The sequence below is a fragment of the Salminus brasiliensis genome, chromosome 2, assembly GCF_030463535.1.
Source record: "Salminus brasiliensis chromosome 2, fSalBra1.hap2, whole genome shotgun sequence".
Taxonomy (NCBI): domain Eukaryota; kingdom Metazoa; phylum Chordata; class Actinopteri; order Characiformes; family Bryconidae; genus Salminus; species Salminus brasiliensis.
The window spans coordinates 18,699,129-18,972,858 of NC_132879.1; the positions used below are offsets into that span (position 1 = coordinate 18,699,129).

The following is a 273,730-nucleotide window of genomic DNA, read 5'->3' on the forward strand; positions in this document are numbered from 1 at the left end:
GAGGTCATTAAACAGAGGTCATTCGAATTTGAATTTTGTCACCAGTGAGGCCGAGCTGCTTCTAGAGGATAAAGAGTAGCCTTTGGTGACTGGAAGTGAGACCAGTGTTTCATTTGACCTAACCTGCATTTCCAGTTCGGTCCCAGCATTTGCATGTTGTGTTAGTTTGTGGTCACATCATTTGATTATGCTAACACTTATGGTTCCCTTTAATATTTTACGTAAAATGTTTACTAGCAAATAGCTGATAGTGTATTGTTCATAGTCATCTCTAGAATCGGTACTGCCAGGCAACAGCAGCGCAGTCATTGAAACACTCTGGGTTTATTTTCTCCATTAGAGCAAGCATTTCAGTTGGGTGATCCTGAAGAGATTAAACTTATAAAGTGGTTTACTGGAAAATCAGGAAACGTAGAGTGTCAGGAGGTGGTAAGGAGGAGTTGATTCGATTAAATACCAGCACAATCAGAAACATCACAAAGTGTGTAAAAAAAAAAAAAGAAGAAGAAGAAGAAGAAAAAGCTGAATACGAAAAGAGCATGAGGTGGCTTCTACAGCATGATGACGATGCTAAACACACCTCAAAATGCACATGCACATTTACATGGCCCTCTCAGCCCCCCTAACCCAAACATCATCACAAATCTGGGGATAGACCTTAAATAATTAGTGCATGCAAGACAACTCAAAAATCCCACAGAACTGGAAGCCTTTTACAAGAAAGAATGGCTGAAAATGACCAAAACATGAATTGAGGTGTGAGGTGTTATGACATGCTGACCATGCAGGGTGCCATAACTTTATCTTCTGGCTCTTTTTCTTTTGTGTTATTTTGAAACTTTGCAAATATGTAAAACAACAACAACAACAACATCAGTAATAATAATAATTATAATAATAATAATACAACAAATATTAAAGAAATGTGTTGTCTTTGTCTTATCTCATATGCCTCTTGTAAATCAGGCCATCTTTTAGTGGTTTAGCTATTCACAGCAACAGATAATCTGACCATATATTATGCACAAATGTCACAGTATGAGCCTTCTGACACCAAACATATCTTGCTCCATTTACTATATTTATTATTATTTTTAAGAGAATAATTGATCTATTTATTTTTTATTTAAATGATAAGAATGATTTTAATATTAGGATCTCAGTTTATCTCATGTGGTTTGTAGGCATCTACCCATGTAACCAAGCTATTACCAACACATTAACGGAACTACATTCTTAGTTATAGAAATAGATGCGGACCATGTGTCAGTATGAAACTGTGGGCTGCTGCAAAAGTGGGTTCACACTGTAGCCTGAAGAGTATTTCTGTATGTAACTGATTAATACATTCATTTTGAACATTTAATTCATGTAACTGAGCAAGTTTTCAGAACTGCTAAAGAGTACACAACATGGTAATGAAGTACTGATAGTACCCCTGTCAACAACAACAACAAATAAAATACAGGCATATCTGGTCACCAGCAAACAGTCAGCATTTGTTGAGATTTGAACATTGAGCAACAGAAGTTGATAAGATTCTTTGGAAATGTTGAGTGTCTGACGTTTGCTTTTTCAAGGCTACAAGGGTAATGCAAAGAATACAACTCTGTGTTACCTGGAACCTGGAATTTTTAGTGATATGGATGTCTGTTATATAGTGGCATGCAAAGGTTTTGGCACCCCTGGTCAGAATTTCTGTTATTTATGCCTTGTTGGAGTGAGTGGCATGGGAAACATTGAACTGGTGAGGAGGAATGGACTTAATTAAATGAGTCCAGCAAATGAACATGAATTAATTTAATGCCAAGAAAACAAAAAAACGACAAGCATAACTGGTCACCAGCAAACGGTCAGCATTAGTTTGTGATTTGAACACTGAAATGAAGCTGAATGATAAGCTCTTGTACACGCAGAAGTAAACAGTGTATCTACTGCTCAGAGTGAACTGCTGGAGGTGCTTTTTTACACTACTGAGCAGCATAAGGACAACACAAGCAAAAACCATTTCAAGGCCTTTTGATGACCCACAAAAGAGGATGTGAGGCTTTTTCGCTGACTTGGTGGGCTAAAAACTGGTGCAACAATGAAAATGTAAGTTTTATATTGGCAATTGAGATGAGTTTGGGGAAAGACTAGCTCACTTATTTTATCAGAAAACTTTGACATGGTTTTAAACTAAATATGGCTTGAAAAAAGGGGGTTTAATTACAGTATAACCAACACAAATGTTACTTTCCCCTTCCTATTTGAAACAGAGGCAGAGGCTATCGATAACAAGGTTGTGGGTTTGATTCCTGGACTGCCACTGGGCAGCTCTACCATTCCACACACCCAGAGCGGTGGGCAGCCCTTGCTACAGGGCCCAACTTTACCCTCTCTGCTCCCTGGGCGCTGGAGTTGGCTGCCCTCTGTGTGTGTGTGTGTACTCACTGCCCCAAGTTCACTAGTGTGTGTGTGTGTGTGTTCACTACCACAGATGGGTTAAATGCAGAGGACACATTTTGCAAATATGACAAATACGTGCTCCTATTCCTCTGATTTCCATGCCACTTAAACCCTCTTAACAACTTTAAAGGCCAAGCTTTATCCAATCTCCAATGTTAATGTTGAATCTGAAGTCTGAAGACAGAAAGTCTTAAAGAACTGACCATGATTAATATAATGTAAATGATCTTGGTCTCCCTTATTAGAACTGCCCTACTTGCCCTAAATGATAAAATCACTGATATTGGCTCATACTTTTTTTTTTTAACTATAGTCAATTATGCATGATTTTACAGAGATATCCGCCACACGTGTATTAGACTAGATCAAACTGCAACAAATTTTAGATCAGCTTAATTTTTCGAGGTTCCTCTCAAGGATGCTGTGGTCAGATCCCCACTGACGATTCATCAGTTGTAATATCTTCTAAAAGTATCTTCAGACCAATTTCAAACCTACCATTCTTCAGCGAAGTAAGAGTTACGCAAATAAATGAATTTCTAAATGAGAATTATGTTTGTCTGAGAACAATCGTAGAATCAAACTGGTGAAAACAGAGTTTCTCTCCTTGTAGTTGTAGATTAAAGTGCAGCTTTGGATATAGTAGTACCTCGAAAATCTGGTAGGCCTTTCTGGACTATGTTCTAAAGTGTTATTGAAATACATCTTAATCTTAATGGTAGAAAGTGCTTTATCTTGTTGAGCACTGTTTATTAATTAACTGTAACCATTGCTATTTATTTAGAAATGATTAATTAATTAACTGTCAATTAATACAACACATATATGGTGTTCCACAGGGCTCTGTATTAGGCCTGCTTCTTTTTCATGCTTCCATGCTTCATTACAAAGGTCGCCTGTCTCACTAGACCAGAATTCTGTTTCTTGTATTATAATATTTTAATGGTTTTGCCCCTTTTACATCTCTGAATGCCTGGCAGAAAATGTTCCAGATCATGATGTGCTTCTATTATTAGTATAATAGTATGTAATGCTATTAAAATTAGAAGATGGTCATCATCATAAACCAGCATTTGTTGTGCTTTAAACAAATATATACTGGTCAACCAGCACCACACCCGCAATAAGACCAACCTAAACCAGTTAGACCAGCATGGAATTCGAGCTGGTCTGTGCTGTTTGTGTTTTTATTCAGCAGAGTCGACAAGTCTGTAGACAACTGCCTACCCAGCATTTCTTCTATAAATATGGGTATTAATAGGGAGTCTGTGTCCTTTTAGTGCATTTACAGTAGATGTTGGATCATCACTGTAAGGAGCTGATGGCATTCAGCCACAAAAGCGTTAGTAGGGTCGGATGACTGGTCCTGTATTACAAGCCTTAAACAGACTGATAATAATTAACCTAGATAAAAAATGGCATCTACATTCTTTTAGACATGTGGTTTATATGACCAGGTTTTTCGCACACGCCAGGAGATTCTGGGGCATGCTTAGCTTTTTAATAGCCTCTCACTTTTAAAATCTTCTCATGTTGGTTTCATTGCAGGCCCATTAGAAAAAAAACTGGAACCAGCAGATGGAGCCAAATCACCATGTCACCAAGTCTCCAGGCGCCCAGTAGTTGCTTCCTACCGCCCACCGCGAGGTGGCGCCGTCGGGACATCTCAAATCAGACAAAAGCTAAGTACTAAAGAAAGTACTAGACTACTAGGCTGCAGTTAATGCTCATTTGTTTTGGGTGTTTTGATGAATTTATTATAATATTAATAATAATAATAATAATAATAATAATAATAGTGTAAGTTATAGGGTTATGAACGACGCTTTAATCAGTATAATCAATATAACGGTTGTAATGCATTATAATGCATGGCTGTGCAGACCTCAGCGGCGTGCAGAGGGCGACCTACAGAAGCCGAGTAAAGCAGGCGGAGCTGCGCATCCTCTCAAATCACTGTGGCCCTTTAATCTGCGGATCACAGCGCTGACGTCAGCCAAGCCCTGAGCCTCGCGCTCTTATTGGCTGGAGGTGACGTCAACCACATTTTTCCCCCTCCTGAACCATGACCTCATCCTCAGTTCATTTTTAGTGCCTAAGTGCACCTTCTGGGTTTTTTTTTTTGTGTGTCCCTTCTCCGGCTGCCTTACGCCTCCAGCTCCAGCCTGAGGCCCAAACACGATGCGGGCGAATGAGTGAGGCTTCGTAGTGATAATGCGCGTGACTGACTGACTAGCCTGAATGCTCAGTGACAGCAGCGGTGGAAGTTCGTCCGCGCCGTGTGTGTGTGTGTGTGTGCGTGTGTGTGTGCGCGAGAGTGTGTGTGTGTGTATGTGTGGTGTGAATGTGTGTGTGTGTGTCAGTCCACGAGCGCCCAGGACCCCGTGCTTAGTAAACAGTGACGTTTATTGGCAAATGGCGTCCAGACGGAGCGCTGCGTCCTGCATGGAGACGAGCTGAACGGACAGGCGCGAGACCACGGAGCCCGGAGACCGTACGGTGGGTATGATCGTGCGCGTGGTGGGGAAAGAGAGAACTGTGCATTGTGTATCAGCCCCCCAGGCGACCGCCATCTGATCACCCTGACCGAAGCGCCGCGTTGCGGTCAGCAGGACTGGACGGACAGCAGGGGCGAATGATCAGCCCTCGCATTGCTTGCTGGTTGTGTGCCTTGGCTGTAAGTGCTCTAAGGTGCTGTCTCGCTCTCCTTCCTCGCCCTGGGTCTTAGTCTCCCCAGCGCTGTCAGGCTGCAGCTGCTGTCAAATGGAAGTTCTCTTGTGTTTAGTGGAGGCGGGCGTGATTACATCATGTAGGCTGTAGATTGTTAATGGATGGAAATAGGCTAGATGTGCCAGTGGCACTCATTCACTGGGTCCTGCAGCATCCCTGTCCTCCATCTTTGAGCAAAAGGATGGAGAGCATCATTCTGCTGTGTCAGAGTTTCTAGAGTCTCTGTGCTTGTCCGCCCTCGGACTACAGTCCTTGTTACAGTGTGTGTATAATTAATTAAGGACCTGTCTAATGGGAAACTGTGCATACGAGTTTCATGTAGCATGTAAATGATGTTAAAGTCATATAATGCGGGCCACCACTGACTCTGACACTGACTCTGACACTGACTCTGAGTCCGTACACTTCAAAAACAGCCTGTTTTCCATGTGCTTTTCGGAATATGGCTGTTGAAGTTATAAGGAGTGTTTCAGTCTGGGCTGTGTTTTGAAAGAGGCACAGCACAGGGTGCTGAAATATTAGACCAGAGCTCATTTAGATGTATTTCTACTGTCCAAAAAAAAATTGCATTTTTTTGTTGACATAATTTAAACACAATACACGTTCCTGGGGAATGAACCAATGGAAATGCTCCAGAATAACTTGTTATATTAACTTTTGTAAGTGGCTCTGGATAAGAGCGTCTGCTAAATGCCTTAAATGTTAAATGGTTAAGAACATTACTATTACCTTATGTTTATTGTTGTATTTGATTTTTTATTTATTTTTTGGACAGTGAAAATTTAAGCCTTAAAGGTCCAGTAACAACAACTGTAAAGGGAAGCAATTTTAATGGTTAAAATGGTAAAAAAAAAAATACACCGAAAATTTAAATTCTTAAACTAAAAGAATTTGATATAGCAAGTAAACATTCAAGACATACTGTTCACTCCCTAGTCCATACAGTCCAATCTTGGGCCTTTAATCAGCCAATGTAAAAAGATAATATTACTCAATACTAGACTGTAGTGCTGTATACCTGTGAGGCACTTATTTTAGTAACCGTTTCAGTCAATGTGGTGGTGGTGGTGGTGTACTGAAGGGTTGGATGGCTTTGTTGTGATACTTGTATTTACAGTATTCCCTGTCCACTCATTGTACACGGTAACATTGGATTATGCTCCGATGTCACATCTAATTAGTTTGGCCTATGGGACTACACTATCTGGATACTATCTGATGCGGAACTATTGATGTTCGCTGTGTGCACCAGCTTTTCAGTTTCACATGACAGCTAACAGGACAAGTTCCTATAAGTCGTCTCATTTGGTTTATAAGCTGTTTGTCTTTTATTAGGCCTATATTTAGACTCATAAAACATATTGGAGGACAAAGTACATACTAGCTTTGCTTTGTCTCTCTTGGCTGTAGGTAGAAGAGTTGTTCCTGAATAGGAGACTTGGCATAAACGGTTTTAGATGAATGGCTGTTGCTGCGTTTGTGTGTATATCAACAAAATGTTTAATTAACTTTCAGCGCAGTCCGGCAAAAACCTTGTATATCCAGAATGGTAACTTCACCGGAGGAAAAAAACCTTCCTAACTTTCAATGGACGTCAATTGAAAGTCATTGTGGAGCATATCTATTGGTCCATGCATCATGAAATTTGGACACAATGTGAACAACTGCCAGATTTGCAGTATGTTAAAATGTGGGAAATGATAAAAATGGAGATACAAGGTTTTTGTGTGACTGCGACTAAAGGTTGCTTATTATTGTGATTTTGGCATTTGGCAAAAAAATAGCATCTTGCTAAAACACAGACTTGCTATGTGTTGATATTGCAGAACCCAGAGTTGTGCACATCTTATTTACAAACATATGTCTATCTATCTATCTATCTATATCTATCTCTCTCTCTCTCTCTCTCTATATATATATATATATATATATATATATATGTATGTATATATATATATATAAAACAACTGTCCGTTTCTGTTGTTTCTGAGCAAGCTTTATGGCCTAGGTATCTTTATCAACAAAGCACAGTGCTGCAGTGCATAAGATGAAGGCTTGGAGTGGACATTGGCAGTGCAGGGTAGAAATGTGCAATATGCTGACCCTGCAGAGACTGTTAATCTCACTAGCTGCCAGGGCTTAGCTCCTCAGGGGGGCTACCTATCACTATTCACTAAGCGAATGGGAATCAGTCCACATGCAGAAATAGAGAACAGAGATGATGTAGGCGGGTGTTGCTGAATTCTATATTTTTGTACGGATCTGACCAACTTCTCAGTGTACGAATGCAGATCTGGGATCGGTTGTACATAGCAGTGAATAGCATAACATGGTAGATCAGTATTCTTAGTTGAGTAGTGGATAGTAGTACATAAATCTAGATGGCATTTGGGGGTGGGAAAACATTTTAAAGAAACATTTAGGAACCTTTCTTTTGCGTGTGTTCATCTTTTTATATATAATAAAGAGGGGCAGCCTGTTTATAAGAGGGGCAGCCTGTTTTATTCATATACAGTCTGTTGTATTTGTAAGTTTTCTTAGTTCATGTAGTAGTTCAAGGAACCACGAGAAGACCACCACAGCCCGTAGAGTTACTTATGTCACTTTCTGAGACAAAGTGCTTGTTGTTAGTGCAGAGTGTATGAAAGGTCCCATGTTCTGATGTTTACTAAACTGCCTGTGGTATTTGATCTCAATCTGATGCTCTACATAAATAGACTGACTCAGTGACTGTTTGGGCTGTTCATCTAGGCAGCCCAAAAAAAAACACACACCCAAATCAAAGGCCAATAGCACACATCTACCACTACTGGTCAGCTGCCACTGTCCAGACAACCTGAGCCTAATAAGCACAAATTAACCATAGGCCTTTAACAGACAGCTAGCATTCGTGGTCATTTGCCACTGTCTTGGCAACCTGAACCTAAATCAGCATAAATGAATCAAGGGCCTTTAGTAGACAGCTACCACTAGTGCTCATTTGTTGTTGTCCAGGCAACTCTGTTGGGATTTGAATAGATAATGTTTGTTTGTTTGTTTGTTAGTTGATCACTAAAGCCCAGATCAGTGGGTTGTCACAGTTAATACCTGTAAGAATCTGTATAGATTTGACACACCAACCAGATGTCTTTCTGTTGTCAACAGTCATAAGATTTGTATAAATGAGATGTGTGACAAACCTTTTCTTTAAGTTTAAGAAATCTTAAAGGAACGTACCATACCTTTTATAGTATGCAGAGGTAATCAGTTACAGGCTTCTCCTACATCCAACCTCATGTCAATAACATTTGAGGAACCGTTATTTTGTTTGTGTTCAGATACAGTTGTACTGGTCAGCTTATTGCAAGATGCTAGAACATAATTTAGAATAAAAAAATAATATGTAAAATGATGTTTAAAGATGTTAAAATTATGTGGTAAGAAGCTGAGGCATGTACTTAACATCCATATGTTTATATTCTAACATTAAGGAAAAAATGCAAAACACTTACAAAAAAATAATTAAAACTTTTCAGCTCATGTTTTCTGAAATTTCTTCTTATTAATACTCTTCATGGTTAGCTATTCTGTTTAAATCCTGACATGGTTAATCATAGACCCTAAAATAGAACCATGTGGGACTTCTGATCTGATCTGAACTGTTGCCAAATCTGGATTAGAATTTATAACAGAACAATAAACCTAGGGTTCAAAAGGTAAAAGCGACAGTACGTACATTTTGGGGATTTAGAGACCTCTCTGGTGAAAATGTGTAACTGAACCAAGCATGTGGAAGAGTACTTTTAAACGTGCGTTGTGGTGCAGTCTCCTTTCAGAGCGGATGAATCTGACTGTTTACATCAGTAGAGTAGTTCAGAGTGGAGCATTCAGAGAGAGCTCAGTCAGAATTTGGTGAAGCAAATGTTTTCAAAGGATGAGAGAATTATATATGGTAGTCATTCTTATGAGCATGATACATACTGTCAGTGTCTACAGAAAAAAACATGTATATCTACAGTAGTATTCTGTGTTTTTGGGCATGTTGATTTGTTCATGTATTATTAAGGACTGTCACAATGTAGAGAGCAATTACATCCAACAAACATAGAAAACAAAATATGATATGGGAATAAAAAGCGGCATTCACTGAGCAACAGATAACACACTGGCTATAAGAGTACAGCTGGTTTGCATGTGTCCAGAAGTTATATAAAGCCTCCACTCACTCGAGTATCTATTTAGGTGGTCGGATAGGTTGTGTTTACAAAACGGCAGCGAGGAAAGCGCTGGAAATTCTCTGAGATTAGTCAACAAACAAGTTGCTATACAAGTAATACACCTGTACTGTACTATACTGTAATGTACACTACATTACAAAGTCCACAGCAACTGCTCTGTTTAAATTAGCACCATTAGTAACCAGCGTCATGTGCCGGACGTGTGCATGTGACGTAGCTACGTGAAGCCGTAAAAAGCCAGATCTTGCAGAAGCAAATTGATACCATGTATAACAGTATTTGGTCCCATTTTTCACAGAGGAATACTACTGCATTTAATTAATCAAATATATACATATGTTTAAAAGATTAACTCATAAAAAAGACTGCCACTTTAATAATAAGTTAAAGTTAAATAATAAATATTTTATAATTAATGAGAAGCCATTAATCAAAATACAAACTCAACCATAACATAGATTTAACACAACAGTAACAGCTCTCTGGTTCAACCTCTTAACACTCCAAGGCTTAATACAAACTAATAAGACACATGCAGTCAGTTCCTTATAACACATCTTTCAAAAAGAGTAAACAGGAACATTAATATTGTCATATGTTGAATATTCCTATTTATTAAGTACATAATGTCATCTACATCTGCATGTATTTCATTCCTAAGTGAGAAATCCATATCTCTAATAATATTCCAGTGTCATCACGCAGTGTTTGAAAATAACAGCAACAAATAATCAATGAGACACGAGCCCCAGGCTTTTTGTTGCTAGCTGTGATGCCAGAGTAACAACCCGCAGAATCTCTGTGTCCAGTCACTTTTTTTTTTTTTTTTTAGCTTTCTGTGTTGTCATAGCAACCAGAGAACCTCAGCATGTCTGCACTTGAGTGTCTGCACCAGCACTTTATAAAGTCCTGCACCTGGTGTGCAGTACTAGGGGTTAGTTAGCATGCAGCCTGCTTCCCCACTGAATAAGCTCATTATCAATAAAAAATGAACACCCCAAAAGTTCCTTATTGCTCCTCATTGATCAGGGACTGTGTATGAGCCACTGGGTGGGGTGATGGTAGTGCATGTAAGAGACCGTGGGAGAACACATATCTCAGTCTTTCCTTGTTTCTCCTTCTCAAACTGCAGTGCACAGCAGGGGTGGGCCGCTCAATACTGTGGTGTCGACACATTTGAGTCTAACGTTTCTTTTTGGGAATTGATCTGTGTGTAAAAATAGAAAAAGAATGTCTTTTTGCATCACTTCTGCTATTTTCTGCTAAATGGATTTTTTATACTCTCACTCTCCATACCTTATATATATATATATATATATATATATATATATATATATATATATATATACATACACACACACACAAACAGTGCTGATGGCTGCAAAGAAGAGAAACACACTTCTCTGAGTTCTGTTGTTTTACATTACAGCACTATTACAGCACTGTGGAAACATTTGAGAAACATAGGCCATCAAAGAAAACATGTCGTCCTATATATCTCAGTAAATGTTTGTTTGTTCAAAAAAACATTAGAACATTAGAATAAATGCAGATAATGTGATTTGATGTGTGTGTAGCTAATCAGCCCTTTATTAAATGTGCCATAGGATTCCTGAGGTCTACATAGTGTGTGACTTTGGTCTGGCCAAAAAAATGCCCAGATGTGGTTTCACACGCCCATGTACTACCTTTTGATTTGGCATTTGAATGAAAAACACACTGATTTTCTGTTTATGGCAAGCTCATGAGTAGTTCAATGAGCTCTAATGCGGAGTCTACATGTCAAAATATATATTTTTTGCAATTATACCTGCATTGCTAATCGTTAGTGGAAACACACAGATCGCCACTGCCACACAGTCTCACCTGATAGTGCTGATATCCTGAATTACCCCATCTGGAATGCTGTAATGAAGCCATGTCTCTGTAAAGTCACACGTGCAGCTGTGGTTAGCTGTAGTCTGAGGTCGTCCAGCTTGTTTTTGAGGGACCAGACATGGGAGAGGAGGCGCTATGGCAAAGTAAGGTGTCTAGGGTAAGCTTTTAGCCTAGCATGGATACCTACTCACTTTCTGAGTTGCTTACCTACTTGCTTTCCACGTCCCCTTCCACAGCCAGTGGCATCAGGCAGAGCTGCGATCAAGTGGCATTTCGGGTCCTGGCATCAGACTGTGTACAGTACATGCCATTTTCTTAGCCGTTGCTCTGTTGTTGTTGTGGTGGTGGTGGTGGTGGTCTTCACTATTACCTGCAGAAGTGCTGAAGTTGTGCAGCTGCCCGGGCTGGAGAGCGGGTTGTTGGAGTGAACGGTGGGGGTGTTAATGTATTAAAGGTCTGTCAGGAAACTGTATAGAGTTTTAGAATTGGCCTGTTTTGCTGGTGTGGGGTTTGCTTTCAAAGGAGGGGATGCCCATGTTTGAGGTTCACAGTTCATGTTGGATCTGTGTACCAAACTCTCATTAGTCAAGTCTTCCAAGATAAACAGAGCTTTTAATTCTACACAGGCTGAACTGCATCGTTTTAAACAATGTGTGAGACTTTTGCACAGCACTGTAGAGTGAATTAGCCTAACGTGGGAGCTGCATTGCACTGGGGTGCTTCCTGAATTGCGCCACTCCAACCTAAGATTGGACGTTTGAGATGTCACGTGATATTGATCGCACGTCATTACATCTTGCGTTAACCCATAGTTTAATTTATTTATTATTTATTTATTTGAGGACGACCTGCACCAAATATAACTTGGGTGTCCCACATTAGTATACACATTATTCTAAAAAATGATCTCTACATTATTACAAGTTTCGTTGTGTGCAGAACACTTGTTAAACGGTCTCAGGATCGGTATTAGTATCGAGTTAGTAACGACTGCATCGAACTGAAAAGAAAAGGAGAGCTATGGTCCATCCCTCGTGCAAAGCCCAGCCTCGAGCCCCCCTCCCTTACCACCCCACCACTAGCACCACCACCACCACCACCACCACACACAGGCTGTGTTGTGAAGCAGAAGCAGCGCCATTATTCGCGTGCAGCGGCAGTCCTGCGCGTCCCGGCGGCTCCAGCAGCCCAGGCGCACCGCAGGGGGGCTCGTGAGCGCATCGATCAGATGAGCAGCGGGGCTAGGGGCTAGGGGCGCTCGAGCTGGCCGTTAGCCAAGGTGAGAATGCGCGGTGCCTGTGCAGAGAGGAGCAGGACTGGCATGCAGAGACTACATTCGCTCGTGAGGTTGTGTGTTGCTAATATGTGGTGAACAGGAATGATCTTGGCGCGCGGATGATTTGGTTTCCATTAGAGAGTCTACTGTGAATTGTTGTTGATGGTGCTGGAGCTTGTATGTGTGTGTGTGTGTTTGTGTGTGTGTGCGCGCGCGCGTGTGGTGCAGGGAGAGCTCGCGCGCGCTCAGCATCACAGCGCAGGCGTCCATGTTGCTGATGCTGTTTGTGTGAGGCTGGTTACTAGGCAGTTCTGCTCTGTGCTGCCGCAGATTGGGCTCGCAGCCACCCAGCATGGGCTTTGTTTATAAGGAGCCGAGACAGAAAGTTACTGAAAAAGAAGGCTAGCTTTCATTTTCTGACTTAAAATGTCTCAGCTAGATAAATCACTCCAGCTCAAAAATCAAGCCTGGCCAATAGGAGACGAGGTAAGGGATGATGCTGCTACTGGGCAAGTAGTCACTTTTAGCCTGTTTGCTATCCGGCTTTTTCTTCTGACAGATCCTGCCTAATCAAGACCCCACTGCTGTCTGAGGGTGTGGTGTGTGAGCACAGTGGTACGTAGGATGCTGAAATCATAAAAAAAGTCTTGAGATTAAAAAAGAGAATTGATGGATCTTGTCTTGTAATATTATAAAAATATATGATCAGGTATGAGTTTGAATATGACCGTGTATACCCTTTTGAAATTGGGCTTGTACAGGTTGGGCTTTAAGGAATATGCACAACCATAACAACCTCAAAGAACCATGTGAATGCACAAATGGGCCTTTGCTTGGTTCAACAGCTTTTCTCTATGATGGAGAAACTCTTTCTGGGGGTGGGAATGTTCCTATATGGCACCGAAAAGGGACCCACAGTGTCACTTGTTGAAGTGTACCATTTAGAAGCATGTTTTATTAAAATATATGCATTTTATGATCATAGAAATGGTCTAAAATGACTTTAAAATTAAACATTAAGCTGTTTTTGTCTTCATTTAGGAGAAACTAGGCATTGTTTTGTTTGTTTGTTGGTCTGTCGCAATGTGACTTGTCTTCCACTCTGCCTCATTCACTCATATACACAACACACACTCTCCCTGCATGGTACTGCAGATTTTCTTGTCATAACATCACCCATTACCCCCCCACCCCCCACCCCCCCCCACCCCCCAGCCAACCAACACCACTCTCTGCAGAGAGGGAGAGACAGAGCGAGAGAGACTGACTGGCTGTGTATGGTGTATGTGGTGGACTGCTGTGATGCTGTATATGAAGGCAAAGCTGAAGCAGAAGCTTGTCCTCAGCTTCTGCTTATCCAGCAGCTCTATTGCACTGTAGTGCTTGTTATTGTCTGCCATGCTCGCCCTGCCCCGCTGCTCACTGAGGCACAATAATCGTTTTTAGCTCTCTTGAGGAAACTCTTAACACTCTAAGGAAGTATCTGTCTCCTTATAAGTCTCAATTCCAACCAGTTCCAACGTTAGTGGTGATCCCTGCCTGGATCACGAGAAAGCTTATCTCTCTACACTTTCTCTTTAGCTGTGCTTAAGTCTCCATTAGGAAGGGAGAGAAGGACGGAGCCAGCCAAAGGCATGTATTTTTTATGACTGGCGTGTTAGATGAGCTATAAGGCAGGCGAATGCTTTCTGATTGAGTGAAGCCCTTACTGGCCTACAAGACACTCCTCTCACATAGTTGCTTACTCCATTCAGAAACGTGTGAGTCACACTTGCATGACTTTTAGAGTGTGAGGTGACTATGAAACTTTAGTTTATCATCTTTCGGGGGAACCACACACTCACGGAGCCACTCTTGTTACTTGGCAGGACGTAAGTGCACTTGTCCCACGTATTGCCTTTGTCTGCCATCTTTATCTGGATAGCTGAGTAGAGTGAAGTGGTATCATAAGGAGCAGACAGAGTGGTGGTGGCCACTCCAGTAAAACCAAACGCTGTTAGCCAAGTTTAAGTGTCTGTTGGTGGCGTGCGCCTAGCAGTAAGTGGTGGGCTACATCCACCATTGATGGAAGAGCCTTCTGACTGTGTGCGATGCATGTCCCCTCAAAGAGAAACCCAGTAAAAAAATGAATCAGGTGATGGTACTGTATATTACCACCACTGAGGCCGGATCTTAATAAAAGCCAATAATATCATGTTTCTGATGCCTTCTTGAATGCATAGTATGCCGTTATGTGGCATGCAATACCTCCTAAACTCCAATCTTTTTCTTTTCGAATTCTATTGTTGATTTAGTAATGAAATACAGATAATTTCGACACTTATCTAGTAAGAGTTTAGACTTTTAAAAATGTGTTTTAGATCTAAATATATGTCTGTATATGTGCACACACACTTTTACCTTCATTACTGCTTTCATTCGTTTCAGAACACTTCACTTTTTGTTTTTCTGCAGAAATCTGCTGGGAGATGTTTCCACACCTCAGTCTCAGGGGTTGGAGCATTGTCTGCTCCTCAAGTAAGCCAAGTATAAATAAACCAAACTCATTTAATGACGTTAAGGTGGCCAGTCCGCCGTTCTGGGACCCCGAGCAGCTTCTTTGTTTGATTGGATTGAATGTTCTTTTTTTTTGTCTGTTTTCTTTCCTCCATCTAAGCTTGCTGTTCATCTCCTCATCCCTGCAGACCCACAGTGTTGAGTCGTCTTCTCACAGTGGAAGGATGGGCTGAAACATCTGTAGAAGGTGTCTGTTCTGAAGCGAGAGTGGAGCTTGATTTTCTTCTCTCGCTCGAAGATACAAGTTTTAAGTGCTGTTTATCTGATGGGCAGTTGTGGAAGTCTACCAGGTCTTGCGAGGTTATTTGAGGTTCCATTTGTTGCAGTCCAGTTTGTATTTCTTGTGATTTGGATTAACTTATCTAACCTCTTTTAGAATAATCTTATACCTAATGGCTGTTTTGGAACTGGACTGGAAAGGAATTAAATGAAGAATGATCTCTGATTCTGGCACAGGACTGACACTGTAGCAAAAATGCTGAAATGTTTAAGTGTGGTTTGCAGGCTGTGTTTCCTACTGTAACACTCGCCAGTAAGAGAGGAAAAAAATATGCACTGTCATCATGCAAATTTGTTATGAGAACTTTTGTTCACTCTGTATGGAAATCAGTTTGGCCATGCTCTGACTGCCACTGGGATAAGAATAGGCTTTCTAATACTAGCTGATGGGAGAGATGAGAGGAGTGCAAGCGTTTGGTGAAGTTATTGAAGCTGTAACGTGACAGTGTATGCGGTGCGGCCTGCTCATCAGGGAGCTTTGAAATTCCCTGAGCTTAATTTAGCCCACCTCTACTGGTTCCTGTTTCACGAGCAGGCAAACAAAAGCATTTCTAAATCCAACAACAAACGCACACGTACACTCATCTGTAGCTTAACATAATTCTGGTCGCTATTGTTTTCTTTCTTTTACCGACAAACCTTTGACAATGACTGCTCTTGTCAAACTCACATTGCTGGTGCATGCCATTTAATGACCTCATGTTTCTAAAGAACGTTGTGTGTGATGACGCTCTCTCTCTTTTTTTTGACCAGGAATCAAGAATGCGTGCAGCATTGCTTAGCTCATGTTTTTATTTCGTAGTTCCTAATTGTCCCCTTCTGTTTCCACAGAGAGCATGGCAGCCGTGAGGTCAGTCCCCAAGCTGCTGCTGCGGTGATCTGACCAGCCTGCCCTTCCCCCAGCCGCACCTCTGCCCCGGTCCTCCTCTGGGCGAGTGAGCCCCATCCGGAGCTGCGCTGCCTGGGCTCAGCAGCACCTCCATGGCGGGGGAGAAGGGCCGTCGCAGTGTCATGGACATCAAGCGTTTGGCCGGGCTGCTGCAGCGCGGGGCCGGCCGCCTGCTGGTCATTGACAGCCGCACCTTTTCCGAGTACAATGCCTCCCACGTGCACGGCGCCGTCAACGTCTGCTGCTCCAAGCTGGTGAAGAGGAGACTGCAGCAGGATAAGGTGTCAGTCACTGAGCTCCTGCAGCCCAATGGCAAGGTCAAGGTATGGCAGGAGTGTGAGATTGGAAATTCTGTCGTAGCAAAACCTTTTCTTTTTAAAGGAGAATCTGAGATTAACGAACAGAATAGTAATTAAGGTGATAAATACGATAAAGTAACTGTGAACTGTTTGACAACTGGTCCATCAGTTCTGAATGTTTACACAATGAAAAGAGAGATTTTCAAATGGTCTAAAAACATTAACAAGCATAGAAATGAGTTTTTTTGATACAACGGTGATCTAAGAAGTGCAGGGAGCTGTAGTTGAAACTTTTATCAACTTTCCTGTAGGGCTGTATTTTAACAAGATTCAAATTATTGCAATATGGTGATATATTTTTTACAGTATTGTAAAACATACTGTTACGATACTCAAACGTATTGATTTGGTATTACACTCTTAGTACACAGTGGCTGCCTTCAGTTTTCTTTGAACTTTCTTTGACCTTTTCACATTGCAATATTACAATGAATTATTGTTTACTTGCGAACACCCATTGAAGAGCCCCTCTTTTGGCACCCACCTGCAAAATAAAACAAATTCCTATGCGCGTACAGTATTTGACACTATCCTCATGGCAGCTTTGTAATTAAATGTAATTAGTAGTCTGCAAGTAGTTTGAGACATGAAAGCATGGGTGCAGTCTGATTCTAGTCCCCTGCTGAGGAGGTGCACTTGATCCTCCCAGTGTACTATATTTGGAGGAGCGCTGTAGGTTTATTGCTTATCAGTGGTTTAGAAATCGGACACTTGCACTTTCCATGACATCTGCATTGAATATGACATCATTTTTTCCACCCATGCGAGCTGGCATGCAAAGACTTTGTTTGTTAGGGGCTCAGTGAAACTGAAGGAACTTGGTGGGAAAACTCAAGCAGAAACATGTGTCATCAGAACGGCTCAAACTGTGGTAGCGTGTATGCACCCGATGAGCTCACGACCATGCTGAAAAAAGATCCGCAAGCAGGCCTACTTAGACAAAGCCTTGGCGCCCTGTGCATATATTGATTTATCGCACCATTAATCACATTACTGATGGGGAAATTGATTTGCATCATGGATTAATGCGTATATTAATATACATGCATATCATCAGTGGATATTTATGTATTTATAGGTTGCATGACTCATTCGTGCCGTTTCAGTGCAACACAGGCCTTTAAAATGGTACAGATCAGACTGCTGATCACTTTTCAGGTTCCTCATATTAAATTTTAAGCATGATTGCCTGACTTGCTGTGCATGCAGTCCACCTCATGCTTATCTGGTTAACCCATGTTCTTTTCGCAGTTCCTCTTTCTCCATTTCATCACTGACATAGACCCCAGGTGCAGGTGCCCCATTCTGCTAAAGAGCACGAAAGGCCTGTAAAACATATGTGCGAAGAATGGGGTCGTTTCACTATGTGCTTGCAGGATTAATTCCTCATCCATTAATCAAAATTGGTAACATTACAAGCACCACTTCCTCTTCTTCACCAACTACATTATTTTGGGTTACCTCACTTCTAAGAGCTAATGGCTAGCAGACGCTTGAGGAGGATTTGGCCTGGTGTATCGTGGTGTGCCGGCATAGGGCTTTGTTTGCCATTTGGTTCCCAAAGGGTAGCAGACCTTCTTCTTGGGCCTGATCTGCTGGCAGAGCCCTGTGCCACGTGAACGTAGCATAGTGGCAAGTCTTTTTCTTTCCGTGCTCCCTTCCCTCTCCCTGGCTGAGGCCTGGGGCTGGCTTGCCTGCATTATCTTCCTCAGTAAAGAGGATAATGCCTGTGATTAATGCAGGGCCTGGATAAAGCTGGAGCTATCTGGGTGTAGGGAGGGAGGTGGGACGGGGTGGACACTAGAGTCTCTTTGTTATTGGTTAAGCATGACATCATCCTCTTTTGTGTAGCCACTGGCAGAGCACAGGCTAGGCACGTGCAGTGCTTCTGTACAACCAACTGAACACCCTGATCCACCCCCCCACCCCCGCCATCCACCCGCTCAAGACTCCTGGCATGGCCCCGGGCGGCAGCCTCAGTACAACCAAAGGCCACCATGTAGTCCATTGTGAGGGTGAATAAAGGAAGGAAGTGAAAGAGGGCATAAATGGATGGGTAGCACACATCCACGCATAGATAATGGTGTGTCCCCCCTGGCACAATGCTAGGTCCACTTCAGATTACATCAGCGGAAGGCCCTGCTGAATTTGCCTAGCATGCTTTATAAATGGGTCAGTGTTAAGTACAGTAGATAGACCCAGCTAGCATTGAAGTACAAGAATAGGACTTCCTATGCTGCGACAAACCGGGCCATTTCTAAGCTCGTGGTAATCCCTGCTGCCGAATGTTCCATTGAGCTGCTATTGACAGATGGTTCAGTGGCCGCCTAGGGCGAAGGCAGACCGACAGGCTGGACTGTAGGACATACAGTCTGCACTACAGCCTAAAGAAAAAGGCCTTCGGGTAAGACAGGGACACAAAAGGCTTGAGAACTTGAAAGTGTGGCACTGGTTCATGACTAAGAGTAATACAAATGTGTTGCTTTAAGAGGCAGGTAGTAACTAATACAATACAGAACACATCATAGTGTTGTAAGGTCAGTGCCTTCACTCATGCCCTAATAAAATGGTGGAACAATTTTTAGCAATTTTGAAAAAACTATTTTATTTAAAGGGTGATCTAGATCATGTCTCCCTTTAAAATGCATTAGAGCAATGGTTCTGAAATCAATTCTTGAGGACCTCCATATGGTCCTTTATGCTCCTAGATTTTGCTCTATGCTGATATCCTAATATGAATGCCAGTACATAACCATTAATATAATGTAAACATTAGGACTATATTTATTATTAGCATTACATAGAAAAATATATGTATATATATGGATATATGTATATAGGAGTACAAAAGCAGTAAAATGTTCAAAAATGAATATTTAATAACGGTAGCCCAGCATCAACTGAACTGAGAATTTCCCCACTGTGGGACTAATAAAATGTTATCTTATCTTATTATGGATCTGAAGTTCACTGTAAAAAATGGTTTCTCTGTTTAACCTACAAACTTGGATTAACCGACAATTTAATTAGTTCTATATTTTATATTGAATATCTTATTCAAAGTTACTGTTTGATTTGAATAAACCTAGTTTAGTTATTTGTTTCCACATAAAGTGGTTTTTAGGTTTGGTCATTTTATATTGAGTGTGAGGTACCTGAGAACTGGTTTAAGACCCACTGCATTAGACAACTGCTTAGTAGTGACTTTAGTTATATGCTTTAGGTATATAAAATAAAGTGTTGGGTGATGCTGATATCTAATATTTTTCACATATGTATCTGCTAATGCTTTATAAAATGTATAAAATTATTCAATGATTTATAAAATGTGGAAACTGGGATTAAATCTATTATATTATCTGTACAGAAAATCAAAACATTTATTCTTGTTTTATAAAGCAGTCACGGTAGCCCATTGTTGCATAAACACTCTGCTTCTGGGGTTCATTAAATTGCTAAAATATTGTTTTGAACTCCAGTAATATCATGAATCCTTAAATAAACACAGATTATGTGGGACAGGTGTGGCTCATTAGGGTTAGATCTTAAAAATATTCTGTAGAAGATGCCCAAGTGGCAAGTTGGTGACTCAGTATCTATAAATAAATCCCTTTTTCAAAGGGATTCCATGCTCTCAAGACTAAAACCAGGCTCTGTCCTGGAGCACCTGAAACAAGTTGCTCCAAGACGAAGTTGCTTTCTCACGGTGCTCTGTAAAACAGCAAGAAACGTGCTTCCCATCATCTCTTGTGTGAAAGATTCTGGGGTTAAAAAATAGCCTACCAGAAATCAGGAGTTAGTCTCAAGTGACCGAATATGAATCACATTTTAACGCACAAGGCCAGAACAGAATCCACTAGCTATGATAAATGGCTGCTGTTTCTGCCTCTCAGGTGAAATTTGACACATGCTTTGTTGGCTTAGATCCACTGAGCCGTCCTCAGAGCACACACCAGAGGGACAGGAGACAGAGCTGTCAACATGTTAAAATGTAACGAACGTGCTCAGGGAAACCCAAACTGCGCAGGTCAAGAGTGCTGACTGCACGACCGTATATCTTAATGCTGTCACTAAATCACATCTCGCTGGCAGGTTGTGTGTGTGTATATGTGTATATATATATATACACATATATAAACCAAATGGATTTTCTTTTTTTTGTAATGCTGCTGATGTCACTGCAGCTGCAACTACACTGTCTAAATATATGATGGATCCTTCTGGTCTGTCACATAGGTTACTCCTAATTTGGAGACCATCCTACCTGCAGCCGCGTTCTTAGCTGATATTCAGCAGCTAGTGCACATGAACGTGCATATGAAACTGGAAGGACTTGCTGATCCTGAATCATACTTGTTCTAAGAAGGTTCATTACTGTGTTCATTACTTATTAACCCCAGTGGTGCTCATGGATATGTACCTGCTGTTCTTACTTATCAGTGAAGTACATGCATGTAGGTAATGAGTTGGAGATGGGCTGTATGATCAGTGTTCAAGCACTGGTGCACTCGCCAGATTCTAGGGCTTTTACATATTTAAATGTGGGGACCTTTGGTCTTCATTTTAACACTATTGAGAGATGTTATTAACATAACTAAACAAATAAAACTGAAAAAATGGGGGCTTTGGGTGGTCTAATGTGCTACCACTATGGCCCGGGGGTCACAAGTTAATTTCTCAATCATGCCGTTTTGTCATCAGCGGCCAGAGAGCGAGAAAGCCATGCTCTCTTGAGGTGGGTAGATGACTCTCTCTCCCCTCATTACTCCCGAGGCGATGTTGGCCGGCACAGGCGTATATTAGTTGGTTGGTTGGAGCTGGGGACCCGGCGTTTTCCTAAAAGCCGCATCAATGCCATAGGACAGGTGCTAGGTTCTTACCCTCCTAGTGTCGGTAACATTACTATTGTTAGGGCGAGTTATGAACATCACTATGAACACAACAAATTAAAAATGATATTATGAAGTATTAGCTTATTATATAAGTGGCTCAGGTTTGAAAATCTGCTGCTCTTGTTGACTGTGTTGAGCTAATACAGTAATGGTCAGACTTAAACAGTTCTTAAAATAGTGGAAATGGGGAAGTCCCAGAGGGGAGATGGCAAGTTGATGAGGGCTGGTTAAAAATGGTACTGAAATAAAGACTCACTTGACCAAAAACCTTCCAGCTGTTTAGTCACTAGTTGATTTACAGCAGTGGTTCCTGGATGACCCCCTGTCCTGCACATTTTAGTGTTTTTCCTCCTCCCAACACACCTGATCCGAACCTTTCTTGAGTTGAAGTGGGTCGCATTACAGCAGAACACCACAAAACATATGCAGGACAGGAGATCAGGACCAGGTTTGAAAGTCTGTAACTTAGAGGCTACACATTTGCTAGATTTTTCTGTTGTTTTTGTTCATGCTGTTATTTTTGCGACTTGTGTTAGGTGATCTCGGCACAACAGTCCATAGTGTTATGTACTTGAGTGTGCATCACAGTTGTACTGGCTTCGTGTCAGTGGTCTTACAGGTGCCCTAGCAGGGTTCTCCACTCTAGGGCTAGAAGGGTGGGCAGTGTGTGTTTGCTGCACAGCTGATGGTCAGTGCAGATAGCAGCAAGGCGGCAGGGGCCGTGGCCTGGGTGATGTGAGCTGGTGCTTGGGGAGGCACGTCTGAATAATGCAGATGGCTTGTGCAGCATGGGGCTGTTCTGGGTTTCTCCTGTCATCTCCTGGCATTTCATATTTTTCTAATAGGGCTTTGTGGTGTGGACAAAAGGTCATAGTGTGAAAATATTGCTGCTATATATTTTATAAATACACTTTGTGCAGTCTAGTGTACTGTGCTGGAGTTTTACGCACCTTTTACGAAAACGCTCCTTATCTGGGCAGTAAGTGTTTCTTGCTCAGTAAAACACTAATATTAGTTTAAATACAAATTAAAAATGAGTACAAAAAGTAGTGGCGTCACATCAATGTGTTCAATAAAACATTCGTAATGCTCTCCTCATGGGAGTCAAGTATTATTTATAGTCCAACAACTGGTTTGGTATATCTGTGCTTAAATATGTGAAGTCAGGTGAGCTTTGTTCATCAAACTAGCTTTCTTCAAAATGATAACTTCTCATTGCTTTTTACTGCATCTGTGTTTACTTATATCTGTGTTAGTGTGATCTGGTGTTTGTTCAAGTAAAAACACTCTCATTGCTGGTTAAATGGTTTCAGATATTGTGCTTGGGTGTCTAAAACCTCTGCACAGTACTCTGTACTGTATGTATATATATGCTTATATATTACTCTATGTATATATTGCAAAATGTAACCATAACCATAGCTATAGCCCTTTGTGATCTTGTTATTAAAAGATCAATATTGCTATAACTAAGAAACAGTACATTAAGAATTGATATATTGGGCACCCCTGATCTCCACATCTCCTACTTCTCTAAACACTATTGTGTTTTCTGTTCTTTAGTGTTTCAAGCAGGACAATATTTAGATAGACTTTTGCAATTGCTGTGAGTTTTGATGCAGTTTTACTGTTTTGTTAGACACTTTTGTTTTACATTTATGGTGCTAGAGTACTAGCGTCAGGGGCAGTTTGCTCTGTGTGAGAAAGCACCACTAAAGGGTGTGCCATAAGGAAACAAGTTATTTTTGTTAGCGAGAATGTCACATTAAATAAACTCATCACACGTAATATAGAAGGCCTGTTTCTCCGCATGGGCGGTGCGAGTTTTTGTTTTCTTTGTTTGGTGTGCTTTTACCTCTGAAACGGCAAGAAAATCTATACATAGGCCCACACTTCAGTAGTTCGCGAGTAACATAACTTGCATACTAGTTTCATTGTGTTTTCCAAATTGCTCATAGTAGTTAAGAATGAACTGGAGTAACCTGCAGTTAACGTGGATGAATTATGAACTCTTATGTGGTGAGGTTTGTGGTTATGAATAAGCCTTTGCAAGAAATGTGTCATCATATATAGGTTTAAAATATGAGTCAAGTCTAATCATCTGTCCAGTGCTGATCTTTTCCAGGTTCCTTTACAATTCAGATATGATAACATACCGATAGCGTTGTTCTGCGTCTGCAGGGGGACCCTTTTCGTTGAAGTGTTTGCATAATGAAACCTGCACCCGTCCTCGTGAACTGAATCGTTACCTCTGACTGTTTTTGCTCAGACTACCCTTCTCTTTCCTCATGGGTGTGTTCTCTGGTAGGTAAGCCAGATTCGGACGGTAGGCTGAGCCACAGAGAGGCTGTAATCCCCAGGTGATGATGTCACCCACTGGATTTAGCTCTCATCCAATTAAGGTGGAACACCTTGTTCAGCCGGTGGGTGGGGTGCAGGGCGTTGTGTAGGGGAGAGGGTCAGCAGCTGACAGCTGCTGATACCAGTAGGCAGTTAGGTGTAAAGAAAGGAGGCTTTGGTGTAGAATACTGGCTCAGAAGAAGGTCTGTTCAACCTGCTGTCATTCAGTTCCTATTTATATTCAGTTTTTAAATTATGCATTAATTTATCTATTTTTAGTACTGTCAAAAAAACTTCACATGGAGTGAAGTCACTGAAGTTAAGTTAAATTGAATCTAGATTATGTGTCTCTTCTAGGCTTGCTGGAGTGAATGTAAAAAAAATAATTAATAATAAAGGTGGACCATAGAGAGTTTTCTTGTGGTATGCATTATGTACTATGATATGATATTTAGTTTTCCTGAGGTTTTCTAGTTGGAACTGACAAAATGCACCAGCCAGTATGGTATCCCTACATGTAAGACTGTGCGTTAGTGTAATTAGATTACTACTATTATTATTATTATTATTATTATTATTATGAGATGCCATAAAACCACTTTTTTTCTTTCCAGTAATGATATTGAGTGTGAACTGTTAAGTATTATCTGATATTTTGTCTTAAATACTGTTTTTATTTTAATTGAGGTACTTAAGATAAGCATCTAAAAGCAGACTATCATTCTCAAACTACTCAAACACTCGACTTCCCCCAGGAACAAACACACCTAACATCACATCACAGTGGGAATGTGTGCAAATATTAAATCAGATCCATTTTTTTCCCAGTTCAATATCCAGTCTACAGTCACCTGCTTATATCAGCCCGATGCCTGATGCCAATAACCTTTGATACTAATGTGCTATCTCTAGTCAAAATAAGATATATAAGATATACTGAAATCCAAACTACTTATTACTATGTGGTTTTCTGCAGTTACGTCAGAATAGTTGTCATTCATAAACTCTTTATGATTGGTCTAAATCTTTTTACATGCATGTAGGCAATATCCCTAATACATACCATGACCTAATCAATCACAATACCATATTGTCGAATTGCCCACCCCCAGTTCAGAGCTGGCTGTGCCACAGTGCGCTAGACAGAGACTGTTTGGTAATCTGGCACCTGTGTCTGACCTTGGGCTGATGACATCACCTGAGGGGCAATCTGCCAATCTGCAGCCGATAAGGCTGCTGTGTAAGCACAGACACACACATTCACACACTGGATTATTATTTACTGTCAGGCGCACTTCGTATTGATTTGTGAGGGAGCATGACATGCTGTCTTCTGCTCAGTGTAGCTCAGAGTTCAGTATTACGGTTAGGCTGAAGGTTCAGGTAAATGTAATACACCCTCTTAATTTTCAACAGAAGTGAATGTACAAAGATTTTATTCCAATAATTGGAGCATTTCTATTGGTCCATTCATTATAAAATACTGACTTAATGTAAAGAACAACTGCCAGATTCACATTAAGCCATAAAGTGAGTGAATACTCAGAGATCTGACTGTAAACACATTAAAAGATATTTCAGTTTCTAATGTAGTAATTAAATCCTCTCCTTCTTCTCTCTATCCCCTCTCTCTCCCCTATTTTCTGTGCATCTCCTCTCTCTCTTGTCTCCCTCTCTCCTCTTTATCTTTGTCTCTTTATCTGTTCTTTTTTCTCCTTTCTTTCTCTCTCTAATTCTCTCGCCATCCTTTTTTTCTTCTTTCTCCCTCTTCTATTATTATTTTCTATATTATAATTTTTTCCTCCTCTCTCTCTCTCTCTCTCTCTCTCTCTCTCTCTCTCTCTCTCTCTCTCTCTCTCTCTCTCTCTCTACTGTGTCTCTTCGTTATTATACAGAGTCACTCTAGAGCAGCTCTGGCTGATGGTCACGTGATTAAAAACTGCCTGACAACATCTAGACAGCCAGCCTCGCGTGTAGCCTCACACTGCCTTACACTGCACCACACACACACACACACACACACACTCTGCACACTGAGACTGCCCAGTGTCACATACAAGCACGTTACACGCACAACTGCTTGAAAAGTGCATCCGTGCGTGTAACCTTTAAATTAAGCTTATTCCACACACCAACACACTGCAGTCAGATTTAACTCCCACACTCTCAGACCACTCCCTCACATCCTGCAGTGTTTCTTGAATTACGGGAGAGAGATCGAGTGATGATTAAGTGATCTAGGGATAGATGGCTAGAGGGATAGACGAACTGATTGAGGGATAGACAGACTGATAAAGGGATAGATGCATAGACAGACTGTTGGGGCAATTTATCACTGATAGATGGATAGAATGATAAGTAGAGGAATAGAGGGCTGGTGGAGAGGTAGGTGGAGAGAAGGATAAATAGAGGGATAGGCTGACTGATAGAGGGAAAGACAGACTAGAGGGTTAGACAGATAGATAGCGGGATCGCAGGATAGATGCATAGATAGAAGAATAGACAGATTGATAAGGATAGATGGATGGGAGTATGGATAAAGGGAAAGAGGGATAGATAGAGGGATAAATAAATACATTGACTGAGGGATAAATTAATAAATTGACAGAGGCACAGGTAGAGGGGTAAAGGGATATGTGGATAGACGATATGTATGGACAGAGGGATAAAAGGGGGATAGATGGATAGCTAGATTTATGGCTGGATAAATGCATACTTACTATAGACACATGGATAGATGGATAAGTAACTAAATAATACATATAGATAGATCTATACATATAGATAGAATTTAGACTGTTTGGTTTTCATGATGTGTTCTGGGGTGTAACCTGTGTGTGTGTGTGTGTGTGTGTGTCTGCGTGTGCAGGTTGATCTGGGCAGGAGACAGGAGGTGGTGGTCTATGACCAGAGCACTAAGGACGCTGGTCAACTTTCCAGAGATGGCTTTGTCCACATCCTCCTGAGCAAGCTGGATGGAACGTTCCACAAAGTGTCTCTGCTTACAGGTAATGACCCTGCACTGCACTTTAACCTTCTAACACTGTCAGTGAGGATCTGAGTCTCAACAATGCAGAGCAGTTTGTGGTCTTCACCAACAGAGGGCGCTGCTTGCACCATGTCTCACATATGTTTCTTGTACACTTGATCTTTTTCTGTCTCTTTCGTTCTCTGTCTCTTTTCGTCTCTCTCTCTTGTGCAGAACTTATCACTTTACATCTCTGTACCCGAATCTCTCTCTCTCTCTCTCTCTCTCTCTCTCTCTCATCCCCTCACACTTCTTGCACAAGCGGCCCTCACACAGAGGTGCCTGATTTGAGGCCTTGATAATTGTTCCTAACATGCATTTGTCAGAAAGAACTCTGCTTGTTCTCAGCTTTGAACTCTCTGTGGTCTAGTAGCACTGCACTGGTTAGATGTTTCTCCTCTGATGTCATTACTGTCTAATAATACACTCTGAGACAGAAGCTCTGATACAGCTGCTGGTGCTTCTATACATCAGCAGCTTAATTGTCTGTTTTTCTGCCGTTGTCTAGTTCATCTGTGCATTCTGGCTCAGATTTTAAGTTGAATTTTGAAAGTAGAATTTAAAGTGTGTTCCAGTGTTGATTCCCATTTCTTTCTGTTCCTCTACATCACAGGACAACAGCATTTAGAAAGCTCCTTAAAAGCGTCCCTCCTAATTACTGAATTCAGCTACTTTAAGGTGCACCTGTTCCTAATGCTGGTGTTCAGTGGGTCACTCTGGGGTAGCTGCACATGAGCATGCACCATGCCTAATGCCTTGCATCAAATACAGGGGTAGAACATCCACCTGCACTGGGCTGTGGAGCAGTGGGACTGTGTTCTCTGGAGTGATGGAGCTACATCCAGTACCTTTGGGATGAGTTGGAGTGGGGTTTGTGATCCAAAGATCAGTACTTGATCTGACTAATGCTCCCGTGACTGAATACAGTCAAAACCCTTACATCATTGTTCCTACATCTAATATAAAGCCTTTCCAGAAGACCAGAGGCATTAGTTTCCTGACTTCTGAGAAAACATTGACGTAGGTTTCTGCACACCTTTTGGTAATACAGTGTTATTGCATATGTATCATACTGTACTTAAAGGTGCTAAAGAAGGCATTTACGGTTGTAGAGATTGTAGCTGGTTAGCTTTTAGCCTTATCCCTAGTTAAACCCCCCTGGGTTTGGCTTTTTCGAGTCTTACTGGTAAAAAAAGTAATAGTACTCTTCCTTCTGATATGTATTTAGCTCCAGCTCCAGGGAGCAGACGATGGAGAGAAGAGATGATAACAAGATAGCATTAGCTTTTAGCTTAGTGTGGATTCCTGTTTGCTCCCCTCAGCTTTTGCTTCGTCACAATGCCGAGTTTGAGCTCCTCTTCTGTGGTCACTGGCACAGGAACAGCTGCGGTCACGAGGCCTGGTTTACATAGCAACCCGTATTCCCATAGCTAGCAGAGTCTGCTGGTGATGTGCTGCTCTGCAGTAGGAGCTACATCGTATTCATTCTCCTGAAGATGTGTTTTACCGCCTTTCCAGCTTTGACTAAGGATTTTGCTTGTAGGCTGGGTGTATGTAGATTTTTAGGGTGTAAATGTAAGTCAGGACTTACAAAAACAATTTGAGGTTTTGGAATTGGCCTGTTTTCCAGCTTTGTTTTGGTTTCACCCGATTTTCCTTTGAACAGTGTTTGAGCCTCATGGTATATCAGTTCCATGTGCCACACTCTCATTGTTCAACTATGCCAAGAAAAATACAACTTGACATTCTAGGGCCCCTTTAATGCTACTTCGGCATGAATATCTGTATGCCATGAAGTTCTGGGGTTGTTTGACCACCGCAAGATGAACCCAGAGTTGTTCTTAGATTACAAGTCAGAAATGATGATATTACTAGCACATAACGGAACAAATATACACACTCAAAACCTTACACATTTCAGTCTACAGAAGAAATCTGCCCAGCATCAGGGTCTAATAAAGCCTTTATTCTACAGGCTTTTGCGCACACTCAGCTTTTTAATTATTACTGCTGTGGAATGTTGATATATTTTGTCACAGTGGGCAACTTTTCAGATGTGTGAAGTCCATATAAAGCTCACAGCCAGCAGTTTCCTCTGTGAAAGCTTAAAGCTTTTTTTTTTGCTTTCTCAAAGCTTCCCCGCTCCAAATATGTCACAACTGGAAAGGAAGCCAAAGCTGTTTCAATCAGGATTTGGAGAAATTTTGGAAACTGGGAACCGGCTTCCACAAATGTTTAATGAGGTCCCCTCACCCACACTCACCTCGTCACTCTCAATGTGGAGATTATGTCTTCCAAGCCAGCCTGTTATAATGATGCACTTGCGTCCCTTCCTGGTAAGCCCCCTCGAAACCATCCGATTCTTAATTTGTCACACTTAACACCCAAAGCCCTGCTCTTTCTGTGCTTTCTTTCTGTCTGAGGCCAAGACAGCAGCCTGTGTTTTCCCCCGCTGTGCTTTGCCTGTCTAAATTAAGACATATTACAGAGCGGAATCACACTTATTCTGTTCTGATAGCCGCCGTTTCCACGACGACGGAGCCAGATAATCTCCAGAGGTGAGAGCCAATAGGCCGGGATGGGGCGGCGTGGAAGCCTGTGGAAAAAATGAGGTCAATGGAAGTCAATGGTAGCCTCAGTTGGCTTCCAGCTTTTTTTTTTTTTTTTGGGGGGGGGGGGCATGGCCTAGTTTTAACCACTCTAAACCAGTCTGGCTGTGTGTGAAGGCCTGTTCATGAAGAGGGAAGCCCCTGCCCTGCCCTGTGCAGGATGTCCCTGAGCTAGTAGCCATTCATTTGCTCCAAACTCCAGTGATCTTCCCAACACTGCTTCAGATTTGGAGTGAACATGCTGATTTGATTAGGGCCACATTAAGGGCTATTTGGATGACAAACACCTCTTTCTCGTCTTTGATGTAAAGCATGAAAGGGAGGCTGACGTAATGGTGGTGAATGGGTCCAGTTTAGTGTTTGTGGGCTTGTGTGTGTGCTGTGTATTAGGCTTTGTGCAGACCACACGGCACTTTTTCACTGTGGCAGCTATGTTGTGCGTCAGTGCACACTCTGCTAATCAGTTCTTTCTGCTACTGCCTTTGGACTGGCCTGTTAACTGTCCTAAATCCCCTAAGGCGTGTTTGACTTGAACTACCTCTTCTTACAGTTTAATTATTTCTTGCTGAGAGACGTTTTGGCAGAAGTGTGGATTCTAAACAGCTGTGGCCTGCAACTGCTTTGTATCTTACATTTTTTTTTATTATTATTAAGCCAAGTCAAGGGACAATAGTTTTTTTTTTTTAAATCGGACCCATCCGATCCTGACCAGGAAAAAGCAAATAGGAAGATGGATGCAATATGCCAGCATTTTTTTTTCAACCTAATTACCATTTGTAGTGTCCATTATACAGTCGACTTACTGTAGACAGTAATTTCCTGTACTGACAATTCGGCAGCCAATTGGTACCTCTTTAAGCTGCAAATAGAAATTAGGTTGAAAACTGCTGTTTTTACTGTCTACAGCTGTACATCTCTCCACACTTTAATGCCAAGTATCAAGTTTTTATGTTTATTCTTCTTTGAAGGCTCCATCGCTCCAGAGAACACAGTTTTACAGCTCCACAGCCCAGTGCTGAGGGAATTTATACCCCTCTATTACATACATTTGGCATTGGCTATAGTGTCCCTTGTCCTAGAGTGAGTTCTTTAGCACGAGCACTTTTGCAGTTTGGTAGTATTCTGTATCTTTTGTCCTATTTACGGCATTTTAGGGATGCACTGTATGTTGTGGAAAGACTAATCAGTGGAGGAATTCAATAAATTGGTACTATTAAATCTGATTGTTGCACCATGTTCAAAACTGAACTTTCCGATCCCACGGATGGGATCAAACTTGAGAAAGGATTAAAGTAGCTGAACTTATTAAAACTTCTGCAATAGATATGATATATTGCAGTCGCTCTGGTGCCATTTCGCAAAACAGAGGTGTGTCAGAGAAGTCTTCATTCTGCTCCCAGTGCTGCAGCTGAAGTCTGTGCTCAGCTCTAGCCATGCTCCAAGCGTCATACTCTGGGGCTTGGGGGGGAATGTTGAGGGGCGGAGATGAAAAAGAACCGGTAAATGAGATTGACGGCATGAAGAAAGGAATAATTATGTCCACTTTTGTCTCGCTGTCTATGGGAGAGGATTTACTCCCAACACTGTTTTGTACATGCACATGCAAGTGAAAGGATTAGAACACACACATACACACATTCCTTTTGGTGAACCAAAAGAGTACAGAACTGGGACACACAAAAACACAAACATACGCACGCACACACACACACACACACACTGAATGACCCAGCGGGTTTTGTTATGCAACAGTGATGTGGCGTGTCCCAGTAGATGGAATAATAATGGTGCTATGAGCGGCGTGGGCTACATGACGCTAACTTACTAAACAGAAAGGCTCATCAGAAGCAGCAGGCTGGTAAACATTTCCCGTATCAGGGAGCTGCTGGCATGCTTTTATTCCACTAGCGCTTGTTTAGAGAAGATAGGAGGCTGTTTATACACCAATGCTGAAACCACCCCCCCTCAACCCTAGTGTACAACACATACAGGCTTAGTCCGAGTCTAAAGTAAGAGGAGGAGACGAGGGAGGGAGTTTCTAAGATTCTTACAGGCTTAGATAGCATCACTGCAGGAAAGGAGAACCAAATTACAGATCATGACACAACATGAGGAAATCCTAATGAAGATGAACACTACACCCAAAGCAAACTGTTCTGAAAACAAAAACATTTACCTAACATAGATCACGATCTTTTCTATTACTTTAACCTATAGGTTTAATAATCATCATTAATAGTCATTAATCTTCTGTAACTGCTATAAAACTAACATCTGGACCCACCGACAGGCCTTAATATTGACTGTAATTGATGTAGGACAAGCGATACAGACAAATAGAAAGAATCCCATTGAACCTAATGAGGAATTGGAGCTGTGTTATCTTAAGGAAACCCTGACTCATATGAAAGTTAACATACTGAACATGACCAGTACTATTAAATATGTTGTATAAACCACAAGAAAAGATAAATTCGCTGTTAGTAGTTTGCGTTTTTGTTGCAGCATTTCTCTTATCATTTGAGCTAGTAGACATGAGCTAAGTATTTAATTTAACTCCAATACATCATTCAGTTTCTCCAGCTTTAGCTAGAGCATGACATCACCCAGGATAAACTCTTTACTGTCTGTCTTCTTTTCCGTAGGTCCAGTTCAAACATATGAGGTCACAGTGCGGGAATGAGAGCCTAGTAGTATTAGGGATTTCACCAGTTTTCATACAACAAATACAACATTTCATTTTTTTAATATTATAATTTAACAATGTTGGATAATATTGGACTAGTGCACACCCAGCTGGTTGAAAATTCAGTTCTGCTGTGTTCATAACTCAACTAATGATGAAATAGAGGGGCCCAACCCCTAAAATGCATTCTGCAAATATGCTGTGAGAGTGGGAGACCCACTGACACTCTTTAAGGCATGTAAGTCTTTTTACATTGAAGTATCCCTTTCAAATACCTGTATTTAGAAGATGACCTGTATTTAAAATGTTGTTCATCTCAAGTGATATGTATTTGATCCAGTGTATGATTCTTTTTAATTATGTAATTGAGCTAACTATTCCGTTATAACTAAATGAATGACTAAAAAAGTTTAGAAATAGATGCTAATATAAGCGATATCACAGCTGCATGCGTTCTATTGGCAGTACTTCTCTACAGGGACTAGATTAGCTGTGTGTACATTTGCAAATCTGTGTCAGCAATGGATGCAACTTAAAATAGCTGAATGTGTTTATTAGAAGGGGTGTCCAAGACCATTTGGACACATGGTGTACAATATTTAGTCGCTGTCATGCAAAAACCTATCAATCTTTGTTTTGTTTTTTTACTTGTTTTGAATCTGGCCGTTGTTCTTTGTCCAAATTTCATGATGAATGGACCAATAGAAATGCTCCAAAATGACTTGGAATAAAATCAGTTTACAGTGACTTCCACTAAAAGTTATGAAACCTTCTTCTCCCTTAAAGCTGAAAATTGACATTTTGGAAATGCAAGTTGGTTGAGTGACAGCTATGATATATATAACATGTCCTTCTGGCAGCACTGACATCAGCCATTCCTGCAGGCTGTGTAGTGCTACTCGTCTCTCTGGCCGTTGATAAGCTCTGTTGAAGCGCTGTGTGAACTTGTTCTTCTTGCCCCCAGTGGAATTGGCATGCTATTTCCTGCCTATGTCTGGTTAAAAAAAAAACAAAAAAACACTTTTGCTGCTGCTGTTGGAGTGTATCTCCCATGTTGCGTTCCTGTTTCTTTGATTTCTGCAGTGTAGTACACACACTCACATACATAAAGCACACACATGCACTCGCACTGTGCAGGCAGGAGGCCACAATTCTGAGTGCCCGTATTTGGCTCAAAGAGGTTTTCATTAAATCTGGCGGACCTTCCACAGAGCTACAATATGTTTTGTGTATGTGCCTTTGTGTGTGTGTGTGTGTGTGTGTGTGTGTGTGTGTGTGTGTGTGTGTGTGTGTGTGTGCGCGTGTGCGTAGCCATGTAGTTCTGTGTGATTCGGTGCATGTATGTGCATGTGACCTACAGATGTGCAGTGACTGCTCTTAATCTCCACCTGCCTGTTGCCATCTGCCTGTGTTTTTGTCTCTGGACAGCAGGAGCTAGAGACTGGAGTCACCTAGGTTGTGTGTTTTGTGTTTGTGTGTGTTTGCACATGCTAGCCTACCTCACCATGCCAGATGGACCAGTTATCTGCAGTCTACTTCTGCAGCACTGTCTGACGCCGACCTGTAGTCTTGACCTCCACAGTTCCTCTGAACTGCAATTTCTGCAATTGTAGTCCATTTTGTAGAAACAGCAAGCTGAAAACACTGCAGTTGCTTAGAGGAGCTTATGGTTGCTGAATATTAGCACAATGTTTGAGGGTCAGAGGTGCTCATCATAAGGAAAGCTCTTCAATTAAAAACAGCTTGTTGTTAATGTTTAGTGGCTTAGTTATCAGTATCGGTCTATACTTGGGGCCTCAGTATCTGTATTTGTATTGGAAAAGAGAAAGTGATATAATGCCACCTGTATTTGTGTATTGTGAGCTGTGATCTGACCAAACTCTAGTGTTTCAGTGTGGTTTTTAATAGATTGTAATGCATATTGCAGTCATGCAGCTCTGTAGTGCAGAGTATAGGCATGGTTGCATTACATTACATCCTGATCCCGACCTCTTTTACTAAACTCGGTTAATAGTTAACAAAAGAAAAAAAGGGGTGACGTCGACAGATGATGGAAGATTATGTGCAATTAAAGTTGAAAGCGGCCTTTGGCTTTGATGAGGCTAAGTGAAAGGTTGTAACTGGACCTGTTCTTCTCCTTCCTCTTTCTTTCTCTGTCACTCTGTGTCACTCTCTCTTTCTCTCTATGCTCCTTTCATCTCCTCTCACTTCAGCTGAAATTAGAGCTGAATGCAGTTTTGTGTCATTGCATTATAGCTTTTATAATAACAAGACCCTTCTCATGAATTGTGAGTGTGTGTGTGTGTGGGGGGGTTATGTATGAGGGTATGAGGTAATGAAGGTGTGGTGACGCTCTGCGCTGTAAAACAATGCGGATGTTTCCTTCCACTCTGCGGTATGTATGGACCGGCAGTGGATGACGTTCTCCCCCAGACCCTCAAGCTCAGCCTGGCATGTTTACAGACCCACCCTGCACGCATCCCACCAGACTAATCCCACTGTTTTCTGGACAAACCTTACTGCAGACATTTCTTGTAGGTATTAAATACATGTTAAATTAGTTAGGTTCAGTTTAGACAGGCAAAATCTGTATTATTAACCAGTGAGATCTGATGCTTTTGTCCATTCAAGCTACACTATTTTCCATCCATATGTGCAATTTATGCACTACTGATGTTCTTCATATCAAACAAGCTGGTTATTATCCCGTCATCCGGGTTTCCGGGTTTCCCAGCAATATCAGGGAACTTGGGAACTATATAAGTAATTAAATGAAAGAAAGCAAAGTAATATTTAAAGGTACACTTGAATGTAAAAGTGTATTTATCTTGACATATTATTTTATAACTGCAAACCCTAAACACTATTGTCTCTTCGTTAAAAAGAAAGTCCAGCATAACCTATATATACATATAACCCACTAGTGAGCAAATTTCAAGGCTACATGCAACAGCTACAAAAAATAAATACAGTTTTTATGTTACAGTGCTGGGCTAGGCTGTGGTGTAAGCCAGCCAATAAAAGCATAGGTTCTCATTTATTTTTCTGTAAGCACTTTGTAAAAGAAAGACCAGCGTGTTTTGTTCTAAGGCAAAATAACAGGGTAGTAAGGGTAGTAGGCTTGTTAAATCGGTACTACCCCAACCAAAGTCACATCCTCACTGTTTATGCGTCAAAGAACTAAAATACAGAGCGTATCTCCGTACGTATTAGAATGTAACACCTTTAAAAGTGACTCTACCCTCACAGTGTCAAATCGTCAGACTAGTTAACTAGCTAAAGCACACCACATCAGGACCACCCATACCTGCCTATGTGTTGCTCCACCACTGCCGAAGAAAGTAGCGAGGCAGCAGTCTGGACTACATGAAAACTACAGGAATCTGTTTAAACCCACTCTTTGTAAAAGAAAGCTGCTAGACTGATCTCTGGTCAGTGTAACATGTAAACTGCAGCAGCTCCTGATTTCCTGTGTCTGTCTAACGCATGTCCATTACTGCCCAGCACTGTGTGGCCCAATCAATGATTTCATTGAGAGGGAGCCACTGTTGCCATTAGGGTGGTGAGGTAAGCTCCCAAGGGGAGCTCATGCTGCGTTATTGTGAGCACACACACACACACACACACACACACACACACATACACACACACAAACTTGCTCTATCTGTGCAGAGAACACTGCTCTATTTTTAGCGTCGGCCTCTGTGGTCATCACATCTGGCGCCAGCCGCCTGCTTTTGCACCAGTGTGCTCTCAATTGATCGCCCTTACACACACACACACACACACATGCACACACACTTGCTCACTCAGTGGGTCTTACATAGGTCAAAGAACATTTCAACATTTCTGATAGTCCCAACACTGAACCCCTCACTTGCTCTGACACACTCTGTTTGGGGTGTAGTGACCAGTGCTTGTCCTACATTTGCCCGTGTGTTTACTTGGCCTTTGAGTCTTTATTTGCTCATAAGCCACAAATTATATGTGTTATGTCAATTCCCAGAAACTACATGAAGAACTGGTGTCTGTTGCTGCCAAATTCCTTCAGCATGACGTGAACCCACCACTCTTCTCTTCTCAGTTCTTCTCAGTTCTTCTTCAGTTTTTTCCTCCTGCAAAGTTCAGCTCTTCCTATGTGCTCGGAGATGCCAGCTGTTATGTAGCTGGGTGAACACACACTGGCCTTTTTTCCCTTTCTAGGGCACGGAGGGAAGCAGGGTGGAATCTGTGTGTTAACAGTGCTACTCCACTTTTGCAGTAGGAAAGTTGGCCCTATTGCAGCGAGCTGTGCTGGCGCCTTAGAGAAATCCATTCACTGCTCCAGTCTGCTTTTTTACGTAAGAGAGCTTGTGGGTAGTTTTATTGCACTGGTCATACTCAGGCTTTTGCTGTGTGTTTGTGTGTGTATCTCCCATAAATGACCATTTAGCAGAAAGGCTGTCCAGAGTCAGAGTAGACACATTTTAGACCTAACTTAACCCCTTAAACACCACACTCATAGAGTTACAAAAGGCTCTTTGAGCGATACCATAAAAGAACCATTTGTGGTTCCCTAAAGAACCATGTTTGTAATGGAGATGAGTGTGAATACCCTTAAAGACTTGATGTAAAAATCCTTTACCAAATAAAAGTTTTTTTTGGACCCAAAGTGGTTCCTCTATGGAATAGCTTCTTTTGATTTGGTAATTAATACTATGAAACAAACATGTCATTTGTTTATGGTAGACCCCTGGACCCGTAGTTCAAGACCCCTGGTTTCAGAAGGAGTGCTTTTACTGGTCTATTTCTGAAATGAAGATGAGATCTTGCCCTGTTTTTTGTTTACCGGTGTCTCACAAAAGTTGCACTGGTAACAGTAAGACGTCAGGACGGGAGTCAAATGAATCCTCAAACACCGTATGAATTCCAGGAAAAGTACAGCAAAACACAGGAACACACACTCAAACACGCATACCGGCGTTTGCTGACACACAGCGCACTGTTGACGTAGCCCTGCGCTCATTTCCTGATAAAGGCCGGAGATCTTTCCATTCCGTCCCAGGCTAAATTTGGATTTTCCAGCCTGGCTTAAGGCCCCATGTGAAGAATGCAGACTTTGTCATCATTTCAGAGTCTCCAAATCTTCTTGATAGCATTCTTGCCCCTGCCCCCCCCAAAGCCCCCCCCCCCCCAGCCTGCACATCCTCCCAGTTGTGTAACTCTCTGGAGACTCCTCCACTGCTTCACATTAGCCAAATGACATCATGACTCTCTAGGGTTACGGCAGTGCATGTCTTTCTCTATGTCTCTCTTCAGTTTAGTTCTTGCTCACTCTTTCACATTCCTTCTTTCTCCCTGTTTATCTCTCTCTCGCTTCTCTGTTGATTTCTTTCTTTATATCTTGATTTCTTTTCTTTCTCTCTTACCACCTTGACTCCAGCTTAGATCTAGCAGGTCTGCCCCCCGCCTTCTCCAGAGCATTCGGGCCTGAAAAGTTCTTGACTGCATATCTTCTCATTGTGTGATGAGATCAGTTTCCATAGAGCTCCTTAAATATTTAACTAAGCTCCTTTAGCATGTTTTAGCCATAGCACTGGCCTAATTCTGTCTGCCTGTGGTCTTGGTGGTGGTGTGTGCAATGCAGTGAACCGAATGTTAAATTGTTTTCAGAGACAGATGGGTCTGTCATGGTGTGATGTCTGCTAAGACTTGTGCCATTATTATCTTTGGTGTCTCTCAGTGATGTCATTGTCACTCCATGCTACAGATAAGAAAGCCTAAAAACACAAGACCACTCTCTGCCATATGATGTGTTCAGCAAAACCTCAGCTAAACTCTACAGAAACCTTTGTAAGCATCACTCGATCATCACACACTGAAATTTACATTACTGTCTCATGAATAAACTTAACATCATGTCAATGTTATGCAAGGTTCACACGTCATGATCGTAGCCCCATTTTTTGAGTCGCCGCCTGTTTTTGAAGATCGTAGAGAAAAACCTCAGGTCGGAGGCAAATCGGCATTCGCTCTGCGCTGGCTCGGTCACTATGTGTGAACTACTCAAAGACGCGATCTAAGAGGGTTGGCCGAGTGATCGCCAGTGCCTCGCAAGCAACTGACAAATGTCTAGCAGGCTCAATATCTTGACCTGTCGGTGACTCGAAATCTGGCAGTGTGAAAAGTAAGTGTTGTGACTGGACATTATTGCAGCAACTAGCTACAGCCAAGGAGAGTGCAAGATACAGGTTGAGGAGAAAGTTAGAAGGGTGGTGAGATCGGCATTGCAGCAGTTCTTGCGTGTGTTTTTGCGGGTTCCACCTGGTGAAAGATCTGAAATTTGAAAGATCTGCCGATATGAAAGCGCCGGGTCCCCAGCTCCACCGCACCAGCTAACAGAAACCTGTGCCGGCCAACATCTCTTAAGTGTGACTGCCCACCTGGAGAGAGCATGGCCAATTGTGCTCTCTCAGACTCCGGCTGCTGATGGCACAGCGGCATGGTTTGAGCTTCTGTAGTGCATTAGACCGCTGAGCCACTCAGAGTCCATATAAGACTTTTTAAACATGGAAATGATGCACGAATCTTAATCAAGTAAAATATGATGATTTTTAAGTAGACTCTAGAAGAAAGAAAGAAATGTAGAGATGGTATTGTAGGATGGAAACCAGCTAAAAATATCCTAGTGGTCTGATATAGAGGTTTGTGTCTGTGGTCTTTCTGATTATTTCTAGAGTAAAAAAAAAAAAAGAGGAACACTGCTCTGCCTCCCAGACTGTATGACACATCGGAGTGTCAGTGTGTAACAGTGACTATTAGTCACAGATACAGCAAGTCTGAGGCCACACTGACCTGGGACCTGTAAGACGGTTTAAGCTGTAAAAGCTCCCAGGCTTTATTTAGAGTGCTAGCTTGATGCTGGCTGTCGCAAACCTGGGCTGAACTGGGAACTAGGGAACTGTAATTTTCATTCACCCTTCCTTTTTTGGCTGCTAACTAAAAATACACTGGTTAGTCTTTAGCAATTCTGTTCAAATGTCAACTGCCACATTACAACATCCACTCAGTTACATGCCATGGGCATATATTGATATATTTAGAACTGTACATGTAGGTAATACTCTTATTATTGGCTTGATGGGTCATGTATGAGTAAACAGGATATGGCAGGCACCTTACAGATTATGTATTTCCTATAAATAAGACAAAGCACAATCAATTATGTATGTCTCACTCTTGTATGTCTAATATTATCTCTCATTTAAGTCCCACTTTGGTCTTCTGGAACTGCATTAATGACCCACTGCTTTGACAGCTGGCCAGCCACCAGTGTATCTCTGAGATCGCTTTTATGTTGTCGCTGTACAAACAAAATCTCATACCTCCAAAATTGAAATTAAATTACTACAAAATGGAACAACATTGTAGAATAATGTCTATAATGAGGCTTATAGTAGGTGGATAACTGCTGGATCAGATCCTCAGCATTTCATACATAGCAAGAACTTAGAGTGAAGGCTGGCTATTTCCAGAAACTTGACCCCAGATCTGATTTCTGCTCTTAATGGTGGGTGGCAAATTGGCGAAAGCTGATCTGAGAACAGGGCTCCGTTGAACTGAAGGGTGGCTAATTAATGCGGAGCCGATTGCAGTTGAGGAAGCAGGGGGTAATTCTGCTGTCAACTGCAGTTCATCTGAGCAGTGTCCGCCTGGTCATTAGTATCTAACATGACGGACAGGCCATCTGTCCCAGAGAGATTTCAGCATGCCCGTCACATCACAGCAGGAGAATAATTAGCATAGAATTTACTGCATAGACATAAAATGTTGTAACAAAATCGTATTTCCAAATTGTGAAAAAAAAAATGGTTTCTTGAGTGAATGCCATCTGGTGTTTCAAATGGTATAGAAATTCGAGCTCAAATCTGAAAACGTTATAAGATTTTGATATGAAGAGCCTCATGCTGAGCTAGTCAGCAAAAATTGTAATTAATTTTTCACTTTTTGACCTCCAGTGATTCCGCCTGTTGTTATTTACATCAATATTTTATGTCAGAATCTCATGATAAATGGACCAATAGATATGCTCCACAATTACTTGAAATTATATCACTTCACATGGACTTCCAATTAAAATTAAGAAGAAGTTCTTCTCCCTTAAAGCTAACATTCAGGAGGTACAAGGTTTTGTGTGACTGCAACAAAATGCTAAATGCACACTAGAAAAGGGAGCTGTCCAAGAGCAAGATGGAACTCAATTGATGCAACATGGCATCTGTTTAATTTCAGTGGTTGTCTTTTATGGGCATGATGGCTATTTGTAGTGGTTATTATAGACATAGCAGTGTTTCCTCTGGTGTTTCAGAGGTGGCAGGCCTATACAGGGCTCAGGGTCATGAAGCACCTGCTTGCATCTCCAATATAAACAGTAGAGTTTAATTTTTTGGACACAGCGTGGGGCGTCCAGTGTGTGATGGGCTTTGCATTACATTGAGAATGCTGTTTTCCACTTACCGTTAGCTATTCAATCTACTTTTCTGGCTTCTCTCCCTGTCTTTATTTTTCCTTCTCTCTTGTCAGGTGCACAGAGATGGGAAGACTGGGTTGGATGTCCTCACATGTCTTCGCTTTCATTATCCATACTTTCAAATAAAAAGCCCTCTGCAGAGTTTTGTAATTGCGATTTCATGTCTTTTCATAAAATTCTAGCAGTGGACGCAAAATTTTGCCTCAGTAGACCGCCGCTGCAAAAAATATAGGTAGAGGTAGCACTGCATTTTATTGTATAGAGGATCTCAGGTTTGTTTAAAATGCTGCCCTAGTGTCACACAATAGCCACCCGCCAGGCTCCTTGTTCACTTAGGCTGAGTGTCCTCATACTAATGCTAATGTGTGTTAGTATCACATGTACAGCAAGTCTGTCTGGCATTTTAAATGTGGTGGATTATCACTTGGCACGTGAATAAGATGGCAGAAAAGATGGCATGTAAAAAAATCGAGTGCTTATGCAGGCATGTGTGTTAGACTGAATGCTGTCAGCAGGTGGTCGCTGGGTTCATTTCAGGAGTCTGACGTTAGACTGACACTCTGTTTTAAAAGGGAACTGTAGACCAAAGCCGAACAGCCAGATTTTTATCGGATAGTTGTGTCATGCGCTGAAATTCTCCCTACATCAGTTGGGAGGACGAAAAATGATAGCCCCGTGTCTACTACACACACACACGAGGCTCCTGTTTCTCTCTTTCCATGACTTCATCCAGCAGCCTGCTCATGACTTTGTGTACATAAGAAGACCAGATGTTGAGGTGTAGTTCCGACGTGTATTACCAGTGTAGGAGTCGTACTGGGATGGCGGATCCCATGGCGCTTGAAAATGAGAGTGCGTTGCCATAATGCTGTACAATGGATTATTATTACAGTATAATGTGTTGAGGGCATCCTGACCAATCCCAGATGTTTTATGGGTGTTTTGAGGAATCACAGCTTTCACATTAACAATAAATGTGAATAATATTCACCAAAATCAAGTCAATTAGAGGGTTTACTAATGTAATTTAACATATTGGAAGCTAGATTGCAATCACAGTATGCTGTAGATTGGGCATTGTGCTCTAGCCAACGAAACATTGATAATACACTGCACGGACAAATGTATTGGGACATCTGCTCATTTAATGTTTCTTTGGAGATGAGAAGAGCTGTCCTTTCTGTTCAGGTATAGCTTTCTTCTAGATTTCGGATCATTGCAGTGAGGATTTAACTGCATTCAGCGTCAAGAGCGTTAGTGAGGTCAGGATGTGGTATGATCACCTCCCCATCCCCAAATCCCCAAATCATCCCAGAAGTATCATCATTTCAGAAAACACAGTTCCACAGCTCAATGCTGGGGGGCTTTATACCCCTCTAGCCCATGCCTCATTCTCATTGCTAGAGTGATGATCAGCTCCATTGGGGAATGTCTGGATAACCTTTTTTATTTTTCAAATATAGCTAAAATGTATTCACTGCCTTTTTCCTCAATTTAATTTAGCCCTCCTGAGCACCAGGCTCTTGTGTGTTAAGATATTGGCCTGCTTCCACCCCCCCTCCTGCTGTGACTTTTATTTGGGCAGCACCAATTTTCTAAGCCCTGTGCCAACAATCAATATTTCCTGGTTTGGCCAATATGAATGCTGATATATTGTGCATCCCTTGTGGCCCGCTTTTCATTTATTGGGCTTGATAGGATTTACACACACACACACACACACACACATTTTTTGTGCTTAATACATACACACACATTAATGCACATGCACACCGCACACACAGAGACACAGATGAACACAAACGTACACCCCCCGGGGCTCTTGTTGAGTGATAGGAGCCCCTCGGCTGGCATTAGGTTTGCTCCCCCGCTGGAGACTAGCTCACACCTCGGGCTCGACAGCTGGGGCCTCCACAGCCATTACATCATCTTCCCTTCCACCCGCTGATCACATGTCACTGATACACCCGTAACCAGCAGCATCCACACTGCAGACCCCACCCCCACACACACATCTCTGAAGAAATCCTTTATCATGATCGTTTCTTATGCACCATAAGGCGTCATGATGCAGTGCATCGATCTAAAAATGGCAGTTCCGTTGCATGGATTAAATTGTTATGTAAAAAATCGAAATTGTGGTCAGATGTTTAGACCTCTGGCACAATTGCATCCTATTGCAGTTACTCTATTTGAGCTAGACACACAGGCAGGAGGCCTATTTTTTTACTACTACACAGGCTTAGAGGGGCCACACAGGTCTCTGCTGATTTCCTTGTTTATAACCATCAGAGACAAACCCCTATACAGATCATCTAACCTGCATGTGTGATTTCAAAACAATAACAGGTCACAGAATTGTTTACCATGTAAAATAATTCACAATTCCAATGGCAAAAGTATCGCACTGTAGAGTATTGTAAGCAAGCTGCAGGTTTTTATGGCATTTACCATCTGGCTTAATTCCTTGTTTGTGGACACACCTTCAAATGAATGCATTCAGCTAGTTTAACCCATTGCTGACACAGATGTGCACATGCATGCACACACAGCCTGCCTAGTCCCTGGAGCGGAGTATTGGCAACAGAAAAGGACTCTGGAGCAGATAAACATGCCTAATGCCAGCCATGCCACCATACCTAATGCCAGGCTGGGGCTAGAGGGGTATAAAGCATTGAGCTGTGGAGCTGTGGGACTGTGTTCTCTGGAAGGATGGTGCTCAATCCAATATTTTGGGGGATTTCTTGGAAAGTTAGGGATCCTGACCTGGCCTCTTGTTGCTGAATGCAATCAAATCCTCACAGCAATGCTCCAACAATCTAGTAGAAAGCCTTTCCTGGACAGTAGAGAATAGTCCATATAGTTGAGATGAAAGTAAGAAAAGAAGAGTGGGCTCACGTTTTTGCTTTAGGCCCCCTAAACACCCCACTGACAATAATGGACTAGCACCAACAAATGCCAGGAAACCTGAACACATCGTAGCAACTTGCACTCAAACACATTGTAAAAATACAGGAGATGTTGGGAGACACACACCTACTTTTTGCTTGTGTATAAGGAAATCACTCTCCGTAGCAGGAGGTGGCAGTAGTCTGTGTCTGTAATCAAAACTAGAAAACTGGAGGACCTGCACTGGTTTGCTGCAAGTTCATTGCTGAAGGAAACCGCAACAACATACAAAGTAGCAAATGCTTTATTAATATCTCAGAAACTTTAAGTGTCAGTGTTTAAGCTAAACCTGGTGCTGGAAAATTGGCCACTTCTAGCCACCTTCTCCCTATATCACTCCCAGTGTGATGTTGGTCAGCACATTCAGCCTGTGTTAGCTGTTCCCCAAGTGCGCTGGCAGCCCAGCGATCCTGCATCATTGGCAGTTAAAAAAGAGGCAGTGTTGGAGGAGATGTGTTCGTCTTCACCCTCCTAGTGTTGGGAGCATTGCTAGTGATGGGTAGAGTTTACATGGATGGAGATATGGGTAATTGGCCTTAAAAACCCCACTCTCTCTTACTTACAACCGCTAACACCAGTCAAACCAGCACAACAAATGATGCCTACGAGAGTCAGTGGTGCAAAACAGCAGCATTGGGCATCTGACGGTCATCTTGGTGTATGTATCAGGTCCTATAGGGTTTAGGGGGTTAATATAGAAAGAGAAGATTCTGTAGCCACAACCACACAGTGCTCACCATGCATGTTCATTTAATGCTTCATACACACCTAAACCAATGTATTGCTTCTTAGTCTGAACGAACAGCATGGGCCTGGGCAGCCCTGTGGCATTGTGTCTGTCTCTTCATACAGCCATATGCTTCCATCGTTCTATTACTAGACATGCACGCAGGGCTGGTGACAGACATCACACTGATTAGCTGCATGTTGTAGATGGCACTGCCTACTTCAGCCTCTCTTAATTGCTCGTGCTAAGAGGGAGTTCTGTAGCTGGAGCGTGCTGCCGCGTGCTTAAAAGCGTGTAGACGGTGGCTGTTTCTGTAAATTTGCCAGATGGAAAGAATGACCAGCCTCCCTATTTAAAGCCTCTGTCCAGCGCAAACGATAGCATCTCTGGGCAGTTTTTAGTGGCTCATAATCCATTCCAGTCAAGGGCCTTTAGGTCTTTTGTCCGAGCGGGCTATAGGACAGTGAGGCTTAACCTTAATCAGCATTTAAACTGGGGTTGCACATGATGCTAAATTTAACTGCTCGGATAGATGAAGGAGCTGGCTAATGTAATATTTTCTTGGAAATGAGCAGTGGCTAGGGAAACAACAGTCATGCCAGCCAAAGGAAATAAAAAGCATGGTGGCGTTCACCCCTTCAAACCCTGTATGTACGCCCATACTGTAGTTCTTTACTTTCATTACTGCAGTACTGCTCATTAAACATTTTCTAGACCCTAAAATGAAACCTGAGGGGCAAAAAATATGCTTAATGGTTAACAAATGATTCGTAAGAGTTTGTGTGTTTGGATTAATAACTGAATCGTTCAAAGAGTTAAGTGGATAAAAAAAACAGGCACAAGCTGTGGGTTGTATCTAACAAAGGAGAGTTGGGTAGAGCATGTTTCTCAGTGTTCTTCAGATCATGCATTTTACACCATCCAAACTTCAACTCAGCAGCCATGAAAAACTAAAACTCTGGGCTCCCTTCACGCTCAAAAACCACACGCCACGCTCGCAGTCTGGCTGTCTGGGACGAAAAGCGAGTTTTTGCTGAAAACCATCCAGTGGGCCCCTAAGGTGGCCGCATATTTGTTGGGTGAGTAAGGAATGTGGTTGCATGCCTCACACATGAGCCAGGATTCTGCTCCGAGTCCATGAGAGAGAGAGAGAGAGAGAGAGAGAGAGTGCAAGCGAGCAGTCTGTACTCACGGCAAATGAGCTCATTCACTCTTAGGTCACAGGGGGAAGAGAGAGAGAGAGGGTGGGGGAAGAGTCAGTCAGAGAGAGAGAGAGAGAGAGAGAGAGAGAGCACGCATACAACAATAGGGAGCTCCACTTTCAGTTGTTGCCACACAGAGTGAGATCGAGGAAGGATCAGGATTCTCTCCTGCACTCCATCTCTCTTTCGTGCGTCTGGACACACAGCTGGTTTTCCACTTTTTCCCTTCCTGCACAGATCGAGCAGAACTCCATTTTTGGAATTCTTTCTTCCTTTTTTTTTCTCTTTTCGCTCGTAATGCCTCGTGCCTTGTTCGCCACAGCGCTAGACTGTGAGCAGGAGCAGTAGTGTGTTGTGGTGCGTGTGTGTGAGTGTGTGGCTGTGTGGGGGTTTGTGAACTTGCGGATGCCTCTGGACGTGGTGCTAGCCTCTCCTGAGCAGCGCTTCTGGTCAGGCTCTGGTCGGCGCACAGGCATGAGGCTGAAGATCAGAGTGCGCAGGATGAAGGAGGCAAGAGAACTAAGAGGTGTGTATTTGGGCAAAGCTGGAGCTGACCAGCTTACCAGACCTTTAACGGTCACTCCTGTGACCCTTCCTTTCTCTCTTATTTGTCATTGTTTTGTACAATTGGAGCTGTTACAGCAGAACTTCACAAGGTTGTCGCTCATGCAAAAACCTTGTATATGCATTTTTGCTGTTTTTTTTACTTTTTGAAGTGAATCGACACCAAGTTGTTCTTTAAATTGTGTCCGGATTTCGTGATAAACGGACCAATAGGAATGCTCCAAAATGACTTGGGAGAGAATCGTTGTCTTCCATTGAAGAACGCTTTCTTCTCTTGCAAATTTACCATTTTAGAGCTGCAAGGTGTCGATATGTATTTTTTTTATTGTATTATTTTGATATAATTTGAAAGCTGCAACTGCCCTTTATGTTGTGTGGAGTTGCATAAAATTTTGACAAATGGAAAAAGTTCAAAAATGGGTGGAAATAAAAGATTCTTACCCTAAAATACCCCTTCTCTTATCTTTTTTCGCTGATCTGTTTCAGAAATATTAGGCTTTGTTCCATCAGCAATGATATTTTTTTTTCCTTTGTGTCATATTTCATTCATTTCTCTCTTTCACTGTGTTTCCTCCTTTCTTTCCTATTTTCCTTCTTTCTTTTTTCTGCATAGACCCGCAGAAACAGTTTAGTAGTGATTGGTTTATCTTGTGTACACTGTGTTCAATGACATTTCTTGCATATTTTCATACATCATAGATTTTCCTAATTTTCGTAATGGACGTGAAAGTTGTTTGAGCTGCACGGTGCAGTGGGTCACTAATCCTGGGGAGTTAAAAAAAAAAAAAGAAAGCCACAGTGGACGAATGATGTATACTGATAAGCGAACCCTAAAGGCTACGTGTTCCTCACTCGCTGTGTCATGTACCATTACATCGTGCACAAGACTGTGTGTGTGTGTGTGTGTGTGCTTTACAGAATGTGTGTCTTTGTGCAAACAGGAGCGTGTATGTATATGAGTCGCTGGATTTGCATTGTGCTTTGTCACTGAGCAGCGGTTTAACGGTTGCTGTTATCATGCTATTGACTTTTATTGCAGGATTGTTGCATGTGAGCTTGTTGGATTGCTTTTGGGAAGAAGCGCGGTGTCGGTAATAGAACTAACAGTTAATGGCTCGGATATACAGCGCCTCCGGACTTTATACTCTGCTAATCTGTCAAGCATGACATGCAGCACCAGCCCTGCTGCGCTTAATGTTCCTCATTGTGCGGCGTGCATGTGTGCTATGATGTCATACAGGCTTCATTGAAATGGTAATAAAAGTGTGTGTGTGTGTGTGTGTGTGTGTGTGTGTGTGCGTGTGGGGAGATGGAGGGGGACAGATGGAGGCTGCTTCTCAATGGCGTCATGTCTTCTGCATCTGGAGGCTGAAGAGCTGGGGGTGGGGGTGAGTGTGTGTCTCTGGGTGTGTGTGTGTGTGTGTGAGAGGGGGTCTGTATGAGCTCCATTCAGCTCCATCAATGCCTTTGGACTGGGGCCGGTGAATGGAAGTGTGTGTGTGCGGCAGGGCCTATAGAGAGAGTTTGGCTGAAAAGATACACACGCGGGGCATGTGGAGTGATGTCAGACGGCAGGGTTAATGCACCCTGTGTCCAAATGCTTCCCTCACACTCTATACATTGTTTTAACCAATGAAAACTTCCAGCTAGGGCATGACTATGGCCGTTGACGTTGGGTGGATAATTGATGTTAATAAATATTGCGATAATTCAAGTGGTAATATTATAATAATGCAAACTATAGTTCTCTTTTACGTGCCTGTTTTATCATTATCGTTTTTACTATTGGCTTTATAACCTACATTTACCAGATTGTATTCCATGTTATTGTGGAGAATTTCTATTGGTCCGTTCACTGTGAATTTGGACATAGTGTAAGGAACAAATGCCAGCAACAGCAAAAATGGAGATACAATAAAAAAAAAAAATATATATATATATATAAAATTAACTACACATGATCAATTTCCAATTGGAAATATAGCAGATTTTCTCGTAGAGAGTACAGTGGAGGAGCTTGTCTAGAAGCAAGATTGTGGCTTCCAACCCAACGAATATAAAGAACTTCTGTGTTAAGTGTAACACCCAGTCTGTGCAGTATATACTTATTATTATATATGAAAAAGTGATATTCGAAGCTAGCCCAGATTGTAATTATTATATTTTCATTATGTAAACATTCTAACTGTAGGTTAAGGCTCTATAAATCTCTCATGTTGTACTTCGCAACTGAATTTGGCTCACACAACATCATTTATCACAATAATGTTGTTTATCGCAGCAATTCTGCAGGCATGGTTTGTCTAAATGTAAATTATTGTCCAGGTTTAATGGATGTAGTGTATGTTGGAGGTCTGGTTCAGCTGTGTGGCAGGTAATGGACAGGTAATGTAATTGCATAGTGAGTTAAACAGTGAATTGTATTAGTACATTATGAACACAGATTACTCGCAAGCTTAATCTTTTGTAAAAGATATGTGAACCTTTAAATCGGTAAAGAAAACTCTGTAAAGAAGGTTCTTCACACTCAATCTCTTCTACAAAAATGGTTCTTTATGGAACCGAACATGGTTCCTCTGTGGCATTACCCAAAGATCCCTTTTGCAGCGAGTGTATGTTTCCATTGCCAGAGCTAACCGTGAATTCTAGTGTTCAAAATACATGTAAATGCAGTTTAAAAATCCAGATAAAAATAGCCCACGTTGGTGACAAATAGCTGCAATAATAGAATTCAGTGCAATCCCACATCATCTGCTGGGTTTACTGAGGTGTGAACTGCGGCAGCTGAGAGCAGGCACTGATGCAGCCACTTAAAGCTGGATAAAGGGGCTGCAGCTTGTGTGCTGGAGTGTTCCCAAAATGAGTTTTTTTGTACGTGCCTGTGTTTCACACAGTGCAGGCCAAAGCTGAGCACCAACGACTGGTGGGATCTGGAGAGAGAGAAGATGGCACCGAGATACACAGGGTGGAGAGGAAGTGTGAGTGAGTGGCTTCCAACATTGGCATAAATCACTCTAAATGTACACTCGCACACGCACACACACCCTGAGCCCCACTACTGCCCTCTCATACAATTACAGAGTGCAGAAAGTGTATGATGTCATCTGAGGCAGGTCATGTGTAGTAAGTATAGTGAATACCTTTTGTGTGGAGCCTGTGTGTGTAATGTGTTTACTGTATGTGTAATTTGTGTGTGTGTGTGTGTGTGTGTGTGTGTGTGTCAGTGAATAAGTGATAATTGACTCAGTGGTTATGTCACCCTGGGTATGTTTTGGTTTTTCCAGAATGACTGGGTTGTGATGTGGCTGAACTATGTAATGGGCATCATCTCACTTTTGCATTCAGGAGCACTGACATGCTGTTAATTTACAGTAGAAAACACAGGAGGCGTCAGTCTGCACTAGACATGTTCCCTCATCTCATACAAACACAGACTTTATTGTTGGGCTGTACTTGCGACAGATTTAGCCAGGAGAGCAGACGTTGTGCAACATTTGGTCCGGAAAAGCATACTTTTCAGCTACGGCCTCCTCTATAAGGCCCATTCGACACAGACACACCACTCTCCGGTATTTCCTCTTGCTTGGCTATCGAACAACACCGGTATCTTAAGCAGACTTTCTTCCTGTTTGTGTCGCTTTTGTCCAGGAATGTGTTGCTCTTTATGGATGCTATATAAAGCTGTAGTGTGGATGACTAAAAGCCTGAGAGCAGCCGAAGAGGAGTGAGCTCTGACCGTAAGGAAAGAAGTCATTCCAAACTCTCTGTCTAAGAGATCCTTCCCGTTTCCGCTTCCCTGTTCTGCGCTTGGAGCTTCACTATGTGGCTTATGCATCCTGTTCTGGGTTTGAAGGCCTAGGACAAGGCCTTTTCTCTGTGTGAGATGGGAGAAGACCATTACATCCGTGCTTTGACAGATTCTAAGTAGGAATGTCCTCATCGACTCATTGTAGCCTAATTACATTACCTTGTATCGCCATCCAAAACCTTGTTTTTCACATTTTGGTACAATTTATATTGGATTTAATTCAGTTGTTCTTTACAGTGTGGCGAATTTCATGATGAATGGGGCAATAGAAATGCTCCTTAACAAAGGCTCAGAATCGTATCAGGCTTAATATAGCCTATATCGGCCCGTTAAAATGAGTTTGGAACGGCTCCAGTGCCGATACGTCATATTGCATCGGGGCATCTGTTATTAGCTCAGGGCAGAGTCATTAAAGGGCGAGGGAAGAGGGGGGGGGCAGTAGGGCAGCCGAGGCCTTCACCGTGCAAAGTCCACTCTCTCTCATGGGTATTACTGACAAATGTTCACATAGCGACTGGCCCTGGTGAACGATGATGTCAGCGGCCCTGCTGGAAGGGGGGAGGAGTGTGTGTGTGTGTGTGTGTGTTGAGGGGTGGGGGCGAAAGGTTCAATGCTAGGATGGGGGTCGTGGAAAATTTGGGAAGCAGTCATTCATCCCTCTGCGGGGCTTTTGAGTGGAAATTGAGCCGCGGAGGCCCGTTGGTTCTGCCCGAAGTGACATGCAAAACCCCCTTCTGCTGCTGCGCTGAGTGCTGATGTCATCGCCCTGGCCGCTGCCATTAATAGCTGGAAACAGACTTGCTGCCACTCAACCTCTTAAAGGGCCGGAGACTCAGAAACAAGACGTGTGGGTTGAGGGGGGGTTGTCACAGGCGGGCACGCTGGTTACTGAGCAGCAGAGATGGACAGGTGTTCAGCGGCGTCCGTTAGCTGGAAGCACCCGCGACTCTCACCCACTGTTTGTTGAAGTGCGGTTAGCCACTCAAGTGTGAAGGCTGGATGATGTCATGCCTAACGCCGGCTCTTTCGCTCTTTGTTGAAAACCTGCTTATCAGCTCTGCCTTTATTTGCCTTGACTCATTTTACTCTCTATACTTCTCTGTATTTTGTCCCTTCCCCCTCCCTGCAACTCCTCCCTTCTCTTCTTCCCTCTCTCTCTCTCTCTCTCTCTCTCTCTCGATCTCTCTCTCCTCTGTGCTGTCACTCTTGCCTGCTCTTTGCTCTGGTTCCTGGCTGTGTGGACACAGTGATGTCATAGTTCTCTGGCTGACTGCTGTGTTCTCTGTGTGTGTGTGTGTGTGTGTGCTCCCAGGGTTAACGTGTCCCAGATTCTCATGAAGCTCATCTGAGATTAAGGTCTAAACCCATCTGCACAGGCTCATGCTTTCCTTGAAGCACTGCAGCAGCTCACCCAAATACTTTCCCTTTTATCCCCCATCCAGCGCCAGCCAGGACACATTACACAACTACTTTATAAAAATGTAGTTCAACCACATGTGTATCTGTGTGTATCTCTGCGTCCACGCATATGTGTGTGTGTGCGAGAGTTTTCAGGCACCTCTGAATGGAAGGCCTCAACGCATGGCCTGCACCTGTGGCCTCCCTCATTCTCTGGGCCTGACGTGATTGTTCAGTAGAGGATATTAGGTCATTCAGGAAAGGGAGCCGCGAGAAATGAGGGCCAGAACCGGAGCCGCCTGCTTCTTAAAGGGACAGCACCACTGTTTTTAATGTAGATGTAGAGTAATGTAGTGTAATGTAATGTAGAGTTTTTTCATATTCAATTCAATATCCAAACAAATAATATGAAGAACATAAGGAGGTTTTAACTTGCAGGATCTAGATCAGATGTTTTGACCAGCAGATTGACTAATGTTCTTAGTCAATTAAAATTAGTTTAAATAGCATCTGAAGCTTTTTCCTTCTTCTGAGAACTTACTGTTTCAGAGAGCTGCAGCTTTGTTATGACAAATGCAGTTACAGTCCAGACAAGGTTTTTCTTGGTCTCTCTCCAGAGAGCAAACAGGGCATTACAAGGGATTTTATCGAACACCTCAAACTATTCATTATTTACAGAAAACACTGTTTCTCGAAATGCAAGACATTAACTACTTCCTTTATTGCCACTGATTCCATTTTTCACATTTGCAGTATCACTTCTGGACAGCCTCCTTTTAAACGTTGCCTTTGTGGCCGCTCTGCCTTACATTAACCATCATGAGCGAATACTGTGTTTAAGGCATGTGCTCAGAATGATGTAACCCTGCTTGTGATAACTGATTTTTCCCTTGCGTGGTGTTGTGGTTATAAACATGCCCTGCCTGCTGGTGATCTGCAATCTAGCAACCAGCTCTTTCTGTGTTCTCATAATATAATTACTCGTCCTGAAACTGGTTTTTGACTCCTCTGTTTACGCAGAACCGTACCACAAGTGACAGACTCTTTCTGCAGCTGCAGAAAGCTCTGAGAGGTGTTGCTGACATGACACCTGTCAAGCCCAACAGGATTGTTTTTTTCAGTGACAGAATGCAAACATTCCAGTCTTTCTAATCTCTCTAATAGTTTTACAGCAGGCAGTGCGCGTCTGTGTCAGATCACTTCATTCCTGACATGTCTTCTGTTTCTTTCTTTCTGTTTCATGGCAGGCGGATTTGCAGCATTTTCTTCCTGCTTCCCGGGCCTGTGTGAGGGGAAGCCAGTGGCCACTCTGCCCATGAGCCTGTCCCAGCCCTGCCTACCAGTGGCTAATGTGGGCCCCACGCGCATTCTGCCCCATCTGTACCTGGGCTCTCAGAAAGATGTGCTCAACAAGGTGAGAGGAGTAAGGGTGTAGGGTGTTAGCAATAGGACTTGATTGAGGCATTATCCTGTGTCGCCAAAATAGTTTGTATCACTTTCCATCTACTGCAGACTCTGTCTAGAGAATAGAGTAGAAACTGGTCTCTTAGTGAGATCATGTTTCAGCTTCTTTGTTTTTCATATATTGAATGAATGAGCAGAGCTTGAAAAAGTCTGTTAGTTACTAGATAACAAAATGGTCAAATATACACTGGGTTTTTTATCTCTTAAACATTAGCCAAGACATGTTTGGTGTCTGTTGTTTGCTTCTTTAGTTTTGCATTGGAGCTATGAGACTGGTAAACGGATGTATACCTAATACTGTAGCGAAACCACGATGCCTGAATCATCACACACCTGCCTCGAACTGCACTGAGTCACTAAATAGACTTGGTTATTGGAGTTCTGGGTTATGACATACCCTTGTCTTTAAACATGGACAAAAGTACAGGCTTTAAAGTTGCTGCTACTACCCTTTAAGCCTTTAGGTTCTATTTTTATGAAGAACTATGAAGAGTTTTTTTTATATATATAAAGCAACACTATGTAGCATTTGTAGCTTAAAGTAACAGCTTCAAAATCATTCTGATGCTCCACTGACCTGGAATAGAGAATAGCGTCACTGCCATTGCTACTCCGGGCTTCTACCACATCAGTCCACATGCTTAAAGCACAAATAACATTACACTTCCCAGCTGTATTAGTAAGCAAGAACGGCTAATTTTCTATAGTGTTGCCTTAATAACATGGCATTGTTACAGGCAAGTTCACCCAGGCACTTTATTTAATTGCAGAATAGTGCAGAACTAAAAAAGCAAACTTCAAAACAGGAATGTCTTGACTAATTATAGGTATACAGACAACTGTGAATTTTATTTAACAAATCTGCAATGGTAACATCTTTTCCTCTGTCTCAGGACCTGATGGCCCAGAATGGCATCACATATGTGCTTAACGCCAGTAACACGTGTCCTAAGCCAGAATTCATCTCTGAGAGCCACTTCATGCGCATTCCTGTCAATGACAACTACTGTGAGAAGCTCCTGCCCTGGCTGGACAAAACTAACGAGTTCATCGGTAAGGTTCTGTGGGTATATGGGGGGTTCATATGAGATGAAATGTGAGCTCTATCTAGACATCTAAGCCCATTCTTTTCTGCTAGGATTAGGATTTGTCAAGGTAACAACCGCTCTTAGATCAGAGCAGAAAACACAGCTTTTACCTGGAATGCGAGGAGCTTGCATGAAAAATGAGCAGCTTGCCCTAAGGAGGCACCAGGAAGAACATAATTGTTTTGTCCAGGATTTTCTGGAGATTAGATTAGTGCAGTTTCTTTGGCCTGTCAGTAGGGTGTTTGGTCGTCTTTTGTGTCCACTTACGTTTGTTTCTCCCCCGCCTTTTCAGACAAAGCCAAGGTTTCCAACAGCCGAGTCATTGTCCATTGTTTAGCGGGCATCTCCAGGTCTGCCACCATTGCCATTGCTTACATCATGAAGACAATGGGCTTGTCATCAGATGACGCGTACAGGTAAACTACTGCTGACACTCTGCAGCTTAAATTGCACGTTGTAAAAAGCTGTTTTCTGGACCATGTAATATTAGAGCTATTTCCCTAGTCATAAAAATGACTCACATAGAAATGTGTAAACAATAGTGGTTGTATTGTTTCAAAACACTGAGTGTTTTGTTTTTTTCTCATGACTCCAAGAGGTCACATTGGGACTCTGGATTTGAATAAATTGTTCTTCTGGCACAAGATGACCTAGCTAATGTCAAAGTAGTAAATAAACTTCTTCTTTCCCCTGCTAGGTTTGTTAAGGACCGTCGGCCCTCAATATCGCCGAACTTTAACTTCTTGGGTCAGCTGCTGGAGTTTGAGAAGGGCCTTCGGCTGCTGAAGGCGCTCTCTTCAGGTCAGGAGAAGAGTGAGCAGCCCAATGAAGCCGCAGAATCCAGAAAAGATGCCTCCTCCAAGCCCAAGGAAGCTCGAATGGATGGGGAGACGGAGACGTCTTCGGAGTCCGAGGTCAAGCTGCCATCTCCTACGTCGCTCCAGCAGGGCTTCAACGGACTCAACCTGTCGGCCGAGCGCATCCTGGACACTAACCGGCTCAAGCGCTCCTTCTCACTGGACATCAAGTCCGTCTACAGTCCTGGCCAGTGCCCCCGAATCACGCCTGTCCACGTAGAGGACGTCCCAAAACTCTGCAAGCTGGATAGCCCAAGTGCCAGAGCTTCCAATGGTGTCTGCCATTTATCCCCAGCTTCGGACAGCCCAAGCCCGGCAGATTCAGAGAGCAGCTTAAGGCCACGCTCGCGGAGGAAAAGCAAGCAGAATGGCAGCAGTGCTGGCAGTTCACCTGTCCACACTTTTGGCTTTGGCTTAGGCCAACCCCCTGTACACAAGAGCCCCAGCCTGGACGAGAACCTGAAGTCCCCCCTGCTGCTTGGCTTGCCCGGTTTGGGAACAGGACCCATGTGGACCAAACATCGGGATACGGCGCAGGCCACCACACCAGTCACGCCAACCGGCTGCGAGAAATTCTTATCCTGGCTGGACAAAACAAACGAGTTAATCGGTAAGGTTCTGCAAACTGACCCAGTATTCCCCAGCAGATGTTCTTATTCTCTTGCCTGCACATGATTGGGGGTCGGGTTGTCTTCTTTGTTTGCTTACGTTTGTTTTTCCTGCAACTTTACAGACAAAGCCTCCAACAGCCGTGACCCAGCGCAGGCCACCACACCCGTCACACCCACCGGTGATGCACCCTGGTTCTACGAATCCCTTAGCGGTGGCGGAGGAGGGGTCAATGCTGGGGCGGTGCACTTTCCTGGGCCTTTGGGCTGCGGCGCTCTCCCTGGGCCGCGCGAGGCGGTGCGTCTGCGGCCAAAAGCAGGAGAAACGCGTGAGGCGCGGGCGAGCTGGCACGAGGACGCCCCTGTTGCTGCCAGCAGCTCGGCCGACAAGCAGTTCAAGAGGCGCAGCTGCCAGATGGAGTTTGAGGAGGGGATCCAGGAGACACGCTCACGGGAGGAGCTTGGCAAAATCGGGAAGCAGTCCAGCTTCTCTGGCAGCATGGAGATCATCGAGGTATCCTGACAGCTACACTGCCCGCGGGGACTGGAGGCGCATGAAGGCGGACAGGTGCCACCTACAAGCGAGGGGAACTGAGGGAACTGGCTAATTTTGTTTGGTTTTAGCGCTGTAGGCTGAAATTAGGCGAAATAGGCGCTGAAATTAGTGACTGAGAGATTGGGCTTTCAGAACTTTTGTTTGTCTCTTAAAATTCAGAGCTGATGGAGCTGGATGCGGGCAGACTGTACTCTGTCTCCAGTGTTTTCAAGCCATTACCATCCCACCGTGACTTTGGGAGGGCTAAGGACTGAACTGCTGTACTGTATGTGCACAACCAAGCCCAGTCACGGAACCAAACCCTTCTAACTGACATGTTTCCGCTCCCAAAAAAACCAACAACAAAGCTTTACCAGCCCTCACAGTGTATTGCGAATAAAAGCATGGCCCTGTCTCCTCCGATTCACACGTACTCCTGGTATTACTCTATCACAAGACTCGATATTGTATTTACACCTCCACAGCACAAGGGGGGGGCCCTCTACTGACAGACTCAAAGCCCTGGTACAGACTCTCGCTGATCAAAATGAAGGCTGCTTTGTGTATCGCTTTTGTCCTCCCTGCTCCTGTATCCCAGTAAGCGTGGAATTCCGGAGGAGGATGCAGGAATGTTATGAAGGAAAAGCATTGTGGATGTTTTCCCGCAGTGCCCTCTGTCACTCTTTTGTTCTCTGTGTTTGTTCCTTACCTTTACCCAGATTTCACCCCCCTCACCTCCCCCCTACCCTCACTGTACAATGGGAGGGCATGAAATGAACTGCCGCCCACCATTCTCACTGAGCATGCTCCAAGGCTGCTGGTTTCCCCTACAGATCAATAGATATACACTATACATAGCTATTTCAATGGACATTTTTAATGTTTGTTTGTTTTGATTCTCTCAGTTATAGTTTTAATTTATTATATCTGTTCATTCTGGTAATGAGAAATAATATAATGATTGTGGAATCCTTTCTTTTGCTTTTTTTTCTGTTTTTTTTTTTTTTTTAATGTTGACCTCAGTGGCTGTATGGTATTTATAAAATCACTCACAAAACTGATACACACCTTCAAGCAATATGTGCTATTTTCTTCATCGTTTTTTCGTCCTCTTTTTCATCTATAAGGGAGAGTGATTATTAAAGTGGCTTCACCTGGTATTTAATGCACTTTCTGTTGCTTTAAGAAAGGAATTGATGGAGCGTCTCATCAAAAGGGTACCACAATGCTTTTTATACAGATCCTGCATTAGCATTAGCATTAGCACACCCATGCATTGATGCCCTGCACTGTGTAACGAGCTGGGGCGTTTAGCATGGTTTTACCATTTACATGAATGGCTCAGAAATCTCGGAAAGCCTGTTCTCGTGTGTTACCTAGAACATGCTGAAACGACCGAAAAATGTGCAAGTTGGAGCTTTCTTTTTTTATCTACAAGCACATTAAGATGAATGCAGATCGAAAAATCGTTGACAGGGACTTGTGGTTTTCGTTTCGGTCCCCTTTTGTTCTTTGTATTTATGAGTTTATTTATTGTGAGCTTGGGCCTGTTTCTAGGAGCCTGTGTGGATGGAGTGGATGGAGTGTGAGTGACTAATGTAGATGGACCTCTTTAAATCCAAATCATCAGATAGATGAGTATTTTTGACGTTTCATTTCTTCGCTCCTGGAAGCGCAGGCGATACGAACGTGATCTTCTTCTAAAAGACGTGTTCAAGCTGAGGTATTAGCCCGACACGCTAGCGGTGCCTACCAGTCATCTTGTCTCAGTTATCTGTACTCCTGGCAAGCGAGGCCTGGGTTCATGTTGGGTTAAATGGAGTCCGCGCTGATAGTGTGGCAGAGACAACAGCACACGATGCTTCAGTTTAGCTCAGGGGAATTGCACACAAGTCCCATCTCTGAGCTCAGACTACCTGCACAACTCTCTCTCTCTCTTTCTCTCTCTATCTATCTATCTTTCCCTCAGTTATCTCACCCTGCCTCACTCATACAGTCCCTCACTTTTTCTTTCTGTCTCGCTCTATCTCATCCTCATATTTGTTTTCTTCTGCCTCACTCTCTCTCTCTCTCTCTCTCTCTCTCTCTCTCGCACAGTATCTCCTCATCTCCTTGTTCTCTCTTGCGTGCGTGCATGCTTTTATGCACACAATCACTTGCTCGCACTATCTAACCCTAATATTCTATTTTCTGCCTCACTGTCTTTCACTCACCTTGTCTCTCACTATCACAGTCCCTTCAGTCTCACTCTCGCTCTCCTTTCTCATGTACTCTCTCTCTCTCTCTCTCTCTTACCTTTTTCTCCTTCTTTTGTCTCCCTCTTTATCTTGTTTCTCTCTCTTTATCTCTTTCTTTATCCTTCACACACAATCTCTTGCTTGATCTTACCCCCATACCCCCCCCTCTTGCTCACCTGTGCTCTCGCGCTCACACAGTCCCCCATTCTCTTTTTCTACCTGTCCTGCTCTTCTTTCTCTCTCTCTCTCTCTTTCTCTCTCTCTCACGGTCCCTGTTTGTTTCGCTCACTCTCTTACCCTCATATTCTTTCTTCTGCCTCGCTCGCTCTCTCTTGTTCGGTCTCTCTCTCCCCAACACATACACACATTTCTTCTCTCATTTTGTTTTTTGTTCCAAAGGTTTTAAAGTCATCACATTGAAAGGGTCTGTGTGTGTCCATGTGAATGGTGTTGCCCTTTTGATGCAAGATGGTTGCTTATTTATTTATGGATGTATTCTCAGTTAGCTTCTCTCTATGGCAAATCTTTGAACTTGTACTTGTGCTGCTGTTAGTCCCATTCTCCTCGTGTGACACATTACCTGTTCTTTTCCTTTTCTTCTTCTTCTATATTTTTAAAGATGTTGTTATCTTCATTATTTAAGACATGTAATGAAAAGATGCAGGCTGTCCTTTTTTTGCTGAAACTGTTTAATTGTTGGCAACAACGTTATTATTATTATTATTATTATTATTATTATTATTATGTTGTGTAAATAGAAACGTATCTACAAGAATAACTGGTATAGGGAACTTTTTAAGAGAAAATCCTGATACCTTAGGCTGCTTGACGCAAAATACCTCAGGTTCTATTCAAAGGCTTTTTCCTCCCCTTGTACCTGTTTTGTGAAGATGAAACAAAAATACAAACATTACAAAATATGAGTGGATATGAGTGTGTTTTCTTTCCCATGTTTTCCACATACATTACAGTGTTCAGTGGCGGCTTCAGTCCTTAGACTGAACTCAAATCAGCAACACTTCATTTGGACCCATATTTGTATGCATTGAGGGGTATTAGGCCTATATTAATGCATTTCATTACATTCATGACACTGTGCAGATTGTATTGAGCAATCTTTTTCAGAGCAGTTTAATAAGCAAATTAAAGGTATTTTTCATATATACCAAATTTGCTATCTATATATTAAGCCATCTAACAGAGATTTCCACCTACAGGATTTTTATTTTTATTTGTTTGACGATTTGAAAGTGTCAATTAACACCATGCATTCGTAGCTCCCCCTAGCACAAGCAATACTGCCGACACTAGTAGGATAAGGACATAACCCGTCTCCTCCAATACATGTGGCGCTAGTAACCGCCAACAGGCACCTGTGCCGGCCAACATTGCTTTTAGAGCAATGAGGGAAGGGAGCGCCAGCTACCTAGCCGGAGAGAGCATGAAAAATTGTGCTCTCTCAGACTCTGGTCGCTGATGGCAAGGTAGCATTGCCCATGGTTCGAACTCTGGACCCCCAGGCCACAATGGTGGTGCATTAGACTGCTGAGCCACTCAGAGCCCTATAAGAACACTTTAACAAGGCACTGAACCATTTAAGCATCAAATCTGATATAAAACCATTACCTTTACTGAAGAACCCTTGAGGAACCCTGTTTGTGTTCGAGTTTAAGTGACTGTGCGTCTTTGTCAAGTATAGTGTTGTAAATGGCTCTTCTCTATGATTGAAAACCTCACAGAACCTTTAAAAATAGTACACAACTGCTAGTGGGTTGGGGCAGTTAAGAGACCTGTCCAGCACCCAATCGTACGTGTTTAGTGGCCTACAGCAGTTACTGATCCAATAGCTTATTGAAGTTATTGCTTAATAGCAATAACTTCAAACAATCAAATAAAGTTATCGGTGTGCTTCAGTGAGTGAACTGCCATCTTCAACATCGAGCACAGTCTGATTCTGTGTGTACAGCTGGGTTAAGTTACCTGGATGGGACTCGGAGCAGGTGTGCAAGTGTGTAAAGCAGCACTGGCTTAAAAGACTTATCTGCAGCAGTCATTGCCAAGGTGAGAGCTTAGAGAACAGCTACAGCGTCAGCTTATCCCACAATTATGCAACAAATCTTATGCCTGAAAATGCTGCACAAACACAACCTCTGCTCATATGAGTGGGCTCTGTGTCACAGGCACGGTGTACAGCATTAAACAGTACCATTACCACAGAACACATTTAATAGAAATGTCTGCAACAGTTACATTGACCAAAATGTGACCCCCACTGCAAAATCTGAAAACTTGACCTGTTGGAGTGTCCAATGATGGCAAATCTTTTTCTTGAGGCCTGCTTTTGGGCTGAACTGGGTAGGACGGCCTGATCTGCCCATGTTGGCAGTTGTTTTAAAAGTACATTGGAACGACTGCAGACTCATCTTAACCCTTCTTTCTGAAGGCCTCAGAGAGCTCTTTGAAACTCAGCCATGAATTTGTTTACTGTAGAAAATCCCTGCTGGCCTCCCTCTGATTGGCCAGTAGTCTGTCTACAGCAGTAGGTACTCTGCTTCATAGAGTAAAGCTACTGTACATTTTGGTAGATGTTGGTGTATAAGAAAAAAAGCTATCTGCCCTTCAGCCAGTTGTGCTGAGGGGCGGGGGGTGTAGCACCTGTGTGTGGATATGAGCTGTTGGTGCTGTGTATTACTGGAAGATTCTTCTTCTGCTGCTATTGTTCTCCTTCATAAAGCCCCTCTATTATCACAGGGCTCCCCACTGAAAGGAGAGATGGTTCAGAGGAGGTAGCAGAGAAAGAGATCACACCGGAGAACACAACACCACACGGGTGCTAAGGTCACGCCCTGGCCCTCGTTTTGCACACACACACACACACACACACACGTTTGTTTTTACACTTTATGTGTACACTTTAAGGTCATACACATTCAAGTACTTCCATAATGATAATGTGACGTGTTTATTATATATATATATATATATTATATAAGTCTGAACTTAGTAACTTTCAGTTCCTGGGTCACCTTGCTGCGCAGCTAATTTAAGGTTTGTCTACAAATTTATACAAATCAGGGGTCTGTGGGGGGACTTCCAAAAGCCCCCTTGGAGTCCCTTCAGGTAGTTCATGGTGGATCGTTATCCCCTTTTCAGGTGGTATTTTGTGAATTCCATCCTTTCCTCCACCCACACAATATTGCCAATGCAACCCTAACCCTAACCCTAACCCTAAACCTAAACCTTACCCTAACCCTAACCCTAACCCTAACCCTAACCCTTACCCTAACCCTAACCCTAAACCTAACCCTAACCCTAACCCTTACCCTTACCCTTACCCTAACCCTAAACCTTACCCTAACCCTAACCCTTACCCTAACCCTTACCCTAACCCTAAACCTTACCCTAACCCTAACCCTTACCCTAACCCTAACCCTAACCCTTACCCTTACCCTAACCCTAAACCTTACCCTAACCCTAACCCTTACCCTAACCCTAACCCTAAACCTAAACCTTACCCTAACCCTAACCCTAACCCTTACCCTTACCCTAACCCTAACCCTTACCCTAACCCTAACCCTAAACCTTACCCTAACCCTAACCCTTACCCTAACCCTAACCCTTACCCTAACCCTAACCCTAAACCTTACCCTAACCCTAACCCTAACCCTTACCCTAACCCTAACCCTAAACCTTACCCTAACCCTAACCCTAACCCTAAACCTTACCCTAACCCTAACCCTTACCCTAACCCTAACCCTAAACCTAAACCTAAACCTTACCCTAACCCTAACCCTAACCCTTACCCTAACCCTAACCCTAACCCTTACCCTAACCCTTACCCTAAGCCTAACCCTAACCCTAACCCTAACCAACAAAGTAGGAGTGTCTAATAAAGTGGACAGTGAGTGGACCCAGTGTTTAAAAACTCCAGCAGCACAAACCCTTGCAACACACACACACACACACACACACACACACAGAGACTAACACACCACCACCATGCCAGTGCCACTGCATGAGAATGCTGAGAATGACCCACCACCCAAATATAGCCGCTCTGTGGTGGTCCTGTGGTGTCCTGATCATTAAAGAGCAGAGTTAAAGGAGGCTATCAAAGTATGCACAGCTTGTATATACAGCTTCCCTTGATTATAACCTCAGGAACAAAAACGTAAAGGTTGTGCTGTTTACAAAGTTTGTATGAAAATGATCACTCACACACACACACACACACACACACACACACATATACACGCACTATGGTGAAAGCTGGGGGTCAAGGTGATACGGAGCAATGAGAAAGCCTCCTTGTGGGCCCAGAGGCACTTTCAGTCCAGTGGGAAAACGGAGAAATTCCCCTCTTCCCACAGTCAAATTCCTCTCCGTTGTCTCTGTCTGTGCTGGGGACATTTTCCTTTCACTTTGGATTTAACTGCCAGCTTCCTTGAGTACACTTATCATTTCTGTCATAACAGAACCTTATCGCATGTCTCTGCAGCAGAACTGGAGATTGAATGTTTCTTGTCTGTTGCATCATGGGCGGTTCACGCAATGTAAAGGGGAACTGACGCTTTCAAATGAGGCTCCATTTGGTATAATATTTACAATATTTTGCTACATTTGCCTTGTCCTCAACACACACTTCAATTACAACATCAATACAAAGTGATCAATTTATTTAATAATCATAGTGAGAGTTTTTATCATTTCAAAAAGACAGAATGCATTGTTTACCTTTATATCAATCCAATTTTTGCAAAGGTCAGTGATTTCTGTAAAGAAACACCTGTCTATGTCATAACAACAAACACTGACAGGGGAGCAGATGTCAGCCATAAGATTAGCGATGTCTGTAAAAGTGACAATTTTAGCCATACATTGCTCCTGATCATGTGGTTGATTCATTCAGCATTACCATTTCTACAGTTATGGCAATATTTAACAAAGTTTGTATAAAAAATAAAATGTTCACTATATTTCTACAAATTTAAAGTGCTTACGTAATGTTAGGAAATTGTAGACAAGTAAAACATTGTCGTTACCAACACAAAACTGATTGTGACAGTAAAGACACCAGGTGATGTTAATGACAGGTTTTCTTTTTAACAGTTTAGAAATCAAAGTGAAATGTGAAACTAAATTTCACTGGGTTTTTTTCTGTCAGCATGGGCGGCACAGACATCAGTACAGAGCCCTAGGAAATACAGAAAAAGAGAGAAAGTGAGAGATGGAGAAATATAGACAGCAGTATAACTCTCAGCAGTTCATGCAGAGCATTCACACTGGGGCCCACGGTGGTTGTCTAAGACTCCCTGACCTTTTTATTGGACCCCTCATATCACTACTTTACACAGCTTCACAATACCCATGACTCATGTCTAGCTATATATAATAATATATATAAAAATATCATAATAATGAAAGGCAACCTTTAGCAACCTCGAGCAACCAAATGACCAAGAGCCAGCAACAGTGAGCAAAAAAATGGAATGTTTAATTATATATTTTGTGTATATTGTACATTGTATAAATTATGGGTATTTGTTTATGGGTAATATGTGGCCCGTAATTTTCCCCATTACACACTGCAGCCTATAAGATCTTGCTTACTCCATTAGACAGAGCTCGTGGGAGCCCGGGTTAGTTTGTTGAGTTTTTTTTTGTTGTTGTTTTTTTTTTTTAGATAATGATGACTAGTCCTTGTGTAAATCCATGATGACTGAAGGGCAGCTGACCATGACCGCATGATGACATGCTGCCATTGAAGCACAACAGATCCCTCTGTTTGGCCTTTACTTCAGCACCAAAGCTAAAATCCCCACCAGCATCATGGGGGCAATGAGTTGCTTATGAGATCATCTTTGATGTAAAACACGTTCTCTAGATCCTTCTACTTTTCCCAAATACGCATTTGAACTTAATGGGGGAAAAGCTTTTGGAGCGCTCTGGCCTCTGATTGTTACTTGGTAAATGCGTAAACAAACAGTAATGGCCTTTGGTTTATGGCTGTGGTAATTTAGTTAGGAAAAGCCACTCTTGCTATTTTCAGGTCTTTGAATGAGAGAAGATCTTGATGTTTGTGTGTATGTGAGTGTGTGTGTGTGTGTGTGTGTGCGCGTGAGAGCCTTCCAAAGGATGTGATTGTTCCCAGCCGGAGCCATGTTGTGTGCCAGACCCATCTCGGATCCCAGAGTTTATATATGGAAACTTAGGAGAAACTCCGGATTGTTACATCAGAGCTACATTCCTCTCTTTTCCACTCGCTGGTGCCTCTGTCCTCAATTCACCTCTGCGCAAAAGATCAGCGCCTGAAACTATTTATTACGGCAGAACGGAAAAGAGGCCTACTTTCATGCAGGCAACCCACTGGCCTGAATGCTTGAACGGGAAGAATGCTGTACCAATTTTCATATTGAGTGTCTTTTAAAGGCAGCATTCTGTGATGCATTCTTTACATACTGCACCACTGGGCCACAGTGTAAGTCCTGGGCACACCATACTCTCTACTGTGTGGAAGGTACACCTAGTGACACCTAATAGAAACCATTGAGGAAGGTACAAATACTATATCACGATATTTAAAGACTTCTTTCACAATACGCAAAATTTGTAACGATACCTGTAATCACAGACTAAATACATGAGTAGCGTCAGATTCTTATAAACTACTATTCAGATCCTCTCCCAGACTGAATACAGTGATTCTTATTCAACATCATCATTCTTCATCTAATTAAACCAGACTAATTTTCCGGTTTATAATGAAACCTGCAGCTGATCAGTGTTTATTAATCACTACCAGTATGCTCAATGTGCTTAGAATAGCATATTGTTATCATGATAACAAAATGTATCACGATACAATAAAATATCATCATATTGCCCAGCCCTACTAGTACTGGACTGGAATTCATCTGGACAAGTAATTCAAACAGCTCTCAAGTAGTCTGACTTAAAAAAAAGGCCTCATTGGAGATCCCTTTCTGTTACTCAACATAGTTAATTGGAATTGGATTCAGTACTGCCGTGTGTACGTATGTGTGTGTATGAACCCTCAATAAAACAAAAAAGACATAAGCAACACCACATACTGTCGTACTACGAAAACCCATTCTGAGTATGTATCTCGAAGATGTGAGGAACCTTTGAGCAACTTCAGCTACATTGGGCTGCTTTTTGGAGGCGGGCTGTTCAAAATGAAACTATCTGGCAAATGCAGAAGGAAGTCAGATAACTGACATTACTGCTAGAGAGAGGCCTAAAAAAGACATTTTAAAAAGTCCACACCCAGAAATTCACACCAGAGCTGTGTTTTTTCAAAAGTTCCTGCGACCTTCATGATAAGTCATCAGAATGGGGTTTCCTATTCTGGTTGGAGAGTCCCTTTAAGTAGCGAGCTACAAGATAAGATAGTAATGCAGTAGACACAGAAATGCTAAATAGTAGTAACATAGGAATGCATAATAATGCCAAACAACTTTAAGTGAACCTATCACTGGTTGGGTTGGAGAGTGAGACAGTGTAGAGTTGAGTTGAATCTGCTGTGTTTGAGCAAAGAAATCACCAAACCATGATGCCTTTGGCTCTCCAGGACTCAAACCAGTAGTAAGCAGCAGTCAATGGAGTGTAATCCACTATATTGACAAAAGTATTTGGACACCTGCTCATTCATTGTTTTTGTTTAATTATGTGTTTGTTTGTTTTTAAAAAGAGTTTACTAGATTTTGGAGCACTGCTGTGAGGATTTGATTGCATTCAGCGACATGAGCATTTTAGTGAAGTCAGGATGTTGGATGATCATCACCGCACCTCAAACCCTCGAACTCCACCGCTCATCCCAAATATGTTGGATGGAGCACCATCATTCCAGAGAACACAGTTATGTTGCTCCATGTCTCAATGCTCGGGGGTTTTATACCCCTCTAGTCCACACCTGGCAATAAGCATGATGCCCATAGATTTATGTTAATTTCCTCCAGAGAGTCCTATTCTATTAGACATACTTCTCTACAGGGACTGGATAATCTGTGTGTGCGCATTTGCACATCTGTATCAGCAATGGGTGCATTCATTAGAAGGGGTGTCCACAAACATTTGAACATATAGTGTATGAGTGCCGCTCTCTGAAGGCTGAAGGGAAGTTCCTGAAGTGGCTTGTTAAGCAAGAAATATCTAACATTATCTACCGGAGGAAAAGGGGCTGAAATACGAGTGGTGGGGGTCAAAGGTGATTTTTGAAGTCGTTTAATGACGTCCTTTGATGTAGTATGGGGACTTCAGTGCGCAGTGAGCAGAGCTAGATCTAGGCCTTCATTTCTGGCCTTTAATATAAAAAGAATAGAAACAGAAAGGATTACAAGAAAACAACCCATATTTTAGGTGAAGCTTATAACAGACATTGCCATATACTGTATTTTACCATGTATGTAACCGATTAACACTTTCTCTTTCAGCTAACAGTGCAAATGATCTAGAATTTCCAACTGTTTTTCTCCTAAAAACACCCATTGGGTCGCACCCGTTAGAAATCAATAATTCATTGCTTTATTCCTAATCATTTTCTGCTCACAGGCTTATGTTATCTTGTGTTGGAAACATCAAACTGTAATTACTAGATGGGTGCACAAGAATGCCACCACAATGTTGTAAATACTAAGGCGAGATTTTTCTGTATAAGCCCTGGCTTGATGGCTGCTGGCAGCTGTGTTATAAACTGCCTGCATTTTAGGTATTCAGTAGCCCCACATGTCAGAGATATTTTAAATGTTCGATCTTAAAAAAAAACCCTGGTGTACATCTTACAAATAGTGCAAAATAAAGGAACCAGTAGTAAGCAGCAGCCACTGAAGTGCAGGTACACTATATGGACAAAATTATTGAGACATCTGTTCATTCATAGTTTCATTGTTTTTAAAATCAAGGGTATTATAACACGTTTATCCAGCTTTTTTGGAGTAACTGTCTCTACTAGATTTTGGAGCATTGCTTTGAGAACTGAGGATTGCATTCAGCGGCAAGTTGAATGATCTTATTAAAATTCCAGGATCTGCTTTTTGCATTAGCAACCAGTTTGAAAAGATGTGGGTAGCAGGAGGAAGGATGTGCAAACCTTGCTTACAAGTGTTGCCATAGGCACATGTTTTACCATGTTTGGTAAAAAACCTTTTGGTCAATTATATTTATTTGTTTAAACATTTAAAAGGTTCTTAACGCTCACATATTTGTGTTACACACATGGTTCTTTATGGAACCAAAAGTGGTTCTTCTATGAAATCAATCTTCAAAGAACCATTTGGGCACCAGTATTTTTAAATTTATTTTAATGTATTTTTAGTGTAGCGTATTACTCCAACACAGTTCAATTAATACAAGCATGATCACATCATTAAATCATTTTTTGTAGTTCTGAGAAATCACTAGGCCTTCCCTGAAGGTGTAATAGGGCCTGAAGGTTTTCCACTAGACTCCAGTGAGGGCAGATCACATCCACTCTAAATAACATGAACAGAGTAAGAGTGCTACCTGGACAAATTAATCACATGTTCTCTTTTTATTACTGCTCTATTTCATATAGCTTCATGTCAAGCTGCAATTGGCAAATTGGTATGATGCTGCCATCTACTGGTACATTTATGCAATTCTTCACTGAATAGCCTAATGAAAGACTTCCATCAGAAAATGCCTAATAAAGCTCAGTTCTAGACTTTCTACATGTATATTAAATATATAAGTGCACGGTAATAGAACACACTGTCCAGGACTACCGAATTAACATTATTACTGTGTACATGTGTTCAGTAGAAAGGGAATAGGATTTCCCCAGGCTACCTAAAGCCTTGGACAATGATTCTCCACTAATGACAATACAGAGAGTCAATAGACAAACAACACTGTGGGTAATATATTTACCAGTGCAGATACTTGGGGTAATATGGCTACATTAAACATTAAGGAGTTCAAACAGACATTAGGCATTAACGTGCAATGGCCAACAGACAGTGTAAATGACTCATTGATTGATAAATAAACAAAGGTAGTTCAAATTGTCATTAATGTGGCAGTGCAGGGGTGGGTCGATGGGGTATTTAGTTGAAAAGGTAGGTTGAAAAGCCTAATGGCTAGAGCGTGCAAACTGGTACAGTGAGGCAAATGGTAGTGAGGTAATGAGGTTGGATCTGTGATAAAGCAAAGCTTTGCTTATAGATCTGATGGAACAGAAAGCGCTGGGAAGCACTGGACTGATTTCATCACCCTCTGAAGGCTACCCTACAAAACCTAATAGGGTATTTTTAGACATGATGAGTCTTCAGCAACTATGTTGTTAATTGTAAGTTTAATGCACTATTTGCACAACTTGCATTCTTATACAGTCATGGGGAAAATATGAAACATCCAATAAGAATCTTTTATCTTATTTACCATATATAAATATATCATGTTCATTTTAACTATATAAAGATGAGCTGCACCACATCAGCTGCAGATGACTGAAACATTGTTGGACAGGTTTAGGAGGAGCCCGTCTTAAATAAACCTCAGACATTAAGTTTGATTTGCTCTTGATTGGTAAAGTGAGTGGATTTAACATGGTGAGATCCAAAGAGCTGTCTGATGCATTCAGAACGAAGGTGGAAGATGCAGATGCAGATGCAGAGTCTGGGAAGGGATTTGAAATGATGTTGGAACAGTTAGAAATCAGCAATTCCACTCTCCGCTAAATCATTTACTAGAGAAACAACTGTCAGCGTGGCCAGAATCTGTAGGTCAATTAGGATTACCAAAATTTATTTCTATTTGCTAAATGCCAGAATAATGAGAGAGGGTTTTTTTATTATTATTTTTTTTATTAATACACTAAGATTACTATGCCTGTAAACTATTTGGGGCAGCCCATATGATGATGTAATGTCTTTACCAGCTTCAGCCAGCATCTTCACAAGGTCTTTAGCTTTTGTTCCTGGGTTGATTTGGGCACATTTCAGACCAAAGCACGCTCATCTCTTGGACACAGAACCTCCACAGTCTCCTTCCCGAGCGGTATGATGGCTGGACATTCCCATCTTGTTTGTACTTGTGTATAATTGTTTGTACAGGTGAACGAGGCACCCAAGGATGATCCAGACTTGTGCAAGTCCACAATTCTCTTCCTGATATCTTGTCTGATTTCTTTCGAGTTTCCCATGATGTTACATAAAGAAGCAGTGTGTTTCAGGTGTGCCTTAAAATACATCCACAGGTGTGTCTCTAATGAACTCAGATGTTGCCAATAAACCTATCAGAAGCTTCCAAGAGTGTGTCATTATCCACTGTGAAACCAGTACTGTATCGACATGGGCTGAAAGGCCACTCTGCCAGGAAGAAGCCATTACTTCAAAAGCCAGATTAATGTTTGCAAATGCACACAGGGACAAAGATCCTAATTTTTGGAGACATGTCCCATGGTCTGACAAAACTGAAATCGAACTGTTTGGCCATAATGACATTTGGAGGAAAAGCGGGGAAGCTTGCAAGCCTGTGAACACCATCCCAACTGTGAAACACGGGGGGTGGCAGCATCAAGTTGAGGGGTTGTTTTGCTGCAGGAGGGACTGGTGCACTTCACAAAATACAACATCATGAGGAAAGAACATTATGTGGAAATACTGAAGAAACATCTCAAGACATCAGCCAGGAAGTTAAAGCTTGGGCGTAAATGGGTCTTCGAAATGGACAATGGCCCGAAGCACACTGCCAAACTGGCTACCAAGAGGCTTAAGGAGAACAAAGTCAGTGTTTTGGAGTGTCCATCACAAAGCCCTGATCTCAATCCTATTGAAAATGAATGGGCAAAGCTGAAAAGGCATGTGCGAGCAAGGCAACCTACAAACATGGTTCAGTTACACCAGTTCTGTCAGGTGGAATGGGCCAAAATTCCTGCCAACTGTTGTGAGAAGCTTGTGGAAGGATGTCCAAAACGTTTGACCTAAGTCATACAGTTTAAGGGCAATGGTACTGAATACTAATTAAATGTATTTCAACTTTTGACTTTGAAGAAAGTAGAAAAAATTGCCTTTAAAAAATCCCTCTCTTATTATTCCGGTATTTAGCAAGTAAATAATTTTGGTAAATGACCTAAAGCAGGAAAAGTTTATTCTAATTCCATTTTAGACAGTGTATCTTTTTATATAGTGTATGTAAACTTCTGGTTTCAGCTGTACAAGTGGCCCATCCACAGTTGATGTTAAAGTACTGCAGCTACTAACAGAAAGAGACACGTTTGCTGTTTGTGGGACGTGCAAACAAGAAACCCTTCAGTTTTATGTGATTAGTTATATTCCCACCATCTCTCAATATTGTTCAAGGTTTAAACATATTTAAAAAGACAAAGGTGTATGTGTGTGTGCTATTACTTGCATATATATGGAGAAAAAGATAGGGGATAGTAGATACTTTACAGTATTATATATTACCATAATGTATATTTAATTCAATTCAAACAAGAAGGTAAAGCTGAAATGCTGCATTTAGACAGAGAGCAGATTACAGGTCTTGGAGAAGTGTATTGATCAGAGCATGGGTTTCACAGGGCAAATGGCTCTCAGGGCCTTGCCTGAGCCAGACCAGTACCTGAACTGAGCAGCTAATGGGCTCTGGAGATGCAACCTCACCTCATCAATACTTAGTCTTTAAAAATGAGGAAACATTGACTGTGGTTGAAAGGATCAGGGTCTCGTGTAGGCTGTTTGTTTCCATATATATATGCTGGTAGGTCCATAGTTCTACAGCGACCAATGATCTTTATTATTTCAAAATTGAAAGATGTGATAAAGTATATTTCTATGTGAATAGAGTAGATATACTGTAGTTTCAGTAGCATAATACACAGACATGTGTGTTTACAGCACCACCTCTTGGTGGGATTGCTCACTTTGGCTGAGCATGGAAATGTCATTCAGTCAATAAGAACTAAAACCCAGTATATTAAATCAAGCTAAATGCAGACTGGAGAATAGACAAGCGCTTACACATAATGATGTCTTTGATTTATTCCTTTTTTTTTTTTAAATGATGCAACTAATTTTATACTGTTTTACAGTCTCATCATATTGATTTATTTAATTTACCCCAAATCACATATATCTTTGTGGATTAGACTGAGCTGGATTAAGGGATGCAGGGCTTTGTTTACATGTCATCTTTAATTGTGCCAAAAAAAAGCCAAGCTATGACCCTACAAATCACACACAGTGTATGACTTATTGGTTGATTTGTGTATTTAGGAGTTTGTATTACTTCTGTCTTCCAATAATCATCATTTAACAACAACGACAAAAATCCATACAGCAGACACAGACTGATAGACAGATAGACAGTTTCATAGACATGCAGACAGATAGACAGATAGAGGGACAGATAGACAGGCAGATATGTATTTACAAAGTGGTTATTTTCTATCATACTGGGGACATTTGGTCCCCAAAAAGAACGAAATACACAGTCTTACACACTGACACTCACACACGCAGGAAACGCAGGTGGGGGTCGCTTCCGTGTTTACTTCCGGATTCGCTATGTAGCAGAAGGGCGAAACTGGTCGGTACAGCGGCGGAGACTGAGACTGAGACTGAGAGGCGCTGCAGTTAGTCCGACACACGGAGCACGCACAGCCAGCCTGGTCTGGACACTGTAGGGGGCAGAGCAGGGGCAGAGCAGAGCAGTGTCAGCTCGGCTAGTCAGAGCTTCAGTTTTCGGAGAGGACCGCTGTGCTGCTAACGTTACCGTGCTGAAAGCTCAAAGTCAATGCAGCCTCCTCCTCCTCCTCCTCCTCCTCCTCCTCATCCTCATCCGCCCTCAGATCCACACCTCTGCACTCACTCCCCGCTGGTCACCCGGCTTTAGACGGACACACGGACTGGACCGGGTTGTTTTTTGGAGGCACCGGGACCACTGGACCACGGAGACACGCTCTGCCCTGCTCTGCGCTGCCGCGGTTGGAGCTGGCCGGATAAGCCGAGGCGAAAGCGGGCTGCGCGGATATACCCTCCCCTGGTACCGGCAGGATGGACTGGCTGATGGGGTGAGTTGAATTGCTCGTTGCTGATCAGTCCAAACCACGAGGTTGAAGTTGGGTCGTTAATCCAATTTCCCCGTCCCACCTTAGCTTAGCGCCGGAATGTAGCTATAGTTAACGGCTGCTGTACCGTTTAAGGTGTCACGAAAAAACACACACAAAAAAAACAACGAAGAAGAAGCAGCCAACCTCAGCTTCGTCTCCAACCCCTTCAGACCCCTTCAGACCCAGCCTCGGTGCATTTACGGACGGGTGGAGATGGAGATAAGCTACTTACTGGGAGTAGCTGACTGTAGCTACATGAGGCGCATGTATTTGACTGTAACGCAGGAGTTCACTTTTTACGCGCAGTCATGATGCCACGGTTGCCACGGTTACTCTCAGTAGTTTTTGACTCCAGTGCTGGATTTATTAATTGATTTATTGATCTATTTATTTATCAATCAGAATCATTCTCTAAATGTAGCTAGCTGGATATCTACCCGGATCCCACAGTAGGTTACTGAACAGGAGGATAGCCGGCTAGCTGTGCTAGCGCTGCCTGCTACTGTATGAACACACCGACTGTGAGCGTGGTGATAACGGTGAGCAGAAAGGTAGCTAGCTTGGCTACCACCTCCCACCCCAAAACAAGGGCTTCAGGGTACATGAAGACGCTCTGCTCGTAAAATTCACGTCTGCGAAAAGACCACAAGACGCCATGGTTTGCCGTATGCTGTGTAGGGTGACATCCGGCTAATGTCCATGCCTGCTGTCAGTTCAGTTTTTGGGTGTGTTGCTCCCTCCACCCTGCCTTCTTAATCACAGCCCAGCTCCTGCCATGCGTTCAGCTGTGCTGTGCATGGGACCGCTTTCAGATCTCATGTAGGGTCGGAGGTGTTTAGTGTCCCACAGTGACTTCTGCAGTGAGAACATGTGAAAACATGTGAAAGCAGAAACACTAGCACCAGTTTTCAGTTTTATTCAGAGTTTATGGGTGGAAACTCTACTTCTGGTTGGGTTCTGGTTGATAAATTGTGATGTTTTGGTCAATTAAAGCTATTATCTGACCTTTCTAAGGCTGATCTGAACTTTGAGGCCTCAAATTGAATTATTTTGATAAGTGATCCAGCCATAAATCTAATTTACACATTTTCCACTCTCAAAAAGTACAGTTGAGATGTTAAACCTGCTTCTTAAGTTCAGCACTGGGGCTATGAGCTGTGTCCTAAAACACCTACGGCTATGAGCCTTTAGCTAGCTTACCCTCATAATGCAGACCTAAAGAAGCAAGTGTTGGAACCCGAGCGTGCCCTTGCTAACCCTACCTAAGGGTAGGCTGAAAATGATGTAAATGACCTTTCTTGATTAATTGTTTTTTTTATTGATTTATTAGTTTGCATTATCAACAAAGATTCTGCTGCGCCTCTTTCTTTACTGTGAGTGTTTGCTATTTAAATAAGAAGCTGACCTACTTCTTATTTGATTTCATGTTGTGCTGTGACCTGAAATCTGTTAATGCAATGTTTAGCAATGGTGTGTCTGTCGCCACCGATTGAACGATTAGGAACAAATTGAATAGAAATGAGCACTGATGTGGCCACCGAAGTAGAAAGTGTGTCAGAGTAAGGGTGTGTGGCTGATGGATTGGTTGGTGCCCTCTCATGACCTGTCAAATACAGAGAGACTTTCCTTTCTTTTTTGAGGAGCAAAGGCGTATGGTGGTAATACTTATAAACGGTAATAGGGCTTTCTGCGTTGTGCTTTAAAAGAGGATAGATTAGGATGCAATAGCCTGCAGCTTGTCCCCAGTACAAACAACATTACAAAAGGGAGAGCCATCTGTCCTGTCAGTCGTACAGTATGTACTAGTGTGTTTCAGTTCCTGTCCTAATGTTCTGATTCAATTAGTCTTTCTCCTGAGGTGATTATATTGCTTCACAGCAGCACTATAGTGGGATAAAATGTCCCATCTCTTCATCAGCGTATCAATGTAGGCTATTACTGATGCTTTTTGCAAAGGCATCTTTCAGAAAGCTGCGCTGATGTGAGTCTAGGATCGAGTCCTATCATTTTCAACACTTGTTTTACATATAGATGGAAACATACAGCTGGTTATGAAGTTCATCAATCTCACTCCACAGATACACCCCTCTGGCTTGCTTTCTGTCTTTAGTGGAAACTAGAGGTGCACAATGATATTGAACTCTCATCATTATTCACATTGACATTTGCTAAAAAAAAAAATGATCAGGAGTGGTGTTTAAAAACAGCTTTACTGAAATGACATTAATTTATTAAGTATGTATGTTTGTTCTGGGGAAAATGTAATCTCAATTTCTACAATTTATAAATGTGCATGTATATTGACAGAGATTTGCATAAAAACTAACCAAAATACTCCCACAGTTCCTATTCAGACCATCCCTAGGGGAAACCACTGTCAGTGATGAAAACTAGGCAGCTGGGTGTTATCCAGGTACTGTAGATGGATGTAAAGTGTAAAGAGTCTTGCCCAAGGGCTCTTACTGGTGTGGGGTGGTGAGCTTATCCGGCTGGGGAATGAAACCCTAATCTTCTGTGAGAAGTCTGTGCTGCATGTATCTACAGCATCCAGAGTCTAGACATGTTCAAAAGCTACCAAAATTACCGAATCGAATCTTGACTCCTGAATCAAAAATCTGTGTGCTGTCATGCTGCAGGACTTTTTTTTTTATATGACAAGAGCATCTCAGTCTCATCTCGCTAGCGGTGCACCTGCTCCTCATTACTGGTTACACTGTGGTCTGCTCTCATGAGCTTGACAGGTAGTTTGCATGTGTAGCTCAGGTTCTCCATGTCACAAGAGGTTTGAAGAACTTGAATGACTTAACGAGGCGCATAACGGCAAAGATTCAAAGCCAGTAATGATGGGAGACTTGTGTGTGGATTCACACACCTCACACTACATTCGAACGTGCCCGCCTCCTGCCGCAGAAGACACTGCTGCCGTTTGTGATTTTGCTGTGTGATAGCAAGTTCTTGAATCATCCACAGCAGGATGTGGCTGTGGTGGCTGTTTCTGTGTCTGTCAGGTTCCTCATGGTTTTGGTATTGCTCACAGAGTCTTAAGGGACATCGTGTCGCAGCGCAGTGAGCTCTGTGGCCTGGCTTTAGAGAGGCACAGACAGGATATTGCATCACTGTAGAAAACATGTCTTTTTCTGCTCATCTGAGAAGACTCGGGCGACAGATGTTTAATCCCATCCTTTTGAGTGATGGATGGTAATGTCAGAGCCAGCTGGAGACTATTATAAATGTAGGTTATGCCACTGTAATACACCAGCAGGATGTAATGCTCAGGCATGTTTATATTTTCTACTAAAGAAGTGGCAGCTAGAAGAGAATCCAGCTGATAGTAAAGCCTATAGTAAAGCCTGCAGTATAGCCTTAGATCGCAGTACATAGTGGTTTATGCAACGTGTTTTGACCCCAGTTTGGTTTTGTGTAGTAATGGATCACCTGACATGACTGTGCTTTTTGGATGGCTGTTGTGTATTTCTCTTTGTTTTATATCAGTGCTGCTGAGGACACTCTGCTCTATTTATGAGGCAGTCATGCCCATGTCACGCTTAGCCAAAATAAAGAGGGGTGGAGGCCTAACACCCATGCTTTTGACTCATGGCTTATATTTTTTTATTTTTTTATTTTCCACGTTATAAATAGTCTGTCTATGGTAGCAAACAGTAGTCTGATTCGAGCCTCTGTAATTCCTTATTGTCTGTCGTTAGGCTTAATACATGTGGGAGGCCCGTCCCCATTTGCTCTGATTGTTATTGTGAGTGAGTGTTTGCAGCTATTTAAGTTTCCATTAGGTGGTAATTACTGACTTTCAGCTAATATAACTATCAGAGGCGGATGACCTCAACTTAAAGGTCAAACTGAACAGGAACACTTATCAGTTACTTCTATCTGTTTCCTGGGAGGCTGTTTGAGAAGCACCATTTGGAGACAGCATCTAGCTACTTGTCTTTTACTTTAGCCTCATAGTGCCGAAAATCTGTGCTGGCCTGCTGTCTGCTCTGAGCATTTGTTTGTTTTCTCCAGGCAGTACGTTGTGTTGTCTGCTCTGCGGAGAGATTACGTACTTTGACATTTGCATGCTGAGCAATATTGTGTGCAACGTAAGTTGTGTGGAAGTAGTGTCAAGAAAACTCAGCTAGAGGGGATTAATTGAACCATTTAGGCCATTGCATGTTTGGTACACTGTGTATTAAGACAATTTGGGACTCCATACAGGCAAGCATGACTACAATGGGGACAGACCATCCCTTCTCTTACTGTCTTCAGGAAGGAAAAAGATTGCTCCTTGTAAGTGAATATTATCTTTACACCCCTGATAGGAAGTAATGTGACCTTAATAATTGAGGTACATGTGATGTAAATTTGAGGGAACCTGCTTGCCCTATTAACTTCTGGTCACAGAGGCAAAGTTGGGCATTGTCAAACATTCCCACGGGTTTATGCAATCATCCATCTGCCTCAACTGGCCTTTAGTCTCTGCTTTACATCCACATTCTTGTACTGTTGTATTAACAGCATCTCCTGTGTGCCTTTGCTTGATGGTATTCAGTGGTGACCAAGTAAAGCACACAAACAATGTATAGGCAGCCTAATTGTTGTTATTTTTCTTTTTCAGCATTTCTAAAGGCTAGGTACTTCATAGCAGGAGGATGCTGCATTGTTGTGCATGTGACTGATTAGCTTGTATGGTCCATACACTATTCTCCTTCTCAATTTCTCCTTCCGCATTAATACTGAGCATATGTCCTTCACTCATTTCCAACATCATAGCTCATGGCTGGCCATTTCATTCACTTTATCTGATCTGTTAGTCTGCTGCTTTCTTGTAATCATCTGCAATTTTCAGTGTTGTCCAGATGAGATTGGGTTCCCCTTTTGACAAAGGGAAACCTTCTTCTCAATGTTTCTTTCTCTTGAGCTGAGGGAGGACTTGGACCTTGGGAAAAAGGGCTTGGACATTGGGGAAAAAGGGCTTGGACCTTGGGTCTGTTGTGAAAAGTTCTATATATATAAGTTCTATACTTACTGAATGTACTTTGGGCTTGTAATGTATATGGGTCCTTAAAGTGCTCTGGATCTACATTGTGAGCATACTATTGGGATTTTATTTGGGAAATTAAAGAGCAGCGCACACCAAGTAAAAACAACTGGTTTATAAAGCATGCAGCAGATTGTAGCATCTAGTATTAAAGCAGTTAGGCCCTATCTGACCAAAGAGGCTTCTGAGAGCACAGCACAGGGTGTTTCAACATGTAGACAAAAATAAAGAGATGACGACGAGGCCAGGGGAAGGAAACGCTCTGTACTGGGTGGAAGAAAGCTATTGTTTTCAAAGCAGTAGCTTAAGGGCCCTGTGTCAGCTCATACAATGGCCATGACATTTGTTAAGGCAAGTCTGCGTTCTTCAGATGAGTCAAGATGCTTTTTGACCTTATCTCAACACTACCATATGTCTTGCATGAATATTATGTGGGATTAATGGACATTTGGTTGTGAATGTTGTGGTGCTGAGCACTGGCCTGCAGGCCTGAAAGCCAGTCTGATTCATTGGTTCTGATGGTCTAGAATTACGTCAGGATACACTTGGGCTACTGCATGACGCAACTGCAAGTGGGCCAAATATAGAGCTGTTTTATGCTGTCTCAGAGCAACACAGTAGTTAAAGCCACCCCAGACCTCCATGTTTGGTAATGTTGATAGTAATAATAGTTATACAATTATTGTATAATGTGATTATAAGAATAATACCGTGGCAAATGGGAATACAGTGCAGTCACATGCTTGAACTTTATTCTAGAAAGCTTGCTTAAACCAGAGAACCTATGTTTTCTTGGCTTTTAGATTGGTGGTTGGGGCTTTTTTAGATGCATTGCAGTGTTTACTTTTCTACTACTGGTCTGCTTTCTACTATAGGTCTCGTCCTGTCCAGTCCTGTCCTTGGGGTGCACTCTGCACTCTGTGCATGTTTTCCTTGGCATCACTTTGTACCTACTGCGTTTGCTCTTTCGTACCGAACTGCTCCGTGGGGACCTGGCAATGCCAGCAGATTGAATAACAACCAAAATTGGGAAAGCTTGAGCTTCTTATTGGACAGTGAGACCCATTTTGGTCTTAGTTGCTGTATTTTACTTTAGTCACAATAATTAGGTGCATGTTAATCTGTGAATAAAATAAAAAAAAAACAAACATAAAGAACTAACGTAATCATCAACATCACTTACTGTCAGCACATTCTTCATCAGGGTGCTTTACTTGCAGGCTCACATCAACTCATAACTGCTCTTTCCTTGTAAATGAGAACTGAGCCACAGCTCCTAAACATTACAGCTGCATAAGCCCAAAGATCAGAGCACAGTTTGCTCTGTAGCTTAACCATAACTGCCCTTTTAAAGCGAGAACAGCTTGAAAGCAACAGCAGTATAACTGTCAGAACCAAATGGATAAATGAGACTCTAAAGGCCCTTTTTACAGCAGCAGCCACCCATGTGGTCCTATTGTGCTTGAGTGTGTTAGTCATCAGGCGCTGCCTGGATTCATATAGCTGTTATCGCAATAGATTAAACCCACTCTGACAACAGGTTTAAACCCCCCCTCCCCTCCTGCCCCAACCCGTGAAATAGTCTAGACTGTGGGTGATTCAGTTCCTACAGGGATGTCAGCAAACCTCCTGTGGCTCTGCTACTGGTGGAAGTTGTGGTTTTATGTTGAGACTTTAGTGGTTGTTCTTTTAGGAAATCGTTTAGGTCTGAATAAAGAAAAGTGGCCATTCCAGAGAGCCTTCCTGGGGACAATCTTACTCTGGAGATTTAAGGGACATCACCCTTCCTGTTGAATTTCTTCCTGATGTTTTCTTTTCTCTTGGACGACCGGACAAGTCCGTGCTCCTTCAGACTCTGGGATAAAACATGGGATAGTTCAATGTGGTGGTGTTTGTGCTGCACACCCTTAATATACAGGGTTCTTGGGGGATGTCAGGTTCTAAATGGAACCATTGTACAACTCAAATAAGCATTTGAATGTTTGAATGGTTATTTGCATGGTTAAATGGTACTTTGCTATGGTGGAGAAATGCGTCTATATGACATTAAAAGCCTTCTGCTGATATTCCAGTAATATACTGCTTTCATAATATGGCTGCTATCCAGAGGGTAAAGACAGTACATTTTTAATGCTGTTATTATTCTTTACATCTTTGTAATTTTCTGCATTCATGTAGAGCGCTTTCAACTGCCACTGCGCACACTTGCCTTAAAACCATTTTACTAAGAACATAGAGCCCTCCTTTACAGCCAAGTGTATTTAAATACATAATAGATGAGGCCTTTTTAAAATTTATTTTTCAGACTGTTTACACTACTTACCATATGCCTTGTTTGAATCTGCTTGAGTTCTGCTGCCTGCCAGGGACAAACATAAACCAGCTTAGCACAAAAAAAAGCTAATAAAAAATTAATTTTGTAATGTGTGCATTTGAACCTCAAATTTTACTTAAAATGCAAGCTGAATGACCTTAGTCACTGCAAACCACATTGCTGGTCTGCTTTGAAGTAGAGCTGGGCGATATGGAAAAAATGTATATCACGATATTTAAAGACATTTTTTACGATATACGCAATATTTTGTCACATAGAAAAAAAACACCAACAGCGTAAATAAAAAAAAGAAAACCTGCTATCCTGAAACTCTCCCACAGTACCTCGATACCAACTTTTATCACAATACAATAAAATATTATCATATGGCTCATCTCTACTTTGAAGGTTAAAGGTCAAGACTAGTGAGATCAGGTTTGCTAAGGAAAAGAATTGTACCATTTTATTGAAATATCTATGTTCCCATAGACTCATAAACTTGACTCCATAGTTGCCAGACAAATACTCCAACCAGTATTGTAAAAGCACAGATGCTGCTGGACCTGAGCTGTGGACTCTACTGCATGACTCCTGGCAGGAATATGGAGCAGTAATTGGATTATTGCGGTTTTGCCTCAGGCTCCCTTTGAAGGTCGGGGAGCAGCTCAGCTCAGCCGATCACCGCAGGTTAGTGGAGTGGATCGCTTTTCTTACTGGGCCTGTGTCCTCTTTCTGGCTTTGACCCAGTGCACTCCACTTTGCTCTCTTCCTCTTTTACTGTATAGCTGATTGCCAGGTAACTGTATCTTACTCTACTTTCCCCTCTCAGTTGCACTGAGGAGCCGTCTGTAACCATCTTATAGCCAACTGGTTGGAATAGGCAATTCCTCAGGTTTACAGGTCCTGCGCGAGAGGCCTTGTGGTGCTAATTGTGCAAGCTTTTCTTGTTGTCTTTTGAAATGCGACTGCATTTCTGTTGTTGATTAATTGAACCCCTTATACCATAATTAATAATAATAATAATAATAATAATAATGAAGCAGTCTGGTGTATGTACCTATAAATGTATTAAATGTGTTTAACTTGATCTGGCTGGTCTTTATCTGACCTCTGGGAATTTAATGCTAGAAATCAGCTTAGAGGGTTTTCCTCTGCATTAGCTCACCTTTTTAGCTTACCCAGATAAACTGATCTTTGATGAGACTGGCTTCTTTCAAAGTGGCTCTTTAAAAATCTTATTTAGGCTGCTACCAAAGGGCCTGTTATCTTCTATGTGATTAGCCCATGATGGACCGTAGCGGTGGAATGCATGTTTCTGGTCAGTAAACCTCTATTCGGGCAGTAGATCATGTCTTCTGTCTCATTTTGGTCTAAACTGATTAGACCAAACTCTTATTGGGTACAGTATGTCTTCTGCAGCCCATATTCACACTGTGATTCAATTTTAACAAGTGTGCCTTTTCTTCTCTCAGCTAGGAAACTTCCATGATCCTCAGTTTGCATGTCGTATCCACTCCCCAGATCTATATAATTATGAGTGTAAAAATGTATGAGATTTCGGTCAGTTATCTGCAAACTGACAAGCTCTAGGACTAGAACAAGGACCAGGAATTTACCAATATCATTTTTTCTATGTTATGAGATCGACTCTTGATACCGATACTAACTCTAGCTAGCCTAACTATTCAATGAGTCCCTATATTTTTTTGAGATATTGTGCTTTGGTAAAGCAGTTTTCAGTGTCACAAAAACTTACAATATACTTTTTTGGTTGAAATAAGATTTAAGCAGTAATTTAGCAACTAATTCAGGTTAGTAATTTAGGCAAACAGGTTAGAAAGCATACAGGTTCATTTCAGATGAGTGAAAACAATTATTCAGTGTGCCATAAAACGTTCTTATGCAGCAAATTAACACTAAAATACATAAAATTGGCCATTTATGTTTAAGCAAATTGTCAACAATAAAATATCCTGTTCCATAAAAGAAGCCATTTATGCATGAGATAATCCCACAATGCTGACAAGCTCCACATGACAAAAAAACTGCTTGGTGTTAGTCTTCTCTGTTGCAGAGACTGGTACTGTATCTAAGGTCCAGTATCTGCATCAACACTGATACGGTATAGATGTTATGCATGTGGCTGCATATCATTGGGGCTATGCCCACTAAACAGCAAAATGACCATGGCAGTGTTAGTGTTCAGTGTGAGTGCCGCTAACACAAAAAGCGAGAAAGAGCTGTTGTGCGATTGACTGTACAAAGAGATTCAGCAGAAATTCTGAGCTCTCCTTTTACAGACTGCTGAAAGCTAAAGAGAAGAGAAACTAATGGATTGCTGCAATTCGCAAAAACAGGAATTTCAGTACCGAAACATGTGGGAGCTCACTGAATGGTAAGGTCATGCTCTGACAACTGGTGGGGAGAAAAAACAAGCACACTGTAGTTGCGAATTGAGCGACATGCTAAGTTCAAGTAAGAGAGAAAGCAAGCAAACCTGGATGAACCAGTTTACAAATGTGACTGAAAACAGTGGAAAACACCCCCAAGACCATTCACTTGACTTGCTCTCAGATATTAGGATTAATCCTCTAAATGTGTGTGATTTGAGCCTCAGTTAGCTGAAGTTCCTGACTACACATCGCTGTCTAGGGTCCATTGGTTCTTTAGTAATTTGGATGCCTTTAACTTGTGCAGATAATTGCTTGTTTCATTCCCGGTTTGGCCGTTTTCCCATATAACCACAGCCATGTTGCAGAATGTTTTGCCACTCAGCTGAACAAAGGGGGCGTGTTCCAGCAGAAACTTGATGTCAGTGCATACCTCCATTGGAATCTGTCCAATAATAGCAAGGATGCCCCTCATCCCTTGTCTCCAGCCCTATTTCTTAATCCCAGCCCTGTATACTTCATTGGACGGTACAAGTCCTTCATGACCAAGTCAACTATGTTAATATGGGCAAACAGAACCATTACATGAGCTCATCAGTTTTAGTATTGAGAGCCACTGGGTGTTGACAGAGCATGCAAATGTGTCATAAAAACAAAGTTTGTTTTTGGAGCTGTTCTGCTATGGGCCCCCAGTGCTTGGTCCTGTGGCTGCTCGCTTGTTCTCTAGGTCACCCAGCATGTGTTGGGTTGCATATCCCTTTTCCTCCATGCTGACTTCGGCTAGATTCAGTTGCAACGGCAGCAGGCTCTGTCCGCATTCACCCTTGCTCATGCGGTTTGTGGCGCTGGGTAAAGCCTGTGCCCATCACAGGCCCTGTTTGAACCTGATCTATGGGACATGTGAGAGAGCATGGGTAGATTTAAAGAGACGCTAATTAAACCTAGTATCTTGAGCTCCATATGTCTTCTGCATTTCCTGTTGCTGTCAGCAAGCTCTGGGGACCAGCCGTGATGATTGCATGCTACGGTCTGCTTTTAAGCGTAGCAGCGTTTTACGTGTTAAGTTTTAGAAACGTTTAAGGCATGAGATATTGATCAGGAGAGTCCAGAACATCTGCTTCACTCTGTTATGGGAGATTTTGTGTGGGCTGGCGATCTTTGAAAGGGTTTGTCTGATTTTTGGTTTTGTTTTGGCAGGGAGAACCGATGAGCACGGAGAGACTTCCTCCTTTAGGTCCTAGATGGGCTTCTAGTCGTGCTTGGAAGCCTATCGAGGAAGAACATGTCTAAACAGTGAAGAGTTATTGCTGTTTGAAAGGCTTGAATAATGGAGTTTGGAATTATGTGCTCCAGGCTAGTTTCAGTCTGTTTAATCATGTTCTCAAAGTGGGTATTGAGGGACTTTGGATAGTGTGGAGTGCTAAAAATGGCACGGCACGTGGGTCATGAGGTCGTAACCTGCATGAGGACAAGGACATTCTGTATAAAAAGGACTGGCAGTGTGAGCTTTTGGACTTGAATTAGAATCGTGCTGCCATGTGACTGATTTATAACAAGGGGTTTTATTAATAAACTGCACTAAATAGCCATCTCTATATTAGTATTATATTAGTTCAGTAAGTGAAAGCAGAGGTGGTGGGAGGTTAGTGATAATGTTTCATAACAATTTATGGAGAAATACACTGTTATTATGTGAATAGGTAGGAATAGATGAAATGTTAAATGTAAAATGACTTTTTAATATAACCAGTTATAAAAGTGAGGTCAGTTTAATGGCAATATTAATAACAGTCTTGTATGAAATGTAGAATAGGCTGTGAAACATGTGATCAAAACTAAAATGCTCTGAATGCAGAAGTAACACTCATGATGTTGTTAACTGCTTCTCTCAGTCCACTGAAATACTTCTTGCTAAAATCAAGCCCTCTGGTAAGACATCTGAAACAATGCTATCGCCACTCATTCCTCAGTTAGAACGCTAAGTTTTAGTGTACCCATCTGTGTAGAGGAAGCAGAGGGCTTGGGATTCAGTTCTGCTAGTGTACTGTTTGTTTCAGAGAGAGGCCGCTACAGGCCGAGGCGGTGCCAGAGCTTTTGCAGCGAGAAAGGTCAGTTCCGTTTACATTCCTGCACTGTTGGCATGTGGTCAGGGCTGCAGAGCGGCGCTCAGCCCACACTGTGGCTGCCATGGTGCCCCTTCTCAAACCCGGCGCTAGTTTCTCAATCCGAAAGCCAAGCCATTATGAAATAGTGCAAAACTGCTCCCAGCTTGGCTTTGCAGAGCAATTGGTGTCAATGTACCTTCTAAGTACAAATGCCTGCTAATGGAAGAGACAATTACGCCCCATGCTCTTACAGTGTGGTCTCGTAAATGCTCACTTATGTTTTAGAAGTATTAGAAGGCATGGTCCCAAATCTGCTTCTCATAGAAAAGACTAAAACTTGGAGATGTTTCAGTAGTGGCAGATTTTCATAGAGCCTAGAGTAGATATTGTGCTACATGTTCATGGTATGGCTTGGCGTTAAGCTAAATATTGACCTAATTATTTAAAAACTACTCATGGATTTTACTGTCTCGTTCATACTAGCTTGTCCAGTATATTTATTTTACTCTATTTATTGTTGGGCCTTGCACCTTCACTAAATAGGGGTTCTACAAATGGTCTTTTGATTCATTCCATAGAAGAACCATGTTGGTTCTGTAAAGAACCATGTTTTGTAATAGAAATGTATGTAATTCTAATGAGTAAAGAACCAATCAAAGGTTCTTTAAACCTTTAAAAGGTTCTTCACACACCCATATAACTATTACTAACATGGCTCTTTATTTATTTATATATATTTTTAAGGTTTGTTCACCATTTGTTGAGAATGTCATGTTTTGGTGTTGTGACGCTGGCAGCATGCTGCTGTCCCTGTGGGCAGCGTTTTCAGCAGCTGCATTCAGCTTGATCTTCAGATGCTCTAGTCACGTTATTGCAGTAGAGATTGTCATTGAATGACCTGAAGATAGAGCTTCACTTCCTCTGCCTTTACTCTGTTCCTTCCCTTTCTCACTCTGGTGTGGGTGAGAGAGAGAGAGAGAGAGAGAGAGAGAGAGAGAGAGAGAGAGAGAGAAAGAGACAGAGAGGGTGTGAGTGTGCGAGTGAGACATTCTGTACTTCCTCTAATTCAGAGATGCTAGTATTTATGGCTGTTTCATCACCGGCCCGGTACATTCCTCTCCCACTTCACATCATTTATTCTCACACTTCCTCTCCAGTGTGCTGGATGCAGTGTCTGCCATGGCCAGCCTGGTGTCCTGATATTCTTGATATTGCGATTGTGGGTTAAAGAGGCCAGTGATTAGAAGTGGTACATGTATTATTTTTTTAAAAGGGAGTGAAACTATAAAAGAAGCACATTTGGATCACTTGAGCACCTTCCAGTTGAGCAGAACCAGCCATTGAACGATTCCTTTTAAGCCACTCTACTGTGAATGCCAATGCTAGCCTGTATAAACTCAGCAGACTCAGTGTACTGAAATCATTACAATGTAAAGGTAAAATAGGTCACAGATTGGGCGAATTCTTCCTGGAATTAAAGCTTCTATGTGTTCCTGTGCTAATCAGTTGATCGAGGTGTGGTGTGTTCCAGACCAGTTTTTCAGCATGTTCTTTGTAGCATGCTCCAAAAACCCAACTGATGCAGAAACTCAAAGGATCACACAGGGACGTGAAGTCTTGTCTTTGTTGCTTCCATATGTTGCGTTCTGAATACTGCCAGAGTCTGTTATGAAGAAACCACTTGACCCTTGCTTTTTCAGTATGCTGTGTTTTTCCTCCAGCAAGGACTATCATCAAAATAAAAGGCTGTTCAACATACAATGTAATATGCTACTGAATTGAAGGACCTTGGATCCTGAGCGTTGCTTGCTTGGGTGTTGGTGATGAGTCTTGGATTGCTTTGAGGTTGAAAGAAAGAGAGAGAGGAGGAGTGAAAAGCATCCAGACCTACTAGGGCCTGCTGTTACTGTCCTGTATATAAGGTAGCAGATAGCACTACTACTAATTAGCAATACAGAGCTTTAGGCCAGCTTTTATTTGTAATCAATGCCGTCCTCCAACCCGTCCTGGCAATAATTGCTTGTTATTTACAGTCTTAAGCCTACATGAAAACATCCAGCTTTCATATTCATGTTTCATCTCCAAATGAATGCAAAATAAAACCACATCAAACAAACAATAAGTCAGCCCTGACGAATTTAGCCCATAATTGTAGGGTAATGAACTTCCTTGTTGTGTAGTGTTTTCTTTAGGGAACATCCTTCCCCAGTGAGGCTTGCATGAAGCAGGCCAATTTAGGCAATATGGCAAAAACACATTATCATCTAAACTTTAAATCTTAGAAGCCTTTTTTTCTATTCTTTTGATGTGGTTTGATGTAGCACTACATGCTACATTTAGGTTAAAAATATGAAAAGACTTTTTTGCGTAATATTTTTTTAATGTTTCACATAATGTGCAGTGCTACATCCAGTTAAACAGAGTAGTTATGCTCTCTTGTACTACCAGCATTATAGGGATTCTCATCGTTGGTAACTCATGGCCTCCTGTCAATAGTGCATACCTTATACAATTAGACAGAACATATTTTAATATTTTACTGATCAAACATTCACAATTACATGTTATGCTTAGCATGTAAGGATGTGCTTTGATCTTGGAATCATATGTTTGTATAAAAAGTATTTAATTATTAGTACACCAGAAAAGCCAAACGTCCAGATGAACTAAAATATCTGTCAGTTATCTTCATCTAGCTGCATTTTAACCTACTGTATAGAACCATTGTTATATATTTTTTAAGAACCATGTATAAGAGGTTCGACCAGTTTTAACTGGCGAATGATCTTTGAGTTGTTATGGCATTACTGAAGAACCCTTAAATAATATTTTTGAATTTTAATTTGTATATTTTCATTTTATTATGGTGCAAATATATATATATATATATATATATATATATATATATATATATATATATATATATATATATATATATATGGGTTGATGCAAATATCCAATGTTTTTCTCACACACACATATATATAAAATGTGTGTGTGCGTGAAAAACTGGATATTTGCACCAACCCAACATTTGCGTATTTGTGCATCGCTACTTTCATTAATTTCATCCCCCACCCCACATGTGTATAGGAGACAGGTGACTCCTGCAGTTCTCCTCGTCAGACTGTTATGTAAAAAGGAGGCAGCTGTCTGCACTGGATTTGATGCACTGCACGGTTTTTGGTGTCAACAGCTACAGATGTGTCCTCCTATATCTCAGAAGAGTAGACACAGGCAGTCCTTCTAAAGGTGGGGGTGCTAAGTAATGTAGCCTATATCTACAATAAACAAATAAATAAAGTGACTCGGTCAGACTGTCCGTTCTTCTTTTAGCTTGCAGTCTGCAATTTATTTACTTTATTTACTTTTACTGCAAATCACAGTGTTTTGTGCTGGCCCCTTGCTTATTGTTTACGTCTTCTGGAGAAAGGTCTTCTAAGGTCTCGTAAGGTTTCAATTCCTTCATTTTTGTTAAGATATAATGTTAAGATATAAGATGTTTCCTGCAGGGGGCAGATGTGTTCCACTCTGTATGTGTAAACTGGTGTTCCTACAGTGAAGATTTTATGTTACCTTATCCACTTAAGATTCCATTCACTCAACAACCAGCATTGATGAGCCTATTGATTTCATTCTAATTTACCCATGCAAGACATGGGTTATAGCATAGCCCACATTTATGAGCTGCAGGAATGAACATTTTGAGTAAAGAAGGGCTAGAAGTGCCAAGTTTCAATGTTCACAGGCTAGACAATGGTTATCTGCTTACAGTGACACCTGTCAGGGGGTGGGATTTACTTATTAGGCAGCAAGTGAACAGTCAGTTCTTGACATTGATGTGTTTAAGTAGGTAAAATGGGTCTGAGCCACTTTGACAATAGCCTAATTGTCACAGCAGCCACAAAATGGCATGAATTGTGGAGTTTTTCCTGGTACTCAGTGGTCAGTACCTACCAAAAATGGTCTAAAGGTGGGAAATGGGTAATGGGTGCACAAGACTCATTGATGCATTTGGGAAGCAAAGGTCAGTTTGTTCCAAACCCATGGAAGAGCTGATGTAGCACAAATGTCTGAAAACAGTAAATGCTGGCTATGTCTAGTCCATGTCTCGACCGCTCAGAGCTTATTCGGCAGCACAAGGTGGACCTGGGTGGTTTTAATGTTATGACTGATTGCTATATATGTGACTAGGCCCTTGAGGTCATATTATTAACATTATGTATCTTCCCCAAGCTAAGTATGGTGTTCCATTTCTAAAGTGTAAGCTTGTATAAGACACTAGATATTTCCTAGGTCTTCAGCTGAGGTGAGAGATAACTCTCTCAGGTGTCCAGTAGATGGCAGTACAATCTTCCTACTACCCTGGCTATTGAAATCAGCCATTCACCACAGTTGGTTCCGTATTCAATATTTATGTATTTTAGGGCTGCCACAATTACATAGGTATACTACAAAGACCATGACCTTGTTTGTTATTGTTCAGTTTTGTCTATTGTAATTGATGTCTCATCACTAAATAATTCCACTACTAACATAATCAATAGTGGCAGCCCATATAAAGTAATAAAATGTAAGATACTGTCAAGTCAACTTGATTTCTATAGTACATTGAAAAAAGACTGCAGGAGCCAACCAAAGTAACATTTAAAAATACATAGCACAGATGTAAAAACAGGACAACTGGGAACAAAGCAAATATAGTAATAAATAATAAAATAATAATATAAATAATAAATAAATATAATATAAATAATAAATAAATAAAATAAAGTCAATATTTAAAATATTACCTGGATATCGAACGTAAGGCTTTAAGACCATGTGTTTTGGTAAAAAGAAATGTGGAGAACATTCTTATATGGATCGCTAGGCTGAAATCTATCATTTTAAGATTTTAATCTAGGGTGCAGAGTGGCTGACAACAACTGATATAAGGATCTTAAAACGTGTGCGGTTCAACAGGGGTTCAGGAGGTTGGAGATACTGGTTGAAGTAACACTTTAAATATGTATAATATGATCTATCATGTTAAATATCAAGAGTTGATATGTTAAATGTACTGTGCTGTGCAATGGTTTTAGGTATCTAAGCACAATATTTAAGACCATCTATCTCCACAATGAGAGTTATTTACCTGTACAAACACAGATCACATTAGAACAGATGCAAGTAAACATAGCTACAGTTAAATGTACCAAGACCTCCTAATTTAGAAGAAAGTAGTTGAGATTTTAAGAGCTAGATTTGTACTGGACGCCCCCTGCCAGCACTGCCTGGATTTTTTTCAGTTTCATTGCATTATCAAACCATGATGACTATAAATAATATCATTTAATGAACACAGTGCTGTAAAATCACTGCATTATGTATTATTTGTATTTGTATGTATACTAATATAAGTATTTTACTGAGCAATAGACATTTTCACCTTCTGAATCTTCTTAATCTTTATATTGTGACCAGTAGAAATCCTCCGAAATGACTTGAAAGTTTGTAAGGTTTTTTTCCTTCTCATGTAAAGTTGCCGTTTTAGAGATACAAGGTTTCTGTGTGACCATGATGTACAAATGATTATTATTAGTCATAGGCTTGACCCCAGTTTTGAGCTCAGTCTCTATAACTGTAGGAAACTGGAGTGTGCTGTCCAGCAGCAGATACGAGTAGACGGGGGAAAAAAAGAGATTGCTGCCGGAGGAGTTACACTGTGCAGTGTCTCAGGGGAGCAGTTTTACTATTCAAACACCTCTACCCTCTGAACAGAATACCAGCACATATAACCTTATTTAGAAAGAGACACCTGCCTCATAAATCGCAGGGTTAAAGAAGTTCATAAGTGTGAAGTTGGCGCCGTGTGTTTTATGGTGTCTGGAGGTTTGTTGATTCTGTTCATCACTGTAAAGGGGGGGGGGGGGGCTAAATGAACCTCGGCATTGATTATGACTGGAAGGTTGTGCTGTGTTAATCAGGTTAGCGAGTCGGTGAGTACAAGTGGGATTCGTTGTTTTCTGGCCTACTCTCTAGATCCTAATTAGCGCAGACTGAGCTGTTACGCGCAGCAGTTCTGTGTTTAGCGGACAGCTCTGCCCATCGTCCTGCCTGGCTGCTGTCACTGATTGATTTGATTACGCTCACTTGCCTGTGGGCAGGATGCCTGTCAGGGGGTCTGATATGTGTCAAGCGACACTTGCGTCATTTGGACCACATGGTCCAAATCTGCTCGGTGCTTCTTCACGCCTACCACCGCGGTAGTAAATGGAAAACACTTCCCTATTGGGAAAGGTCCTTGTTGGGACCCAACGTTGTAGGCACGTATATAATACTGTTGTAGTATATTGATGATACTCTATAACCTTAAATATAATGAAAAATATAAAGGTTTTGATGTATCTGGAATGGTGAACAGGGTTGTAGGTAATTTTTGTGTATTATTTAGCAATGAAATCTGCATTAGAATGAAGGTAAATATGAAAGTAATACAATTAATATCCAGAAAGCCTCAGATTTATAATTTGTTTTAGTTGGCCTCACAAATATTGAGGTATTGAACACAACATTTTAAAATATTGCCTGGTGTCTGTACAGTGATTTATTGAATAAAATTACTGATATGATAAGATTTTTTCCAAACTTTGTTTAATTTTGTAGCTCCCCCTAAGGCCCCTGACTCTAAAACTGTAAGGACTTAACACCTCTCTTCCGATACCTGTGAGACCAGCCACTCTTTTCTGGCCAACTGTTGCCAATGCGGAATTGCCAGGCAGCCGATATATTTGGAGAAAAGCATGGGGACTCCGTTGCACCAGCTAACACATGCCTGCGCCAGGAGAGACATGCTCTCTCGGCTGCCAATGGCAAAGCAGCATGGCTTGGGATTTAAACTCGCGACCCCCAGACCATAGTGGCAGCAAAATTAGACAGCAGAGCCGCTTGGAGCCCCATGTTAAGACTCGATGTAGTGTATTGTGTTTGCCCAACCATTGAAACAAACTCTGGAGTGCATTGGGGAAGGTGGCGGTGTTGCCCTCTACACTACACCCACCAGTTTCTCCACATCATTTGCGTCAGTAACTGTTGGACTCTCCAGTATCACTATCTCTTCAGCCTGAACGGGCGGGCTAAGCTGCAGCATGGTGAGTGGGAAGTCTCACATATATGGACCATAGAGTGGTCGAGACATATGTTTAACTCCTTTATTTTACAAAGCAAGGAAGAAGGTTTCCCCTGACACGGCCCCTTGACGCTTCTTGTATTGTGTTTCCGCTAGAAACTTAGAACCGTGGTACAGCTTTTCACCTCCTGGGTTCTGTAGATTTTAATATATGAAAGCTGGAACATATTTTTGGACTTTCATCTCCCACTGGTTTGAGTCTTGGCTCTGTGTGCTGCTCCAATACCCAGCTTTTACCGTACAGCCTTTTTTGATGGATGCTCTGTGTCATGGATACTTTCCTATGTTGTAACTTTTTGGCATGCATTCCTTCAGAAGTCTGTCTTTGATAAAAGCTTGAGAGTTTAAGCTCCGAAAAAGGGCTGGGACATGTTCTGGGGATGCAGAGCAGGCCTAGCTTTGAGCTAAACTGCTTTGAATAGCTTCAATACATATGGGAGTATCAGGCTTATTGTGTGAATGCACTAAATGCACTGCCTTCTAAATGTCAAAGCTGAAGCGGCGCCAAGTCTGAATCAAAGGACTCGAGTAACTGTAGCAAAAAGAACAGCGGATCCTTTTCAGCACACTGTCCTTGTCCATGCAGGAAGAGCAGTACAATCGGCCGAGTGGCGAAACACGTCTGTGTGTTTAAATTGGGCAGTATTTGTTGTGATCGATCTTGGTCATGAGTGTATTTATTCAGCTTTGGATTTGCACCTTGTACAATTTAATATTACCTGGACTACAGTGCACCTGAAAGCAGCAACCCTCATTAAGATTTACAGCTTACACAAAACAAAGTAGTGAAGAAGAGTCTTCAAGAGGTGGGTATGAGTGTGTGTGTGTGTGTTATGTGCTGCTAAGCAAATAGCTGACTGTCCCAGCACTGTGTGTGCTTCTGCTGCGGCACAAAGCTGATGTACTGCTGGTCCTCGGAGCAGATTGCATAACCCCCCCACCCCCCAGTCTGCAGTGGCTGATCGATCATAGAGGGCACTGCCAGCTAGCTGCTTTTCTAATGAATGGCCCTGGAGCTGGACTTAGAGCAGCCAGGCAGCCAAAGTCTCTGCAGGGGAGAGAGAGAGGGAGACGGGGAGGAGAAAGACAGAGGCATTCATCATCTGCAGTGAGCCCACCGCATGAATGAGCCAAAAGAGCACACTGACTTCTTACGTAAGTGCTGAAAGGGGCTTAGTTTGCTCTTTTATTTGACCAAAGGGGTGACAGTATTCAAGTACTGCTGAAGAAACAATGAAACGGATCTTCGATCACTGTTTAAATACATCTGAGCGCAAAGTGAAAGCTCTGGATCGCCAAATAATTGCCCATTCCCCCCCTCCTCAGTGGCTGGCTGGTGGGCCTGTCTCTTTTCATTTAATTTTGCCCGGTCATTTATAATGTACATGCAGGATTTGGAGGATTGGGAGAGTCTGAATCAGACTCAGATGCCTTCTGTTATTTGGCAATTTCCTACTGGCACAGAGGCAGGATATGACATCATTGCACTGAATGAAAACAGCCCCATATTCTGTTCAGTGTTTTTACTGGCATGGCCTGCAGTGTGGATATGTGTGTAATTCTTCAGCAGTTCCTTATGGAAAAACACTACTACGGGGATTTGTTTTGGACAGATTACAGTAAATTCAGACAATTGCTATAATTCACCACTGGCTACTACACATGCGTTATAGATTACTGTACCAGGCAGTACCACAGGTATCTTTAGAGCTTAACAGAATTGACTTTGCTATAAAATTACATACAGCTAAACACAAAACATATTTTAATGATTATTTTATTTTCTTCAAAATATTAAAATGAACTTGCAACAGAAATATGTGCAGCCAGCAATTTCTACCATTCAGTATCACCTTTTTGCGTTCTTGCGGAGCAGTCTGAGATTTGAATACATATGTAGGACCTCAAGCATAAACTGCTTGTTTGAGCCCTGCTGCAGCATCGCTACTGGGTTCAGGTCAGGACTTTGGCTAGGCCTCTCTGAAACATTAGCCTAATGCTGTTATTTTTCAGCCATTCAGATATAGATTTGCCTTCTCTGCTTTGGATCATTGTCTTGCCGCATTACACAATTATGTTTCAGCTCCAGCTTATGGGCAGATGAACAGACCAGGACAGAATTCAAGGATCCTTTAATGATAGCAAGTTGTCCAGGTTCAGAGGCAAACCATCCTCACACCATCCCTAAGCATTACCATGTTTGAATGTTGGTGTGAAATGCAGCATTAGCTTTAAGCCAGATATGTAATGGTAAACATCAGATTTACATTCAACAGCACTGACTGCATACATAATGGATAACTTGTATTGCATTTTGTTTAAAAATCTAAAAGCATTTACTGCTACATCTATACAGTATTATGCCACAGTAGCTCCAGCCTCACAATGACCATGTTTATTCCTGGTCACTTCACATGACTAGTATCCGGATTGCACCCTGATAAGATTTTAGCCACATGCATTTACACTTGGTAGTCAAATGCGTCTCCGGTCTGTTATACTGAAGTCTGGCGCAGCGCAGTTCTGGTTGTACTGGGAGGGATTTTGGTTGTCAAATGTGTCCTGGGCCCCATTCACACCTAGCATCAACATGCATCCTGGGTGATCTGCACATAAGTGGCCAGCACAAAGTACAGGTGTGAACGGGGTACAGTGCGCCTAGAGGGACGCATTATAAGCCGAACACTCAAGCAGGTCACATGCTCACATTCGGAGGTGTGGTTGCATATGACCACATTATTCTTGTTGTGTGATTGCCAAAGTGCCTCGATGCCTTCCTGACAGCAAAGCATCGTCTGCATCAACCATGTTGCTGCCCTAAGCGAGACAGACCACCCTGTCCACGCTACAATAGTAAACTAACTAATGGATTAAGGCAATACTCGGGCGGGTATGATAGGATTTGTATTTGTTTCAAATGAGTCCTGGGTGCGTATACGCTTGCTTTTCGATGTGGCGTGGCCTTATTCAGATACAGTCCTGATACTCCTGAAGACGCATGAAGCAACCAGGTGTAAACAGGGTCAACGTGGGTCATTTTTCTCACAAAAACAACACTCTGAATGCGTTTCTGTACAGCCCATTTCACCAGACATTTTCTCCATGCCACAAGCAACTCTCCAGTCAATGTAGCCTTTTACACTGAAATCTATTTATGACGACTATGCATGGTATTCTAGCAGGTTATAGGCAGAAAAGTACAAAATGCAATGTTGGCAATATTCTGTATGCAGTATTCTTGTTCTTGTCTCAGTACAGCTAACAGAATCAACACATGTAAGTAACAATGTGGCTAATTTAAACAGCTGTGGCCAAATGTAGTCTACAAAAAGTTCATTATAGCAAAACACAGACAACAAAGCATGCAACTCCTCCTGCAGCGGTCCCTACGAAGGTCTATCTCTGCACACTTCCAGTTGCGACCAGTTGCAGTCTTTGAAGCGTTGTAGGCACAAAGCTGAAGGTCAGTATCTCATGGTGTAGCGTGACCTTGAGTGTATTATGGCCTTGCATTATTGGGCAGATACTTCTGCACAGTACATCAGTTTCAGGAGCGCTAACTGCAGTTTCCTGGTCGGTTTGTTGCAAAGTGCTCCTGATTTGCTGTCCTCTGCGTCCTTGCATTTTGATGCGGTATCTTCCAGAAAAAATGTGCGGCCATGATGTTGGTCAGCTTTCATCAAGGTCCACTTTGGGGCCCTGCTGCTATTTTTATCAGGCCTGTAATGTTTGGGGGTTGTTTTAAGTAAAACCAGCATGAAACTCCAGATGGGTGGAGTCTTGTATTTTTTTTTGACTGCTTTATGGAATTCCCATGTATAATTTTAGGGTCTATTTTTACCTCTGGCCCAGTTATTCTACTTCTGATAAAAACCAAAACCCACCATGTAGGAGGAGGAGGAGGAACCATGAGGTTTGGGGGGTTCACAGATCCTGAGGGCTGAGCAGTGGCTACAGTCTGCACCCAAGTCTTTACCACTTAAGGAAAGAGTGGTCTTATCTCAAGACCCATCATATTGTTGGAGCCTCTGTCGCACTGAGTTCTTGTCACCGCGGCTGGGCTGAGATAAAGCAGAAGAGAGCAGATAGCTACCGTGAGCTCTCGTCCCCCTGTCGTCTCAGAGTTAAGCCTGCCCTGCGGAAGCATGGCTGCTGGGGGAGGAGGAGGCGGTCTTGGATCGGCACATGGAAAGTCTGCCCAAAGCCTTCCCTCCCTTTGTCTTTAGCCGCGAACAACAAAAGAGAGTCGGCGGCGAGGAGAAACGCGAGATTTGAGGAACTCTGGAGCTCGTCGACTCGCTGCTGTCCTTCAGGATGAGGTTTAAGAGAAACGGCTCGTACACTTTAAATAGGTAAGACCTTCTCAATACGACCCTCCAGCGAGTCTCCCACGCGCACACAGACCGGCTCTAATCGAGTGTACGGTTTTCTTATTTATTAATTAATTAATTTATTTATTTATTTTAACGTTAATTAAAGCTTCAGAAACGAGACTTGACTGATGTTTGGGGAAAGGGGAGCTGCATCTCGACGCCATTTGTTGAACTCCTGAGTTGTTTGGTGTTTGAACCTTCCCACATAACCCGCTTCTCTCAGACCACCACACGCCCTTTCCCCCCCACTCTCATCTCGCCCCGCGTCGTGTTTACGGGTTATTTAAGCCTTCACACGAAGAAATAAGCGCGCTAGTAGTGTTGAATTGTTTGGGTACGTTAACTCTGGATCGATTAGCCTGGTGTCCCCCCTCCCTTCACCCCGCATGTCTGCCGTGTCCTGCTTGAAACGCTAGTTTGGCTTGTTGGGTAACTCAAACGAAAGAGAGAGGGAACCTGCAGGTCTCAGGTTGTTTTTTTTTGTTTTTTTTACTTCCCTTTTTCCTTTTCTTCCTTAAAGTGAACCGAAACGAGCGGCTAGTATCATCTACACCTCTGAACCTCCTCCCTTCCTTCAGCTAATTTCCCTGTACAAGCGCCCTCACAGCCACCCAGACCATTCCCCCCTCCAAGCTCCTTCCCCATCTCAGTCAGACAGCAGTGTTTCCTCTTCAGCTTTTCATGGTTTAGCCAAAGATTATATATATATATATAATATTTTTATTTTATTTTTATTTTTTTTATTATTTTTTTTTTATTATTATGTTCACCAAAAACTGGAGATGGCATAACGCTATTGAAGCAAACCGGACCGATGTCAGCAGAAATTGCTCACCCACCAAATATCAGTAGGTGGTTGGTGTGGTGCTGAGCTATGTGGGAGACCAGGGTTCAACTCCCGGTCTGGGTGACTATGCTGCGCTACACCAATAAGAGTCCTTGGGCAAGACTCCTAACACTACACTGACCCTCCTCTGTAATACCAGTAACCTTGTAAGTCGCTCTGGATAAGAGCGTCAGCTAAATGCCATAAATGTAAATGCAATAAATAAATAAATGGATGCAGGTCTACAAGATGCCATGTTGGCTGGGTCTCCGTGGTCGGACCCACTTCTAGATTCTTGGACTTATCTTGGTCAAATAATTGAATCAAAACAACTCATTAAAACTAATTGACTAAATCCTACATTCATTTTAAAGCTTAGTAGTTTTTAAAGAAGAAATCACATCCATATTACACCATATTCAAGGTTTCCATATTTGTGTCAGAACAGAAAAAGTAAAAGTGGTAACATGCCACCTCCATCAAAACAGTGACGTCTTTCTTTTCTTTGAGCGATTTCCAACGTGTTTAACCATTAGAGCAGTGCTTATCACTCCGGCTCCGGGTGTACCCTTTTAGAAATACCAGCTTTTACAGTTTCCTCTGTTCTCAGCACACCTGCGCCAACGAATTAACTGATAACAAGAGCAGGCTGTAGGGCAGCGATCCTGCAGGGACATGGGTGAGAACCACTGCTTTAGGAATAAACGAGCTGTTGGGACAAATGTTTGTAAATGACCTCTGCTCTGATGGGCAGCCTAGTGTTGTGTCCGATTCTAAAAGCAGGCCGGGCTGAAACACTCCTTATAACTTCAGGGTGACTGTGTAGGCAGAACGAGTAGGCAGACGTGCTGAAATGCGTTGGTTTTTGTGACCTTAAAAACAGAACAGTGATTTAAAAGTGGATCGTTTTTGCAGCCAAGTGTCTGAGTCTTCCTTATATGGGCTTAATGTGCTGGTGAGTGAGGGGTGTGTTTTTGAGTCTGTTGAAACCGCAGCACAGGGTTACGATACTTCTCTCAGGAGATCTTATAGTTAAGGCAGAGAGAAATGGCACTGTTCTAATATCAGCCTAGAACACTCAGAGTAACGTCACCCTACCTAGCCTTTATTTCCATGGGCTGATGTTGTCTGGATATGATGCAGCAAGGACTCGAACATGACTTAGTCATTCTGTCCTAGCCAATTGAGTATGCCCAGAACTGAGGTGTTGAGCCTAAAACTCAAATCTTTTGTGGCCTTTAATCATTCTCGTCATTCTGTGTTCATAAACTGCTGGTTTTAGCTGTAACTGACCTTGAAGGTAACCTCTCTAAGCGTATGTCTGCTGTTAATTCTGTCCTTCATTGACTTGAGACCGTAGAGAAAGGGAGTGGGGTGATCTCTGGCTTGCTATGCCCATATGCTTATATTAATGCTATAATCTACTGGAATGGGAAGGAGAACAAGGTGACTCTTTATGTTTAACTTTGATGTTTGATAAATTTTACGTGTTTGATTACTGTATATTTAGCCGAATACATCCCGTATATGATCCATATATGATCCGTATTTGATATCTTTATAGTATTTAATGTTCTACATTAGGAACTGCTGTGCAGATTATGCAATCTGTAGCCCTGACCTTATCTGACTACTGAAATGGTTGCTTTTTTTCCAGCAATAAAAGATTGAGATCTTTCCAGCGTGCCAGACAGATTTTCCAAAATAAGATCTGTTTAGTGCACCTAGGTGGGCAGCATGGCGTGTTTTATAGATTTGGGAACAGTGTCTCCACATTGATGGTTAGTTTTGGTCAGACTATAATGATTTATTGGACAAATCTGTTGTGACACCAGTTATAAGGGCTGACTGAGCCCTTAAAGATGCCTGGCTTGAGCTCTTTCTGCAGTGGCTAGTCAGCAGTTTGCTGCCAGTGAGTTTGCCAAGCCTAATGTTCCTGCCTTGAGGGTCAGAGCCGAAGAGAAAGAGAGAGGGAGGGAGGGCGGGAGGTGGAGAGATGCAGACAAGCATTAAGAGAGGGAGGATGAGGGAGAGTCCGAGTCCGAGAAGGGAGGAAAAAGAGGTGGGAGGGAGCGAGAGACTGAGCGGGAGGGAGGGAGGGAGGGAGGGAGGCTGGCGATAGCAGCAGCAGAAGCAGCAAGGAACACACAAGTGCTGAGTGAGTGTGCGAGACTGGCTGCGTTTGCCTGCTGCGGACGCTGCTGTTTGTTTGCTGACTGGAGGCCGGTTCCGCCTGCGCCGCGTCCAGGGGGGAAACCGCCTGCCGCCAAAAAAGCTGACAGCACACTCTTCGCGCACTCTGAGCCAGGATCGGCTGCAGGTCTCTGCTCCAGAACTTTTTGATGGCTGTCATGCTGAGGCTTCACGCTCTCCATCACCTGTAGTCTCCTGCGTCTGGCGAGCGAGCAAGCGTGAAGGAGGACTGTTTCTGGAACTCGACAGACATCCAGCCAGAACATCAGCTGCATGGGGGTTTTAGTGTGTTGCGATTGCTTCTTTTATAGGTACCAGATCTTAATAACTAAGTTTGTTTGTTCCTCGCTGTTTGTTTTGGCGGGTTAAGTTTCTACTTTCTCCTTGGTCTTGCCCCACTCCGTTCCACTCATTTTAGCTGGTTCTGCTGGTGTGTGTGTGTGTGTGTGGGGTTGGGTGGTGTTTTTTATGGAGACATTTGAGGACGCTGGTTACCCAGGGCCTTTAGGCTGAAGTTTACATGGCAGGAAGCCAGAGTTCTGTATCAGCATAGACCATGATATGGGGCTTTTTTTTGAGGGTTTGAGGGCAGTGGTTGTTTGGACATGGTGTTCCCATCCAGCTCCCCCACCTCCCTCGTACTGCCAAGGGCAGACTTTGCCCTCTTAAAGGATTGCTGCTGCAACCTCTGGCTCTGCTCACTATCTGCACCAATGGCCTGTTTTTAAAAGTTGGCAAAATGTTAACGAGCTGGCCCGAGCATGTATTCAGCGGAGGAGAAGAGAGGAGGAATGGGGTTTCTCTCTTTCCTTCACATGTGGTTGGGGTTTTATGCTCGCTGCAGTATACTTCTATATATAACCACTTGCTGCCGCTCCAGTGTTTTTGATGGTGCTCGCCAAACTGAAGCAGTCACAGCTGTATCTGATTAAAAGCAACACACTGTAGTGATTCATGCTGTACTCGTGCCTGCTCTCTCTCTCTCGCGCGCACACTTTTGCTCAGCCTCTCGCTTTACCTTGTGGGGAAACATCTAGTCTTAGAGTTTCGTGTATGGGGATGCCATCTGTTCCCTACAGCAGAGATGTTAGCTTTAGCTTCCTTGCTGCACCTTGTTTCAGTTCAGTAGCTAAAGATGTCACCATTAGTCTGACACACTGGAAAATCCATAGGTGCTACAAAGGGTTTTATGAGCGATGCCGTAGAAGAACCACTTTAGGTTCCGTTAGGATCCTTTTGTATATAAAAAAAAATATTGGCCCAAATGTGTGAAGAAAGCTTTCAAGGGTTTATAAAGAATCTTTACTGGAGCTTTTTACTCACTGCTGTTGTATAAATGCTTCTTCTATGGCATTGCTCAAACAAGCCTTTATAGCACCTTTATTTTTGTGGGCCGTGCATTGATCTAGTTAGTTTTAATAGAATGCTGGAATTGCTTTGCATAATGTCCTTCCCATAAGTGTGAGCTTGGTGTGATGTTCTTCTATTTTGGTGTGTGCACAGTCAGGGGCCTAGTCACACACGACTGAATCATAAAACAGGTGGATGGAAAAATTCAGATAGTAGCATAGAACTGGCAGCCCATACCCTGCTCAACTGCTTTCGGTCTAAACATCCTTATTAAAGGGTGGTACGCCGCAGCCCACTGTACTCGAGCTGTCCTGTGCCATTTCCTGTTTGTTATAATGTAAACAAAGATTTGGCTGATGATAGGACTGTGTTGCTGTGCTTGGTACTCCCTTCTCGAAAGACAAATAAATATATATATATATATATATATATATATATATATATATATATATATATATATATATATATATATATATATAAAGTTTTAAGTTTTTAAAGTTGTCAGTAGGCTGTGACTCTACAGTAGACATGTTTTAGCCTGGTTTTGGAGCAGCAGGCAGTTTTATCAGCTCTGCCATCTGACTGGGCCTCGCTTTTGCCTAAAGTGCTTTAATTGGTGTGGTCCAGCCATTGGTTCCTGCCTGTCTGCATTCCACACTAGCTTTGGCCCAATCTTCTGTGACGGTCATCTCCCAAGGTAGAATACAAAGCGCTCTTGGCAAGACTTTGAGTTTACTCATCTAAAGGGCTGCGCATAGTGATGCTAATAGGCCTATTTGCTCAATTGGCCCATGCAGAGTTTGACTCTGTTAAATAAGCAGTTTTATAGCTTCATATTTTGCTTGATTTCCATCTCTTTTGGAATTTCACTTGCTGTTCATCTTATTTTCAGCTGCTATATGTATAGGTTTTGTTTTTCTTTTAAACTCGGGTCACTCAGGTTTACTGCAATCAGATAATAGCCAAATGTATAATGTTAAGCTTGATACCAAGTATGTAAGTAGTGTGGAAGAAGTTCTTGTGGCATAAAATGTGGAGACTCCTAAACCCTGGGTTGCGTCGTAGTAACTGGTTATGCAAAGTTTTAATGTGCAGGAGTTTTTTGGAGGCCTTTGCCACCTTTGCTGCAAGTGTGGTGGTGGTTTAAAATCTTTCCTTAATTTCTTAGCAGGTTGTTATGGGCCAGAGATCCAGTCAAATAGTACACTTGTTTTAGAAGTGCTCGTTGTTATTATAGTACACTTACTGAAATGTGGTGTGTAAAGGATGTTGAAGGTGCGGTTATAATAAGGCTTTTGTCTGAAGCAGTCATTTCAGAGAGTTTCTCGTTATGCTGTTTTAAACTTGTTATAAAACACTCATTTAAAAAATGTATGGGAAAGGGAGGTGGGGTGCTGTGATGGTCCCACCTGAAATGTTTATGGAGGTGAGTTAAGGCAGTGTGGCTCGCTCACGCTTCAGTGACCCTTCCCTTATGTGATGTTAAAGTGTTACGTCTGGTGTGAAGTCTGTTACAGTGAGTGCTCTCAGTTCTAGGCAAGTTAGTTGCATGTACGACTTATGCATATCTCTGCATGGTGCATTTAATGGCAAGACACACATTAATGTATGCATCTGTCTGTAGGGGAGGAGGCTTTGCAGAAAGAATAGGCAGCACTGTTCTATTCTTTTATATGAATATTCTCATATATTTAGCTTTTTGTATTTGGGAACTGGGTGTTAATTATTATTTGGCGGTGTAGCTTAGTCACAAAGTGATCTGCATTTCCCTGGACCTTTCTTTCAGTCTGTCTCTCGGTGAGGGTATTGCGTAATCCACCCCCTCTGTCCGCTGTGCTGATCAGGTGGCAGACGTGTGTGTCTTTCTTTCTCTCTCTCTCTCTCTCTCTCTCTCTCTCTCTCTCTCTCTCTCTCTCTCTCTCTCTCTCTCTCGTTGGCTCTCTTGCTCTACCCCTGCATGCAGCGAGCTGCAGTGCTGCTGGAAGCACCTGATGTAACCCAAACAGCATTGCTGCACAATCATTCAGCGTCAGCTCTCAAGGTCAGTCCATTAAGTTCCAGCCCAGCAGCGGAGATAACAGCCCTCCCCGCCTCCGCCGGCACGCAGCTGCCTAATTGCCTTGGAACTGCACTGAACTCTTGGCAGAGGCATCTTCCTCATTTGTTGATTCTTGATTGGGCATACAGACCATGAATGTGCGAGTTTACGGCCAAATGCCTTAAGATGCAGCTTTATCTCTGTCTCTCAGCCCTTTCGATGCCAAAATCTGACCCTCCTATCCATGCACCTCAGCTGATGATTCATTAGTCAGACCATGCAGTGATTGTCTTTTCCTGTTGGATTTTGGTGAGCTTGTGTCCCCTGCGACCTCAGCTTTCTGTTCTTGACTGACAGAAGTGGAACCTGAAGAGGTTTTCTGCTCTTGTAGCGCAGTCTCCTCAAGGTTTAAGCGGGTATGCATTCTGAGATGATTTTCTGCTCAGCCCAGTTGTGATGACTAAGTGGTTATCCAAGTTACCGTAGCCTTTAACGTCAGGTACCGAATAGAATTCCACGTAGGGTTCCACTTCTGTCAGCTACAAACAGGAAGCTGAGGCTGCAGTAGACCCAGGCTTAAAAAAACATCTGAGCAGTGAGAGACTTTGAGAAGGATGCCTGGTTTGATTAATCTGCTGAGGCACACAGATGGTCGGGTCAGAATTCAGCACCATCAGCTTGAATCCATAAACCCAACCTACCTTGCGCCAAGAATCCAGGCTGATGGAGTTGGTGTAATGGTGCGGAGAATCCTTTAATACCAGCCAGTTTTCGCTTGAATGCTACAGACTCGCAGTATCGCTGACCATTTGCACGACTATGTGACTCCTACTTTCAGCATAGTAATGCAAAAGACGTCTCAAACTAGTTTGTTCAGCATGACTGGGAGTTCAGTGTTCTTCAGTGGTGGTCTCGGCCATCGGATCCTTAGCCAATAGAACACCTTTGGGAAGTGATAGAATGGGAGATTGGCCGCATGGAAGTGCTCCTAAAACACCTGCAGGAATTGCACAATGCTGTTGTCAACATGGACCACAATCTAAAGAGAGTGTTGCAAACATCTTGTGGAATCCATGCAATGAGAACGGAGGCCCAACATGTTTTTTGTCTAGTGTTCCTAATGAAGTGCAAGTGAAGGTGTAAATGCATCACATCATTCAGAAACTCTTGGTGGATGGAGAGGTGCAGGGAAGGACGCAGTATTGCTCACGGCAGCATGTTCTTGCATAACGCTGGGAGGTCACAGCTCCCACCTGTTTTGAGGAGGTGCCTCTGATCCAACCGCAAGGGCTGCACTCTAACATTGAGAAAAGTATTGGGACAGCAAATTTAGGTGGCCCGCTATATATTTACCTCTATTTTTAGCAAGTAGTGTGTCTACTTCTTAATTTGGTTGTGATATGAGATCAGCCATGATTTTTTGAAAATGTAATTGTAATGTTTCTGACTGGATGTGCAGCAAGTATGATTTCCCCAGTGCCTTTTATTTATTTATTTATTTATATTTTTTAAACCCTCTACTTACCATTAATAAAATACAAAAACTTATGACTTCAAGAGAAAAAACATATTAAAATAAAAGCTTCTGGCAGCACAACTGCAGGCATTTTTGTGTATACTGAAAACTGTTAAACAGCGATTATTACCAACTTTTTTCAGTATAGGCCTTCAGAAAGAATTTAAATGTGTTTTTGTTGTGACTGTATCTATTATTGCTTCACACATTTTCTCCGCTGCATTACGTTTTAATTATCGTTCCAGGCAGGCGGTTAAAGACAGAATAGTTGTTGTGCATCCAGCTGCTACCCATTGGTTTGCTTTTTTTTTTTACATCTTAACATGTGAATGGATAAAGCAGTCGTTTGAGTGTGTCTTGTGGAGATGGGTCCGTTGGATTTTGGTAATTATGCAATCTAAAGCAGTTGTGGTGTTTAACCACCAGTGTTTGCAGTCAAAACAAGTCCTCTGCATTACATTCATTCTCAAACATTTGTTTTCCCAGCTTTACTATCAGCAGTATGTTGTGCAACATGAATGCAGTAGTCATTTTACTTAATTCAATTTTTATCTAAAATATTGTCCGAATATTAAGTTGTAGACTCACCATCATTCGAATTGGGATCTTTGTGCATCGCTACAGTTCTAATGTTAACACAGTTCTAAACTGACACACATTAGCTGCTGGAGACAAACTAATTAAACTAATTAACTTAACAATTATTAGCCATTATTAGATCATTATTAACCATAGTGATTTCACCTTTTGTAATCAAATAGTTTCTGCTAAAATGTGTGTTTAAAAAATAAAATAAAATGGTTATTAAATAAAGTTCATCTCTTATACCAATCCATCATTACCTGGGTGCTTTCACAAAGCATATGTAAAATCGGTGGCCTAGTCAACTTTTGATGGATTTTTTTTTTTTTTAAGTTACAACCTCATGGTACCTGATGGTATGGGTGATGTGCAACTTGTGAAAACTGTCTGTGTTTTAAGCTACTGAATTTACTGTGAGACATTTCGGTTGTCAGACATTCCAGGTCCTGTATTTATCAATGCTGATGCAGTTAAACAACTTCCATTTTCTACATTTTCTGAATTTCAATTTCATGCTAAAAAAAAAGTATTTGATATCTGCATCAGCCCACAATTCCTGTATTGGTGCATCTCTAGCAGAAATGTTTAGGTAGGTGGCAGGTCTCTGATATATCTACTGATATGGTGCACACTAAAAAAATCGCTGCCTTTTAGACTTGTTTTTCCACTGAGCATCAGAGTGAATTGTGTCTTTCCCATAGTCTTTTCTCCCTATCTGTTCTACTGTGTTTTTTAAACTGTGTTCAGGAACGGAAAAGAGGCAATGAGGGCACCCTTGGAGGTGAGACAGTCATCAAAACTAAATCCCTCTCATGATCAAACCATTTCACAATCCTTTCCGTTTAATCTTCTTGTAGCTGGTGGTGCAGGTTGTTGGTGTTGGCTCACCCTCACTGGGGATGTGTATAGCATGACGTGCTGTTGTTGTGGCCCCCCGCAGCCTCAGGGGAGCCTGCAGCGCTGCTGCGGAGATGGTGGCTGATGAAGCTGGCTGTTATTCCCACATGCCTCTTCTCTCCCAGTGGCTCCTTGAGCTGCTTACAGACAGATAACACACACTTTCCATGAGCATCACCTGAGCTAGGCCACTCTTGTGGTTTCAGCAGCTGGTTCAGAGTCTTGCTTCTGACACTGCTTACCAGTGATGGGTCAAACTGATATGTTTCATGTGGACTTTTGGCATTGGCGGCCAGATACGTCACAGTAACAACAAACAGAGATTATTATTTTAATAAGCTTTTCTATGGAGTTTTGACTGTTTGGATGAGCAATCAGAAGTGCGACTAGTCCTGACTCAGCATTATATGCAGTCATTATTGCTGATTTGCTCAAATCAATAGAAGAAAGATGCTAAATGCTTAAATACAGTAGGTATGCAGTGTCCGTTCCTGTGTTGGCTGATATTGTCTGCCCTGATATTGGGGATACCAAGCCACATAGATTTTTGGGTTTAGTGTTATTAATAAATAGTAAATGTTTATTGAGAGGTCTCAGAGCCACAGAGTATATTCACTCCGTGGCCAGCATTGGATTGCTTCAAAGTGCAACGTAGAAACCTTGCCAGACCAGGAAACGCCTCAGCCCCAATGTAGAGTCACTCTGGTGGCAGTCCTGGGAAAACATCCAAGCCAGTAATCAAGGCTTTTTCTACAGTGTTAAAAACCACTCCTCCCTGAGGTGGAGGGAACTGGCCTGTCTCACTGAACTCTTGGTTTCTACTTCATCTTTAATGTATTAGGTGTGAGGCCTCCTCTGCAGGGACTGGAGTATGTAATATGCATTGGCTTTTGTAAAAATCTGTATTTCTGTATGTGTGTTCTTTCACACTTTTACTGCTTTCTCATAGTGATGGCCTCCCTGTAAGGACATGGCTTGCTGTGATGTGTGGTGAAGCTCTGTCTTTTGGCCTCGCTCACAAAGTCCTCCTCTGTCCTTCCCCTCTCATCACTCACACACACACTTCTTCTCTTGCAGCGCAGCCCATGGAGAGAGCTGACCTCCTTTTGGCCCTCTTGTTATGAATGCTGGTGTTTACAGTACACTGGCCTTATCATGTACCCTCTCACCTAATAGAAAGCAAAGCTTTCCTCTGTTGAGCCAGTAAATCTGTATACTGTAAACCTAGAATATATACCAGCTTTATATATGAGCAACTCCTAAGGAATATATTCTGTATGACAATTTAGCTGCATAATCAACGTTTAAGGAAATATTGGCATATTGGCCTTGCAATATATTAAAGCCATTTTGGAGAAGGGTATATAGAGAATATAATGCAGGTTAAAACTGTCCTGCATTACTTCTCCTGCAAGCTTTTCCTCTAAGATGACATGGATGCCTTGATTTATGAAGGCACACACTCCTCTTGGGTGTGTGAGAACTGAAGACATTCAGCAAATTACTTGATGTCTTGTTTACATACTGCAATACTTGGCTATGTCAGGGTTGAATATTAACATAATTTATTCATATTGGACTGAATTAATGAATTTTATAATATTCTCCTGAAAGAGACCTTCTTAATTATCTTCTTTAAAAAAAATTCTCCCCAAAATGCATATATGGATAATTGGGAGACCTGCTCATTCATGGTTTCTTTCGAAATCAAAAAAATATTTTTCGTAAAAAAAAATATATAATAAAAAAGGTCATCCTGCTATTGTTGGAGAAACTGTCTCTACTGTCCAATGAAGGCTTTCTACTAGATTTTGGAGCACTGTTGTGAGGATTTTAGAATGTTAGATGATCACCACCCCACCTCATCTCCACATCACCTTATCATTTCAAACGTGTTAGATAAAGCACATTCCAGAGAACACAGTTTCACTGCTCCACATCTCAATGCTTGGGTGGGGTGGGGGGGGGCGAATGCATTTATTAGAAGACGTGTCCACAAACATTTGGACATAGTGTATGTTTTGGTGTTTTTTCAGTGGGTAACCACTTGGGGGCAGTAGGCATCCTATGTGTTTGCTTTTACTGCTGAAGTCCTCTTGTGTCTCACCTTTGGGTGGTGCTGTAGATCAGGTTTTTTCTTATAGGTCAAATTCAGAACCGTATTCAAATAAGAAATTCTGATGCAGAATAATTTTTCTATTTCTGCTACCTGTATGAAGTTTCTTCACAAGCTTCTGAGAGTTTTGTGGGGGAAACATGCATTGTATAAATGAGCTGTAGTGTGTGTGTGTGTGTGTGTGTGTGTGTGTGTGTGTGTGTGTGTGTAAGAGATCTTCTGTGTTTATGCTTAGTGGGCAATGCTGCTTCATGCTCGAGCACCGTCCAGTCAGGATAATGGGTTTTCTTTCATGTAAGTCCAGACGGTTGGCGTCTTTTTCATGTCTGATCCACACAAGCACCCTGATAAAGCTTTCATTCACTTCCTTTTCAGTGGTGCGTGCTCAGTGCCTGTTTGACTACAGCTGAACACATTATTCCCTGCCATTTACTACCCTTGCATGTAGCTGTGTAAAGTGTGAAAACGGACCATTGAAATCAGTGTTGTGGCTGGCTCTTAGTTATGTAATGTTTTGATGCGAGTTGTTAATTGCCTGTTGCTGTAGGGTGAGAGGTGATGTGATTAGACCTGCATGCCCCTTGTGTTCTGTATGAAGCGTCACGGAAATGCTGTGTTTCTGCCAGGTTTTGCAGTAACTTTGCAGGGACTCCTGTCACTGTTCTTACATAATCACTTTTTTCAGTTATGTAATCAAGTTTTCAGCTGATGGCAATTATTTAAGCTGACCATAATTTTCTATGGTTTTTCAAGTTTCACAATAATGTTACACCACAACAAGCAGCGGAGGCTAATTTTAGCATACACTCTTAACGGTACAAATGGTTCTTTGAGCAAATAAAAAGAAGAACTATACACTCACAGATCTCTTTTACAGGGTACACTATTGTTTTTATGTCCGTACAACCTAGGGGCTGTGTATTGGGCCTGGAGTCTGGCATCACTAGACGGGGGTTATGATTCAATATATCACAATATTACAATACTGTAAGCAAGGTGATTTATTATAAGGAATTTGGGCAAATATTTAGGGTCATGGTATTAAGCGATATGCATAAAATCAACAGTGGGATCTGAGGATAGAGTACATCTAAGTCAAAATCTTTGCATGTAAATGATCAATATCAATACTGTGTATTCAAGAATTCATATAGTATTGCAAAACATTGCTACATTGATTTATTCTTCCACCCTATTTGCTGCCACATCTTTGTATATTGTATTAAACTTCTTGCCCGCTCTTAGTTGAAGGTTATAGTTACAGGGAGCGAATTTATGGTCAAACCTCACGCAAGCAGCCACTGGGCTTCAACCCATTGTCCTAGGCAGAAAGCACCTTTTATGATGTTTCAAGACCTTCCCAAAGCCCCTTTTTTTTGTGGCCGTTGTGAGAATTGTCCTCAACTTCTACTTAGGCCGACAACGTGTGAGCTCCTGCCCCTGCAGCAGGTGTTGTAGTGAAGGCTTTTAGAAGCTGGTGGGGACTTCTTTGCCCTCCAGGTGCGGCCACACTCCACACAAGCAGCCTCTAACCTCAGGAATGCAGGAGAAGTGTGGCTCAGCCTTGTGAACAGTCTAGTAGAAGGCCTTCTCTTTTCTTTCTTACTGCTAATACTGTGCACATCTCAGAAAACGTGTGCCTACATACAGGTTCTCCTTAAAGGACCCGCATGATCGGGCATGCGTGATGCCAAGTGACTAACTTTCATTCGCTGTTTATAGGCTACCAACAGCTTATTGTTTTTAGGGTTGGTATGTCTGCATGTCCTAGTGCTTTTCTATGGAAATCATCATTCTGCTTACTTACAAGAAAACTCTCCCTTCAGGTGAAAGCACTGAAAACTGTTGACACAAGATTCGAAATGTGAAACTGTTCAGCCTTCCCTTGATCAGACTTGTTCTGAAACCAATGGCAGTGCTAACTCGCAAGATAAAAATCTGTAACAAGCTCATACAAGACATTCAGTAACGTTTGTAGCTGAAGCGTGCTCTTCCCCGAATCCATCCACCTCTCTCTGGCTTTTTTTGGTTTGTGTATGTATGTGCATGTTTTGTTAGCAGGCAGCAGAGCGTGCCGGTGCCTGCAGGCCTACCCCTCCTGGAATGCAGGGAGAGATATAGGGCTGGTTTTGCCATGGCTGCCTTCCAGCAGACCTCCAGGACGACAAGGCGAAGGAGGAGATATTAGATATTAGTTCTCGAGATTTCGTGCACCATAGCAATATTCTAGACCTCCGTTATGAAGCTCAGAAAGATGATTGATGTGGGCAGTCATTCTGTTTAGTGGACCTGAGCAGCATGTTGACCTTGGTGACTGATAAAAGCTCTACTTCGCAATGTTTTGCTGAGCTGATGTCTCCTGACTGCAAATGCTCAATAGTGGTACTGAGTTTCTAACGTGTACGGCAAGTAAGTCACGAAGCTCTTGGCTGAGCTCACGTCTGACCTTAATGACCCACTCCTGGAAATGCGCTAATGTATGTACTTTTAAGTACAGCACTAAAAAGATTTCACATTTAGAAAATCATGTAAAGGAAGTCATTATCTCGTGTTCCTATGGAACCATATATATTAATTTTGACCATAAAGAATAATTAATAATTATTTTGTTTGTTAATTAAAGAGCTAAATTTGAGGACTATTAAATGGGAATTTGGGTTTTTATTGCTGTGGTATATAGATAGAAACAAGCTCTTCCATTGGTTGAGACTTTATTAGCCCTTTTGAAGGCCCTAATCTCCCGACAATGAACTGCTAGCGTAATTATGAACTGACAATCAGTTGTAGGATAATTTTGATTGATTGAATCTGTATTTAATAGTTTAGTTTAATCAGCATGTTGAGGGAGGTTTGTAGTGTTGTAGCTCCACTCTCTTCTCTTTTTAGAGTATGGGATTTATTTTTTATTTTTATTTTTTTCTTTCTTTTTTTTGAGTATGTTGTGTTTTTATATATAAAAAAAGAAAAAAGTATGTCTGTAAACTTTCCTTTGGCTTGCTTTCTTCTCCAACCACTGTTTCTTGTCTTTTCCCTGTACGTGTCGCAGCACTCCTTAAATGCACAGGCCTGATTGACGTCACGTTGCAATTACAACACGTGATTGGTCTGAGGTTTCAGAGCTGCAAAACCTGTAACATTTAACATAAACCCTGACAAAATCATATCGTTCTCATTAGTTTATGGGTTATAGGGCTGGTCTGGAGAAGACAGGGTCTGGGTCCAGACCCGGAATGCGGTCCATCTCTTATTGACCCCCTTTGGTCTGATGGTCTTTTATTTCTTAGGCTTCTTTGCAGGTAAAATCATTATCATCATCATCATCATCAAATACTCTGACCTCCCCAGTCAACCAGCTCAACAAGTTAAGTAGTCCAGCGTTTGTTAATTTAGGAGCTGTGCTTGGAATGTTGAGGGAAAGCATGAACTACATTTGTCATAGTTGGTCAGATTTGACCTGAGAGATGTTATTTTCTGAAAGCTGATTTTAAAACCACAAAATCAGAAATGGTTGGTTACAGCATTTAATATTGCTTTATTTTTTTTTAGTAAAGCTCCTAATAAGTGATACCCTGACCGTTCAGACTATTTAGTTTGAGATATTAATTTTATGTTGCATGAAGTTTTTGACTTGGCTTGTAAATAGCTTAATAGGGTGGCATGAGTGGCGTGACTTGTACATGTCTGTCTGCTCACGCAGAGAGTAGTTATTGCTCACTTTTCACTGACGTCACAGGGTGGTAGTCATATTATTATTATTATTATTATTATTTTTAATTTATTTATTTATTTATTTTTTCTCTCTTCTCTCTCCCTCTAGTTTAATCAGTCAACAATGTGTGGCTGTTCACACCTCTTGCCAGACATTATGCTACATAGACTGTCTGAATACTTTTTTGACTGAACTTTCTTTTACTGTGGAAGAGCAGCTTCAGTTAAGGAATGACCATTTCTTTCTCTCATGAGGTCTCTCAGCAGTGTTTTGTGTTGAAAAAATGAAAGCTTTGAAAGTTCCATGTGGGAAAATCTGGGAAAGCGCTTCTGAAATGTGAGAAATGCTGTTGGTACGTTTCTGTAGTTTGTTCGTGTGGTGAATCAAATGGTGAATAAACATCAGAGACAGATCACATGCTGCTAGTCATTCCATGAGTTTCCAATGATGTCAGAACGAAGGAAGAATTCAGTCCCTTTGTCAAGTGTTTAAGATTTCTTGGAATTGTTGTCTATTTTTACTTGGTGGCGTTACGTGCCACATCTGCTTACGTTATCTTGTGAAACTCTTCTTAGAAAAATAACATTTTTCATATTGATAAGAATCACAATTCAGCCTGGCCCATTTCTCCAACAACACACAGCTGAAGTTCCACCCACCTCCTCACTTTATCCTTAAATGCTTAATGTGTAATCTGTGGTCTGTAGAGCCTCTACCTAACTCCTATTTATGTGGTCTGAATTTGCTCTTGGTGAGGAAAGCCAGACCCACACTTGAAACAACACTCCTTCCCAGGAGCAACTCGTCTCTCCGTTCTTCTCCTTCCTTTCCTTCCATTTCATCTGTCTGATTCGTTCGGTTGTTGGCTTCTGCCTGATCGCACGCTGACCCACTTCTCCACCTCACCAGACCACCTCAAATGTTTTGTATAATCCTGAAGCTTGCCTTTCATTTTCTCGGACACTTGTTTAATATCAAAGCCTTTCTTTCTATTTCACTTTGACTCCGCTCTTCAGAGTCAAGTAAGGACATGTTTCCTCATTGGCTTTGAAGGGGAATCTGAGTGTAGTTAGACTTCAGGCAAGGTTCACTGTCATGGGCCGGAATGTTGTTTCAGTTGTCTCGACATGCTCACAAGCCCTGGCTCCAGCTAGGACTCCACCGAGAGCCCGTCCCCGAGTGCAGAGTAAAGCTGCCGTCTGCTGGTTTCAAAGGCCCTTTATCGAAGACTTCTGAACTTTGTCTTTAACCAAAAGCTTTTTAGCACCTTTTCAAGCAGAGAATTGCCTGCTGTGTGGCTATTGTGCATGGCCACATTGTGCCCATCGCATGTTCTCTTATTTATAATGAAATATAAAAAAAATTTGAAAGTTAAAAAGTTCAATATTGCTAGTAACATTTGTACTCCCAGAAATTCCCGCTGTAAATTTGATGAGTGAATTCTAGTAGGGCTGGGCAATATGACGATATTCTATCATATTGTGATAAATTTTTGTTATTGTGATAACAGTATGCTATTCTAAGCATATTGAAGATACTGTTGGTGCTTAATAAACACTGATCAGCTGCAGGTTTCATTGCTAACTGTGTACTTAGACTGGTCTAATTGAATGAACTTCAGCAGATTTTGAATAGAAATCACTGTATTCAGTACGAGGGAGTATCTGAATAGTGGTTTATAAGAATTTGTCGCTGCTGATGTATTTAGTCTGTGATTAAAGGTATCGTGATGTCTAGTATTTTGACCATATCGACCAGCCCTAAATTCTAGTTTGATGTCCGTAGTATTACTACAAATGTCTGTTGTTTTGCTAAAGATTAGTCATATATTTAATGATGAATGAAGGGATTTATAAAGATGTCTCTTCAGGTTTGTGTCCAAAACAAAAGAAAAGCTAAGAAATTTCAAACATTATGATTATTGTAAGGTTGCTGGAGAGAGCCTGGAACCCCAGACTGTGTGGTGACCAAAACACACCCCACCCTCCATGGCTTCTGATTGGTTCCATGGTTGGTGGGTGTTTCTGTTGCAACTCCAAAGTTTTAGTGCTGCTGTGTGTGTGTGTGTGTGTGTGTGTGGATCAGTGAGCGCGAAGCAGCAGCCGCGGCAGCAGGAGAGCTGTGGACTTGTGGTCCATTTGTTTTTTCTGATTGCACTTTGGATATGCACTCTCAGAAAACCTCCAAGGGTGGGCTGAGTTGCAAAATGGTTCTCCAGGCTGTGGGCAAAGTTTTAAGGTAAAACATCTCCGCTCTCCTTTTGATTGCAATATTTGATATGTGACTCAGATCATTCGTAGTTGCCTGCTTCTCATTTTTAATCCTCAGGCGCCAGAATGCAACTACTGCACCATTTAAGGTGGAACAGGAGATTAAAAATGAGACGCAAAGTTCAGCCACATTTTTGGAGTTTCCTTTTGCTCCTGGAGCTTCACGTTTACACTGCTAGAGGCTTTTTCCACACGCTTCCACACGGATGCTGCTTCTCCATACCGTGCGCATGCACTACTTCTCCGCATACTTTAGGTTTAGGTCTATACAGACCGTTTTTAGGTTGCTGTAAATTCCGCCGCAGCATTTGCATCACTTTCCAGAGTAATCCAAAGCCCCCGTGCACTTTCACTGCAGGGAGTTTACGACCTGCGACTCGGGCAGCATTTCAAATCCAGCAACTCGTATGCAGCAGCGCTTCCTTTACGCCAGTCTCGGCTTTTCATCAGTCCTCTCTCCCAGTTTAGTGGTATGTTTAGTTTATAAAGTGCAAGTCTTGCATAACCCATAAACTTGTATTACTAGACCAGCAGTGAAAAGCCTGCTGTAACTTGGCTTGTTTGGGGACCACTCGTCAACCGTTTTACTTGCCTGCTTTATTGAGGTAATAAACCCCACTCTTTCACCTAGTCGTGTATTTTGGGTGTTCTCACACAAGTGTGTCCCGTAATGCTGCCGGAGGGAGTCGGGGGAAGGTGACACGTGAGGTTTTTCTGAGCGGTTGTAGCTCCCAAAGCTGTTGTGATGCTGATGGGCTCTTGTTATTTCGGCCACATGGTGTTGATTCTGTGTTGAACGTGACCAGCTCTGCTTTAGTTACCACAAACTTGCTGATGGGAGCTGATTCTAGATCAGCATACCTGCTCTTAAAGGGGCTTCAGTGGATATGGCCCATAGTGTAGTTTTGGTCTCATTAACCCCTGTGTATCTAGTGCACAGGAGAGCTTGGGAGGGTAATGTGTCTATATGCTAAGCAGAGTCTTTAGAACTTCTGTAAAAGCCCATTGACTCGTCATTCATAGGCTTAAGCTGCAGTGGATCTGTGCAGCTCAGTGGCATTGATGGCACTGCAGTGCAGTTCACAAGCTATCTAATATGAAATCGGATCCAGTCCCTGCAGGGTTAATGATGGCTGCGATTGGCTCGGTGTAGGCCACTTTCCTCAGCTGTTGCCTGCATTGATTCCTGAGAAGAACCAAGCTAAAGAAGAATGTGCCATTCTTTAGCTCTGGTGTCTTTTAGGAGGACTTTCCAACAGGCACGTGTAGTTGATGGGTACTGGCATCCTGACCAGTAAGTGTGTATGTTATAGGTGTGCTCATCAAAGCAGGCTAGCATGCTATCTCTTTCATTTCTATCTAAATGGAGTTGTGTGGTAAATTGCGAGGATAGGCTTGAATATTCAAGGCTCTGCTGGGAGACATTTTGCATAAAATGCTTGATTTGATTAATATAATTGAAACTGGATGGAGAGCCTGCTAGACCTGTTAGAAATTCCCTTCAGAACCATTCATTCATTTTTAATGAAGGTTTATCCTGCTGTGTTAAATGTTCAACGGCTTTGTATTCAGGTCTCGTAGCCCTTAACACCTTTTTAGTTGCTTTGAATGCACCTTCTTTGCTGGGATTTCTCAGATGTCTGCTGGAGTTGCTTAAGGTAATGCAGTCCATATGGTGCCAGTGACGTTCCCGCACACATCACCTTCCGTTCTGTTTGAGCAGAGCATTGTTCAGCTCTGCTTCCGCTTCTGTGTGAGAGACTTTGCTGTGTGCTGTGAAGTGTAGATAGTAGCATTCCATGGCTTTTGAACCCAGCAAGGTTTTGTGCCTTGGAACCGAACTGCTGTTAATACCTGAGATGAATAGACAAATGGTCAACAGTCACGTTCTGTAGCTTTCTGTGCCAATTCCAAAGGCATCTGAAGGCCTATAGCCTGCAGTGTAGTCTAGATGGGCAAGAATGCTCTTCCTTCATTCCTTTCAGTAGCTCGGATGCATGCACACAATATATGCACACTCGCACACACACACCACAGATATTTTTCCAACCGGCGTATTTGCTTAGGTATGCATGAACAAGTTCCTTGTTCCCCATGTACAGAGAATTTACTCCAAATTAAATTATTTTTCAACGGGGAAAGAACAGTTTGTTCTTTGGAGGGGGGAAAATGTGCAACAATGAGTTCTTGTAACACACTTCATTATTTAACTGCTTCCAATTTTCCAGAAATGGCCTTTTCTGAATGACATGGAGAGGGCAAATCTTTACAGCACTAGAGAAGGAGAAGGAAAACGGCTCACTGCAAGCAGCTCTACTGTTTGCTTGCTTGCTTGCTTGCTTGCTTGCTTGGGCTCCTCCTTATACACACACGCAGTCACTCACAGATCCATGTGTTTCTGGGGACGTTCGCATTTCTTTGCCATAAAAGGTAGTGTAGGCTTGGTCCAGGCCAGAAGGCTTTGACCAGAGAGCAAAGCCAGTCATGGCTTTTGTCCAATCAAAGATGATGATCAGCTACATTGGCGTTTGATTGATGGTGACAGTGTTGGTGCTTCATGTAGGGTCTTCAGTTGTTCTGCTGCTGTTCTGTTTTTTTTCACAGACCCTGTTTGGCACAATGTCTTAAGAACAGCACAGTGAATCTGTTTTGCTTCCTGCACATTTAAATATTAAAAAAAAGATATATCCATCAGCCGCTTAGTGAGCTGGCACACATAGTTGAGATGTCCTCTCACATTCTCGTATTCTTGTGGCCTGTTGTGCTGAGGTTTTTAACGTGTGGTGTCAAGACTTTCCTCTACTGTCATCTGTGCTGATCACTCAAGAGCCTCAGACAGACTCAGCAGGCCCAGGCTACGACTCCCTTTCATTCTTATACCAGCTGCACACAACAGCTGCCGTTCTCTTGCGCTCTCGACATGCTGCCCTGGCTGATCTGAGATCTGTAGTAACAATAACTAAGGCAGGGATTTTGGTACAGTAAGCTGATCCTAGAGCAACGTATATGCGCAAAATACTTAGTTCTGCTCGGCCTCCACTCTCTTTGAGCCTGCAGTACAGTAAGGGCAGGCCTAGTGAGGCCTTTAGGCTTGAACCAGTTGGGTTTTAGAGCTGGGAGTAAGCACGACCATCTATCCTGCTCAGATGCGTGAAGTCTATAATAAAGCAAACGCTTCAGACTGTTCATTTGTGTTGGCCGGTGTCTAAATAAGTCGTTTGCGGGCTTAGGGGTTTAAGATAAGTCATGGTGTCCTGGTCTGAGCGGTTCATCCAGGAATGGGAGGTAGCCAGTGTGAATGGGAGGAAGAGAGGAGGAGGCCAAGAATATTTGAGTGGGAGATGATTACACAGTGTTGAGCGAGCAGGCGTGGAGAGGCTTGGAGAAGCCGGAAATTAAGGTCAACAAGAAGAGCGGTAAATTATGATGGTGCGCTGAGGTTCTGTTGTCCTGCAACTGTAAGCACAGTAGCGCTGCCAAAAGAAAGAAGGGTGGAAATGAGAGGAAAGCGAGGGGTTTTGTAGGATTTACTTGGCTGTGAAGACTTTTTAGGCCTTTGTAGACTATGCTATGTTGAGGCAAACTGTGGGTTTACAGGGTGTTTTTCCACATATTGTTTCGGTATAGTGCTACATCCCTGATTCTCCTTTATTAGCCTTTTAACACCTTTTAGCTCTACCCTTGCCCACTGACCTCTTTCGCCCTGGTTTACTGCGGGAAACTTCCGCTGCCGCATGGTTTTAACATTTATGCTTTGAAAGTACCGCTGGACAACGTATAAAGCTGTTTTCACACCTAAGTCTTAAGAGATGTGGAATGTTCTTCTACCAGTAGCAAACAGTTTTACAGCTTTAAGGGAGTTTTCCTAGTAAACCACTGTTGAGTTAGAAATCTCTTCTTCCTGGACCCTCTTTAAACGTGCCTTTTTTTGTGTGTCTATTGTAGGAAGTCCAAAACGAAGCCCAATGGAAAGAAGCCTCCAGCAGAGGAGAAGAAGCACTATTTGGAGCCGGAGTACACTAAAGTGCGAGTGGTGGACTTTGACCTCAAAGAGCTGGTGGTACTACCCAGAGAGATAGACCTCAATGAATGGCTGGCCAGCAACAGTAAGTTTGGCCAGGCTGTCTGGCTTACTGCATAACCATATTTCTTTCCCGGCCCATGTTGAAGCAGTCTGCGAAGCAGTTTGTAGAGGCTTTGTTTGGCTAAGGTCGTAAACAAACAACTTCCTGCCAAGTGAGTTGTAGGAACTGACTCTACTTGTTGGGTTTGTTGGTTATCATGTGATTCACGTTAAAAGGAAAGCTGCTTCTTTAAAGAGGAATTGGCTGTGATAACACTTCGCTGGCATCTCATAATGAACAGTTCAGGAATATTATGCTGACATTTCCCTGTTTCATGTGAATTTAGCTTCCTTATGATCTCCCATTTTAAATGTCAATGTTTTGCGAATGCTGCATTGCATGGCTTTTGGATGCAAATGATGATGTCATTTATACTCATCAGTTCACAATTCTTATTGTGTTGCTCAAACTTCCTCTTTTCTTGTGTTCGCAGCAACAACGTTTTTCAATCTCATCAACCTGCAGTATAGCACAATCTCAGAGTTTTGCACTGGTGACACATGTCAAGCCATGACGGCCTGTAATACGTAAGTACCCAAATTCTTGTTAATATTTAACAGGAAGGTCTCACCCCAAGGCTACTAATTAAACTGTTTTAGAGTAGCAGCGCTGGGTCAGGTTAAAATTGAGCCAGTTAGATCCAGTATCATGGATTTGGGTAATAAGTGAGACTAAAGCTTCTGTTATTTAGAAATACAGATTCAGTGTTTGTGTTTAAAGTAGACTGGCAGTGTTGTTTAGGACCAGGTTCTTACGTTGACCAATACTCAATACTAGGTGCTTAACCGCCAGGTTTCCCTGTGGCCTCATTTTTCTGGGAAGAGAGAAAGCGAGAAGTGGTGGCAAGGTCTCTTGAGGGAAGTAGGTTAAAGCAGGGCTGGCACGCACAGCAAGAGTTAACACACATTCTTCACTTTAGAATTTCCTGTTTATTTTTTGTTGGCATGTTGAGTAGAGATCTTAGAACAGGACTTTCTTAATGTCTCAAAGCAAAACCAGTTCCAATAGAAGGTCACATGGTTTCTCGGACTCCTCAGGTGAATAAAACTGAGCTCAATTATGGGTGAGCATCTGGATTCCAACAGTTCTAGTGTGTATTTTATTTTATTTTTTTGGGGGGTGACACTAAACCATGATTAGCTGGCCGCTCAATGAATGTACAAATGCTTGTAGCGTCAATCTGTTTAGATTCCAGTTCAGTTTAACAAACTACTGGTTTGATAATGTTCTAATAAGTTCACAAAGTACACTAACTGGATATTATGTCTTTGAAGTTGTGTAAAAATGCCACTTTAGCTGATTTGAATATACTGTGTGTGTATTTTTTATTTTTTTTTAACTACTTGGACTGGGGGATTATCTGTTTCTCTTTCAAATTCCTCACCTAACAAGCTGGCCCTGTTTGGCCAGAGGCTTAGAGGTGTGTATATGTGTATTGAGTGTGTACCTGTAGGGTGGATCCCCTGCAGGTAACTCATCATCACACCTTGACCCTGTAGAACCTGATCTCCCTCTACTGAAACCTCCCCCTCACCCGCATAAGCTGCTCGTAACACTCCACTGCAGCCTGTAAACGAGCGAGAGCGGGTTTACTCATCATAACAGCCTCCGCAGATGAAGTCATTGTCGTCTCTCAACAGCTGTGATTATTCAGGTGACCTGTCGCTTACTGTCACCAGTTTGTAATTTGAACGCCCACACGATGACACACTTGTCTGTTTCACTGTCTTGAGTGACGACATGGTATGGTGTGTGTGAGGTTAGTTATTTGAAAATGTTTTCTGACACCTTTACCGATTCATCTCTTTTATTTAGAGAACCACTCTTTCCATTTACCCCACATTTGCGCCACACATGAAGTGCCTGTCTCTGACCGTGAAGTGCCTGAGCCTGTGCCTCCCATCCACACTGCCTGTGAATTAATGACAATTATCTGCTCCAGGCAAAAATATCAGCTCATTTTACCTTTTCTAATAAAGACTTCTCCAAACAAGTTTTTATCTTAACCGCACAAACAGCAGATGTGGTGTTTACTGCTTTTTGGCGTCATAAAATAGTGTGACATTACTAGAACATGAGGTGAACTCCTATATTTTGGTAAATAATTTAAAATATAAATATAGTTTGGGACGCTGTAGAAAAATAGCTGCATTATTTGACTAAGGAGATTATGCATCACATACACTCAAAGGGTTCTTTGAGCAATGCCACCACTTTTAATTCCATTAAGAACCGTTTTTGTAAGAGCTATATGTAGAGAACCTTACCAAGTCTTGGTTTCTGGAATTGGTTCTTTACCAATTCAAAGGACGTTCAGTCATGGTTCCTTTTATAAAAATTGTAGAAGTGGTTCTTCTATGGCATTGCTTAAAGAACCTTTTTGTAGTACCTTAATATTTAGGAAGGTACCCTAACAAAAGGCAAAATGATGCGTACAAAGTGGCTCAGTTTTTGGCGGGGATGGGAATACGGATTAAACTGGAAGTGTTCATTTCTGTCAGACGGTAGGTTAAAGCACTTCAGACGTGTTATGGTGTGATCTGGGTATTAGTCTAAATTGAGTCTAAAACTGATTTATAAAATGGATAAAATGTCCCCTGGAAAGCCAAAATAAGATGGGAGTTATTTGGTGGACATGGGTACATGGCAAACTCAGCCATTCATGTTAAGGGTTTTGGGTTTTTTTTTCCCCTTCTTTAGTTTCCTTAGGGTTTTTTTTTTTTTTCCCCTTCTTTAGTTTCCTTAGATTTTTTTTGCCCCCCCCCCCCTCTTTAGTTTCCTTAGGGTTTTTTCCCCCTTCTTTACTTTCCTTAGGGTTTTTTTTTGTTTTGTTTTTTTTCCCTTCTTTAGTTTCCTTAGGGTTTTTTTTTTTTTTTTTTTTTTTTTTTGGGGTCCGTAGTGTCCTAAGCAGTGTTTACAATTTACTGCACCATATTTAAACCATTATCAAGTAATGTTTATAACACAGATGTTTGTAGAAGATCTCATTATTGTGTTGTAGATGGCAGTTGGAAACCTGTTACTCGCCCTGAGCCACTAGCTAAGCCTGTTCAGCAGCTCTGTGTCGAAGATGAGTTGTTTTGTGGGCTCTGGTTGGCCTTAAATCGACTTAATTGTTTCAGTTGAATTTCTCATCACATGAGCAGACTGCCGTTCTCCTCTTCTGTCCCGATCAGTTGTGTGTGTTCATCCACGAAGCGGCCACAGTTGAACAGGACACGTTGTTAGCATTGGTTAGCGGTCAGTGGGTCTCTGTAGCTTGGTCAGCTATGTGAAGACTCTACATTCCTGGGGATTTGTAATGTCTACAGGCCTTGGAGGCCCTCCACCCTTCTCTCCTGTCTATCCCGCTCAATGCACGCCTCCTTAAACACACTGATGGCAGAGGAATTCCAGTCTATTACTTCCAACCTGCAGTTTTGTGGAATGAGAGAGCTCGGTTGTACTACTGTGCTGTTTAATGGGGGCGAATAGTTAATGCACTTGGTTGCTCTTGTTAATGAAGCACACATGAAGGAGAATGCTTTTGTATAAGCTCTTCAGGGTAGAAGTCTTTTAATGGTTATAAGATCCAAAGCTAATATGATGGTTTAGCTCCATGTTTGCCATATAAACATCTGCATCTTCTCCCCTGTCTGTCTGCAGAATATACTACTGGTATGATGAGAGGGGGAAGAAGACCAAGTGTACAGCACCTCAGTATGTGGATTTCGTCATGAGTTTAGTCCAGAAACTAGTGACGGATGAAGAAATTTTCCCAACAAAATACGGTGAGTTGAGTGCAGTGCCACCCTGTGGTTATTTTTTTTTTATTGTTTTCCCCCTGCACTTCCTGCTGTCCTGCCTTGGGTCATCTTAAGACAGTAGCACCTCCTAGTGGAGCTGGAGAAGTATCCTCTTCAGTCTTGATCCTGATGTGCTGCATGTTTGGGTGCCACTCAAGGGCATCTCAGCCATGAATGCTGAGGGAGGAGAAAGCACTGTTTCCTCACTCCCTCTGCCCACACTTCCTCTAAAGCTGTGGCCTAAAGGTTAGAGAAGAGGGCTTGGGACCATAAGGTTTTTCTGCTCCACAAAACACCTGATCAAACTAATCAACTAATTAATTAACCCTTCCCAGTGCCTATGGTTTTGTGCCTTGTTTTACTAGATATAACTAAATTATTTGTGTTAAAATGCGCCAGTATCGGAATGAACAGGTATTTCAAAAAGAGCTAGGCATTATGTACCTAGAGTTTGTTACTTACTGGTTCCTGGGAAATTAACCAGAACACAACAGTGCTAACAAAGTTTTAGTACCTGTGCTATTTTGAATCCCTCAATCCCTGTACTAGCAGCCTGTGGCTGTTCCAAAAACAGAACTACCAGCACTTTTACTGATGCCAGAGAGTCTGCAGTGGTTTAATATGTTCTTTCTGTTTTTTCCTCTTCCAGGTAAAGAGTTCCCCAACTCGTTCGAGTCTCTGGTGAAGAAGATCTGCCGGTACCTGTTCCACGTGCTGGCGCACATCTATTGGGCGCACTTTAAGGAGACGGTAGTGCTAGAGCTCCAGGGACACTTGAACACGCTGTATGCACATTTCATCGTCTTCGTGAGGGAATTCAATCTGGTCGACCCTAAAGAGACGTGCATCATGGACGACCTGTCAGAAGTGCTGTGCACCCCTCTGCCCCCCTCCCCACAACAGAACCATGTGACTGAGAGATGAGCCGCCCGCACAGCCACAGAGCCCCTTTAGCGCAGAGGAGGAGGAGGAGGAGGAGGATGAGGGAGTGAGAAGAGGCCCTGGGCAGGGCCGGGCTGCTGGCAGGACTCGCAGACCCTTTGACATACCGATGACTTTTTACCACCATAAGAATCAGTGGAAGGGGCGGAGCATGGGGGAAGGCAGTGCCTCTGGCCAGTGCACACTGGTGTCAAATTCCCCCACCCCATAAAACAATAAGCCCCACATGTCTAACTACCTGCAATCTAACTAGGAACAGGTTTTTCTTTGTGCTTTTAATTTTATTTTGGATTTTATTTTATTTATTTTAAGTGCACATTCTTGGGGGATCTGTAGTTTTGTGAGGATGGTTGTTTTCAATTTGGCCCTGTCTGCAATGCCTGATGCACGCAACTAAGGCACTGTCTCCTCTATTAGACGATGTTCTAAAGAGAGCTATAGCAAACTTTAGCGCCCTCTCATGGATAATTAATAGATTACTGGAAGGTGGCGCCTGGCCTGACTGTTAGTTTTCCATAACAGGGGCTATACTATGAACACTCATTCCCTCATGAGGTTGGTTCCAGGTCCCTTGTTCTACTCGTTCATCACCCCTAAAGTGCCCTATCTCCTCTTTCCACCCCCCCATTCCTTCCTTCTTTCATTCATAGTTCAGTCCTATGCTGATTTCAAACGTTAAGAAAGGTTTAACACCAGAAATGAATGTCTTGGGAAAGTCTGATGAACAGTGGTCATCTCTCCTCTCTCCCACACACACAAATGACCAGCTTGAAGCTGGTAGAATGTGGTATGATTGCATACAGAACGGGTGAGATTGATGATTGACAGATGTGGGTAGACAGTTGTTTTTCGCAGCGATGCATTTAATGTGTCGTACAGGTGAGGATCTATCCTCCAGTTTTTTTCCCCCTTTCTTTTTTCTTTGCAGTTTGTTTTTATTTTTCTTATGTTATCAAAGAGGTCACGGACATTATGGCAACCTACACGTGTGTAGAACATGCACATTCTGCTTGCAGTTTTAAGAAATAGATTGTAACTATGTAAAGAAAATCGCAAGCGGATTACGTAAAAATAGCCTCTTCAGAGGGAGATTTGTCTCCTCTTTTTTATTTTATTTATTTTTGACCTTTTTATTTGCAGGGTTCTTCAGTTCCGGCTTTCTTTATGTATTTTAATTATCTAAGTTAAAGCAATTTATTATTTTAAGCTCTGCAAATTATAATCTAATAAAAGATTTTAAAAAATTAAGTGACTTCAGCTGTTTTGCCTTGGAGATAGGGTCCCGTTGAGTCGTCTTCTGCTGCTCAGTGGATTACATATGTAGGTTTACTGAAGCATCATATAGTCACAGTCACGCAAATCTCTTGATCTTCAAAATGTCAGATTTACAGGAGAAGGAATAAACATTCTTAACCTTCAATGGAAGTTGATGTGTAAAATCTTTCTGGACTAAAGAACAACTGCCAGATTTACATATCAAAAACTATTTTTGTTTGACGTGATGTGTGACCGCAACAAGCGACCCACTGATATGGGAGTTGTGGGCAGTAATTTTTTTTTTTATTCATTTTTTTTATTATAACTAAACTGTGGAAATCCAAAACACCTAGATCTTCCTGGACATGCATTATAGAAACATATACATTTATTTAATTTACTGCATTGCCTTACATAAAGTATAGACAGTTATATATATTTAAAAAATATAGAGAAAGGTGGTGGTGCCCACTACATCATACCAACCACCACTATGATTCTAATAACCTTGTACAGCTCTTGTAAAATGTCATTTGTTTGCTATTTACAGTTTAATTATCTATCTATTATTACCACAATAATCTATTTGTGTTGATGCAACAAAAGTGTAGTCTATACCTATTGATCCTGGAATAACTGCACACCATGAGCCAGAACAGCTGGATTCTTTTCCCTTTAATTTCCAAACAAAATCGAATGGTGGTTTGCTTCTGCTTCCCAAGGTTACAGTCTGAACTACAAAGCATTTTGCATAGTAACTCTCCAGCAGGTGGCACAGTTTTCTGCTCTATCCCAGAAGAACAGTGTCCAGCTGCTAAGCACCGCAGCTAAAAATAGAGCCAAATATTACAGTCCATGTGAACAGTCCCAGTTTATTTGCACGCCAAAGCCTGTGTACGACAAGAAGGCATCCACTAAGCGTTTAGCTATGGCTGACTAAAATGTCCATTCAAGCATCCAATACCCTGAGAGAAAAAACTGCATTCAAGCATGCATGTCTGATATTTAGAGACAGAAAAGCTCATATTTGACAGTGATGGCTCTTTGGGAATTCATGATATTTAGGACGCCTGGGAGAATTAAAAAGGGGAGAGCATTCCTGTATTCACATGAGCACGTTTTCCCCCCCACAGGTCTGGATGAGGGTGAAATGAAAATAGTAGTGGATGTTCTGTGAATATTCAAACGGTTATAGTCTCCAGTCTCTATAGGACTGTTAATCTGTGTATAGATGCAGTGTATTTACTTCGCTGGTGTTCTGCTGCAGTCTCCTTGATTCATATCATGTTTCATGGTTTCCTGTACCGTGCTACTGACCTTCAGCAATAGAAACCTAGCAAAAGGCAATAACTCTTGTATAGCCTTAAAAACATCTATATCTGGCTACCAGCATCTGCATGTGTTCAGTGAATAGATGAAGCTTAGTTTCTGTACCTTATTAAAATTCATATATTATTCTGGAGTACAAAGGGGGAAGTGAATATAAAACACACACACGTATACTCCTGCATAAGCATAGCTCAGACTTGACCCCAAGCATCCAAAATAGGGACAACATCAGACTAGCTACACTATCTAAAGGTGCACTAAGAGCTGAAGATTGAAGACTAGGGTGGTTTTTAAAAAAAGTGGGGAAGCAAATACAAAGTCCCCTCACATTCACACAGCGGCCGATCCACATTTCTGAAGCATTCTCAACCTTGACGTCAGCTGTACCAGGCTTTAAATTATTGCACATACCTCAGGATATAGGCCTAACTGCCGGTCTCCGCACCCTGTCTCGTGTAACCAAAGTCTGAGATTGATTAAAAAAGGGATTCAAAATATCAGCATATCTAATCATGCATGAAAAAACTATCAGCATTCACCCCAATCTGCCAACTAGTCTAAAAAAACTGCATATATTATCTGGATAGTTTCCAAAGCTCTGTTCTATTTTATAATTTAGGAATTTAATAGCCATAACATCAAAACCAACTATCTCTGGAAGGTCACCCTCATACCACCGAAAACAGCTCTGATCCATCAAGGCATGACCTCCACAAGACCTTTGAAGGTGTCCTCTGGTACCTTTAAGTCCTGGTGGGGGCCTTCATGGATCACATTAATGGGCCTTGGGTGCGCATGACCCTGTCAATGGTTCACGGGTTACCCTTGCTTGGACCACTTTGATAAGTACTGACCACTTCACACCAGGGACGCTCCACAGACCTGCCTGATGTTTTGAAGATGCTCTGACCCAGTCGCCATCACAATTTGGCTCCTGTTTAGGTCACTTCTTTGATTCTTATCAACGTCCTTTTTTCCTGCTTCCAACTTTAAGAAGTGACTGTTCACTTGCTGCCTATTATTGTAAATGCCACCTTCTGACAGGTGCCATTGTAACCAGATAATCAAGTTCCTTCACTTCAGCTGTCAGTGGTCTTATTGTTATGGCTGATCTGTATTTATAAACATCTGTATATATGTATATATGCTTATTTGTCATTTTTGGTAATATTTCTTAAGCCATTAATGTCCAACATGAATAATTGAAGAGTCCTTGTTATATTTGTCACTAAATATAATATTCATACTTTTTTTGTACTTATTAAAAATCTCCTTTCTCATGTGACAAAAACACAGAGTTTAATATGACAAGTGACAGAAACTCACTTTTTGGTCATATGTGTTTGCTCAATTTGACCAATATCTCCACTAAAGCTCCACAGATTTTCCAAATTTCTGCATAATTCATAACTCTTCCACGTGTAAACAGTCACTGTGAGTGGTTTGATGTGAACCGTTTCAGTGTAGAGAAACATACTAATGCAGAACCTGCACAGTGGTGGTGGTCACGGCGGTAATGGGGATCACCACAACACACATAAAGCCATTTAATTTAGGGTGATTTAGCCTGATGGGGCATTTTTGAAGTGTGTGAGGATTGCTTCACCCTAATCTAAGATTGTTTTAACCCGTAGTTTTATTGACTGGACAGGAAGTGTCCCACATTAGGGTGGTTTTCCCTACTGTCCCAAAGTGAGCAGTGAACCTACATGTGTCTCCTCAGTTGTATAAAATGCTGAGGATGGGGACAGGATCTCTTGGGGACTATTTTTCAGCAGATGACTGGTTCCCTTTCTGAATCTTGGTCTTTTCGTAAGGTTTCTTCCTCTCACTCTGAGGGAGTTTGCCACTGTTGCCATTGGCTTGCTCCAAAGAGGCTCAGACCCGGATCTATGGAAACATGCTAGGTGACGAGATCCGTTGTGAAAAGCGGTAAATAAATAACTGAAATAATAAATGGTTTATATGGTTTCACATCAGACCAATTTGAGTGACTGTTCACATCTCCTCTGTTTAATGATGTAGAAATGCTCAGAAATCCTATGAATTCCCCCTTTGAAGGTCAGCTGTGGACATTAATGGGTTAAGCGCTGGTCAGGATTAAAAATGAGGAGTAAATCTTCTCCATCCTGCCAGACCAACAAATCTCAGTTTTGTGCCTGCTCTCTTTTTTAGCCCACTTAAACACACACACACACAACACACACACACACACACACACACACGTCAGTGCCTCCTGTTTCCACTCCAAAATAAGAGTTCACTCCTCTTGGCTGGTGCTCTGCTGCTTCTTCACTCTCCTCCTCACCGAGCTCCTGCCCGCAGCAGCAACAGCTTCTCTGAGCTTCAGTCTGGCCAGTCCTCCCTGCTCGTCCAGCTGTTTGGCGCTGCAGGTGGGCGTGGGGACCCTGACAGTGTTGCCGAACTTGGAGTAGTCCACGGCGTACATGCCGTCCTCCTCGGACACGGTGGGCACGAAGCGCTGCCCCCACAGGATCTCGTCGCAGATGTAGGACGTTCGTGCCTGTGTGGTGATGCCAGTGGTCTCCACCACGCCCTCGAGCACCACGATCACCTCAAGGTCCTGGCGCTGCAGGTCGGCGGCACACACGTCGTACAGGGGGCTGCTCCGGTCAATCACGTGACTGATGATCAGCGGCGACACCAGGAAGATGGCGTTGGTGCCCACCGGGTTGTCCGTCTGCACGTCGACCTGCTCGAGCGGCAGCACCTCGCCCTCGTCCGTGGTGCCGCGGCGCACGAGCTGCATGCGCACCGTAGCGCTGATGATCATGCTCTTGCGCAGGTCGCCCAAGCGGAACATGAAGCACAGGTGGCCGTTGCGCGCGGCGATCACCGCGTGTTTGCTGAAGATGAGGGTCTCCGCGCGCCGGTTGGCCTGCGCCGTCTTCATGAAGATACAGCCCAGCATGATGGCGTTGATGACGAGGCCCACGATGTTCTGCACGATGAGCGTGAGCACGGCGGACGGGCACTCCTCTGTGATCATGCGACCCCCGAAGCCGATGGTCACCTGCACCTCGATGGAGAAGAGGAAGGCCGACGAGAACGAGTGGATGTCGGTGACACACGGTACGGCGTCCGCTCGTCCTGCGTCCAGGTCGCCGTGCGCGAAGGCGATCAGCCACCAGATCATAGCGAACAGCAGCCAGCTGCAGAGAAACGACATGGTGAAGATGAAGAGCGTGTGCAGCCACTTGAGGTCCACCAGCGTGGTGAAGACATCCTGCAAGAAGCGGCCCTGCTCGCGGATGTTGGTGTGTGCCACGTTACACGCGCCGTTCTTGGCCACGAAGCGCGCCTTGCGCTGCTTCGCCTTGAATTTGGGCTGCAGGACATCCTCGGCCAGACGGGTCACCACATAGTCCTCGGGAATAAGTCCTTTCCTGGACAACATAGCTGTCCCATACTAGGGCTCCCGACGCTCAGGTGCGGACAGATCCTCGCCAGGTAAACATAGCAGCGTCTGGTTGGTGGAAACGTTCAGGACGTTTCGTGTGACTTCGCCAAAGTGTTCCACCCGCAGCATGTGCCGTCAGCTGCTCACCAAAACTATGCGCGTTAGGCTGCCCTACAGTCCCGGGCAGGCAGCGGTGATGGGCATTGCGACTCACTTTACAGATCCGATTCTTTCTAGTTGTCTATTTGGGTCTATTGGAGTGAATCGACTCACCCTGTTCTTATTCGATGCGACTGGTAGAGTGAATCGACTCTTTGGACTGATCCTATTTTATTGGGCTACCCCTCTAAACAACTTAAAGATTGTAAAGTCTTTCGTTCAACATCCTGTTTTTTTTTGATCGATTCGCTACATTAACCTTTACGAGTCGACTCATTTTATTGATTTCTTTTGTGTGAATCACTCGATGTTACGGATTCGGTTCTTTTGAACTACCGTTTTTGAATTTTGGTAAAACTCACTATATTGAGTCGATTCTTTCTGAATATTTGAGTGAATCGAGCTAGTTTGATTTCTCACAGTGACAGTTCACAAAAAAGTCTTCAGTTTGGACCTTCCTCTTTTCTTCCATACTAACATATTACATTTACCAACTGCAAGCTCCTTCTGACTCAGATAAATGAGTTGTTCATTAAGAGTGATTCACCAGTACTGCTGAGGGAGCTCCCCAGAGAAGATTCAACTTCCAGTAGCTCAGCTGGTGCTGTCTGTCACTTGAAACAAGATATTCTGTCAGCCATGCTTAGAGTCGCCTTCTGCCTGTTCAGGCTGCGTGAAGATCTCACGGGAAAGGAGAGGGAGTGGGTGCTCTATTTAACCCAGCCTTGTTTAAAAAAAAAACATGGCATCAGGGGTTCATACTCTCACAGGGCTCATTTGAACAGGTTTCACACACATTCAGCGTAAACACCAGTGGAAGCTCTTATATATTGTTGCTGTCATGCAAGAAATCTCCATTTGTGCTATTTTTCACTTTTTGCCATAGAGTGAATTAATAATAAATAAATAAATCTGGTTCCTGTGAAAGTTTCATGATGAACTGGCCAATAGAAATGCTCAGAAATGACTTGGAATAAAGTCTTTTTTATCTGAACAGGAAAAGATGCGCTGATGTCAGGAAGTTTCAGATGTGCATCACTGTGAAAAATATATCTGAAAAAATATCTGAAAGTAAAAGCTGATAACTTTATAGGAGAAGAAAGATCTTAAACGTTCAATGGAAGTAAAATAAATTGTTAAAGTTTGTATTCCTGGTCATTTTGGAGCATTTCTATTGGTCCACTCATCATGACCTTTTCAGACTTCAACTGTTCAGATTCAAAAAGTGGAAAACAACAAAAATGGGGATACAGGGACTTTGCGTGACAGCGATAATCTGATGAATAGTCAGAGAACAAGCATCTGTATAGGCATTTATATTTTATTAGTAAAGAAATCTCATCCCTTATTTACAAATATGATGTTTGGTGAAATACAAAACAATAATACATGGTAGAATTGCACTTTAAATGGATAGTCCTCAGTGGTCATTTATCTGCCCGAACAAATGAGGCAAAAACACTGTCCTCACAACTGAGGAGAACGTCCGGTTTATCATACTCCAGGATGACCCCTCTCTTCATCACAATCACCAGGTCTGCGTTCAGGATAGTGTGCACTCGATGCTGCAATGGGGGAAAAAAATACATGCACACGTCAGCTGAAATCCACCCATGCAAGTATGCGTGTCTTTGATCATGAATACGGCGCTCATCAAAAATACAGTGTAATTTTAGTGCTGGTTACTCACCGCTATGGTGACCACAGTTCTGTCAGCAAAGGCTGTCATTACGACTTTCTGTAAAATGCTCTCCTGTAAAACAACAAGGAAAAGGTTAAAATAAGGGTTGCTAAGACAGATACAGTTCATTGGTAAGTAGAGGGAATGATTAAGAAAACAGATCTAGGTCTTGTGCGCATTATTCAAAGAGTTTTGCATATATTACCATAAATTAACATAAAGCTTCTCTACAGGGTTTATCCATTTTGGTTCCATCTGAGAGCTGCTAAAATCAGCAAGTGAGACAGAATTGCTCAGTACAACGATTTCTTGCCAAGCCAGACTGTGTGCTCAGCTATTTAATGGAGCACGTGCATTTGTGCATTTACTACATTTACTGCAGCTATGCTCCATTTATTGAACCAGACATGCTGACGCTGAGGGAAGGCCATTGTGACGGAACTGGCTATGGAAGAGAAGACAAGAAAACGACGCAAAGAGAATGGAGTCAAGCCCTTGAGCTTTTTTCTCCCTCTTTCTCACTGCGTCTCTCTCTCTCTCTCTCTCTCTCTCTTTCTCTCTTTCACGCACCGTTGCCATATCTATTGATGCAGTGGCCTCATCCATGATCAGAATGCTGCTCTTACGAACAAAGGCACGTGCCAAACAGAACAGTTGCCGTTGCCCCTGGCTGAAGTTCTCCCCACCTTCCGTCACCATGGCGTCTGAAACACAAGGAAAAAGCCTCAGGGATTGCCTCTGAGTACAAACTGGTACAAAACAAGGAATCAGTGAAACACACACAAGTCCTTCTTCATTTATTACACGCTTGCCCCATTTTCAGTGACATGACTGTACACTGAAACAGTGGTCATTTCATTATTCCAGTTGAGTGGGCAGTGGATTTCATTAATGGCCTGCTTAAATTGCAGCAGACACAAATCTCTGGCCACTCAGTGATGAGCCATGAATTCTTCATAACCCTGTTGGCTGTCTAGCTTTTTAACACTCCAAATTTGGAAACTTTTCTGAGACATTAAAGGCTTTGCTTTCCAACTCCCATATTTCTGGAATATGAAAACAGAGGAAGTAAGAAATAATCTAACCAGTCTAAACCAAGGCCCTCCTTCATACACAGATAACCTGTCTTTCTCAAGTACGGCACACATCCCTTACCAAGTCCCCCAGGCAGAGTTTTCACTACTGGTTTGAGCTGGGCAATTTCCAGAGCTTCCCAAAGCATACTGTCGGTCGCATTCATCTCTGGGTCTAGATTAAAACTGAACACAGTAGTAAAAAATAGAGCATTAAAGACACTGTTTATCAAGTAGGACATAGCAGGTAATTTCTTTTTTTTTTTTTTACCACTACACTCTGCATCAAGTCTATTCCCTCAATCACGCAATCAGCACAGAAAAGGTTCACCTCCTCCTCCCTCGTTTGTCTACTGCAACCACTTTTGAGCCAAAAGCCGTATAATCAAACAGCTCAGGGTGCTAGGGGGAGAAGGTCCAACTCAAGCAAACACCCTGATTGGCTGGTGCGTTGCTAAGTGACGAAGGAGCGAGGTACCCTGCTGCCTTTCCTGCCCAATGAGAGTGCAGCCAACTGCATCATGGAGACCCCCGACCAGGGAGGGCATATGGCTCCACTGGGACTCAACTGGGACATTGGTCACAGTGGTAGATCAGTCTTTACCACAGATGAGTCACTTGGTGGGTAGGAACACATCACTACACAGATGAATAACCTCAAATGCTTTGTGTGGCTAAACATGCTGATAGTAACAAAAAGCTAGCAGACACCTGCTAGCATGATGCCATTTGCACAGTGCTAATTGGTGGCTAATTGATTTTAGCCATTGTAAGTGTGTTCGGTCAATGTATTTCCATAAGGTCACACCGGCCCCTCAAACAGTTCATTATTTAAATGCTACATAAGCAGTTTTGACTGAACCGTTACCTTAGAGATAATGTGTGCAAAAATAATCGGTGTGTTTAACTTAATTCAATGAAGTGTTTTAAATGAGCCTAACCGGATTGTTCCACTGAAGAGGATGGGATCTTGGAGGATGATAGAGAAACGACTCCGGAGCGTCTGAAGAGGCAGCTTTGCTATGTCAATATCATCTATGATTATCCGCCCTTTTGAAATATGGCACAAAAGCAGAGTATTAATAGATACTCAGCGTACGTCATTTACGATGCAAAGTGCTTATTATGAAGTCAATAAAAACTGGCTTTGGAATCAGACCTTCAAATGCATCCACCATACGGAAAAATGCTAAGGAGAAAGAAGACTTTCCGCTTCCTGTTCTGCCACAAATGCCGACCTGCAGCAGAAATAGACAATAGCAGTATGTTTTTATTATGAATACTGTGCACATTTAACAAACTCAACTTTATTACCTATAGTTGAACAGAGATTAATATCAATCCCTTTAACTGCAGACATATCATTTAGTAAGACTTGTGTCTTAAAGTTACTACTTAACTGTGGAAATGATTTTAAGTACATGTAATGCATTACTCTGATTCTGTTGCAGAGAAGTGTGGCTGTACCTTTTCTCCAGGTTTGATGTGGGCATTGACATTCTTCAGGACAGGCTTCAGTGTGCTGTCGTATCTAACGCTCAGGTTTTGGATCTGAATCTCACCCTGCTGGGGCCAGCCCTCTGGGACCTGGGACGCAGCTGAGATTCAGAGAGGGGAAGCGAGGAGGAGACAGAGGCAGACAGAGAAATGTCAATATGAGACAAAGATAGAGAAAAGAGACAAAATGAGACAAGGCTAATCTTGATGGGTTTTGGGAGACAGGGCAAGAGAGACTACAGTATCTGAAGAGAAACAAAAAAGGCAAAGCCCAGTAAAAGCATGCCTGCGGGGAAACTGTGAAGAAGCACAGTATAAAAGCAAGTGTTCTGTGTAGAATGTGGGTCAGCATCAGCCTTTCAGTTTGGCAGAGGCTTCAGTTTGGCAAAGGCTGTTTACTCACATAGCAGCCCTTCATAGTTCTCTGGCTCAGTCTTCAGCAAGTTATTAATCCTCTTCACCGCTCCTAACTGTACTTCCATATCAGCCAGATTACGCACCATCCAGTTCAGGTAGTTTGATACCTGACAACATGTACAGACAAGCAAAAAGACACACATTTAGGATTTAGAAGAAATCCATGTGCATTGATTCCTAACCTTAGAATCAGAGTATAGGTCTAAAGCATCACTAACAAACAGCTTTGTGTGTACTGTTTGTAGAGCAGCCCATACCATTAGAGCATAGGTCAGTCCCAGGCCCACCAGCCCAGTAGAAAGGTGATTGTATAGCGAACTGGTGATAGAGGCCACAGCTGCTATCAGGACAATGCACGCTCCAATGTATTCCTAGAAAAAATGTGAAGTATAAGTAACAACAGAAAGATGCAGAGTGCATTTCAAGCTAACCAGTTATCGGTAACTGTCTTCACAGCACATAAATGAAATCTAGCTGCCATAGGCTCTTTACAACTAAGCCATGTTATCTGTTTCTAACCATAAATGCAGTCCAGCATTCACAGTCCTGAAAGCATGGTTGATCTGCCTGTAATACATGGTCAGTACACAATTTAAGAAGCTCTGATTTTAAATCCTATTAAATCCTATGAAGGGGTAAACCTTTCATAAAAATGAAAGTGCTTGTGTAAGTCATAGTAAAATGCAAGTACAGTACTGTGAAATGTGGGTATTATGGACAGTTGGTCAGACATTACCACACTGGCAGCTAAATCGTTAATTAACACTGATTGTATTAATGGATGACACAAATATGTCATGAAACAATTAGGAATTATACATGAAACAGTGGTATCAATAGCAACCATCATCCAGAGTTACACATTAAAAAGGCTAAAAGAAATATATATGTTAATATATATATTTTTAAGATAAACAGTAAAGGTATATATTAAAATGCATATAATATATTATATGCGTAAAAGTTTAAATGTGCCAGGAGACCAAATTAATGAGTTTGTTGGAGTAACTGTCTCTACTGTCCAGGGAAGTCTTTTAGATTTTGGAGCTTTGTTGTGATGATCTGAGAGCATTCAGCATCAAGAGTATTAGTGAGGTCAGGATATTGAATGATCATCACCCCACTTCATCTCCAAATTTACCTAAAAGTATTTGATGGTGCATCATCCATAATTCCACAAAACACAGATCCACTGCTCCACAGCTCAATGCTGGGGGCCTTATATCCTTTGTAACGACTGGAAGTATGGTGTTATGTGGGTGCTCTCGTGGAGAGGTGAATACTTAGCTCCATTAAGAGACACGCACGTCACGTCACGACTTCGCTCGTCACAACTTCCCAGACAACACCAGCTGGAGAACCCAGGCTACAACCCAGCACAGTTCACCATACGCACACACTCTCCTGCGCTTTCCTCCAAACTCTCCATGCACATGCGCACTGTACCCCACCTTAAAGTGACCGTTACACCTTCTAGCCCATCTTTGGCATTAGACATGGTGATAATAGGTTCGTGTCTATCTGCTCCAGAGAGTCCTATTCTATTGACAGTACTTCTCTCCAGTGCCTCAATAAGCTGTGTTAGCAATGGGTACAACTTAAAGTAGCTGAATGCATTGATTAGGAGGGGTGTCCACAAACATTTGGGCATTGATGTATGTGAATCAGGTAAATTCAGTGCTTGCCTTGTTTTATCAGATAAATGTATAACATGGGTTTACAGTGACATTATGTTTTTGAATCCACATCAGATGGAGGTGCTGCAAGCTAACTTAGCATGAGGAGAGAAACTTACCATGCGAACCTCCAGCCAGCGATTGGCAGCAGTGAGGAAGAGAGATGCCACGTTATTAGCATCTGTGAACTCCAGGAGCCTCTGGCGAAACCTGGCTTCATACCTACAACATAAAGATAATGACTTTAATGTAGTTCAATTTAATGAAGTTGAACACATGTCTATTGTTACTGAGGTCACCAGAACAGACTATCACCTGAAGGCTCTGATAGTGGTGAGTCCCTCAACTGTCTCTGAGAAGTGAGAAAGTAAAGGGAGCTGGGTACTGTCCTCCAGCTGCTGCAGGTCTCTGGAACAAAAACACACACAAAAACATATGGTGCTCATTTGTAAACTGACGTTCTAATCCATGAGGGTCTACACACTGTGGGACACAGTATAGTTTGGCTTAAAATAAATGAATCATTAGGATATATTTCTAAGCATGAGTTAAAGCACATAAAGGTGATATCCTGAAAAGAATGAAACTTATTCTGTTCTTATTTTATGTAATGTCTATTATGTTAACAGAGCTGTTGGTAAACAGTGTCAGTAATACTTAACATAATTACACCATCAAGTGTGTTTTTGTAGATAGCTTGGTTCTATTCCTAACAAGGTCTATTAGTACACCGACTGTCTCTGGTGAAAAGAGGTACTTCTGCAGACAGCATACCTGGATGCCACTCTGAAGTATTTCTGGATGAAGTAGCAGGTGATGGTGAGGGGGGCGAGAGCAATAAGGAAAACAGGTGTGACGTATGAGATCACACCCAGCGCAGACACGCACAACAGTGTGGAGCGAATCAAACACTCTAGAGTTGTCGGGATGAGCTAGAGAGAGAGAGAGAGAGAGAGAGACAGAAGGAAGGAGGGAGAAAGGGAAGGTGAAAGGGGGGAGGGAGAGGGAAGGAGTGAGAAGGGAGAAAGGACACACATTAATCAGTGTCACTCATTTGTTTAGCTGTTAGTTTTGGTGCATTGAGAGCTAGCAGTGTAGCAGAAGTGTCCTAAAGCTTTGAACACGTTGGTCAGTTCTGTTTTCAACTTTAAAATAACAGATAATAGTGATATTGTTGAAATACGCTATATGTCCAAAAATGTATGGACACCCCTTTCCAATTAATGCATTCTGCCACCCATCACTAGATCAGATGTGCAAACGCACTCACAGCTTGTCTAGTCCACGTAGAGATGTTTTTGCCAATAGAAAAGGACTCCCTGGAGCAGGTGAACATTAATCTATTGGCACCATGCCTATTGCCAGAAGGGATCTGGAGGGGCATAAAGCCCCCCAGCATTTAGCTGTGGAGAAGTTGAATGTGTTCTCTGGATTGATGGTGCTACATCCAATATTTTTGGGATAAGCTGTGGTTGGGATGAGGTAGGGTACTAACACTCGCTTAATGCAACTAGGTCCCTACATCATTGCTACAAATTTGAGTAGAAAGCCTTCCATGGACAGTAAAAACAGTTAAAGTTTAATTCCCTTGATTTCAGAAGAAACAATAAAATAGCAGGTGTCCACCTAGTGTGCCTGCTTTTTCTTTATAAAATGCTGCAGGTCAGCACAGAGACTTCTTAAAATGACTAACACTGTACATGAACTGTATGAAAACCCTGTTTAACCCCTTAAACAGCCTATGGCCTGCTGACAGCCTGAAAGTGTTATTACAAATTACCAAAGAATAGCCCCATCAGTTTTTACAGAAGTCCCTGTAGTTGAGAAAACAGCTCAGAGGTAATAGAACTGAAGTATATGGTTGACATTGGTGACAAGCTCTAAAATGAAAGGGTTCACTAAATGACAATCTTCAAACTGCAAAGACAACAATGTAATAATATTGGGATTTAGGAATAGTATAGGATGTATTAGTGTTTATTCTCAGGACATATCAAAGTATGAGACGAGTGCCATTTTTATTAAACAGTGCATGTGAGCAAGAAATAAAATACAATAAGGACAAAGTGTTTTTTTTAATGAAGCATCTCAAGATATAAATTGCTTAGCCTCAAGCTTTTGTAGCTATGAAACAAACGTATTTTTTCATTTTGACATTGAAGACCTGTCCTGTCTCCTGAGGAATCTGCCTCATTTAAAACATTACTAAATGTCTACTAATGTTACACATACTTCATTCTGTATATTACATTATATTAATGTAATTACTGCACTGCAATCACTTTTTACAGCACTTAGCTGTATTAATAGTCAGGTTTACTGTTTCCTATTTGCCACTTCTTATTACTATTTTAAGTGCCTTTATTATGCTGCTCTCTTGTTTGATTTTGCTGCTGTAAAAACTGACTTTCCCCATGGGATAAATAAAGTGATCTATCTATCTATCTATCTATCTATCTATCTATCTAAACTTTTGATTTTGTTGTGGTGTGTGGTGTAGCAGCAAAACTTTGATGGAAAGAGATATACAGGGACTCACTCTTTCTGGTGAGCATACCTGGTCTATTGTGTTTGTATCAGCGGAGAATCGGTTCAGGATGCTTCCCAATGGAGTTGTTTCGTAGAGTCTGGACAAAAAAAAAGCAAATCATCAGAAATAACCGGGAGGAGCGTTCTCATCCCCGGTCCATCTGGATCGTTTACTACCCTTAAACCTGAATCCCCTCTCATTGCACATCTGTTATTTATAATGATATTGTCTAATCACACTGCTAACCACATGAGGGGTGAGTTAGTCAGAGACCATTAGTCATCTGACCATAGACAATGTGTCCCTCATTACCCGTGAGCAATCATGCTGTTGCCATAGTGCTGAAAGCACAAATGCTGTTTGCTGTCCTTAGCTCAGACAGATGGGACACATCAGTCAACAGACAGACAGTTCACTGGAGACTGATGATGCAAAACAGCAAGCGTTTTTATAGTCACATGCCCAGGAAAGTGCTCACACACACACACGCACACACACACACATACACACATATACACACATATACACACACATACACACAGCGTCACTTACTATCATGCTAATAAATTTTAATAGAGCATTAATGATGCCTCAGGTGCTCATACCTCATGGGAGCGAGGATGATGTTATTGAGCAGATTGTGGTGTAACTCTTTGGCTACGCGCAGTCCTGTCCACTCAACGGCCACGGAGGTCACCAGGCACAGGACAATGCCCAGACAACACAGCACACTGAAGACCAGCAGGTATGACGAGTGACTGAAACCACAGTCCTGCAGCCAGCAGAGGAGACAATCTATTACTGTCAATTATTTACTGTCATGTGCCATGTGAGTGAGAGAGTGACAACTCTCTGTGTGGACCAAATGTTCTTCCAACAGAACAACTTATTTTTTTTTTTAAAGGTTTTCGGGTTAGGTTTAGGTGCGGTTAGGGTTAGAATCTGGCCCAGGTTAGAGTTAAGATTTGGATTAGTAGGGTTTAATTTAGGGTAAGGGTTAGGTGTTGGTTAGTGAGATTAAGGCTAAAATTTGGTTCAGGTTAGGAGTTAAGATTAAGGCTAGGTTTAGGTTTAGGTTTAGAGTTAGGTTTAGATGTGGACTGACTCGGCTACAATAACACAAAAATGAATGAGAGTGGAAGTCCTTACTACATACAGTAAAACAAAATGTGTGTGTGTGTGTGTGAGAGAGAGAGAGAGAGAGAGAGAGAGAGAGAGAGAGAGAGAGAGAGAGAATGTGATAAGAGTGAAAGCGAGACTCAACAAAGAACAAAAACTCAAGAAAACATTTTAGTGCATAAATAGATGCTGGTGGTTTAAATATTAATACGGCTGCTAAATTAATTAACCCCAAAAATTACTCTCTGAATCACAGGAATCTGTAGTAAAGATTCAAAGGTTTTAAAAGCTTCCTCTGACAAAGAGTTTTTAGCTCTGAAGTGAAGTGGATTAGAAAAGCTTGTTGAGAACTCTCCAATCTCTCTCTCTCTCTCTCTCTCTCTCTCTCTCTCTCTCTCTCACTCCAACACACACAGACACTATTCAAAATAGCTCCGGCACTCAAGTGTCTCTGAAATGTGTGTCCTGCTGTAATGCTGGTTTAGACGTGACCCTGACTGATCAGTCTGCTATTCCCCTGACAGCACAGCTGATACACTGGCATGTCTATTAATAAAGCATAAGTGTGCATCACTCAGATAACCTCACACACACCAAAGCAGTGCGTGTGGAGAGGAGAAGCAACAGAGTAAAGTGGCTGGACAAGCCATCAAAGGGATTTTTTCTGAATGGTGATGATGGCCTCTAAATGCAGTAATACATAGTTCAAATAGGGATGGGTGATATGGTAGAAATACTATATCACGATATTTAAAGACTTTTTTCGCGATACACTCTATATGAAATTACATTAGTAGCGACAGATTCTACTATTATATATACTATTATATATTATATATAACTGCTATTCAGATCCTCTCCCAGACTGAATACAGTGATTTTTATTCAACATCTGCTGCACTACATTTATTTAAAGCAGTCTAATTACACTGTTAATAATAAAACCTGCAGTTGATCAGTGTTTATTAAGCACTAACAGTACCCTCAATATTCTTAGAAAATCACGATACAATAAAATATCATTATATTGCCCAGCTCTAAGTTCAACTGATAATTCTAATAGTAGTAAGCCAGTCACTGTTGTCAGAAGTGTGTCACAAGACCTTTACCCTTTTTACTTCTATCTAACTTGATATTCCTTTTATTCCTCTTTTTTAACCTATTAGAGAGGCATGCTTACTTATATATCTTTCCCCATTAATAACATTTGTTAACTTTGATTTAGACAGTGACACAGTTTGTGTATTTTCCATGTATTTAGATAGAAGAAAATCAATCTATGATTGCTGTGAATACTTTCTGCTTTAGTTCTAAAAACACTGCATTACCAGTATTACCAGAAATTACATTGAGGTGACATACAGATGCAGTGTTGGGGTGACTGTTGAAATCCTAATAACGCTAATAAGGATGAAATATTACAGTGGTGAGAGAATACCTTGTTTGCTTACCTGAACCAATGTGCAGTTGTGTCGGTCTGCGTGGATCTTGGCACGTATGACATCGGAGGTCCAGTGTGCAAGCCACACATCAATAGCCACCATGAGTGAGTGTTTGAGCAGCTGAGAAAGCAGCAGCAGGGGCAGCAGTAACAGGCCGGCTGAGGTCAGGTATTTCCCACACGAGCGCCATGGGATGGTGGCTCGATGCCTCATAACCTGCGACAGGTTGTCTTCATCATCACTCTCCACCGACTCCTCTACAGGTACACACAATGATGCCAGATGAAAGATGCCTCAGTTTGAGTGTGCCTCATGTTTACTTTGTATCTGAGATGTGATGGGCTGTTTATTTGTTTCAGCTACTGCTATGATTATGGAGAGAATCACACAGAAAAAAGGAAGCATTTGCGGCAAATGATGCAAAACACCATCAACCATGTTGGTTGATATATCACGCAGTGGTGAGCAGGCTTGATTTACAGTACTGAAACTCATCGACCATCTGAGCAGTGTTTACTCTTTTTACAGCTTTCAATGAAATGTTTGCAGTCAATTAAACCAACACAACACTCTCCTCACTCCTCTTCAAATGGCATCAATCACACTAGTCTAGAACTTTAGGTAATATGACTTCCAGAATTAGAGACACCTTTTAATGAATAAACACAAAAAGGTTATGTAAGACTGCCTTAGATGCTTAACGGCTTGAACTTGCATTAATTTTATTAATCAATTTTAACTGTTAATGAGTTAATGATATTAATTATTGTTTTTCTTTCTTCTTCTCATATAGAATTTACCAAGGTTTCCAATATTTCTAGAGGTCACTGTCTGATGCTTTTGCCTCGATAATACTGTAAAATGTATTTTGTGTAGAATAAAGACTCCTCCTGGGGTGAGCACTGAGAATGGACAGAGCTTGGCAGAGAAAGAGGCCTGTGGGAGAAAAGCTATGTGTCTAGAGCTGTCAGGCTATTCATGTAGAACGAAGAATGAGTAGAGAGAGAGAAAGAGAGAAGGAAAGAGGGCATATAAAAGACAGTAGGAAGCCTAAAGAAAGTGAAACTCATAGTGAAGATAAAGAATAGTCAACATCCTTACACTGGAATGAGGCAACATGTGACTGTGTACTGAACAAGTAACAGAAGCTTATGTATCCGATTAGCCTCATGCAAACTGCATGTCTAAATCATCACACAGACACAGAGTCATTAAGTCTAATTGACCTGCGTATGTGATTTCTGATACTGTATTATACAGTAATTCAAAAATGCTACTATTAAAGCTTTGATTATTAATTCTAAAAATATTATTGAAGTCGAAATTTTATCAATGGGGTTGTATATTCACACATACATACCTATACAAACCAACTGAGATTGTGATTTGAGGCAACTCTGTCTAAGTATTTGCCCTCTTGCCAATTTCTTCCATTTTTGCATATTTGTAATGTTTTATTGGCATGCCAGTTATTAGGTTTGAGGGGCAATTAAGTTTTCCCATGGGTAAAATAAGCAAAAATTGCCTAAATTGATCTGCACTGACTATAATTGTAGTGATTTGCCCAACAATCACATGAAAGAAAGTCTTAGGTGTTTCCTTCTTTTCTATGTAATGCTGATGCATGTTTCTGTGACAGGTGGTCCTACCCAGGCTAAGAGTGCTAAGCTCTTCCACCCACTCTCTATTCTAAATTTATAACACAGCCTCGTCCTGTCATTTTAAGTGCATAGGCTGGTGTGCACTAAGAGGAGGATCTGGGAGGAGAAAACGAGTAGGGGAGAGAAAGCGAGATCAAGAGAGAGATAAAAAGCATGAGAGACACCACAAAAGCAGCTTGCATTTAACACTCATGCTAGGTGTATCCTCCAAGGGCAAGGTAGCGGCAGTAAATCAAATGTTTTCCTGCATGAATGGAGGCATGCGGCCAAGGACAGAGGCAGGTCACACAGAACCAGAAAGCAAAAGCACAGTGGAGAAACCATGCACATCAACCCACACCTGCTTCAGGAGTGAGTGCAGTCCCCATTTCTGCAGCGACCACACAGGGCACCCACAGTCATCAGACAGAGACAAAAAAACACAGCCTGATAACACTCCACAACAACATCTCACACAACAGCATCACATAAGAGGACACAGGCTTCATTCAAAGGCGGCCTGGCGGGTACCGAAGAGGCCACTTCGTCGTCTAGTGCAGGGTTGAACAGTGTGAACTTACACAGTAATTTATGCTGCATTGTTTTGGGGTGAAACACAAGAACCAGGTCGATTTATACAATTGTGTGTGGGGCTGGGGGCAGTTTTTTCTCCCACTGTGATTTCACAGATAATCAAGCTATTTTCTACTCTAGAGAACTCATGCCGGACCATCATTAGATTTGTAGGCACATATCTATACATATCTATATTTATACCTATAATTACATTTTGTTATCTTATACAGTTAGTAAAACTGTAGCAAGTCAGGTCAGACAGCAGCTTACAGGGCTCAACATAAACTGTTACCAAGCATGTTTTCTGACTGAAGACGTATGATGCTGCATTTATTGGTGAATGCACCAATCAAGATTATTATAGATTATAGATTATTAGATAAGCATGTGCACCCATGATTTAATTAATCAGAATGACAAATGGTAATTATGCACCAAGTATAGGTATGCACCAATCCGATACTAGAATCAGATATAAATCCCTATACTAACAAAATTAGCTGGATTGGGTATCGGATAATTAGTCTGATCCATTCACGGAACCCGATTCTGCACCGCCTGTATTCTAGGCCTTATAACTCAGGATCAGAGTGACCTACAGACATCATACACATATCACAGCAAAAGACTCCCCCTATCTAACCAACTCATCGTCAACTATCAGCAAGTAATTTAGCTTGTCTTTCATATAAGGAGAACCGAAAAGGGAGGAGCTGCTAGCTGCTAATCTCACAGACTTCGAATTTCAGAATAAAAGTCCTGAGCCCAGACAACACTGTGCTGAGGTCCAGCACAGTTATTCATTTTAGTGACCAATAAACAGAAATTGGGTTTATTCATATCTGTGTTCATTTGTTAAAGTTTGTTTTACAAAGTTGTTAAAGTATGATTATGTCAATCCTGATGCCTTAAATCTCACCCAGACTGTCAGGTATATGGTTTATTAATTCAACAATGGTATTGGATTGGTATCGGGTATCGCTCGATATGTGATGGATGGATTGATTGAAAAGATGGATTGGTGCACCCCTAATCAAGTACATTCCTATGCATGATTTTGCTTACTCAAAATGGCAGTTTTTGATATAAACAAAGCAAAGGTTCATGAGCTTTGTTAGACCATGCTTTTAAAAACATAAAACAGCACTGATAAATCAAATTGTTAAAAGAACACCCTGAAAAGCATAAAATGCCACCTAACAACTGTTGGTGGTCAACAAGGTCTGTTTTTGCCTTTTCTTGTATTAGGGAGTGTCATAGCTGGAAAGACTGCTAAATGTCTAGCAGCTGCCAAGGAGCTGCCAACCCTGGCCTAGAAGAGGGCAACAGTGATCACTGTATTTCCAGAGGACAGAAACACAACACTGAGGGCAGAAGGGCCGGGGAAGGTTTGGAAGGGCAAGTATGGATGTACGCGTCTCGGTCAGCCTAGCTTAGGCTGTTATGCACAGAATAAGCCTTTGCAAACGTAAGGACATCAAAGCACATTACTGGTTCAGCTCAAATGAACTGAGCATGGGTCAGAGCAGAAAGCACCAGCCCTGTGGAAATGCGGTCCTATGCCACAATACAGTCAAAACATCATGTCCTCAAACACACAAGACACCTAGTAAAACAGGTATAAATGGCATGCTTCTTCTTACCCTCCTCCTCTTCTTCAGTCTTCAGTCCCTCTCTGGAGTACATGGCTCTTCTTAGGTTGCTCCTCTCCAGTACTGCCATGCTTTCTGCAACAGTCTCCTACAACACAAGCCCACAGACAGGCTTATTAATGAATGAACTAAAGGCATTTTGGTGCAAAGTGTACACTACTGTGCATAAGTCAATACCCTGGAAAAATGTTTGAAGATATTTTATCCATTAGCATTAATTTGCTTGCAATAGTAGATTTAATATAAAATACACATTTGCATACAAATTGTTACAATACACTACTTTACAGCTAATACATTCTACTTAATCAAGGTAAATCAAGTCTGCAGGTAGTCTGAAGTGGTAGAACTGAACACATCCATACTTGGCTAAATGAAAAAGAACAAAACGCTTCTCAGATATCAACAGCTTTTTACTGCGCTGTATAAAAATCCTCTTGAATGTCTATTGTATGTATGTCCACCAGTATGTATTCAAATGTTTTCTAGTCTTTTTAAAAGCAAAATAATTGCTATTGCCCAGTTGCTGTGTTTAATGCTGTGTTGGGTTTTTGCAAAACCATTTTAACACGCTCTCATCCACTTAGCCTCTCCATCTGCCCTCAGGGGAATCCCTGATGCCATCTTAAGGGCTGTTCTATTACTTACTAGCTACAGTGAAGTTGATTATATGTGCCCTCATAGTGGTAAGGGATCAGGTAAACATAGGTGTCAAATTTGTTAGCAAAATCTGCCCAGAAATGTTGAAATTTTCTAAATTAAAACAAACAAACAAAAAACAAAAAACAAAAAACAGACAAAGTTGTTCATAAGCCATAGCAGAAAACGGAGACGCAGCAATTTTAAACCAAAGCTTATGGCCATACAAAGTGATTATTCACAAGCTTTATGTACTGTATGTTCAAACTTGTCACATTGCAAAATTTGCATGGCTAAACGATTAGCACACAGAAGCTAACCAAGCTGAAGCGAGTGCGCTCCCACTAAAAAAACTGTGCTCCTCACCCCCCCAACCCTTTTGCCTAAAGTGGCCACTTGCATGAAATACTCCCACGTGGTGAGTTAAAGTTGGCTGAGTTAAAATAAGGCTGAAAACTTCTGCACTATACTGCACATCTACCACTGGCTTACAAATTAAAAATTGGAACACAACAATAAGACAGCTATGAAGACAGACTGACTGAACAGGACAGGTTCATGCTAGTCTGAATGAATGAAAATCTAAGGTCTAGCCTGGCTGAGGCATTGGCATGCTGTTTTCTCATCTAGGACAGTGCAGTTGCTCCCTCTGTGGGTCGTACCTTCTCGAACTCCTGGTCCTGGCGATTCATTAGGATTTTCCACTGCTCAAAGAGTTCTGGCTCAGAGTTCTGGATGTCTTTCAGTGTACCCTCTGTCTGTATCGTCCCATCCTTCATCGCAATGATCTACAGACAGCCCAAACAGCCATCAAACCCATTAGCACATCCCTCTGCTTCCAATAAGACAGTCTTCACATTCCATATATGAAAATAGATGGATGGCATCTCGCAGGGAGAGAAGGGCAGGCAATTGATGAAGATGTTGGCTATAAAACAGAAGGGGAGCCTGCTGTGTCAAATTAAGAGCTGAGTAATAGGCATCACCACTGAGAGACAAACAACACTCTCCTACACTAAGGCCATCCATCAGTGGACAGTAGGAGGGAGATGAGTGTGTGAGCAGGCCATTTATTATGTCAGGCACTCGCAAAAGTGATTCGATCTGTCTGGCATTGCATTAAATGAACAATGAGAAATGTAGGATCCCAGTCCAGAACAAAAATAGAAGAGCAAATGATATAAATAGAGGAAGGGCTCAACCTACTGTCGTCTATCATTTACAATACAGAGGCAGTGAATGTTTTAAGAAGCAAATGTGTGAGCATCTGTGTGTTTGTGTTATACCCAGTCGGCATGAGGAAGGTATTGCAGTTTATGTGTGACCAGCACCACGGTTCTCTTCTCCTCTCTGAGCAGTTTCAGAATGCCCTCCTGCATCAAGTGATCACTCAGGTGGATATCCAGTGCTGAGAACGGGTCGTCCTGCCAAACAACCGCACAGGCCAAATTGACCAAAACATGGTCAAATATGCAGACACTTTCAAACAGTAGAAACTGCTGTAACTATATGTTACTGACACTGCTGTATGAACAAAAGCCCTGTACTGTGTACAGTAAAAGAAGAGAGGAAGAATCTTAACATTGAACATCTGGTAGCATAACTTTCAGGATCTGAAAATATCTTTGAAATAAATGATCTTTTAAATTTAATTTTAAAGTTTCTAGTCCAACATTTTGACACACAAATGCCAGCTCTTTTAAATAGTGTAAAAATAAATAAATGAACAGCATATGACAGCAGTGATACAATAATTAATGAAGGTTACAGCAAGTAGTACATTCAATAATATATAGGACAGGACCACTGCCTCAGGTTGTACAAGTCAGTGTGAAAGAACATATAAATACAAGTGTGAGCAGCTTGGAAACAGAAGTGACACAATATGGTATAAGCTCAGTGCTGTGTGTGTATGGTGGAGGGGTGGACTGTCTCTGCAGAAAGTGTATTGGAGGGCATTTAGACTCACAAGAAAGACCACATTGGTGGTTTGGTAGAGCGCACGAGCCACACTGATACGCTGTTTCTGGCCTCCTGAGAGGATAATCCCCTGTGGAGAGAGAGAAGGCCTCATCAGACAGGCTATCATACTGCCGACAGAGCATATTGACCAAGATAGAGAGGGAGCGTTAAAGATAGTGAGAAAGAGCAACAGGGAGCACATATGTAAAGACCATCTCTTAAAATGAATGGATTGGTTTTTGGACATAGGCAGAGGGGCTCTCTCTGGCCTCCTGAAAGTAGTTAAGTTTCTACTAGATGTTTGTACTTTGATTTGGTAGTATGTGGTCACAAGGTGAAAGAGAAAGATGAAAAGATAGCTCCATTTAAAATTACATTGCTCAGACCAGGGTAAGTAAATACACCATGGGTTAACTGTGTTGGTTCTGCTCTGAGCAAATCTTTACACAAGCTGGGAGGTTTGTGCCATGATCACTCAAGCACTCTCCAAGAGGGTCTGTGTTTGATAAAACAACATGTCTACAGAGATAACCCCACCAAAAGAGAGAGAGAGAGAGTGAGAGAGAGAGAGAGAGAATGTGATGGAGAGTGAGTAAGAGTGAGAAAGAGAGAAAGAGGCCGAGAGGCAGGACAGGGGGGTGTGTAAGTAATTGGACATAGATGCAATTTTAGTTTAGCTCTGTACCTGAGGACTTTGGACTGACCGTGGGAATTAAGGGCAAAATATGTAGCTATGACTCTAAATTATATTAGAGCTGATCTTTTGTGACCTGTGATAAAAGAGTATTCGATCAACAGTAGACTGACCCGTTCTCCGATCTCTGTCTGGTCCCCCTGTGGCAGGATGTCAATGTCTGGTTGCAGAGAGCATGCCTCGATCACAGTCTTATACCTGCCGACAGTCAAGACACACATACTATGCTGCTCAGTCACGCTCGATGTCTTCTTAGGACAAAGAACATCTATTATATGAATGGGTATTATATGCTGAACAGTGATTTGTATGAAATTTATGTTTCACGATTAAATTTTACTGCTTAGTAAATCAGTATTTCAGATACTGGTCCTGTCAGAAATATGTAAAAGCCCCTCTGTGGCAAGACAATCACAAGATAATTTAGACACAAGCATGCAATATTTAATACCAAGGTGCAAATCACTGTGATTTGTTTTTTGCAGTATTTTTCACAACAACTGAATGAGCTGTCATTTCACACATTCCGAGCCTGTGATCAGTTCGGTATATCCATATGAGAGAGAGGGAAGGGAAAGGAAAACAATAGCTGTTGATGCCTATCCGCACCACAGCAACAGCAGGCTGGAAGCCGCTTAATGTCTTCTGAAAGACAGTCCATTAGGCGCGTAGTATAGCAACAGTGCCACAATAAAAAGTGGATGGGTCCCTCACAGTAGCCATTTGGAGGGTTGATAAAAGACAGACCTGCTGCCAGTGGTCACAGGAGGAAAAAATAAGCAGCATATGGTGAATTGTTTCGGTTCGTGGTTGAAAGAAAGCAGGCAGCTGGAGTCCATGGAGAAAAACATGCAGGTATCACTGAAAGCCCACTCAAACAAGCTAATGATGCCATTACCACAATGAGTGGTTTCTGAAAAATGCTGGTAATCACAGAAAGATTCTGACACTATGCAGTAGGAAATCTCTGGAGGGGCACACACAATAGTCAAAGCTTCTGGTAGACAAAACAGAAAGTATGAAATGGATTCAGAGGGCCACCAGTGGGAACACATTCACTTCTATAAAAGAGATGGATGGAAAGTGTCAGGCCTTACCGTTGTTTGATTAGGGGCATCTCAAAAGTGATGTTTTCTACCACTGAGGCATTAAGCAGCCATGGCTTTTGGGAAGCATATGCTACAGCGCCTCTCTTTCTGTGAGAAGAGAGAAACACTTACTGTTTACTTTATCATGATCATCCTGCAAATGTAGAGGCACTTTTTTCAAGTCATATTTTTACGATATTTTAATAATATATAGTTAAATTATGACTGTATTTAGTTGCTGCACAATACCCTGATAATTACACCCTAAGGCTTAAATCAATGCAGTCATGAATTCTGTTCAGTTACAGGAGTGAGTAATAGAAACCTGGACCTGTCTCCATTTACGGAGTTAAAGCACAGACGCAGCAGTGACAGTAACTGCACAGCAAGGAGAGCATCATAATGTTGCTGTGTTGATAATCAAAAATAATATTTTAAATACATCACATCTATACATGGAGGCTGGTGCTGGGTCTCAAGAGTGTGCACCTTTGGTTGTGTTTATATGGGTGAGAGTTTGTGTATGCATACCCAATTTCATCATCACTGGGTGCATCTGGGCTGAAAAAAGAGAGCGTACACACACACACATAAACACACACAAACATACAGTTCACTGAATGACTCATCAGTCAGGCTAAGAGGAGGGAAGTCTGTTAGATTCTAAATATTTTTCAGCAGAAGTTTTGTTTTACTGAGGTCAGGGAAGAGAGCTGAATGAGGCTTCAGAGAACAAGGCCTCTCTCAAGAACTGCGTAATGCTGCATAACCATAGTTATCAAATGTGTGTAAAAGTCTGTACTATTACAGTACAGCATCAGTCAATATACTGTGTGTACTTCAGATGCTGATTCTGTATCTCTCAGCTTGTCAACAAATGTATGTTTCTAGCTATCCAATCATAATGAGCTCACAGAACAATTTGCAGCGGCAGTGGGAAAAAAGTCAATTACACTCCACTAACTGTAGGGGGAAAAAATAAATTTTTGCATAATGCTGCTTTAAGTTAGCAATTTTATGCAAGGTTATGTCTATATCATATGACCTACTAGGCTCTGTGATAGCTTTTTTTGTTCTGATTCCTCTCCTTTGTTCTGTTTTAGTCTGTTCAGCCACAGCAGACTGTTGCAGATTGTCACCTTATTACTAATCCATCACCAGTCCCCAAGAACCGTGGCTAATTACAAATTACACAGTTAATTTTTAACTAATACACATTGCAAAATATGATGTGTATTATATGTTCTTATGCATTTTGTACTATTTAAATGTAATTTATAGGAACTCTATTTAAACTAAAGTATTATTTCAAATTGGACACCAATATTTTGTGATGAACAGGAAATGACTACTTAACATGCTGCACCTCTTGCCTTTGAACTGGGTCATCTGGGTTAGTTTAATCCTTAAACTAACTTAGGTTTTTTTTTCTTTTGTCTTTAGCTGAATAGTACAGACGAACAGCAACAAAATATGCCCAAAAGTGCAGTTACTGAAGGGCAATGACATCTAACACTCATTTAATCTCAAACTGCAGTGGCCTCTCCAGGCTCTTCCCCTTCCCCTGACATATGGCAGTGTGCAGGCACTGAATTTCAATAGTGTTAAAGACTCCACACTTCCTTTCTCAGCATTTTTGATTCAGTTTAATGAATTGTTAAATCTGTTCTTTTTATAACAGACCTCATCACACACAACTACACATTTCCATAATTATTATTATTGCACCTGGGTTAGCAGTTAGCTTACAGCTAGCAAGCTAAAGTTATCTAATATGACAGTTACCAAAGGCCTTGTTTTTAATAATTAGCTGCATAATGTAGAAAGACTAGCAACCAAATATGCCCAAAAGTGCAGTTACTGAAGGACAACGACCCTGACATACGGCTGCATGCAAGCACTGAATTTAAACAGTGTTAAACCGTTCCACACTTCATTTTTTAGCATTTATTGTACAGTAGAACTGATTTCTCTGTACAAATACAGAATGAGACATGATGAGAAATGGCCATTCTGTGTCCCTAATAAGGTGCCCGACAGCTTCAAGCTTTCAAGGCAGACAACCGTAACAAGAGCTGTCTGTCCTTGGCTGCCACTCCACCTTCGTGTAAGACAGGATGTATGCACACACACACACACACACACACACACACACGGTAAATGTGAGAGAGGCAGAGGACACACGCACTGTCAGAAACAGTGTCAGGTTGAGGTCAAGTAGGGCATAATAAATAGCCAAGAGCGAACATTTTGATAAATGAATCTGATGGTGCTTCACAGCAATTTACACTGTCTGATAATAGTTATACAGACCACCTCACATGATAAATCAACATGGTATGGAGAGGACAAAAATGCAATGGTGTAGTGTACAATTTAGGAATTTCCAGTATGTACTGGACGTTTTCCAGTACATACTCTATTGCACTCTATCACAGACCAAGGACTAATAAAAGGGTAATGGGGTGGGAATGAGTACGGACACTGAGGTAGGCCTGACTGCAGCACACACAGGGTCAGTGGAGATTGGTTAGGAGGCATAGCTTGGTTTTGACAGAACCCACTATAGGAAAAAGTGATTGGGTGCACATAATGCTTAAATACACACACAAGCACATATACAGACATGCAAGAACAAGCATATCTGTTTACCCAGTATTAAAGTTACTGCACAGCAGAACGTTAAATCTAATGTAATTTAAGTCTTTGCAAGAACAGCACAAATCAAGGTTGAAAGAACATTTACGCTTTGGGTTCTATTTCCAAATTGGCAAATAGGGGAGGGAAACACCACTGTATTTGTAATTACCCTTTTTCCTGCCACTTGCAACTGTTATAGCCAGACATTATAGCATATCCCAGCATAAGTACAGAGGCATAACATGGGTTATGGCTTTCAAATCCACCAGTACACTTGTATCCTCACACTACTGAGACCCACTCTTAGCGTAACTGCAAGGCTAACAAAGTATTATCCTAACAGCTGACTCGAGCTGAGATGCCCAAAGAATATGTTAATGCTGCTTGTGTAGATAACATTAATTAACATTAACAGAATCATCTCACCACATAAGCTCATTATAATATTTAATTATAATATTAGCTTATGTTCAGAATGAAATAACTCACAGCATTTTAAAGGAACATGGCTATAGTAGCTCCAACAGTAGCTCCAATTTATTAAAACAAGCTAGATCCATAATCTGATCATTTCTATTTAGCCTAATTTCCCTTCTGATCTGCAGATAAGGTGAAGTTGATGTTGTTTAATAGACATGCTCTAGAACTGCAGTTATGTATAAAAGAACTGACTCTGTGGGGCAGCTGGAGATAGCCAGAGCTTACTTGGTAAAGGAGTTGGTTGAAATTGCCAAAATAAGCATCAAACCCTGTCTGAGAAAGTGGCCATACACCAATGCTTGCTTGGTGCTAACATAAAATCAAAAATGGAGATTCAACATGTGTCAGTGCCAAAAGTTTGTGTCTTATTAATGCGCGTGCATTATGGTCACCAAAAAAGGCCTATGTGAATTATATATTATGGGCATAAAACGTACCTCTCGTCTCCAGGTGAATCCGGCTTTGGATTACTGTAGAAAATAAGAAACAAAAGAAATGTGTTGTATTATTTATTACTGTTATAATTATTATGTATTATTGTTAGCTGATGACAGGTAATCTTTAGCTTAAAGGCAGATACTAGGACTGGCTAATATTTAATTTGACATTTATGCTTATCACTGATACTGCCATTTGTATAAGAGCCCTCTAACCAATTACAATGTTTTTTTTTCCTGTGCACTTAACACAAAAATAAAAGGTCAACAAAGCTCTTTAAACTCATAAATTTTTCTGCGATTGCTGCAAAGCCCATTTTCAAGTGATGTACAGCTGTAGAATTATTTAGTCAAATTGTTTAGTGTTTGTTAAAAAACTGTTGCTCACTGCAGCAAGATCAAAAAGAAAAGTATGAAACCCCATATCTATTATAGAGGCTATTCTAAAAACAATAGCCATCTTTTATTCCATAATGAAATGCTTTGCTTGGACTCTGATGACTGTGGCAAAGTTCTAAGCGAAAAAAGATAAGACATACAAACCGGCAATAAAATAACTACTATATCTGTGGATTTGTTGTGTCACTGCAGCTGTGTTTTGGAAGAGAAGGGATTCTGTCTAAAAAATGTATACTGGCAGCCCTACCCAGCCCCCAGTTCCAATATCTACATGATTCATATAAATGGCATGTTCATTATTTAAAAATGGTTTGTTAAAAATGGCAACAAGTTTACAACAAGTATTATGTAATCTTGATTGTTTGTAAACAAGGCTTTAATGAATAATCAGTGTAACACATCGCTGAAATGATGACGCAGGGTACAGGAACAATCTGGCACAGTTGAGAATCCACATAGTAATTGTCTGATAAATGATGGAGATAGACAATGAAAGTTTTCCTGCAAAAGCTCCTGATAAAACAGCTCTCTCAACATTAGCCAGCATTCATTCTCTGTTCTTTGCAACTATCTAAAGACCATTTCCTTCTAAAATAAGAAAACACACCCAACCAATCCTGTCCACATGGTCACGTAAGAAGCATACAAACATTTAGGGCCAGTTCCTAACACCAAGATTACTCCCCATCATAGATAAGATTCTCAATAAAGCCTCTGCCTTGAAAGTATTTTTAGAAAACAGGGATTGTAGAGACTGGTTTCTTGGCTTCCCATAGCAGTAATCTTCAGTTTATGCTTGGATACATGACTTTGTACTTCAAAGGCTAGCTGTGGGTATTTCACAGACTAACTGGAACATGAGGAAGTTTTGCCTAGAATTGAGATGATGATTCTTACATTTGAAAATGTTTAACACCATTTTAAAAGAACAGTATATATATAACAGTATGTATATTTACAGATTTTAATTTACATACCACCATATGCTACATATAATATGTATGAAAATAATAACAGTTTAAATATCTATTAAAACAGCTGTTCCTAAACACAAACAAGTGTAAAAACAACTGCACCAACTGCTCTGTCCTATGAATCAACTGTAGCCTATACCCTTCCAGACTGAAGGTGGTTGAACCCTTCCAGGTCGAAATGGTCTATAAATAAAATGATGCTTTATAAAAGCATTCATGGTATTTCACTACTTTTTTTCTAAAAGGTCTTGGATCTCCGCAGCAAAACACAACGTCTCCAAATCATCATCAATTGCATCGGCTCACTCTGATCAATGTTCAACTGAAGGTCTAATTACATTTGTGTGACAGTAAGAAAAACAGCAGTCTTTACTACTTAGCCACACAATCAATTAATTGACTGCTGCCCTACACAGTTTTATTTATCTAATTAGTGGGGTGTCCCCATCCGTCCTCAGCCTTCTTATTCAACAGGACAATAATAACAATAGTTGCAGAATCTTCGGTAGCTGCCACCATCGCATGGCTACCACAACCACAAATGTAAAAGTGGACAGCTAAACCACAGTTTTTTAAACCACTTTTTAAGTGAGATCAGGTCCTAAAAAAATCCAACAAAGGGACTGCTAACCAATAGACACAAACAAACAGTACTAAATGTCAATGGCAAAACCACTAAAAACACAACTGGCAAGTGGCATATTTCCCAAACATGCCTTTTTACTTAAAGCATGCAACAGCTCACTAATCCAGTAAGTGTTTTTAGTGCTGTGCCAAAAGAATGCATTTGGTTACAGTTTGTGTCCCTAGATAGGTTAGCCAGTGGAAACCAGGGAGTCCCCAAGGTTAAAACACAGAACTGAGGTTTATAATGTGGCATAGTATTATAGTATCTTATTATGTAAGACACAGGCTGCAGTGCTGAAAGTCTGTGGGTCACCTGTCTTTTATCAGTCCATGAAAACCAGTCAGCGATGCTATCTTTTTTATGTAGTGCCAATTAATTTTGCCCCACCACTTTAGGAGGTGTAGTGCCACCCTTGCACCACAACAACATATCAGCTGAAAGTGGACTTGGCACAGAAGCACAAAAGTGCTTCTGTTTGGCACTGAAGTGTAAATGTGGCACTATCTGCCCTATATCTCCCTGTATATCTCTCCTTAATGAGGTGTTCTGGCATCAAAGCACATCCTCTGTAAAGTAATTACAGTGACACAGCACACAAACACACACCCTCACTTGATTGTATTGGATGGCCCCCTCACAGAATAAATAAATAGAGGAATTGTAGACTATATTTCCTTTACATCTCTAGAGCCTAGTGAGATATGATGGCTACAAGTAAACAAAAGACTATTCGTATTCCTCATGTTTTTTTTTCAGATGTTGGAAGTATACACACATAAATATATAAATATATCTATACCCACAAAGCAAAGTCATATTTTCAGATACAAAATATGAAATACTGCCTTCTCTACAAATATTAATAATAATATTACAAAACGATTTTCAAAAATTCAGATCATGGTGGTAATGAATAATGCAAACTATACTGAGCACAAAAATTCTATCCTATTCTACACATTATATTAGCTTGTCTGCATTCATCTGCTGAATGAGTACTCTGCTATGCAGACCCTGCCATCCATCCAAGCTTTTCAATTACAAGCACTTTTCATTTTTCATTTATGGAAAGCCTCCCTTTCCATCCATGACAAGCGCCACTAATCTGCCCTCTTAAAGCCATGGTGAAGAGAAATGGTGGACACTCTTACTCTTATTAATCCTTTAAATTAGCTCTAGATTAGGGCTGCAACAAAACAACAATTTTGATAGTCAAATAATCTGTTGATTATTCTGTAACTATTAGCTTTTAAACTCAGCTTGTTGTTTAATGCATTTGCTGACTAACAGTGAAGACAATAAAGATGGTCTGTCCTGTTAATATAAAAGATAAATAAAGCACCAAATATTTTTCATGTCAAAATGTAAAACCAAGGATGTAGCAGCAATAAAAGCCAAAACACAATAACTGTTCAGCAAAAAAGAGAGACACATGTAAGACCATTCATTTTACCTTTCAGTTAGAAAGTATTTTGGGTTCCTGCCACATTTGTATTAGTGACTTTTATTTTGACACTGTCAGTTGAGTGAAGCAATTGCCTTTCTCTCTAACTCCTTTCCTTCTGTTCCACATGAAAAGTTAATGGTGGAGTTCGTTCTTTGATGAGTTATTCGAAGATTTCTCCTTTTTTCAGTCAGTCTGTGTCTATATGAGACTCCCACACCTCACACTAATAGAGATCTGCTCTCCACCTACATAGCAGGATGATGTCACTAAAGATGTGTGGCCGTGTTGCCTTACAGCTCTTGTGGCACAATGTTAATAATAAACCGTGACAGTTTTATCCACACCCTCCGTTTACAAGACAGCCAGCTGCTCAATGTGTCTGTGTTTTCACTGCAGCTCTGTGTCAAGATTGGAGGGATTATTACTGTAAAAAGTGACAGCTACAGTAAAACTGTTTCCTACACTGTTATGGTTAAACTTGGGTGATTCATCCATGGTTCACATGTTCCAAACCAGTCCTAGCTAGCGCAAGAAACATGCATGATAACTCCAACAACTAATGCACTGTAAAATTAGCTGCCAACTAAATTTGTGGTTAATTTAAAATGGCCGATTAGTCTATAAGTCATCGCACCCTCACTCCAGATTAGTTTTACTAAAATGGTTACCTGTTCCATGTGACATTGCCAGAAATCCTTTGCATTTCTCCTAATGCAGCCAGTAACAAAGACGACTTTCCACAGCCCACTTGACCCACTATCATAGTCAGCTGACCTGGTGGAAAGCACACCAACAAATGCACATGCATATGTACATGTGCACATAAAAGCACACACATACACAAACACAAGCGTATACGATTAAGGAAGGCAAACCGTTCACATTACCATCCTGACTACAAAATGGGAAAATGTTGCAAATATTGCAAATTCATCCATATATATTTTTATTATTCCCAATGTTTCCATTTAAGTTAAAATTGTGTACCTTCTTTAGGTATAGTATGGTATTAAATGTTTTTTTAATATAGTTTTATATAGTTATAATGTATAGTACAATATGTAGTACAATAACCTATAAAAATACATTTTTACTATGCAATGAACTCCCTTTTGTAATATTTGAAAACTCACCAAATGGAACTTTTATGTCCACATTCGCAAGGGTGGGTGCACCATCAGTCCAGCTGAAATATCCACCAGTAATCTGTCAAATTTGTCACAAAAACACACTGCAATTAACTTACAGCCGTAAAATACTTCTTTTCTCTAAAAGCCCCTTATTATGTTTACAAGACTATGGCTATTCCACCAGCTCCTTAGGAGTCTCACCTTGATGCAGGTATCATCATCATCCACTGCTGATGCGTCTGTGTTCTGCTCACTCTGCAGGCCATAGTTTTTCCAGTCCTCTCGGGTCGGATGCTTACGGTTCACAACCTTCAGTGGCTGCATGCACAGACACAGCACTTAGGGACACAGAGACCTACTCTAAGGTTTTTTTTTTTGTCTTCATGTACAGTGATAGAATAACAGTCACGGAGAGACCTAGTGCATCCTCACCAGTGCCTGGTAATTGCTGTGGTTGGTGGAGCTTGATGGAATGGTAGCCTTGGGTTCCTGTTCCTCTCCAATCTCATCACTGGAGAAGAATTCACTCAGTTTCTGCACACTAACACACAAATGTCCTAAAAGGGTTATTATGGCCTGATAATCATACACAAATGCCAAAGATTTAAAAGAAACAATGATTTTAAATTAGTTAGTAAACGTAAAAAAAGAATTTATACATATATATTATATATTTTTTATAACAATATTTTATCAGTACAGTAACATAAGAGTTTGATTACATGTCTAGTGTATAAACTTATGGTAATGGTATTGTAATGTTAATAAAATATGTGGTGATACTTAATTAGTGACACACAGCACTGTGTGATTTCATATATTAAACTACTTTCCATTTATTATAGAGCTTTTCTGTCTAAATCATCCAACTGGCAGCACCTCCTCCCGGTACAGCTACAGAACACCTGACTCATCAGCATAAATGAAGCATGAAGGGGAGGACCATTACACACTGGGGGCCATGATTAGAAAGTAATCTATTTGAGTGACTGAAGTCTGTTTTAAAGAATGTCATTGGGCTTATAGTTAAAGCTAACACTGTCACGCTGTAAAACCTGTTGCTGAAATGTGGCAAACAGGTGACCATGTTATATAATTATACTGTCAGTTTCAATCTCATCCAAGTCCCACCAATCTCCATCTGCAGTCTGATATATTGTCAGTGGTGCCACAACACACCCCTAGGAGAGACATGAAGTTATTTTGCCTTTCACCTACCAGCAACAACTTGCTATAAATATAGCTTCACCTTCTAAACTCATTCCACATCACTGGTTTATGGTTTATGAGATGACACAAGAGGTTTCCATTTCCCCATGTAGAAAAAGCTCATAGTAAAGGCACTGCAATATATGCACAGCACTCAGACCTAATGTAGCATGAGTCTAAACGATTCATCTGATACTAACAAAGAGAAATGACATGACCATTTACATTTGACCTACTCTGTATCCCTCTGTAGGCCAGTGTCAACAAACTATTTTGTACTATATGTTAAGACTAGTATATTTATCTCTGTTGTTATTGTGCTGAATCAGGCTTTGCTGCTCCCTGAAATCTAGTAATGGCAAGCTATAATTAATAGCTTTGCCCCCGGAGTGAGGGTATAAGACTGTCTCTTCAACTGCCAGAAATGTGGTGCGAGTCACATTAGCATACAGTAGGTCATTGCAATGTGTGGCTAACCTGACAAGTGCTTTGACTGTGGAGCGAACTACACTGGACAGGAGAAAGAGGGGTGTGACCAAGATGTGGAAAAGAGAAAGCGAGGCAAATGCCACAGCTGGAGACAGGTCAGCATCATCCGACAGGTGCACATGGACCACAAACGTCTGGAAAACACCCACATACACATAAACAAACACACAAGACTGCAGTGTTCATTTTTAAACAGTGTCTAGCAGAGCTGCAACTGCTGTGACTATTCAAAGAGTGAGTCTGAATAAATATAAACAGGGTATGCAGTCCTCTGTAAGAGCAGTTTAGTCAATGTCCTTATCTCGCAAAGACTTTGCCACCTGAATACTGACCAAAGAGTTGTACTTACAGTAAGAACTGCAGCAATTGGAATTGCGGCATTCATAAAAACTGGAAGAGATACCCATGAAAAGCACATTAGGAAATGTCATAAGACTAGAATACAAGATTTTTTTGAACCAAGGCACAGATCAATGAGAAATTTGTTTCATCCATGGAGCAGAGAATAAGTAAGGGTTGCTCACTGGAGACAGACGTGTAGAGGGCAAAAGCCTTCAGGCTAGTCAGCTCCTTTCCCCTGGTTTCCTCAACACTGGAACAGAAGATGTGCTCCCAGGCATAGAGCTTCAACAGCTTGATACCTCGCAACAGCTCATTGGTTTTCTTCAACCGCTCACTGGAGTACTCCTACCGGACAGAATTAAAACCACATTCATGTTTTGAGAACTTAATTATTGATAGTAATTAAGCATTAACACAATCAAGGTAAACACAAATGAAGTTGGTAGTGTTCCTAAGCCTTAACAATTGAATAAAATGGCAATTTTACAGGAGAAGATAAAAAAAACCTTTCCTAACTTACAACTGGATTTCTGTAGTACAGTTTGCATAATTACACATGAGTATCAACTATAGTTTTGACTCCTGTGATTACACAAGTGTGTATCAAATGCTTTAATAAAATCAGCATTTTATATGAATACAATTACTCACATCTTATTACATGTGTATGATAAGCACATTATTGAGATTATGCAGTTACAGTAAATAAGAAAGTGTGTCATTTATGCATATAGTGTGGCTCTTGTCCAAGAACTTTTTTCCCTTCAACTTCTGGAAGCCAGTGCCTAGCAAGTACTTACATATGCTAGCTTTTAATGCTATGTGTGCTGGTTGGATTTATCAATCATCCATCTTGTGTCTCTGTTATGTGAACTCCTCAGACTGTCCAGGCGCTGCACTTACTCCTGTTTGCACTCTTTCATCATTACGCCATCAATTAACATAAAGATTTTTTTTTACGTTTGTGAATCGATTTAGAATCATCATTACATAAATATAAATATGTAACTACATAGTTATTAAAGAAACCTAATGTTATAATAAGTTATTTAAATTGGGTCTATTGGTTCATCATGAAGTTTTTACACAATGTGAGCGGCAATATGGTTCATTCAGACAGCTAAGTGGAAAAGAAACTAACCAGGGTGCTTTTTTGTGCTTGAGACAATTTGGTCGCCACAAAGTACTGCACAGGGGCCAGAAGGGCAATGACGGTTGCCCCAATCAAGGCACTTATTCCCAGGAGGTAGTAGAGCAAAATCACCCCCACTATGATCTGAAAGAGAGCAAAAGCCAGTTTTGTTAATTTCCCAGTCCTTACTGTTTGTGACATTGAAAATATGGACCAATGACAAATGAACCAATACAAACATTTCTTTTGTATTGGTTACTTGTTTTGGCTACCAAGCCAATGTATATTGTGCCCACAAATTATAGATTACAGGTTTATTGCACATGTGTTAGAATTAACAAGCATAGCAGTAGTATAAAAACATGTTGCCCTGAATATCAAAGAACAGCTTTGTGCTGGAGAGAAAGCAACAATGTCAATGTCAAACGCAAAAGTTCAGTATCATTATAATAAACATGATTGTTTTCTTTAAGATTATAGTTGTCACAGGATGCCACAGCATTATCTAAGGAGAAACATTTTTGTTCCCTAAGAACAAACCCAATCCCATGCTTCTACGCTACTACACAAAAGGTCTCAGACTGAGACAGATTGAACAAGGCAGTCTGTTCCTGTCATTACACCTGGCCCATATACCTTCTATGAATCACTGAGATCTGTCCAAGTATTTGCTAATGAATGTAGGGAAGGACCCGCTGTACGGTGTGTGCAAGTGACAGCTAATACAGCAGTGCAAAACAAAGGTGACATAGGCCATTATGGAGCAGCATGTGCTGGAGGACCAGAGGGGTCAGAAATGATTCTGCAGATATGGATGGAGAATTCCAATTCCTCCGTGCAAATCACATGTAGACAAACACAGCCTCTACGTATAGAAATGAAAGCACCGGTGGAGACAATTGAGTTTCATAAAAAAGGACAAATTGTCTTTTCAAATCTGAGCTACCATATCTGAAACCTTCAATAGTACAGAAGAAAAACATTTTTTCACACACAATTGCTTTCCTCACCAGAAGGAAACAGCCACCTGTTACATAAAGTCAATGCACTCATCAAATCAAGGTTAATGTAATTGCTTCATTGGAAGAGATGCTAAGAGGTTTATCCAATTACACTCAGATTAATAGAAACATGCAGTCGCTCCTCACTGGAGAACCTCAGTGGAGGAGAAACAGAAACCAAACTAGGAGAAATTGTATTTGATTGCTGAAAGGCCTTTCAGGACAAGGCTATAAATAGCATGTGCTCCTCACGTATATGGCAATTCAGCTCTCTGGAGCCTTAGAGAGCCTTAGAGGTGTGATAGACACTCACAGTAACTGTAAAAGATTAAAGGAGAGAATAGTGCTGCATGCTGTGCCAGTATCTACTGTTCTCATTGACCTGCCTGAAAAAAATAACCTGTCTGGAATGCACAGGCTGTGCTTCTAACTCAAAATTATGCAGTTAACACAATACGCAAATATCAGAGCACCATGACAAATGAAGCAAAAACCTTGAAAGAGATGTCTGTGGCTTTCTGACCTGATGCAGAAAAGGGCTGAAACAGTAGAGAATTGCAGAGGACCAAACAGTCAAAACAGGCACTCAGATAGTGACAATACCCATAGAAGAGACTTACAGTAGTTACATAAGAGGGTGTCAAGACGCCTGGAGCACGAAGACAACACAGGAGTGATATTAAAGAGTGTGAATAAGGTAGTAGCATGTAACTGCTACCCAATGAGCAAAGCTATATTTGTCTGGCTGGACCCTTGCAAATGTGTACAACTCGGCATCCATTCAGCAGATATAAAAAATTCAAGATGCACCAAAGCATGAAATGAAAAGACAAATGTAACCGGCACACACAGCAGGACTTCAGCTCATTTCACTGCAACATTTGATTGGAGGAGGCTCCCATGAGTCTTACCTGTACAGGCATGGCCCACAGATTGGGACACAGAAAGAAGAACCACATTAGCTGGTTGGTGTCTATGGCCACCAGGTTGCAAATCTGGCCCACTGTCATCTCTCCCATAGACATGTTGGAGGTGCACAGACGCATGATCTTATTGTAGATCTTTGTCTGCCAGAGATAAGACCGTAAAGGCATCAGTGATAAATAAATCCACAGCAAATTCAATCTCTATGAGCTTGATCTATAAGACAGCTGTCTAATCTTATGCTAAGCCAAACGCCAAACAGTTTTGATCTTATTGTTTGTTCCTTGAAGTGAAAAGACAATAACTTGACATTTGCACTGCTGATAGGGTCCATGACATGGTTTGCATCTTTTTAGCCAGTTATTTTATGAGGGCTGATGCAGTCGACTGAGCATGACTGTATGACAAAGGGCAAGATGAATAGCAGCATATTATCATAACAATTATGCAGAACACTGCACGGTTCTCATATATACCTGGATGGCTCCTCTCAGGTTGATTCCGGTCTGGATGGCTGCGTAGTAGGAGGCCTGAAGAAATGTCCTTTGCAGGAGCAGAGCAAAGAACAGCAACACGGCCAACACATAGGCATTAGCCAGGAACTCCTGCGAGGAGATGAAATATATTCCCAACAACTGGGCCTGAAATAAAAATAAACCTCCAGGTGAGCACAGCATCAGTGCTTTGTGTTTTCGTCTGCATTTCAATGTCATTCTGTCTGGAACCGGATGGGAAAGGCTTTCATACTCACATAAACTGATTCAGCAAATTGGTCATGCCAAGAACTGAATCAGAGAGAACACATTGGTTCGACCATAAACCTGTATGTGGTCTAATGAGAAAATCTGAACTGTTCAGGCAAAACCAAGAACATGTGTGTTCACACTTCTGATTTCTCTTAAAGGGACAGTTCTTCTTCAGAAAAGACTGGAGCATCAACAAGGTATTATAGCTGCTGTTACACGCAAACATCATAAAATATCTAGATTTAGTAATAAACTTTGATAAGGTAATTTATTCTATTAAAAACACTGTCCTTCTTAATCTTGTGACTTCATTGGTGACTACATGGCAACTATACAGGATGTGCTAAACAGTTTTCTGGTGAGATTGGACTTGAATTTGTAACCAATGACTGTAGGAAAACATGGACAGCACAACATCTCTCAGAAGCAAAGCCTCCACAGGTCTAGAGCCTCTTCAGGCTGATTGCCGCATGTGTAGCTCCACGCTACCCCATATGTTTCTATGACAAAACAGACCATTTTCCATCTCATTTTTCTCCTCTAACCTGTCTTTCCATCTCCAGTGTCACGTTTTTCCTAATGTGCTAATATTGGTAAATTTTTTAATTTTCATCATAAGAAGGAGGAGAACACTTAAGAATTAAGTGATTGACAGCCTAAGACAGGCCCAGACATTTTGTAAATTTATTTTGATCAGACAGTTGTGCACATTACTGTTTGTTCCACCTAGTGTTGTATAGTTTCCTCTGAGGTAGCTGCTACAGCCTGTAGTGAATTTATCAGCAAATTGTTTCCACACACATACAACTTACTGTTGTCCACACACCCTAACAGTGTGTACTCTGTATTCTCCGTAACATTGCGTGTACTGAGCACTAAACCCTTACACCCCTACTAGTGAGGAAATTACATAATATCTTGATACATTGACATAAAACATAAATTGACATAAAACTAGTGCGTTTTGAAAACGTCTAAACCACCTAAGGCCCTATTCACACCTGGCATTAACATGCATCCTGGGTGATCCTATGATAAATGACTGCTAAAACGCATAGTCGTTCACACCTGGCATTTTAAATGTGTGTCCTGTGACCACTTGTGATCTAATTTCTTACATAATTTCTACTGGAGGAGATGCATGATGCACCTTAATTTACCAGCATAATAATATGTTAACAGTAATAACAGCCAGGAGTATAATGTGCTCAGCTAACTTGCATGGACGGTGGACAGTGTGGCCTCGCAGGTATTGTGTATTTTCTGGCTGGTATAATGACTTGGTTGATGCGGTGCTTTACTGTCGGGGAGGCACTGAGACGCTTTGGTGTTCACACTACTCATCTTTGACCACCTCTGATTGTGGTTTCAATGATCGGAATACAATGTGTCCTTGAGGTTCACACCTGTGCTTTGTGCTGGCCACTTATGATCAGATCACCCAAGTGTGAACGGGGCCTAACAGGGATCAAATGTGGCTTTGGATGACATTCCTCTTTCATCCAAAGCATCTTCTACTTGAAGTTGTATTGATTGACATAAATGTGTATTGATATATTGATATTTACAGCAGAAAATGCTATAGGCTTCTAGTGAAGAGTATTTGAAAATGAGCAAAAACTGCACAACATTCGGAGGTAGAACTGGCTAACAACACTGCTACTGTTCATTACCACTCCAAGGCTTATTACACACTAAGGAGTAGTATTTAGTAACTACAGTGATTTCTGTACAAACAGGTGTGGCTATTCATTGGTAATAGGAGTTTGTAATAACACTTTCCTGTCGTCGGCCTATAGGCTTTTTAGGGGGTTAAACAAACTATTGGGCTTCTGAAATGCTTATCTGTAGCCAGCCAGTCTGTAAAAGATACTTTTGAGAACATTTCCATCTTATTATTCATTCACTGACCAAACACATCAAACAGAGAGCCCAGCTCGAATGCATCATTTACAAAACCAATGTAGAATGCTCACAAGAGGTTCCACAAATGTGAACCTAATCAAATAGCAGCTTGTGATCAAACAAGATCAGAGACCACAGAAGAGAGAAGATGCATACATTAAAATGGTGAGAGTGATGTTGAAGCCTAATCAAATTTTACAAAAGTAAATCTGCATACATGCAAATTAACATTCACTGATTTGACAAAGGCCTATTCAACTATAAGCACACTAAAGCACACTGATCACATATTTTTAAAAAGTAATTCTCTGTACTTAGGAATTAGAGGTCCTAAAGGGAGCTAATCATCACTAAGAAATGAGCTGACCATAAACAGCAACAGCACAATCTTCTAAAACAAAAGAAATTGCCTGTGCCTTGTGTGAGAGATTACAGCCACTTTAAATGTAAGACAGTCACAGCTTTGCCAGGGCATTCTGATTAAAATAAGATACAGAGCCTACAGCCACAATAAAGCCTTACAAACTGTTAGCCAGCAAAGAAAGGAAGGAGGCTTAAGAATAATAGAGGTTGAGGTGATGTGAAGGAGAGAGGGGACTGTGGGGCAGTAGAGGTGTATGAAATGGCTGATGAGGAAATAGAGCTGTAAATAATTCAAATCCATCTTTCCTTCAGTCTATCTACCTACCAGTCTTACCAGGCCCTGCAGATTAACTTTATTACTGCTCTATCTCCATATCAAGTGACAAAATAAGCACTGCCTCAAAGATAAGCAGACTTTGATGGAAATTCTTAAAAAAAGCATGAACTTTTTAAATCGAAGGATTGTAGGAATGAACCACTGAGTTTGCCACTTCATGAACTGACAAGGAGCCAACAGTTTGGTGTTCACTGAAATTTATGCAAGCAGCTATCACATCACAAAAGCTCACCTAAAACGTTGCTATGACTTGGAGACAAATTGCTAACTGTGCTAAAGCTGATCATGACATTACGTTGGATACATGGCCAGGCAGAAATTTGAGAGGCAGACGACATTCTATTCAGCCCTGTAAATATTTAAATAGGATGGACGAGAATGTATTGGCAATGAAGCACAGAAAAATGCTACGTGCAAAACCATACCCATGTCACAGAGCTGAGTGAGAGGGAACACACATAAGAGCATAAAAAGCCCCTAATCAAGCCCTTAAAACCCTTCTAAAGGTCTTGACCTTGAAATCAGTAATGGGACAATCAGCAATTAATTAAGAATATTTTTTTTCCTGAAGCATGAATAGGCCAATCAGCAGCACTGCTATACACTGAGGAATAATCAAAGTATAAACATGGTGAGCAGTACAGCCCCGTAAATTATAATATCAATTATAAAAATTAAATATTGATAGTTCTCCGTCTTCTGTGACTGAATGCTACTATTATAGCATTAAAAATACATGTGTGCTAGAGACCTAATCTCCCACATCTAGCAATTAAAGGTTCTTACTGGTGCCTGGATCGTGTGGTTCTCCTTGCTGATGTGATGCACAATGCCTGAGATACACAGTGGTCCAACAAAACCCAGCAGGTCAGCTAGGAAACGAAAGGTGATGCTTAAGATCAGGGGCTTCCCGAAGGCCTGACGCAGGGCCCTCCAGATCCACTGGGGACCCTGAGGCTGAAGTCCATCAGGCCTCTGTCAAGGAGAGAGAGAGAGAGGCAATAAGAAGTCACAGAAGACCACTTGCACTGCATTAATAAAGCACAGACACTGCTGTACCACAGAGAAGTGTAAAGGTATTTAGTATGATGAGGCTTCATGCTGAACGGAAATAGAGAAAGGTTTGCAAGCTCTTAAGTGTCTGAAGTAAGCATTTCTACCCAAGGCTAATGCATAACTGAATTTTAAAGGTAAAACTCATTAGACAGAGAATGCTAATTAATTAGATGAAAATTCAAGGTTCTCAAGATCTAGCAGATGTGGCAACGGCACTTGAGATTCAATAACAAAATAATGAGTTGTTTTCCTTCAAGACCAAAATTATTGGCAGCGAAATGCAGTGCTGTCCGAGTCCATTTTCATTACAATATGATGTCATAATGTTTATATTTATTATACATCTTCATTTGTTCCAATAGGTGCTAGAATGCTTATTTGGAGTAATACAGTAATACAGTCTACCCTACCCTAGATCTCTTCAGAAGAACATTTCAAAGGACTACTATAGTATTTTTAATTTAAGCCTCATATGAGCACTATATATAGCCACTTACCACGAACAACAATTTAGACGCGCTGTACTTTTTAAAAGCATTTATGACAAGCTAATAATCGACTGTAGCACTAAATACGTGAGTAATGATGTTTATTGAGGCTGTAATTTAGCCCTTTAGTCCCAGTTTAATATCCTGTTTATTATCTTAAGCAGCATCTGGACAGGGGGAGGAGAGTGTTTGTGTTCAGAGACGTGACTGCCATCACACATCCCTCCCACAGCATGTGAACACTGACGCAGAACCATAGCCACAACATCCGTTTACCTGCAGTTCTTCCTCTCATTCTCTCTCTCGCTCTCTCTCTCTATCACACACACACACACACACACACACACACACACACACTCACGTACAGTCCTTCTCATTCCCATGAACAGAGAGTGACAGAGTGCTTTCACCCCACTAAAGGTTGAGATGTCACTACATTCACAGTGGAAAACTAAAAGCCTTGTTCTCCCAGCCCCCGGAAAGAAGCACCAGTGTGGTTTACACGCGCGCGCACACACACACACACACACACACACACACACACACACACACACACACACACACACTCTCTCTCTCTCTCTCTCTCCCTCTCTTTCTCTCTCTCTAGTAATAAAGAATCCGTGCTCAGCCTATGAGTGGAGACCACCTCCCCCATCTCCAGCATGCAGCCCTTAGTATGACCTGACCCCTCTCATCACCATCAAAGGTCTGTTTGAGCTACCAGCCTCCATTCAAAAAATACAGCAGGAAAAAATCATCAATGAATCATATTTATCTTCTTTAAATACACATTATACTGTTAACAAGAGTGTTGTAGCTTAAGCTGTTTGTGTATCTCATATATAGATATATTCAGTAAATATGCTTCATTAATCACAAAGTGTATTTCTCAATGTATGAAGAATAAAGTCGCTGCGTCAGTGATGGCTGTGTCAGAGACTGCACCGATCTGACCTACTACCATCTGACAATCCGACACAATTCTGTAACAAATCTAGCCTAAAAGCACAGAATCTCTTGTAGTGAAACACAGCATATGGCAGACGGGAAACAGAGCTGTAAATAATTCAGATCCATCTTTTCCTTCTGCTATGTCTCTCACTAAGCCCTACAGATGAACTACCACTCTATCTCCATATTAGGCCAGAGCAGTCACAAATAAACACTGCTTGAAGGATAAGAGGCTTCTGAGTCATTGATTTAATTGTTTAACCCTTAGGGCAGCAATACACAACAAACTGAAGAAGTAAATAAAATGGAAGTACAACCAAACATGCTGCTGTAAGTAGGTCTTTACTTAGGAAGAGCTCAATGTGTGTCTCAGCCCAGTTAGAGAGGCCTGCTCTGTCTAGCGTCGCAGGCAACTATGTCACACAGTCAGTGGGTAGGTGTCAGAACAGCGCTGTGATTAGGAGCTCTGTTAGTAGGGAGCACACACTGCACTGTTCAAACTCAAACACATTTTGCGAATACTGCTGGAAGTCACAGCTGTCACTGGTAATAACACAATAAAATGTTATGTCATTTGTAATTTAATAATCACCATTAGCAGTAACTTATTTATCGCTCTATAAAAAATCTGACCATTCATATTGCTCCATTCATCATAAAGGACTCACACAAAGGGTAGCTAGTGTTTTTAAACGGTATAAATAATAACAAAAAAAACAAAAAAGTTTGTATGACTGAGATGGCAAGCAATAACATTCTCTGTCCCTCTAAGTACACTCTGTTCCGTTTTGAATTTATACAGCAGTTCAGGTACCTTCTGAGCCTCAAAGGCCTGACGCAGCTTCAGGTAATTGGTGAGAGCCCTCATGGCAATGGGTAGCTTGCCGATGACCTTCAGGTCAATAGGGCGCCTGTGGGCGGATGTGATAAAGGTGTTCATCCACCAGTATGTGCTCTTTGATAGCAGGTTGACAAATGGCTGTAGGAAACGTACGCCCAAGTCCTGCAGGTCTTCAGGGGGCTTCACTTCCGTGGGGTGGGCAAAACACATATAACGCTGCACACATAGACATAGTTAGATTATTTTACTGATGATATGAAGTATATTAAAAAAGACAGACATCATATAGAATACACAGCCTTCTGACTTTTAAAAACACATCTGCTAGATTTACCCCTCTCTTGATGGGGTTCTGTATACATCAATATAAAGACATACATAATATACCGATGTTGGTCATACTGGGAGCTGCTGTGAAAACTCTGAGAGTAGCTGCAGGTGGCGGAGGTTAATAATGCTTACTCAGGGTTAATGGAGGGACACAAATAAACATTTCTTAAAACCTGCACATCCGCACCAGCAGAGGAAACAAGACTCCATTCCCAAAGACAGTAAAAGAGACCTGTTTCTTTAACACAGCCAGATGCAGTAGATTTTATGTCACAAACAAGACACAGTCTGGGACATACTGTTTATATTAACACTTAACGTGCAGCGAATTGAAAGAAGCCAGATCAGGAGGAAGAGACAATGCTATATGGATGCCAGGGGTCAAGACATCTCTCTGCATTTCTGTTGTGTATCACTGACTAGCACTAATGGTAGCCTGAGGAAAGTAGGCTACACACCAGCAGAAGATCATACAAGGAAACTTCCAAGCAGCTGGCTATTTTTATCCCTACAAATACAGAACAGGTACAATGTCTAACCGACTGATTCTCAACTCTCCCACACAACTATGGCAATGAACCTACTGCAATTACAATTACAAATCATATTAATTATAATGGAGATTCCTGAAAGAGTGTTCCATTCATCAATGCACCATCAATCGCAAAAACATTTAACAGGACTTTAAGGAGGGGCCTCCATCCTGTCTTTGCTTTGGAAAGGCCTCCAACAGAAGCCTCCATTCATCAGCACTCAGAGCAATCAGATGTATAATGCATCGAAGAAGCCTGAAAGTTGGCATGCAGACACCAAAAGGATAATACTAAAAGCCAAGAGGCTTGATTGCTCCTGGAGCGAGTGCAGATGTACGACTGAGCTTTTTATGTAAACACACACACAGTGTCCATTCAACTGGAACTACACTTATGCTTTGAAGAACACTCTTGGGAAGGAGGAAAACAAATTGTACACACTCCAATACAATACAATACAATACAAACACAAATATTGAATGAAATCCCGACAGGACATCTTCATGATACAGCAGTATTAGATTTATTAACTGTGGCAATTTTTTCATTTGTGGAATAATTATTTTCTGGGAATCAGAGTCATTACAATTCACAATATGCAAATAACAGCAAGCAACAAGACACAATCATCTCCAACATCACCATCAGCATCACTAGCATTGTTCTATACTAATCAGCAAGCCCTTGACCTGATTACACAATCGCCTACTGAAATAAAGTCGCTCTCTAACAGAATTAACCTTCCTTTCCACTTCAGGTCCAGACAATAGGAACTGGTAAGAATGGTCAGCTTATGATCTGAGTGAGACCTAGGGGAGAGTGCCCCTGGACATACATCTGCAGAGCCATAATGGGACTTTTGATGTACAGCCTGTGTTCTACAGCTCTGAAATATCTCAGCAAGTACACACAACACAACACTACACTTCTAATAGAAAGTAACAAACGTGCACTTATCTATAGTCAGAGCCTCTAAGATTTGGTTTTAATCCTCATTACACTCCAAGCATCTTTGTGTTGGCAGATATCACTATATTTAGTAGCTTCTGCAATCAATAATCTGCATCACTAATTAGAGTGGGGTCTGCCCTCATATAACAAACTACTTCATTTGTGTTAGTCAGCAGCTCTGAAAGACACTTGAAGTGTCAGGAGTAACCTATTCTGTTGGCTTTTCGCCACTATTGGGGTTTAGAGATGCAGATTCAACTACAACATTCGGCCTTAGCTAATATTGTAATTGTAATGAGCGGATTATTCTATAATTAACGGAGAATGTATAATCAGAGGGTCATATAACAGTTGATACGAACACCTGTGTTAGCAAAGTCTACATAAATATGTGTAATGTGTCAGGCTGCTAATAGGGCACTTGAGAGAAAGCTATTTATATTTATACTGTAAAATATTTAGCCTGCAATAAAACAAAACCCCACATCTTTATGCTAAAGTTCTGTAAAACAGTTGCTACCAAAGAACCCATTTGTGGACCAGCAATGCTACCAGCAATGCCACACATACACAGACACACAGCACTTACCCTTCCCAGTATGACATTGATCTCTACTGCCAGCAGCAGGCCATAGAGCAAGACCAGCAGGCCGGTCAGGCAGTAGCGAAGCTGTCTCAAACCAATGCCATGCTCTGTGTACTTGGCAAACTTGATGGTCTTTGTGATGAATGCCAAGATCCAGTAAATAAGCAAAGCTGTAGGCAGAGTCAGAAACAAGAACTGTTCTGATTCTTCATTCTAGCAATCAACATTAGCTTTGAAAATGACTCAACACACAACAAGGGAACAATAAGCTTATCATGTTATTAAAACTATCAATAACCACAGCAATTCAGCCTCCCTCAGAGGAAATTTCATTTAAATGGTGGAAAAACAATAATGTGCTGAACAGTGGGATGCTGACAACCTTTGCATAAGCAAGGCTAATAAAATTTCTGTCATATTTTCTTTCTTTCTGAGCTCTCCAGATGTTTTAAGTGGTGTATAAAGGTTACATCCAGCATCATGACCTGCGGTACGTAAGCCTAGACTCACTGCACACCAGTGATTTACACAAGGTTGAATATTAACTCAAAGAGATCATTTTTGGTCATTTACACAGATAATAAACAGCACATAGATAGTCCAGCGCAATAAAATGCTGTCTTAAGGTTCTGTAGGTAAAAGCAAATTACAGACTGTAAAACGCCATTCAACCACAGAGCAACCATTAACCTCAAAAACTGCACTGCAGTGTCTTTATGTAACAATTCAATATGCCCTCACTGTTTTTCAGGGATGTTGTAGTTATAGCTTTGCTCTAATGAGTATAATGCTATTAGTGGCTGTGGTTATCATCCCAAGGGCCTCTAGAACACAGAGGCAAGGCAAAGCATTTTATCATTTTGATCTTTAAACTGCTGTTAATATCTCCCCTAATCGTATAAGCCCCAGGTAATGACAGCATTAGACGTACTTATCCTATTTTACGTACAGCAGTGTGAACCGACGCTGACCATATGAACAGCATAAGGCAAGCGCCAACCAGGTTGTTGTAGTGATGATCCCCGTCCAAGTGCTACTAATGAAGTGGTGATTAAAACTAAAACAATGTCACCTACTGAAATCAATATTGTGGATATAAACTAGGAAAATAACACGGTAAAAGAAACAGGACAAGATACAAAATGAACAGGATTAAGACATACCCAACAGCAGCTTGGGGAAGTTGGAGGTTTCTATGTTGTGGTAGTAGATTATAGAGGTGATGGCAGCCATGAAGGCCAGACATGATGGCATGTAGAGATGAAGATGGAGAGACTGTGTGAACCTGTGACAGAGAAAGAAAGAGAAAAACTGAATTACACTCTTCACCACCTGAGTCTTATCTGGTATGATGGTATGTGCTCTTTCATTTACATAAATCAAATTACCATTGTGTCTGTCATATCAATAAAAAATAAATAAATACAAAACATGTACATGACAGATCTCAGCATGGCTCTGGGCCGCGCTGGACACAATGCAATGCTTACCTAGCAATGCCTAGTCAAGTCAGAAATCACAGAGGCAGCACAATAATAGATTTTCAGCTCAATAGAAATGCTCCCATGTGTATAGGCCCACTGATTAGGGTTTCCCACACTGGTCTGATCTTTGCCACTTGAGTGAAAACTGTGAATACTGCTGTAGAGCTTTACCTTGACCAATTTAGCGCTAATGCTTGGGGGCTGGGAGCTTTCAGGGGTTTTTTAAGCCTGAAAGGATAAAACTGTCAGTATTGATAGACTAGATTCCACTCACATATATACTTAGGCTGGCTTTATATGGCATTTTTACTCTATAAATCAATTAAAAGATATAGAGACTGACTTTCATTACAGATCATGTTCCAGATAGTTATAATGATAGATGTAGCTTGCTAGCTGGCTGTGGTGTAATGTTAATTATTAGCCAGTGCTTCTTTAGCTGTACTGCAACAGTACTGCTATCACCAGACACTCGTTTAATAAGTGTGTTTTCACAAACTCCATTGACCACATACAAAATTCTGTTTAGCTCCCCTGGGATGATTTACAGGACGGTGTACAACCTGTTTAGCAAAGAGCATGGTTAATGGTTTAGGTAGTTTACAAGCATGATCAACCTGACCAAGTTAAGCAACCAGTATGACCGAACTTGACCGTGCTAATTAACCAGCATTGCCAAGCTGGCCGACCAGCATGACTAGCATCACCAAGCTGGATGACTAGCATGACCAACAAGACCAAGCTTAGTGATGCTGGTCATGCTGGTCGACCAGCTTTGCCATGGTGGTTGGACAGTTAGTTAACTAGCTTGGTCATGCTTGGTCATACTGGTTGTTTCACTTGGTCAGGCTGATCAAGGCTTGACCAGCAGGACCACTCTGGTCGACCAAAATCAAATGCAACATGCACCATTCTGGTCAAGAGCTGGTTAACCAGCTAGCCTACCAGCACAAGGTATGTTTTCACCTGGATGACCAGCTTTTCAACCACCTTCACCATCAAAGACCAGCTTAGACCATCTGAAAACAGCCATCAGCAAAAGCTGGTATTGAGTTTGAGTTTTTTTCCAGCAGGGATTTTTGGTTGTTGTGGAATAAAACTGGTCATTTGACAAATTAGTTAAAAAGCTAATTTTCTAGTCATTTTGTTGGCTCCAGTATAAACTGTTTTCAGATTTGTGCTCAGCACATTTATAGATTAACAAAGATTCAACCACAAAAACTCGCTTTTAACGTCTTAGATAAAGGATAAAGATATAGTATTTCCTACTGTGAACTCTAGCAGACAAAACTGCACAATTCACTGTCAGAAACCATTACCATCAACCAGAGATACCAATTTGAACTGAAATAAGGGGGAACAATGTACATTTATACATAAATAAATAGAATAAAATAGTTAATCTATATACCTCAATGACAAAGAAATGTGTGATGTGATAATAATAAACCATTCTGCAACCCCTCAAAATGTGCCATCTCCTGTCCTCATACACTGCACCTGTGTCATCACCTTACTTGTAAACATCACCTTTGAATGCAATATTTGAAAAGTAATATACAGTAAGCTGTATGTGTTGCATGTGAACATAAAAACTGTGGTTTGTGCAACTGAATAAAACCTACCCATCGGACACAATGCCCTCAGCAATCTCACACACCAGCACAAAGAGGAGGATGAAGGTTAGAATCCAACGTAAGTGGTGTCCAGGAAAGTGCAGCCAGGTGCTGTGATGAATGTGAACTTTGGAGCTCTGGCTACCCCAACCTGGAAGCAGATATACAGGACAAAATCACACAATTCCTATCCAGATGCTGACTATTGACATTTTTTGTCTCACAACTATTAAAAATGTAGTTCTCATTTTCAAACATTTCAGAAGGATGGAAACCTACATTGGTAAGTTGCATTTTGTGTAGATGAATTGCTGCTTTTGAGCATGCACATGCCAATCTTATGCAAAACCTGCAGCACAACATCTGCCCCAATGACACCCCAGAAGAAGAAAGCCCCTCCGCTCATGCAATTTCGGCTGCTGTCCAGCTTGATGATGCCTTACTCTGAAGCCAAATCCACTTTCCTGCCGATTACATTATGCTAATAGAGGAGGAGCAATCCCCAGGTGAAGGGGTGAGTGTAATCCTGGAGAGGATGATTTACCGCCTCCAGCTCCACACTCCTCATCCATCTGTGTAGTCTAAACGCCTCTCACACTTGTGGGCTAAGACATACAGGCTCCAAGAACCTCCTCTCTTATCTCAATAACAATCAAAGCGATAAATAACTTGTATAGAGCACGCTCGTAATGCATGGTTACAGAGAAGGTGGAGGTGAAGGTTTATTAGCTTTTCTGATTATTTATGAAGACATGGAAGCAATATTGATGCATACTGCTGTGATCAAGAGGCTTTTTATTTATTTATAATTTTAACACCTACATAAAGCCACTCAGTGATGGCTGTAGCTCATGTTCTCTAAATCCCACCGTAAAGGTCATGTTTGTTTGCTGTGCTTTCAGAATGTATTATCAACCCCTCGGGTGCCTCGGTTAGGTCTCGTTTCTATAAAATAACACACACTCTTTTCTTTAGTCCGAGTAGGTCTAAATTCAGAAAAAAACATTTACGTGGCATGTCCCACGCTAATGTACCATCAACGACACATTGAAAATTCTTGGCTCTTAGATTTTCTCACAGCTTGAACGTATTGCGGTAATGTACTTTTTACATTATGCACTGGTTCTTTATCCATTAAACTACAAATTCTATGCATCTTATTTACAATACTTCTCTTAGTTTGGGATCTGTAGTTGGAGATCCAGACTAATCAACAAAGGGTCGATGTGGCTGCAGGTTATTATTCTACAAACTGGAACACTCCTTACTGCATGTGTTTAATCAGGTGGTCTCTCAGTCTTTAAATAGTTGGCTTATTGAATTGATACCCGGCACCCACACTGGGGTGAGCCACATGAAAAAGACTGGCTAGGGTTCTATGGAATTGCTCTGTTTTTGGAAACCTTTTTTATTTTTAAGTAAAACAGTTCCAGTTCCAGTCTTAGTCATTTTATTGCTGTGCTTGCTCTAACACTGCCACATCTGCCCACTACTGATTAATCAATTAGCTTCAGTTGGATCAATTGTGTTAAATAAGAGAAAACACCAAAATATGCAGAACATGAGTGTCCAGGAGCAAAGTGAGGAACCACATTACTGAAGCGAGCTTATGCTGATCAATAAATAAGCAAATACAGTAAGATGTTCTCCCACCAGTGAAAGCATCACTGAGGCTTTTCCGAGTGATGACACAACATAGCATGCTGCCACGTGCATCTTGGCACTCAGCCTGTCCCAGACACTCACCAATGAAGAGGATGGGGAAGGTGATGAAGAGCAGGAAGACGTGGGGAACCACAGTGAGGGCGTCTAGGAAACATCCGTTGTTGAGAACGCCACGGTCCACGTTGTAGGCAGCCGAGTTGTTCTCGTTGCCGCAGAAGGACAAGGACATGGTGGAGCCCGGGCTCTACAGGAGCAGTGGAGGAGAAAGAGGGAGCGGGGGGGGAGGAGGAGAGAATTAAGGAGACTGGCTGAAAGAGAGGTCGTCAGGGCATAGCAGAGTTACATCCTTGCTGCAGGTGGAGAGCAGGAGACTGGGAAGAGTCAGCGGCTGCTCCAGTCCCGCTCCAGTTCTTGCTGGGTGAGCAGCTGCTGTTTGCTAAGTGGAGAAGACGAGAAATGCCTGCATCGGGTTCCACTGGCACCGGAGCAGCAGCTCAAAGACATCCTTTTAATAACCTCTTCAGCTCAGTGCCAAAAAAAGGGAAGCATCTCCGCTCTGAAAAAGACCACACACACACACTCACATGCGGACAAACACGCATGCAGAGGAGGACAGCGGCTGGGAAGACACTGCAGTCTCTGCTCCTGTGAATGAGCGCTCAACGCTGACCTTGTGAGAGGATGTCGATGCATATCTGTGCCTCAGAGTGTGCGTGTGCATCTGTGTGTGTGTTCGTATGACAGGGAGGAATAGTGTGGGAGAAAGAGTGAGCGAGCGAGAGAAAGAGAGAGAGAAGGAGAGTGGGGGAGGGAGTGGAGACATGCAGCAGCAGCTTCAGAAAGCCTTACACGTCATGCAGAGGTACGTGTCTGGCATGATAAATCACACATGACTGTCGATTTGAACGGAAAACCTTCAGAAAAACGCGCTGCCAGGCTTTTCTGCAAATGAAAGCAAGCAGTATGTAAATCCTCCAGGATGGCAGAAGCACAAAATAGCAGTGTAACTAGGACACAGAGAAGGCAGCAGAGAGGGAGATCAAAACCACCAACAAAAAGAGCTTTACTGTAATCCAACATAAAGAGATATGTATTTTGAATATCTTATTCACAAACTACACTTATGGACATTAATGCACAACTTGTGCATTGTCTACTTAAGATTTTGCTTTTGTCATTTAGTATCTCTCAATCAGCTCCCAATCAAATAGCTAACACCTGACCAATCCTAATTTTCTATCCATTTCTACGGTCTATGTGTGGGCTGGTTACCTGATCCATGCAGAAATCAGAAACCAGGCATTTACAGCCCCCCTCTCGTCCTTTCTGTTACTTCCTGTCCCGCACTCAAATACCACCCCATCATTGACGTGGGAACCTAGCTTACATGTGCGCACACACATATCCTGACAAGAAGCAGCATAAGGCAGGTCTATAACTCATAAACACATGGGGTCAGCTGGAATAAAATGTCTCAAATTGCGCACAAACAAACATGCATGTACAATGTCAGGATTTAGGGATATATACATACACCCAATGGGCTGATTTCACAAACAGGGATTAAGCCTAATCCTGAACTACAAAGCATTTTTCATTTTTTCCATTAAAAAGAAAACATAGTCCATAACTAGGCTTCATGTTTGTCCACTAAAACTAGACCATATGTATTAGATATACGAAACTACTGTTGTACACTCTTCTAATCACTGATTTCCAAAATTAGGACAGGCTTTTGAAATGTTTAATCTAGTCTAATCCGACCATAAACCCTCTGTAGGTACTACTGTATCTCATTTTACAAAGCACTAACCCCCTACAACAATGATCAATTGTCCAGGCCTAACTCAAACACAGGCATTCAGAACCTCTTATCAACGTAATCTTGCCCATGTTGATTATTTTTTTATTTTTTCTGTTTATACTTTCCACACTGTATATGTTCATGTACTGTCCCTTTAAAAACATACTACAACATATGTAATCACTTGACTCTGCCCTGTCCAGTCTGCAATGTGAAAGCAACATAAGGGACACTTCAAACTGTTAACTGAGCAACTCACGCAGCGTATGCAATTGTTCATTACTTGTAATTGAGGAAAAATGTTCAATTAATCGTGATATTGTTTGAGGTCATATTGACCAACACTACTCAAACATATGGGTTTTGCAAAAAAACACTTTAGTCAGGGTTTAATTTTTAGATTGTCTAAAATTTTGCTAAGCATTCATACAATTTGCCCTGCAAATGACCGAGAAGAACCACGCATCCATACATACACAGAGTGAATTGTGTTTGGAGAGACCAAATAAGTCTCCAAAAAATCTGATAAAAAGAGATGTGATTGGGCCTAGTGTAAAAACATCTCAGTTTAAACCTATTAATAGAAGAACACAGGCTATAAATAGACATAAACTGCTGGAATTGAATCAGTAATGTGATGCCGTCTACAAATTCTATAACCACTTTAACCCACAGAATATACAGGGCAGTAACTAAATAGTGACATACAGTCAGGTCCCTAAGCGCAGTTTTTGTAGTTTTGCCTGATTGATGTGTCAGATTTAATTAAATGGATTTAAAAATAAATGTAATATATTTGTTTAAAAATAAAGTTGCATCGACTGTTTAAGAATTATAGTCATTTTCTACATAATCCATCCATTTTTAGCAGGCTCAAGAGTCCCTGGAGAAACTAACATAACTATAAATATAAGGATAAAGTTCAACACTTGAATGCAAATCTATTGCAATCAATGCCTGAAGTATGGATTCACATCATCCATACGTTTTGTTTGCCAGGTCTTCAGCTGCCTTCAATTTCTGCTTTAGTTTTGTCCTCAGATAGTAAAAGCTATTTAAGAAACTTCCATTTTTCTGCCTTTAGAACCTAGAAATTTCTAGGCAGAAAGTATAGGCATAATGCCACTTCTGTCAGCAGCCAGCAGTGTTTATCAATAAACACCAGTGACTCAGTTACATTGGTAGCCATACATGCCCATTCCATAACAGTACACCCACCATGTTTGACAGGAGATATTCCCTCTCCCTACTCCCTACTGGTTTAATTTGTCCAAAAAATCTTGTTCCAGGCCTGTCTTGTTTTAGATGTTTAGTCTAATCCGATATTTCTTGAAATAAACCCACTGTATTTAAATTCATGAAGATTTCTCTGGATTTTAGTGTTGACAATGAAGACCCTACAGCTTTGAGAGTGTTCTTGGCTTAACTACATGTTGTGAAAGTTTTTTTTTCACTGTGGAAACAACTCTGCGTTTATCTACTGTAGTTGTCTTCCAAGGTCATGCTGAGCTCGCTAGTGCATTCATTCTTTCAAAGCCATTACCAACCTGGCAACTCTTAAAGCCTCTCTTATCTCTCTGATAGGTTTGTTTTGTTGTTTTCAGCCTAGTGATGGTCTCCTTCATTTGCATCGACACCTGTTTGAAGTGCATGTTGAGAGTTCCCATGAACATCTACCAAATGCAAATTTAACACTTGGAATCAACTCTAGACCTTTCATCTCCTTAATTTGTCATGAAATGATGAGGGAACAGACTACATTATTTGTAGGGTCACTGCTTTACTACAGGGTGAAGCACCATCCACTGAGTTTGAAGGTATTTTATGGGATCAGAACAGTTGCTTGTGAACACTCAAGAATTCATCCAGCTTCTGATGTTTATCATCTTATCATCCGTTAATTTGGTATAACAAGCAATTTCAGGGTTGACAGTATTCTTTGATTAGTCACTATTCTGTTTTTTTGTACTCTGTCAGTTTTGCTACTGCTAAGCTCAACAGCTTGATATTGCTCTTAAACAGTAACTGCAAAGTTGACACTGCATCTACAGCTTTGGCTAATTCTCTGATTTATTCTCATTGTATTGATTGCCATCTCTACTGGTATTTACACTTGTTTGGTCCTCATGTTGAGAGACAACTACATGGCACCAAACTCAAATGTCAATTCCTGACCTTTTACTAGTTCTCCTGAGCAAAAACTAATGAGGCAATTACAAACAACTAGCCAAGGAAACTCATCGGTTCAATTGACATGTCTATGCTTACCCCCAAACGAGTTCTTTCATAGCTACTGTTGCCACATTGCAACTATAGAGTTGTACAATATAAAGTCAAGGTTAACTACACAAATAACACACAAACACAATTACCCCATTATTTTGAATTCCTGGGAACTAAATTTAATTAGTTGGACTAGATTTAACTAAATTCAACCAGTGCAGCTAGCTTGAGTGTTTCCCAGCATTATTAGTGCATGTGGTAATTTCTGTAGATTAGCTCTTATATTTCATCAGCTCTGTTAAAAGAAAAAAAATGTATTCTATTTAACATTTCTTATACTAAAGCCAAAGCCCAGATGCATTTGATACATTTTTGTTGTTTTAACCATGAATGTGTCAGATTATTCAATTTAGACTGTAGAACTGCATTAACTGTATGCATGTGGTTACTAACAACGGTGTTCAAGCCTAAAGGCATTATAAGCCTCACACTTAATTTACCTTAATTAAAACCTTATTAATCATCCTCAATAGCTGCTTTCACTAGTTAACGTGGAGAACACACAGGCCCTAAACTGTACAGCTGGGCTGCATTTACTTAAAGAACAATTCTGCAATCAATACATAGGGGTCCATGCCAACTCTTGCCTTAATTATTTTAAGTAAGCTTAACACTTTATTGCTAATGGTTGTAACTAATAGGGAATAGTTCAAATATACAGTTAAACAAATGTAAAACGATCCTCACAAACAGCTAACAAAAGGTTAAGTTGATACGGTCACGTTTATTTTAATTAAGCACCATAATGCAGTGTGTAACCTTGTGTTACCTTAACATGACTGAACAAAACTGATACTTCATTTTGCACAGCTAATCAAACCTACACTGCAAAAACACATTGCTTGATTCAAATGTGCTCATGGGTATCACATGAATGAATATGAAATATGGATAAAATTATGAGAACATTTCAAATTTTGCTGATGCACACCACTTCCCCACGTTTTATTACAATTGCAAGCAGGTTTTTAAACAATTGTAAAAAGTCTGAATGTAAAATATCATATGAACACAAGTGTGCACACCCTTTGATATGACACCCAAAAGTGAGCTGAGGTGCATTTTGTTTCCACTGATGATGTTTGAGATGCTAAATTGGAGTCCACCTGTGGTAAATACCATTGATTGGGCGTGACTGGGGATTGCCAACACCTGCCTATAAGCTGTAAAGTCCCACAGCTGACCCTGCTGGTCAGAGCAAACTCCAAACCATGGGGTCAAAGGATATATCTGCAGACCTCAGAAACAGGATTGTGTCAAGGCATTATACATTTGGAACCACCAAAAATCTTCCTAGATCTGGCCGCCCGGCCAAACTTAATGATTGGGGAAGACAGGCCTCAGCCAGGGAGGTGAGAGCGGGAACCAGAGGGTCACTCCGACAGAGCTCATGTGTAATCTTGTGAAGATGGGAGAACCTTGCAGATGATCAACTATCCAGGCAGCACTTCACAAATCACACCTATATTAGTAAAAGGTACATGACAGCCTGCCTGAGAGGACTCTCAAACCATGAAAAACAAGATTCTCTGGTCTGATGAAACCAAAATTGAACTTTGACCCGAATACCAATCATCGTGCTTGGAGGAAACCAGGCACAGGCATAGCAAAGATGAATGCAGCTAAGGACACAGACATCCTTGAAGAAAACCTCCTCCTGAGTGCTCTAGATCTCAGACTGGGGCGAAGGTTTTACCTTGACATCACACTGACCTGAAGCACACAGCCAAGAGAACAAAGGAGTGGCTACAGAGAAAGTGTGTGAATTATCCTGAGTGGCCCAGCCAGAGCCCAGACCTGAATCCAACTGAACATCGTTAGAAGGAGCTGAAAATGGCTGTGTACTGACACTCCCCTTCCAACCTGTCAGAGCTTGCAAGGCTATGCCAAGGGGAATGGACAAAAATGTCCAGAAACAAGTGTCCAGAAAGAAGCTAGTAGAAGAATAGGTAGAGATATGTAACACCTAAATAACCTATTTTTGTCAGTAAAATATATTTGCATATTTTCCCTTTGTAATTATTACAATTGTGTGTAAATGTTTGAGGCCAAAAAAAAATAGACCTTAGTCTGTTGTAGAATAAGTCATAATAAAAATGAATAAAGTAATAATGTGAAAATGAAAAGGATGTTGACTGTAGTTTGTTTGTGTGAAACTGGTGTACACATTTAAGTCAACTGTACACTGGAAAAAATAGCATTTTAATTTATGATTCATTCAACCCCCCCCCCCCCCCCCCCCCTTTGTTCCTTTGCATTTCAAAGTGCATTTTGTTATCAGGGTAGACAGGTTTGAATGGACACTGATACATTTGTCATCAACACTATACATGTAAATCACACCGTAAATACATCAGTAGTAACAGATTCTTATAAACCACTATTCAGATCCTCTCCCCTGCTGAATACAGTGATTAAGTATATATTATGTATAAATGCTAAATAAGTATAATTATTCAAAGTAAAAATGCCATCTCAGTTCACATCATCATTTTTTTCTGTCAATTAAAGCCTCATCTGTACTGGAGTACAGTTTTGGTTCCCTAAAGTCAGGAGAACTTAACTGCCTCATGTCAAACCCAATGTACTGGAGTGCAGAACCTAAAGAGCAACATCAACACATCATGTGTCTTTTCATCGTGTCACAGCTCTAAATCAGCTCGCTTAGACAGTGATGCTCCCCTGTGTCCCTGTGCGAGGTGAATGAGGTCCTCTATAGGGTCCCAGCTGGAGCACCACTGGACTGCACAGGGATCTACAGGTCAGGGGTGAAGGCTGACCATGCGTCATTAATAAACACTGAGAGCAGCTGGAGCCTCCTTGAGCTGTGACAGTGCCCCTTATTTCTACTCTTTTACTCTTCTCAGACTACTTTACACACAACTTGTAATGGACATGTGGTCAGGGGTCAGGGCAGTGTTCAGAGGCAGAGAGACTGATCAGCTATTTGCCCTCGTGGCAGTGCCTTTACCCCCTGCCTCCAGCCGATTAAAGCATGTAAAAGACTCGTTCTCGTTTGGAGGGGCACGATGCCATCTTAGAGGGTGAACGTTAAGACTGTAACACCAATAAATCTGGTGTAAAACAAACACTGTTGGGTCGGAAATCAACACTGACATTCTCCATTTGCCTCATTAAGATCAGCCTACGTGGTTCATAACTCCATCATAAATGGCGTCAGCATTGTCTCCTGTTTTAACAAAAGAAGAGCGTGCATACCGGTTTGTAGCGTGGGACCATCTTCACGCCACACAAAGCCCCCTTCCTCCCGGTACGGATCTCAGGTGAGTGACCCAGCAGAGCCGAGACGGGGGTGTAGGACCTTCAGCGCGGAGCAGCGCCTCAGAGCGCCTCGCTGGACTACATGCTTTCAGCTCGATGCCAGTGATGAACTGCTGCTGCACACTCTTCCAGGAAACGGGCTGAACACAGGCACTTGTGGCACACGGTCACGTTACGCGCTGAACGGAACTAGCCATGGTGCTGAAACGAGGTGAGGACATACCCTCCCAGAAATCGGACAGGTTGAGGCGGAGAGGTTCGAGAACCCAGCAACCCAGCAGCCATGTCACGTACACATGTAGGATACGGTGGCAGCCTGTTGTGTGGAGCCAACCACATATGAAACTGAACCACACGTCAATTGCTGGTCATAGCCCTCCAGTTACACAACAGTTACAGCAGATGACTTATTTGACGAGGGTGCTATTGGTCTGTTTGTCCATTTTCTTGAATACATTTATTTGATATTTGCATATATGCTCAAATACACTACACCTAGTCAACATTAATGAAATCATAAATGAAATACCATTAATATCCACTACATCCTGAATACAAGAGATTTTCTTAAACGCTGAAACACCTAGGAATCAATCTAGTCTAATATGTTAGGGCATAAAGTGAGAAATAGCTCTCAGAAGGACAGAAAGAGGCTAGACATGAACAACAAAAAAACTGCCCTCTGAATGTCAGCAAGTGAGCTCAATGCCCTGAAGCCTGCTACTGCCCCCTACAGACGATGAATGGAAGAGCAACAGATGAAGGAGGTCAGTTATTTATTAACCCAGCAGGTCTATGGGAGTCTCTTTGGGTATCAATTATACAATCAATTAAGCAGGACTCACAGGAAGAACAGGCATAACAGACAGAATAACCACAGAGAATAAATTTTTATTGGCCTTACAAAGCTCATGAGCTCGTCTGGAGTGTGTTCTGGACAAACAGTTACAGGTGCAGTAAATCTGTGAGTGTCCCATCATATAAATATATACATATCATAACTGCCACACAAAAACCTTGTATTTTTAAAATGGCAACTTTTAAAGGGAAAGCAAAAATGGAATTCAATGGAAGAAGATTTTAATCCAAGTCATTTTAGAGCATTTCTATTGGTCCATTCATCTTAAAATGGTGAAATAATATAAAGAAAGAACACCTGCCAGGTTCACATCATATCAGCAAAAGGTGAGATACAAGGTTTTGGTGGGATGATTGTATATATATATATATATATCATATGTGAACATACAAACAGAATACACATATTTAATTTATCAAAACTGCTGAAGATAAACAGCATGATCCTCATGACAGATGATCCTCATGTGTGCACAGGCTGAGAGAACGGGCCTTAGAAGAACGTTCTGCAAGAAATGAGATGTTTAAGGTTAGCGTTAAATGCTCAAGAGACTTTTACTCGGTCTCACACCTTCACACAAAGAGAGATACGCAGTGGGACTAAAGGAGATACTGGGATAGAAACACATCCCTTGCACAGCATGTTGCTAGATGAAAGGACACCCTCTCATTACGGCTAAGTTCTCTGACTCACGCTTGCTTCAAATGGTTCTTTGAGCGATTCCATAAAAGAACCACTTTTGTTTCAATGAAGAACCATATGCAGCACCTTTATTACAAAGGTGTACAAAGAGCAAACTGTTAAAGGGCCCATATTCTACATGTTTCCTATACTTCATTTTGTGCATTTATAATCTTTGGGTGGGTTAATCTTTGTGTACCAAGAACAGTCATGATTAATTTTGTACATGACTATTTTCTAACCTCTCTTTATTCCCTACAGTTAATCCCTGTAAAAGCCTATGGATTGCCAGTGGGCCAAAGGTATTATATTAAATATAACTTCTTTTACCGAAGAACAGCCTCACCAGTTTGTACAGAAGTACTGAATAATACACCTCAGTGTAGGCTGTTTTTGTTACTGTGCCTTTAAGACTGTTTTTTGTTATTGAGCTCTATGCTGATTGGCTACAGGCTGAAACAGACTGAAGCACTCCATAAAAAGTGAATAGGAAAAGTTTGAATCAACAGTTATTTTGTTTGTCACAGAAACAGTGGATTCAAAACAAGCCTTTTCTCAGCTTAGTTTCCATATGTGGACTGTGTGGATTGCCTAAACTGTGGAATGAAAGTTTAACAATGTTTATGCAGCACATCAAACTTTTTATTTAAACAAAACAAGGGAAATTCAGATTTCATTTGATTAATGTTATTTCATTTAACAGATGGCAAAACAATGTCCTTTTCCCATCCTGCACCCTTGCTCATCCACACCCATACCCACCCCTGTCAATAGAAGCCACAGTTGCATCCACAATAGAATACTTGAATTTAACACAGATGGCTACTACACATCTGACACTGCAGTAGTTAACTCATGTATGACAATATGGGCCCTTTAATAGGCGAATCAATATCGCTTTAACATAACCCTAATAAATCTGTGCTCAGTACAACTGAGGAAAGTGAATAGCAACATGCTGTAGCGGGGTCTAACATCAAACCATCCAATCAATATCTATCTGTATGAGTCATGACATGTAACAGTCCCCTGGAACAACATCAATCAGACTGATTGCCAAAGGTTCTGGCTTGGGATGCATAGGTACTGAGCTCACTAGGGTTCAGATTACATTACAAAAGAATTTAAAGACTTCTTGAGTAAATCTTTAAGACATGTTTCACAGCATTTCTCATACTGACGAACTACTTACAGAGAAGTAGGACTAGGGCTGTCCAATATATTGATCACTGGTAGTGATACTACCCTTTGCAGTTCTGATATGAGTGAAAGCTTAAAAATCAAACTGAATATTTGTACTGTGTTCTGTGAACAATTTATATAATTTTAAACAATTATAAATGGTCATGGCCAAAATAAAGCAGGCCAATTGTTACATTGTCATATTTACTAATGTTTAAAACACAAGCACAAGTGGGCTTCCGTATGGAAAGAAAGAGAGAGAGAGAAAGAGAGAGAGAGAGAGAGAGAGAGAGAGAGAGAGAGACCGTCACATGTACATGATACATACACTCAATCTAGTTTGTATGGGGGTCAGAGGTTTAAAGGGGTTACCCAAGTAGGCAGTTGATCAGGGTGGAGGGCCAGGGGCTTTCATCTGTAGCACATAGCCCTGCCTGTACACTGAGGCACTGCCCTGGAAAACCTTTCTGTTTGGAGTGGAACTGACTGATGCTGCTTTAGGGCTGGACATGTAGTGCACAGGACAGGCACACATTCAGCATAGACACATACACACTAAAGGCCTGCTCCTTTTACATCACATTTTATTACAGCCTTCAATATGCATACACAATACTTTCAATGTAAAATCAATAGGGTATGCAAAAGAAGTGTGTGCCAAAAAGCGGAAAGCTGGATCAACTAAAAGAACATAAGGACTTAAAGTAGCTCAATGAAAAGAAATCACTTATTAAATCATTACTTCTGATTAATCTTCATTGAGCAAGTGTATGCCTTGGATAATTTGATGGTAAATAGAATTTGGTAAAGAAATGAATGTAAAGAAAATCAAGAGGAAGCATAAATACGACAAATAAGATATTGTACATACACCTCATCTTCATATTCCTTTGGTGGAGACACAGCTATGACCAGGTCAATCCAATCCTAAAAAATACACACACCCACACACACACACACACACACACACACACACACGCACACATACACACACACGCACACACACACCCACACACACATTTAACACCAGTCAGTCATACACTTACCTCACACACCACATCTCATTTATCCTCTACTCAACTCCTAATCTTGCGGTAATAAACACTTTACCCTGTTCATTACTCCTGGTGCTGAAAGCTCTTCTGTCAGGAAAAACTAATGAAAAGCAATAAAACACTGTCCAATAAATTCTATCAAATCAGATTATAATGTGATGGTATTATCATCTTATGTGATTTAAATGAATAACTGTTCACAAAAAAACTCTCTATCTCCCTTATAAAAAAAGAAAGGCAATCTGTCAGGGATATTGATTTCCTCTTCCCTCAGTCTGGTTAAATCAATTTCAATTGTGCCACACACCCACACAGATCAGAAATGATCAAACCCACAGGAAAACAAAACTCTGCCTAGGAATGACCAGGTTATGTTGGTGCTGATTTTAGGCACTTTTGTCCATGTAAAATATTTTGCTCTCAAGCATTAACTCTTAAAAGTCACAATGATCTCTGGCAATTCAGTCAGGAATGCTTTAAAATATTTTTTTGCTATGTTTTGTAATTTCTTAAAACACAAAAACAAAACAGACCACAAGCTGCTACAGAATAACACAAATAATTAACTTTTGCAGTAAACTGCAGTAAACACAAATCACATTATGAGCACCCCTCATGGACAGCTGTGTATGAAAAGCTGACAGATACAGAATTAGCATCTGAAGTGAAAGAAGCATGGGGACTGACGCGGTAGAGTCATCCTACACAAACATGACTCGGCTCACAAGAGATCTTATGTAGCTCCACCAAATTACATAGTGCAGTAGTAGTTATTTCCTTACTACAGTGTCAGTCAGTGTACCACTGAAATTATTTAAGTTATTTAAATAATAACTGTTATTTTAAGATGAAATAGCGATATAATGTTCCTTTAGGACAATCGAAAACAGTTTCTTTCTCTATTAATGAAATAATGGCAAAAAAATATTGTATACAACTGAAATTTCTTGTTTGTGTAAAACATATTTCCAAAACATGAAAATTTAAAACAAATTTTCGCCAAACCCTTTACATATACAATTATGCAAAGACATTTCAGTAGTAAAGCAAAACAAAAGCAATAACGTTTGACTTCTGAGGATACAGTCAAACGTCAACAGTATTTTCATGCTATTCTGTCAGGACAAGGCTCAAACCAGTTAAGCGCAGAGCTGCTCAAAACCTACTGATGGCTCCAAAGGTGTTGAGCTACACCTCAACAGGTTCTTATGTTTAATATTCAGCAGCAGTGAACGTGTAAGCTCTCACCCCTCCACTGTTGTAGGCTCGAGCTAAAGAGTTCTGCCCTTCAGTCAGGGTCACATCTGTCAGAATCTTTCCATTGACCGCCATGATTTCATCCCCTGATACCACCCCACCTGTTGAGAGAGGCATAGAGAGAGAATTACAAAGACATATCTGCACAGTTAATGGCAGCTGTGAATAAGGTCCACACCTTTAACAAAAGTTCAAGATTTGATGTTTGATTAATTATTGTAGTATTGACAATGATATTTCAGTTATCTCACCATGCTTGTCGGCTGAGCCTCCTTCATAAATTGCTGAAACTACTAGCTTTCCCAGAGGAGAATCAACTCCTCCTTCCACAGCTAGGTCCAGATTTCCATCCTGTAGAACACACATAATAACAGAGCACTATAATTAACTGACCTGCTCTACTAGACCTCACTCAACTCTTACACTGAATAAATATATCCCTAATGATCCCTTGACTTTTAGAACCATACTGCACAGACAAACGGTAATATCCTGTAAGCTAAAGAAGCTTAAAAGGGCTAACTTCAAAGAACAAGTGTAGCACTAATCCCATCCTACTAATCCTGTGTGATAAGGAGATGGTTACCTTCTTAATTCTCAGCAGCCGCACATCTTTTCCTGCTATCTGTTCAGGAGTAAACTGGATAACAGAGGTAAAAAAGTGGTGTACATAAACAATGCACCAAACAGTCCAATGCATATCCAAACAGTTGCAACAGTGGTACAATGGAATATTGGCTTCATGCCACAAAGACAGACTGTGGAGCTACAGGAGTCAGGTGTATTTACAGAAACAGCTAGACATAAGCTGATAGCTAGAGAACAATGACACCAAAATAGTTTAGTGATCATAGCTTGTTTAGGATACTATTTAGTGGGACATGCTGGTACAATGATTACATACGCAATGTACATTCTTGGATGGGTGTAAAGAACCTTTACATTAAATAATGATTCCATGGCATGGAGTCTACTACAGTGTCATTCCCATTATGTTAGAGGCTAACAGCTACAAATGATACTCTTAATTCTAGCCATTATGAGTTGTTCTAAAGCAAACAGATCTGCTAGAAGCACACCTGAAATTTCAGTGGAGCTGAAGTTGATGTGGATAGCTACATGTAAGAGCCTTAAAAAAAAAGAAGCTAAAAACCATCTAAATGACTGGCTTGTGTTCAGCGCTATCCTCTCTCAGGTAGTCCTTCCAATGATAAAGAGAAGAACAAATTATTTCTAACCCAAGATCAAGGAAAAGATCCAAAAGAGTCTACTAGTATCATCTGGAAGTAAAGGCTAGCAGTAGAAATTGATCAACATTCCATCCTAGCACATGCAGCGCACTACAGATATACAGTACCATGGAGTAGGGGTCAAAGTTGTCCACATATTTCTGGAATCCCTGTATAAATAAATGAGAGAAGAAACCGCTCTGTGACACAGTCCTTTCCCAGACATAAAACAGTGCTAGACACATAGACCAGTGTGTAATGATTTTCCCCAGAGAATCTGAACACTACAAATCAGCCTCCCAGTCAATCACTATTTACCATCAGCTTCGATAGACTAGCCCCAATTTTCAATACCATCAAACACATTTTATTAATTAAAATCAATGTTCTAACCATTTTGTATTTGAACACAGTCAATCATGGTGAAGGTATGGATGCAATAACCTTTTGGGACAACCCTTTTGCTTTTTGAACATACAGCACTGTGCAACAGATTTAAGCCCCCAAGCATTATTCAGCAACTGCCTGTAAAAACTCCAGATCACATTAAAACAGATGAGTGAACAAAAATGCAGTAAAAAGCAAGAGGAATTTTTCATTTTCAAGAAAGTAGTTGAGATCTTGTGAGCTAGTTTAAAAAACAAAGCTTGGATCCAGATTTCACCTGGACAACCCCAGCCAATGCGCGGATTTGTTCAATTCCATCATTACATCAAAAATGCAATGATTTACCAAACCAGGATGATATCTATAAATAACACTAGACTCCCATGAGGAGAGCTTTGATAAAAATGTTTTATTGAGTAATCGAATATGTATTTACTAATAGTGTACCTACTTGCTTACTTACTTACTAGGAGCTTTTTCATTAGAATTTACACAGGTGCCTAAAACTGTGGCACAGTACCGTATAAATGAGTATATGTTTAAACAAACCAAGTAACTGGAGAGCACACATACTCTCACGTCCAGAAATGGAGACGGATTGAGCATTCCATATATATTTGATACATTTAGGACATGAGGCAAAGGCTATTTATTTGGTTGGATCACTGGCAGCTTTGTGGTGGATGACGTCAGGCAGGGAAACAAAAGCAGGCCTTCCTTTATGTGTGGCTTAAATAGGTAGTGACAAATGTTCACAGGCATTAAAACAGCATCAAACAAAGAATGCCATACTGCAATCTGACACATTTAGGCATTGTCATAGTGAAGGATTATACTGCTCTTTAATTACACACACACACACACACACACACACACACACACACACACACACACACACGACACACAATCCTTCCAGCAGGGTTGGAATGAGTGAGCTGCTATTTATTCAACATGAGTAAAGCAGGGGTACTGCTGCAGTTCTCCCCTTCCCTTCTTCAGATAGTCAGAGATGTGTTACATCATGCTGCTATTGATTTCAAAGTCCACATATCATAAGTCTCATATCATAAGTAATACAAATGATGTTGTTACATCAAACCTACTCAAAGTTAAACAGGATAAAACATACGATTGAATTTGTGCTCTTTGAATGAATTAAGGACATATGTCATTTTGAATATTATGCGGAAGCTTCATTCAATTTTCTTGATAAGCTATGAACAATGAAAATATCAGATCACAAAAAAATCTTCTTAACAGATGAATGTAATATGTGTGCTACAGTGCATGCTTTCTTTCATTTCCTGGTAAACATTTTTTTTCAGTCTCAGATGCTGTTTATAATCAGACTATCAGTGTCAGTATTTGCTGGTACAAAGACACAGCTTTATAATGCCTTCATAATAAACACTGGCAAGCGCTGCTAGCAGGCCTTCAAATGCAGTTATATAAAAGAAACTGATAATGGTCTCCTAAGAGCCTGGACTAGAACATGCTTCCAGCGCTGTCATTTATCAGCTGCTTTAAAGCTTTAAAGTGCTAAGTCAATCTGGAGGCTGCACTGTGCAAATGCCACACGCCTGGCCGTCACTATGGATGACAAACTATCGGCACTAGAGAAGTAGGGGAGTTTATCTAGGGTCAAGTGAGAAATACAACAAAATAGAACAGAGGAGGCAGCAGTAGTAACCTATCTGCAGTCTTTAGCTCTAACCCTAATCCACCCTCTCTGATCCATCTAATTACTACCTTCAGAAAGTTCTCAATTAGCTGAATTATCTATGTCAGGTTTGGTAGAGCAATGTAAGTGGTTCCCAACACTGGTTTAGTCCCCCCCCTGGAGTTCCCCCACACCTCAATCAGCTAATCAGCTAATTACCAAGTCCTTCTTGAATTGAAGATAGCAGCTAAGACCAGGAAACTACTACTATAACAAAAAAGCAGGGCTGGGCTCTGAGTGGTTCAGCAGTCTATTGTGCTGCCACCATGGCCTAGAGGTCACAAGTTCGAATCCTGAGCCATGCTGCTTTACTATTAGCGGCTGGACTCCAGGAGAGCACTACTGGCTATGGTCTCTCTGGGTGGGTAGGTGGTGCTCTCTTCCATCATCACTATAAAAGCAATGTTGGCCAACACAGGTGTCTTTTAGCTGGTGTGGCGAAGATGGGAACCTGGAGCGCTTTCCTCCAAGCGTGTCGGCTGCCCGGCAATGCCGCATCGACAGCAGTTTGAAAAGAGGTGTTGGCTGGCTTCGCATGTATCAGAAGAGACGTGTTCTTACTCTCCTAGTGTCAGGAGCATTGCTAGTGCTAGGGGGAGTTCCAAATGGGAGAAAAAAGAGAAAATAAACTAAATGAATTAATAAATATTGTGCAGGGCTGGGGGTCCTCCAGGACCAGGGTGGGGAATCCTAGCTCTAAAGAATGCTTGGTAGAAGCTGGCCTTTTGAGCTATCCCTAACAGCAACCCAACAACACAAATGTGCACTATGACCACTACTAATAACTTGTAAAAAAACATCTTTAAGATATAGCTTTCCAGGGAATATGGAAGTACATGAGTAAGCACTCTACTCTACAACACATGCAGTTCTATGAGTATATCCCCAGGTACCAAAGATAGAACAGCACACAGAAAACACACAGAGGAATGAATGACTCTGGTTACTTGTTTCTTGTTGGACTTAAAGGACGTGTTGTACACCACCATCCGTTTGAGCATCTGCGGCGACTATTACATGGGTTCAAATGAGGGCGAGTATTAAAAAACACAAAACTTGCTGCGTCGACACACACACACACACACACACACACACACACACACACACACAAATAAGACTCCATCACTTTCTTTACCTTAGCATCCCAGTGGGATATACTAGCAATTAAGCTGCTTCCAAGAGGTACAAACACACAGGCTGCCTTAGTGCTCTTTAAATAAAATTGATATGGGAATTGGAGAGCTGGAAGGAAATACACCTGCTTCCAACCAGTGTTCTTAAGGGCTCAATGAGGTTCTTACTCAGCATTTCCAGTAAATGTGATATGCTTAAAAGTATGGGTGCCAAAAAAGTGTTTTTCATTCTAAGTCATTGCCTTGTTGTAGTCAGACAGATGGAGGAGAAACAGTGGCTAGGCAAAGTAACTGGTGTTTGTGGTGATTTAATCAAATGAGGCAGAATGGCCAAGAGGAAAGCTGGGTTGAATTTTAAAGAGTATCAATCAGACTTCAGGTTTCAGGCATGATTCAAGCAGAGAACAGCAGCCCATTTCCCTGTCTAATTTACACTCCCTTTACTCTCTACTTCTCTCTCCCTCTCTCGTCCCTTAGCTCTTTCTATTTTTCTCTCTCCCTTGCTCTCTCTAGCTCTCATCCCCCCTCCCTTTCTCTAATACCCTCGTTTCCCTAGGTGGAAATGCTCATTCTCAGTGGTGGCCTCATAAATCAGCACAGTGAGGAAAATGCTCAGCCTGCAGTCAAAAGCAGGTTAGTTGCAAAGGTTGCCCACTGCCAGCACTCTTCAGTTACTAAGCAAACTGTATATTACCATAGCAATCAACATACACACACACTCAGACTCACCGTGGGTTCTGGCCGTAATACAGGTCTGTTTGAGGTCTGAGACTGGGGCAGCATGACTGGTTTTGACATGACAGGGTTGATCTGTCTCCTCTGGGATGGAGGGCTGGGGGCTATTTGCTATAGATTTGACCAGAATTAGGCATTAGGGATTATGTGGGGATAGCAATCAGAGGATCACCTTCAGCAAGCAATTTCTGACCTTCATAATCCACACACACACACACACACACACACACACACACACACACATGGAGAGTGACCCTGGGATCCAGGGTGTATAGATAGGAGAGTGAGGTGAGAAAAAAGCAAAAAAGAAAAAAGCACCACACTGCATCCAATATGAACAGAGGGTCTAGTATTTCAAGGGGATCCAATTCACACACACCGCAAACACCTTTTGATCAAAGAAGAGGGTATACGGCTCACCAGTGGATTGCTGGAGGTTGATATTCTACTAGCATGAGAAGTGTTTCTCATAACCTAAACCACATCAATAACATGTTAGAAAGCAAGAAATGTGAATCCCAGCACCCAGCACAGATAACCATCAGCATACAAAATTATGGAGAAAGGCCTTAACACAGAATATCTTTTCTCTTTTAGCACTCACAAGCAAGCTTACGCAATCAATGTCATTGTTATGCAAAAACATTGGGCACCACATGCCATGAATGTACGTCACACAAGCTAAAAGCTATTTGCAATTTGCACAAAACAGGACACACTACCCCATTCAAAACCACAATGACAGTTCATATAGGAGGAGAGTGGCTCCACTGTCCTTAATCTTGATTACAAGACAGATATGGCCACAATCCAAAACCAAGTATCGATATTCAGATATTGGAGGAAAGACATAATCAAGCCTATATGACTTAAAATATGAATAAAAATAAACATATCCAGTATAATTCTTTCGCAGATCTAGTATTGCTTTTATTATGTTTGGTTTGTATAGGTTCTACACATTTCTGAACATAGTACTTTTACATTTTAGAAGTAACTCGACTGAAATCCATTAATTTATATAAAATTTTATCTTAATCTGTTTCACCCAACATTCAAGGTATTTAGCATCTACCTTTGCACTGCCAGGGTAGGTAGGATTACTGGGGGCATTCATATGAAAGCCCCCTCGCTGCCTGAGGGCACTGCTCTCCCATTCGCTCTCATGTTCGGAGGGGCGGTGGTATCTGGGTGGCATGGTGTGGTACCTCTCCTCTTCGTGCTGGGGGGGAGGAGGGGGTGGAGGAGGTGGTGGAGGAGGAGGGGGAGGGGGTGGAGGAGGTGGAGGAGGATGGGAGGATGATGGTGCCCAAGAGGAGGGTTGAGACTGAATACGGGAAGAAGACACGGGGGGCCTTCCGTGGCTGATTGTAGAAGGATGCACCCTGAAAGCAGGTGGAGAAGGTGGGCGCTGAGGAGCCGGTCTAGGGGAGGGGGGAGCAGGGCGAGATGGAGTCAAAGAGGACTTTGGGGATGGGGAGGGGTAGATGGAGGTTTGGTGAAGGCGAGGTGAGGGTGGGGGAAGAGGTAAAGGTGGAGGGGGGTGGTTGGATGTGGGAGGAGTAGGGGCCAGTCTTTTCAGAGGCTTTCTCAGACTCTCGTCCACCTCGTCCAGGTTGATGTCGTCTAGGTCCGTTGTGGCCAGCTGCAGACCTCCCGGGAATCTTCTCACAGCCGGCCCAGTGGACATGGGAGAGCGAGATGGAGACATCTGCACAAACACTCCATCTGTTTAAAATACTGAGCCTGCCTAAGGTTTGCAGAGAATTCGGCAGCCTTAATTCAAAATGATGGTCCAGATATGGTGCAAATTGGTGTCAGATTCAATTGTTCATTGAACTGCTTCTCTAATATTATCAGTAAACGCTCTCTTTAAACAGGAAAAATTATATACACAACTAAATCAGTCACACCAACAGCTCCACATTTAAATAAACATGGAACTGCACAGTGAATTCAATCTCACTCTGCATCCAGTCTGAGCATTAAGAACCCAGGGATTATACCTCAGGAGAATCATTCTCCACTGAGGAGATCTGCTCCAGTCTAGTCTGGCAGAGCTTCTCCACCCAGTGCTGCACCTTCTCGGATTCCTCCAGATCCTCTCGTTCCGTCTCAGACACCTGTCCACACCAAACCAGCCTTTCTGAGAAACTAGGACCTGAAACAACTCTATATACCTTCAACAAAAGGTTTTCCTTCAACCAACAATAAACCAGAGTAGAATTTTAACCACTATGGCCTCCACCGGAGGCCTAAAGGACACTTCCATAGCATAGCCAAATGCATCACACATAATCATGCTGCAAAAGCATGTCGTTGAAGGCTGTACCTCCTGCAAGAGTCGACTGATTTTCATCTGTTTCTCTCGTTCAAGTATCTCCTCCTTCTCTTTGGCCAACTTCAGCTCAAACTCCATCTCTTTCTTGCTCTTTCGCTCTGCTGGGAGTGTGTCTGTCTTGGACATCTTCTTCTTTTTCTTTTTTGTCTCTTTTCCTTTCTAAACGTTCATGTTGCAATTTTGATATCGTTGTATAAGAACATGGACCATAAGTAACACAGCATAAAGACACACCAGATATGAAGTACACTGTAACTAATAAGCTGAGTGAAAGTGAGATTTCAAGTATCACAGACATATTTTAGGACTGTTCTACAAACACTGCACTCCATTCCAGCACACTGTATACCTTTCGAAGTGTGGGCAACTTTCCTTCATAACGGTAAAACCAGTTGAGAGCTATGGGAGCAAGAGTGGAATGTGTTAATTTACTGTACCAATAATGAGGGTGAATATGTTAAACTGCAAACACTACAGCTGCCGAGAGATGATCCAACCAAAACAAACACATTTTACAGCCTCACATTGTCTGCTTTTGTGTTTGAGGGAAAGTAAAGGGTTGTCAAAGAAATCCTTCCACATGCAGAGTATGATCAGACATGCACCCTTCCTAAAACAACTGAGCTGCACCACTCACTTCTCTGCCCTCTTCTTCCTCTTCTTCAGCAACAGCATCAGCTTCAGCAGCTGTATGGGCCAGGAGGGCACACAATAGCACACACACGCCAGAAAAAGAGAGGAAGATGAAAGAAAAGAAAGGGATTGCATTCACAATGACTGAATGCACATCTGTCCATGCAGCAAAGAAGTGTTAAAATGTAAATAAGTACCAAAGGCCCAGAGTGTGAAGAATTCCTGCATAGAAGTAGCTCAGCTTAGCTTTCTGTAGTGAGCATGTTATTGTCAGTGAAGGACAGGACAGTTTTGAGGAGCTGTCTCCTAATTCATGCATGTGAAGAAGGACTTGGGTGTTATTTGATCTATCTCTGCTGTGATCATACCAGAACTCCTGGGTTTGGGAGGAGGTGGGGAATGGGACGGGGGTGGAGGAGATGGTACAGGGGATGGGCTTTTGGGCTTCTCTTTAGAACCCCAGTCTTCCTCCCACTCTCTGTTGTGCTTTCTCTCTGCAGCCTCGATCCTAATAAACACACAGAACAGGAAACAAATGAGTGTATCTATTATTATAGGCCTGTAGTTCAAGCCTACAAATAAGATCCATACACTTCCATCTCCTTTTTGTATCGTTCTTCTTCCTCTGCAGTCTTCTGGGTAATCTCCATCTTTCTCCTGCAAAAAAAGACAAAATCACAGAAATCATTACAGCATGTGGTACAATCTGACCAAAAGGGTTCTGTGTAGTTATGCAAAATCATTTGTTTTTTGTTTTTATGATAATAGTGGAACCATATATGAGGCTATGTTGAACCATGTTAAAGGTTATATACAGAACAACCTACAAAAGGATTTCAACTAATATGAATAACTCTTTAACCAGACAAGGAACTGTTGAAGCATTCAAATGAGCCTGTAAGTCATCAAGGTTCTATTTAGAATTACTGGCTTTACTTAAAAACCCTTAAATAAGCCTTAACAGTGTTGATGTTATGCAAATTAAAACACCAACTGGATGAAAACTGAATCCATCAAAATGTTATGGATGGAATGCATGTGAGAATGAAATGTAAAGGTAAAAACGCAAAAATTCATACATACAATTATTATCCACCAAAAGTGTACTCATATGATTATTCCCAACTCTACTGACTCTACTGAAAATGTGGTGAGTACTAGAAGTTTTGTGTTTTTTGAGTCACTCGTTTTGTTGTGGTTCACTGTAACTTTGAAATACTGTTTGAAGTTTGAGGTTTAGATATCAACCAAAATTATATACATAAGTGAGGATTAAGCTGGTTATGACGGTACAAGCTTGGTCTGTTTGTGCAAAACAGGGGATCATTCTCTTTGACTGACATGCGCTCTTTCTCTTGCTGCTCTTTGATGATCTTGTTGGTCTCCAGGGCCACTCTCTTCTGGTGCATGAGCTCCTGACGGTCCAGCTCCCGCCGAGCCTCCACTGCCAGCTTCTCTTCATCTGTCATAAACAACTCACTGCCCTGAAAAACACCCAGGCAATATTGAGGACACATTTCAGATTGACAATCTGATCACCTACTTCCACGCACACACATACTCTACATGAACACATAAAACTGAATCTTTAATAACATACCTTGGAGAATTTAGCTTCGTAAATAAACAGGGAACCATGTCTCAGTGTTGCAAATCGTGTTGTCACTAGGGCCTATATTACCTTATTACATTTTTGAACTTACTGTTTTCATCTCAGGCAGAAAATGAGAAATCTGATTAGATTTTTACGATCACATTGTCTTCAGACTGATAATGTATTATCAGAAGCTTAAATTTAATTTCCTGTCTCTGAGAAAAGCCTGCAGGAATGGCTGTGTGTAAAAGAAAGATCTGCGAAAGCGAAGCTTTGCTAAAAGCTAATGAGTCACAGTGGAGCAGTTCAGAGCACTGTGGAGCACCAATGGGACAAGAGAATGAGGGTGACTGAATTACAGTACTTACAGCCCCAGTGAGGACAGTGATAGTGAGACTCCTGCTGCTCTTCAGCACTCGAACTGCCTAGAAAAACACAAACACTGCATTATTTCCAGTTCAAATCCCCATTCTAACAAGTCTGCTGATTCTGCATGTGTAAAATGTAGCTTAGCAATGAAGAGGAAACATGAGGCAATCCAGGACAAGACACGTGTTTAAATAATTGCTGGCAGTGTGCATGTTTGTTGCCATGGTAACGTAACAGCTTACCTCTTTGTGATCCACATTTGTAAAGTCCACCCCATTGACCTCAACAATCTGGTCACCAACCTACAACCCCCCCCCAACACATTTAAGTGTCATCAGTGTCTTTATTTATCGATAATGGCTCATAATAGCAATGGCTGGAATTGCCGTGATTGGACAGGGCAGCACCTGTAAGCCCACTTCTGCTGACAGAGAACCAGGCTTTACGTTGCTTATGTAGATTCCTGGCTTTTGAGTGGGTCCACTCGAGATGCTGCATCACAGAACATGAACAGATGAAAGAACAAAGACTATCAGCATTTATTAAAGAACGGGTAATTCTCTGTATTTATTTTTTTTTCCATTATTACACACTTACAATTTAGAATTCCCTCCACACAAATTTAGCAATCATATGATTTGACTTGTCTTATGGATTAAAATAATGTTTTGTTTTGCTAGTTGGGACTGTAAGAGAGGGGATAGAACATTTTTGGTCTAGAGTTTAGGTGGCTTCTGATTTGTGGTAGGAAGCCAGTCCTCCTCCTGATTAGCGGAGCCAGGAACAAGAGATATGACCGCGTTAAGGAGAAGTTACAAGGTGGTAGAGAGTTGTAAAGACTTTGTTGTAGACACATGAGCAAGGTAGAGGGTGTATTTATAGGACGGTCGATTAGGAGGAGGAGCGTCAGACATGTTGCTCCTTCCAAAATGTTCTTATTTCAGAACACCACTTAATCCGAGGTCTTCTGGCCCCTGACTCTGCGATGTTCTGTGTTTTCCTGTTTCTACACACTTAACACAGCGCATCATGATTAGGTGTAGGAATGCACCGATCCGGCTTTTTCAGTCCCAATACCGATACGGTCGATACCCGATACCGATCCGATACCATTGCTGTATTAATAAACCATATGTGGGAGAGACTTAAGGCATTAGGCTTGACTTAATCATTACTTTATATAATATAACAAACTAACACATAGATATACATTTACTAAATTATAATTTGTCATTTATTTATTTGCACATTTAGTGCAGTCTCACACCAACAAATTAAAAGCAAAAGGATCAGTTCCATGGATCGGCCTAATTATTCGATACCCAATCCAGTAATAAACAAATAAAAGTTCATTAATATCGGGATCAATATCCGATCCTAATATCGGATCAGTGCATCCCTATTTAGGTGAACAACTGAGTCAAGCACATCCGATGAAAAAGATATCGAGATATAGAGATATCGTGTGCAGTTTTACCTGATGCCCATGCCTTTGGTGCCAACAAGACTGAGGAACACCTTTTTCTCCTTAATCTCTTTTCCTCCCAAGGAGGCCATGCCAGCAATGCTGTTCTTCTTCTCCTGAGAGTCAGCAACACAGCAGTCAGACGTTACTTCATATAGGCAGTGTATGATATGAATGAATGAGGGTTGCTGGGTCTTACCCCTGATTCAGACACAAACTGATCCACAAACTGCCACTTTAGAGGTTCGTCAGAGGAGCTGGTGGAGAAGATGGTACTTGACAATTAAAATTTGAAATAAAAACATTATATTTAACTTTTGTTTTTTATATTTACTGTAGATAATTGAAAGATATTATGCTGATTTGAGTCTGCTTGGATTTTTGTTAGCCAGCTGTATGGTAATCTATTAGGTCGGCCACAAAAGAGCCCAGATGTGGCCTTTGTTGCTGTGGTTACAGGGACATAGCCAAAACATTACCATATATCAGCATCAATGGCACTATACATTGTAACATTGCAACCTGGCTTGTAAAAGGTTGTTTTATTCGGGTGAGAGTTCTCATAGACTGATGAAACCACAATTAACTTGTTGTTGGACCCGTCTACAGAGTGTGGAAGGAGGACATTGTGGATAAGAAAAATGTCCAATTACTTACAGAATGCATGGTATAGTATATTCAACATGGTATTACCATTACAACAGAAATACAGTAACAGAAGGTGACAGATAGTTTTACCTCTTTACTGGGATCATTCCCACATCTGTAAAGGAAGGTGTGACAAACTGGTAATCAATTATCCACATAATGCCAACAAATCAATGAACAAGCCTTAACATAAATACTTAAAGGTAAATACAAGTTTTCCCAATTAACTGCTATAGCACAGCACAATAACTCACGTCTGACTTTCAGTGATACAATTTTCTTGGTCTTGATAAGGTTGATAACCTCCTCATGGATGCAGGAGGAGATAGAGTAGCCATTAATACGTACAATCTCATCCCCCACCTGCCAAAAGACGGTAAACAGATTGATTAAAAACATGGAAAAGTGTCCCTTTACTGATCGTTAATTAAATCCCATCATGTTAAAAAGATTAGCTGTCTCTCAGTCTGTGTAGAACTATAAACACAACAAGCATAAAACAAACAGGCTTCTTTTAGGAGCTGTTTATGGATTCAAGTCTAGGGTTGAGGTTGAGGGTGAAAGGTTCCTCTATTGAATTCAAATAGATGGCTCCCACAAGTCATTCTGTTCAGGTAATTAACTGCAGGGGTGAATGGGCAGCAGTGCTATTCCGTCCCATCTGGCTAAAATTGAACAGTAAATGGCTGTAACATTGGCTGGCATGTATTGCTCAGAAGATGGCTGTTTGCAGCCGGTTAATCACTGATTTATTACAGAACGTTAATTGGTCTGGAAAAGACAGAAGGAGAAACAAAGTATGGTGTATACTGTACACTATACTTGTTCTCCTTCTGTCTTTGTAGGAAATGTATTAATTAGCATTTTAAAAAAGGCCATAGTTATCATCTCATTAATCATTTAGCAGGCAGAATGTCATGGATTGCATGTAATTAGCTGTTTTTTCTGTGGGAATCCCTATTTCTTCTAAACCCCTTCTATGTATTCCTGAGGCTGAGATCCTGAGATCTCCTCACAAATGTATTAAGATTTGTAAGCCTATGAATATAAATTACAATATCTTCAAATGTTGCTGGAAAGATGTGGTAAAATTAAACATAGTTTGGTTTTTAACTCCATCTAGTGGTGTCAGGATGCACCAACATCGACGGAATGTGCTTAATTATCCAGTACAGTCTTAGCTTCGATTTTTTAATGGATTCTCTTAACTAATCATGTCAGATAATAAAGGCCAATTCAGAGAAAAGAGTCTTGTGTTTGTTTTGCATGATAATTAAAATAAAAAATTAAATTAAAGTGTATTAAATGAAATGTTGAAATTAAAATGTTCTATTTTTAATGTAATTTAGCTTCTTTGTGAGAGCTAGCATTTCTTTCTCTCTCTCTCTCTCTCTCTCTCTCTCTCTCTCTCTCTCTCTCTCTATCTCGTTTATTCTGACCTGCAGGCCCACATTTCCAGCCTGTCCATCCTTGACGATCTGTGAGATGAAGAGTCCACAGCCGAACTCCAGCCCACCTCGTACACTCAGGCCCAAGCCCTCAGGGTGAGTGCGGTCCAGACGCACCTCCTTCAGCTTCCTGCACACATACAAAGGAGAGCTCAGACATATCATGTTTTATCAAACTTCAATATCATGTACTGTAAACCAGAGCTGATGTATGATATTCACAAAATAATATACTGCAACATATTATGACTAATAGTATAAATTATATAAGTATTGCGAAGAGCAGACTCAGGAAAGCCCATGCTAGAAGAAGTGCTCTTTCCCTGAAGCAGAGGGAAATGTCCAGTTTTTGACCTGTTCTGACAAATTCTACAAAGCAAGCAGAATCCCATATCACACTTAACACACACTTAAACACTAGTATCCCACTGGCTAGTGAACACAATTATTGTAAACAAACCAAACCAAATACTCTCAATAATCACAAAACAAGCTTACACTGAAAATAATTCCCTAACACCACTTTCCCAAGGCTTATGGTCCGTATTGTAATTAGGTGCGGATGCCACATCCCCATCGATACCATATATTAAAAACCACAATGCACTTTATTCTGCAATTGCTACGTTTATTGGAACATGTGACCTTCATGGCTCATCAGAACCCCACAGTAACTCCAAGATGGACCAGTATGCTCACAGTGCACAATTACATTTTTTACAGCTCATTCTTGTACACTTTAAAGCAGCATTATGGAAGAACTGGTATTTCTGACTGATGGGATCCTCCTACCTTCAGAAAGTGAAATTCATGCTTTGAGCCAAACCTTACATGCATTTCAAGACGAGCTGAGAAATATAGAACTGTCAAGAAAAGTGAAACGAGCATGTGGACTGACATGGAGTACAAATATCAAAGGATTTTACACAAATTAGTGTTAAATAGTGTAGTTAGCAGCATGCTGAGCCCAGCGTTGCAAAAACAGAGACGCTGTTCTCCTTGGTGCATGCAAGTGGAGCATCAACATGATTTTAAAGCTGTTATTTTAAGGTAAAAATGCTACATAACAATACTTTAACCCATCTCACACGAGTGATTAGTGCAGTGAGAACACACACACAGAACGATAGACAATCACCTTATTTGGGGGTTTGGCACCTTGCTCAAGGGCACCTAAGCCGTGAATGTCGGTTCTGGGGTTTGAACCAGTGACCTTCCGGACCCAAGCCAGAGCGCTCCTCTAGTGAGGACTTCTCTGCCCCCTGGTGTAAGATGACTCATTTGCATACTGCAAATATCAGTATTGCCAAGGGCACTGCGGTAACCAATCACAAACAATAGAATTTGCTGCCCTACTGTAAACTAGAACATAACTAATATTTAGAATTACTTTTAACATGTAATTGTAAAAGATCACATTTTAGGAAGACATTCAGCATTATACAGTAGATACAGATACTGTAGCAAAATGTTTTAGGGGGATTTTATCTATTTTATTATTATTTTTTATATAACCACCACAGTAAACCACACACATTTCCATATAGCCTGTTCCAGGCCCTTTCTACTGTCATTCTTACTCAGATCAGTTTTCTCTCTTTTTTGTTACTAATGACACAAGAGCACACTGGCTACATAGAAAGGGTTATTTATGTGGTTCATGCACTGCAGCCACAGTGTGAAATATGTTTGCAGATTGGATTGACTACAGCGGAGTGCTGTCCAGTTCCCCTCTATTACAATGGCGTGTCACACATACAGTTGCACTCTTGGGGCTCATAACTTGCGTTCCCCTGACATGCTTCAGTAAGCATGAGCAATGGCTTGGCTCAGTGAGAGGGGGATGTGTCATACCCCTTCATCACTGGCTCTCTCTTTCTTTATGTGTTACATTTCATTCCTCATAACTCTCAAAACTATGTTTATTTGTTTATTTGTTGTGACTGTCCACTCACCTGGACCTCTTGGGAGTCAGCTGGTCGTACTCCACCTGGTGTTTGAGAGGGATGAGTGGCCGGATGGCATCAAACAGAGGTAAACGGTTCGGTTCATTGATCACTAGCTTCAGGTCCCCCACCAGAACAGGCAGGTCCATAGACCTATAAGAAAGAAGACAAAGACACATTTCTGAGACAAAACTTGGACTGAAAGGATTTTTCAATCAACGCAGCATTGCAGTGCAGGTTATTTAAGTAAGCTAAACATCACACGTTTTGATAAAACGTATAAAATAATGTATTGTACATAATAGAAGGTACGGGGTGTCTCTAAGTTAGCTTTGCAGATTTAGTTCAAAACATTGCTGTACTTTCTGTAGCAGGTCTTACACTTAACGTCTGTGTCAGACTGACATGATTCTGCATGCTTTTCTAATATGCATGATCACTATGTTCTTGTTTATCCAATTCAGCACAATCTCTGCCTATAACATGTCAACTGACACTCTCATTCAGTATATCTGGAAATATTACTAATAAAAATCTGAAACTGAACTTAAACAGTGACAGATCTTTAGGTCTTTAAAGGCATGTCATTCATAGTCCATTGTTCCAGACCAGATGCACTCCATGATTCTGTCCCATTTCTAACAAAAATGCTATTAAACAACACATTAATCATGGATGCTTCAATATTTCTGTGGCTGTGACTCTTATCAGTCTGAAAAGAAAGTGATCCTTAATAATAACTGCTTATGAATGTAGTGTCCTGCCCTGGTGTATGAATCATTCATGACTGGTATTTCACTCCTGACTCGAATATCAGAGGCAAAGGGGCTTTAGTGAATGGCTGCCTGTGACTGGGTGGAGGAGAGTGGAAACTATCAGATCTCCATCCAATAAGACAAGCTTGAGCTACTTGTCCAATGGAACCACCACACAAAGATCAAGTGGAAAAACCTGCAGGTAAATTTAGCCCCTATTTAGTTCCCCTTATTCAAGTCAATTGAAAAGCAACTGAATACATTTGTCTGTTTCAGCAGCATAAAGGTCTGGGTGTGTTCTTAAATTCTAGGAAGAATTATTAAGTATAAAATATACTTTTAACATATTGACTTTATATTTCAAATATTGTTTTGACAATAATATCCCTCATTAAAGTAAATCAGGGGAGTTGCTGGATGAACTGAACAAATCCACACAGTCAGAAACCAGCTACATTCTTCTGTATTCTTTTAATCAACATATTAATAAAATAACAAAACCTTTTTGGTTTTATTATAGTAATATTTACTGTTATTCACTGTAATGTTACACAGTGTTTTCTACACAAAAACCTTTACTGTGACTGTCAGGTAAAAACCTTGGATGTCCAAACACTGTGTAATAAGTTGACATGTTAAGTTAACATGTTAAGTTGACCTGACTAAAGTAAATGTCTCATAAAATAATATACAATAGAACAGAATATAACAGAATAGAAATGAACAGAACATCTGATAGAGTAGAACAGAATAGAGCAGAACATAAAATGTCTGATAGAATAGAACAGAGCAGAACACATTAAAAAATATTAAAATATAAAGGAATATAATAGAAAAGAACAGAATGGATTATAATAGTAGGTGTTCTACCAAGTTGCGTTGGAGCATTTCTATTGGTCAGAGAACAGATTCAATTTGTGTAAAAACAAAAGCATGTGACATCCAATAAAGCAATGTACTGTGTTAAACAATTATCATGACTTCCTAGGAACAGTACAGTACTGTACTTAATAAGAGACTGATGATGATAGAGTGGAAGCTAGAGTGTATTATAACCAGCAAGCCTAGACCACAGCAACAGTACAGTTAAATGAAATGTTTGTACCCTTCTCCAACTAACAAATAAAAATGGCTCTGGAGGTGATAACTGAATGACAAAATACAAAACACAAAATACTTGACCCATAATAATATTTAGGGCAACGCCACATCATAAACACATCTGGATCATACTCACTGATGATACATGCGCAGAACATCATACAGGTAATCCTTCTCTGCCTCATTATCAATCAGCAACTCAACCTGCAAAGCACAAGAGCACATCACATCTATACAAGCCACTGTATTTATCACACTTCTCCAGAGGCATCCTACTCACCTGGTGGTGACTGAACTGCTGTAAAAATGTTTTAAGGAAGCGTTTGGGCCAGTCAATGATGTAGCACATCTCCCCCAGAGAGAGATGGAGGCAAAAAGAGAAAGGGAGGACAGGAGAGAGAGAGAGAGAGAGAGAGAGAGAGAGTAGAGCTATGTATCACGTGGAAGGTGTGCTAATGTGACCTGGGGAACTGAAGTCACACATGCTATTGTTGTAGGTAGGGCAGGTCAGGTGGAACTGCTTGGGTGCTGCTCTGCTCCACTAGACCTGCTTTATCCCGTGTTCTAACACTGAAGAGGCTCATTTTACATCACTGTACAGGGCCTCAGCATATATCTACATGTGAAGAAAGTCTATTATTTTTATATAGTACTTAATTATTAACAGAATATAACAGAATAGACTGAAATAGAAACATCATCATTCTATACCATTGGCAGAACAGAAAAGAGTTGTGCTCCCTCCTTTAGAAATATGCACTATATAGTCAATCAGTCATGTTGTAGCACTCAGATCTGTCAAATTCTCTCATACAGATCAGAATAGAAAAATAACACTGTAAAAATGTAAAGTCAGGCCAAATTATACCTGAACTCAAATTACACTGAATTAACTCTAAGGGTCAACAAAAACATTCTGAGTTGACCTAATTCAGAAATAAGTAAGTAAATGTGCTGCAGCTGAAATATGTCTGCGTCCCCCAGCCTATTGCTCATTCATGTTCGTAGCTAACCCCTACTAGTTTAGGACTACTATCACATGGTGTCCCCAGTTTAGGAGGCTCTGGACTAAGGAGCACTGAAGTTTCACACACAGAAAGGTACATGCTTCCACAGCGCTAGACTGGTGCAACACTCTAAGTGCAAGTTTGTCAAACATTTAAATACCAGCAACAAAACGCTGTGTTCAAATATTATTTTAGGTTGACCTGATGTTTCTTTTTAATATAACAGAAAATGTTCAAATAGAATAGAACAAAATAAAATACAGTAGAATAGAACAACACAGAACAGAATAGAATATAATAGAACTTAAAGGAACAGAATAGAACAGAATAGAATAGGATAGAAACTCCAACCCCCAAAAAGAACCGAAAAAAACACAACAGAATATAATACAATAGAACAGTGTAGAACAGAACTTAATGAAACAGAACAGGACAGAACGGGGTAGAACAGAACTGAATAGAACAGAATATAATAGAAAAATCCCCAAAAAGAAACCGAACAAAACACAACAGAATATAATACAGTAGAACAGAACAGAATAGAACTGAACAGAACAGAACAGAACAGAACAGATCAGAACAGATCAGAACAGGATGGAATAGAAGTGAACAGAACAGAATAGAGTACAACAGAACAGAACAGCACTGAGTGGAGTAGAACAGCACTGAGTGGAGCAGAACAGTACTGGATGAAGCAGAACAGCACTGAGTGGAGTAGAACAGCACTGAGTGGAGCAGAACAGTACTGGATGAAGCAGAACAGCACTGAGTGGAGCAGAACAGCACTGGATGAAGCAGAACAGCACTGAGTGGAGCAGAACAGTACTGAGTGGAGCAGAACAGCACTGAGTGGAGCAGAACAGTACTGAGTGGAGTAGAACAGCACTGAGTGGAGCAGAACAGCACTGAGTGGAGTAGAACAGCACTGAGTGGAGCAGAACAGCACTGGATGAAGCAGAACAGCACTGAGTGGAGCAGAACAACACTGAGTGGAGCAGAACAGTACTGAGTGGAGCAGAACAGTACTGGATGAAGCAGAACAGCACTGAGTGGAGCAGAACAGCACTGAGTGGAGCAGAACGGCACTGGATGAAGCAGAACAGCACTGAGTGGAGCAGAACAGTACTGGATGAAGCAGAACAGCACTGAGTGGAGCAGAACAGTACTGAGTGGAGCAGAACAGCACTGAGTGGAGTAGAACAGCACTGAGTGGAGCAGAACAGCACTGGATGAAGCAGAACAGCACTGGATGAAGCAGAACAGTACTGGATGAAGCAGAACAGCACTGAGTGGAGCAGAACAGTACTGGATGAAGCAGAACAGCACTGGATGAAGCAGAACAGTACTGGATGAAGCAGAACAGCACTGAGTGGAACAGAACAGCACTGAGTGGAGCAGAACAGCACTGAGTGGAGCAGAACAGTACTGGATGAAGCAGAACAGCACTGGATGAAGCAGAACAGCACTGAGTGGAGCAGAACAGTACTGGATGAAGCAGAACAGCACTGGATGAAGCAGAACAGTACTGGATGAAGCAGAACAGTACTGAGTGGAGCAGAACAGCACTGAGTGGAGCAGAACAGCACTGAGTGGAGCAGAACGCTTGGGTGGAGAAGATGAATGGTGTAATAAATACGCAAGATAAAGGCCTTGCATGTCTCACACTGGACTTTAACACCATAAACCAATAAAGCTGCAGAGCATGAATCTGTTAGACGTTGTGAATGTGTTCTGGAGAAGGTACTACTACTGTCAAGCTATTTTAACCGATTAGGAAGAGGATCTGCATACAAGCATAAAAACAAAAGGATTCTTATATTGCAAAACCATGGACTACACACACACACACACACACACACACACAGCAGCAGCAGCAGCGTGGCCAAACAGTAAATGAAGCAATCCTCTCCGCCTGACTGCACTCCTCCACCACTTCATCTATCTAGAACAGTGAAGAACAGCCCTTTGTGTCAGACACCCCCTCTCTCTTTCACACACACACACACTCACACACACAGCAGATGGTGTACGGTGGCTTATTACAAACAGTTCACATGAGGAAGCTTCTGTATCTGTTTCAAGCTGAGGACTTCACATAGGCTGCTGATATGCTGCTGAAAGTCTAATTACATATCTATAACGAATTACAATGGAACTAACCATGTAAATACACTTTAAATGTTATTAAACAACATCACATAAAAAAACACCACTTTTGTGAAATGTAATTGCCCCTGTTAATATTATAGGACATATGCCCAGCTATTCTCCTCCACCTGAACTCTGCTTAGCCAGCAATGGACATGAGCACAGTGGTGTGATACTGAAGCCCTCCATGGCTAGTCACTGTCCAAATGTACACATTCAGAAAACCCACTGTCCATCTGCAACCCAGGTACCCTGTCCACCTGTCTGCCATAAGGCAGTGGGCAGCCTCTGTAGCTATGAGGCTGTCAGGAAACACAGTCAGGTGCGCAGGTATACAGTCAAACCACCCTGGTAAAGAAGGACACGGGGGAGAGACAGAGACACCCCCAAAAACAATCAAATAAACACTAGGCTCTGTTTAACAGGCTACTACTGGTCAGAAGAAGAACAAGCCATTAGTAGTAATATTTTTTAACATCTGACAGGACACTTTAGATGCTTACTCTTCCGCCATTCTTCCGGCATCGGCGGAGCAGCGACTTCACCGTTTTACTGCACTGTGAGGAAAAGTAGCGCCCTCAAAACACTGCTTGCTTACCTTGTGGCGGAATTCTCGAGCTACTTTTCGCTCCATGGCAAAAAAAAGGGCTTTTCCAGTGTGTCCGAGTGTCTTGTCTCAGTCCCTCCGACCGTCCGCTCAGTAATGTGTGTGTGTGTGTGTGTGTGTGTGTTAGACAGTGCGAGACTGAGCTGAGGTGTCGTCGTGCATGTAAGCTAGCCTGCCGGTCAGAGGTCGCTCAGGGCTTTACCATTTCCCTGCTGCTTGGCTGTGGCCTGTTCACTGTGAGCACATGAAATATGAGAGGTAGCTATATCGTGTGGTGAAGAACAGATGTACAGATAGGCTTAGTTATTATTATTATTATTATTATTATTATTAAACCTCAATTTGGCAATATATTGTGTTCTAGGTCTGAGGGGGGTCTTCATTTTGATGAACAGAAGAAAAGTGGTCCTCAAACATGAAGAATGGTGTGAAGGTAGGATGTGTGAAGTACTGGTGAGTTTAATGTGGAACCACTTTTTACAGTGTAGTTATTCTCTCAACCAAACCCTGACCTCAGGTCATTTCTTTAGGCTGAACGGAGGAACCACTTTTTACAGTGTAGTTATTCTCTCAACCAAACCCTGACCTCAGGTCATTTCTTTAGGCTGAACGGAGGAACCACTTTTTACAGTGTAGTTATTCTCTCAACCAAACCCTGACCTCAGGTCATTTCTTTAGGCTGAACGGAGGAACCACTTTTTACAGTGTAGTTATTCTCTCAACCAAACCCTGACCTCAGGTCATTTCTTTAGGCTGAACGGAGGAACCACTTTTTACAGTGTAGTTATCCTCTCAACCAAACCCTGACCTCAGGTCATTTCTTTAGGCTGAACGGAGGAACCACTTTTTACAGTGTAGTTATCCTCTCAACCAAACCCTGACCTCAGGTCATTTCTTTAGGCTGAACGGAGGAACCACTTTTTACAGTGTAGTTATCCTCTCAACCAAACCCTGACCTCAGGTCATTTCTTTAGGCTGAACGGAGGAACCACTTTTTACAGTGTAGTTATCCTCTCAACCAAACCCTGACCTCAGGTCATTTCTTTAGGCTGAACGGAGGAACCACTTTTTACAGTGTAGTTATCCTCTCAACCAAACCCTGACCTCAGGTCATTTCTTTAGGCTGAATAATTACTTTGGATTAAATAATTGTTCATTTCATTTTTTTATTTGAGTTTAATAAACCCAGACTCATTGCCTGAATGGATCTGGAGCTTGTAATGTTCACATATGGAGTCATTTCTTTAGGCTGAACGGAGGAACCACTTTTTACAGTGTAGTTATTCTCTCAACCAAACCCTGACCTGAGGTCATTTCTTTAGGCTGAATAATTACTTTGGATTAAATAATTGTTCATTTCATTTTTTTATTTGAGTTTAATAAACCCAGACTCATTGCCTGAATGGATCTGGAGCTTGTAATGTTCACATATGGAGTCATTTCTTTAGGCTGAACGGAGGAACCACTTTTTACAGTGTAGTTATTCTCTCAACCAAACCCTGACCTGAGGTCAGGGTTTGGTTGAGAGAATAACTACACTGTAAAAAGTGGTTCCTCCGTTCAGCCTAAAGAAATGACCTGAGGTCAGGGTTTGGTTGAGAGAATAACTACACTGTAAAAAGTGGTTCCTCCGTTCAGCCTAAAGAAATGACCTGAGGTCAGGGTTTGGTTGAGAGAATAACTACACTGTAAAAAGTGGTTCCTCCGTTCAGCCTAAAGAAATGACTCCATATGTGAACATTACAAGCTCCAGATCCATTCAGGCAATGAGTCTGGGTTTATTAAACTCAAATAAAAAAATGAAATGAACAATTATTTAATCCAAAGTAATTATGCAGCCTAAAGAAATGACCTCAGGTCAGGGTTTGGTTGAGAGAATAACTACACTGTAAAAAGTGGTTCCTCCGTTCAGCCTAAAGAAATGACTCCATATGTGAACATTACAAGCTCCAGATCCATTCAGGCAATGAGTCTGGGTTTATTAAACTCAAATAAAAAAATGAAATGAACAATTATTTAATCCAAAGTAATTATTTGAGTATTTTTTACTGAATTTTGACAGTGTATCACAATTTTCACCATGACAAGCCCAAACCCACAGTACCGCCCACAATCTCCCACACCAACTGAGGTCTTGGGGGGTCCCCTGGTGGAGGATTTGACTATTACGTGTTACACAAAACAGAGGTTTCAGACATTTCAAAAGAATAATATTAAATATGTATTAAATACAAATAAAATATAGTAGTGCTATATATTAAATATATATATGTAAAAAAGACAATAACAATATACACATCTTCAGTTTTACAGTTGGCAGGTCCCATTGTTACATGTTTACAATGTTAATACTGTTACATTTATTTTCCTTCAATATTTTAATAGAAATGTTTAATTTCTTTTTTCCCCCCTAAAGTTAGTCCTAAATAAAATGAGAAAATCATGTTTGCACTTACTAGGCAGGTGAAGTGAAGTTCTGAATTCTTGGACTTGGACAGTATCATTTGCAGCTGGTACTGAACCATATAGTTCTTTTATTAATTTCGAGTGAAGGCAATAAAATCAGTGGAAAAATTCACATTTTAATTAAATATGATATATGTATTAAATTTCATCTCTTTTATGGAAGTATTGTTTGCTCTAATGGTCTAGGACCTTAGTTTGTACCTTGATTCCCCATCACAAACAAGAAGAATGGTTTTACTGTAGTGAGCTGAGCTTAAGTTTCAGTTTTCAGCTCAGTAGCACATGTTTTCCCCATGTACCTGCAGTACGTGACCCAGAATATAGTTCAAGCATACAATGTGTTTGTGAGTATCTGTGTGTGCATCTGTGTGTGCGTAAGGGGTTATTTTCCAAAGGGAGCAGCCAGTTTTACCCCTGCTGGTTCAGCTGTTGGCAGTGTGGTGCTTTGTGAGGAGGAGGGGGTTTTGGGCCCTGACCCAGGGGGTGTACAGGGAGGGATTACAGTCTGTAATACTATACCTTCAGCTCACCATCAAAACACACATGGACGCACAACACTGGAAGTAAAGAGCTTTTGCGTTGAGGTCAGAAAAGTTAGTAAATGTGACGCTGAACAGGTTCAAAAGTGACTGTTCTTACAATGTAAAACACAGTGAAGGCTTTTTAGTATGCAGTGAGAGGTCCAGTTCTTCAGAGTTCATAGTGGATAGTAAAGAGACTTTCTCTATTTACTTCTTAGTTCACTACAAGGCTGTGCAATTCATGATATGTGCAGTTAATGGTTTGTTTTTCATTAAAGCAAGACTCCCCTCAGTTTGCATTCTGGGCAAAATCTAAAAGCGAGGGCAGCATGGCTGCTGCTGCAGAGCTGAAGTCCTCCTCTAGGTGTCAGTAAGTGTGTGTAGACCTTAAGTTCTCTCAGAGTATTTGTCAGTTTTTCTTTTGAAAGACAGCACCCTGTTTTACACATTAAGTGCACAGCTGTCACATTTTTGAGAGCGGAAGATAATGCTGAAAGCTAGGGACAGTGTATTCATGTACTATGAATGAAACATTTGTAAGTGAAGTGACACATAAACACAGAGTAGCTTTCATTAGAAGTACAGATATGGCTTGCTCTGTACTCACTCTCAAAGATATATGACATGCTTGGTTACAGAGGCCTGTAGACTCTAGTACTTTTACAGCATAGAGTAAATAGGACACCAAACTACCTGCTGTCGTCGTTTTAGAAAGACAAGTAATAGGAACTCTGATTAATAATGGTCCATACCATGTTATCTTTAGAAGACTGATTAAGCGTTTCCCTGATCTCTCTCTGAGGTCAGCACTCTGACGGGTGGAGGGAGCAGAAGGGTGTGTGTTGCAGCTTGGTAAGAAGACGTGCGGTACAGTACTTAGTGACACACCCACAGCAGCTCACAGTGGCCTGGATATCACATTTCCCTTCATGGCAACACAAACCTCAGAACTCATCCAGCTCACTGCGTGTCAAAGTAAATCATCTTCTGTCCACAGCTTCACTTCTTCTGCTATTCTACCAGGAAAGCATAAAGTCACTGGTTCAGGTACACTGTAAGATACAGGCAAGAGAAGCCAAGTGGTTGTCTTTAGTAGGCTTATTTAGTAAGTGGTATTCTGACAATTAAAGGCTCCCTGAAGAATGGGCTTGTTGAGGACTGCTTACTAAGCTGCTTAGCTGATCAATAAAAACCTAATTCTGCTGATTTGATGTGATTGTAGAATGAAATGAATTTGGTTCCATGCCACCCTACTGTCTTTTAATCCTTAAATGCGTGGCATCTCCCCCACCACACACACACACACACACACACACACACACCTTTCCCATTTTTTCGGAAAAAGGAAACAGGCAAACATTTTCCCTTATGGGATTTGTGCTGATTATATTATCCGGAGAGACGTACATTTGAATCATGCTACAAAGTAGGGGCAGTGGTGGCTCAGTGGTTAGAGTGCCGGGTTATTGATAACAGGGTTGTGGGTTTGATTCCCGGGCTTGGCAAGCTGCCATTGTTGGGCCCTTGAGCAAGGCCCTCTTTGCTCCCCGGACGCTGGAGTAGGCTGCCCACCGCTCTGGGTGTGTGTGAGTGTGTGTTCACTACCACAGATGGGTTAAATGCAGAGAAGACATTTCGCTGTATAGTGACAAATACATGCACCTTTTTTTTAAGTTAGGCCAATGTAGAGTTAGGAGTCTTGCTCAAGAACTCTTATTGGTAGTGTGGTGGGCTTACCCTGCTGGGGAAACAAACCCCAGTCTGCCATAAGGAGAGCAATGCTGTTACCCACTATGCTAAACTACACTATACTACACTATGCTACACCATAAATACAACAGTTTGGACATTCCTGTTCAAATTACTTGCTGTAAAATGCCTATAAAATATAAGCATAATATATAAATTGTACCATAACCGTTATGCCACAAATTGTTTTTTTTTTTTGTATCCCAGAATTCAGTAAAGATACAGTAACAGTGTTTTAAAGGAGGACATGTGCATTAAAATAAGGATTTGAAAATCAATGAAGTGCCCAAATATTTACATAATAATGTTGTAATTATTTTTATCCTATTTATTACATTCTTATTGTCAAGAAACTACTCTTACAAATGTATCACAGAAGTTAGATCTGTGTCTGTCTCAAGTTGAAACAGCCTGAGGTGGCAAAATAGCTAAGCATTTAAGGATTAATGTACAGAAACCACCCTGACAAGGCCTGAGTGAGCATCATATGCGCACACACACATAAGTTTCAGGTGAAAGGTCAACAGACCTCTGACTCATTGGCATTTAGTGGCATTTAACTCGATGGCATGGCACAGTTGTCTGTTATGGTCAGACAACCGTCTCAGTTTCTGAAAAATGGGAATACCTTAAAATGTCTGGTATATAATCAAGAATGCTGTCGTATCAATTCAGTACCTAGTTTGGTCTTTAGATGTAGTCCATACTGGTTGAACAGATTGCACCAATCATTTGTGCTTTTGTCATGTAGGCTTTGGTAGCTCTATGTAATGAAATATTTTCTTGAGCGCTCCAGTTTGAGCCTTCACTGCCTTTGATAAGATTGTGAAATGAATATCATGCCATGTGTTGGACCTCAGTGCTGTCTGTGATCTGCTGCAGAAGTCGGCGTGCTATCAGGAAACAATGGCAGCATTGATGGGCTTCAGCCCCCAGTGGCTCAGGCTCCTCAGCCTTACACTTGCCCCACGTCGGCCCCCCGGTGGCCCAGCGGCCGGAGGGATTGCACTAATGGGCAGGCGGCAGCACTGCTGGACAAGCCTGAGCCCTGCAGCTGTTGGCTGGCACACTCCGACTTCATGGAGGAATGACAGCTTTTGTCAGTGCCAAGAGGCTGCTAAGGGATGGAGAAAGCCTTTAATCACAGGGATGCTGAGATGTGTGGAGGACGACACGGATACTTTCTGTAGAAGCAGCTAAAATCAATCCATTGTGCAATGGCAGCACTATTTGTTTGGCTCTGTCCTCTGATACTGGAGATGTGGTGTTACGGTTCTTCAAAAGCACATTTGGAGCAGAAGTGAAGAAAGAAAGGGAACATTGTGCATCACAGTGATGACAGTTGAGTGTTTAATTATTTGTTTACTGAGACCTGCTGTTTCAAAGTCAAAGTCCCAGTCAACAAACTTCGCAAAACGAATAAGTCCTACCTTCCTTAGTTTCTGCTGCTTTGTCTGTTGTCCAGGCATTTGAACTCCGACTACTGTTAGCATATTAACAGCCTACAATGCTTAGTAGCACAAACACAGAGGAGTTTTTTCATTATTAAATAATTTGTATTTACAGGTTGTTCACATGAGACATCTTTGAAAGCTGCAACAGGATAATGTAGTGGTTGTTCGATTCCCAGTCTTGGTGTGCTAGACCAATAAGAGTCCTTGGGCAAGACTCCTAACACTGCATTGGCCCACTTCTGTAATATGGGTAACCATGTAAGTCGCTCTGGATAAGAGCGTCAGCTAAATGCAGTAAATGTAGGACAATGTTAACCATACCAAAGACTTTTCGTGCGAAATAAACTTGCAACTTTCATTGCAACCCCCTCCAATACATGTAAAGCAATGCTTATACTTGATGGGTAGCTGTATGTAGAAAATGTGTCATGAAAATATATTCTTATTTTATTCAAATCATGGAGTTTTTGTATTTTATTACAATTTTAAAAAGTTTAAAGGGAGTTCATCACACTTGAAAGACAATGGAGCAGCACTGCTAGCTAGTTAGTATATAACATCAGCTAATGAAAGAATGACAGCTGTTAACTTGCCTCAGCTTTTGCCTCAGCTGTTAACTTACCTCAGTCTTTTACAGTGATTTAACCCATTGGGCAATAGAAAAGTTACTGTTGTAAACAGAACAGCAACACTGTCAGTATTCTGACCCTAAAGGCAGGGGTAGTGCCTTATTTTACACTTACCTTATTTTTACTCTGCCACGGAGCTGCAGGAAACTTAACTCAACTGAAACACAATGAATGAGAGCGGGCGACTGTAAATCCCGCCCACAGAGAACACTGATAGGTCTACTGAGGAAAAAGAAAGACAATCAGGATGTTTTCTCTCTCTCTCTCTCTCTCTCTCTCTCTCTCTCTCTCTCTCTCTACCTCTACGTCTGTCCCTTATTTTATGTAATTTGCGGGCATCTCCAGTAATGATGGTATACAGGTGCATCGAATTATACACACATTATACACTTGCGTTATATCTGCCTTTTTTTAAACTGTCTATAACTAAGTTAAGAAAAGCTAAGTTAGCTAGTTAACAAACTCTTATTAAAATTGTTCTGTTCGATTATTGTTCGAAATCACATTAAAAAGAGTCACTCACATCAAGCACTTATATTACAACCAACCTGGTAACAGGTTGACATTGAGCACATAGATTAATCCAAACCTTTCCCAGCTTCAGGAGTTAAATGACAACAGCAGCACTCTTCAGGTGGCCTGTTAGTCGAATAATTCCACTGTTCTGACTGTAGGTTTGTTTTTCCTTAGTTTTGGATGTAAAGTGTATGACTCATTATTTTTGAAAATGGTCAGTCACAAAGTTCATATTTGTCGCTGTCCTTCCCTTAACGATCCAATTCAGTCGTATGTGTCTTTTATTCAGATACCTGTATATCCATGTATTTTCGTGTACTATTCTATACTGCAGTTGCTTTGTAAATCAGTTTAATTCATCAAAATAATTATGTATTTTTTGTCACTGAATGAGCACATGATCTCCAAATATAACTGTAAACCTGAAGAAGCACAAATATAATGTGTCATCATCAGACTTCGAGCCTGTTCACATGATCCAAGTGGAAAATCACACTTCTGTATTAGAGCTCACATCACAGAGCCATCGGCATCACCCCCCGCCTCACGTTAACGATCGTTTCCCCTACTTGCATTCTGGGGTTGGGGGTGGTGGGGTTAGAGGTGTCCAAATGATGATGGGGGAGAGCGGCAGTAGAGGGTATATATGTGCCTCTGCCGAGAGCCAGGATGCTGAGACAGGGTAATTACAGTCGCTAAAAATACGGCAGCATTTGTTTTAGTTAATGGGAAAGCTACACTGAGGGCCAGAGTCCACAGGCAAAAAGCAGATAGAGTTTCTCTGCTGACCATGCTGGATGCCAGGCATAACAGTCTGAGGAGAAGAGAGAGAGCCCAGGGGAGGTTCAGAAAGCACCCAATAGAGAGAGATAGAGGGCCTGTGGGTTACAGTGCACTCTTGCTTGTCTGAGGTGGCACCAAGCAGTGTCCTGCTGGCTAGAGAGCAAGAGTTGCATTACAAGAGTGTTAGAAGAGCTCTTATAAGACCTTCTGGACCGCAAAACCTCTGCGAATTGGAGTGCTGTGCTAGGAATCAAGTTTCCAAATTTTTACTCAGCAAAATCCCCGGTGTTGAATTAACACCTCCAATAACTCCAATAAAGTAATGCACTTAATGTACTTAATTAGCTTTAATGGTTCACTTAGTGTGGTTACAAATGAACACTGTCTACATATTTATTATGCTATGATATCATTTTAAGAGTATACATATTTTTATATTTAATACAAGTATCAAATCTGAGTTCTATATTTGGTTCTACAAGGATTGGTTGAGTGGCATGGTTTAACCATATAATTGCAAATTTGATACTTGGTGTCGATATATCAAATTTGTCAATGGCTATTTATCCATGGCTAATTATATATATATATATATATATATATATATATATATATATATAAATTATATATACATTATAATTATAAAATAAAAATAACATCTCCTTGTATAAAATAGTAATCTACACAAATCTACAATTAGCCATGTTTCTCCATTTTAATCCCCCAAAAAGGAAACACACTATATGGACAAAAGTATTGGGACACCTGTTCATTCATTGTTTTCAGAAATTGAGGGTATCATAAGAAAAATGTATCTGCTTTGTTGGAGTTGCTTTACTGTCCAGAGAAGGCTTTCTACTAGAGTTTGGAGCACTGCTGTAAAGATTTTATTGCACTCAGCGACAAGAGCGTTAGTGAGGTCAAGATGCTGGATGACCACCACCCCACCTCATCCCCAACTCCCCAACTCATCCTAAAAGTATTGGATGGAGCGCCATCATTCCAGAGAACACAGTTCCACTGAGCCACAGCTGTGTGCTGGGGGGCTTTATACCCTTCTAGCCCATGTTTATCTGCTCCAAAAAGTCATATTGTATTAGCAAAATGTTTATATGGGGACTAGTAGACAAGATGTGTGTGTGTGTGTGTGCATTTGCACATCTGTGTCTGCAATGGGATCAACTAGCTGAATGCATTCATTAAAAAGGGTGTTCACAAACATTTGGACATATAGTGTATCAACACCATCATGTCAAAATGACAAAGTATGAGTCTGACACAAAATATTAAGAAGTGAAATAATGTTACTGTGTTGAAAGTTTACCTTTTGAAGTAATTGATCAATAAATTGATCATTGGCAGTGGCTTCAGCATAAGAACAAGAGACTTAGGGGAATATTGCTGACAGTTGTACACTCCCCCAGCAGTACATTTTTAATTGCTGTATTGGCCTTGTGACACATTTAATGCTTAATGAAGTAGAAATACACTGAAATACATCAGAAGCCTTTTGTACTTCAATGATAATTAATATAACACTGCTAATTCACTATATATTGTATGCTTACTATAGGTTAATGAGCAAATTGTGGAATTCCTAAACTAAATATGTAATTAAATGTGTAATGTATTATTATTCCTTATCTGTAATCACTGTAAACTCTCATAATGAGAACAGTGGTATGTACTACAGCCTAGCCACCAGGAGAGGGTGATAATGTGTGTGCTCTTACTCATGGAAGTGCAGCATTTCAGTTGAGTTTGAAAAGTAGGGAAACCCAGAGGCCTTTAGACATCCCTATTTGCATTTAGTAATCTTTGTTCATTATAGGTGTGTAAAAGAATGTGAAACTTTTGAACAGACAATGTTTTATTGTGCCTGATTTGTACTGTTAATGTTGGAGTGAAAAGAATGAAGCCCCATTTAATTATAAAGGACATGTTTCAGCAAGAGCAGACAAAAGTTCATCTGTTTATAACTGCAAATGTGATTAAGATAAAGTACTTACTTATAAACATAGTTAAGAATCAAAAGTTAGAGTACTGACAGATGACCTTTTGAGTGGCGCAGCTAACTACATGTTGGCCCTATCTTAGGAAGATTGCAGTTTCAAGGAGTCCTAGAAAGCATAATTGCCCTTACTCTCTAAGGGTGTCTAGGATGGCCTTTCCTCTCTCCCCAACTCGCCCACAATGGTAGCCAACCTAGGCATCTGTTAGCTGATGTAACAGAACTGGCCTGCTAGCGTTCTTCTCCAACCGTGTTTAGCTGGCTTCATGTGACTTGGAGGAAGCACATGCTTGCCTTAACCCTCATAGTGCTATAAGTCTCAGCTAGAGTATAGGAATTTACTAAACTGAGATAGGAAATTACTAAACTGAGAAGGAAATTGGGAAAGTACTACAAAGTACTGACCTGTTTAAGAAGTTAATTATTAGTTGTAATTTTTAAAGACCTATGTGGCTGCACATATGAAAGGTACCATTTGTGGAATAGGGAAAGTTTCCTGCTCATTTAAAAATGGCATTAATTAGAACCAGTTAACAACTCAGTTCTCTGCACTGTTATTATTGTTACAGCTACAACTGGAAAACCAGTATTTAGATGCAATGGTTTAGTGAAAGGTGTGGCATGATTGGAAGAAAAAAGTTAAATACTTTATATTTTAAATATTTTTTATATTTATATTTCACATTAAAACGTACTTAGTAAAGAACATGTACTTCATTACTTTGCAGTACTGACATGTAAAGGATATTACACATTTTTATTTATTTAACATTAAACAAGTCTAGCCTCCTATGTATTTCTAGTACATATGGTACCAATCATCACTGTCTGGTTGGCGTCTACTTGATATAGCTGTAGATCCATAGTAGATGTAGATATGATCATTATGCTCTTCACCATAATTTCATTAGTTGAATCACGCTCAATTCTGTGAGTGTATTTACTTATGGAAACACAAAATATGGTGTAAAATCAGTGCTTTTCTTTTTTCAAAATCTTCAAATTAACTGAAAGGAATATGTGTACCGTGTAATACCCGTTAATAATGTGCTTGTGGTATCTGTTTATGGTGTCTACTGGTCAACCAACTGGGATATATACACACACACACTCATTCACATAAACACGTGCATGGAGCACACACACAGGGGTCATTGAGGAGCATGACACCGCCACAGTGTCGGCACCCTACCCACGCGTGCTCTGGGCCTTATTTACTGATCCCTCTGTAAATTACATCACCTCACCCCACTATCCAGTTTCCCCCAAGTTGAAATATTCATCGCGACATCTGTTTAATTAAACCTCTGGCCATAATCTCCTGTGCCAAACCGCGGGTGCCGGGATTTAGGGTTCTGCCACAAGTTATGCATTTACTTCGGCTCCCCCTCCTCTCCTCTCCTCCCTCCGTCTTTTTGCTTGAATAGGAGCGCTTATCTAACAGTTGTTTTATTATTTATCCCAGCGGCATTAGGCCAACAGTTGCTGTTGGGCCCTCTGCTCCCCTCCAGGCCCTGTGTCGGCACCTGCAGCTGTCATTTCTGCGGTCGCCACGGCTACTGCGGCCCTGTCCGTGGCACGCTCCACCCCTCCGCAACACCACCACCCCCTGCCCCTCCGACACCAACCGCTGACCCTCCCCCAGCAGATCAGGAGCCCACACTGAAGAGTCTATACCCTTCATTGGGACAGTCTGCCCTTAGAGGTCAAACATTCTCCTGCAGGTTGCCATTAGCCTGTAATGCATTGCACATATTTGATAAACATTGCACCTACACAGTTACCATTTACAGTGAGTCAACTGAAAGACAGAATGATGTAGCTGATGTAGTATTTTATTCATGTGGAAATTAAGTACACCCTTGATGTACACAAGTAATTTCAATGCATGGCTTTTTGGATTGCATGATCTAGGACTGACATTGTTTTGTTTTAGTACAGCACATAAGAGGTTTATTAATAGATAGTAAAGAAGAACAGCTAGCAGCTAGCTGGCAGCTTTCTACAATCTACATTCTCCTGCTTTACACAAAAATGACTGCCTTACCTGTACTTTGTATCTGTGCACAATGAATTTTAACACAATTCATATATTTAAAAATACTATTCATTCAGTTAATGATTCAGGTCAAAATGTTTTTAGTTTACTTGAATCATTTGACTCTAGATATACATAACAGTGCACTTTAATAACTGTCTCTTTGCTTTTTAATAATGTTACCTAATGGAAACATGTACAAGGAAAAAAAGCGGGCCTCATACCGAACCCTGTGGAATCTAAACTTATTGTCTATGCACCTTGCCTTGTGTTTTGTCTATTGTCCTTGCACTATTATCCCATGTCCTTTATCTAGTACTGCATTAGATATTCAGCCTAACAGTGTTTTATTGTACTGTACAACCCTGAATTAGTATAATGACAATAAAGTTGAATTGAACTGAACTGAACCCTGTGAAGCACCATATCCTTTGGAATGATGCTCAGCTAGACTAACTAAGTACTCTCTACCATTCAGATATATATCAAACCAGATATGTAATACACTGTAAAAGCATCTGTGTGTCCTCAAACACTCTTGGCAACAAACTGAAGTCTGCACACAAAATCCTTGCCTTGTTTTTTTGCAGTGCTGTTTGAAGTGTGTTGACAATTCTCCAAGGAACGTTTGGGGATTAGGGGATAACTCTTTCCTCGATTGAGTTCAGTGCATCTGCAGGTAGGGCTCTTGTTTCTGCAGCTGCTCTTGAGGCTGAATTCCCCAGTGGATGGGCTTTGTTAGGAAATGTTTGGCTTTCCTCTGCTGCTGGGTCTTGCCCTGAAAACTTGTCTGACACCTATCAATTGAGGTCAAAGGCAATGTCCTCCCTTGACTAAAAGAAATCTCAGCTATAACACAAGAGTGCATGTTTCTGTGGTTAGTTTCAGGGCTCTATGGACAATCATGGGACCCTTTTTGGGGTTCGATCGTAGAACCACTGGATGATAGTGAAATACCTTTTGGTGTTACATAGAACCATTCTTGAAATGTTTTACATACAACTATCTACAAGAGAGGGAAAGAGGGAAGGAGAAGGACAAATATATGCATTTCAATATTTCATTAAGTTGGCATGGTTCCATATAAAACACCTGCTTTACCAAAGAAACTTCAAATAATCTCCTGTTTAAGGGTGTAGAGTGCCATAGACCCCTTTTCTGAAAAATAGAGTTACAATACTTGGCAAGGGCTCAAAAGTATTATCAGAGAAGCAGTTTACAGCATACATCCTATTGACCATAACCTTTCAACATAATTTCATAGTAGACTTTGGTGATTTAATGATATTGATGTTGTTTTTGCTCTGAGCTAATGATCAACAACTACTGTTTAATTGTGTGTGTATATGTCTAATCGTAGGAAAGAGGCTACATTATAGATTTAGTACAAAGTAGAAACATGAAAAGCTGACTTTGCTAGTCATGCACTTTTCAGTCTTATATGGGTCTATGCTAATGCTAATGGTTTGTGTTAGCTAACCCTAACTGGCACTAATGCGTATGCAGGATGTTCCTGTAGCTGGCATGCTGTGTCTGGGTTTTTTTTTCCTCCTTAATCAAAATGAAAAACAGAATTAGATATGGAATATAATGCCATATTGCTGTTTGTCACGCCTACAACCAAGCACAACAGTCGTCACTCAAAGCAAAATTTCTGTCTTGATGGTTTAATCAGTTTTGTGTTGTTAATGTTACTTAACAAATGTATGTGATGGAGTGGCCAGCTTTGTCACTCCAGTGCAATACAGTGAGATGTCAGATTTACCCTTTAATTGTTCGGTTTGGTCAATTTAATATTGTTAAATAAAATTCTGTCATTTCTTCATTGACTTCTGACCTCACATCTTTGCATGATGTTCTACTTACAGTGACAGTATCAGTGTAGCAGCTTAACTAAATTGTTTACACAAAGCACAAAACATCTAAATTCTGTACAAAAAAGACAACTAATACTAACAATACTAAACACCACAAGACTTCAGTAAGACTAGTAAGTCTGACATACCGTCACATCTAAAAGACAATTTGTAATTTCTCACATGATTTTGCAAAGACTAAAAATCTTGCAGGGTCATTATTTGCAAGACTGCAACTAGATTCCTTTTCAGACTATTTCCCATCATAGATATTTACAAGAAGAGAAACTAGGGATGTCCTGATCAGGTTATATGATGCTGAATATCAGCTGATACAGATATGATCTTTGTGTTTGTATAATAATAATACAGTCACATAGTTTGGATAAGATTAGCTGCTGATTAATATTTACGTAAAATCCCTATATTTACATTTAGTATGAGTTTCTATAATGAGACATTCTGGATTGATTGATTTAGTTTAGCCAAGACTTTTCTTAAAATGACTGTTTTGTAGTGTGTTTAATATCTTATAATCCAATCTGACCCGCTTCCCTGACCAGTCAGCTCCCAGCTCCTTTAAAACACTGCTGTCAACTTACTTCCTGTGTGTGTGTGTGTGTGTGTGTATGTGTGTGTGTGTGTGTGTGTAATGGTACACTCTCTGGACTGATATGTGTTGTTTGTTGACTGTTGATGTAAAATAACCGTTTTATAGTGGGTGAATGTGCTCTATAGTGTGTGTATTAGCTTTAGCATTAGCCTCCACTCTGACACACTCTTTAGTGCTGGTTTATAAACAAAGAAAGGCGTGTGGTTCTCCCGCTGGTAAAACAGAGTGGTTCTGCAATAGTTTTATAAAGTTTCAGATATTATGTTTTTTTTATGTAAAATAGATCCGCACTACAAACTCTTTTGCATGAATCAAGACTAAACAATTGTGATAACATTAAACACGATTAATTTTTTTTTGAAGATGTACTCATTTGGTGAACGTTTTGCCGGAGTTTATGCCATCTAAGTTATTAAATAGCAGCTTAAGTGGTAACCAAAATAAGTAGTCTGATTAACTTGTATTAATATTGTTTTTGTCAGAAATAAAAAGTAAAAAGCAAACTATGCCTACCAAATACAGTTTTATTAAAAAATACTAAGGGTGCCTAAACTAACGTATTAACAGTTAAAAAATAATAAAATCACCTATGTTATAGAGTAACATGTGCTTGATTTTTATATTTATATTATAGTGTATCTAAGAAAGTTTACCGTAGTATAATCGGCACAGTCTGTTTTATCTGTCAGAGAGGCATAAAACAACCTCAGTTTCTATATCAGCCCTGACAGCAGAGCATGAAGGAGTCGGGCTGAGGTGATAAAGAAAAGCATCTCTCTGAAAACACAGCACTGGACACCAAATAAACATAAGTGAGCTGGCTGCCTGTGTGGGCGGTCATAAAGACACTCGCGTGTCAGTCAGGGCCATGCCACTTGCCGTGTAAATATAAAGTGCAGTAAAAGAGCCTGTTACCTTCTGCATAGTCCCACAAAGAGATAACAACACCTAGCTACCCCAGATGGTTTTCTAATCACTGAGCCTTAGTTACTGAGGTGATACAGGTTCAGCACACACACCTTCACTTGTCATAACCCAAATGTGGGGTACTAACAGGTTTCATTTCACCTTTAAGTACCCAGGGAGCTGGTGTAAGGTTTCACACCGTTTGAGCCCAGGTCAAGTGTGGTCTTTATACATATCTTCAGTGAACCTCTTTAAAGCTGTTGTTTTGTGGTGATTCATCAGCTTGGATCTAATAGAGCCAAACCTACTCACATAACAATGCTTACTTCTCCAGAGAAACGTCCTTTGAATTTGGGTTTGAAAAGAGAACTGAGAACTCTACTGCAGTGCCAATTCCCTTGAGTACCATCTATTAATAAAACGTATTCAAGTATACGAGTATATTCGAATAAATACTGAGATAAGGAACTAAAATCTACTAAACAAATGAAGTTAATATTACAGCAAATCATGGAAAGAGAGGAGATCTAGTGCTGAAAGTTTTAATGGGTTTGTTGGCATTTCAAACTAAATGCACATAACATAACATAAGTAACTTGTAAGTAACCATGCAGCTATTGCTAACCTGACAAGTCTGACTCTCGCACATCTAAAGACAACTTGCCATTATTTATAGATGACTTTACAAAGACTGAGAATCTTACAGGGTCACTATTTGCAAGACTATATCTAGATTTCTTTTGAGATTATTTTCCATCATGCTCCTGCTAGAATTTACAAGAATATTAGCTGTTGAACAATGGAGCAGAAACAGAAGTAGCTTCTGGTCACAGCTGCTCTCGTGTGAGCAGTAGTTTGTTATAAAAAAAACTCCCAAAAAACCCAAAGACGTCATAAAATGTAAACACGACCCTGGTTAAATGAACAGGGACAGCAAGGTGCTTTCTGTTTGGTGCTGCAGAGAGATCACCTATTGGTTATTCACAGTGTCCATGTTATAGTTTGCATGAGCCAAGACTAAAAAACTTGTCAGTGTAAAAGACAAGAAAAAGACTAGGGTAAGACAGCTATCCTGACCACCTTATACCAAACAATCGAGATAACGGCAGTGCACTGCAACTGTAGCATGATTCTAGCAAGACTTATTCTGACATTGGAAATTTCTGCGGGAATAAAATTGTTTGGTGTAAGGCCAGCATAAGCCACACTAAATGTCCTAGCTGTTATTTGTAATAGATCATTTGTAGTGCTAGTTAGCCAGCCTGCTAATTGCTTTTCCATACTAAAAGTATATTTATATTATTTTATAGAAATATACTCAAGTAAAAGTAAAGGCTATCATTTAATTATACTCAGGAAATGTATGTTTACTTATTGTAAAAAGAATAGTAGTTATAGCTTATTAGTTTCCACCTTTGCTTGAGCTCATTCTTCTTCAAATTTAAATGACTAGACTCATCTTGCTCCTCTGCTCTAATGGACTTTATGTTTAACCCTGGGGGTGAGTGTACCGACACCAGAACACATGGAGTTAATCTGTTAACTCTGCTTCTCTACAAAAATGACCTTTGTGTTTTTACAATAGGTGAGAACCAAATTCCTTCAGTCTTACTCAGGGCCAGAAACACAACCCAAATGAGCGTACAGATACAATGTCATGGTGCTCGGCAAGAATTCTTACTGACTGAGTTATGTCTCCTGGATGGTACAATTCACTGAACATTTTCAGTAGGCGTGCTACAAATCATTTCAGCACTTTGCTTAGCATTTGCAATAGACATTTTTAAATTCACAAACATCTGCAAATAAAATCTCCTGGCAGAGGTGATAAGAAAACCTCAGGGTCTTAAAATGAATGTGAAACTCATTACAAATTCTGCATTATTTTGATTTATTTCCATTTCCAGTCCATTACAAAGCACGATACTGAATTCAAAAATGAAACTCAACACGTTCTCCAAGCTTTTATCAGTTAGTAAAGGTTTAAACATCTGTCAACAGAACAAATGTGCCCATACTCTTTGCCCATAGAATCAGACTAACCCATGGCCATGCATCAGTCAAAAAAAGCAACAATAAAGGACTCGTAAGTTGGCACGGTTTGCAGATTTGAAGAGACTGAAGGGGGGCAACCCTTGCACACAAGAGTCTCTCAGAACAACAGAAATCCCTTCACTCTGGTGCAGGGTATCGTGTTACCGGCACAATTTTTCAGGGGGTTTTAACTTCTTCCTGTGGAAATCAATATATTTTCTATGCTAAAATGATTCATGTTCAAGGTTTGGCCAGAACAATCGCTGCCTGCTGCCATCTCTAAAAGGTTGTGCTTAAAACAACTCGTCCCTGGTCAAGTTAACCCCCCTATTACCAATATACACTCAGCTTACATTGGCAGGATAGTATGTACACAGCCACTTATCACCTTTATATGTACTTCTGGTTTGATCCTTAAATGCATGGGTACTTCTTCAGCTGTTCACATATGACTCAGGTCATTAGCAATCTAGCGCTTACACTCCATTAAATGGTTCTTTACTTGGACATATGTTTCTAGGACAACATTAATTGGTATTGAGCCTTTACATTACATGGAGGTTCTGTAAGCTTCATAAAAGGTTCTTCACACTGAAATATCTCATTTACCAAAACGCTTCCTTAAAATATTTGGTAAAAGATTATTCAATGTTTTTCAATGCAATATAGTGAATATCTAACACAAACTGGTGATTTAAATGAAAGTGTTATGTTACAAGGGAGAAAAAGTAGGGAGGTCACAGGTCACTACAAAACAACAGAGAATATTAAGGATATCTAGTCAAGATATCCAGAAGTTCCATTAGTGAACTTAGCATATAATACTGTATCATTGATGAACTGAGCCTCTTAGTTCACTTAGCACAAGTATCACTTAAAACATTGACAACACTGGGGCAAATAAAGTTTTTGATTATTTTGCAAGAAGGAAAGGATTAGAAAGTAAATACACAGTCCTCCTAAGCGTATATTACCTTGGGGCTGACATATTAGCTTATTGCTAGCACGTTACTAAAAAAATTATACAGTATTTTTATAATGTTGACTGCTTCAATAAGCTGAAAATGGAAACATTCGCATGTTAAAATAAGGTGTTTTTTTAAATCACATTAAGTTATTTTTTGCAAGGTAATTTAGCTTGTTTTTAAGAGAAAAGCCCTGTGTTAAAGCAATCACATGCCACGTATGCATTAAAAGATTGAAACTAAAAATGAGTTAAGATAATATTATAATATATTTAATCAGTCGATGCCTTTTGGCCTATGCCTAAGTGCAGCTCCCTGGGCGAGTCTCCAGAGAGGGTGCAGGGAGAGCGTGAGGCTCTTTGGCTGGATGGGGTTAATATGACCCATGGGGAAGCCTGAACCCCCTGCCTCAACTCCACACACACTGTACAACCCTAATCCCCCCAAAGCAAACGGCTTTAGTGTAATTTGCACCGCAGCTGTCCGCCCCTGGAAGAATCGAGAAATTGTGCTGCACATGTTCAGCTGCAAGAACAAATGTCACGGAGCAAATGAAAAAACAAGATGCCCCATGAAAAAGAAAAAAAAAGTGAGAGATGAAGCGAAATCCTCCACACAAGGCCTGCAAGTGTATGGAGTGATGTGGGGTGTGTGCGTGTATGTATGTGTTCATGTGCACATGCGTGTCCATTCTTTCATGTGTGTGTGTCATGATTTTAGGTCAGTGGTGTTAAAGGCGGTTGGCATGGCGTGTTGAGGGTTTCGCGTGCATCGCCCACATTGCATTAACTGTGAAGGATTACTGGCAAGTGGAGGCATTGGGCTTTGGTGGGGGGGGCTGTATATGCTGCTAGCCCACTGAGAAGCTGTGTACTGCTACACACACATGAAGGCCTGTGGAGCTCCCTCGAGACATGATGATTAAACAGCATTTCTAATTGGCCGTCCAGTCGAGGACAGCTCATTGCTACAGGTGCCAGAGGAGCGGAAGATCTAATGCAGCCTGCACTCCTGGCACGCTCGCTGCAGAGCTATGCATCATCATATCGCCAGCACTGGAAAGACCCTACTGATAACTCAGCCGTCAGAGCAAGAAGTTGTTATTTGTGTGTTTCACTACTATTGAAAAGTGATGAAGGAGCTTACTGTATGTACAGCTTCACTATTTTAAAGTTATACAGAATAAGTTTTAATAAAAATAATGTCCTGAATACCTTATATTTAAAAGAAAGGTTATTTGACTGGCACTCTTAGGCCCCATTTACACGTGGGACTTTATCCATCTTGACTATCAGGATTATATCTGGATAAGGCCCAGACTTATTCAAATGTAAATGTAACCAACACACCTAAGACTTGTTTATAACGGATACAAATCTGATCACTTAAACCACTTTAGGGGGTTATCTGAGGCGCATTTGAGCCACATGTTGTAGCAGTGTAAACACATCTGTCTCTCTAAGATGCATTCAACGACCTAAACCCCTCCCAGTACAATCAAACACAAGTAGCAATCGCTGCTCAACAAGCAAATTCGCATATTCTGTGCCACACTGCAATCAGATTTTAGTCTGACTAACCAGAAACTTTGCAGCTGAAATTTTATCAGAATACAATCCAGAAAATAGTTAAAGAGAAGTTGCTTCGTAAGACAGTTAAATGTAAGTTGCTCAGTAAGACAGGGTCTTATGGAGCAACTTGCATTTGAATCATGTTATGTAGATAGTTGATTGTAGCATTAGGAGTCTTACCCAAGGTCTCTTATTGGTGTAGAGTGGTGTGCTTGCCCACTTCGCTATCAGTGATCAAATCTCAAGACAAAATAAAACTTGTAAAAATGTAAATAACTACAATACACACTTATGCTAAAAAGAAACATTTACATTTACATTTATGGCATTAAGCAGATGCTCTTATTCAGAGCGGCTGAACATAATGTCAATTTTCTGTACCAAAGGGTTCATTTTAGACCTTTTAGTTTGTGTGGAGGTTCTTAAAACTCTGAAAAGGATCTTCACACTCACTCACTTCATAACTCATTTAAAAGAACCATCTATTGAATTTATTTAAGGAAACAAAAGTGGTTCTTTTATAGAGAAAAATGTATTTGGCAGCTTTCTTTGTAAGTGTATATTATCATGATACAAATATATGTTTGTTGGCTAGTTTTATAATATTCAAAATTACCTAGTAATTATTATTACATATTAAGTGGCAAAACATATTTTATATCCAGGGATGCAGATATGGTTTGAGAACTTAGAGGAGGCGTTAGCTACAAGTTAGAAGTTAGCTAGAATTGTGGAGCTTTAAATGTCAATAATAACACAAATCAATAGAATTCTTATTAATAACATTGTGGATTTTCTATCATATATTCAGCACAGTGATTCAATTTCATTTATTAATGGCATTTTTACATCGTATGTCACTGAAAATCATTGTTTAATCTGCATATTGCTGTAAATATTTTAACAAAATATCTCAATAAAGTGCAATATAATGATTCTAGACCATTCCACAAACCCTAAGTACCCTACAAAATCTAGGGTACAATTTCAGAGATACTGTACATGTACAGACCCCAGAAAAGTGCCCCAATGAATGTATTCGGGTCAATCTAATCACTGACTGATGATTTCTTTATCAACTATAATATATATATTTACCTATTCCTTAGTTTGGACTTAGTTTAGGCTGTTTTTGTGTATGTAATGAGGCTTCCAGGCAGCTGTGCACAGAAAATAAGCGAGCGTGCCCGCTGCTTCGGACTGGAGCTGGGTGCACTCACTGTTCTGACTGAGGCTCTGATTGGCGTTTAGCTGCTTGGCACGGGCAGAGAGGGCCAGGCCGAGGGAGGAAAGCTCACCGTGACGATGTGGGCTCTCAGAGATTTTATGGCAGACAAAGAGCGTGGAGGAGCTGTGATGGATGGAGATCAGAGCCAAGTCTCTGCACGCTGGCACGCACCAAACACCAGCCAGACATCTCTCCTCTCTAACCTTGACTGGTCTAAACCATCAGGATACACTTGGGGTACACATCCCAAACTGAGGGGGGCAACGTGTGCTTAGAAAACAGAATTTCCTTAACACTAGCAGAGCAGAGACTGTATGGTACATATAGCATATTGCTCCAGTCTGAGGCTGAGATGAACATGCGCTACTGTTACGTTTGCATGGTGGTAGCTAGTGTTCATATTTAATATTAAAGTAGATACTGGGTTGGTTCTTGTTCTTTACCTCAGTGATATTACCAGGACAGTGCTCTTTAAACTGAGTCCTAGAGGGGCAGTGCTCAGCAAGGTTTGGTACTGTCCTTGTTCAAACACATCTACTAAACCTGGTAATTAATAGACAGTTTGATGAAGGTGTGGTTGAGTGGGGAAAATGCCAGATTGCGCTGGACACTGGCCCTCCAGAACTGGATTTAAGGAGCACTGCTGTAGGATGTGAAATTATAATTTTTGATTACATGTATATTGCAGATGTTTCGTAAAGCTTGTATGTGATATCCTACCAAGAGGCCAAAACAGTGGTCATTACACTTAATGTTACATTTATTAAGCAGCTTAGAGGTTCTGGTACTTTTCTTCTTCTATTCCAGATATTGGTGGAACATCAGCAGACCCCTGGCACATCAAGCAGCAGTTCATAGCAGGTCATAATGCCATAACCTTGTATGCCATAATACACATGACCTTAAGGTCACCATGTCCAATGGCAAGCATCAGCTAGAAGTATATATGGGGCCTACCAGCTGTGTGATGTGGAGCTGTGTTGTCTGGAGTGATGGAGCTCCACCCAGTTCTTTGGGATAAGTTGGAGCGGTGTTTATGATCCAGAACTCATTACTATTCACCAGTACCTGACCTATTGTGCCTGAGTGCAATCAAACTACATACCAGTGTGTATTATCTAGTGTAAAGTCTAAAAGTTGCTCTTGCAGCGAATAAACAACAAACACCCTGTTTGTGCTCTTGATTTCAGAAGAACAAGTATGTATAAACTTTTGGACAGAAAGAATATGAAGGCTGCTAGTGCTGCAGGCTGCCCTCTAGTGGTCAGTACTTTTTCTACTGACATGTAATACAGACAAGTGTAAAGTTATCCAGTATGGAGAAAATCTAGATGAGTCCCTTGTCAGATAAATAATTGAAATATTTGATTTAAAACAAAATAACGTGCAGATTCAAATATTCAAAAAAACATTGTCTCTACTTAATGTCGAGTTTCTTAAGAAAACAAAACATTGGTAAACCACAGATAATCAATTAGTAATTGTCTCAGGCAGTACATTTATTGTGTCTCGTACATCTTTAAGACCTGCCAAATTTAATTAGTTCAAAATCTTTTATAAAGTGCTTTTCAAGAATGTTGTCACAAAGTTTTACCGATATCCAGGTTCGAGCCTCTTTTAAGCAAGGTAGTGGCAACACTGGCAAAGAAAAACTCCCCCGCAACGAGAGGAAGAAACCTTGAGAGTAACCAGGACTCAAAAGGGGAACCCATCCTCATCTGGTCGACACTGGATAATAACAATTATAAGCAAAACATGAAAAATAACAACAAAACCAACCTGAATTAAGATAATTAAGAGGCACATTAGTTATTCATGACCTTTTGGAATATTGTACGGAGGGAGGAAGTGAGCCCTAAGACCACTTTGAAAATGTGGATTTTTTTTTTATTTAATTCTGGAAATATACGAAGAAAAATAATCACAAATACAATGAAGAGGTGTTCCAGGCCCTGTTCTATTTCCTCTAGACCTACCAAAAACACCTTTTTACATTTCAATTTTCAATTGAGTTTGAATGACTGTCATGTCAGTCAATGTGTCAGCTTATGTATACTCTTATCATTAAATGTTAATACACTGGCTAAAGCTAGCATGTCCACCAGAACTGAGAGAGTGAGAGTGATCTTTTTACATCTAAGGCACTACTGAATTGAGACACTGAATGTACAGGTCATCATCCTCTGCCATTTTGTGGAGGCCGCATATGAAGCAGAGCGAGAGAAGAGAGAGAGAATGAAAGGTCACATACTGAGCTGTGAATGGCTGGGTTCCCACTGACGCTGAAGACGAGAATAGAGTCATAAAGCCATCCATCACATAAGTGGGCTAAAGGTGGAGTTCTCAGGAGCCACAGGACACACGCAGAGTGACGCACTCACTTCAATACTCTGACATCAAGAGTCATACAGGAAAAAGTTTGAAGAATGCCAGCTCGACCCCGTTACGTGCCGCGAATGTTGGGTTCAAACATTAACTAGACATGGAAGCTTTCAGACAGATATCAACTAAGTATCAGATATCAGCCATGTTCACACATACATCTACATCACGTTCTCTGCAAAGTAAACGCTGAAGAGCTCCTATTCTGCTGTGTCTGATCTAACATGTCAGTAATCCACTCTAAGGCTGCAACACAGAGAGTACAACCATGCTTTACCCTCAGCTTAAAATGTCTGCTCTGGATGTCCCTCAGAGGCACCTGTATGTGTCCTTCTTACACAAAAGCACCAGGAAAAACAAAGCACAAGAAGACTTTGGGAAACTAATCTTGGGGTGTGAACAATAAAGGACCTGAACGAAAACTAAACACCTTATGCCCTCCCCGTTCATATTCCATTCATAAAGAATAACAAACCAATTAAGGCCGATGATCAACCATAAATATCAAACAATTGCCAGACCCAGATGGGCAGGATTAACTGCTTTAAAGTCATTACAGCCACATCCTTGGCTTAATCTTTCAATTCCCTTTCACTGCGCCTTTGTAATACCAGCCTGGGATCACTTTTCCATGTTAGATCCACTGTTTGCCAATGGGTTTTATTAATGCTTTTGTTTCAGGGGCCCAAAACAAAGGGCCCCACGGTGAGATAAAAGCCAAAGCGTGATTCATTTGATTAAGCGCTTCAGACACGAACCAGCCAGAGAGTGAGGGGATGCTAACGCCGAGAGAATAGGTGGAACCGAGAGCTTCTGAGGCCGTGGAAGCGAAGCCTTCTGATGCCAGGCGGCTTTGAAGTCAGGACAGCGTGTGATCTGTGCACCGACGGCTTTCGAGAGCAAAAAAGAAAAGAACGGCTCCAGACGTTTACGAGTGGGTGAAACCCGAGAGCTAGCGCAGGGGCTTAGCGTCTCCCTTGAGTCTTAATAGGATTTTGATATCGATTAGATTTGAGGCCACCTAATACTGACACTGGCACTGGCTGGCTGGTTAACATCTGCGGGGGATAATGAGAGAGGCTTGGGAAGTGTTGTGACACTGAGGGTGTCTGGCCTTCTGTCCACACACACATACACATAAACAGAGAGAGAGAGAGAGAGAGAGAGAGAGAGAATGAGCAAGAGAGAGAAAGAGACCCAAATCAGAAGAATGCCCTCTGCACCACACATGTGTTTGAAGGACGCATAAGAAAAAATGGAGGTGTGTGAAATACGTAGCAAGAGAAAAGAAGAGAAAGGGACCAGTGTGAAACAAACCTCAACTTGACAGAGAGAGAGAGAGAGAAAAAGGACAAACTGTTGGGCGTCACACCCGTCCTATTAGAGTGGGTGCTCGAATTCTACTGACACTGTTTCTCCTGACTTCTGCTTAAACAGAAGCTCAAACGATGGCGAAGTCCAAGTGTGAAAGGCTCTCAGTTGGATGCTAATGAGCAAGTGTTACATGGTTAAGGGTAAAGCACCATTTGTGAGAGGAACTGGCACTCTGAAGTGTGGCTGGCAGTGGGAACAGGATCCACACCTTTAACTAACTCACTCACCTCTAGCTCACAGGGCTACTGCTGGTTTGGTGGAAGCTTTTACACTTAATGAAGTACATTTGTGTTCATGACAGAAATGAAAAGTAGGTCACTGTTGCTGTAAAAACCAGAGTAAATATTCTTTTGCTGTGAGGTGGATCATTGAAACAATGGAGGTAAAGTAAGAAACTGGGTTCTCTTTGAGCGACCAGTCTGATCCTGACCATTAATTAATGTGGTCCCTCGAACCCGCACTCTGCTCGCAGGCGGTATGCAAACAACTCGAAAACCAGCTCTGATTTCAAAGTAAAGTCCTTATGACCAGCTGTAGACCATGAGGCCATTTTCACCAGCTTTTTGAAATGAAAGCTGTGTTGGCCCATCAGAAGACCACTGTTGAGGGGGAGAGAGAGCAAGAAAGAGAGAAAGCGAGAGAGAGAGAGGGTCTTACTAACCAAGAGGGAAAAAAGCATAGCCATGTTTGAGAAGCTGCAGATGTTCAACTGGATTGACTAGTGGCTGATGACAGTTTTTTGAAATAAGACAGCTTGCGAGAGTTCCACTTGGTTGTGTGTGTGTGTGTGTGTGTGTGTGTGTGTGTGTGTGTGTGAGGCCACTTGCAAGCCCTCAAGACATGTAAATGTAATCATTTCAAATGTAATCATTTGAAGTCTGAATGTTAATAAGCTGAGATTGCTTTGCCACCCTTGTTTACCTTGTTATTTTTAATATTTTACCCTAATTGCATCAAATTGGACTTGCAAACAGTGAAATCACAGCTGACATGACGTGAAATAAAAAGTAGATCTCCCAAGTAGAATCTTATTATTGTATTGTAGCGACGCAGCACGTGAATGAATATTGATCTAATATAGATGTAGCCAGTCTTTGACAGGAGGCTCCTCTCCTGCAGACGTCTTCACTCAGCTGCAGTGCCAATCAAGAGTTTACATTCCACTGCAATCCTTTAATCTTCCTCTCTGATCAAAACACTGCTGTTGACAGGTTCACGGAGGCAAATACTCGTACAAATACCCCTGTGGTTCTAGCACAACTGCTTCACAAAACTGGCTGTTATAAAATCAAGGATGTGAAAAGTCAGCACCGTTTTGTGGAGGGTTCCTTCATTATTAGGGATTTTAACTTGTGTGTGCTTTTTAATGAGAACCTAAACTGAAGACGCCCAGTTTAAAAGCCACTGAAGCACTTTACGAATAGTAATCCAATGAGCCGCTTTGCATTGTATTCAGATTCACACAAGCCAGCTGTGTGATGGGCAGGCCTTCAGATCTGTGGTAAGGTGTAAGGGCAGACTGTGTGTAGTAGAAAGTCCCATGTTACACTTGTAGTTATGTATGGAATCTCACAGGCCTTGTTTTAATTAAGGGCTCATCTGTCAACAGCACAGCTTTGGAGCACAGGCAACATCTCTTATTCAACAAAAGCAATTTTTAATGACGATCATCTGTCTGTAAATGATAACCAAAGAGCAGTTTCTGAGCTCCTGTTATATTTTATTACATATATCCTATAGTATTTTTTGTCCGATAGCAAAAACATGTAAACATTGTCACTGTCACACAAAAACTTTGTATCTCCAAAATGGCAGCTTTACAGAAGAAAACCTTTCCTAACTTCCAGTGAAAGTCAATGAATTGAAGACAGTTGTGTATTCCAAGTCATTTTGGACCATTTCTATTAGCCCATTTATCATGAAATTTGAATGCAATGTAAATAATAACTGTCAGATTTACACTGTGTTAAAAACTGAAAAATTGCAAAAGTGTATATCTAAAAAAAAATAGCAGCTCAGAAATTGTTCCTATTCCTAATCAGACATTTCTTAATCACTATTTAAAAACAAAAATGGTAATATTTAACATCATATTTACAAATTTACAAATTTGTCAATATCAATACTGCAAAGACTAGTTAATATTAACACTCACAATTCCTCCAATAGCATCAGATTCAGAATCAGTTAACAATTTGCGTCTCCCATGATCTTCTTTCTGGATTCAGATTTAGAGTATATATTGTGCCCCCTTTTCTGTTGTGGGCAAGTTAGGAAAATAACGATGGTGGTATGTTTGGCAAAAAAGATGGAATTGACATTTGCCTTCTATTTACAGTAATTCTGCCACCTTTGTAAGTAGTAATTTTACAGAGAAAGAAGACTTCAGACTCATTATTATATTACTTTGACACTGACTGTAAGTAACAACGTACAGAGTATTATTAGTGTATTTTTTCTGTTCCTTTACAATATGTATCACTGGAAAAAGTTTTTAAGGTCAGATGAAAGCATTTTTTTTTATCTTACGCCATGAGCTATAATCTCATATCACTGTGTCACATGACATTCCCTACACTATTAAGCAGTACACTGTTTGATGTTGTTATGCTCAAGGTTTAATGAAATATTTGTAAAAAATCTAAAAGTTCTGTCTTTTAATAAAACATGGTGAATTGGAGGAACATGTTGTTAAAAATACTGCAACTGCACCTATAACTCTGGCATACACACATGCATGCACACACTCACATATCAGCTTACACACTAGCGTGCCACACCAGGCATACATTACACATATGCGCACGCACACACACACCCACTAACACCCTCCCCCCACACACACTTTCCTGTGTTATTTCCGTGCTCATCACAATTTCACACATCTTTTTCGGAGTGGCTGGATAATCCCTGTGTAGTGAGCGTTTGTGCGATGGCGAGGGAGCGGAATGCCAGTACGGCTGACTCAGGCCCCAAACGCAGCTTAGAGGGAAAGACCCACACTATCAGCACTGACTCTACTAAAACACAGGAATGCACACTTCCTCACTAAAATAAAAGGCCAGATCCCAGTCGTTATTTGTGTAATATGATGGAGTTAATGAGTTAATTTGATGCTTTTCTTTCAAATGACCATTAATTCATTCATGATCTTAATTCATCATCTAAGAAATGTTTTCAAAAAGAATTGGACTGATACTTGACTAATAAGCAGTTCACACATTATTTGATGACATTATAGTGAAGTATAGTCTGAAGTCGATTCCAATAGCTGAATTTGCATTAGGTAGCTGTTGATAGGGACTCTTAGTATGCAGTCCAATGAGATGACGATTCAGGTGAAAGAAAGCATAATTAGGCTAAAACCCTATCAGAGAGTTAGTAGAAACTTTAAGAGTGGCCAAATCGACACTTTGGGACATATACAACATTAACCATATAACAGCAAAATGCCTAAAAGACCATAGAAAACAATTAAAGTAGATCATTGCAGAATTGTTTTTAGTGAAGAAAAGCATCTTCATAACATCTAGCAAAGTCAAGAACACTCTCAATAAATCTTGTATGTTAATTTAATTATTTTATTAAAGTGATACTCGGTTCATTAAAATGGGATATTTGTGACAAAAACATGACAAAATGTAATGGGTGTTTTTTCTTTCTGCATAGCAAGTCTCTAGAAGCCTCTAGAGAAGGGGTGGGCAACAGAGGCCAAAGTCCAGCAAGTTTGTGGGTTTCCCTGCTCTAACAGACCTTCTAAACCTGGCAATTAAAAGGTGAGCTGAATCAGGTGTGCTTGAGCACAAAGCACCAAAATGTGCAGGAATCCAGCCCTCCAGGATGGGACCTGACCAGCCCTGCCCTAGAGACAAACAGTACATTTTCCTGAAAATCAAATGCAGTAATACAGTAACTCCTCTTGTACTTGTAAACACAATTGTAGTGCTTGAACACCACACTTTACAAATTGCTTGAAAGATTAGAATCTTCCCCTCTAAATACATCTCCTCTTATTTTACTGAGCTATGAATGAAACCGAGGTAATCAAATTACAGCATACTTTTAACACTGGCAGCTGCAACGTCTAGTTAATTAAAGTCCTCATAAATTAATGTATGTAGAGCAAGTGATTATTGCATACCAAAATCCATATTATTTGACTTATTTAAATTTTTCTGTTTCTAATAGGTATTTTAATAGGTATATGTCTATAGTATGTATGATCCAATAAATTGACCTGTAGAGTCAATAGGGTAAATATTTCTTGTATTCTGTCATGTTCAGTTTCATTATGACAGGAGAAAAATGACCAAGACAATGTGTCATATTGTGGAGGCAGATTATTACAGTATCTCGGACATGACTGAGCACTAACTCATACGCTGAGCCCACGGTCAGAGAGAGCCAATGCTGTGCTGGTGCTTTCCAGAATGCCCCATGAACTCCTCACCTACTAAAGTTACAGTGAAGGCTCATCACTTAAAACACAAATCTGTCTGATTCATTTGACAGGAATAACTGTACTTCTGGATCTTCTGAGGGCTGGCAGCAGCACCGCATCTATTAAACCAAACACATCTATTAAACAGCCCCATCCATAACATACAGGGGAAAAATTTGCCTGTCAACTACAGCGGCCATGACTGTTCTCATACTTTGCGCATAGTGTCACTGCTTGTTAAAGTGCAGATTACCTCACTTGATTTTGCACGGTGAGGAAACTGGCTTGTTCAACAGAGACATTCTTTCCAGTTTAGTCCTGAAGTCATAATGAGCCCACCCTCACACTTGAGCCCCCAACATGCCTCCAAATGGATCTGACTTTGTAGTTTTCTTTCATTGACTCAGAGGAGCCCAATTCTATCCTCTACAATGATATAAAACAATATGTAAACAAGACGATAGGCCAACAATTGAGAAATTTTAACATTAACTTCATTCAAGATAGTCTTAATATATTAGTCACTGTAGTGATTCATCATTAGCACATTTCAAACGTTGTCTTGTTGATTGTCACATCCATAAGTATTTGGACAGTGACAGTTGTTATAATAAATATAATTTTGCCTCTGCACATCACCTCAGTGGATTTGCAATGCAATTAAGATGTGCTTGAAATGTGGACTTTCATTTTTAGTTCAGAGGACTTTTTAGTTCAGAGCATTAACCATTCAAAGAGATGTTGATTTAAGAAAGGGAGGAAAGGCCGTTATTAAGCTGAAAAAATAAAACAAACCTATCCGAGAAATAGCAAACACCTTCAATTAACAGTTCTTAAAAATAAAGGAATGCACTGGCTCAACCAGCACCTGAAATACAATGGAAGCACAAAAAAAATAATTAATGTAAATATAAAGGAACTTACTTACCACTAGTAACATTATACACTGGTAACCAAAACAGAAAGGTCAAACTAGACCACCAGAACACATCTACAAATGCCTCTCCATGACTAGAACAATATTAGTATGGAAAAGGAAAGGAAGGGTTCATTCATGATCTGCAGCAAACACACAAAAAATCACATCATCTGTCAAACATGGTGAAGGCACTGCTATTTCATGGGTATGTATAGCTGCCAGTGGAGCTGGTTCACTGATGTGTTCTTAAATAGTGGAATCAGTTACCTGACCTAGCAAAGAATCTCAACAGAGGAAACCCATCATTAAGTAATGCCCATGGGTTCCAGACTTCAGGCTGTCATTGACTGCAAGTATTAAAAAACTCCTTATATTAGTGTGTATATGTCAAATTACTTTTGAACCTGTAAAAATGCTGTGAAAAAATGTCTGTATTCCTAAAGACATAATGCACTTAATGTATTTTTGTTAAACCCTTTGAATCAGAGCTGAAAGTCTACATCTCAGTCTCATCTCCACTTGAAATTCTTTGAGGTGGTGTACAGAGGCAAGATTACAAAAAAAATTGCACTGTCCAAATACTTTTCGACCTGACTGAACTTTTTCTACAGCACTCAAAACCATGTTCTCTCTTCTCAAAACTGATTTCTTTAACTGAAAAATAAACACAGCTATTATATGCTTATCTCTTACCAAGCATCATATAAACACTGATGTGATCAATTCAAAACACTACCATCAAAAGTGTTCATGTAGGTTCATTTTCAGTACAAAATATACATAGTCATTGTAAAATGCAATGAAACAGATCATTCTGCATCCTGCCTCTGATCCTGGTCAGGTCAGGGGACCTCATACACATCAGGTATGATGTTCTCCCTGGCCAAGCAGTGGGGGGAAAATGCCGGGCATGGCGGATCCATCCCTGGCATTCATCTGCAAGGATGTCATTACATGCCTCCTCCATTGCCTGGAGTAGTGCTGCAGGCTCTTGGGGTCTGCGTTCATACACTTTCCACCACTGCAGAAAATAAATCCTCTACTGGATTTAGAAATGGGAAATATGGTGGAAGGTACAGGAATTTTGAAGGCCAGTGTTTCTAGGGGTCCGACATGTGCTAAATGATGCAGTGTGTGTTTAAAGATTTGTGATTGTGAAGAACTGATGTTTGAATGAGAACAAATATAAATTGTGCATATTTATATTATATTTACTTAGATTTATTATAGTTTGTGTTGTTGATACATGAGCTTCAAGTTTTCAGAATTGTGTTTATTGTTCCATTTTTGTGTGTATGCAGTGGGGGAGACTGTAAGCATGGGTGGAAAATACTTTCTTGTTACTAAAGTAAAGTAAATACTTTACTCAAGAATCGACATTTGTACTTTTTCAGTGTAAAATGAAACTACCCATAAGTGTAATAATTTTTCTTTGTACAAATATTGGTTCCTTCCCTGAATTGCCACATTACAGACAGAGTTTTTTTAAAAGAGTTGGGAAGATCAAATACATCCATAAATCCTCTGTAGGGACTTTAAATCTAAACATTTTCTGCACATTTTAGACACAAATCCTGTTTATTTTACAAATTTAACATATTGGGATTTAATATGTGATTAATATGTGATTATTTTTGCGTATGCTGTATCTATTTATTTAGTTTTGCATTATTGCATTATTATTCTTAAATTAAGCAATGTACAATAATATTGCTCTAGAAAGTGCAAAAGTGTGTTCTCAGTGTTTTTGATTTAGAACATGCAATTTGACCTGGGATGGCCAAATATATATAATTAAAACAATGCAGATTTGTATATTACTACATAAAATAAATATTAAATGAAATGACAACCATTTAAAACGTATTCATAAAAATGTCTGTAATATGACTAATTTAGCAGAATAAGCCTTTGAATTCAGCTACAGTACAATCAAGTCTCTTGAATGTTTTTTCACTGTATAACTTCAAAGGAAATATATATATATTTAACATTTAATTTTGATTTACATAATCATATTTAAGTTTAGACACAATATATTCTTGCTCAGTTCCTCTACTTTTAATTCAGTAGGATTTTCCATTTTCCAAGTACAGTGTCTATTACTGTTACTGTTATTAAGATGACTAAATAGCCATCTAAATGGTAAACAGATATGAGTAAAACATTTCTACCATTGGAGCTCCTATACTAAACATTCTAACAACATACATAATCAGTGAATATACAGTATGAGCAGAGCCTTCAAAACAAATTAATAACTAAGTTCTTAAATTATTCCCAGTGTTTACACAGTTATGCCCATCCCCAGTGTGTGCTGTGTGTGATAAAATGTCTTGTCAGGTCAGGGGTCAGGGATCACGAGCAGGGTCTACACCAGTAAACAGCAGTGAGCAGCTCATACAGAGGGGGTCTGTGTCAGGTAGGGTCTGTTTGGACGAGCCGTTATTTATGAAGGCCAGCCGGTCCTCAGCCACAGTTGCTGTGTGCAACGGGGGTTTCGACTCAAGCCAAGGGGGGGATAAAAAGTTGGTCATCAGGTCAAGGGCCGATGGGAGTGTGCTGTGAACAGGTGGGGCAGTCAGGGGATTCTGGAACAGCCCAGGACGGCCCACACCTGCCCCACCTGTCAATCAGCAGTGTAGAGAGACAGAGGGGGGAGACAGAGTGAGAGAGAGAGAGAGTGAGGTAGAGAGAGAGAGTTCCTATAAGAGTTTTTCTGAAGGGATGGACAGGTTAAATGCAATAACACTTTTTAGGCCTACAGACTCTGTCTCTTCGGTAATGGGCTCCTTTACTGGTAAGCCTGATTAATGACCTGTCTCAGATTGGACTGGACTGAAAACTAAACCCTTCACATACTTTTACAGCTTTAAATACTGCTGCCTGGACTGTAGGCTGGGATATAGATGGAGACTGAAGAAAATGCTGTAGCATTGCCACATTATTATATTCCTAATCACACACACTTAGTTGGTTTCAGTTAAACACTGTTTCAACATTGTACAAGCAACTGTTTTCAATAAATGCAATCATGACAAAATCAGCAACCAGAGGCCTACAAATGCAATGATATTGCTGCATGACCTGACAACCCGAATGAGCCATAAACAAAATAACACAATTACAGAAAAATATAAATAAAAATTGCAATCCAGGTCAGAGGTACCTAAAAATCAAAAGAAACAAAACCTAACAAATCAAGACCATTAATTGCACCATCAAGTCAGTAATACCAGTCGAAGTAGTACATAAGCTGAGTTAACTGCTCACACGTAGCTCACACAGTTCCACTCAAAGCCTTCTGCAGAAAGTCCCTTTGCCCATAATACCTCACAAATCATATGCGATATTAAAGAAATATACTCCAAACAGACAGCTGATCCAGGTCATCCTGAACCACAGCTCACAGACACAGCCTCTCAGGCCTTTCCGCCACTCCCTCCGCCTACTCCAAGCATAATCATCCATGTTCTGTCCACATGCATCGGTCTGCATAGCGGGTAGCAGGCGTCCTCTCCATGGTGTAGGCCAGGGCGTGTGTTCCCTAGGGTGCCGGGCAGCCAGTGGCCCGGCCGTGCCGACTCCGGCTCTTATAGACCGCCTGGATCAGCCGGCTGGGCCAGCGTGCTGGGCAAGCAGCAGGTGCAGCTTAAAGAAGGGTCTTCTCCTGTGCAGAGTATGAAGGGCAGCTCAACTGTCTCTCCGAATGGACACACGCGCACACATTGACAAACAGCCACATACGGACAGACGAAAACAGGCACACAGGCACACAGTTAGAACTCACATACAGTATACAGTATGCAAGCATTCAGTGCTTCACTAGATTAGTCTGAATAACAAATTAGACTTTGAGCAGTTGCGATATTATAGTTTATTTTAAAAGGCTGACCTTCAAAATGTTTTAATTTAAAGGGATTTTATGAAAGAACAAAATTTTGTGACCAAAATGCTAACTGAAAACTGCTGCTTATGAATGAGGCATCATTGATCAGGCTGTAAATCTGAACTCAAAGCTACAAAAATGAAGACCAAAGATGAAATTACAGATATGCAGAAGTCAGAAAAAGGCTAAAAACATAATATCCGTATTTCCAGATATTCCATTCCTTAACAAACTCTCAAAAGTAAAGCATGGGAACTGGGCATTTTATCAAATTTGAATGATGGATAGATGGTGGGAGAACCTTTTCCAAAATACAGGGCAATACTGTGAGAAAGCTCTCTTCAGTCTGCTAAATAACTAAAGATTTGGAGAAACTTCACTTTTCAGCAGGACAATTGCTCTAAGCACAAGGCCAAAGCAACAAAGTCCAGATCTCAGTCCAGTTGGATCTACAATACTGCTGTTGAACATGCAGCTCAACTAAAAGTATTGAAATGACTAAGCCAGTTCTTTTGTCTTTGCAATCTCATCACCAACAACCTGAGAAAAGTAAGCCACAACAACCAACAGTCATCACCTGGGTGTATCACAACCCATTGTTTAAAAAAGTATAGTGGTATGGTGTTTATAGGAATATAGACACCATACCTCAAGATACAAGCTACTTACACTTTATGTACTAATCTTTGTGGACACCCCTCCTGATAAATGCATTCAGCTACCTTACATTGCACCTATTACTGATACAAACACACAGCTTATCTGGTCATTGTAGAGATGTATTGCCAATAACATAGGACTCTCTGGAGCGCATAATACATGAACCATTTGGCACCATGCCTAATACCTGGTGTGGGCTAGAGGGGTATAAATCTCCCCGGCATTGAGCTGCAGAGCAGTAAAACTGTGTTCTATGGCATGATAGAATGATGGTGCTCCACTCAGTACTTTTGGGAATGATGTAGTGTGGTAATCATCCAACATCTTGACATCTTGGCCTTCCCTGGACAGTAGAAACATATATGTAAACTTTAAGGTGTTTAAGCAGGTGTTTTTAATACCCTTGATTTCAACAATACAAGAGCATGTGTCCCAAGACTTTTGTGCATATAGTGTATCAGCAGTACAAATCAGAAGGCCAAAGAAGAATACAGAGATGAGCCACAACAGTTTAGAAACACAGTTTTACGGACCAATAAAACTAAGATTACCCTTAGCGGAAAAAGAAAGTCCTCCTGACCTAACACATTCAAGCTCATAGGTGTCGTGACTTGGATTTGCATGGCTGCTCCTAGAACAGACTGATTAATCTAATCTAGAGTGACTTGTCTAGTCCCTGTAGAAAAGAATTGCCAATAGATTAGGACTCTCTGGAGCAGACAAACAATAACCTATTTTCACCAAGCCTAATGCCAGGTGTGGACTAGAGGGGTATAAAGCCTCCCAGCATTGAACTGTGGAGCAGTTGAACTGTGTTTTCTGGAATGATGGTGCTCTGTCCAATACTTTTAGGATGATATTGAAGACACACTTACTCCAGCAAAAGCAGGATAAACTCTTTTATAATATCTTTAATTTTGGAAGAAACAGTGAATGAGCAAGTGTCCCTATATTTTTGTCCCTGGAGAGTAGGTGTTGGTTTGAAATTAAGATTAGAACTTCAGTGAGTGTAGGGTTGATATCATGATTAGTGTGAGAGTGAGTGTTGGGTGTAGGGATTCAGTTAAGAGTCAGCATTAGTTTTGTAGCTTGCAGCTTCAGTAATTATATTGGGAGCATTTTGATTTGGACGGTGGCACTAAAAATAAGATTAGAATGAGCATGAGAATTAGGTGTTGATAGTTGAAGTTAAGAGCAAAATTGTAGTTTTGGGCTGAGGTTATGATTAGATGTGTGTGTTTGTCTGTGAGAGCATTTTGCATTAGTAAGCATTAGTGTAAGATGTTGGGTTAAGATTGAGATTGGTGTTAGGGAGAGGTTTAGGTTTTGGGTTAAGACAAAGGGCGTTTTCACACCGCATAAGAACGTTCTCTCGTCTTATTGATCAGACCTGTCTGGGGCAGGAGCAAGAAAGTAAATACAGCAAGAGGGTTCTGTGTTTTGGACTTGTGTATATTTCTGTGCAGTTTAACATGGAACCACAGCAGAGATGACATTTGTTCATAGCTGTAGTAATTATCTGGGCAATGTACCAGATTAACACCGGGCTATAAGAGAGGTTTAGCTTAAACTTGCAGAATACACTCAATAGTTGTGTTGGATCGAGGTCAGATCACATTCTCACGACAAACAAACTGCTCCAGAGTTCGTTTGGGACCAGACTGAGACCATCTCTCTTCTTAAAGTGCGATTTAACTGTTTAAACTGTTTAAATGATTTAAGTGATGGGATCACAATCAGGGTTAGAGAAAGTATTAGATTTAGATTAGGGTTAGATGTTGGGTTGATGTCAACAGAAGTTTTATGTTTGAGTGTGGGGTTAAAATTATATATAGAGAAAAGGCAAAGTTTAGAGTTTACAGAAAAAGTTCAAGTTTAAGGGTTCAAGTATAACTTTAACAGATATTTAGTTGAATGTAAGGTTAAAAACATGGTGAACATCTACTAGGCATCTACAGTAGACCTCTGTGTTTCCATCATTCCTCTAGAGGGCACTGTTCTTTCTGTGGCCTGGCTGCTCTCAGGCGAATGTGTGTTTTGAAGGCCATGAGGGACTTTGGGATTCTCCAGTTGCAGGCAGTCAGACTGGCTGGCACCCCAAAAGTAGCTTCTTCATCCCGGAGACAGCTGTTGTCTCCGTGACGACACAAGCGGCCAATGAGGAGCAGAGCTGCGCTGAAAGAGGGGGAGCTTGCAGGGCCTAGCACGATCAAGTGGCCCAGAGCTGGAAGGGCCAGTTGGCTTTGAACAGTAAACACCATTCCAGGAGCTGCAGCAGGACATGCTAGAGCATAGCCCTCTGCTGCTCATATACATCCCACCACTTCCTCCTGTCTGCTTATGTTATGGGGGATGCCCATCTACACCTTATCAGCAGGCACTGCCAGCTCATTCTTCCCACACAGTGCAATATGCTATATTTAGCGTTGTTGAGGGTTACCACATAAACACAAAACAAGGGGAGGTATACATTTGAAGACAGTACATTCTATGTTCATTACACCCATAACAAGGGACTGGTATTAGGTAGAACCAGGACTCAAAGAACCATTTGAATTTAAATGTTCTTTGACTGGTTAAATGGTTCTTCATACACTGGGAAAATCCTGTGGTTCTACAAATTCTGGTCCGTGTTGACATGATTGCATCACACAATTTCTTGAGATTTTCCAGTGGCAGTTTCACTCTGTGAATATCCTGTTCCACCACATCCCAAAGGTGTTCTATTGGATTCGGCTCTGGTGGAGGGGAAGGCCGATGAACAAAACTGAACTCTTTGTCATGTTAATGAAAGTGGTCTGATATGATTTTTGCTTTGCAACAATACGCAAATAGACTGATAGACAAATAGGCATTCAGGTGACAATTCATTGGCATTAACAGACCTAAAAGGTGCCAAGAAAACCTTCCTCACATCATTACACCACCTCCACCAGCCTAGACTGTTTACACATGGTAGGTTGGGTCCGTGAATTCGTGCTGTCACAGCCAAAGTTTGACCCTACCATCTGATCTGAGATTACAAATACTAGGCTACATTTGTTTTTATCTTTTACTGTCCAGTTTTGGTGAACCTGTGCCGACTGCAGCCTCAGCTTTCTGTTCTTGGCTGACAAAAGTGGAACCTGATGTGATTTTCTGCGGTCGTAGCTCATTCCCCTCATGGTTCAAAGTTTTGTGCATTCTGTGATGCTTTTCTGGTCATTACAATTGTACAGAGTGGTTGTCTGAGCTACTGTGGCCTTTCTGTCATACTGAACCAGTCTGATCCTTTGAACCATCTGTTGACCTCTCGCATCAGCAAGGCGATTCTGTCTGCAGAACTGTCACTCACTGGATGTTTTTTCTATCTTGCACCTTCTCGAGGCTACAGGCTGTTGTTTGGAAAATCTTAGGAGATCAGCAGTTATAGGAACTCTCAAACCAGCTTGCCTAGAATCAACAATTTGCATGGAGATAGAATTTTATCCCAAGCCTGATGGTTGATGTGAACATTTTCTAAAAGCTGCTGCATGATTTTTTGCATAGCACTGCTGCCACGTGATTGGCTGAACAGATAATCGCATAAATGAGTGGGTGTTGTTAGAAAATATGCTTGGACAGTGTAGATCTCTTCTCTGTACATTGTGGTTTTACTGTGAAAGAAGATACTTCATAGTCCAAAAATATGTATTATTTACAGCTGCTGGAAGACCTTTGTCTTGGCCTTGGACAGGTGTAGGAATGTAGAGAAAATGTGAAAGAGCGTAGCTTATTCTGGTTTACACAGTCACAGACAATACCCAGCATCTTCTCATTTTTTTCATACCGAGCATGTGGGAAAGTGTAAAACCTTACTCATGTAGAATAACAAATTATGAATTGATTTGCTCTATTCACACACCACATGTTGCAAGCTATACCTGCAGTATATCATTTTGCTAGGCAGGGAACCCATTTTTGAACAAAGAACAGCTTATTGTAAATAAAAGTTGCTAATGATAATGTTATACAGTTCGAGGGACCATTTTAATATAGACTAAAATATGAACATGATATGTAATCTTTATGAACTGCTTGAGTTTTTCTACCCTATAACAGCACTTTGCCAGATACATTAAAATAAATAAATAAATATATTAGTAAAGAATATGTCCCAAAATATGTTCAAAAGACAAGACAAGACAGCTACACATTATAGTGAGACATGTTAATCTTCCAAACATTGTTGAAAGATCAACATGTTGGCTTCTAGAAATCTTTACATGCACTACATTCAGTAAACTACTCAGTGCCTTTGGGGTAACGTTGCAGACCCAAATCGAAACCATGACCATTACAGCATTACAGCATTACACACACAACTCGCACCTGCCTAAACGATAAGGGCAGCGCTCTCCCGCCCTGAGAAGGCCTGATCTACTCCACAGACGCTGAAGAACCTGTGACTCTTCCCCTTAGTGGACCCCCAATGATCCCTGCACCCCTATCTCTCCCTCTTTCTCGCTCCCTCTCTCCCTCTCCCTGGCACTCACTGTTCCATTGTTTAAGGCAGAGGAGTGCACTGCTCCCTCTGATTCCCGTGACTATAAGAGCAGCTGGACATGGCCCGCTGCTGCTAAAAGCTCCATAAATCTTATTACTACTGAGCCTCCACTCCATCCATTGTACACTAAAAATATGCAACAAACTCTATATGCAGTGGATGCTCCATAAAAAAAAATACAAACAAAATACACCCCTTTGTAAAAAAAAAGCTAATTGTGAATATATTTTGGAGATAAATATGACTACTGCTAGTGCTGGTGCTGCTCAGTGCAGTAAGCAAGTTTCTTTTATGCTTTAAACCTATAGAACTTTAATTCTAATCCTAATATGAAATGACATTTCTCTCAGTCTATATGTTCTGAGGGCTTTGCTGAGTGCAAATCTAAAGACCATAGTTTTTGTCATTATTATTACATTTCTTTAAATATATATATAATATAAATATATATGTAATATATATATTTTTTTTTTAATTAAATGGGACTGGTGTAATAAAATAAACAACATTTAAAACTATTCAAAAATATCCTAAATATCCAATTTTGAAATATTCAAATTGAACCCCTTAACACAGCCAGGCTAATTACACACTAAGGGATAACTACAGGGACTTCTGTGCAAGCTGGTAGGGCTGTTTTTTGATGATAGAATAATAATAACACGTTCGGTCTGCTGGCAGGCTATAGGCTTTTTAAGGGGCTAATTATGAATAAGGGTATGATGAATAAAAGTATGGTAATAAATGTAATTGCATGTTTTATTATTATTATTATTATTATTATTATTGTGGCCCTTTTCCATCTTATACCACATTTAGTTGAGTGAATAAGCCCATGAAAGGGTTAATACAGCATTTGGTTGAAAATTAGGCCCAAGTTTCCTGATATGTTACATGCACTACTATTTAGTCCAGTTTACTTCCTTTTGTGGAGCAATTAAACGAAAATATATCACCAGACAATCACTAACATATATCACCATTAATCACCATGACCTATTAACCATAGACAATACTGTTAAGATAAGATAAGATAATCCTTTATTAGTCCCACAGTGGGGAAATTCTCAGTTATTGCAGTATTTTACTGTAGTGCTACTGATGCAGGCTTATTTATATGCAAAATTAACAGATACTGTCCTTCTCCTTATGAAGCTTCTGAGAAACTAATTCTCTCAATGATGACCTAATCATCAGAGGCCTCTTTCACAGACCCTAAACAAGGCTGATTGGGGTTATTTCCAGCCCTGGTCAGGGGGAGGTGTGGGAAACTCCGACTAATGTCAGAATCAGGTGGAGGGTCCTTAATGACAGCAGCATGAGCTGCAGTGAGCGCCAGAGAGCAGGCGCAGGCAGTGACAGGGAAGGGAAAGCAAGTGAGCAACCATGTGACAGGAACCAGAGAGCATGACATTTGTCCCCTGTTTACCTCAGGAGGAAGTGACCTGCCACCTCTTCTACACCCTCACAACAAGTCCCTTTGAATGTGGGTCATCTCTAACTAACTTCTTTGACAGAGAAACAGGCAATGATGATCTGTGTGTAGGGCAAACCTTTTGATCCTTGCTGAAGCCTTGATGGAGCTTTAGATTTCAGACTGAGGAAACGTTTGCAAATGAACAGGTTTCCATGATTTCCAGGAGATAATACTAATGCAAAATAACTGCAAATAATAATGCAAATAATAATGAGGTAGTGCTACAAACACCTCACGTCACAAAAACACAATTTTTTTACATGTGAAAACATTTTTATGTGATCCATATTTATTTCACATTCTTTTACATGTTCAAAAAGCAGTTTTATTCATAACCCTGTAACAACACTGCCTTACCCACGGCAGACAAGGACTCAATACCCCAGCATGACAATCACACACACTTCACGAGCTCCTAATGCTACATTAACCTACCTATTTTTTATATTTTGAATATTAAATAAAAACTCATGAGGAATGGACAAATATAAATGGACAAATAAAAATAGTCCAAATGTACTTGGAATCTCTGTAATAACTTTTAATTTAAACATTTTATTATTTTCTTTCTCTTGTTACATTACTTTTTTTATTTTATTGAATGACTTTATTGAATATTTGAGATAATTCAATTTATTTTTAAATTAAGGGCTAAAAATTCAAATAAAATTTAAATTGGTCTTTATTGGACTAATTATATGAGTCCAAGCACTGTAAGCTAGCACATTTTGGCCAGCAAGTATTAACTGTCAAACCAAACTGATGATCAGATCAGCAAACCAAGGTGAAACTCAATTCCACTGTCTTTTTAACACTCACTGGACATTTCTTGAGTGGAGTGTGATCTAGAGTGACTGTAAAGTATATGCCCTGAATATGCTACAAAAGCATCCATCTGTACTGCAACAACGAATTTGTTGATACATTTTAGAGGCCAAATCCTGCTTCCATTTGCGGGAGGTCACAGCAGCCCCCTGCTTTCTGTATGTGTGTCTGATGATGTGTGCAATTAAACCACTGTCAGTGATGACAGCCTATGACAGAGTCTGTCACTATGAGTTGGATATGGAGGTTTTAGCGAACAGGGAAATACAGAAGTGTGTGTTAGACAGTCCATCTGGTCCTTCTCCAACATCACACGGAGCCCTGGCCGAAACCAGGGCTCCATTAAGGGAGCTGAACTGAGAAACTCGACACTAATGATTCAGGAAGAGAGAGCGTATAAGGGGCTGGAGGCCAACACACACAATTATACTCAATAAATGATAAACAAAGAGAAAAAGGACGAAAGGGGATACATTTCACTGTTTGAACCTCCATCTACTTATGGCCATCCATTGCTGTTTGCTTTATTAAAGGAATATCTCTATCTTTATGCTTACCACTTTTTCACTATGGGATCATAGCAGTAAAATACATGTTTTTCTCCCACGTGATCATCACTATATGACCATGTAACTTAAGGGAACAGGCATTTATCCTGTTCCTGCAGGCCCATTACTGTCCATGGTTGTCCTCGAACTACTCTGAAGGTTACAGCTGGTATGCCAAGCCATGCCAATGACCGAATGATGGACGGAAGTTTGCAATGAATGCTTTGTTCCTCTGCTTTGGCAAAGGTCAGTTCTGTAAATTTATAGGCAGCAGTCAGTGACTTCTTGCACGGGCAGTCAGTACTTATAGCATGCTGGAGTTGTCCAGCTGTCACTGTATCATTTCATAAACCTGATTTAGACCTTGTTTAAAAAATCATAACTATGACGCTACAGTCATGTCCATAAGTATTTGGACGACAAGAAAATGTTTGTGATTTTGCTTCTGTACACCACCTAAATATATTTGCAATGAAGCAATGTGAATGTTCCTGAAGTGTAAACTCCCAGCTTGAATTTAAGGGATTTAACAAAATACTGTATTAATATTGTCAATTACAGTCATTTTTACTCAGTCTCTTAATTTTCGTTGGCTTAAATGTAATTGGATAACTAACTGATATAGAGTTTCAAGTCCAGTCATGTGCCTGTCCCCTCGTTATTTCATGACAGATTAAGGGTTAAGGTCTGAATTCCAGTGGTTGAACTTGCATTTGGTAGATGTTCATGGGAACTCTCAGAGGAGTTGATGTAAGTAAAGGAGGCTGTCATTAGGCTGAAAACACACCACACACCACAAATCAGTGAGATATCAAAATTGCTACGTTCTTAAAAAGAAGGAATATACTGGACTACAGAAAACAGTTAATACTGAGGGTTTACGTCAAGATGCAAACCGCCGGTGACCCTCAAGAACAGAAAGGTCAGATTAGTCTGAAATGGCCTGCCCAGTTCTGGAACAAGATTCTTTGGACATATATAAACAAGATTTACTTGTAAATGAGGAAGGAAAAATGGTTTTTGGTCATCGTCTGACTGGGGGAGGCACTGTTATGGCATGGGCATGTACGGCAGCCAATAGAACTGGGTCACTGCTGTTTATTGATGTTGTTACTGCTAATTGAAATAGCAGGATGTATTATATTTAGTTCTATATTATAAATTTCTATTATAATATATAGTTCTATATATTTAGTTCTATACTTTCTGTTCACATTAGATTTTTCATGTTAGATCACATCTTAAATGCTTCATTTTAAATGATAAAAATGTGTCCCTGTCCAAACACTCATGGACCTGACTGTACACCAGCACAAACAAAAAGCTGCATCTGTTCTGTAATCATGATTCTCCATAGAAGATGGTTGCAACATCCACTTTACTCTTAAAGTGGCACTGGCCACAATGGCTAACACTTATTGCAGGTCTGAAAGAGTATGCTGAAGCTAAAACAAAAGACAGGGCAATGATTAATGCACAATTTATGCACTAAATCCTGAAGTTAATAAAGACATTAATTTGAGATTTATATTTTGTAGAGGGAGAGAAAATCACAGCATGATCCTTGACAGCTGAAACAGCACCATCAGTGACAATGATATGACGTGGGTTTGACTCAAGTTGTTATCAGGCCCATGCTGCTCTCATTGCAATGGCATTACACTGGATTAAGAGCACAGAGTGCTGTGAATTGCACCATGATGACTTGCATGGTTAGTCAGTTTCCCACCATTTTTAGGTGGTTTGTTCTAAAGTAAATGCAATAAACTTGAGGAAAGAGTAAAACACTCATTGGACACTGTTTTACTTTAACTTTCACACAGGTACACATTTATGAATTGTAGCAGAGTCAGAACATTATTTGATCCCATTAAAGACCTCTAAACATGTAGAATAAATTCTGGAAATCTTCTGCTGGAAAAAAAACTACAGTTGGTTAAGATATGTCATGGTTTTACCAGTGCTAGAAACTCTCCTTACCTCAGTGTTTCTCAAACTTCCTGGTCAGAGGGTCATTTGTCAGTATTAACATGGATCATGTCAAGACCCAGCCACAGACATTAGGGTTAGGACACAGCAGTTGAGTAAATAGTGACCATGATCGTCCTGACGTATCCATTTTCATGGTTAAGGCATGGAACGACTACGCTTACCTAAAGATAAACATTCATAACAGTAAGAGAGAGGACAGGGCATAGCAGAAGCCAGACACTCAGGTATCAGAACACCCTAGAGAGAATAGTTTTCTTTTGCACTCTCTTGTCATAGGTAGTGACCTGAAACCTCAAAAATGTGCATTATCCCAACTCAGAAATAGCAATTTGATACATGAAATGAACAGTTTATTAAACTACACTCTATATATAAATATATAAATATTAGAAAAAAATCATACAGCACTAAATACATTTATTTTTCAATGTTCCTGCAGACCCTTTAGCAACTGAACTCATCATACAGCATCCACACAACCACTACTGAGGGAGGTATTCCTTTAATGCAGTGCACATCTTGTTGTATTCACATTAGCAAAATGGCTCCATATAGGCTAGAATCAAAAGGAATAACATACAATTTTCATCTGTAGAATAAGAACTATTAGGGCTACTACTAACACCTCTACTACTAATAATTGAAAATAAATAAATAAATAAATAAATAAATAAAAAGTTTCATAATCTTTAGCACTGTGAGAATGACTCACATAAAATGACTAGTATATATTAAAGAATGTATGAAGCATCTCCTTGTATTTACTATACACCTGCTTCTCAGCAACACATTCATTCTTTCTTATCATACAGGCATGTTAGGTTTGACCTTGGACTTGGTGCCTGTTGATGCTTAGTTATTTACTTGCAGATTACAGGGATTGTCATCCCAGTCTGGGTCCTGACAGGACAACTGACCCCTCGATCCATCCCTGCCACCACCTTGAACTGGCTTCCTCAGCCGCTGATATCTGTGTTATGTGAGGACTGGTTGGCTCTGCTGTTATTTTAGTGCATCACTATCAATCAAGCTCTCAGATATCAAGGGTTGACCTGATCTTACTGACCTGCCTCAGTAATCTGAAGCCAGGTTCATTTGAATTCTCCTTTTTCCAAGTCAACTGAAAATATATTGACCTGGAAATAAACTACAAACTTTGAGCCTGGGGTTCATTAGGGCAGGCCAGGTCAAGCCATTTAGCAACATAAGACTGCACTAAAATAAAGGTTCTAGAAATGGTGGTTGGTTTGAGTGTACAATTCTAAGGAATGTTTAACTGTTTAGCTGATAAGGACTTTTCCCAGTGTCATATAACAGTTCTGGTGCACAAAGATTCATTTGCACTGAAAAAGGCTGGTCGGTGGTTTGGCAAACCAAAACCAAAACCACAAACACTTCCAGACCACTGTAGAATTTGATGGAACACTTGGTGATGGTTGGGTTTTAGCATTGCATGTCCACTTTAGCTAACCTGCCTTTTCCACCTCAGTATATACACCTAGGTACATCACTGCTTTAGACTTCTATCCTAAACACAATATGGGTTTGGACTGCATCGCACCGAAAAAGCCCCCTGGGACCTATTTATAATGTGTCCTGTACCTCTGAAGGTAACTTTTCTTTCACACCTTCCTGCCAAGTGTTAAAAGAGGCCAGCTTAAAAATGGAGTAGCCATATGTAGCAGGCTGGCAGTGTAACTGGTGTTTTCAACAGGTTCCACTGCATTTCGTCCTCCTGCGTCTAGCCACTCAGGGCCAAGGGCAGCCTTGCCGTTGACAGTTAATAGGATCTTTGGCTTTTTTGTTTTGAGCCGGACTGACTCAGATTGATGTCCTGGAGAAAGTCACTGGTTAATTAGAGAGAAGGCTGTGTAATGTCATGGTTCTCACTTTACCCAGGAGACAAGTGAGAATGAGGGGTCTAAAGTTGAAGGAAGGGGTGAGGGGAGTACGTTTTTAACTTTGGGTCTTGTAAAGGTGTTGGCATGAAGTTAAGGACCCCAGACTAAATATCCAGTAAAAACAGAAACATCTAGATAACTAAATTCTGGGCTTTTATTTGGTTGGAAATGAATTCCATTCAGTGTAAACAAATTTCAGTTAATCTTTTATCATCAAATTATTGATGTTCCTTGCATAATATATGCACTCTTCTAATCAGCTAATCAATTAAGCTGGTTTATGAATTGAAATGTAATTATAATCAGTCAACAAGAAGCATTTATACCTCAGTCCGGCTGAACACACTGTTCTCACATAGACCCATAGTCTCATTTTAAGAATGCTATCTATGTTGAGTGTAAACATTCATGACCCTGCGTCTGAGGTGTTCATCAGGTGTATTGGTTAGAGGAGGTACATAATGACCTAGTTCCAGACAGGGACACGATGTACGCAATGACTGGTGCTCTACATTTTGCACATTAATCTACAGTACTACAGTACTGGGCCTTAGGGAATTCCAGATTCCTGAACCACCAGTAAATGAAAGCTAAGGCATCATCTTGCTTTATTATTATTACTATTATTATTATTATTATTATATTACTATTATTTTACAGCATAATACTGCCTGACTGCTACAAACTTTCCATAACTATTGACAACATTGCCTTTTTCTGGTGGAAGAAAGTTAAAGCTGAGAAAATCACAGAGCTTGTGCACCAAGCAGGGAGCCACAGAGAGAGCCAGCTCATGCTAGCGCGAGAGCAAGGCCTGAGGTCCAGCTCTTGGCTGCAGCCTCCTGGTAACTGAACCTATGGTGCAGTTGGACAACACAGCGTGATAATTGGGGAATTACAGCTGTTAGTCACACAAAATACATTGCAGTTGTGGGTCAGAGACCTGGGGTCAAGACACAGGAAGCTAATTTAGAGGCAAAGAGTGCCAGTTTCAGCTCCCCCACCACCCAACACTCCACCTGTTGAGTAGACCTGTGCAAGGCAAAGACTAAACATAATCAATAAATAATTAATAACAATAATTTTTTCTCACTCATGACATGATGTCTCTCACCATCCATATTGTGATTAATGAGAAGGGGGATTGTGCAGTAGCTGTGTAGTCTGCAGCAAGATTTGAACAAGCTCTGACATAAATGCCCTGACCTAGATTCCCAAAAAGTATGTTTTACACTATAGTACTGTTACCTTTTTTGCACTTTAATATGGAGGGCAGTCACTAAAATGAGGAAAGCACCATAATTATGTATGCAGATGATGACTCTTGTGGTATAATTCTTGTGGGACACTCTCCAAACCACATAGAGATAATGTAATTCTGGACAATCATCAATCAAATTTATTCATTAGTTAACCCCTTATTTACTACATGCAAAGCCATGCAAACTAGACGAGTTATTTCTAAGTTCTAACAGTGGGGGGAAATCAAAAAACACTGGTGGTTTCGAGGAGTTTGAGGAGGGTAAATACATATGACAAAAAGTGGGCTGCCACCTAAGAAATGTTGGTTAAAGCTAAATCATTTTAAAAGTAATTGAACAAGAATAATATTATGTGTACATAAGAACAGCCTATTGTAAATGTGAACTCTGTTTCCAACACCTACCAATTTAAAACAACAGTAAAATGTAACACAATTAATTCAATGCAATTCTGTGGTGATGTGTGGAGCTAAGCAAGCTTCCTGACCTAAATGTACATAAATACATGTCTCAGAATAAATTTTTTGTTGATTACTACAGTGTGAACACAGGCCTGTGTAAGTGGAACAGTGAATATCAGCACAATAAAATATAAGTATGTATAATTTATATAGCAAATTATTTAGGAGAGCATGGATGTTTCTTCTTGTTTTTAATGCATGGCTTAGTTGTAACACTTCATTACTAACTTCCATGTGAGGAGGCTGTATTTTAGGCTGGTTAGATATCAGGGTAAGCATCTCAACATTTAGTGTAAATCTATTGGAATGTTTAGAAGATAAATTGATGAAGCCATAAAACTGGCACTTTAGAGACCACCTATTTAAATCATGATCATATTAATTCTGCTCTTCATTGCAAAAAGTAGTTTCTATGTGTTTTGCAGATGGTCATTTAGTGGTCAGGCCACCTGCTCTGTTTTCCTGTTTCAGGATAAACTGTCCAGGAAGGTCACTGTGCCCTCCAATGAGCGACAAAGCACAATAGTCCTCGGGTCAAGGGTGATGAGAGGACACCTAAATACACAGGTCATCACTGAGGGATTACATATTCCCAGCTTCAAGGTTATCAAAGATGAACAGAGACAGTGGCAAGCTCTTATTGACCAACACTCAATGCTTTCTCAATAGTAATGAATAGATGTCTTGCTGCCAACAACGTATGTCTAACATGAATTACGTCATGTCAGCAAAAAAACAAACAAACAAAAAAACAACGACAATAAAGACAGTGGGGGAAAACCCCTAGCTCATCTGGAAAGCACATCTAACTCTACCTCATTGAACCCCCTCAGACCTCTACTGCTACCCCCTGTGGAGAGTGGGCAGGGTGGGGACAGTCCTGTGTGATTAACACTCAGGCGGGAACAGCATGTTGGTACATGCCCTCTCTGAGGTCTGCTTTCACTGCTCTTAAATACTGGTCTAGGGTCAGCCCACCCGTCTGAAATCTAACTTAGCCTCATAAGAGACCCAGTAAAACTGATCCCTGATCAACACTGAAGAGACAGGTCTACTCAAGCTCTCTTCATTCAGCTGTACTAGGATTGGGAAGGGCATGGGACAGAAGCTCCCACGGGAGAGAACCCTTCCAAGCTATTGAGAGAGCCCTAATCGGGGTCACAGATTTGTTTGGAGAGAGCTCAATGTGGTAGACTAATTCAGTGGAACTTCATGAGAAAGTAATAGATTGAAAAGTGGAGGTGATTGTAAAGCAAGGGATTTTAAAGCTCGGTTTAGCATTAGAGCAGCTGTTTAAAGCAAATAAGTTTAGAGCAAGTTTTTTGGCCAAAAGTGATATATTATACTCAAGCATCAAACATGATATATGTTTAATAAATGATAATTATAAATTGCCTTTCCAGATCAACTTTCTAAAGAATTGGGAAAAAAAACAAATAATATTGATACCCACAAGGCAGGAGAAGGCTGTAAGATGAAAGCTTGCTTTTTAGCTTGCTATTTCTAATGTGGAATTCTAGTGGGGAATGTAAGAAGAGGCTAAGAGGCTAATACTAAGAACAGGTTGATTCAGGGTAACCGTGGAGGTCAAGATGAGATCTGGAAGACCAAGAAAACTTTGGAGAAAACTGCTTGTATGTTTGTAAGACAGGCAAATTAAAACACCCATGGGAAAAAAATGAACATCATGTCATGGAAAGAACACTTTGCCAACTATCATGCCTTGGGGTTTTGTTGCTGCCAGTGTCATTGGGAATATTGCTTGAGTGAAGGGAAGAATGGATTTCATAAAATACCAGTACCAGTACCAGCATATCCTGATGGTGGCAAATGCCAAACAGTTGATAAAAAGGCTGAAACAGGATGGCTTACTACAACAGAATAAGGAGGTAAAGCTGTGCAGCAAGATGACCCAATATCTCAGATTTAGAGTCCTTATGCAAGACCTTCAAGTTTTTTGATACTTCAAAAATATTTGCAACATGTAATTGTGGATGGGGGATATTACCAAGTAAATAAATGTGTTGCTGTTCTTTCAATATGCATTGTATTTGATAATGTTTGTGTTTGAGTACAGATGTGAATTTGTCTGTTGTTGCTGCCAGCCTTGGTAGCACAAGGATCTGTAACAAACATATTACACAGAAAGATTCACTTGCAGCCTTTTTGTCTTTTTGTAACACTACAGTATAAAAAATCATTTATGACAGTTTTTTGCAGTTAAAATATACAGTTTAGTTTTTTGAGGCGTGTACAATTTGAATGTTATATTGACTTTATATTGACTTAATTGTGTCTGTGTCTTTTTGTTTCAAACACACATATCAATTCATACATTCTCTGCTGTTACACATTGCACTCTAAGTGGGAAACACAAAGCTAAAATTAGCTGACCTGTCCATTACAGTAGGTAAAGAGCCTTGCATTATGGTGACCACATTTTGTTTTTCATAAAAGAGGACTCTGGGGACACACAGGCGTCTGTCGTGGTTAGGATGTTGTGGCTTGGGGAGGGGGCTCAAGTTAGCCTAAGTTTGGACTGTGAAAGTGTGTGTGTATATGAGGGTAGGAGGTAGTTCATGCACCTTTGTTAATAAACATAATAAACATTTACGAATTTACCAACACTAATGAATAGCCTTAATAGCCTATATTGCTAAATCATAATTGTTTTTTTTTTTACATACATTATATATATATATATATATATATATATTTTTTTTTTATTTTTTTTATGGCAATATATATATATATATATATATATATATATATATATATATATATATATATATATATATATATATATATATAAATACATCAGATTAGGGATATAAAGTCAAACTGCTTGTGTTTTTTACATTTTGCATTTAGATATTTTTAGGCCGTGGTCTACCGGCTGTGGTGGAAAGTAGGTTTACCAATGGTTAATGCAGAGTCAAGAACACGTAGACCAATTGTGGTGGTTGGTAAATAGGCAAAATTTAAGAAGTTTGACCAATGGTTGATGCAGATGCAAGTACACATAGACCAATAGTGGTGGTGAGAAGGCGGGATGTTAAATCATTGTGAAATATCGGACATTTTACACTATTAAGAAATCATGGCTGGATGCATTTATCACGTCCTAAAAGAGCACATGTCTGGGAAAAAGAGGATGTATTATCAGCCTACTTTTATGCTGCACCAATTAGTTGAGTCAAGTCAATAGATTTTTACTGTCATTCTATCTGAGTACCAGTACAACAAAACAACACAGTACAGTGGGTGGGTGTGTGTGCGAGTGTGTGACAGGGGGGTTCATTTTAAGGAGAAATAGACCTTCTGAAGAAGCTTCAGTCTCCTGCTAAAATATGCTAGAACACATTAATAAAGGCTATAGCAACAATGTTTGTATGTTTGTGTGTTATCTATAAAAGGACTGTTACATATAATTAATGATGCTGGTATTAGTGTCAACAGTTTAACAAAAAAGGTAATTTGTAGTAATTATTAAGTAATATTTATTATTTAGTTTTAATATAAAACCTTTACATTTGAATCATAATTTTTATTGTTTTTGTGTTTATCTAGCGAAACTACTGCAAGCAGTCACATTATATGACTTAAATGAAATATGATAATGCAGCAGAGACGGAGCACAGGGGCTAATGGAATTCCTAACCCCATTTTATGGAAAACAGTGTGCGACTGATGACATGAATGATGAGGATGAATAATGGTGCTGGTGCATAAATGAAAGATAACTTTGACTACTGCATTTTGAAAACATTCCTTGTTAAGGAGTGAATAGGATGTTGGAATACACATGGCAACAACAGTATTGTGAGCACTTGTATTTTGCTGCTTGGACAGTGGATGTAGATTAAAGATTAAAGTGTTTATTATAGTCTGTGTTCTGCATAATACTAAAATGTCCTTAATTTGCTTCAGAGGCATAAAAGAAGTACGGGTGGGTCAGAGGGTGAACAGGAGGGGGATGCCGTGCAAGGGAGCTATTGCGCATACAAGACAAGTACAAGTACACCGGACAACAGTATAAACTGAATACTAAGTAAGTGCATCAAAAAAATTGATGGCTAGCAGTTTGAAGTGAAGTAGATTGCAAGAATAAATAGCAAAGGTAAATGCATGTGAGGAGGGAGTGTAAAAATAAAAAATAAATGAAAATTAAGGATTTTGGAGCTATAAAACCATCAAGTAGAGACAATATTAACTTAGCCACTTCTCTATACAACCTTCTAATTATTGTGTCATTTCAATACGCCCCTCAATGTCTGATGAAACACTTTTACAAAACTTTTTTAAGGTTGTATAAAATATTAATAATTCATCTCTATTTATCAAAATGGCTCAATCTTGGGATTTATCATGATCTTCACAAGGAAATTAGAGCTCTTCATTTGCCTCTAAAATGCACTCTTTCTAAGAGCAGCGTAAATGGTGTGTGCATGCTTGTATCCAACATGGCACAAGCTTTTCCCCAGACTTCTGATCTCCAGGTTCAACATCTGGATATTTGGTCCAGATTTTTATGTGGATCCCAGCACACAGCATAGCATGTCCACTGCCCAGACCAACCAATTTACAACCCTGTCTGCCACCCTGACTAAATACACCTGGATACGGTGCGATTATTCACACTCGCTCTGATTCCAGCAGTGCGAGGGGTAAGACCGCATTACCACGCTCTTTAGGAGCACAGAACACGCAGAGATACAGGTTGATATTAAATCTGATACCCGCTAGAGTTCACCCAGCCAGACAGGCCAATCCAGAGCTGCTAAATCCATTTAGGTTTAACTGCACTGTGCGGTTATTCTGCATGTGTGTGTGAGACTGGGTTAATTCATTGTGTTAAATACTGATTTAGAGTAAAGGTAGTGTTTCAGATCAGTTCTCCTGAGTGATTAGGGTTTTGTCTGCCTTCCTGACTTTAACCAGAACAAAAGCCATTGTAGTTTGAGCAGTGAGCAATGCCACCTTAACCTCTCTAGACGGTGACAAATAATTCATTGTCAATACTGAAAATTTACTTTTGGATTAATAATGGAATTCCCAACCCCATTATATGGAAAACAGTATGCGACTGATGACATGAATGATGAGGAAGAATGTTGAATGTTGAAAAATCCCTTTTTAAAGAGTGAACATGATTGAAGGGTACTTTTATTTTGCTGCTTGGACAGTGGATGTAGACTGAAGATCGAAGAGGTGTTCTGAATACAGGGCATTCAAAAATACAGTGTAGTTCTTATGATACTAAGTGTATAAAACAAGTACACAGGAGGGTAAAAGGGGAGGAGGATTTTAAACATACAGTATTAAGGACCTTTAGATTAGAGTTGGTGATTCTTTGAGAAAACTGCATTATTGGGGATTAGGAAGAAATGTCTTCTTAAGAATGGTTGGTGAATACGGCCTTAAGTTTGTAAATGAGTGTAAGTGGGTAGAGGGTACATTCTCCACAAAATGTAGTGTTTTATAGCAACTAAAGGCTTTTCGTAGTATCATTCTGACGTAGACCTATACGTTTACTGGGCTATGCTACTTTCACTTTGAGCACAGACCAATGAAGCATGTCTACAACTGGCCACAGTGTCCTGCAGTGTCTCTCAGAACTGTGAGTGCTTGGAGGACAAGAGCCAGGAGAGGGCAGGGATGATCACACATGCTAATGGGCCATGTGAATGGGGCATGAAGGATGGGATTGGGCATGGCAGAATGCCCACTGTCAACACTTCACTGCTCTTCTCCTTACCATGGCGACAAGAGATGAGGTTTTATCAAAAACCTAGAGGTTGTTATCAAAGTACTGAGCAGTGAGACAGAAATGCTGCTTGTTTCCAATGAAATGAAACATAAAAAGATGAGGTCACGTAGAAACTACTTGCCAACATAAGATCTGCCTTTGAAGCAGCACGAATGCTAATGCTATTACATACCCAGCCATCTCTTTATCCCTGTATCTGATTTGTGCTCCGGGTTCCTAAGGCTAATGACTGATCCTAGCATTAGGAGAAGGGCAGGAGGGGGGCAGCTGAGGGTGGAGGCGGGGCTTAGCACAGCCTCTCGACATCTCTCATCATTCGGTCCCGATCGCCCCTCTTGCTCACACTCCTCTCTCTCTCTCTCTACACGCTCCTATTTTCCAAGCCCACTGCCAGCAGTTTCGGACCCCCCACCCCGGAGCTGGCACAGTGCCCACGTTAAGTGCAGGACGGGCAGGATGGCGCCTCTGCTGCTTACACCAACATTTAATGTTTCACAAGGCTGTGGGAGTGGGGATTACTCGAGCGCAGTGCTTTAAAGGCTGCGACGCGGGAAGTGATCTGCGTGTGGGTATTCAGCCCAGTACACCAGAGCATGGCTTGTTATGAGGCCCAGCACTTGGGAATAGATCCAAAGCCCAAGCGAGGTCTGTACCCGCACCTGGCATGGGCATGAAATGACCAATAAAAACAGAGAAACCCCAAAATGTTTCTCGGCACTGCAAGACATCTGATCTAATTAAATGTGTTTGAGCGTGTTTACATTTCTGAACACCTTCAGAAATGATAATAATAACAATAAAGGGAAAACAATACGAGGGGGAGGGGCTGTGAACACTGGGACTGCTGGGAAGCCCATGTGATGAGCTACTCTTCATGGCATTTTATGAGAAATGGAGAAAGCATGACACAAGCCAAATGGCGTTGTCATCGAGAACACAGTGGTTCTGCCAAAGTACCCATCATGCCTCACAGCTAAAGCCTAGAGAACCTCACCATGACCCCCCCCTTTTATAGTTGCATGTTCTCCTGCTCTCTGACACAACACACTAATAACGTCATTTCCAATCCTCCTTTTTTTGGAGTTTCTAGATAATTTTGTTTTGAAAAAACAAAGGTTTCGATTTCGCCTCTCAGAGCCCCACCGGTGCTTCTAGAGTTCAAGGGTTTTGCTTTAATGTAGCTGGGTGGACCTCAGAGCTCTGCTACTTTAAAACGTCTGTTTGACCGAAGCCATTTGTGGAGACTTGGCAGATGGTGCAGGTGCTGATAGGACATACTCCATAATGTTGTCCACGCACGCCAAAGCTTTCAGTAATGGTAGCTCTGACATAAAGGCAAGTATGACAGGATGCTGCAGTGCAGAGTTAGCCAGAGAGGCCAGACACCATGGACATGAAGGAGGTCACATTTCCATTTGCTCTACATGTTTCTGCATTCCACTCCATGTTCTGCAAAAAAACTTGTATCTCCAAAATGTTACATTCTTCTTAACTTGCAATGGAAGTCAATGTAAAAAGACCATCTTGGAAGCATTCCTGTTCATCCATTAATTCTGGATTTTTAACACAATGTAAAGAACAAATTATTATTTAAAACTGTGTCAAAATATGACACATTGTTAAAAACCGCTATGCTGGATCAGACATCAGAGGAAAAAAAGAATGAATCCAATCATTTTGACAAATGTAGCCTGACGCAGCACACATTCACACAGTATGAAGTGATGCTGTTAGCTGTGTATTTTTTAGAAGGGTAGTAGAGTTACTTTTAGATGCTAAGCGAAGTGGCTCATTTCAAAGCCTAGTAGTAGTAAATAAATGGTATCTGTATCAGTATCGGATAAGAACTTATTATATTGTCCCACCTGTACAGTAGAACAATACAGCCATGATACCATAACACTAAACACATTGTGCTGCATTACAAGCATGAAAATAAATCCCAATGAAATATTCAACATATTAAGGTCCTTTCCTTGTGCTACAATACAGCATGCATGGTCAGAACTCATGGACACTCGCCATTGTCAAATTGTGTGTGCACGCTTGTGTAACTCTATCCCACAGTGTTACAGGGGCTCTGGCACCTCCCATTAGGAGCAGAACTGCATCACTTTGGCTATAAACACTAAGGTAAGCTCTTAACTGTCCTCAGAGAGCACATTCCAGCTCTTTCGTCACAGCCATGCTTCACGTTAGCATTAAGATATTTGGGTAGTAACTTAGTCAAATGGAGACACAAAGGGCAAAGGCAGGGACATGAGGAATTAAGAGGCAAAACTAATATGATTGGACAAAAAAAACTGTGACTGTTAACTACATGGCCTCTTAGGTTCATTAGAGAAAATGTTGAGAAATGGGAGAAAATGGAGAACACTAAAGCTTCAGAAAAGCTTCACCAATGTTCAGGGATATTTCAATAATACTGTATACTATTTGCCCAAATGTTTGTGGACATTAATGGATCTAATCTAATCCTTCTGATGAATGGATTCAGTTACTTTAAGTTGCACCCGTTGTTGAGACAGATGTGCAAATGAACACACAGCTTGTCTGCCCCCTGTAGTGAAGTACTGCCAATAGAATAGGACTCTCTGCAGCGGATAAACATGAACCTATTGGCATCATCCCTAATAAGAGGTATAAAGCACCTCCAGCATTGAGCTGTGTTCTCTGGAATCATGGTTGGTGCTCCATTCAATACTTTTGGGTTATGTTAACGAGTTGCGGAGGATGTGGGGTGGTAAACATCCTGGCCTCGCTAACGCTCTTGTTGCTAAATACTAGCAAATCCTCACATCAATACTCCAAAACCTAGTAGAAAGCCTTACTTGGAAAGTAGAGACAATAACTGACAGAATCAACTCTTTTTGTCAATATCTTTGATTTCAGAAGAAAAAATGAACAGGTGTCCCAATACTTTTGTCCATATAGTACACATACAGTATGTGCAAAGAAACCTACGAAACTTGGCTATTGTCTGTGTAATGTTGTGGAACAGAATGATACATGTGCACAGTATACACTAACAATGTGAGTGCTTAATAACAGCCTGATAAATCTCAGGGGGCAGATTTTACAAAGCTTCACCCTGGCCGTGTGTCTTTGGAGACTACGTGCTAGCAGCCGTCCTAAATAGCTCTTAAATTCTGACTGTTGACAAGCAGGGAAAAAAAGGCATGTGCCATCCTCACTAATTACTGCAAATGAGTGTAATTAGTGACCAGCACCTTCTGTTTCACACCAGGCCCAGTTTGCATGCTGATAGTTCTTAGCTTTAATGTGCTAATGCTCTAAACTGTTAAGGTGACAAATGCATTTCAAGAGGCAGGAGGCTAGCATGCATATCAGAGCAGTGACACAAAAACCTCATATCTCCAAAATAGCACCTTTACAGAAGATGGAAAAATGCTAAGTTTAATGTTTAACTGTAAAAAGATTTTATTCCCAGACATTTTAGACCATTTCTATTATTGACCCATTCATCATGAAGTTTCATGGAAAAATGTAAAGAACAAAAAACAAAAATAAAAAAACGAATTTTTCTAATTTTTTTTTGTATGTTAAAATAAATGAAAGTGTTTTTTCATATATTTTTAATTCTTTTTAATGTTATTTATTTAGTTGCCAATTACAACACACAAACACACAAAGCCTATCAAAGACAGTCAGAGAGAGAGATCAGCTCAGAGTCAGCTTGGCATGCTTCATGTACTGAAGAATTTCAGTCTGATCACAGGACTTTTAGGCTACTAAAGTATAAATGATGTTGTATTGAAACTGTATTAACTCATGTCGGATGTATTATTCAGTAACTACAGTGACTTCTATACAAATTGGTGGGGCTATTCTTTGGTAATCGAAGTTTGTAATAATACTTTCAGACCGCTGGTTCGCCATAGGCTGTTTAAATTAAGTTGTATCAATGTGTCTCCTAATGATCATCTCTTTCCTGGCTCTCAAAGGTGTGACAGCCTGGTGACAGGTATACTACATTAGTGACAGTTCACATTCCTTACGCCTGACATCCACTGAAGAGATTCTGCATTTGGCCACCATGCACCACAAAAAAACCCTTGACCATTTGCATGTGACAAAAAATGTAGCAAAATGGACCACCAAGACAAAAGCAACAAAGCAGGGAGGTGGCAGTGGCTAACTGAGATGCACACACTGTTAGCTACCTCCTCCCCCTGGAACTGGGCTAAATTTGGGTGAAGTCGGTTTGTCTTCTGCTTGGTTTTCACACCTGCCTCCCCGTCACAATGATGGTCCCAAACCCTGGCCTAGTGTCTCAACGTCCTGTTGTCACACGACAGCGTCTGTGTGTGTGTGTGAGTTCTCCTGGATCTCTTTCCCCAGGACGCAAGCCAACACAGGGAGATCAAAGCCAGGAACCTATCACAACGTTGTGGAGCTGTGATCCTACCCCCGGGCGCTAAAGCATCAGTGATGCCCAGCTAAGGGCCACCACAGCCGGGGACAGCCTTACAGACCACTGGGGAGACACAAAGCATATGGGGGGGGGCTCATATTTGAGATGTCATTCTTTAACAATAATACAAAAAGATGAACAAGACGTTCTAAATATTAGAACTATTTAAGTGTGAAGTACAAACTCAGACTACACTCTTATAATTTAGGTACTACAAAGAGTTCTATAGAGTGATGCCAGGGAAAAACACTTTAGGTTCAGTACTAAAACATGTTTGTGAAAGAAATCTTTGAATAAATAAGTCTTTTAAGTCTAAAAACTACAAAAATGTTTCTTTATTGAACCAAAAGTGGTATGGCATCGCTCAGAAAACCATTTGTAGCACCTCTCAGCTGTTACCTGGTACTGTGGTACTGAAGTTTTTTTTTAAATGTGATATCCACCACCATACCACAAACCAATTTTACCATGTCCCCCTGTTCTTGGCATCTACAACATGGAATTTCCCTGATGATACCATCATTTTTGCCCTAAGTAATTATACAGTACCCCACACTTACCTGGTTTATTACCTACAACTTAGGGTGTTGTAAAAGTAAGGATTACTATAATCAGCATCTTTTTTTCTGGTGGAGAGCTAAACTAGCTAACCTTTACATGTTGGTTAAATGAGCTGATGTAAAAACGGTGGGCCAAAATGGGGCAAAAGTAAGTAAGCTGAGTGATGAACTGTGCAGCTACAAATTGGCCTTCTAGAACTGCTAGAATGTCCCTTCAGCTGAGTGATGTACACACCAGCAGCTGCAGTATCTCTGTCCAGCATGTAGATAATGTAGGTATAATTGGTAAAAATGTGTGGTAATATATTGGCCCATTTGGGCTTTACTGACTGAGCTGGTCCAAAGAGTGTTGGAGGTCCCATTGCTTTGGGGCCGATGAGAGTTAAATAGACCACACAGAGAGAGCACCCCCACCTCCGCCCCAACCTCCAAGCTCCAAACACATATACACACACACACACATATGCACGTAAGTACACACGTGCACACATAGACACAACTGTGCACGCACATACATACATACTCACTTTTGTCTGACCTTGTGTCTAACTGGCGGTGTAATATGAGTATCATTCGAATTTCTCACATTTATTTTAAAAGTAGCCTTCAGGGTCAGCTAGAAACAGGGCCTCAACTAACTGCAACACTACGCTTTTAGATTACAAGCTTTCTCTAGATAATAGTTGAGAATGGCCTGTCTGAACAGTAATGGCACAACATGGCAAAGACCTCATCTTGCACTCTTACACTTACACGTGCGGATATTAATCAGTGAGTGAGTGCAGCTGAGGCAGCATTTCAATATCAGTTTTATTGATATACAGTGAGTCCAAGAAGTATTTGATCCCTTGCTGATTTTCTTCGTTGGCCCACTAATAAAGACATGATCATTCTATACTTTTAATGGTAGATGTATTCTTACATGGAGAGACAGAATATTAAAAAGAAAATCCAGAAAATAAATCTAAGGAATATATATTAATTGATTTGTATTTCATGGAGTGAAATAAGTATTTGATCCCTTAGTATTCATTAGCAGTTCTGGCTTTTACAGACCAGTTAGACACTCCCAATCAACTTGTTACCTGACCTGAAGCCACCTGTTCTCACTAATCACTTGTGTGAAAAACACCTGTCCACAGAATCAGACAGATCACACAGATTTCAAGTCTCCAACATGGGTAAAACCAAAGAGCTGTCACAGGACCTCAGAGTCAGAATTGTTGACCTTCACAAAGCTGGAATGGGCTACAAAAAGATTAGTAAGGTGTTGGATGTGAAAGTAACAACTATTGGTGCAATTATCAGAAAGTTTAAAGAGTATAACATGACAATCAACAGACCTCGGCCCGGTGCTCCAAAGAAGATTTCGCCTCGTGGGGTGGCAATGATGCTGAGAACAGTCAGAAATCGTCCTGCAACCACTCGGCAGGAGTTAGCAAATGACCTGAAGGCAGCTGGGACCACAGTTTGCAAGGAAACAATTGGCAACACTTTGCGCAACAATGGATTCACATCCTGCAGTGCCCGAAAGGTACCCCTGCTGAAGAGAGCACATGTGGAGGCGCGCCTCAAGTATGCCAATGATCATTTGAAAGATGAACCAAGTTATTGGGAGAAGGTTTTGTGGTCAGACGAGACCAAAATTGAACTTTTTGGCCTCAACTCCACCCGCCATGTGTGGAGGAAGAAAAATGCTGCCTATGACCCCAAGAACACTGTGCCCACCGTCAAGCATGGAGGTGGAAGCATAATGTTTTGGGGGTGTTTCTCTGCCAAGGGTACAGGGCTACTTCACCGCATCACTGGGAAGATGGATGGAGCCATGTACCGCACAATCCTGAGGGACAACCTCCTCCCCTCTGCCAGGGATCTGAAAATGGGCCGTGGTTGGGTCTTCCAACATGATAACGACCCTAAACATACAGCAAAGGCAACAAAGGATTGGCTCAAGAAAAATCACATTAAGGTCATGGAGTGGCCCAGCCAGTCGCCAGACCTCAATCCGATCGAAAATCTATGGAGGGAGCTGAAGGTCAGAGTTGCCAAGCGACAGCCCACCAACCTTCATGATTTAGAGAGGATCTGCAAAGAAGAGTGGGCCAAAATTCCCCCTGGTGTGTGTGCTAAACTTGTGGTTAACTACAACAAACGTCTCACCGCTGTGCTTGCAAACAAAGGCTTTGCCACTAAGTATTGAGTGTGTTTGGCAAGAGGGATCAAATACTTATTTTCCTCATTGAAATACAAATTAATTAAAATATATTCTTTAAAATTATATTCTGGATTTTTGTCTTGATATTCTGTCTCTCCATGTTAGAATATATCTACCATTAAAAGTGCAGAAGGATAGTGTCTTTATTAGTGGGCAAACAAAGAAAATCAGCAAGGGATCAAATACTTCTTGGACTCACTGTATACTAATGCTTCAAAGCAATTTAAAAATAAGCTAATTATTAAAATTACTCTGTAATTAATTTATCTAAATTAATCACCTTCATCACTTTTTGCTATGCAAGTATTTAAAAATTTACAATTCAAATGAATTTTAGCAGACAAGTAAATCAATTAATGGATAACTGTCATAGACAAGTTTCACATCTCTTTATTTATTTATATCTTTAAAGCCTTTGCTAGCCCTCGGTCCTTTACCATTGAAACTGTTCTACAGTCCATAGCTATCCATTTTGCAATTGAGTTTGTAAGTCGGTTACATTTGAAGGCCTGATCAAGTGTGGTTTGATAAGGTTGGGTGCTAGTTCTAGCGTCAGGTGCTGTGCTGGCTTGGACCTCCAGGTTCGTAGGTAAATGCTTTGCTGCTCAGGTGATATCTCAGGCTTGAAATATTTGTGTGGTATAAAAATCTCTTGCTGCAGAACCTGCAGAGCTTCTATTCATAGTTCTGGGTGGGTTTTTATTTAAAACAGTAAACACACCATTAAGGGGGGCAGTTTTGTTAGCCTTCATCATGTTATACAGGTACTGTTAATGATGCAACCGGATCAAAGGGTGCCAAGGAAGGTCAGTGTAAGGTAATCTGTTTTCATTTTTAACATTATAATTTTCTGTGATTAATGAATGTGTTGGAATATGGTACAACCATACTTTAGGTGCAAATGACACAGCTTGTCTAGTCCCTGTATGGACATTGGCTAGAGGGGTATAAAGCCCCCCAGAATTGAGCTGTGTTCTCTGAAATGATGGAGTTCCATCCAATATTTTTGGGATGAGTTGAGGAGTTGGGGATGAGGTGGGGTGGTGATCATCCAACATCCTGACCTCACTAACGCTCTTGTCACTGAATGCAGTCAGATGCTCACAGCATTGCTACAAAATCTAGTAAAAAGCCTTCTCTGGTAGAGAAAGTAGAGACTAAACTATTTTTTTAATACCCTTGATTTTGGAAGACACAATGAATGAGCAGCTGTCCCAATACGTTTGTCCATATAGTGTTAGTTTCTTAACAAAAGGGTACTAAAAATGTATTGTTGAGAGTACCATCCAAGTGTCTTGAGGGGTAACACTCCAGGAACAGATCGGTTTGCTCAGTAAGAGTGGCAGACAACAGTCAAATTATTATTATCATTATTATTAAGTTGCTTACAGTATGTTAAAAAGACATTAATGATTTGAACAGTGCTACAGTGTTCTGTGCTACGGTCCTCCTGTACAAAGACCCCCAAACATAATGTTTTCCTATATATTTGGCTTATAATTTTGAATTTATCAGCATAAAATAACATTATATTTCATCTTTACAGAGATACTCCAAAGCGAGAAACACACACAGTGGCTTGAGACTGGGTGGGCCAGGGTGAAGGTGTGTCTTAATGACTCCTCCTGTTGTTTTAAAGAGCTCCTCTTCAAAGAAGTGTTTACAGGGGAGCTAGGCCATGACACCTCTCTCTCTCTCTCTCTCTCTCTCTCACTCCCTATCTTTCACACACACACACACACACACACACACACACATATGTGGGTCATAGCTGGCCCTCCACTATGACAGACTGGAGGGGATCAGTTAGGAGACCCCCATCATGAATCCCCGAGCTTTACTCCACCCCTCCAGCCTCCTGCTGCCCAGAGCCTGGCTCTTAAGCAGGGTTCAGTTTCAGCCCTCTATCTCATAGAATTACATTGCCCTTTAAATCGCTCCTAGATGCCTCTTCACCCCACCCCACCAACCCCACTCCACTCAGAGACACGTCCCAACCATCTGAAAAACACACATCCAAACACACAGACACTTTATACACCAGCTAATCTTCACATACCCATCTGTCATGTCAAGTGCCAGATTATTTTTTTTTAATACCTGCAAGTCTTCTTGCCATAGGTCACTTTTGCCACCGTATCAGTCTCACCATTCAAATGCTTTAGGGTCAGACAATGAAAAAAGTTAGTGTTGGTTCCTGGAGCTCAATGCTTATGATTGAGTTAAGACGTATGCCTCAGTACGTATTATAACGTATGTAATTTGCTAATTAGTTATGTAGTTATGAGAGGGGGGAGCTGCAGAGTGCACTCTCATACAGAGCTTTGCTGTGATTGTACTTCTATACTGTATTTATTGTACTTTAGTTGTGCATTACTGAATTTATTTGCTCGTATCTTTACTTAATTTCGGAGAAAAAACACCCTTTTTCATTTAGACCCTCAAAATAGAAGGTACAAATCTCACAGGTATTTTCTACTGCCAAGTTAAGTTTGTGCTGAGCTTCTTTTTTTTATTAAATCATCAAATCAAACACATGACAGTGCAAAGGCTAGTGCTGTGCAATACAGTTGATACAACATATATGTAATGTTTAACCTTATAATAGATATGTAATTAGTATTTATGTATATTTGGCTTTGCATTTGAATTGACATGAATTAATATTTATGAATATTTACAAATACTGAATGCACTAAAATCTATTACTTAAAGATGATAACATGAAAAACAACGCAAACCTTATTCCTGAGTAACAGGAATGAGATGAGAAATGCAAACCTAGAACCATCTAGGGCCTTTTATAATTGAATCATATCGTAGATATCATCAGTGCTTCAAGAACACTGTCCAACCACACATTTCATTACAAAAAGAGTAATTAGTGCAGTTTAACTGAATGTAGTTCAGCTCATTTCAAATTGAAGTTCAGAAGAGTATGGGATAGTATTTAAATAGCAGTGTTTATTACTGGTACATTACTCGTGCATGTAGTCTGCATGTCTACATATTGTGATGAATGTTGTGTATCATGAAAATGTTTTATAATATATCATAATAGAATATATTTAGCATATCGTCTCCCCCATTTCATTATGCTTACATGCAGATACTTCAGGATTTCCCTGCTAATTACTTTGCTTTCTGTGAATGAAGTGCTGTTTTTTAAACAGTACCCGTACTTCACTTCAGTATAATTTTTCAGTCTCAGAAACAAAACTGTTCAGCTTCTACTTCCTGATATCTTCTGTAGTCACGTTCCAAATGGGTTCAGCTATGAATAGAAATAGTAACGGTAATGAGCCATTACTATTGAATCACCCTGTTTTTTTCAACTGTGAAATCAGTCAACAACATGAGATGTTGAGTTTAGCAATAAATGACTCAAACTCATACACTTGCTGCTGCTACAAATAAAGTGTGTAGTGGAAAGCTCCAGAATGTGCAGCGTTACAGGGACCATAAAGCTAAGATGACTTTCGCATCGTGCCAGGGTCATCATTACTCCTGACTGCAGAGGAGGAGGGCGAGCTGAAACCTAAGCCGGCGAGCTGGGCAGCCATGCCACAGCGTTGCATCCCAAGCATTCACACCAGCCCTGGCCCTCTCATCACCACACTGTCCTGCCCCTGTATCTCCGGGGCGCACAGCATGACTCACATTTTATCCAACGTCAGAGTGCTGGAACCTCCTAACCACTTTAACAGCCAACCCGCCGACAAGATGTAGCACTTTAAACGCTAACTTATTTTAACTCACCCACAGGACACACATTCAAGGAGTGTATCTACATAGAGCAAGCTTAGGGCTGGTGTTCACCCTTAAAAATAAAGGCGCTTCAAAGGGCTGTTTGAGTGAGGCCATCAACCATCTTTGACTCATTCACCTAAATCTTCCAAAGCATTTTCCAGAAATTTGTTCCTAAGAAAAGTCTATGTCAGGTTGTAGGACTGTTCACAGCTATGCTCTTATAATAGCGGATCCCATTGTCCTCATACATTAAACAAATCCCAAATAACTGGAGAATGTCAGAATCTTTGTGAAAACTGTTGGTTTTTGGAAGTCACTCCTTTCTAAGAACGACTGGTGAATAAGGTCCCATGTTTGTAATAGAGATGAATGAGAGTGAAGAACATTTAAAGGGTCTAAAGAACCTTCACTTGATGTAAAGGCTCTTTACCAGTT

The 273,730-nt window shown here is 41.0% G+C and overlaps 5 protein-coding genes across 14 annotated transcripts; 2 read left to right on the top strand and 3 right to left on the bottom strand.

Annotated features, from left to right (window-relative positions):
• Positions 1-4,563: 4,563 nt before the first annotated feature.
• dusp8a (dual specificity phosphatase 8a) lies at positions 4,564-59,053 on the top strand. Of its 3 annotated transcripts, none has more exons than XM_072669458.1 (8): positions 4,564-4,947; positions 16,216-16,596; positions 26,734-26,872; positions 52,592-52,758; positions 53,702-53,861; positions 54,189-54,312; positions 54,594-55,363; positions 55,487-59,053. In XM_072669458.1, the coding sequence occupies exons 2-8, from the start codon at positions 16,366-16,368 to the stop codon at positions 55,882-55,884; spliced, it is 1,989 nt and encodes a 662-aa protein (XP_072525559.1). In that variant the 5' UTR covers positions 4,564-4,947; positions 16,216-16,365; the 3' UTR covers positions 55,885-59,053. The 3 variants fall into 3 exon arrangements, with proteins under 3 accessions (XP_072525559.1, XP_072525567.1, XP_072525573.1); XM_072669466.1 differs by lacking the exon at positions 4,564-4,947 and adding an exon at positions 12,406-12,552; XM_072669472.1 differs by lacking the exons at positions 4,564-4,947; positions 16,216-16,596; positions 26,734-26,872 and adding an exon at positions 45,725-46,100.
• Positions 59,054-71,693: 12,640 nt separating this feature from the next.
• On the top strand, positions 71,694-123,212 carry mob2a (MOB kinase activator 2a). 3 transcript variants are annotated; one of them, XM_072669499.1, is made up of 5 exons: positions 71,694-72,189; positions 117,059-117,219; positions 117,671-117,764; positions 120,883-121,007; positions 121,672-123,212. In XM_072669499.1, the coding sequence occupies exons 1-5, from the start codon at positions 72,173-72,175 to the stop codon at positions 121,944-121,946; spliced, it is 672 nt and encodes a 223-aa protein (XP_072525600.1). In that variant the 5' UTR covers positions 71,694-72,172; the 3' UTR covers positions 121,947-123,212. The 3 variants fall into 3 exon arrangements, with proteins under 3 accessions (XP_072525600.1, XP_072525593.1, XP_072525583.1); XM_072669492.1 differs by lacking the exon at positions 71,694-72,189 and adding an exon at positions 98,871-98,946; XM_072669482.1 differs by lacking the exon at positions 71,694-72,189 and adding an exon at positions 112,934-113,081.
• A 655-nt stretch (positions 123,213-123,867) lies between these two features.
• Positions 123,868-128,185, bottom strand: kcnj11 (potassium inwardly rectifying channel subfamily J member 11). The gene has a single exon (XM_072669500.1). The coding sequence runs from the start codon at positions 127,966-127,968 to the stop codon at positions 126,811-126,813; it is 1,158 nt and encodes a 385-aa protein (XP_072525601.1). The 5' UTR covers positions 127,969-128,185; the 3' UTR covers positions 123,868-126,810.
• Positions 128,186-129,435: 1,250 nt separating this feature from the next.
• On the bottom strand, positions 129,436-182,592 carry abcc8 (ATP-binding cassette, sub-family C (CFTR/MRP), member 8). Of its 2 annotated transcripts, XM_072669501.1 has the most exons (41): positions 182,207-182,592; positions 174,982-175,144; positions 173,245-173,386; positions 171,299-171,420; positions 170,139-170,305; positions 167,709-167,951; positions 165,186-165,374; positions 161,525-161,689; positions 161,036-161,191; positions 159,133-159,267; positions 158,174-158,336; positions 157,999-158,039; positions 157,638-157,783; positions 156,384-156,492; positions 156,153-156,269; positions 155,955-156,027; positions 155,490-155,595; positions 151,374-151,406; positions 148,348-148,377; positions 147,826-147,924; positions 146,842-146,926; positions 146,042-146,122; positions 145,359-145,496; positions 144,735-144,860; positions 143,425-143,521; positions 141,567-141,596; positions 139,575-139,822; positions 137,610-137,776; positions 137,032-137,101; positions 135,249-135,406; positions 134,790-134,882; positions 134,594-134,696; positions 133,056-133,169; positions 132,785-132,905; positions 132,352-132,482; positions 132,044-132,122; positions 131,826-131,934; positions 130,967-131,070; positions 130,382-130,515; positions 129,821-129,883; positions 129,436-129,695 (listed from the first exon to the last, which is right to left on the bottom strand). In XM_072669501.1, the coding sequence occupies exons 1-41, from the start codon at positions 182,225-182,227 to the stop codon at positions 129,558-129,560; spliced, it is 4,809 nt and encodes a 1,602-aa protein (XP_072525602.1). In that variant the 5' UTR covers positions 182,228-182,592; the 3' UTR covers positions 129,436-129,557. The 2 variants fall into 2 exon arrangements, with proteins under 2 accessions (XP_072525602.1, XP_072525603.1); XM_072669502.1 differs by lacking the exon at positions 141,567-141,596.
• Positions 182,593-183,130: 538 nt separating this feature from the next.
• Positions 183,131-208,737, bottom strand: ush1c (Usher syndrome 1C). Of its 5 annotated transcripts, none has more exons than XM_072673626.1 (27): positions 208,561-208,737; positions 204,944-205,011; positions 202,961-203,104; positions 200,997-201,135; positions 199,812-199,920; positions 199,648-199,672; positions 199,109-199,166; positions 198,922-199,025; positions 197,852-197,936; positions 197,687-197,746; positions 197,444-197,500; positions 196,823-196,965; positions 196,073-196,138; positions 195,850-195,989; positions 195,198-195,247; positions 194,840-195,007; positions 194,514-194,630; positions 193,583-194,218; positions 192,928-192,981; positions 192,502-192,618; positions 191,578-191,649; positions 188,661-188,702; positions 187,890-187,943; positions 187,555-187,654; positions 187,295-187,404; positions 185,863-185,918; positions 185,304-185,494 (listed from the first exon to the last, which is right to left on the bottom strand). In XM_072673626.1, exons 1-27 carry the CDS (start codon positions 208,594-208,596, stop codon positions 185,380-185,382), a joined length of 2,925 nt encoding a protein of 974 aa, XP_072529727.1. In that variant the 5' UTR covers positions 208,597-208,737; the 3' UTR covers positions 185,304-185,379. The 5 variants fall into 5 exon arrangements, with proteins under 5 accessions (XP_072529725.1, XP_072529726.1, XP_072529727.1 ...); XM_072673627.1 differs by having other exon boundaries at positions 191,587-191,649; positions 193,556-194,218; XM_072673624.1 differs by lacking the exons at positions 191,578-191,649; positions 192,502-192,618; positions 192,928-192,981; ... (2 more) ...; positions 194,840-195,007; positions 195,198-195,247 and adding exons at positions 183,131-183,633; positions 195,486-195,535 and having other exon boundaries at positions 185,364-185,494; positions 208,561-208,720.
• Positions 208,738-273,730: the final 64,993 nt, after the last annotated feature.

Coding starts and splice junctions, on each gene's coding strand:
- dusp8a (XM_072669458.1), top strand. CDS start 16,366: ATGGCGGGGGAGAAGGGCCGTCGCAGTGTCATGGACATCAAGCGTTTG. Junction 53,862..54,188: donor CAAAACTAACGAGTTCATCG/GTAAGGTTCTGT, acceptor CCGCCTTTTCAG/ACAAAGCCAAGGTTTCCAAC. Junction 55,364..55,486: donor CAAAACAAACGAGTTAATCG/GTAAGGTTCTGC, acceptor GCAACTTTACAG/ACAAAGCCTCCAACAGCCGT.
- mob2a (XM_072669482.1), top strand. CDS start 113,008: ATGCACTCTCAGAAAACCTCCAAGGGTGGGCTGAGTTGCAAAATGGTT. Junction 117,220..117,670: donor TGAATGGCTGGCCAGCAACA/GTAAGTTTGGCC, acceptor TTGTGTTCGCAG/CAACAACGTTTTTCAATCTC. Junction 121,008..121,671: donor AATTTTCCCAACAAAATACG/GTGAGTTGAGTG, acceptor TTCCTCTTCCAG/GTAAAGAGTTCCCCAACTCG.
- kcnj11 (XM_072669500.1), bottom strand. CDS start 127,968: ATGTTGTCCAGGAAAGGACTTATTCCCGAGGACTATGTGGTGACCCGT.
- abcc8 (XM_072669501.1), bottom strand. CDS start 182,227: ATGGTCCCACGCTACAAACCG. Junction 146,123..146,841: donor AGACAGAGATCGGAGAACGG/GTCAGTCTACTG, acceptor CTCTCTCCACAG/GGGATTATCCTCTCAGGAGG. Junction 134,883..135,248: donor TACTTCAGAGTGGCATCCAG/GTATGCTGTCTG, acceptor TTTTTGTTCCAG/AGACCTGCAGCAGCTGGAGG.
- ush1c (XM_072673627.1), bottom strand. CDS start 208,596: ATGGAGCGAAAAGTAGCTCGAGAATTCCGCCACAAG. Junction 199,026..199,108: donor AGTTTGTGTCTGAATCAGGG/GTAAGACCCAGC, acceptor GCTGACTCTCAG/GAGAAGAAGAACAGCATTGC. Junction 187,944..188,660: donor ACTTTGACCCCTACTCCATG/GTACTGTATATC, acceptor TCTGTTATCCAG/TTTACTCCTGAACAGATAGC.